Source organism: Lissotriton helveticus, chromosome 1_1 (genome assembly GCF_964261635.1).
Source record: "Lissotriton helveticus chromosome 1_1, aLisHel1.1, whole genome shotgun sequence".
Classification (NCBI taxonomy): domain Eukaryota; kingdom Metazoa; phylum Chordata; class Amphibia; order Caudata; family Salamandridae; genus Lissotriton; species Lissotriton helveticus.
Genome location: NC_136057.1, coordinates 64,734,607 through 64,978,399, shown reverse-complemented (window position 1 = coordinate 64,978,399; position 243,793 = coordinate 64,734,607). Strand labels below are relative to the sequence as shown.

At 46.8% G+C, this 243,793-nt stretch overlaps 3 protein-coding genes across 4 annotated transcripts; 2 read left to right on the top strand and 1 right to left on the bottom strand.

Annotated features, from left to right (window-relative positions):
* Window positions 1-1,479: 1,479 nt before the first annotated feature.
* On the bottom strand, window positions 1,480-56,589 carry LOC144826520 (uncharacterized). The gene is made up of 2 exons (XM_078684982.1): window positions 56,382-56,589; window positions 1,480-4,787 (listed from the first exon to the last, which is right to left on the bottom strand). The coding sequence occupies exon 2, from the start codon at window positions 4,080-4,082 to the stop codon at window positions 3,276-3,278; it is 807 nt and encodes a 268-aa protein (XP_078541108.1). The 5' UTR covers window positions 4,083-4,787; window positions 56,382-56,589; the 3' UTR covers window positions 1,480-3,275.
* A 144-nt stretch (window positions 56,590-56,733) lies between these two features.
* Window positions 56,734-182,165, top strand: LOC144826579 (uncharacterized). Of its 2 annotated transcripts, none has more exons than XM_078685109.1 (2): window positions 56,734-56,808; window positions 179,765-182,165. In XM_078685109.1, exon 2 carries the CDS (start codon window positions 180,469-180,471, stop codon window positions 181,216-181,218), a length of 750 nt encoding a protein of 249 aa, XP_078541235.1. In that variant the 5' UTR covers window positions 56,734-56,808; window positions 179,765-180,468; the 3' UTR covers window positions 181,219-182,165. The 2 variants fall into 2 exon arrangements, with proteins under 2 accessions (XP_078541235.1, XP_078541318.1); XM_078685192.1 differs by lacking the exon at window positions 56,734-56,808 and adding an exon at window positions 60,103-60,215.
* Window positions 182,166-231,174: 49,009 nt separating this feature from the next.
* Window positions 231,175-239,307, top strand: LOC144767521 (uncharacterized). The gene is given in 3 exon segments (XM_078650949.1): window positions 231,175-231,290; window positions 231,375-233,412; window positions 238,239-239,307. Coding segments are annotated over 3 exon segments (3,120 nt in total). The 3' UTR covers window positions 239,205-239,307.
* The last annotated feature ends 4,486 nt before the right edge of the window (window positions 239,308-243,793 follow it).

Genomic DNA, 243,793 nt, shown 5'->3' with positions numbered 1-243,793 from the left:
CATGGCTTTATAAAGCCATACGAGAACTCACAAACAAACCCTTAGTGACCTTGTGAACCACTTGGGAGGAAGAAAGTGGACGTCCACTACATGAGAAAGAATGGGAGAGGGCTCTGGAATACCCCAAGAAGGTGTCTAGAAATGCACGCTTTAAAAATATACCATTCTACATCCTCCATAGAGGGTATCTGACGCCGGCACGCCTTCAAAAATGTTATCCAGACACACAGTTCCTTTGCCCTAGATGCCAATCACCGGAAGCAGATTTTCCTGATATGTTCTGGAGTTGCTCCACAATTTGATCATATTGGCAAAACATTCATGACTCCCTCAGAGACCTCACAGGGCTTACATACTTGAACACCTGGGAAGCCAGCGCGCTAGGTATTTTCCGGAAACTGACACAATACAAAGTGTATCTTTGATTTATTTCACTAGCCGTTTTACTAGCTAAGCAGAGTGTAGCCATGCATTGGTGATCGCTCGCAGCATGGGTGGGAGAAATACACAAATGGGCTGCAGTGGGCCCTATTACTACACTGTTTCAAGCAATCATCACCCGGTGAGGATCCGGGTGGCGGCACACAACCGAAGGACCCACAATCACAAGGTCAGACCACAAATGCAAATACCGGATCTCCCCCAGTAGCACAATGATAATGCTGACTGTCAATAGCACCACACACCACGTCACACTGGACGGCCAGATGTGGGAGCCAGACCAACCTCAATCTCCCCCACATCTCCAAAAGCACACAGAATCATTGATTAGTGAGACACAACGCCCTGACACCACACCTGATGTCTGTACCCAGAAATTCCATGAACCACTCCCCATTTTCTATATCCGTGTTCTATATGGCAACCACTTAGCACAGATCCCAATGTTGACAAGATGTCTATCGACAAAACTCATTTATAGATAGCGCTATGCTATGATATAAGAGACGAAACATGCAGTCCAACTGAATGTATCCTTTCGCTATTTGTCATTGTAAACTATAAAGGCCAATAAAAATATGTTTTAAAAAAAAAGTACTCAGCATTCTGTAGTATTTTTATGGATTATTAACAAGAGGAGTGCTACAATACACACATATTTTTTGTTTTCCCCCAAAAATCTGGTATTTATTGGTTAAAAAGGACAGACTTAATTTCCCAACACAGGACTGAAGCCCAGATCTCAGTATTACAGGTAGCACTTCTCTCTTCATTAACACAAAAGGAGAGGTAGTACCATCTCAATCAAAGAACCGCCTCTAACTATGAGAGAAGGCACACTGGCGAGAATAGTTCCCTCTGATACCACCTGCGACAGACTCCCTGCTGAAAGCAGTCATGCTATCGAGATCTGACACCTCTATTGCCAAATGAACTAGGCTCCTTGCTGACATCTGACATCACAAATTATCTTTATAGTTTGGGGAAGAAATCACATTTAACATCTCTTTCCATACAATCGCAGTCAAATACCATGAATGTAAATAATTTATTTTATTTCATATCAAAAAACATACATTTGTTAGTAATCTGTAAAGTCATTATTGTGTACAATTCATAGCATCATGACTATTCTTGCTGTATCATAATTTAGTTCATGTTAACGTTAAAGTAAATTGAATTTGATCCTGGTATACACCTCTGTAGTGCTGTTTTTAAAGGCTCTTGGATGTCCATACATAGGTGGTGTTTGGTTCTGTATCATTAACCCCTTGCATGCTGATGAAGAGCTCAGCGTTACCTGCCGTGTGCTGATGACGAGCTGAGCTTGTCATGTAACGCGGTAATTTTTAAAATGCCGCATAACGCGGGAAAAGTCGCCGCACGCATGCGGTTAATACAAATTTATATAGTATTGGGTTTCAAATGTATTATGCCACTAATGGCCGTACAAACCACTTCTTCCTAAATATAATTTGTTCAGGTTAGAACTTGTTGCTGTTAACGTGAACGTGAAGTGATTTTGACCCTGCAGCAAATCCCTGTAGTGTGTTATGTATAAGGATGGGTGTGCTGAAGAGCAGTCTCGTTGCTGTTCCTCACTGGCTGTGTGGTGGTGGTGGTGATGATGGTTGGCAGCAGGAAGAACTTCCCGGACTCAGCACTTTGTTAAAATGACCTCGGTGGAAGGCAATATTATCTTTTGTGTTCCTTTACTTCTGAATCCAGATTTATTTTCCAGTGCCATGGTACAAGAAATGTAAAGCAGGGAGTCGATAGTTCTAGACTCTAAGAGCTGGAATTTTTTACTGCTCAAGATTCAATCTTTACCTAACCCTCAAGCTTTCAGAAACCTATTCAGAACTAAACTTTTCAACAGCTCTCTCTGATCAATAATTTTGTCATCATGCACGGATTTTGTCCTTTCACCAATTAGGAGTTTGTTGGGTGATTCTCTGTAAATAAGAAACATCTAAAATATATTCATATACAATTAATCTCACCGTGAATCATTTACATTGTCAGTGGTGAGCCAGCAAATTTCCCATGGGTCCAGCTTGATATTGGACACCTCTGGGGATGTGCAGCTATGGTGGGTGCTTTTACATATGCATGTGATGATCGAAAAGAGCATCATTTTTTCCCGCGTCAGGGCATTGGAGATAAATGTTGTGCACTGCAAGCATTAACTCTCAGAGTTACAGGTGACATTTTCCTGCTTTGTCTTTCTGTGCCTTTGGACATTGCTCTCTAGCAACTGTCATTGAACCAGTTGTTGTACAAAATGGCCGGACACCAAAACCAGCTATAAATATTCTCCAGTCTGTGCTTGTTAAACTTATTCAAGTGTGTTGTGTTTATAGGTTTAATCACTAATCCATGTAGTAAGCTGAAAATCCTTTCCACAACTACGTCCAAATCCACTGCAATGGTATGGTTTCTCCCCTGTATGTTTTTGCTGATGTCTTTGTAGAATTGATAATAGAGTAAAGCTCTTTGCACATTCAGTGCACTTGAATGGCTTTTTACCCCTAAATTTGTTTGCTGATGATTTCCTAATGTTGAAGGATCACTAATACTACTTCCACATTCACTGCAGTGGTAGGGTTTTTCACCTGTGTGTATTCGTTGATGTCTTTGTAGGTCTGATAATTGACTAAAGCACTTCACACACTCACTGCACTTGAATGGCTTTTCTCCAGTGTGTATTCGCGGAAGATTCCTTAATTTTGAAGATTCCTTAAAACTACTTCCACATTTGCTACAATGGAATGGTTTCTTCCCTGTGTGCGATCGCTGATGTATTTTGAGATGTGAAAAAAGACAGAAGTTCTTCACACATTCACTGGTTTCTCCACTGTGTGTGTTCGCTGATGTCTTCGTAGGATTGATAATTGACTAAATTTCTTGACACATTCATTGCAATGGTATGGTTTTTCCCCAGTATGTGTTCGCTGATGTAGTTGGAGGTGTGATAACCGACAGAAGCTCTTCACACATTCAGTGCAATGGTATGGTTTTTCCCCTGTGTGTGTTCGCTGATGTTTTTGGAAACACGATAACTGACTGAATCTCATCACACATTCACTGCATTGGAATGGCTTTTCTCCTGTGTGTGTTCGGTGATGAATCCTGAGAGATGAGGAATCCCTAAACCTACCTCCACATTCATTGCAATGGTATGGTTTTTCCCCAGTGTGTGTTCGCAAATGTGTTTGTAGATTTGATAAGAGACTGAATTTCATCAAACATTCACTGCAATTGTATGCTTTTTCTCCAGTGTGTGTTCGCAAATGTGTTTGTAGATTTGATAACTGACTGAATTGCTTCACACATTCATTGCAATGGTATGGTTTTTCCCCTGTGTGTGTTCGCTGATGAACTTGGAGTTGTGATAAATGACTGAAGCTCTTTACACATTCAGTGCAATGGTATGGTTTTTCCCCCATGTGTGTTCGCTGATGATCTAGGAGTGCTAATTGACTAAAGTTCTTCACACATTCATTGCAATTGCAAGTTGCTTCTCCTATGTGTGTTTGCTGATAGCTCTTTATTAGTGATTTTTCTTTCATGGTTAGTGTCTCTGGGTCGAGTTTATATTTGTCTGCATTCCATGACTTTATTTCCTGAAGAGCTAACATGGTTGATAAATCACTCGTGTTATTCTTACATTCCTTGTATGTGTGGTATTTTGGATGCTTGATTTCAGATTTCACAACGAAATACAAGACTCACCAACTACATATATTATAATTGTGGCAAGTAAAGCTTCTTTGTATGAGGTTATTTCTTTAGATTGCAGAATCGTTTTGCATATTTACAAGTGAATATTAGTCTTCCTTCAGGTCGATGCACATTGGGACAGTCTTGTAGATCATAGACCCTCTTTTTCCTTTACCCTTCAGTTGTCTTGCTCCACTCCATTGTGCTTTTCTATTGCTCCTGTTGTTTAGCCAGAAATAGTTTACAATATACCTAGCGCACTGAATGGTGGTCTGCCATCATTACAGGAAACGGAGCAATGCTGTATCCACCTCACACCGATTGAATGATCAAAGCTTGGAGACTTGTTTATACAGGCAGTGGTTAGTTATTGTTGTTGCGTTAATTTTCTAGAGGTCATTTCTTCGTCTTGTGGTGAGGAGGTGCACAGCTGAGACTCTTACATCCACTGAATTGCTCTGGACTGCTTCTTCCAGGATCTATCACTTTATGTTCAGGTTTCTCAGTCTCGGACTGTGCAGCTCTTTATCTGAATATTGGAGCTCATTTTTTCCTGATTTTCTTTTTGCTGATTTACACAATTATTGTCATTATTCAATCATTTGTGCATTCAAGGCTGGATCCTGTTGGATGTAAAGAGATTTATCACTAAACAGAAATGTAAGAGAATGTAAATACACAATATTTAACTATTTGTAAAAGACATCTCTTCTTTACCATTTTTTAGAGTAACCAGAGATATTTCACCATACACAGATAAGTAACTAAATGTTCCATTAAACATGCCACATCTTAATTCAGAAAAGGAGGTGATAACTTAGTTAAGAAAGGGCACTCACGGAGCACCCATTCGCTAGAGGTATAGCTTTAGGAAGACGCGCATAGTCAAGATTTCATTTAAACAAGAAGACATTGTGGAAAAAGAGATGGATCAGGATATGCTACAGTCATTTCAGTTTTACGAAGGGTATAACAACGGTAACTCTTCAGGAAGTATATAACAAAGGAAACTGTTCAAGATGTATGTAATAAAGGTAACACTTCAGGAAGTATATAACAAATGCAACTCCCTTCACACTCTTCTTGACAATACTTTCCTGTTCACACTGGATCAGCTGAAGTTCTAACTCCTGTCTTTACTTTCCCAGATCACACAGAGACAGAGTTAGACCCTAAATGACAGACTCGCTCTTTTTTGACTGCTGACCGTGCAGCCACTCTCAGATATGCTGCTCGTAAGGCATGCTTGTGGTGATGCCTCTGCTCAAGATATTGTAGCAGATGTTCAACAATGGCCGGACTCAGAGCAGGTATATTTTACAGAGTCGTTTACTGGAGAAGTAATTGCAAATTTTAGGAAACATTCCTGAGACTTAGAGCTTGTTGATATAAAACGTAATCATAAACAATTGAGTGATGGTCTTTTTCTCCCTTCTCATGTGGCCGATTTAATTAGATGTGTGGTTAAACTACGAACTGATGCGTTCCATTTGCGAGAGGAGAAAAAGGCAGCTGCTGCAGCTGAAAAAACAGCTCAGACACCCATGCCGCAGGAGGAAGTTCCAGGGACAGATAAGGATACTGTATTTCATGGGAAACCAATGTTTGAAGTTGCGCCTTTATATGTCCCTCCTAGGGGTACAGGTACAAGTGATAATAAAGATTCAGCAGATGAAACGGGATATTTTGTTTACAATTGGGTTTATACTCCTTGGAGTAGAGTGGATGTCATGGCGCTTAAAGCTGCCTTGTGCAAAAACAACAGTTGATGGACAGAATGCAGAACAATGTCATACATTCACCCCAGTACAGAGATCGGGGCCTAAATCCATCGTTTTTTTGATCACCATGCCATTCCAGTTTGAACCCAGCCATATGCAAATCAGTCTTGGCCCTGTGCCTCATGGGAACAGTCCAGCACGAACTGCCAAGCCAGGTCCTCCCTAGACTGGAAACAATCATCCTAGGACAGGTTTCGGGGTTTCACCCCTCTTCAGCCAGGATAGCTTGATTCCAGTGTCATGGAGAGCACAGCACCCACGTCTGGGCATACCCGTACCACTCGGGGTGACAAATGCAACAACAACAGTTGATGGACAGAAGGCAGAACAATGTCATACATTCAGCCCAGTACAGAGATCTGGGCCTAAATCCATCCTTTTTTTGCTCACTATGCCATTCCAGTTTGAACCCAGCCATTTGCAAATCAGTCTTGACCCTGTGCCTCATGAAAACAGTCCAGCCCGAACTGCCAAGCCAGGTCCTCCCTGGACTGGAAACAAGCATCCTAGGACCGGTTTTGGGGTTTCACCCCTCTTTAACCAGGATAGCTTGATTCCAGTGGCATGGAGAGCACGGGACCCACGTCTGGGCATAGCCGTACTACTCGGGGTGACAAATGCAAAAACAACAGCCGATGGACAGAATGCAGAACAATGTCATACATTCACCCCAGTACAGAGATCTGGGCCTGCAGGACACCACTGAAAATGGCCTCAACGGAAAGAAAAAATGCGCACCATCGGCCTCCTGGTGATGCAGCACTGGTATGTGTAGGACTTAATGAGCAAAATGGAAGGGTGTGTATGTGCCAAGATAGGTACAGCGTGCTGTACCTTCATCCCCATGAAAGACCTATACAATGGCACACTGTCAATCGCCATCCAAACACTGCACAACCTACAGCAGGTCATGATTAAAGAAGGAGGTGCCCTAAACATAGAATTATTCACAGGTTTGTTTACCTGGGTACCAAGGTGGATTGTAGACTTATGCAAAGCCTTGTTACCAGTGGTTGTAATCTTGCGCTTGCTGTGATGCAACCTTCAACTAATATATGCCTGTGTGAAGAAGGCTACCCAGAAAACAGGGGGAATACACCTGATTAGGACAGCCAATGCCAGGGGAAACGCTCGTACCACATGCCAGAAAGAGGAACCATCCATGCTCAAGACACTCAATTAGATGGGGGAATGTTCGCTTTGGATTAATTTATAGAAAGATCCCGCTCTTAGGAGTCCAGCACACCACAGAACAACTGTTGCCTGTGCTACCTAAATTCACCATAAAAAACTTGTTACGGTTTCTGGGAGACACTTTATTTGATCAACATAGCACAGCGGCCCTCTGATCACCCCTAGCACTTCATGTGATGGAGACACAAGGGGCCAGATGTATGACCATGACAATTTGTGACTCGCGAATTGCGCTTGATTGCGAATTGCAATTTGAGAGTTGCAAAATGCCATGTACAACAGTGTCTGAGACACTGATAGCGATTCCCAATGGGGTCACAAATTGCATGCCTCATGAATATTCATGAGGCACTCACAATTTGCAACCCCATTGGGAATGGCTGGCCCTCCCAGGGATGGTGGCCTGCTGGGTTCAGCAGACCTCTATGTCTGGGACTGCTTTTAAATAAAGCAGTTTTTTTTTAAAGCAGCCTGTTTTCCTTACAGGAAAAGGGGATGCATTTCAGAAAAAGAAAAATGAAACATTTTTGTTTCTTTTTTAAGGGCAGGTGGTGTTCCCTGGGACCCCTAAAAATATTTACCCCTGCATTTGCAAACGGGACTCCTTCCCTTAATTTTTTAAAGGTAGCGAGTGGCCCCTGGGACCCTTAAAAAGTATTTTCCCCTGCATTTGCAAAGGGGACCCCTTCCCGTTTGCGAATGGGTTAACACCCTCTTGAAGAGGGTGGTACTTTACAAGTGTTTTGCGATCGCAATTGTGGTCGCAAAACATTCTTACATAGGATAATGAGTAGCTATTAGGAAGGGATGCCCTTGGGACAGCCCTTCCTAATAGCGAGTTGCAAATCCTATTTAGCGAGTCGCAAAAAAATTACGACTTGCTACATAGGGTTTGGCCCTATTGTATTTTGCATGCGCAAACGGGTCGCAAATCCGTTTGCGCATGCAAAATAGGGTCGCCCATCTGGCCCCAGATATGGAACAAGTCTCAACACACCTGAAAGATTGCAGCAGTAAATCTCATATGGCCCCAGGAAGTAATACCTAAAGGAACAAGTCAGATGTACACACTCAAACACAAATGAATGCACAGCAGAAAGCCTGCATTCCCGCTAAAGACAATGCCAGAGCAGCCGGTCAGTTGCACTCATCAGATTAAGCCCAAACAATGCCTAGTAGTAAGCGAGATAATACACACAACACCCCCAGCCACCTGGACCACCTCAGAATGTGACTTTCAGTTGATATTCATGGTCCCTTCTATCAGAGTGGGATCAAACATGTAAAGACACAATTTATGACCCACTGTACCAGTATTTCCTGCCCAAAGTTGGACAAGCTTCACTTTATTGCACTGGGTGCACAGTTTAAAGCATGCCATGTACCTAATGCAAAGGAAATTTCAGCACGCAGCGATGTGACTGCAGTCCATGACCATTATTGTTTAATTAAATTTAAACTGTTCCCGATTATCAAAAAGGGAAACAGTGAGGCTTGGTAATCAGAACCTGCTTAAACACAGCAATGGTTACAATATTCCACATTATCTGCAGTTAAGGAACATCTATATTTCTTTTCTGATTACATGGATTAACAAGAGTTCTTGTTGGGTCGTAGGTAACCACATTCTAAAAGATTCATATAAACTACTTACAATGAACTGTGGAAGCCGCTGAAAGCTTAAGATAAATTGACAGGATTATTTTGGAAAATGCATTGGCTGTTGTGGACAATGGCATGACAGCATGTCCAAATCATATATAATCTTTAAATATTATTGTATCTTATCCATTATATGTTACACTGAATTACACATCTCTCTTACAGGATGGACAAAGTCAACGATTATGGAATTGAGTGGAAATTGCAGGTTTAAAATCAAACCGTGTGCCTTAGAAATGTCTAAACACAACAGAATTGTTTTTGTCTTAAAATTTAACACACACACACAAAGACTGATGCAAAAAAAAAAAAAAAAGATGGAGGCTAACCATTCTACATAAGGTGGCTTTGTGATACATCTTAGTCAGGTATGGCAGTTTAGGCTAACCCAAGGTATCTGGCAAAGGGTACTCCCACTTTGCTAGCAATTGTATAGATAGTGTTAGGTAGAAGTAGAATAATATAATCATATAACCACTCAGTAATGTTATAATGGTGAACTTGTTGCACTGATTCTGTTAGTAAAGCAGAACTGTTTGTTAGGACGACAGGATGTCAGAGTTTAAGGACTGAGTCTCTCTACAACGTCTGTACTTGTCGGCCCAATCCTGGGAGCTCACAGTACCTCACCTGATACCTAATCTTTCCAGAGTAACAGGTGATTTCAGCAAGCCCAAGGGCACTGTGGAAACAGATCCTCCCCTTTTGTTACTCACTTACTAACTCATGCATGACCATTCTAAACAGAAGAAAGACACAAAGAATGTTTACAATACATTTATTGAAACTATCATATTCTATTATTAAGCAAATGTGCTGCGATAATTAGACAGAAACAACTAAAAGTTATTACATTTACTAACTGATTGGATAGGACCAACATCCCAACCAAGCCAAATTACATATGTGGCTAGTTCTACCCTTACAATGTGAGCACAGGGATACATTTGCGATCTTTGGGATTGGCCTAAGGCCCCATACCTAGTGTAAGTAGTAAGATGGTCCGCATCATGAGTGTAAACTTAGTTTACGCAGGACTGCATGTTGGGCACTGCTGTCATTCTAGAACAGTCCTCTCTACGAGAATTCTCCTCTTTGCCCCCAAGGGGACGGAACGCCATTTATATCATAAACCTATTGTGCTGGAGTTGCAGTTGTGCGACTGTGTTATGTCTAAATGTAAGTAGCTGTTGCTGGACGAGCAAAGAAAATAGTACACTATGTTGTTATGTATCCCAAGCACCTTGTGTGAAATGGGTAGACGAAATCCAAAGAATAGTCCTTGAATAACAAACACGTACAGCGTATTCTCAAAATAATATCACAAACACAAATGTCTTATATGTGGCTATGCAGTGTGAGCAGACACAGCCTAAAATGTAAAACTAAGGGGGAACCAAAGTGGACCCAAAGGGAAAGTATTACATCTTTGTTTTTTATACCATTCTTTTTTTATTTATTTTTTAAAACAGATTTTATTGACTGAAGGCACAGGAAAACATATGCACTGCTCTGTAAGCCAGAAGCCAATGCCAGAATCATAGTAGCATTGTCTACTTCAGTAGTTTACATACGTAAATACTTAAACTGTAAAGGAACAACTTTACCCCCCACCGGCCCTACCCACCCCCTAAGTGCTACAGCACAGAGTGTAAAACACAGACAGTATCAGCCATGTACATTAAACACAGTCCAACCATCCTACCCGACAGTTCAAATGGAGGGCAGTGAGGCATCGTCTTCCGGCGGTGGGTCCAGTTCCAGGCCCCGATAGTCCTCCCACCGTTTCCAAATCTTAAAATGCTTCAGAGGGCAACCCCTGGCCATAAAAATGGACAACTCAAGCCCCATGCAGAAGTCTAGTCCATTTTTCCAGGGCGCCAGCCAATGGCGGCGCCTTGGATGCCTTCCATGCTTGTGCAATGTCTCGTTTCGCCAGTGTCAGCCCCAGCAATAATAAGTGGCGTACCTGTTGCCCCCCTATTCCAGCCAGAACATGGAGCAATGCCAATCGAGGGTCCCTCTGAAGTTCCCAAGCCAGGACCTCACCCAAACAGCGGAAGACCCCATTCCAGAATCGCTGCAGCGCCCCACAGTCCCAAACCGTGTGAAGTAATGTGCCCTCTGCGCTCCCACATCGTAGACAGTCTGGAGACGCTACCATGCCCGCCCTCTATAAGCGTTGCCTAGTGTAGTACGTGTGGTGGAGGTACCGAAACTGAATAAGGCGCAGGCGCACGGAGATAGCCGCCCCCCCCCTGGGACTCTCTAGGGCCTCCACCCAATCTTCCTCGTCTAGGTCCCCAACATCCCGCTCCCACGCGGTTTTAAGCCGCTGTAGGTCAGTGGAGCAGTGCCGTACGAGAGTTTGATAGATGGGAGACACCTTCTTATCTGGCAATTCCCCCATGAATAGTTTGGCTTCCAACGGACTGAAGTCAGGGATGTGGTCCACCCCAGCTATATAGGGCAGTAACGCGTGACGAAACTGGAGGTATTTATAAAACTGGGTACAGGGTATCGCAAATTCTTGCCGCAGGGTATCAAACGACTTGAGGACGCTGTCGGACATAACATCCCCCAGAGTCGAGATGCCAATCGCATCCCAGCCTCCAAATCCCATCAGAGCATCCATCTGGGGCAACCTACCATTACGCCAAGGCGGGGTTTCCCGAGTCAGCATGCCCCACCAGCCCATGCAGCGCAGGGCCTGCCTCCAGACCAGAAATACCACCTGCGTGACCGACGGAAGGGATTTCCGGTATACCATTCTTTTAATGCTGGTTACACTGCTTTATTTGTTTTGCCTGATAATTTCAGCACACTCTTTTTACACAAGAATACGATTGTGTCAATAAAATGTTTGAAAAGCCAATTCGTATCTTTCTTGTGTTTACACAAAAACAACAAAAGGGTAGGTCTGTTTCCATGTTTCCCTTGGGGAGTACAAAAGTGGTCATGTTCGTGGTTACTGATACCATCTGGTATCCTAGTGAGTTTAGGGGGTTCAGATGGGGCACTGTGAGCTAGTTAGAAACCAGGCCAACAATTCCTGATGATACTCGTGAACCAAGTTGCCACATTTTGACGTTTATGTTGTCAAGAATACTCAGTCCTACTTCATTCCCATGGGTAGGACGCAGGCAAAAAGGAATTGGGTTTCAAGTCAGTACAAATGGAAAAGAACATCCTTTCAAGCTCAAAGGGATAACTTGCTACAGGGTCACTCTGAGGGGGCATTCAGTAAAGAACTGTCAGGTGACAGAGGTGTCTCAGCAGCACCCATAATAGTGAGTTGTTAGCTTGGGTAATGGGTCCCTGTTGGGACTCATTATAGTAGCAATCACAGGGGGGTAGGTTGGAGACTAGGGGGGTAGGAGATGGGGGTGTTTAGGGGGGGGAATGTGAGGAGGGTGGAAAGGTGTTTGTTATTGTTTAATGCTCCCTGGAACAGGTACAGGGGGACCTGGATGTTTAGAAACGCAGCCATATGCACTACCTGAGAAACAGCTCTTTGTGAAATGCCCTTACAAATCTTAGCGAATGATGCTCTACTGTATACTGCTGCTCGACCTCTGGGGTGTGAGCTGAATGGCCGTGTTAGACTAAGTTTCCCATATCAGTACTTTTGTACGACGAAGATATGATGCTGCCCTCATTGGGGGCTAGGTTGTACATGGATTCCTGCTGCAATAAAAATTCTTTAAAAATAAAAAAAATAGTAGCAATCACCATTTTGGAAGGAGACACAGATGTTCCTAGCTGCATCCATCCAAATATCATGGGTTACTTGTTGTGAGCTAGCCTCAAAGGGAGGAAGGTCATTACCCTGACAGATGCAGGTGCTGACAGGACTATGGTTGAGAGGAAGTATCCCGAGCATGGGGAGATTCTCTCTAGTGCCGGATGGCACAGGCTGGCTATCCAGTGGGGATGACATGGAGTGCCCGTTGCCCGAGAGGTGGTAGAAATTAATGTCACGTCTACCATGACCAATGAAGGGTTGAGCGAGAAGCAAGGTGTGATTGACCCTGGTTAAGTACCATGACTAGAAGCCTTCTCATGGATACATCTACGGTTACTTGGACAGTCAGATCAAGCTTGATGTTTTTGTCTTTAAATTAGACTCAGATTGTCTTTGTGACAAAATCTCTGCAAATGTCCAAATCTTGAAGTACGAGTCCTGCAGTCACACCTTGTTAAATTCTTTTACTCGTACACTGGAAGATAAACCTTCAGTCCAGAGTCTGACTGGGGTAAACTTTGGCTGTTTTTAGTCTCTTGGTAAAGAGTATGGGATCACAGGAGCATGGATGTGTATTCCACGTAGTATTCCAGACATCAAGTAAACAACCAGAGAGGATACAACAGGTTCCTAACAGAAGAAGGTGACCTTCACAAGGAACGAGTCCCGTGTGGGGAAAGAAAACAATTTATTTTTCTCCTCAGGTGTTCACAAACCAAATGAGGTTCTATTTGGGTCGAGAGATTGAAGCATTCAGCACAGGTTATCCTCAAAATATTTGGAAGCATTAAAGTGAACTAGCCAACCTATGTCTTATGATGTTAATGACAAAGTGAATTATAAGAAGCCAGTGGTCCCAAAGAAAAATGCAGAAGAAATATTGCAAAAGGCTTCTATTGACTTTGATAATATAGAGATATAGGTCTGTGTAACAGAAAGAATGGACATCAGAACTAATCTAGACTTGAGATTATCATTTACTCCAGCACTTTCAACCTCCATGGAGTCCTGCACTTTCATCTAGATGGCCGTAATGATTCCAATTCAAATACCCTGCTCAAATGCCTTGGGAACCTCGACCTTACTCAGCACATCACCAGACCCACCCACACAGCTGAACACTTCCTGGACCCTCTCTTCTCCACACTAAACAGCATCAATCTACAAATCAACGCCTATCACATGAACTGACAACACCCTTTTGAGTTTCCAGCTCACCACCCTGAATCACAGGAGAACCACCATCTCTGGACAGGCGGTCGCTGCTGGAAGAACATCTCAGAGAAGGACTGGGCTTCTGCCCACAACACACGTCGCCTCAAGCATTCCAGCAACTTAACGGAAGATATCAAGAACTTCAATGAATGGATCACCACCTGCACTGACACCCTAGTCCCCTTCAAGCATATCCGCAGAAACCTAACGGAAGATATCAAGAACTTCAACGACTGGATCACCACCTGCACCAACAACCAGGCCGCCCTCAAGCATACCAGATACCTAATGGAAGATATCAAGAATTTCAATGACTGGATCACCACCTGCGCCAACAACCTGCCCCCCTCAAGCATAACAGCAACCTAACGGAAGACATCAAAAGCTTCAATGAATGGATCACCACCTGCATCAACAACATGGCTCCCCTTAAGCATACCAGCAGCCTAACAGAAGACATCAAGAACTTCAATGAATGGATCACCACCTGCACCAACAACCTGGCACCCCACAAGCATACCAGCAGCCTAACGGAATACATCAAGAACTTCAATGAATGGATCACGGCCTGCACCAACACCCTAGACCCCCACAAGTATATCAGCAGCAATCTAGCAGAACACATCAAGAACTTCAATGAAAGGATCACCACCTCCACCAACAACCTGGTCCTCTCAAGCATACTAGCAACCTAATGGAAGATATCAAGAACATCAATGACTGGATCACCACCCGCACCAACAACCTGGACCCCTTCAAGCATATCAGCAGCAACCTGACAGAAGACATCAAGAGCTTCAACGAATGGATCACTACCTGCACCCTCTCAAGTTTAGCAACAACAACAAAAAATCAAGATCACAAAAGCAAGCCAGCTGGTGCACAGAAGAATTCAGGGTGGTGATGCAGCACTATTAGCAACTCTAAAGCAAGTTGAGAAGGAGCAAAGACACTGCAGACAACAACGTCTTCAAGTCTGCCCTAACATGTGCCCACCAGCATGTCTGTAATGCCAAGTGAACAGGCAATACCAACCGCATCGAAGCCAGCAACACCAGCACCAAATAAATCTTCTCCATAATCTGAGAATTTACAGTGCTGTAGCCACCACCAGCAACACCCCCCTTACAAAACCCATTGCAGCAATCATTAACTTCTTTTGGAGGAAGATCGCATTCACATACTGCAACTTCAACCTTCAACCTGGCTCCAACAACCTCGCAGCCAGTCTTCCAATCACAGGTGAAGAATAGACCTTGACCATGTAGAACGGCATCACCACAAACGAGACTGCCGCAACCATGAAGACCATCCACTGTGGGGTCCCTTGAGACTCATGCCCCCACCACACTTTCAACAAAGGTCTAACCACCATCAGTGAAGTCCTCACTCCCATCCTGAATGACTCCATCAATGCGGTCCTCTTCCCAGAAACCTGGAGGCAGGCAGCTGTCACAGCCCTGCAGAGGAAACCCTCTGAGGATCTCACCAAACTCTCCAACTACTGAACAATCTCCTTCCAATCATACATGGCCAAAGTCCTAGAGAAAACCATCAAGAAGTGTCTGACCAGCTACCTCACCACCAGTTCCTCAAGGCCACCCAACCTCGACGCAGGCCCAACCAGAGGAAGGAAACATAGCTCATTGAACTTTCCTACGCCATTTGCATGATCCTAAACAGAGGAGAGAGTAAGGCTGTCATCCTATTGAACCTCATGGCAGTGTGTCACATGGTACCACATCCCATCCTCATCAGGGGCCTTCACAAGATCGAGATTCAAGAACCTGCACACAATTGATCTGCACCTTCCAGATTAATAGAACTCTGACAGTCAACCGGACGTCATACTCCTTGGAAACCAGAAATCTCATCTGCGGAGCACCTCAAGGTTCACTCCTTAGCAGAACACTATTCAACACTTAAATAACCCCACTGGTTAACGTCATCCATAGCCACTACATCAACATCCTTTCCTACAGTGACAACACACAACTAATAGTGTCACTCTTGGGCAAAATCTACAAAGCAAAGAAACAAGTTCACTACCTGCATGATGGAAGTAGCAACCAACACTGACAAGACGGAAGTGTTGATCTTTGGAAACAACACCTGCCCATGGGACTCTGTTTGGCGGGTCCGCTTCCCGGCGCAGTTCCGATTAGTAGCGCCATCTTGGGTGTGGATGGTGCCGATTCTCAGCGCTAATAGGCAGGCGTACCGCTCTAGTCGTCAGTAGGACGCTAGGCGGGTATTTAACTGAGGTAAACTGCTGGTTCTTCCTTCTTAGCTGCCAGTTGACCGGTGCATGCGCTTAGTGCGCTTCAGGATTCGAGCTGCTGCTCGTTTTAAAGACTACCTTGTTTTATATTTTATTTCAGTATTGTGTAATTTTCCCCTGTTTTTAAAAGCGCCTTATAGCGCCTGGCCCTCACTTGCATTCTAACTTCTGGGAAACTCACCGCTGTTTGGCGGGTCCGCTTCCCGGCGCAGTTCCGATTAGTAGCGCCATCTTGGGTGTGGATGGTGCCGATTCTCAGCGCTAATAGGCAGGCGTACCGCTCTAGTCGTCAGTAGGACGCTAGGCGGGTATTTAACTGAGTCATGATGACGCGCAGCGGATACGCGCTGCGGGGACGCCAGACTGACGCCAGAGTTACGCCAGAGTTCAGCCCGTCTGCGCCCGTCCGCGCTGAGGACGGGCTGGACCCTGGTACTCCCAATCTATCTTCCTCCTCTATCCGGGATGACCTGTTTCGCAACTTGTTGTCTCTGAGACCCCTACGCACCTCTGTCATCATCGGCTCATACCGGAGGTACTGCATCAGGCGCGGTCGTGCCCCTCCTGTAAATCACCTTTTAATTTTAATTTTTCCTGTCAGGCTACTAGGAATCCTGCTCCCCCTTTGTCTGGTAGGCTCATCTCCCAACCCAAACATGGCTTTCTGATCAATGCACGTTCCTTGATCAAACACGGGATAGAATTTCATGATTTTGTTAGTACGAGGCAACCTGACTGGGTCTTTGTCACCGAGACATGGGCCTCTGACTCCTCTGGTCACGACCTTCTCTTAGCCATACCTGAAGGATATACTTTCCAGAGGTTAGATAGAGTACGCTGCAGAGGTGGGGGACTGGCTATTCTCTTTAAATCCACACTCTCATGCACTATAAAACCTCTATCGGTTTCTACGGACCCATTCGAGGCCTTATATTTCTGTATTGTGCATGCTCCATCGAGTTCCTTTTCTGGAATTCTACTATACAGACCTCCTGGTTCCAGAGCTAATTTCTGCCCAGAACTCTTCAGAATTTTGGAACCCTACTTTGGTAGATCTCATATAACCATCTTGGGTGATATGTTATGTTATGTTATGTTAAGGTGATTTATTGTGCGCACAGATACTCCAGCCAAGGAGCGTCCCGGCGCAAGGACAAGGCAAAACACAACACAACAGAGAATAAAGACAGAGCAACTAAAACAGGAAAGTTTTTATCGCCCTCCGAAAAGTAAAAAGGTCCTCCATCAAACGAATTTCAACAGGGAGGGAGTTCCATGCTGATGCAGCCATGACCCTGAAAGAACGGCCTCCCATACGGCTGAGCCTGAATCTGGGGACCACTGCAAGGGCCAAACCCTGGGAACGGAGACTGCGGGTGGGGACATAAAAGGAAAGGCAGCTCGACAAAATTTCCGGGCCGATACCTCTCAGAATCTTAAAAGCAAGACACAAGATCTTAAAGAGAATGCGCTTCCTAACCGGAAGCCAATGTAAAGAGCGAAGGACACCTGCCACAGAACTAAATCTGGGCAGGCCAACAATCGCTCTCGCCGCGGCATTCTGAACCCGTTGCAAACGGGTTAGTTCGGCCTGGTTAGCCCCAGCCAGGAGAGAACTGGCATAATCCAGGCGAGAGATGACAGTAGCCTGGATCACCAGTTGCCTGGTTGGGGCGTCAAAGAACTTGAGTACTGGTCTCAAGCCCCTTAGAAGTCCAAAACAACAGGCCGCAGTCTTTTGTGTGTGCCCTACAAAGGAGAGGCCGGCATCCAACCATACCCCGAGATTTTTCACCTCCGACACCGGGGTCGGAGTAGGCCCCAGCTCTGAAGGCCACCATTGGTCGCCCCACAGCTCCACTCCCTTACCGACGACCATCACCTCCGTCTTTGTGGCATTAAGCTGAAGGCAGTTGCCTGTCAGCCAACTAGCCACCGCCTTCAGTCCAGACTGAAACCTGGGGGCCGCAATTTCCGCGTCCCCGCTGAGAGTAACCGCCAGCTGTGTGTCGTCGGCATATGAGACCAAGGTTAGGCCCCACTGCCTAGCGACATCAGCCAGCGGTCTCACGTAGAGATTGAACAACGTGGGACTCAGCGAGGACCCTTGCGGAACCCCCATGGCCAGCGGTTGGTAGTTGGACTTGAAGGGAGGAATGGCAACACAGAAGGAGCGGTCGTCTAAAAAGGAGCGGAACCATTGCAACACCTGACCGCCAATACCAGTCTCCTCGAGCCGGTGCAGGAGGATGCTGTGGTCCACCGTGTCAAAGGCGGCGCTAAGGTCTAACAAAATAAGCGCCGCCGTTTGACCAGCATCCAACCTTGCCCGGAGATGTTCCACCATCACAAGTAACGCGGTTTCCGTACTGTGCCCAGCACGGAATCCGTTTTGTGTGGGATCGAGGGCATTAGTTCGTGCCAAATGCTCAGACAGGGCCAGATTGACGTGGGCCTCAGTAATCTTGGCTGGCCAGGGTAGCAGCGAAATGGGGCGGTAACTTTCAGGCTTAGACGGGTCCAGAGTGGGCTTTTTAATAATTGGGGACACCACGGCTTGTTTCCACTTAGCTGGAACTACTCCCGTTTCCAAGGACAGATTGACAAGGGAGCATATAACTGAACGCCCCATAAAAGCCTGATCCCGAAAAAGAGCAGGCCTTACCGGATCGGATGGAGATCCGGATTTAACTTGCAATGCAAGTTTGTCAAAGCCGTCCGAGGTGAGGGGGGGGAAAACAAGCAGAGTAGTCTGATGGTGAGCCCCATTGATACTTTCCTCACTGTGCCCTGTACCAGGAAATGTCCGATAAATGGCTTGCACCTTCCCTAAAAAGTAGGATGCAAGGGATTCACAGTGGGAAAGAGAGCTTTCGGTCGTAGGGGTAATCCGCTTCGTCGTAAGATCTTTAACGGCCTTAAACATCCCTTGCTCTGATGCTGATTTGGGCACTGGTAAAAAACGCTTCACAAGGAGCTTCAGAAATTTTACAAATGAGGCTCTGGCCCCCTTCATCCATAATACTAACATCACATCCCAGCGGGTGGTGGATGAGGCGGCTCAAGAACTCACCGATGCTATCACCAGAGCCGCAGATGAACTAGCCCCCCCCTCTCTGAAATCTGTAGCTCGACAGAAGCCAACTGCCCCCTGGTTTACAGGTGCTTTGAGGCTTCTTAGACAAAAATGCAGACAGAAGGAACGAGGATGGTGCAAAACCTGGGATCCTAAAGATCGAGAAGTCTACAAGAGCCTGCTACGAGAATACAAAACTAGAGTGATTAAGGAAAAACAGGACTACTTTACCAACTTAACCTGTTCTCTAACATCCTCTAAAGAGCTTTTTAAAATCGTGGACTCGCTGTGCTCTCTTCAGGTACCAGATCCTGTGGTTGGCTCACAGGAGCTATGTAATAATATATCAGACTTCTTCTATACAAAAATAGATGATATCTATATAGCTCTACAATCACAGAGGAACTCTCTGAGTGATGAGGACTTCTCTCGAATTAAACTGCTGGAATCTTGGAATACAGATGCCCCTCAGTCCCTCAAACATTTCCCTGCTCTTTCTTTGGAGGGACTAAATCTCCTCTTGGACAAAACAAAATCGTCTTCCCCACTGGACCCAGTTCCTTTGAAATTACTAAAGGACTGTAGGGATATCATCCTCCCTCCGATGCTGGAAGTAATGAATGGAGCCATGGAACAAGGTACTTTTCCATTAGTCTGGAAGAAAGCTATTGTAAAGCCTCTTCTGAAAAAGTCTACCTTAGACCCCGGCATACTCAATCAATCAATCAATGACACTTGTAAAGCGCGCTACATACCCGTAGGGTCTCAAGGCGCTGGGGGCGGGGGGTGCCGCTACTGCTCGAACAGCCAGGTCTTCAGCTTCCTCCTGAAGGAGAGGTGGTCTTGGGTCAGGCGCAGGTCGGTCGGGAGGGAGTTCCAGGTCTTGGCAGCCAGGTAGGAGAAGGACCTTCCTCCTGTAGTCGCTCTTCGGATGCGGGGGACGGCGGCGAGGGCGTGGTTGGCTGATCGGAGGTGGCGTTTGGGAGCGTAGAAGTTGACTCGGCTGTTGAGGTAGCTCGGGCCTTGGTCGTGTAGGGCTTTGTGTGCGTGAAGAACTTCAGACCCATATCCCTTCTGCCGGCCCCTGCCAAGATGTTGGAGACTCATCTGAATTCGCATCTTTCTAATTTCGTCGACGCTTCAGGCTTCTTGGATGGGTCCCAACATGGCTTCAGAAAGCTGCATAGCACGGAGTCTGCTTTGACTAAAGTCATGGATAACATCCGCAGGAAAGTTGACCGGGGTCAAACCACCGTGCTGGTACTGCTGGACCTTACAGCAGCATTCGACACCCTGTCTCCCCTTACTTTAACATCCAGGTTAAGGGAGGCAGGGGTAGAAGGACCGGCCCTCAGTCTCTTGAGCTCCTTCTTACATCAACGAGAGTAGCGTGTCATGCTAGGAGAGTTCCTCTCCCCTGCTAAGTCTTTGCAATGCGGGGTGCCACAGGGGTCGGCACTGAGTCCGACCCTGTTTAACATCTACGTGGCCCCCCTTGCAAGACTAGTAAGATCTCAGGGGATGGAGGTAGTGTCGTATGCCGACGACACGCAGATTATGGTATCCCTGACCCACTCTGTGAATGTAGCCGCGTCTAACTTTAGGTCCTGCATGCAACTTGTTGCAGAGTGGATGATTTCCAACTCCCTAAAGTTGAACGGGGACAAGACAGAGGTCCTGGTCTTCGGCAAAGACCAGGGCATGTGGTCAGGTGAGTGGTGGCCTCCATCTTTAGGCATCTGCCCCACACCCACACAATCTGCCAGGAACCTTGGTGTCATTTTTGACACCCAGCTCTCTATGGAGCTCCAGGTCAATAGAACGGTGGCCACCTGTTGGGGTGTCATCAGGACTCTGAAAAGGATCGTCCACTATCTTTCCCCACAGGCACGGAAGCAGGTTGTGATCGCTCTTGTTGGCTCAAGGCTCGATTACTGTAATTCACTCTACACCGGGGCCAACAAGGGCCTTCTGCAGCACCTGCAGGTCATACAAAATGCGGCAGCGCGATTTGCCCTTGCCCTGCCTTGGCTGTCATCTATGACCTTGGCGAGGAAGAATCTCCATTGGCTTCCTATTCCCTCAAGGATCATGTTCAAACTTCTCTGTCTTACATACAGGGCCCTAATTGCAGGTCCGGCGGATGCCCTTGGATCTCTACTTACTAGGTATGTCCCGAACAGATGCTTACGCTCCAGTGAACTTAACCAACTGGTAATCCCTCGTGCCAAGAAGGCTAGCTGGGGGAGTAAAGCTTTTTCCATTCTGGCACCCCAGATGTGGAATACACTTCCCCTTGAGATCAAGTCACTGCCTTCACTTGACCTTTTTAGGAAATCATTGAAAACTTGGCTTTTCATTAAAGCATACCAGTAAGCTCTGACTCTGATTGCTGACAGCTAGTTTTGTGAGTTAGGCGCCTTGACGCCCATTGGGCATAGTTGCGCATTACAAATGCCATTTCATTCATTCATAGGAATCATCAAACAGCTCACCAGACAGCTGCAGACCACCCAAAATGCAGCAACCAGACGTATCCTCAACCTCCCACTCAGAACACATATCAGAGCTGCTTAGCTCCAGATGTATAAGCCCCAACATTTCAAGGCACTAACCAACAAATCCCTGCCCACATTAACAACTGCATCTCCTTCCATCAACCCCCATGCACCTATGTTCAGCCGGACTCATACTCAGACACATCCCACGCATACACAGAAACGGATCCGGAGGCCAACTCTTCTCATACATTACTCCTAAAGCGTAGAACGACTTCCCTCAACACATCAGAGCCTCCTCCTCACTTCTTGAGCTAACCAAGAAGCTGATGCCCTGGCTCTGTGAATGACTCCTCCCTCTAGGCTAGACATCCACACCTGCACAGCACCAGGATACCTTATCAGTGATAATGCGTTCTACAAATACACTTAACAAATGATTATGCATGTCCTAACTTTTTATTTTCCCCAGTCAAGGTAAAAAGCAGTTCCAGGTGCACAGATTAAGTCTTCAGTGAAGGTCTCTCCAAAGTGAAGTGCAGTGTAGTGGTTTCCTCTTCTGTTAGCACTGCATACAGTGTGAGTACAATGTAGTGCAATGGTCACAGACAACCCGCATTTATTTAAACCCCCTCAGGAGTGCCAGACATAAAAGATAGTGTGTGTGAAAGTTTCCACAAAAAGTAAATACCTCACTGTGTGGGCAATAATCAGTGCAGAGCATACATATTTCTTAAACTCTAATCACACTCTTACTGCGAGTGATAATCAGTGTCACTTACAGATTTGTACAGACCCCTTACATGGGTTTGGAATTATTTTAAAAATCTGCTTGTCCAAAGGGCAGATTGAAACATGAATCACCTTGCCCTTTAGAGAAATCCGCTTGTCCAACTTACTACCAAATTATTAGTTGTTCCATAACAGACACCTTCATAGCTCCTTTTTAGCAGCAAAAACATGTCTAGAGTTGGGATAGCTTGAGGTGATCTTGGGTGCAAAATCCGTGCAATTTAGGAGTACGTTTCCATTCACTTTTAGGTCGAGCTTGGGCAGTGCATGCGCTGCCCTGCGAGGCTCGCTGTAATGTACACTATGGCTTGAAGACCCTCCTCTTTTTTTCATTCGTACCCATTTGTACCTTTTATAAATGCATGCTTCTGTTTGGTCAGCATGTCTAATTAGTCCCTTTTTTTGTTGTTTTAGATCCTCTCTGCGTACTGCCCCTGCTACATGTCGTCTTGCACTTTTTTAATTTACATTCCTTGGTGGACTACTTTTCATTTGGATGTGCCTCGGGCTTCTGTATCAGCACATGCAACAACAACAATTGATGGACAGAATGCAGAACAATGTCATACATTCACCCCAGTACAGAGATCTGGGCCTAAGTCCATCTTTTTTGTTTTTGCTCACCATGTCATTCCAGTTTGAACCCAGCCATATGCAAATCAGTCTTGACCCTGTGCCCAATGGGAACAGTCCGGACTGAACTGCCAGGCCAGGTCATCCATGGGCAGGAAACAGTTTTGGGGTTTCACCCCTCATCAGCCAGGATAGCATGACTCCAGTGGCATGGAGAGCACGGGACCCTCGTCTGGGCATACCCTACCCACTCGGGGTGAGAAATGCAAAAACAACAAGGATCAAGACTGATTTGCATATAGCTGGATCTGAACTGAGGTTGCGAAGTGAGCTAAAGAATGATGATGGATTCAACCCAGATCTGTGACTGGGAGTGAGTGTCTGAAAAGTGTAGCACTCTGTCCATCATCTCCTTTTGTTAGTTTTTTTCGCCCTAAGTTGGCAGAATATGCCCTGAAGTGGGTCCCTTGCTCACGTTGCCACTGGAATACAGCTAAACACTAGGCAAAAAGTTGGGGGTAACCATAGTCAGATATCCACCTTCCTACATGAGGTCCAAACTAATGTTTACATATCAAGCCTATCGTAGAACACCATTACTTCTTCAGCGAGTCTTTGGTCAAGTGCGCTTGCTCTTTCCTTCCCATGTAAATTTTATCTGTGAAAAGGCCCTCTCAACATTGACACTTGAGACGGGCAGGGCCAAAACAACCAGTACCCAATGTGCTAACTCTGGCCAGTGACATACCTTTCCATGCCAATACTGGTGCCCCTTAAGATTACGATTCTCTGGGACAGGTTCTGCAACGAATGCATTGAACTGGGCACATTGAAGCGGTCACAAACGAAGCAGTACTTTTCAAAGTCTAGAGAAAATTCCCCTTAACGGAAGGGATCAAGAACTTGTGCAGAGTACCACAGGGAGGCTTCATTGACTTCAAATGCCATGGTTGGTGAAGGGACATTTCTATGCATCATTGAAAGCCATTTCACATGCAACTATCCTAGATTCTTGGTGACAGCACTCTTTCCACAAATACCTGTCACCTTGCATTGAATGTCTAAAGCCTGGGGGGTTTGGCAGTTAACCTGCTATCAATACTGGCTCACTAGAAAAGGAGGCTGATTTATCAAAGGGTTTCACCCATTCTCTGTCTGTGGGTAAATATGGTGGTACATATTGGGATACATTCTTACGAAACCAGCCATTTTACCTATCAGTGAAAGAATCAATTGTAGCCAAAATTGTGATTTTGATCTTTCCTGATTCTGTACAGTTTATAAAATAGTTTAATACAACCTTAAACATGCTTTAAAATCCTGCATCTTTAGACCAATGACCACAAAACCTAAAAAAGGAAAAGGAAGAAAAAACAAGATTTTAGTGACATCCCTAAACAACAAAACTCAAGCAGAATAATGTTAGCCCAGTCTTTCTTGCTGCTGCTGCCTTGTACAGCAAAGTTACATTGTATTGGCTCCTAAAGGGAGAAATCAAAATTACTCTCTCACTCTCCTTTTGCTTTCTTTGAATGGCATTTAGATTGTGGATATCATATGTTTATCTGTGTTTATATGTTTACACCGGTGAGGGCTATTTCCTTTACAGTGGGGATTTTTCAGTTATTATAGGTTTAAACGTAAAACATGACAACGTACCAATAATGCTCAGCTACAACTATTACTTATAGCATTCTGGGACCCTGCTCACTTATTTTTAGCAGGCCAGAACCTGTACACCATGTTGCATGTTTTATTACTTTCACTCTGTTAACTTCTGATAGGCATAATGTGTTTCTCACCTGTATTGCACTGGAAATTTCTGTCTACTTATATGTTTATACTAACTGAGCTACAGAACGTGTCACTCTGTGTTCAATTGAGACACCAAGGTTGTACTGATTGCATACCATTGCTCAGAAATGAATAAAGTTTATCCAAAAAATACATATATACTTATATCCTTAACGGCCACAACAGCTTTTTATAATTCAATCATAAATGCTCTTCCTTTATCAGTCGTAGTGCTTATGGCAAAAATTCTTCACTGTACTAGGGGGAAACATTATGGCGAGCAAGAAGCCACCAAGCTGTGCTCTAAAGGAGCTTTGATTTTTTTAGGTTTTATCTGAGACAGAGCATAGGTATCGCTTGTGAGAGATTTTGCTGAACAAAAAGGAAATTTCCAAACGGTTCAGAGCCTGCCCATTAACTATCATTGGTTGGTTTAATTATCACTCTTGTTTCCTTGCTTCTCATTGGTCAGCCATTTTCGCTTTCACTTTCTCCGGAGTCACCTTCCACTGGTCAAGGGCTTACACCGCTCAATAGAACGCGCCGCGTAGGTGCGAAATCAGCGCCGCGCAGGCGCGTCGGGCGGGCTGTGGTAAATAAATAATTAATTACCTGATCTATTTTTGACTGGATACAATATAAACAGATAGCTCAATAAATAAGAGTCAAGATTCGAGGTAGCTGAAGTTGACAGGCTTTAATAGGCATAAAGGACAGGAACAGGACAGTCTGTACGGGAATGGGATGGCAGGGCCCGGCAGCTGCCGGGGCAGGATCTGGGAATGATGCGCATCATATTTAATAACAGAACATTAGTATATATAGTTAAACAAAATACATTGCATTCAATACAGTAGGCGTAGAAGTAGGCGGAGTTCGTAGCAGTCGCGAAAGATAAGGCATAAAGTGGGTGTAACAAGAGGTGTGTACAGGGCGTATACATAGACATGTGATGTAAACGTAACAGAATATGTCATAAACGGGGCGGAAACATGGAGGGGGCTACCTGAGCAGCTGGGACCTCTAACCTAGTGGTGCGCGCAAACTGGCAATGACGTGTTACTAGGGAGAACTGGGGGCTATGACTTCTGCGCTAGAAGAGGAGACTAAAGTCTGGAGTGTCAGAGCGACATGTACCTAAAGCCTATCTAGTATCTGGTGTTTAGAGAACATGTTGATAGAATCCAAAAGTTATCAGGGCAAAGGCTAACAGACTCTAAGACTGGTGCATGCATTATTCTAGATGTAGTGCGTGTGTGAGGAATATTCTATGAATATTAATACAGTATTTCTCTTACATGGAGACATAAAGGCTAGACCATGACGGAAACTATTGATGCGATTTAGTAGCTTAGGAATGCAGAGAAGGAGGGCTGGACTGATAACTAGAATCATAACATACTCTTGGCAGACTGGGAGGCAGAGCCAGGCCGAGCCGGGCACTGCGAGGCATGAAGTAAGTGAAGGGTCAGGGATACAGGTGGGGGCTGTATCGCTCCTCGGAGAGGGTTCAGGAAACAGGAGCTGAATCTGAGTCCGGGCCCTTTTGAGGCCTAGAAACGGGGATAATTCAATGAATTAACGTGCACACTGTGAAACGTGGCAACGTAGGTTTACATAGGCCTGATATTCGTTGTATTCACGAAGACTGGAAACTGGCATACTAGAGATGGACACAACTATAATTGCGTCTTTAATCGATCAGAGGGGAATACATGCATATCGATCATGCACATATAGCATAAGATAGGGAACACGTAGGCACATATAACATGGCAAAATTTACTTTTCCACATTCCCTCCTTGTGCCCTACGTTTCCATCAGGAAACATCAATATTCATGATACCATCTATCATCTCATATAGCATCATTTGCTCGTCTCGAATTGTCTTGGAACGGGACTTAGGACTAGGAATACAAAAGGTAGCACAAATGCCGCAAATCGCAGGGCCACATTGTATACAGAGGCAGCAACTGAATATGATCATTACTGCAATACCTAGGAATGACAATACTTTCCATCCCCAGGCAGATATAATACTCCAGAGCCAACCGGACCATGTCCAGGTGCCTGGATTCTGGTGTAACTGATGGGCAATTTTATGAAGTCTGGTTATAGCTGAATAAACAGACGGCGCGTTATTAGGAATGAAAATGCAGCAACTAGATCCGATGACTCTACATGCTCCTCCTCTATCGGCCAGTATGACGTCAAGAACGAGACGATTTTGGAGCACGACAAATCTCATAGCAGATTGCTCTTCGGTTAAGTTACCTAGAGCAGAAGTAGTCTCATTCACTACTGCTTCAAGGGTTCTGGTAAGTCTACGTATTAATTTACTATTCTGGATAGGTCCTATAAAGAAGAAGAAACCTCTATTGAAATCTGTATACTGTTCTAGAGCAGTTTCAGTTTGATCGACAATTGGGGACTCGATCTCCCTTCTATGTCTGACGTGTACTAGATGTGTGTTTCTGTGATAATCAGATGGGGCTAGAAAAACTGGTGGCAGTAGGAAGGCAATGTAACATGTTCCATCCCAATCGAGGGGCAGACGGACATATGCGGTCTGACCACAAACAAAATAAGAATGACGTGAGGCTTTAAGAATAGATTTCCCACTGTCACTATACTCGACAGTAGTATTACAATCACTATGTCCTACATGTGCGGAACCATTCTTTCTGACACATAATTCGCCTTTGACTGGTAGTACTGAAATAGCAGGCAAATCTGGAGTAGTATCAGACTGAACATTCAGGACCATAAAATTCGAAGAATAATTACCTAAATTATAAACTTCATTTTCTAGATCTAACCCTGTTCTATGGGAGAGACCTTGCTTGTCTGGAAAACATGTTCTATTCAGAAGGGACATATCATTGGAGGATGACGTTAACGTGGACCATGCTCCACACGAACCATTATGTGAAAACGGATAGGGAAAGAGTGGCAGAACTCCCTTCGGTGTCTGGAAAGGGGGGAGTCGACCACACACCCAACAATTAGTGGCATTGCTGGTCTGGTGTGAATAGTGTAACATTCTAATGAATGTATTATTACGCATAGCAAGACGATAAGATAGCTCGTGAGGAGGCAGATCACTAAATGTGTGCTCTACTGTAGCATTAGAAAACTTATTTACATGAGAAATTGGAAAACATAAATGCAATGCATAACTTGTGCAGGTAACCATTAAACTTAGAAACAATAAGAAACTTAGAAAAACGATACATCTGATAGAGTTTTGACTAACTCTCTCACTATGGGGGTCTATCTCATACATGTCAGATACCTGTCTAACCGTTTCACCCGAGAGGGACTTAGACAATTAAACTGGCTGACTTATTTTACTAGACCGGAGCTTTAACTTATACTCCTGCTGCGGAGTTTTCTCTAACAGAGGAACTTTTAGTTCAGATTTAAGTTCTGGTTTCAGGCAGTCTTTAGAAATGGAACAGTCCTTTTCGAATGTCTTTTTACGAAGTCCATGGAATTTCTTGATGTGGGACAGATGGACCCATCCCTTGCGGCCCTCCAACTTCACGGCCGTGCGGGTGGTCAGAAGGACTAGTCGTGGCTCCTTCCAGCGGGGCTCTAGCGGACTTGAACGATCAAAGTTCCTTACAAGGACAAGGTCGCCTGGAATGACCTCATGCGGTTTCACTTCGGTATTGTCTGGAAATGCGGCGGCAACCTGTGAACGACAAGAGTGTAGGGCAGACATCAAGGAAGCTAGGTAATCTATCAACATATTACTGGAAACATCTGTAATACTGCGGGTCTAGGTGTACCCCACATGTTTGGGGGGCGGCCGAATACGACCTCGTACGGGGACAGACCTGATCTGGAATGTGCGACCATTCTCATGTAGAACAAAGCAACTGGCAGGGCAACTAGCCAGTCTACACCTTTCTCTTTACATGTCTTGGCAATACGGATTTTCAGGGTCTGATTATGTCTCTCTACGAGACCGGCTGCTTCAGGATGGCGCACACAATGGAACTTCCACTGGTACCCTAACAAAAGGGAAACATGTTTCATTAGCTCAGATGAGAATGGCTGGCCGTTATCAGAATACACGACCCTAGGGAGTCCATAGCGGGGAAAGAATTCACGAACCAACTGCTTGGCAGTGGTCGCGGCTGTGTAATCTGGAACTGGATATGCTTCTGTCCACCTGGACAAAGCGCATACGACTACGAGGACATACTTGAAACCTCGACATCGCTCCATCTGAATATAATCCATCTGAAGGACTTCAAAAGGGTGGTCAGGAGGTTGGAATCCACCTTGTTCCACCGGGACACTTTTACCTGGATTGAACTGACAACATATCATACAAGTACGGACTTTCTGCTTGGCTGCAGCTCGTAAATGCTTGTTGAACCAAAGGTTCTGGATACTGTCTAACATAGCTTTTTCTCCTAGATGTGCTGGACTATGTGCGGTATTGATAATGACTTGAACCATAGAGTCGGGGAGAAACCATGTGGCTTTTCCCTTCGTCACCCATCCCTGATCTGTCTGGACCCCTCCTTGTTCGGACCATTTCTTGATTTCTTCGGGAGTAGCATGTAACTGTATGTCTATGACATCTTGTGTAGGGTCCTTAACTGTCATACAAGTAGTCGGATCTGGAGTTAGTGTCTGTGTTGTGTTAACTGGAATGTCGGGAGTCTGAGCTGTAAGCTTGGCTGTTCGATCTGCTAGATCGTTACCTTGAGAAATAATATCAGTAACTTTCGTATGTGCCTTGCACTTCATGATAGCGATAGCTGTCGGTAAATGTATTGCATCTAACAGAGCTTGAATGAGGAGACCATGCTGAATCTTGGTTCCATGAGAAGTCATGAAACCTCTCTCCTGCCAGAGCACTCCGAAGTCGTGTACAACTCCGAATGCATAACGTGAATCTGTATATATGTTTACTTTCAGGTTCTTGGAACGTATGCAGGCTTGGGTCAGAGCAACTAGCTCTGCTGCTTGAGCAGACAGGGTGTCAATACGATGTGTTTCTATAACTTCGGTTTCAGTAGTCACTGCATACGCGGCTACTATTTCTCCTGTACTAGTTCTCATACATGAACCATCCACATAAAGTGTCAGGTCGGGATTAGGTAATGCAATGTCTGTCAGGTCTTGTCTTGGCTTTGTCATAGTGTTAACAACTTCCACACAGTCATGTGTGGCAGGATTTGAAGTAACTGACGGTAACAGTGTAGCAGGATTTAGAATGTTGCAGCGTCTGATATCTATGTGTGGCTGGAACAGTGTCAGTTCATAACCTGTTAAACGTGCAATGGTCAAGTGCTGAGTCTGTGTTCGGTTTAAAAGAACTTCCACGGAGTGTGGAACTTGTACTGTCAGGGAGTGTCCTAATACTATGGAATCACTTTGTCTGATTGCTAGAGCTGTGGCTGCAACTGACTTGAGGCACGCAGGCAGAGCCTGGGCTACTGGATCTAATGTGCTCGAAAAATAAGCACAGGGCTTGTACTGTCCTGCTTGATCTTGTGTGAGAACAGATAATGCTGTACCATCACGTTCTGTGACAAAAAGTGTAAAAGGCTTACTGTAGTTCGGTGTTGCTAGAACAGGTGCTTGGCATAAGGCTTTCTTTAATTCATTAAAAACAAGTGTATGTTCCTGGGTCCAAGGGAGGACAGTCGATACGGCTGCCTCCTGTGTCGTTAACTGTATCAGTGGCTTGGCTAGAAATGCATATTGAGGAATCCATTGTCTGCAGTAAGTGAGGCCAATAAAAGCTCGTACCTCCTTCTGTGTCTTGGGCTGTGGAAGACTCGCTATCAACTGGATACGGTCTGGTGTCAACTGCCTACCCGACTTGGACAGTAAGTGGCCTAAGTAGATCACTTGCTGGACACAGAATTGTAATTTGGAAGGGGACACCTTGTGCCCCATCTCGGCTAGAAAATACAGAACTGTAAGTGACGCTCGCTCGCAGTCACGTTCAGAACGGGCTGTGATCAGTAGATCATCGACATACTGGAGCAGGGCAGTGTCAGTTGGCATGTGAATATTGTCTAGTTGTCTTTTAAGTGCTTGACTATAAATACTAGGACTTTCTGTGAAACCTTGAGGAGCTCGTGTAAATCTATAGCTCCTTCCATTTAAACAAAAACCGAAAAGATACTGGCTGTCTGGATGAATCGGGACACTGAAAAATGCATTCTTGAGGTCTATGACAGTGAAAAATGTAGCTTCAGAATCAATAGCTGTCAATAGGGATGAGATATCTGGGACTACTGGATACTGGGGTATGATACATTTATTAAGCTCTCGAAGGTCGATCACTAATCGATATACTGGAGGTGCATTCGGATCAGTACGCTTCATGACTGGAATGATAGGAGAATTACATACATTGGAGTCAGTTTCTACAACCACTCCTTGAGCAATAAGCTTGTCAATAATTTTGGATAAGGCTGCTACAGCCTCAGGTGGCAATCTGTACTGTCTGATTCGTGGCAAGACTATACCTTGCTTGAGAGTCACACGATGGGGTGTGATTTGCATAAAACCTACATCAGTTGGACCTTGCGCCCATAAATGCTGCGGTACATTTGATAATCTTGGATCAAAATCACGTAATACATAGTGACCTTTAAAGTCACGCAAAAACAATCGGATTCCTTCTGGGGAACAGCATATAACTGCACCTAATTCTTTCAATGTTTTAATGCCCAATAAATTTTCTGGACATGATTTCGTAAGTAACAAATCAGTAGTTCGGGACAATGGACCAACTTCTAGAGAAACTGGTTTGGAAATCTCGTTAACAATGGGCTTTCCTGAAAATCCAAGGGAAACATTTCTAGAGCCTGAGAGCGGAGCCCCTGGAACCTCGTCATGACTGATAGTAGTCCTACTTGCCCCTGTATCAATCAAAAACTTTCTGTCTTTCCCTAATACTTGACTGTGCACATAGGGACCCTCTTGATCTACAGGAATCTCGATGAGAGGCAAGCCTACCTCCCTCTCTAGGCTATTTCATGAATACTGTTGATACTCTGGATACTCTGTCTGGGCATACTGGTACATCTGCTGTGTAACATGCTGTGTTGCAGCAATAGGCTGCGGTGCTGGAGCTGTCTGTTGTGCATTCTGTGGTGACTGAGAAGTCTGTGAAACTTGTTCTTGTCTAGGCGGACGTGGTCTTTCTTTAGTCTTACCAGTAGCTATGTTGTGTTTCAGAACTGCACACTCGTTTATAAAATGACCTGGCTGTTTACAATAATTGCATGTCCCTTTAACGGGAGCTGCAGGATGACTGGCTTGATTCGGACCCCTCTTCTGACTGTCTTGTGGAACAGATTGTGCAACTAGTACTTTCATTTTCGTATCTTTCATACGTCTCCTTTCGTGTTCTTGCTCTTCCCTGATTCTGTTCTGGTGATACTGGAGCATCTGAAGCATTTGTGACGGGGTACTAGCTTGCCACGTACTTTCGACTTTCAAAACTCGATTTTTAACTTGTGGACTTGAATTCTCGACTAGTTTAGTAACAAAAAGATGAGGGTATGACTCGCTACCTGTCTTCAAACCACTGTTAATAATAAAACATTTTTCAAATCTAGAATAAAAATCACTAGTGTCTTCATCCTGTTTCTGTTTGCATGCTGAGATTGCATCCCAATCTTCCTTTTTCGTGGCTAGTAACCTTGGCAAGACCTGTATCAATAACTCGGGCAATTCTTTACATTTGTCCCCAAGACCGGTACCTGGTACTCGTATTTTATCTTCAGCTTCTAGAGCTGTCCAATCAATCTTTTTCTCTCCCACCTCCCATTCTTTTTCCTTGAGTTTTTCATATACCCCTGCGGGCAACAGGACCTTTAACATTTTAATAATATCTGGATACGTGTATTCTCCCATACGGAGCATGTCTTTTACTTCTCGATGGAACCCTGCTGGATCTTTGTCGTGACAGGGAATTAATTTCTTCATCTCTAAGAGTTCCATCTTTGTGATAGGGGTGTAAACAAATACTCGTTGCATTTCACCACCCGCTGTCCTAACTGGGTGTACTTCTCGTAACGGATGCTGTCTATCTATGTAAAATGGTTTACTTTCTGGGGGTGAGACATGAACAAAATGCGGATTCAGAAACGTTCGATATTTGTGGCGCTGTTCTAGAATGACACTAATTAAATCGGTACCTAAACCTCTCCATTTATACTGGAGTAACTCGTTCAGAACATCATGTAACGGACCTGGATCAGAATGCTGACCCTCATACAGTGTAATGAGGTGCTGGATCATATACATACCCACCAGTCGCTGCTCGGCTGGGGGCAGTTTCAGAAACATTTGTGCCACTATTTCGTCTGGAAAAGTGGTAGAATCAGTAATCCATCGGACTGCTGATCGGACTAGTTCTTGTTCATGCATGGTACTAAGTTCACTATAACCGATTCGTGATTTCAGAATGTGATCGGTAGCTTGAAATACTTGCTCAAGAGAACCTTGTTCTGGTGCTGGAAGAGAGAAAACTTTCTTGTGTTCTAGACGTGAATGTCGGTCGGGAAGTCTAGTTTTACCTACATACGCTATTCTGGTGGGATTCTCGTCGTTTACCTCTTCAGTATCAGAGTCGTCTTCTTTCTCGCTTACTTGTGCTGCTTTACGTTTCTCGTGTAACCTTATTATTTCCTTACGAATTTTCTTGTACATACTCTCTATACAACTGAGTGTCTTGTGTCTTCCCTCGGCTATATGATCACTCCATTTTGTCAGAACTCTCATTTCGGTCGGATCTTTATCTGGATAATCTTGTTCCCTTATTAAACAATTGATTAGAAACTTTAAAAGCATGAGCTGGGTCTCAGCTTTCCTTTGAGACATGGCTTCGCCAATACTTTCTGGGTCTGTTCCTGTACGGATGAAACGATATATTCTGTCTAGATCTTCTTTCATATTCGGTAGGGTGTCCAAATACTCGGTCACCCGTCTTACACGCAATGAATATATGACCATATTATCATCGCCTGGGACTGGATCATAACGGCATTCGGTGAGAGCTCGCTTGATATCTGCAACGGACTGAAATTTAGGCGTCCGCTGTAACGCACGTTCATGTAACTCGACTAACGTTACACGTTTGTGTTGGGGCGGGGTACGAGGAGGATCTCCCCCCCCCGCGGCTCCTAAACTGGAATCGTCGACGGGTACTGTACGGGCGGGCAGAGTGACTGATGTAGCGGGTACTTGTACTGTGGGCTGGACCGGGGGTACCGTAACAGGTGCTGTAACCGGTGCCCCGGTGGCTGGAGGAACAGGAATTACATTATTTACAGGAGCTGGCGGAACAGGATTTGTATATTCTGGGACTGTGTCGTCCAAATAGGACGAGAGAAAAATATCAGCTGCGGTCGGTTTGTGACGTAACTTAATCGGAACTAATGGCGGCGGAAAATTACATGGTGCTTGCGGGGTTGCTTTGGGCAAGCCCTCGGCAAGAAGAGGATACATACCCTTAATAAGGGCATTCCTCTGTCTGTCCGACTGTTCGGCTTTAACTCGTTCACCTACTTCGATTAATTCCCTTTCTTGGGCTCTTTCTGAGGATTCTCTACTTACTTGTGACTTTCTGATTTCTTTTTCGGTTCTTTTATGAGATTCTTTGCGCCATAACTCGATGGCATCTTTCTGGGACTGTCTGGATTTCTTCTTCCATAATGCTTCTTCTACTCGCATGATGCACTCGGCATCCCACGTACCTGATACGGGCCATCTATACTTTTCTTCTAATTCCTTGGTGTACTCCACCCATAAATCTAGATATAATATGGCACTTATGCCATGCTTATGATACATAAAATGACCTGGACTGTCCCTAGGCGGGACAGGAACTGCTTCCTCGAGCAGACCTTTTCTGGTTTTTAACTGACGTAATCTTGAGAACAGAGGCATAACTTAGACTGGAGTCTGGACACAATACAATACACGATAAACACAATAATAACTTAAGAAACAAATCACTCATACCACGACATTGAAAATACATGGAATAACATTTAAAATAACAGTTCGGACAAAATACTACCTGGAATACTGAGAACAGAACACATGAATTTTTCGAGAACAGAACTTACTGGAACAGAAACTTACTAGAATGACTAGATGCACTGCTAAAACAGTACGAAACTTACCGGTCCCATAAAGAGACACGTCAGGACCCGCATCCACCTAGGTGGACACTTCGTGTTGGATCTGTGTACCCAAACCCACGGACCAGAGACAAATTAATTGACCCTGTCTAGATACTACCCCAGCAACGGTACTCACCGGGCAGCAAGAACGGAAGGCCTCGGACTGGACTGGACTGCTACGACGACGGACGGACGAACTTCAGTTACAGGTGGGCCTCCGGATACCTCGGACCTTGGACTCTCGGCTTGGGCTCTGGTCGGGACTCGCCACGTTCCTCCACCGCCTCGTCTGGACGCTGGACCGCAACCTCCGTCTCCTCCGTGGGCCTGAGGGATACTTGAAGCAGAAATATCTGCACGTGGCCGGTATGGTTCCGTCACGGCTGCAGAGGATCAGGGGGCCTGCGTGGCTTCTCCGGCGCGTGGGGAAAGGGCAAGACCCTATTCGGGCGCCATTATGTGGTAAATAAATAATTAATTACCTGATCTATTTTTGACTGGATACAATATAAACAGATAGCTCAATAAATAAGAGTCAAGATTCGAGGTAGCTGAAGTTGACAGGCTTTAATAGGCATAAAGGACAGGAACAGGACAGCCTGTACGGGAATGGGATGGCAGGGCCCGGCAGCTGCCGGGGCAGGATCTGGGAATGATGCGCATCATATTTAATAACAGAACATTAGTATATATAGTTAAACAAAATACATTGCATTCAATACAGTAGGCGTAGAAGTAGGCGGAGTTCGTAGCAGTCGCGAAAGATAAGGCATAAAGTGGGTGTAACAAGAGGTGTGTACAGGGCGTATACATAGACATGTGATGTAAACATAACAGAATATGTCATAAACGGGGCGGAAACATGGAGGGGGCTACCTGAGCAGCTGGGACCTCTAACCTAGTGGTGCGCGCAAACTGGCAATGACGTGTTACTAGGGAGAACTGGGGGCTATGACTTCTGCGCTAGAAGAGGAGACTAAAGTCTGGAGTGTCAGAGCGACATGTACCTAAAGCCTATCTAGTATCTGGTGTTTAGAGAACATGTTGATAGAATCCAAAAGTTATCAGGGCAAAGGCTAACAGACTCTAAGACGGGTGCATGCATTATTCTAGATGTAGTGCGTGTGTGAGGAATATTCTATGAATATTAATACAGTATTTCTCTTACATGGAGACATAAAGGCTAGACCATGACGGAAACTATTGATGCGATTCAGTAGCTTAGGAATGCAGAGAAGGAGGGCTGGACTGATAACTAGAATCATAACATACTCTTGGCAGACTGGGAGGCAGAGCCAGGCCGAGCCGGGCACTGCGAGGCATGAAGTAAGTGAAGGGTCAGGGATACAGGTGGGGGATGTATCGCTCCTCGGAGAGGGTTCAGGAAACAGGAGCTGAATCTGAGTCCGGGCCCTTTTGAGGCCTAGAAACGGGGATAATTCAATGAATTAACGTGCACACTGTGAAACGTGGCAACGTAGGTTTACATAGGCCTGATATTCGTTGTATTCACGAAGACTGGAAGCTGGCATACTAGAGATGGACACAACTATAATTGCGTCTTTAATCGATCAGAGGGGAATACATGCATATCGATCATGCACATATAGCATAAGATGGGGAACACGTAGGCACATATAACATGGCAAAATGTACTTTTCCACAGGGCCATGACGGAACAGCTCCGTCATCAGCACAGCGCCACCGCGGCTGATGACGGAGCGGTTCCGTCATCAGCATCGAAGAGGTTAAAGGAATGGGAAGAATGGGGAGGTATTTCCCCGTGCAAGGACTCACCGCTATTCCTGTATCTGTGTCCAGTAACAGGTGGCAGGAAGCGATAAGGTATCTGGTCGCCCTGGGCGCAACTGGTGCCACTGCAAACAAGCATTGAAAATGCAATAGGTCTTGCTGTTGATTAAATTAAAGCCATTTGCTTTGCTAATGGTATTGTATAGCAAAGCAAGTGGCTTTAACTTAATGAAAGGGGAGACCTATTGTATTTTAATGATTTTTAATGCTTGTTTCTTTAGATTGTAGCACTCTATAAGAGTGCATGTGTTTGCACGCCATCTCCTGTCCCACCCCAATAACTCTACTTGCTCTCTGTCCTAGTTGCTGGCCCCATCTCTCTTCTCTCATTCCTCCCTCTCTCTCGCTTCTGTCGTTGTTGCTGAGGCGGTAAAAAAAGTGTCATGACTTGGCAACCGCTTGCCACATCATAGCACATTTTAGGTCTCGTCTAAGCAGTGCACATGCGCTGCAAAGGCAAAAATACCTTTTCTGATCGCTTTGGCTTTTCAGCCAAACACATGCACGCGTTCCATTGCCTTCAATGGCAACGCGTGCACGTGTGGCGATTCACTTGCGGCAGCGCGCAGCACCACATGGAAGCAATTATTGCTCCTGGGGCGGCTCGCTCTCGCAAATGAATCGCACTTGCCTCCTCCTCTCGCCCCTCCCCCAGCTGAGGAATGCGCTTGTTTATTTTAACTGTAGTGAGCTGCCCTTTTGGCAAAGTGCCACGGCCTCGAGCCCCTCCCCCCTTCGTTTTCAAAGTTCAACACCTGTTACTGACTCGGCGATCCTCATTTTGTCCGTATACAAAGCCTGCCTTCCCCACTGACTAATCTCAGAGAAACGTGAGGTACTTACTGTTTCCTTCAGGAAGCATTGGTCAGTGGTGGCTTCTGGAGAAACGTGCGCTAAACATATGTTGCAGTGACACGTGCAACTGAATATCCGCTTCTACTGAGGCATCAGATACTAATTATCTGGTACGGCCAATAGAGCAGAACTGTTGAAAGCAAACATGATACCTGCTATCAATTTCAGTGACGCGTATTTTGTACCGCAGAAATGAAACGTTATAAAATTCTCAGCATGCGGATGGCAATGCTGCATTACCTCAAGAGCCTGCGCCATGGAATTATACTGTCAATCACTGGCCATGCGCGCGGGTGTCAATCACCTAGCCTCGCTCCTTACCAACGGCCGCAGCTACCCAATCAAGGCTTCGCTAACCGCTGCAGGGGTGCAGGAGGTAAAGGTAACCAGCTCATGGCGTGAAGGAAGTGATAATTGTGTCTGTATGTCCCTTCTGAGGCGATATCTACTGGGTGAGGGGATACGGGGCGTCACTGCGTATGTTGAGCGTGTATTTTAATGTAGTGCACATATCCCTCAACCTCGCACCCCTTTCAGTGTACGTACGGGAGAGACTGCAGAAACTTTGTAAATAATTGTAGCGAACATTCCCAAAACTACATGTGAAAGATTTCGAGTACAGGTGGTAGCAGTGTTTCCAAGGATGATATTGTTGTATAGCGTTTTAGGACCCTAGTGTAATTTTCCCGATTCATGCCCTTACATAGGTATAAAGTACCGTATCCTCATATAGGCATAGAAATCATAACCATATTAAGACATAGCTCACTTCCATACTTCCACTGGTTCCGAAAATCTACAACGATTTCTTGGAAAACCCCGCCGTCAGCAGTCAGGGACTTCCATGAATTTTGATTTATCCAAGAGCTCATGGAGTTTTCAGAGAACTAAGTCTTTGATGTCGTTATTATGTCCAATCTTACGTCAAACTCGGCACCTTCAAGGTATAAATATGCCAACACTTGCCTATGCAAACACACGGTGGTGTGGAGCAGTTCGACTATCTACCTACACGACACAGCTCACCGAAGCAAGTGCCAAAGGAAGCCGACCCTCCAGCAGACGCACTGAGAGACGCTGTCTTTTCTCTTGCCGAGAAATCCAGCTCCAGTGTTTCCAACCTACCCTTGCAAGTTGTTGGGAAATCGAGTCCTGAGAGAGAGATACCAGACCTCCTTCCTTCTAAACCAAGGTACGGAGCGGATTAGACCCTTAGAGAATTCTTGGATTAGATTCTTGGCAAAAGAATACTGAAACTAAGCTACACCTCACTTACTTCTTCAATTACTTCTTCCCTTGTACTAGACATAGGTTAGGTACACCTGGGTAGGCGTATTTTAGAAGCACCAGTTGAGTACTTTTACTCTTTATTTATTTAATGTATGTATTTAATGGCTTAGAAACCATATCATGCTTTTACAGTATTATTTTATAATACACTTCGTACTGTATGTGTTGTACTTTACAACCAGTATTACTATTGTAGCAGTTCCTTTCCTCTGCTTGAGAAAGAAGACTGTTCAATAAATAACCTGTTATTGAAAACGCCCGTCTCTATTTCTCTGCACCTCTGGTGAAACGAAGCATGCACGATTGACTGAGTAAAATAACTATCTATTGTCTCCGCGACTCTAGAGATACATTTCTGATTCTTGGGAAACTAAGTTGTCATGTTTATGCGGTTGTCAGAAACTAATCCCTTCTTGTGTATTCGAGAAAGATTCTAGCGACCTCTGAGCTAGCTGGCACACACAATTAAGTGCAGTATATTCGGTAGAGACCTAGTCGACCTCAATCCTAATTCAAAACTACAGGATAAATTATTACAATGCGCAGAGCCTATTTGGAATATAGGAACTACACTGCATGGCGCCGAACGTTTGGTAAGGCGATAATTTAACGCTAGATACTAGAGTAACTCAGTCGTGCTTTTTCAAACAGACCGCTTTTTCCTGTAAAATTCTCCAATAGACGTCTGGAGTGGGTAAAAGGATATAATATCCGCTATAACTAAATAGGAGGAAAATCCTATGTATTCGTTTTTGGTTTCCTCAGCGTTGAAGGATACAGTGTTCCAAAAATACTTTGCACCTAATCTTTGTTTCCTTGAAACTTGCTCTGCACACTTTCGGTCACCAAAATAATGGATAGTGACGACGAAAGGACTAGAGCGCAGCAGCAGCTCAGGCAGTTTTAGTCTCCAACAAAATGACCCAGATGCAATACTCATTCCTGTAAATATAAGGAAAACAATTACTATAAAACTTATAGAAAATGGAGTATCATCGAGAGGTGGTAAAGTAATATTTGTTATAGAGGCACATGAATATTGGCAGACAGAGGTATTCTATTCATGGATTCTGTTTCCTGCAGCAAACGCAGTAACACATGAGTTCCACTACTATAAAGTAGAGGAACCTCCAGAGAAATACGTTCCTTTCAAGGCCATTGAAATTCTACTAACTTACCAAGAGCATCAGCTCTGGTTTAATGGCGCCCTACAACATCAAAACCACATTACCAGGCTCGGTCCACTAGGTAGACCAGGAGCTACATGGCCGGTACTAGCCAGCTATACACCGCATCCTGACATTGAAAGAATGACCGGTGCAGAACTGTTAGCTCAGCTAAAACAGCTAATTAAAATACATAGACAGTCTGCCCCGTCTTAACCTGGGTCCTGTGTTTCTCTCATATGTTAAGCTGCTATACACCGACATCACGGCGGCCGTGCGGGTCTCCGGGGCGGTTTCCGGGAGGTTTCCGATCGGTCGTGGGACCCGCCAGGGCTGCCCGCTGTCCCCGTACTTATTTGCGCTAGCAATGGAACCCCTGGCCTCTTGGGTGCGAATTGATGCGCAGCTACGGGGCTTCAGGTGGGATGGGGGACTCACCGACAGGATCGCACTTTATGCGGACGACGTCCTCTTTGTTAGGGGATTGAGAGCAGCTACGAGGGCTAGACATTGACATGTGTTTGACTAGTCACCCCGTGTCTCTTTTCATCCACTCCCTCAGGGGCCAACACATCCTGCACTTTGGAGACGATCCCTTCTGCACGTAAAGGGACGCTCTACCATGAGGCTGACGCTTGGCTTACTGCCGTGACCACGCCCCCCCCCCCATTTCTCCTGTTCCGTGTTGGTGTTCGCCATTGATCCTAGCGAGACACTTGTTTGCTGATTTTCTCCCCTTCATTTTTTCCCGCTCTCCGAAGATTGCATTCGGGGAGATTGCCGAGATAGCTACATCGGCGCGGAATTCTCCGCCTACCAACTTCAGTTCTCCGGTTAACTTGGAAACCGGGTCCTTGTTCCCATTTCGCACCGCTGGTGCTTTACGCGGCTGAAAAGCCGAAGTTTGTGTTTCTTATCTTTCGACCCCCGTTACCTCCGCACCGGTTGGTGCACATTTTTGGCTTGCAAGCCGTGTTTTTCTTTGCCCAAGCTTACGGAACGCTGTGCCTGGTGATAGCCCTAATACTTGGCTCTGCGATTCCTCATTGCTCGTTTATTTTTCTTTTTTCCCTATATGAGAGTGTGTTGCTCCGCCTAGTTCAAGGTATTGGGCCGGGCCTTGCCTCTCTTGTGCGAGTAGATGCTCCGCTCTTCGGCGCCCCAGAAGAGCCGGCCATTACTCTGCAATTCCTTAAGTTACACTCCTTGAGCTACTTCTTTGGCACTTTTACTTTTGGTCTGCAGGGTTGTATGTTGTGTGAGTGCGATATAGAGTAGCCTTTCCCCCATCCCTCAGTACTTCTCTCTCCTTGAGTTCCATATGCTAACCCCGCTACTCTTCAAGGACATTACGAGACTCACTTGGGGTAAGTGGAATACCATGCTATGTTAATCACATGTCAATGTATTACCAGGATGGTTTATAATGCAGTATAGTGGTATATTCTTATTGTTTCCTTTCTCAGCACTGTACGACCGTCGTGAGACCAGACAGACCTGGTATCCCCCTGCACTAACCCACCCCACGTATGGGGAGAGTGGTGGACACTCCTTGGAATTTTCCCCCATACTTTTAGAGAACAGCCTATAGGATTGTATGTTCTTCATCATTCCTGTAGTTGTTTTTTAGAGGTTAAGGGGATTTCTCTTCACTCCTGTGGATTGCTGGCATCTGGTTCTCGAGTCCTGACACTCTTCTTCCTTTTACACTAAAGGACAGTATTGGACTGGAAAATCATCTTATTGGGGGTATTTTGAGGTATGAACCATTGCATACCCCTGGTAAGACGTGGACTGCTCGACCCATGCTACCACTGAGAGGACTGCTCGACCTGTGCTACCACTGAGAGGACTGCTCGACCTGTGCTACCACAGAGAGGACTGCTCGACCTGTGCTAGAGTCATTTGCTGAAGGGGTACATGGCCCAGTTGCTCAAGATCCATAGTAGGTCAGGCCGACAGACATCAAGAGTAAAAGGCCTCAGCCCCCACCATTGGGCACTGTTGCTTCTGCTTGTCCTATGGCCCTCTGAAAATGGTTCTGACATTACCACTATTCCGCTCCCAGAGGCAGAACGTTAAGGAAAATGAAGTCAGGTGAAAAAGAATTTCTGGTACCAAATATGAGAGTTTCGAACTCCCACTTCACTCTAAATGGGGTAGGGTTTGCGGTGGCTCGTGCTTTGAGTGGGTGCAACTGTGTAGTGTCTGAGGTTGATCTTAGTATGTCGGTCTGGGGGAGTAGCTGGATAGAGCCAAGAGTAAGGATTAGAGGGTATGGTCTGTTAAAGTGTTAGTAAATAGAGTCTGGGATAGGTGTTAGGGAGGGTCCGGGGATGTTAGTAGGTAGGGTCTAAGGTGGTTGCTGGCAGGCATGGTCCAAGGGGGGTACTAATGGGTAGGGTCTCGGTGAAGGTAGGGTCTGGGCAGGGGTGCCTCTGTGCCAGGTCGTGTTTTGGGATTGTGTGGTGGTTAGGCTCTGGGGGTGCTAGTGAATAGATGTGCTGGTAGGGTCTGTGGTTGGTAAGGTCCAAGGAGGATAGGGTATGTAATGTTAATGACACTTAAAGTGCTCTCTGCTACCCACATGGATCTTCAGGACTTGAGCAGGAGACTGTTAGAGCCTGCACATATTAAAATAGATTTGTTTAAAGCGATGTCTTGACCCTGAGCTGGTCAGGATTCTGTCTTAGGAGAGGAGGTGGTACATTGCACTGTTTGACTGAGAGAACCGTAAATGAGTGTCCCCAAACTTGTTCGCAATTATAGAGTTAAATAATGAGCCGAGCAGTGGATACAGAGCGCAGCATCCTGTTGGGTAGATGTTTAGGACATTTGTGGCTGGACGCAGTCCACGCAGGCGACCCTCATGAGGGGGCGCCCACCTTAGTGCCACCTGAGGGCACACGATACAGCCTAGTGCTGAGGGACCCCCTCTGGGTCCGCGCCCTGCGTCATTTCCGGGCACGGGTGGGCGGGAAATAGGTAGAAGTACCTCGCCTGCCCACGTGGCATCCTTTTTTGCCCGCTACCCTTCACGCCGTTTGGCCGTGCCATTGGTGGTCCTGGAGCTCTTCGATGCGGTGAGTCCTCATCAATTTACCATGGACCTCCCCCTATTTAACGCGGTCATATCAAGGGTGAGATTGTGGGTTCGGATCCCGACCTGGTGGTATATAGAGCAATAATTTAATGTTACCAGTCCGGTGCGATTGCTCATGTCTTGCTACGGGTGATTTTGGGTGTGCAGTTTCAGTGTTGAGTCACTGTGACCTAGTGGTTAAGGTCTCTGACTCTTACTCTAGAAGTTAAGCGGTCAAATCCTGGTTTCAAGGGTGTGGTCCTATAGCCCCTGTTGCGGGTCGGAGGGCTTCGCCATCCGCTTTGTCAATGCTCCTTGCCGCACTCTGGTGGTTTAGGCAGCTTTGGTGTATCAGGAGGGAGTCCGGGGCCCGTTGGGGCAATCTTTTTTGGTATCCTTGCAGCTCCCCCCACCCTCTTGGTTTGAGGCTGAAGGCTCCGGTCTCTAGGCCCGTGAGGCGTGAATCGGGTTATGGTGGCAGTGAAGGCTGAGGCAGGGTCTTGACGGGGCGGTGTGTTGTGTTCTCCTGTGGGCCTGCTCATGATCCTCGGCTAGCGCTGATGCACTGCGGGGAGAGACAGGTTGAAGCCTTCCCCTCCCCCGGATGTGTCAGTAATTGAGTCGTGTGTTCACTGCCTCGGAACCCAGCGTTTCGGCGAACTGGACTGGTAACGGATGTCATGTCACCTACATTTTGAAAACAACGGAGCGTTGTGGGGTGTCAAGCGATTGGCGGGCGGGACGCTGTGCATTGGCAGGATGGGCCACCCCGGCCAGGAGGTATATCTGGAGGCCTGTTGGAAACGCGCCTTAGACGGGGGCTACCATGCTGGTGGGCTGTCTGGGGAAGTTTGTGCCCGACGCTGTGTGTATTAGCAGCTCACTTTCCGCATGGGAGTTATGGCTCCGAGGCGGTGTTGTTGGGCAGTGGTCGGGTGGTGGCGTGTTAATGGAGCGCAGTGTTTTCGGTGGCGTGCATGCTTGCTCAGCACCGGCGGAAGCAGATGTGCTCAGTGCGAGTTAGCCTGGGTTTTCCACGGATGGCTCCAGCTGACTGGATTCACAGGAGGGTTCAAGTGTCAGGGAAATATGGTTTTACCTCTTTCCATAGGTATATAGCAGAGGACTGGCAGGCATGATGGGCACTCTGTAAGGGTACCCTTTAAGTGGTTAATGAAACTTGTGAGGTAGAGGGTGTGGCACAATGGCCAGAAGTGCCAATTTTGGAGTTGGGAGTCCGGTTCAATCCTCAGTGCCGGCTCAACATCCGTGAGGGTGAGAAGCGCAGCCTATCTCCCTCTGCCTATTTACAGCACCTATATATTGCAGGAGTGACGGATTAGGCGAGCTGCAAAAATCCGGGTATTAGAGGTAACAGATTCCTCATGTAAGCCAATGAACAGTTAGTGACCGGCACACTTGCTTATTTGGTATCACATTTATATGCAGCCCACTGCAGCCTCAGCAAGGTTTTATCAAATGGTGCAGGGGACTGTTTCTCTCTTTCACGGTTGTTGGTGGAAGGGCCAGGATACATGGATATCCACCATTACAATATGGCTTGCTGGATTGGTTAGCAGTCTGGGCGTCTTTGTTCACTAAATTGGTTTCGCCCATAGTTTGGGAAGCGCTTCCAGCTTAGGCGCTGTGACTCCGGAAGTGACTTTCGATTGGCTTGTAGTGCTGGCAGTGTGGTGTTGGTATATTAGTCTGGTCGTATGTGCTCCCCTTTACCCATTAACCCCTTCCCTGCTGAGGATGGCCCCCGGCCGTCATGCATCACGGTGCTCGTGAGCGGTTGATGGCTGGGGGCCGTCATAAACCCGCCCACTCTTTAAAAGTGCCGCACAGCGGCAAAATCGGCGCAGCATGCAAGGGGTTAAGTGCCTCGTTCTGACGGTCAGCACTATGCACCTGCCACATAATCTTTCATATCCAGCTTAAATGAAGTCATAGATGTTATAGCTCAATTAGATCAACAGTTACTAAAACGCAACAACATGGGTTCACATGCAGTGGAAGGTCCTTTGCAAAACTCACTGGTAATCTTTTGTTCCCTTATCCAGTATTTATTTAGTTGTTAAACAGGTACTAAGGTGGGGATATCTTTGGTAGTATTTCCATGCCTGAAAGTATGAAGTGACGGAGTAATAGTGTCCCATGATGTGTAACATTATGCAGCTTAAAAGGCTTTCATGCGCAGAGTTTAGGCAGCACCTATTACAATAAAAACGATCCGCTCCAGAGGCACGCGATGACCAGGGGAAAGAAAGAGGGTAGATTGCAAGAAGGCTTAAACCGAGGATATTTAGGAGCTAATGTCCAGGGAAATAATCCCCTTTTGCTTAAATCTACAATGTGAGAAAGTCACCCCTGGACTTTCAAAAAGTGTTGCAATGAACTACTAATGGTAAACTACAGCATCAAGTTTACCTGTGCTAAATTTGACCAGGTGGTTTCCGGTGCTCGACAACGTCACTTAATTGTCAACGCCGGCGATGGTGACAGTTCACCACAAGTTGGCGCTGTCTCTCTATTTTAGAGATGACCACAACAACAGGCAATTATTAATTCAATTAACATTAAAATTACTATGGCCTGCCGCCCAAGCCATTCTTATGGCAGTGGAGGCCTGGAATAGTCTGAATTGTCAAACTTGCACAAGTGTTATGGTTAGTGGCTGTGATTTTACTAGGATTGGCAGCAGGGCAGGAGCAATGTGGGGTGCAAACTGAAGTGGCCTCCTGACGTGAGCCTGGCTATAATTTTCTACAAATTAAGCACTTAGCGTTTGAAATCTGTAAGGTCATTGGGCACAGCTGGGCCGCTGTTAGGTCAACAATATTTGGGCGTGTCCTTTCCTGCTCAGGTCTCAAAAGAGGTGGGTAGTCACATGGGCAGAGCTCCTTGCTGTAATCAGCGCACAAGTCTAATGCGTGTTTAATGAAGGCACGGCATAGCACAAGACCGGCAAAATTAGTTACATCCGCCAGTTACCTTCAATATACCTGCACGCCCATTTCTCACACTTCCGGGACTTCCCCAAGGTCCTGCACCACAAGATGAGTGCTACCCTTTCTTACGGTTGGTTGGACCCTTAGTGCCACATGAGGACACACGATACAGCCTAGAGCTGAGGGACCCCCACTCGGTCTGCGCACCCAGCTTCATTTCCAGGCACAGGTGGGAGGGGAGATAGGTTTAAGTACCTCTCCCGCCTACCTGGCGTCTTCTTTTGGCCGATACCCTTCACGCCGTTTCTCTCCCTACCGCTTACCTGGCATACATTCAGGGGGTGGGAGAGGCGTTTAACTTGTTATTTTGTGTTGCAGGCGGAATACAGGGCGATCCAAAGGCTGAAAGGTACACAGGGGTACCCTCTTCAGGAGCACAAGGGTGCAAATGCTAAATATCCCCAGGAAGTCCTTGTGGTGGACCCTGGAGGAGCGATGGCCCCCTGCTAGTCCTATGGGTGGTTGTAAACCTGAGCAACAAGGGTTGCCTGGAAAGCTCCGTCCCCTCAGGGGGAATGAGTGGAGGGGTGGACGGGCAGTCCACCGGTGGGAGGGTGTCCCCCTCCCACAAAATTGGTAAGCACTGATTGGCTAGGGCCACGATGCAATTTGGTTCATCAGGTGGGCAGGCGGCAAAGGGGCTGCCTGCCCTTGGATCGCCCGTAAGCTAACCCACATGTTGGCATATTTGGTATGCACATAAACCTGCAGCAATTTTTTACACGAAAAAAGATGTCTTGTCTGTTTATTTCATCAGGAGTTTTCTGTATGTGTGATAGGGAATGTGTTGCCAATATCGGCACTATGATTTGGGGGCAGCTCGGCCCCATGTAATAAAAGGTCCAGAGGGAGAGGCAAAGAGCTTTAAAGAAGACTTTCCCTCAAGAGAAAACCTGTGCCGTTGATGGCAGAAATACCCTTCAGTGTGGACCCGAAGTATTGAGATAAAGCCAAGTTCTGAATCAGCGGTACCTACGCATTAAATCCTTGGCAACCGAGGTACTCTAGTCTCATCATTAATGGGGCTTGGAAGATACGTTATTGAGAGCCAAAAGGCAGCAAAAAGGATATTTGGTCTGCAAATTGAAGATGAGGGAATTCTCCGAATAGACGGCAAGACTGTTCACCCAGCTTGTTGTGCCACCAGCTCTGTGACCAGACTTCTAAGTTCTTTCAGACTTCAGAAGAGGAGGCCTTCTACCTGGTGAGTTTTTCATTTAAGGCATTATGATCATCCGAGACGTTTCCAGATTACAGGTATAAAACCAAGCAATGAAGTGAACAGAAATCCAACAATATCAGAAATAACACCAGCAAGGGGATTTCCCAAATGAGCATTTAGTTTGGTTGACAGATTTTTTAAATACCTATAAGGAAAAGCAAACCACTTTTTGCCAATATATTTTGTTGGGTGATTTTAATGTGCATTTATGTAGTCAGAACTGCCAAATAAATTATAAAGATGGACCAGATTTCACATCCCCGCAGCACTTCGAGCATAATCACAAGGGGGAAGCACTGGAGAAACTCTTGTCTAAAATGATTTGTTTGAAGCAGGGTTTTTTTTATAAAAGTACCCGTGTTGCTACGTTTATAGGTAGGGATTGTGAAACAATAATTGACTACATATTTCTCTCGTCAGGACTTTTAAAATATGTAATTTTTTATAATGCTATACCTTCTTCTTTTAGTGACCACAATCCTGTGGTGATTGAGTTAGTAAATGATTTTTCTCTATTAAATAAAACTGTTCCGCCACAGGCTGTAGTTGAGGTTAAACCAAAGATCAGGAGAGGAGGGTAAATTGGAGTAAGGTTGTGCCAGGGGATTTCTTCAAAACCATTACAGTTAAGGCTGCCCAGGAACTAAACATCTGTGGAGATCCTCTTTCTAACGGGGGGGATGTATTAAGCTCATATGAAGTCATCTGCTCTCAAGTGGCAAAAGAACTTACGTCCAATTGCCGAGCAGCTAAAAATAAACCGGTAATGGGCTGGTTTGACCACAAATGTACTAAAGCCCAAAACCGTCTTAAAAAGGCTCTTCACGATCAACACAGGAATAAAGTTCTGGTTGCCCAGCTTAGGAGAGAGTACTCAAGAGTAGTTCAGGCACGGAAATACAAAATTAAACACGATGCATGGGCTGAGCTTATGGATAAAGCAACCCTCAAAGATAGTGCCAAGTTTTGGTCTATCATTAATACCCCCTTGTTTTCCTGTAATCAAAATACTGTCTTAGAACTAAATATTGCAGAGGAGGACTGGTTGAGCCACTTTGAAAAAATCTATGGAAGTCATCTAGAGCTGGGAACTTTTGTGGCCCCAGCCTCTGAACCTCCAGTTATACCAGTAAGGTTTAACATAGCTGAAGTTGTCAAAGCAATTGAGGGCACAGCAGGGCGAAAAGCACCAGGCCCGGATGGGGTACCCTCAGACATGTACAAGGCAAACCCTACATACTGGGCAAATATTTTGACCAATGTCTTCAATACCTCGGCCAGTGTAGGATTCCCTAAGTCATGGTCTCATTCGATAATAATTCCAGTGTTTAAGAAGGGGAGACCCTAGATGCTATAGGCCTATATATTTGCTAGACTCCTCCATTAAAATCTTGGGGAAGGTCATTCTAGCAAAGATAACAGGTTGGGCTTCGGAGAATAATATATTGTCTGACGCCTAGTATGGCTTTAGAGCTGGGAGGAGCACGGCGGACCAATGTCTGAACTTACACCTAATTATAGCTAAATACACAAAGGCGGCAAAGGGCTCTATTTTCCTGGGCTTCATGGACCTGTCCACGGCCTTTGATCTGGTCAATAGATCAAGGCTGTGGACAATGCTCCTGGAGATGGGCCTTGATCGGCCCCTTGTGTTTTTTTTTGGCTGAGCTGCATAAAGACCTAAATGCCTCAATTAGGATGACGAACGAGGGGAAATGTACGTCAAGTTTTAAGTCCGGTAGAGGGGTGCGTCAGGGATGTATCCTGGCCCCCATGTTGTTTACGCTATATGTGAACTCGTTGGAGGCAAATTTGTTAACAGCCACCCTTGACATCCCGCGCATGAGAGGAACACCGATCCCGGTGCTCCTCTATGCCGACGATGCTGTCTTATTAGCAAGGACTCCGCTGGGCCTGCAAAGATTGTTGGACTCTTTTGGGGTTTTTATGAAAAGCCTGGATCTGGTGGTAAATAATGGCAAATCGCATATCATGTCGTTAGGTGTCTCAAAAAACAATGTCAAGGCCTTTTACTGTGGTAGTGAAGAAATCACCAGAGTGAAAGTATTTACCTATTTGGGAGTAGTTTTTGATGATAGGCGAACATGATCCCGACAGCTTTCAATAAAGGTAAACGCAGTGAGTAGTTCTTCTGCTGCAGTGTTAGGATTCGCTAAAAGATTGGGGGGGAAACCCTATGAGGCGATCCTGGCAATTTATAAAGCCAAGACCATCTCAATTGCAAGGTATGGGGCAGCAATATGGGGGTTTACTAAACCCGACCCCATTCAAACAGAAGAAAACAAATTCTTACGGTCCCTTCTAGGCCTTCCACAATCCACAGCTACCCACTCTGTCCATCTCGAGTTGGGGATAGGATATATATCAGATATAATTAAAATAGCCCCTATCCTGTTATGGATCCAAATTTGGTTGAATTCGAATCTTTCCCTAAACCACTAGATCCTAAAGGACTGTATTAATTTAGATAACATGAAGGAAATCCAGTGGTTGCCCTATATAAAAACATCAGCGGTGAATATGGGGCGCCCTGAGATTTTTTCCAATCCAGAATCTTTATGTAAGGCTGATTTAGCGTGGGTAAAAACAAATTTTACTAAGCTAAGCGAGGTAGAGCGCGAAGCAGTAGAATTATGTAAACCATCGGTCAGGGGCCATCTCCTGGTTATTTTGTCATTAGCGATGCCACCTTATTGGTCCATTGTGACTAACTCTTTTCATAGATGACTATTGACAAAATTTCGGTTTAACCAAATACATATGGTATTTGCAGGGCTGGAGTAGGCTCGAGGACGCTGTTCCGTGCAAAGTGATGATTTCTCTCCCCAAGACACCTTGCATTTTATGTTTTTTTGTCCTTTGTACCATGAGGCTAGGAAAAGGTTTATTTTCCCATTATTGAAAAAAATGAATTTTATTCAGTGTAAACCTGCTTTATTGTTTTTACAACTGTTGGAATCACCAAAAACCATGTTTAGTGTTGCCAGCTTCCTTGCTGCGTCTGTTAGAAGCAGGAGGGTTAGACAGGATGCTGTACAGGGAAGTTAATCCTTTTAATATAAGTCTAGGTATATTGATTATTAGCTTTTAAAAATGGAAATGTTTGTTAACGACTTTTTAATGTCCTTGGTACTGTGTTTTTAAATTGTATAACATATTTTTAAAAAATATTTTTAATGTTTGTATATGTATAGCATACTTTTATGATTTTAATTAATCGAATAAAGTGGTTTAAAAAAAAAAAAGACACCCTTTTGAGCAATGAGAAGCTGCAAAGGGATCTTGAAAATGCTGCAAAACTCTTGAAATTGGTTTCTAAGAATGACTGTTGCATAATTTCAAGATGTGACCTCACGGCACTATGAGTACATAAGTTAGACCCTCACAGTGCCAAATAGGGCTCAGTTCTGTTTTCTCTGGTTACACACACCCACACACTCAATCCGCAGTAATTGCCTTAAGCAACTGAGTTCTCATAAGGGAAACATATAAGAAAAAAATAATGGATTTTCCCATCAATTTAGCCTGATAACAGGGCGGGAGACAAGGCTCTCAGGGTCTTTAATCACTGCTGCTGCTAGTAAGTAATTCGCCAACCTAATCGACCTGTCTGGTAACGACGATGGTATGGTTGTCAGCCACAGCGGCTGGGTCACCTCAATGCCCTTGAAAGGCTGTTCCATTCACCTGGGTTGGACACAGGGCACTGCAGCCCTGCCCCTAATGTCACTACACGTGTAAGGGCAAGAGAAGGGTTCAAGTGTTTGCAGACCCCATGCCAGGTGAAATGTCCTAGTGGGAAGACTGCTGAGGCTAGTGTTGCCACCTGGCCAGTTTTCTACCAGCACCAATGGTACCGCCTGGTACTAAAATAAGAAACATCACCGAAAGTTGGTATTTTTACCCATTATCTGTACATACTTCAAACAGCAAATAGAAATAGAAAGCACTTTTAACTGTCCTCTGGTGCTTAGATAACAATATTCTGATTAACAAGCATTTACAATGCAACAGGTCTCGCATTTACACGAGTTTGAGCTATTGGCATTTTAAATGACAATGCCTTTTATTTATGTTTTGGTAAATAAAACGCATTGTCATTTACAATGCCAATAGCTTAAACTCGCAGTAAATGCAAGAACGATTGCATTGCAAATGCTTGTTCAATATGGCGTCCCAGTTCTTGCCAGCTCTCTTAACCAATGCTCATTTGTACTAACAGCTTCCGTACAATTGGAGAAAAAGCTCTCACTGCTGCGTTCTTACAAGTGTACGTAAAATGTGCTGAACATTACTTTTTCCCGCTGAGAAAAAAAAGATGGCTATTGACTGGAAAGTATGTCTGTCAAACATTTTCAGAACGTTCACATTGTGTACTGTAAGCTGTCAGTCCAATTTAACTAGAGATTAATAAAGTTTAAATATTTTAATTAAACAGTGTAAGTTAAAAGATGCCCCATCTCCCGGTCTAAGATGGAGGCAAACCGTGACTGTACATATTGCAGAAGAAACCATTCTCGTTCATTAAAGGAAGGAGACCACTCAAGGTTTAAACAAGATTTACTCTTCTTGTTGGTGTTTAATAACCTTCTCCCCAAAATCACTTCTACTGTGTGCCTACTTAATGGTACAGTATTTTCAGTGGTTTCAGATTACAGTGGAGGCGTGAAAGCAACGTCCAGATGTGCACTGAGCAAAGTCCTTTGCAAAATCTCCCCTGGATTTGAAGCAGAGGATTCAGAACGAGCTTCCCAAGGGAGAATTGAGGACCAAACAAGGGCGGACCCAATGATTTTCCATGTTATTCAAGGGTATAAAACAATAAACAGAGGCCCAATGTTTTGTATAGTGTGCTCCCACAAGCCAAAAGGTCCCATGCCTTTCTATGGAATGTCTTGTTCCAGCTTGGATTTCAGCCATTTTTAGGTCGAGCGTCAGCGAAAGACCTATTGTGAGCCGTATTTGGGAATGTGGACACGAGAGGGTGCACGAGCGCAGAGCGCAGATTTCACCTCGTGGGCGCGCACAGCGCCGTGCCCCTCTCGTGCCTCATTCCCATGCGCAAACACACTCCACACTCACGCATGCGCAAATACACAGCCACACGCATACACAGGCACACACACACTGCATACACACACGCAGACCCACGCGCACACACACAGACACACGCGCACACACACACAGACACACGCACAGACACATTCAAACACACACAGACACACGCGCGTACACCCCCCCCTCCCACTCACCGGGCTCTTTCGGCGTGTTCCGTGTCTCCTCTGCAGCGCTGGTCGGGCACTCACCGGGCTGTTGCTGGGGATCGGGCTCCTCTCTGCGGCAGTCTCGTCTCGTCGCGGCACCAGGGGGCAGGACTTCACTTCCGGGGCTCCCCGCAACACTCTGACTGTTTTGCTGTTGGCAGCCCCGGGACTCTCCTCAACTCATGGGAGCCCCGGGCTGCGGAGAGGCAATCAGTCGGCCGGCTTCACTTCTTCCTAGGCGGCGGCAGGCGGGACTTCCTGCCGGATTGCAGGCCCCGCCCCCGTCTCGGCCAAAAGTGCCTGACTTCCGGTTTTCACGGAGCAGGGCTGCGGCGGTGATTTCTTTCGGGGGCAACAGGGGTAGGCACCCTCGAATTAAAATATAATTATATATGCGAGGTGGGCACTCGCAAGGGACCTAAAAACCGGTCCCGTAAATAATTAGATAAAGTGCACTCGAGGCACTCGGGGCAAATGCCGGGTGGGCACCGGCTTGGTAACAAAGCGCTCTCAAGCGTACAAGCATTTGCAATGCAATAGGTCTCGCATTTATGCGAGTTTTAGCCATTTGCATTGTAAATGACAATGCCTTTTATTTATGTTTTAAAAACAAAAATAAAAGGCGTTGTTATTTGCAATGTCAATAGCTCAAACTTGCGCAAATGCGAGACCTATTGCATTGCAAATGCTTGTTTAATCTTACAGAGGCTACTTTTCGCCATTTGCACAACAAGAGGCTTTTAGACATTACATAGCCTCATTTGCACCTACCCCTTAGCACCGCACTGCCTCGATCTCATCCTTAGACACTAAGTCCCCACAACAACCAAAGCCTCTGTCTCTCTTATAAGAATAGAGAACCCTGGAAATTACACGTCAGTCTCACGTGCGCCCAATATCCAGGCCCCTACGCCCTACTGGCTAGTACTGGTCCCCTTACAAATTCCAGAGTCCCAAATTATCAGTCAGAACTGGGATGCCTGGATATACTGCAACCTCAATCTCATGTATATGATTCAAAATTCCTGGACATTCCGCTGCATAATTGGATTCAGGACATTCCACCGGCTTAATCTCAACTGCTAGGAATCGACCCCCCCCCGTGCCCCCTCTGTACGTTCCTGGCCCTAAATCCAACCTGTAAGAATTTGGGTACAGCCTGTGATGTTTACCTGTGGATAATCCCCTCTTAACACTTTAGAAAGGCCAATTCGTAGGCTTTTGGACGTCAAGGCTGGTTTGATAAGCACACAAGTTACAGGAATAATCACCCCTGGTGGCCTTACGCATGAAAGGGAAGACCAGTCGTCTGGGGCTTTGTTCTTCTTGGTGTTACATAATCAGAGCGTGCCATGTTGAATCCTGATGATGACACAACTAAGGAGACTTGGATGAGGTATTATTCCCTGGCTGAGGATAATAATCAATAGTTTTGATCTGTACAGTAGTGCAGCTGCCAGTGCGTCCCCCAAGCCTGCAAAGCTAAGGTCTGATTCAGACATGAGTGATTGTATAGGGCCTTCCGAAAAAAATGCCTTTACCATTTCGTTTTGGAGGATTACATTTTACTACCCTTATCTCTACCAAGGCCCAGTACTGTAGCAACACCATTACCTAATTTTCTGGGTGCAAGCCTGTGACAAAATGTTGAGAGAAAGTTCTCTCATCTTAGAGGAAATGCCCATGCAACTCGAATCAGACTCGACCTTCAGTAGCAAAGCCTCACTCCCACCCCCCACCTTCTCTTCGATGACAGAATAGAAATAAATGTGACCCCTTTAAAAGTGCTGTTATAAATGTCTCATTTACATGACAATGAGACTATTTCTCATTTACATATTTCTTGAAATCATCCTCATTGAACTGAGATTTCTGACAATTTTGCCTGAACCGGTTTCCCAAAGTAACTTCCCAGGCTTGGATTACTGGCAATGCCTGGAGACTTTCTGAACACCAGTACTGCCAAGTATCACGCTTCAGGCGTGATACTAACGCATTTTTGGGCAGTGGTCCGCATCACCGCAATAAAATTCCAGGTCACGCATTGTAGCGCCTCCTTGATACCGCCGCCGGTGTAGAGGAAGAGACGAGCAGGACCGAAAATGCCGCCTTTGCCAAATAATCCTGATGAGCACGCAGCGGCGGACCGCATGCTGCTATCAAGAGTGTCTTGCAATAGTCTAGTGAGCTAGGCAGGTCAGGAGTGTCGCGCCGACCCGGTGGCCTATTATCGCATTGGCTGAACCGATAACCAGTCATTATAGCACAGCTGCTGCAGACCGGCCAGGGGCATGGCATTCACGTGACGTGGTCATGTGATTGCAACAGTGTATCCATAATCGCGTGTGTGGCAGTTATGTTTTTTTTTAGTTTGCCGCCGCTGCCCGCCACGCTGCAATAATTGGTGCATCCTTCATAATTGGCGCCAGGGTTCACTGGACAGTTAGATGGGTCCGTGCTGAGTCTTGTTAGCTGATGATGTTATGCGCAAGCCATCGTGACCTGCGCCGTGACAGCTCGCACCTCCGCAGGCTTGCCTCGGCCTCCTGAGGCTCACCATGTGCCCCAACTGCGTTGGCGGCAGCTGACTCAGTTGTGAGCCTGCTGCCGTCCTGTAGCAGAGATGCCTGCTGCTCGCCACTTTCGGCCCGTACTGTCAGTAAAATCATGATCCCCTGGACCGGAGCCTGCTAGCAGGCAGGCCCACTGCCTGCAGCTGTGAGAGCATGTCCCAGCCCGGGGAGGTACCTAGTGCCATGGCGCCGTCTTTGCTCGTCTCCTGCCTCGAATTGAAGTAAGTGAAACCTCTGAACTACTCGTAAAACTATCAGTGTTCTTAAATAAAACGGATGTCTCTTTACTCATTTGATTAGGCCAGATTTATAACGGAGCAGTCGGAGTCAAGAAAGCAATTGGGTAAAGCTTATTTTACGTTAGTCAGAGGAACAGAAGAAATTAAAGAACACCTGCTAAAAATGTTGGTAGTGGAGTCTGCAGTGCACCGTGGCTACATTCCATACCCCAGCGAACATTGATGTGTGATTTCAAGTGAAGTGAGGAGACCAATGAAAACAGTGCTTATCCGCCTCCCTCTCTTTTTATCTCCCCTACAGCAGTTATGCTATTCTCTACATGAGGTGAGGTGAGCAAGCAAACTGCGCCGTTTTTTGAAAAACATAATCTAACCCCATTACAATAACTGACCGCTAAAATTTACAGAAGCATTCTTTTGTTTGTAGTGACACGGCGCACACTGCAAATCACTGGTGCAGACCTGAGTCCTCGTTTTGCTTAACAATATGAACTAAGGTGCTTCAGTTTCTGGTGCTTTCCAGCAGTTTTAACATCTTCTTAGAATGTCTTGTTGCTCAAATGGGTTTAACTGCTCATATTTATATGTTTTCCTCGTTTTCATTGCTTGATTTTGGTTGCGACAAAGTGTCACTCATAGTTGTTGAAATGTCACACATAATTATACTGCATTTATGAAAATGTCACACACAGCAATCTGAAACCTTGGCAGCTATGGAACACCTGTGTAAAGCAAATATCAAAATCCACAGGAGGATTTGTTTTCAAAAGTATAGTTGTTTTGCATAAATAAAAAATATGAAGGAAATAAGCCGTAATGGCTCCACCTGCTTCTCTGGAGGCATGGGAGGACCATACCACACCCATAACTGTGCAAACACTTCATACATACCTAGGAAATAGCAGATACAAAGGCTGCGTTAGAGGCCAACACCAGAGTCCCTGAAACCCGAGCAGACCAGGCCCTCCAGGGATGGCGACGGTTAACCACCGAAGCAAGTGCTGGTCCAAATCCGGGTTGTAATGTATTCAAATTGGCAACTGGCGCTGGAATTCCTTTGTTCGCCTCGATTATTGTCAATTAAATTCAGTACCCTAAACATGGCGCACACTCCACTGAGAACAGCAGTGGACAGCGAGGCATGGCACGCAAATATAACCCGAAACAGAGGCCTGGCACGCAAAACGGATTTCCGGGCGGGAGAAAGGAGAGGCGTGAAACGCACGAACTGAACTGCCTGGAAGGGACGGAGAAGCAAACAACAGAGCGGGCTGCGGAGTCTGAACACAGGGAGGAAAGAGGAGAGCTGGAGCCGGAGGTGAGATATGAATAGATCATGTAAAGGAGAGAAAGGTCAAGATTAGCCGAGGTGTGGGCGACTGGTGAAACAAGGGTGGGGCTGCTGGGAGGGGAGGTTGAAGTGCATGCATGCCAATGGACGCCTCAAATTGCATTTTCTACAATGGAAGTCAATGGGGAATTTTTATTCTCCCGATTTTTTATTTTCAATCTCCCACGTCCCTGTCCTAAAATGTTGGCCTGTTTGGAAGTGTGTGACGAGAAAAGTAGGGATGGAGGAGAGAATGGAGCCTGAAGGGGTTTGGGACACAGGCATAAATCCAATATTCATTCATTCATTCAAATGCACAGTGAGAGAGGTGGTGCTTTTCAGCACAAAGTGTCCGATAAAGACACGCACGTGTGCGCGCCCGAGCCAATACTCAATTACTCCACAAAGTATTTATTTTATTTTATGCGTTTTTATACAGCGCGAACTTTACCCGAAGGTGTCAGAACGCTTCACAATCGGAGCAGAACTGATACATGAGGAGAAGATTACAAGTGAACAAATTACAAAAGCAAACGTTAAGTTACATGAGGCAAAGGTGACAATTGTGAGCAACAAAATACAAGAGGAGCAAATGGTACGTTACAAGAGGAAAAAAAGTGACATGTGTATGTTTCAAAAGCGTACAAAGTACAAGTAGAGGTATAATACTGCAATAAATGGCAGATACTCAAAACCCAAGAACAAACGTTATGGTACGTTACATGAGGCAATGGTGGCACTTTTGCAAGTATCAAAAGCAAACAAAATAAAATACAAGAGGTAGCAACGATACATTGCACGAGGAAAAGTGACATGGGCATGTTACAAAAGAGTAGACAATACAAGTATAAGTATAATACTGCAATAAATGGCAGGCAGTCAAACCACAAGAACACACTGGGAAGACACTTCTATAGTCCTGTAGAACAGACTTTCCTATAATGGAAGGTCTTCCTTCAGATAATAGAGAGGGCGTGAATTAGCTTTGGAAGTGTCTTTGAAGGAGGAGAGCTTTGGAGGTCAGATTTGAAGGCCTGGGAAGAGGTGGTAGTCCGGAGCTGAGGCGGAAGTGAGTTACAGATTCTCACCGCGTTGCCTGAAAAGGATTGGGCCATCGACCTTTCTTCTTGAAAGTGGGAGGTTCAAGTAGTAGATTTTCCGCATTACGAGATGGTCTAGAGCCTCCAGAGAGTTTCAGTTTATTCACCAGGTAGCGAGGAGAGGAGGAGTGCAAGGCTTTGTGGGTGATACAGGCAGTCTTGTAGATAGATCTTGCCTCGATGGAAAGCCAACGGAGGGTGGATAAAATGGGTGTGATGTGGTCGCTTCTTTTGGCCCCATATATGAAACCACCTGCTGAATGGAGAACACATTTAAGGGGGGGACAGGTGGGATTTGAGGAGGCCAGTAAGAAGAGAGTTGCAGTAGTCCAGTCTGGAGAGGACCAGCGATTGGACCAGGGTTTTAAGATCATGCTCCGGGAAGAAGCGACATATCCCCCAAAGAAGGCATAGTTGGTATCAAGCAGACTTTGCAATGGAATTTATGTGGGAGAGTATATTGAGTTTTGTGTCGAGTATAACACCAAGGGATTTTGCGCTGTTGACAATGATGGGTTTATTGTTAAGTAGATTCATCTGACTCATCCATGATTGAACCGGGGAAGGAGAAAGTGAAAAAGTGAGGAGGGGAGGAGGTGGAATTCAGTTTTAGAGGGATTCAGAATCAGTTGATGAGTTAACATCCAGTTTTGAATGGAGTCGAGAGTAGAGCTTAGGATGGAGAGGTCGTGAATGGAGGCAACCTTGAGGTACATTTGAGTGTCTTCCGCATAGAGATGATAGTGGATCCTGGATTTGCTTAGGAGATTTTCCCAATGGTCCTAAATAGAGATTGAGCAATGTGGGTGCAAGTATAGAGCCTTGAGGAATACCTTGACCTACCGCCAAAGGAGATGAAAGACTATTCGCTATTTTGATCATTTGGGATCTATCAGAGAGGAAGGAAGCAAACCATTTAAGCACAGTGCCCTCCATGCCCATTCTCTGTTGAAGAGTGTTAAGGAGAGTGTTGTGATTGACAGTGTCAAAGGCTGCAGAAAGGTCAAGGAGAATAAGAAGACAAGACTCTCCAGAATCGAGTATCCTCAGCGCGTCATCAATCACTTGCAGCAGGGCTGTTTCAGCGCTGCAGTTTTGAATGAAGCTGGACTGGAACATGTCAAGAATATCATTGTCCTTGATATGACGAGAGAGTTGTTTCGCTACACATCTTTATGTGATTTTTGCTAGAAAAGGTAGGTTAGTGATGGAGCGGAAGTTGAGGTCGTTCGCATCAGCAGTGGGTTTGTTAAGCAGAGGGGTGACCTGCCAAGTTTTGAAGGAAACAGGAAGGGACCCTTGACAGAGGGAGAGGTTCACCAAAGTGGTCCAATAGGACAGAGAATGCGTATAGAAGTCAATGGCACTAGGGACGGGGTCAAGGGAATGGTTAGAGGGCCTTGTTTCGAGGATGCATTTGAGGAGGGCATCTTCGGAGATGGGGTCAAAGTTCTGCCAAATGGCTAAGGATTTGCGCTCCTCTGGAGGGGAAGGATGACTGACCTGATCCACAAGTGATTTCACTTTGTCGTCAAAGAATATAGCGAATTCCGCTGCTTTCTTTGTAGAATCCTCCAACTTGGAGGTTGGGGGTGAGCAGTTTGGTTTCTTGATGAGATCGAATAGTTTTGTGGGTCTATTTTTGGCTGAGTCGAGGAGGGTTCTGAAGTGCGTCGCTTTTCCAAGGAAGATGTGCTTGTGGTACTCGGATCTTGCTGAACGAAGCGTGGCCAAATTATAGGTGGAGGGCGCTTGTCTCCATTGTTTCTCCAGGAATCTAAGGTACTTCCTTTCTTCATAGAGGGATTTGTTGAACCAAGGTGCTGAGGGAGAGGGCCTTTTCTTTTTGCTTTGGAGAGGAGCGACGTTATTGATTTCGACTGTAAGTACTGTGAGGCTTTGGGAGGCGAGTTTGTTAACATCTAGGTTCGGGTCTAGCCTTGGAAGTGATAGCAAAGCTGATTCACAGAGGGTAGCAAGGTCAATATTTTTAGTATGACGGAACCAGGAGGTAGCCCTTTTAGGTTGGCCGACAGTTATAGTGTGTGATAGGTGAAGGGAGAATGGGGTGAGGAGGTGGTCAGACAAGTCTACATGAATAGGGGTAGCGGTAGTAAGCATGCCTGTTTTTGAAATTACCCTAGTCCAGGATTGAGCCCTTAGAGTGTGTTGTTTCTGTGCAGTGTTGGATAAGATCGTTTGCAGAGAGGAAAGTGGCCAGAAAATTCGCAGAAGAGTCTTGAGACGAGCCCCAGTGGAGATTGAAGTCACCCACGAAGATCTGATTGTCACTTTGTGAGTATTGGTCGCTAATGACGTCAGTGAGTTCCCCCATAAACGAGGGGCTGCTACAAGGCGGGCGGTAAATGGCATGGAATCTGAGGGGTGAGCGGTGGTGCACTTGAAGTACAAGGGATAGGCTTTCAAAAGTGAGGAAGGAGCTGTTAGGAAAAGCCTTAAGTTGAAGGGATTTTCTAAAGATGACTACAACACCTTCCCCAACGTTGTCAATTCTGTAATTTCTAAATATAGAATAGCGTGTGGGTACTAGGAGATCAAACATAGAGTGAGCGGTATCGTTGAACCAGGTCTCTGTGAGGAAGAGCATGTCAATATTGTGAAGTATGATGGTGTCGGAAATTTCAAGTTTGTGTTTTATTGCAGATCTGCAGTTGTGGAGTTGACAGTGCAGCTCTGTTGAGACTGTTTTGGTGACGGGGCACTTGGGCTATGAGGGGGGATAGGAATATTGTACTTATACGAGGGTGCTCGGGAGGGTTTAGGTGGATGAGTGTTTCTGACAGAGGAGATGGTCGGAATAGTGTAGATAGTAGGACTAGTTGGAGACGAAAGTGGAAGAAGGGTGGCGTTTGAGGGCTTGTGTGAGTTAGCAGTGTTTGCAGGCGACAGGTTATGCTTGGCTATTATGGGGGCGAGGTGCATCTTGTGGGAAGGAGAGTGTTTTCCAAAGGAATTGAGGTGTACGGAAAAGTGGAAATCTTGGAGCTTAGAAGTGAAATGGTAGCTTCAAGTTGGGAGATGGAGGTGATGAGAGAGCCTAGCTTATTTTCCAGAGAGAGTAGGGCAGAACACGGCATGTTGGGTGGCTCGATGGAAACAGGAGGGGGTGCAATTGGCAGTGGGAAGTCAGGGGACTGGAGGGGAGTTGGGGTATAGGGTTCAGAGGTGGGGAAAGGTGGTGGTTGAGAGCGGGCGTTGGTGCATCAGAGGTGAAAGGAGAGTTGTCTTTGTTGGTGTTGCAAGAAGGATAGGAATTAAGGACATAATTAGGGGGAGGTAGGTGAGGAGCGAGGCGGTGGGGTGGAGGAAGAGGGGAGGAATGTGTGGAGACATAGGAATGAAGGAGGTTTGGGAGGAAGCGAGGGGAGGGGGTTGGAGAGGTCCTGTATGCTAGGTGAGGTGGCTGTGAGGGAACGGGCATCTGGCGGAGTGAGGGGGTTGGGAGATAGGGAAGTTGAAGAAAGTAAGTGGTTCTGCTAGGCCAGAGGGAGGGAAAGGGAAAGGGTTACCAAGGGGGAAAAAGGGGGTAGCACAGTATGGGGGGAAAAAGAGATTCAATGGGTTTGTCGAGAAATTGGGGTACATAGCGAAGAGAGGAAGGGGAAGAGAAGAGGAGGGAATAAGGGAGATGTAAGGAAAGTTAACTAGTGGGGAAGGTTGGAGGAGAGGTGGACTAAAAATGGGGATGGCAGGTAGGGAAAGGGGGGAGGAGATGAGGTTGGATGGTGCAGATTGGCCGAGGAGCGGATTAGCTAGAGGTCCGGCTGAGGTGATGAAAGGGCGGGGGTGGGGGTGCGTGCTGTGAGAGGGGAAGAATGGGAGAGGAGGGCACAGGAGACGTGGGAGGGAAGAGGGTCGACCTGTGCTTCCCAAGGGTGCAGCCTATTGGAGTGTAGGGGGGTCAGGGGCGGAGAGAGGGAGTAATGGGTGGAGCTAGATGAAGAGTCAGGGGACAACCCGGTCACAGGGGAGGGGAGTAGGGAAGAGGTGGTCAAAGAAAGAGAGACAGGTGTCTTTGGCTTGGATCATGACTGTACCGTTGTTATAGAGTGAGATAGTGAGGGAGCTGTTGAAACACGCAGAGGGGGAGATTTTTAGCTGTTACCCATGAGGGATAGAGGAGGAGGAGGTGACGTTAAGGGAGTTATGTAAGCTGATGGACCAAGAGGGGATGTCATGAGTGAAGAAAATGAAATAGTTTTTGAGCCTCCCCTAACGACCATTGTAAAATCGATTGACAAAAAGGGAATCAGGGAAACATTCCATGGTGTTATGCTTGAATCGTTTTGCTGCAGCTTTAGTCAGGTAAGGAGTATAAATGATTTTAAAGCAATTAATTCCAGACTTGAGTGGTGGCCATGTTGGGAAAATGAGGAGGAGGAGGAGGGTGGTGGGAATAAGAGAGGGGTGTTATCAGGAAGGCGGTGGTGAGGAGAAGTATAAGGACAGAAAGGGGGCACATATTCCAGACGTCGGGTGAAATCTGAACTAATGTGCAGTCTGGGAAGTGAGGCGATTAGGGACAGGTTGTTACTTCCGAGCAGGAGAAGATGGGGGAACAGATTCCAGTAGTTGAGAAAGCTTTACTGCTTGGGAGTCTCTATGATTCTGTTAGTATTATGATGCGCCCTTTACCTAGGTAATCACATAATATACATGGTGCCACCTGGCACTAGATCATATTTTCAAGGGAATTGTTTACACATGAAAGGGCCAACTGGACCACTGTCAGAACCATCACAGAGCGTACTTAGTAAGAGTAAAACAGATCATAAACGTACGGCCAGTAACCACTGGTAATCATTGTACCTAGCATCAGCCTGTAAAAAAAACTACATTAGGCGCCAAACGCATTGTATGCCCATAATCTTAGCAGTCTAATATTAGACCCTAATTTCCTAGTGTTGGACCTGGGCCTCTTGGCAGGGTCATCCCTAAACTTTTTGCCTTCCTCCAATACTCTCTCTGACCTGTTTTTGTTGGTTTAATGACTCTGGGCACTTTGCCACTGCTGACCAGTGCTAAAGTGCATATGCTCTCCCTGTTGTAAAGTGTACATGTGATTGATGTCCATGATTGGTTCATTGGATTTACTGTTAGTCCCTAGTAAAGTGCACCAGGAGTGCCAGGGCTTGTGAATGCCAATACTGCTAGTGGGCCTGCAGCGCTGGTTGCGCCACCCACAGAAGCAGCCTTAAAATGTGTCTAGGGTCTGCCATTGCAGAACCTGCGTGCAGTCTGGTACTGTCATGCTAGCTGGGCAAGTGCACACACTTGCCAGCCCCTGAACCTTCCCTTAACTTCATATTAGTCACCCCTATGGTAGGCCTGAGGGCAGGGTGCATTGTAGTGTAAGGTAGAACATGCCCTGATGTGTGTGGCATGTTCTAATAGTGAATTACTACCAAAGTCGTTTTTCACTATTGTAAGGCTACCTGTTCCCTTCTAGGCCAGATGGGCTGCTGGAATTATTACACTCTATAATCCCAGCAGGCTCAGGGAACATGGTAGAAATTCATGTTTAGTATGCCTGAACTCAGAATAATAAAATACTTCTTTTAGTAAAATTTATTTTAATATCCTGTGTTTGCAAATGCTACTTTTAGAAAGTTAGCATTTGCTTGCCTAACCATTTCAGCCCGCCTCTGCTCTTGTGTGTATCTGACTGTCTGAGTGTGTGAGTGACAGGGCTGGGAGTTGACAGGTTGTGAATAGCAGGATGACACCTTAGTGGGTGGTGGGAGTTTCCCCTGAATGATGCATCAGGCTGTGCTCTGCCCCCACAATGCTGGCTCCGCCCTCCTGGGGAGCGACTGATGACTCAGCCTGCACCTGGCCCAGGAAGGACCGAAGCTTGTCAACAAAGTACTCAGGCTGCCCCTGTCTTCACAATGCCGGCTCCGCCCCCCTGGGGAGCGGCTGATGTGCCTGCCCTCCCACTGAATGCAGAAGCAGAAGTACCCACCACAAGTGCTCAGGAGCTGAGAGCAGTTATGCAGAGGCCCCCCTGGCCAGTGAGAACAAAAGAAACTGTGTATAAAAGTAGGAGCCCTGCTCCTTGTAAATTAGAATCCTGTTTTACCACAAAGGACCTCTGCCCGACTAGAAGGAGAAGAGACGCTGGAAGGACTGGCCTGCTGCTTGCCTTGCTGAGAAAGGAGAGGAAGAAGACTTGCTTTAAAGACTTTGCTGCTTTGTGCTCTAAACATTCTCCAAGGGCTTGATTGAGCTTGCCCCCTGAACTGAACCCCAGGACCAGTGGGTTCTCCTGTGCTTTGGCTCGTCCCCTGCCTGAGGCCGAGTATTTCCTCCCGCCGGAGGTGAAGTCTGCCCCCTCTAGCCCCCTCCTAGGGCCGTGGTACTCGGGAGCCAGCCTGCCCTCTTGCCCTTGAGAGCCTCGCTCCACCCGGAGTCGCTCTCTGCCCCAGGGCTAAGGCCGGCCGCTCCTCTACCCCTGCCTGCTTCACGGAGCCCTTGAGGAGACTTCAGCCCCTCCCGCCGGAATCCCGGGGACTCGAGCAGCCTGTGCCCGGGCATCTAATTGCACCCGGCTGCCCTGCCTTGCTCTGCCCCCCAGGAGAGGCCGCACCGCACTGTGAAGGGTGCCTTGCCTCCCGGAGATCCTCCGCTGTCAGAAGGGACCCCTCTGCACTGACAATTCCTGAAAGAAAGCATTCCTGAAGGTGCCTTGGCCCCAGAGGCTCCTCTCACCCCTCCCTGCTCCTCACTGCAGCTGAGAGCCCCCACCTCTGGAAAAGGTCCGGGGCTCCTCTGATCGCCTGCTTGCTGCTCTGCTCCGAGCTCAGCCCCCACCTCTGGAAAAGGCCCAGGGTTTCTTCGAGGCCCTCTCTGGTCTCCATTCCAAGCATACCGCGAGATGTGTGAGAGTTGGTAGGGGCCGAGTCAGTTTCACCCTTGAAGGCAGGAGAGGCGCTGCAAGGCGCTCCGAAGGCTGGGGAGGGTCCAAAGCCCCAGAACAGAGAGAGGCTTTCTCTTTGAAAGGAAAGAACACTGAAAGAACTGTTTGGGAATAACACTAAACAAAGATTGCTTATTACTGAGAAAGAACTGTGGCAACTTAACCTAAAGAGTAACTGGAACCTGCATTTGAAATAACCAAGACTGTATTTACAAGCCTGCTTGAAATTTATATAAAGAGAATATATTTTTACAAATACAGTTTGGTGTCATTGTGTGGTGGGTTGGTTGTGACGGTGTAATATTGCAAATGTTTAACCTTACATGCCCCAGAGATTAGCCTAAGACTGCTTAAGCCACACTACCTAGAGGGTAAGCAGAGGTTGTCTTGAAGGTAACCCTCAGCCCTGACGAGGAAGAGAGAGGCCCTGATTGTCGCCAGTGTTGCACTGCGCCAACCAGAGACTCCCCCTTCCTACATTGGACGCAGCGGTGAGGATAGCGGATTTACATTTGCAGTGTTTTTACCCTAGCTACTGACCATTGCACAGTGATGACAGTCCAGTAACTAAAGCCACAGACATTTTTTGTTGATTTATGATTTGCGAGAAGAGATCTCCATGTGTTTCTGAAGTCATGCCTGTGTCAGTGAAAATGGAAAGGGCAACATCCATTTCTTCTATTGACTGTGATTGGGAGAAACTAGAAAACTACACCAGGAAACAGCTCAAGAGGTTCTGCAAAAATTTGAACATTTCCATGACCGGACTCTCCAGAAGGGAGCAGTTCCAAAAGGCGCTGAGGGCCTGGGTCAAGGCAAGGAATGCCCCTGGAAAGGATTTTGAATTTGAGGATGCAGAACAGCAGCTGGAGGGACCCCTGACTCCAGAGTGTAGGGGTGCAACCTCCCCATTGGGTAGCAGTGTTTCTGGCCGAGGTCTGTCGCCAGAGGAGCTGGCGGACAGACAGGCAACCCGAGATCATGAATTGAAGTTGGCAGAGCTGGAAATAAATGGGCAACTGGAGCTAGAATCTAGGAGGTTAGCCCTGGAAGTAATGAAAATGGAGCTTGCGCATGACTTAAGAATGAGGAAACTTGACTTGGAGCTCGAGGCGCTTGAGGCCAGGAGGGCTTCAGCCCAGCAACAAGAAATGTGTGTAGCTCAGAGATTGAGCTTTGCTGAGTTGGAGGTGGAGTCCAGCTCAGATGGTGGCAGCAACATTCAGGTATCTAGTGCAGACAGCATAGCGCGCGCACCTAGAGATATGGCACCTGACTTGGAGGGGGTTAACTTACACCAGGAGGTTCAAGGGCATGAGGTAGCTCCAGTAGTGCGCAGCGTCCCTGAAGGGAATAGGGTAGCTGGCGTAGGAGTTCATGGTCCTAGTGGTGGGAGGGATTCCCCCATGGTTGAGGTCCTGGTGGGGGAGTGTAAGGACCGCCCAGAAGAGTGTGGGTTGTGTGACAGAGACAGTTCGCTACTGTCTGGCCAGTCTCAGAAGAATGGTGTGGAGTATGTGTGTGAGGCGCTGGATGGTGAGGTGAAGGATAATTTGGTTAACCCTACTAGGGGGCTGTGTAATCCAATTGTGGGAGAGCATACTTTAAGTCCCAGTTTTCCAGAGCTATGCCAACACCTGTTTGAGAGTGAGTTCTCTGGCCCCAGGGAGCTCACATTGGAGGCAGACCTTGTGGTGGATTCCCGAGGGTCTGGAGAGGCATTGGGGTGTGATCCTGTGGGGAGTGTCTCAGGTATCTTCCAGCCCAGAGTGGTGGAAGTGGCGCAGAGTAGCCCAGCTAGGTCCTGTAGTAGTGAGATGGGTGTAGGGCCTCACGTCCTGTCCTTAAGGGGAAGGAGTGAGAATGGGTTTTGTCCCGGTAGTGCCCAACCTCAGTCTCAGAGCCTGGATGGTTCTTTAAGGGAACACCAGGTGGGGAGCCTAGGCTGTCCGGATGAGTCACCCGCTGAGGGGGATCCCCCAGTGGCTAGAGAACGTGGAGGCTCTGTAAACAGGGCTCCAGTAGTTCTGGTGACTGGCAGTACCACTCCAGTTGGGAGGGTGCAGAAGTCCAGAAAGAGGGGCGAGAGGGGGAAAGAGTCCCCAGTGGAAGAACCAGTGGGTCAGGGGCCAGCCAGCAGGGCTGCGTCCCCAGTGAATGACCAGGGGGACACCACTTCTGTCCTGGGGGATCTTCCCGCACTGTCAGAGGGACAGGGGTTGGGAGATCTGCGCCGGGCAGACTGTCGCACGACACATGAGCTATGTGCCACCCTCAGGGGGGGCAGGCGTGCTCCCCGGAAAGTCCTGGTGCGCCAGGCAAGTGTTCAACTGCAGGGTTGGGTCCCTGAGTTGAGAAGCCAGGGTCAGGTGTTGTCTGACCTGGAGGGCAGGACCACTGTAATCAGTGTCCTGGCCCATGTCGCTTCTAGGGGTACCACTCCGGTTGGGAGTGGGCAGTACTCTGGAAAGGGGTGCAGAGGGAGGGAGTCCTCGCCTCTGACCCCGGGTCAACTTGAGGGTTTAGACCCTAGGTTTAAGGGCCAGGTGCAGGGTGTCCCCCCTGACCTGGTGCCCCAGTTGCAGGATAGCACCCCTGAACTGGTGGGCGAATTGTGCAGGTCACCTGCCACAGGTGCCCTGACAATTCTGGAAGGGGGTACCACTCCAGGTGGGAGGGTACAGAGCCCCCAGGAGGAGGACCGGGTGTGGGAGAGGCCACCCCAGTCTTTAGTACAGCCGTCAGGTACAGACCTGAGGCTGGTGGGTCAGTGCCAGGATGGCATACCTGACCTGACAGGAGGGAGAGTGGACCAAGGGTGCCAAGCACCTGGGGCTAATGCCCCCCACTCTTTAAGGCCACAGAGGTTTGAGAGCCCTGAGAGGCGTACGGCTTGGGTCTCATTCCTGACTACTGTCAGTGGCCACTGTGACATTTTTCTGTCAGCCTGTTGGGACACACCTGTGAGCGAATTAAGGTTCAAGGCTGCACAGGTGGTGTCCACAGGTGTAGAGAAGGGTTTCCCATGGATTGGCTTGGTGGACCCTGAGAGTATGAACAGAGGATTTGAAGGAGGTGCAGATTGGCGTAGAACTGGAATGTGCCCCTGCTGTTGCGGGCCAGGTCCAGGTTCTATCGCCCAAAGCAGGGAAGCCCATCACAGTGGTGATTGGTCTACCCTGCGTTTTGGCTGGAAGGGGGTTGTGTGTTGGACCTGGGCCTCTTGGCAGGGTCATCCCTAAACTTTTTGCCTTCCTCCAATACTCTCTCTGACCTGTTTTTGTTGGTTTAATGACTCTGGGCACTTTGCCACTGCTGACCAGTGCTAAAGTGCATATGCTCTCCCTGTTGTAAAGTGTACATGTGATTGATGTCCATGATTGGTTCATTGGATTTACTGTTAGTCCCTAGTAAAGTGCACCAGGAGTGCCAGGGCTTGTGAATGCCAATACTGCTAGTGGGCCTGCAGCGCTGGTTGCGCCACCCACAGAAGCAGCCTTAAAATGTGTCTAGGGTCTGCCATTGCAGAACCTGCGTGCAGTCTGGTACTGTCATGCTAGCTGGGCAAGTGCACACACTTGCCAGCCCCTGAACCTTCCCTTAACTTCATATTAGTCACCCCTATGGTAGGCCTGAGGGCAGGGTGCATTGTAGTGTAAGGTAGAACATGCCCTGATGTGTGTGGCATGTTCTAATAGTGAATTACTACCAAAGTCGTTTTTCACTATTGTAAGGCTACCTGTTCCCTTCTAGGCCAGATGGGCTGCTGGAATTATTACACTCTATAATCCCAGCAGGCTCAGGGAACATGGTAGAAATTCATGTTTAGTATGCCTGAACTCAGAATAATAAAATACTTCTTTTAGTAAAATTTATTTTAATATCCTGTGTTTGCAAATGCTACTTTTAGAAAGTTAGCATTTGCTTGCCTAACCATTTCAGCCCGCCTCTGCTCTTGTGTGTATCTGACTGTCTGAGTGTGTGAGTGACAGGGCTGGGAGTTGACAGGTTGTGAATAGCAGGATGACACCTTAGTGGGTGGTGGGAGTTTCCCCTGAATGATGCATCAGGCTGTGCTCTGCCCCCACAATGCTGGCTCCGCCCTCCTGGGGAGCGACTGATGACTCAGCCTGCACCTGGCCCAGGAAGGACCGAAGCTTGTCAACAAAGTACTCAGGCTGCCCCTGTCTTCACAATGCCGGCTCCGCCCCCCTGGGGAGCGGCTGATGTGCCTGCCCTCCCACTGAATGCAGAAGCAGAAGTACCCACCACAAGTGCTCAGGAGCTGAGAGCAGTTATGCAGAGGCCCCCCTGGCCAGTGAGAACAAAAGAAACTGTGTATAAAAGTAGGAGCCCTGCTCCTTGTAAATTAGAATCCTGTTTTACCACAAAGGACCTCTGCCCGACTAGAAGGAGAAGAGACGCTGGAAGGACTGGCCTGCTGCTTGCCTTGCTGAGAAAGGAGAGGAAGAAGACTTGCTTTAAAGACTTTGCTGCTTTGTGCTCTAAACATTCTCCAAGGGCTTGATTGAGCTTGCCCCCTGAACTGAACCCCAGGACCAGTGGGTTCTCCTGTGCTTTGGCTCGTCCCCTGCCTGAGGCCGAGTATTTCCTCCCGCCGGAGGTGAAGTCTGCCCCCTCTAGCCCCCTCCTAGGGCCGTGGTACTCGGGAGCCAGCCTGCCCTCTTGCCCTTGAGAGCCTCGCTCCACCCGGAGTCGCTCTCTGCCCCAGGGCTAAGGCCGGCCGCTCCTCTACCCCTGCCTGCTTCACGGAGCCCTTGAGGAGACTTCAGCCCCTCCCGCCGGAATCCCGGGGACTCGAGCAGCCTGTGCCCGGGCATCTAATTGCACCCGGCTGCCCTGCCTTGCTCTGCCCCCCAGGAGAGGCCGCACCGCACTGTGAAGGGTGCCTTGCCTCCCGGAGATCCTCCGCTGTCAGAAGGGACCCCTCTGCACTGACAATTCCTGAAAGAAAGCATTCCTGAAGGTGCCTTGGCCCCAGAGGCTCCTCTCACCCTTCCCTGCTCCTCACTGCAGCCGGGAGCCCCCACCTCTGGAAAAGGCCCGGGCTCCTCTGATCACCTGCTTGCTGCTCTGCTCCGAGCTCAGCCCCCACCTCTGGAAAAGGCCCAGGGTTTCTTCGAGGCCCTCTCTGGTCTCCATTCCAAGCATACCGCGAGATGTGTGAGAGTTGGTAGGGGCCGAGTCAGTTTCACCCTTGAAGGCAGGAGAGGCGCTGCAAGGCGCTCCGAAGGCTGGGGAGGGTCCAAAGCCCCAGAACAGAGAGAGGCTTTCTCTTTGAAAGGAAAGAACACTGAAAGAACTGTTTGGGAATAACACTAAACAAAGATTGCTTATTACTGAGAAAGAACTGTGGCAACTTAACCTAAAGAGTAACTGGAACCTGCATTTGAAATAACCAAGACTGTATTTACAAGCCTGCTTGAAATTTATATAAAGAGAATATATTTTTACAAATACAGTTTGGTGTCATTGTGTGGTGGGTTGGTTGTGACGGTGTAATATTGCAAATGTTTAACCTTACATGCCCCAGAGATTAGCCTAAGACTGCTTAAGCCACACTACCTAGAGGGTAAGCAGAGGTTGTCTTGAAGGTAACCCTCAGCCCTGACGAGGAAGAGAGAGGCCCTGATTGTCGCCAGTGTTGCACTGCGCCAACCAGAGACTCCCCCTTCCTACACCTAGGTATCACTAACATTAGGGGCATAAAGCACAGGGTGGAACATAACCTCACTAGCATAAACCATAATATGCAAGATAATCTCATAATCATAAAAACCACATTTAGAGGTAACTAGGACTGGGTGCATAGATCATACTACATGAAATACATTTCCTGGCACCACAAAATCACATTAGGGCCTGGCGCCCATCAAACCTCCCAGTCCCCTTGCCCAACTGGCCATCTCAAATGGACTCCGTGGATGGTCACTGTCAGTTGAACTTCACTGGGGTGGAGGGGGAAGCAAAGGAGACAGTAGGAGAGTAGTTACTCAGGCACCGCGATGCGCTGGCTCCCCAGTGAGCCATTCCAACGGGGGAAACCTTCGGCAGGCCCACCAAGGTCTCTCCTCCAGGCCTCGTCATTAGGCTTCTGCGCACAGTTCCTCCTGCGCAGCTGTGTGAGTCCACGGAGGGGATGTGATGGGAAGATGGCCCCCTTCTCCCTCTCCAGGGCCCCCCTTTCTAATCCCAGGGGTCCCTCTCACCTCAATCTGTCATCTACTGGTGTCTATGCTGCTGTCTGCAGGCCTCTGTGCCCCCGCAACGCCCTCTGAAGAGGCTCCAGCATTTACAGAGGTCTTAGATGGTGCAGGTTTACTCGGCACCCAGAGTCACTCGCAGGCCTCAGCACCCATGTAGCGCTTTCCTCAGGATCTTCGCAACTCCCAGGGTTTCAATGGTGGTGCTCTACTTAGGGGGGCCAAACCACAGTCTGTGGTACAATAGATCACCTACAGCGCAAGCGCTGTTTAGGCTCGACCTAAAAATTCAAGAGCAGAAAAGTGGTTACAAATGTATCTATACGATTTTGTTTAAAGCCCTATTTAGTATCATACCGGGCCTTTCAGACTCTTAAAACAACAACTACTGGTCGGTATTTTTCTTGTGGGAAAGGGTCATCCCTACCTGAGGTGAGAGCATGAAAAGCACAGCGGAGCAGGGCTCGAGTCGGGGTACCACGAGGGTGGACGGCTTCCCCCCCACTTATTTTACCAGGAGCTCGGTTACTGGAGCAAATGGAGCCACACATTCCCTCTTTGGCCTCTCTGGGGCGAGATCGGAGCTCATTCAGAACGCTGCTCACTCGCTGGCTTCTCTGATGCAATCGCATCTAAGGGATGAGCGGTGGGAGGCAATGAATCTGATGGTGTAAGCGACCTTTCGTGACGTCCCTTCCTGACGTGACGTCAGCATCCCCCCCCCACTTCTTTTTTTAGGACTTGTACCCTGCAGCAGAGTCATAGTGGGCTATGCTCAACCCTGCAGGATGGGGGTGGAGAGGCACCAGAGGCTAGCGCTGAGCTGTCTCCTGCTGCCATAGGCCTGAAAAGTGAGATAAGGAGGCACAGTGGTGAAATGAAAGAAGAGTGACTTGAGCTGGCTTGAAAAACCCTGGCCTTGTGCACCTGCAGAGACCAACGTCTGCACATATCTAGTCATCAATGAAAAGTGTGTACGGGGCTGTAGGCGGCCGGGCTCGGCTTGATTCAAGCAATGTAAAGACAGACACCTTTGTTTAACACGGCACGCTCTGCCCAGCACAGCACCTCTTTAATCGATCAAAGGGCAGTTTTGTGGAGCACGCCTCGTGGTGGTCCCAGGGCGCTAGAAGTGCATGACTAATGCATTTTACTGCAGTGATGCACTCACCAGCACTAAAATGTGGTAGACTTACTTCCGATAGTGGGACTTGGAAGGGCTGTAACAAAACAACAAACACAGTCTTTGGTATCAAAGCTTGGCAGAGGCCGCTATTTCAATATTTTAAAAGGCACTTGTGATCTTAAACCAGAAGCTCCACACCAGCTAATTTGGGCTTAAATTCAATGTTGTTAGAGGATTTAAAACTGTATTAAATCTAAGGAACAACCCAAAAACACAGGAAGATTAGAAAAAAATCTGTTCTTTTAATTTCCGCTTTGACATGTGACTTATGCCATACTGTATTTGGTCTGGTGAATAAAATTGCATGGGATCTTTCTTATAATAAATTTCTTTATTCGGTTTTTGTCAATTATAAAACCATAAAAGCAGCAATATGAAATTTACAGCATTAAAACAATTCATACAAAAAAGATTTCCTTTTAAAGATTCCTTCGATGTCTAATAATGCATTTTAAAAAGTTCAATACATGATAGCAGGTGCGCTCAGAGTCTAACATCTGCAGAAGGATCATGGCCGGATGGCATTGTCTAAGGCCCCAGTCTTTTAGTAATGGGAGTAGCCAGGTTCTCCTGTGGGGATGGTAGTATTTACAAAACAGTATCGTATGCATACATGTTTGAACAGAAGTCTCGTCACAGGGGCATGCAGACAGTTTTGGTTCCCAAATGTTCGTTTGCGGGAAAGCGACAAGTCTGTGAAACAGGTTGAGTCTGAGTCTAGTTAAGAGCATCCTTTCATATGAGTTAATTTCCAATGCAAGATAAGGCTGGATTTGTAGCGATAACTGTACCATGTTTGCGTGTTGTACAGATTGTTTGTTTGAGAGCAGGGTAATTCTGAGTGACTCAAGATGGCTCATTGCTCTCAATTTCAGCTCTTTCTTGCTTATCTCGGTCAGAGATGGTGGACTGAAGTAGAATCTTTCTAAACCCATGTCCGTAAAAAATCGCTTGACGTAGGTAAGCCAGGCTATTCTGTGCACATTATCGAGGGCCATTGAATCCTCTATGATGGCTTTAGTCAACATGTTCTTATCAGAGAGCCATATGCGCCTCCAGAGTAGCAATGGCTGTACTTTTATTAGGTCCTCAATATAGGGGATTCCCAGTTCCATGTGACATGCATATGTGGATGAACACTTGGGGGCGGATAAGAGGAATCTGGTGAATGAGTTCTCTGCTGTTTGTAGAGATGCGGTATCGACATGTCCCCAAACGCCAGCCCCATATAGGGCAGTGGATAGGCATTTTGCGGAATAGATTTGTAACATCTCCACTGGGGATCTCCTTCCGAGTCTTTGTGAAAAACTAATCAGAGCAGTGTTGGCTCTTCTAAAAAGGTGCCTTCTCGACTCAATGGCAGCTTTCCATTTTAGTTTCTCGTCGATCATTATGCCCAGGTAGGGATATTGTGGCGTTCTCTCAAGGTTTTGGTTGTTGAGGGTGATGTTCTTTATCCGTTTACTCCCTCCACCGGCCACCATTACAAACGTTTTTTTCACATTTATATGTAAGTCCAGTGCGCCCATGAAATCAGCATATTTGTTTAAGGATTTCTGAAGTTCTATGGGGGTGCGAGCCAGAATTACCGCGTCATCCGCGTAGAGCAATGCCGGGATCATGCGTTGGTTTATTCTTGGGAGGTCCTGCGCCCCTCTCAGCATCCTCTCACCCAACCCGTTTGTATACAGGGAGAAGAGGAAAGGGGCTAGGACGCACCCCTGCCTGACTCCTCGCTCTACCTTGAATGACGGAGTGAGCTCACCCTTTGTCCCGTAGCGCACTCTCGCAGTGGCATTCGTGTATGATTCCCTTAGAAAGTCCAATAGTGGGGGATCCACCCCCATGTTTCGCAAAAGAGTCCATAGCTTTGAGTGTGATACGCAGTCAAAAGCAGAGGACAAGTCCACGTACACCATGTACATTGTCCCCTGCTTTGCGTGGATGTACTTGGACACAATTAGACTTAGATTAAGGGCCTGTTCGACGGTTCCAAACCCTTCTCTGAAACTGAATTGAAGGTCCGATAAAATCTTACTGTCGTCAGCCCATTGTTGCAGTTGTTCCAGGATTACTCTACCGACTACTTTTCCTGTGGAATCTAATAGAGAGATCGGTCGGTAACATTTTTTTTTTTTAAACTTTATTTTCAAGAAGGCAAAGAAGACATTGACAGTAATATCATTGAGTTACAATTTCCCATTGTTACATTCAGGTATCAAAGTTACGGATAATCCCCCGTGTGTTCCGATGTCAGAGTCCTGTTTACTAATACTGATATGAAGGAAATAAACGCTATCGTATTGCACAAATCCTTACTCGTCAATACATCATTCCCTGTTCCAGTTCTTAATTTGCCCACTGATAACATAGCAATTGGTGTTCAGCAAGTTCAACTAATAAAACAAAAATCACATCTACAAAAAACCCCAACTAATGTCATCATCACACTAGAATGGTACATCCCTGCACAGACATTGTCCATATACTGCATTTATTCCGTACACTCTTTCAAGACATCATCGTGTTCCCACTCCAACCCACCACAACTCAAAGTTTCATATACTAGGTCATCCCTCACAATCCTCTTCTTCTTCCGACTCTAAGTCCTCGTCTTCTGGCAAGGGCGCACATGGTTCCCCCCTGTATGTATTCCATGGCAACCACACTTTATTCCATTTACGGGGACAAGCCCGTAGCACATACACCGCCCTCTCTTTTACCATTAGAAGGTCCATATTTCTAATCCAGCCATGTACTGTAGGAACTTCTGGAGCACCCCATTTCTGTGCAATGTCTCTTTTGGCCACTGTCACAGCCAACGTGACCCACAATTGTCCATACCTGCTCAGGTCAGTAGGGTCCCAAATGTTTAACAGGCATTTACGGGGCTCTGGAAGGAGTGACACCCCAAGGACTTGGGATACTGTGCGCATAATTTGCCTCCAGACTTCCTGGATCAATGGGCAGTCCCATAGTGTGTGGAGTAAAGTTCCTTCCTCCCCGCATCCTCTCAGACAGAAGGGGTGTGGTGCTCTGTGGATCCTGTGTAGAAGTGTCCTGGTGTAATAGGTGCGGTGTAGGATCTTGAGCTGGACTAATCTGAACCTAGCCGAGATGCCCACCTCCCTCGGCGATGCCAGCGCCTCATTCCATTCTGTGTCATCCATATCCCCTATGTCTCCATCCCACCGCTCTCTAATTCGGTCGGTAACATTTAACGTCTTGACGGTCCCCCTTTTTAGGGCTCGCCTGGCGTTGGAGCGCGAAGCGCTCCCGCCAGCGAGTTCTATAGTCACCTTCCTCCCTGTCAAGGGAGTAGCAGCTGTGAACGAGCCCGACACAGAGCTGGGAACGAGCCGACTCAGGTCCGTGAACGTGCGGGAACGTCAACGTGCACGTTCACGCGCGTCACGCTCCTGTCCTCCCGCTTCTCTGCCGAGGCGCGCTCCAGGCCGACTTGCGGTTGCGGTGTGCGTCACAGCGTGTTCCAGCGGCCGGAGGTAGGTAAGTGAGGGACGGGGGGCGGCAGGATTTGTTTGCTTTGTTGCTAGCTTGTTCCCAGTACTTTCCCAGTGAGTGCCGGCTGACCCAGGACTGAGTGACAGCCACTCCGCAGCATGAATGACGCCCCCAGTCCATGAGAAACGTGTGCTTGACGTGCTGGTCCTCAAACGCTTTTCCCGTGCAAGCAACTAACGTTCCATTTTCCTGAATCCGACATTTTAACGCGACGGCTTTTTAGGGAAACTATTGATAGGGATTGTAGCGCCAATTGTTTAACACCAGGAGGAAATGAGACCCAGGCGCTGAGGCCGAGTTGCAGGAGGCAGGAAGCATGCCTTTTAGGGTGAAGAGTCTTGAGTAAACGTTCCCAGAGCTCCGAAGAGAGCTCCTCCTTTCATCTAGATGGAAGGGTAGAAGCGAATGTTTTAGGAAGAGAAAACTACCGCCCTGGTTCCACCCTGGCACCACTCGGAGCCTGAGTAGGGCGAGCGCGGACCTCGGCGTCAGTCCGGAGGATTCACTCGGGTAAGGAGGGACTGGGTGTCTACGATAATAATCACTCAGTTAAAGTGCGGACTTGAGGGCATAACATATCACCTAATGTGGCCATGCCTGCGGTAATAATCACTCAGGAAGGGCTGCCTCCGGTAATACTCACTCGATAGAAACTGAGTGAATATCCCTATCTGAGCTAATATACTACACAGCAGGCATTGCCTGCCATAGCACTAATATACACCCGGGAGGGACGGTTCGTGCTAATTTATTCACTTAGCAGTGACTGAATGAGATAATATATCCACCTATTTCTACCTCGTAGTGACCGCCAGCGAAGATATATTCACTCACCAGGGACTTCATACGCTAACATACATACATACGCTAACATATTAATTAAGGAAAGACTCCTTTTGCTAATATCCACTCAGCAGGGACTACCTGAGATCATTTATTCACTTAAGTAGTGACTGCCTGTAGTATTTTATGTGCTTAAGTGTGCCCGCCTGCATTAATATATTCACTTACGAGTGACTTGAGGCAGTAACATGATTTCACATACTAACTCAGGAGGCACTCCTTGCACTAATATTCACTGAGGAGGGACGGCCAATGGGCTAGACTCACCTAGGAGAGACTTCTGAACTAATGTGCTCTGAGGAGGGAGTGCTCGGATTAAGGAATCCTACACCATTATTCACTAACCCTGAACTGCACTAGTGTTCACTCACGAGAAACACCTGCAGTAGTTTTCACTAATAACAAACGACTGCACTAGTGTTCACTATGCAGAAATGCTGTCCTGAGCAGGGGCGTCCACGCGCCAAAGCTTGGATTGTGGCACCATCGACTCCGTATTTCATCATTCAGAGGTAGATACAGTGAGAACGATTTGGTGCACTAGTGACACTGTCACTGTGAGTTACTAAGGAGCTGGTGTTTGGGTGATATTCTGGGAAAATCCTTTGTGGGCTTTGAGAAACACTCGAGCAGGCACAGCTTGTAGCCAGCAGCTTGCACTAATTTGTAGGCAAGAGCATTGTATGTGCGTGCTTACAGTGTGTGAGGACACAAGATTATGAGACCTTAATAAATGGAAACATAAGTGTGTGTCTGAGTCTGTCTGCGTCTCCTTGTCTTTGTGTGTGCCTGTATCCCAGCTCGATTGTTCGCGTGTGCTTCTCAACATTGTGTATAACTATGAGCGGGAGTGGGTTAGTGTTTGTGCACATTTTTGGTCAGTATGTGTGAGATAGTGCGTGTGAACGAGTTTTTGTGTTTTTAATGTCTGTGTGTAGAAGTGTGAGTGCAATAGGGAGAAGCAGTTAGCCAACAGATAGCAACATGGAGGACAGGGGAGAGAGTCATACATGAGGGAGCCAGCTCGAAAAACACAGGCACTATTATAAAGTACTCTACACAAAAGAAAAAAGTAGTGCTCGAAAAGCAAACAGCGGAAGCAGCGATGCCAGCCAATGAAGAGATTGTAAAGAGGCAATGCTCCATGTTATTGACACTCAGAGATGAAGCAGGCAAATGAGTGACATGGGAGCCAACCCATGTGAAGCATAGGCGGGCTCCAAGCCCTCGATGTTCCTGGTGAGCCACAATATGCCTCACAACAGACAGCGCATGTGCTGCCTATTAGGCTCAAACTAATCAGTATGGCATTTGACATATACATTGTGCTGTTAACTATGGAAAATCACAATAATACATTTCTCAAAGGTCATACAGACTTCATAGCTCTCTTCAAGTAAACACATCCTCCAAAAATCTGGGTGTACCTGTCAGGCAGTGATGACGCACAGAGTTAAAATCTTTCTTTAAGAAGGTATGTCATCGATGCTCTCATCAACTATACTTCAAATTCTTCATTCTAATGCTAGGTATATGATACAAAAACGTGTGTGGCATGCTATGATGATGATAATGCTGGACCTTATGGTCAAAGTTATTTTGCGGTCGCAAAGGCTCCGATTCACAAAATTGAAGCCTTTGCCACTGTAAAATAGCTTTTGGGTGTGTTAGAAACCTAAATAACGATCCGATAACTTCTTACCGAATCTCAAAATAGGTTTGTGATTACAGACCGAATTGCAAATTGAAAGAGGTGTGTTTAGGGTGTCCCTTCCAATTTGCAATTTCTAATGGTATGTACCAATAGTTTGCGCCACAATTGAAGTCATAAATCATTTATAGGTTACAGACACCTCGAAGTAGGTGGTAACCCACTTGCAAATGGGAAAGCGTCCCTTAGAAACTCCTTCCCATTTTTAGGTCTTGCTACGACGAACGCGCTGAAAGCGCGTTCTCGCTGCGAGAACTATAGTTGTCGTCTCAGCCGCCAACGAGTAAGAATGTGGAGACAAGACCTGGCCGCGCGCGCCGCGTTGTCCCATGGGATAACGTTGGGCGCGTGCGCTTTTGCATGGCAGACAGGCGGATCGCGACGCGTTCCTCGTGAGCAGTTCCTTTGAAATGCAGGGGGATTGTGCTGTTCACGAGGCGCGCGGCGCTGATAGTGCTGGCTGCAGTTAGCATAGTGTGCCGCCTGACGTGTTTGTCCTTCTAACCTCCTGTGGGAAAACGAAATAAAGGGGAGAGGACGGTAACTTTGAAATAATCTGACCGGCGATATTAGCGAGACCAGCATCCGTCGGGGGACGCGCCGACCTACGCCACCCATCGGGAAAACAATTTACGTAACCAATAAACTTTGGGCCACACTCGCTAAATTGCATTCAGTTATCGTATAGTCAACTCCGGGTGCGGGACAAAACTGGCCTAGTGATATCAGCGAAACAGGAACTGGGGCGTGCTTCAACACTGCTCACCCCCATCCCTATGCACACCCGCACCCAGTTCGCACCCTCCGCCTCATCCCCGCGTGAAGCCTGCCCGCATGCCCTGCCGTTCGGAGCTTCCCCACCCTTTCCACTACTGCCAATTTGCCGGCTCCAATGGCAGCCGTTCCGAACGTGCCCCCCCCTTTCCTCCTGCGCTGTCCTTCTCCTGCACCAGCATAGGCTTTCCCCCCCTCTAGTTACGCCACACCCTCTGCCCCTGCGCTCCCCCTCCCGTATCTGCAACTCTCCACGAGCGTCTAGCTATTCGTCAGCCCCCCCTCTCCTTGCCCCCGTCACAGGATGCGCACCTCTCCACCCATCTCCTGCCCGCACTCCGGCATATTGCCGCGCATCTAGTGGTGTACCGTGCAACACATCACCGGCCATCCCACGCAATGAAGCACTTCATACTATTACCTATGACGCTCAGCCATGTGCAGAAACATTACCTAGCAGCTCAGGCTAGGTGGCTCCTTGCCGTTCACATTTGACGGATAGTAGGGAGGGAGGGAAGGGTAGGATGAGCGGGAGTGAAGATCTTTGCCCAAACGCACAAGAAAAGAGGGGTGGGGGGGCTCGACACTCTGCATTCTCCTGACTTTTCCTAATGTTGTCTTCCTTGGCGCACTTCTGCAGAGACGTTCTCATCCAAAAACGCCACAAGCCACACTATTAACCTTATTTGTGAAGCACTCACATCTTCGGGTAAAGTCTGCGCTATATAAAACGCGCCAATTACATAAACAAAATTGCGCGTCCCTTCGCCCTGAAACTACGCCCCTCCCCTTTTTTTTTTTCTTCACACACCTCGTGCTCCTGACCCCCAACCCCCCCATCCCCTTTTGCCTCCAGTGAGACTCCCGCTGTCTTGGAAAAGTCCCCTTTAATGGCCTCCTCTTGAGCTTAACCCTCCTGCGCCTCCCCCCCCATGCGGCCCTTGCCTAGGCAACCTTTGTACTTGTTTTTTAGTGTCTGCCTAGCTACTCCTGTCACCCCGCCCCCCCTTCAAATCTGGCTATTACCGAATGACACCGATGAGAGGGAGTGATGCATACTGCAGAGGACGTAAATACCAGGAGTACCAAGGGGAGGACAACGGACTACTAACGGATGATGGGGAGTGATGCATACTTCTCCATGTTCACTCCTCCCATGCTGATCTCTAGAGGGCGCCCCCCACCACCCCTTGAGCCTCACTCTCCTGCCTCCCAGCAACCCCCTCCCCACTGCTGCCCCGTACCCTTCCCCCGCCCGTTCTCTCCTATAACCACTACAATGCAGCTCCCACCCAGCCCACCCCTACCCCCCCCCCACCTCACCTCGCACTCTGTCGCCGCTGCACCTCTTCTCCTGACAAAATTCCCCGGAGAAAGAGGTATGCTTAAAAAACATAAGTAGCATATTTAAAAAGTAACTTTGATTGCCCTTTTAATATTATATACCTTTTTTAGGTTCCTTATCCAATTTAATTATTCAAACTATCCCCATGGATAAGTTATTAGACATTATATTAGCAATTGCCTTCAATCTGATCAGTTTAAACTGGAAATCTTCCAATAAGCTATCATACAAATTGTGGTGAGACTCTGTGATCTCTCATCATAAGTTAGATACTATGTATGCCACACAAAGCTCATCTATTCATAACGTGCAATTATTATGGTTACCACTTAGTACAATCTTAGCAAAATTGGTAGTGATAAACTAAATATTTTACCTATATCTTCTGAGAACGTTTGTCCTCCATAAAATGTATCTACAGCAACAGCTAACCTTTCACAAACAATGTTTATATACCAATTGCAAATTAAAAAAATAAATAATGCAAAGCATTGTCATTTACAATGCCAGTAACTCAAACTTTAATGCGGCGAGACCTATTGCATTGCAAATGCTTGTTAAAGATGGGGACCATAATGGAGTTGGACCAAGACTCCATTAAACCCAATCTCGCTGTTGCAGAGCATACTCTGGTGAGTATGGGGGCCCACAGATCCGGATGTTGTTTAAAGAGATCCACAGGGACCCCGTCTGGTCCTGGAGCTTTGCCCCCTTTGCTTAGATTTAGTGCTTGCATTACCTCAAGAATATCAAACTGAATGTTTATTGGAAAGTCGACAGGAGGATGAGAATGAGTTGTTTCTTCTTTGGAAGATGTTAGTGTGAATATATGGGAGAAATGTTGTACCCATGTTTCCTCTTCTATCGCTACGTCAATTTGAGGTCTGCTGTAGTCAGAAAGAAAAGGGGTTTTCACTGTCCGCCAGAAAGACTCACTGTTTTTTGTGAGTGAGCTTTTATGTAAATCATTCCATAAGGATTGTTTTAGCTCCTGTTTTCTTTGTTTCCTGACTATTTTGTAGTGGTGTCTTAGATGTTTAATCAGTTGTGTGTCTCTTTTTGGTTGCCTAAGAGCCTCTTTTAATTTGATTAGAGAGCTCGTACATTCGTGATTGAACCAGCCTGGGATTGTTGGATTATTTAGATTATTTGATTTATTTTCCCATGTCAGCATTAGTTTGGTTTTATCCAAAATGATCTTGAAGTTTTGAAGGATGGCGTTGTCATCAGACTCCAGGTCTAAGCAGTTTATTATGTTAGGATATAGAGTCTTTATTATACTACTGCTTAGTTGGGTTGGATCCATCTTGCCCCATTTCACTGTGAAACCATTTGGTCTGCCCACTTCTATCTGATTTTGAGAAAGAGTGTGTGCAATTAGGGTTGTCCGTGTTGGGTGATCTAGAAGATCCAGATCCACTCTAAGCGCGGAATGATCACTTAAGTTGTTTGCCAATAGGGTAAAGTCCGTGGTTAGCTGTCTCAACCCATCCGTTGTTAGGACATAGTCTACAGTGGTCTCGTGTCCCCGCCCTAGATATGTGGGGTAGAGAGTATTATCATCCGGATTTTGTTTGTTTATTAGTGACAATTCCAGGTCTGTGAGGAGATTCTTCATCGCTTCCCCTTTACCATCGTGTGAAAAATGGGCAAGGTGGTTGTCGTGCTCGTCCACTATCCCACAGTTAAGATTGTTCAGATGTGGGCAGGGATGGATATTAAAATCTCCTCCCCATAATAAGTGAACAGTTGCCTTTCTACTATATGTTTTAGTATTTCTAGCGATTTTTTTTCCTGGATTGTCTGAAGAGTTTTGATGAAGTTTTCTTCTTCTAGGTTGTTGTAGGAGTTTACTAGGATGACAATAGCATCTTTGCCAACTGAGATGGAAATAAGTTGGAAGTTTGGAGAGTTTTCAATTTTGAGGAGTTTGAGGCTAGGAATTGTGTTAGCTATGTAGGTGATCAAGCCCCCCTTGGGCCTACCCGCAGTACTGGGAATGGCTGGGGAAAAAAGGGTTTTGTAGCCTGCGATATGTAGCTCTTTTACTGCCCATGTTTCCTGGAGGCATATTATATTTCCATCCTCGAGAAATTGAGCTGCTGAGCCATCATCTATTTTGGGGCGAAGTCCCGCTATGTTCCAGTAAATGATAGACAAAGATCGTTGCCTATTAACTTGTCTTATGATCATTTTCCTTTCCGGGACACTAGATAGAGTATTTGGGTTGTCATTGGTAGAATCTGGTGGTGGTCAATCGACCATCTCCAGGCTACTGTATCGGTTCATTGTTGGTATACCTGACCAGTTTCCCCAGTACAGTGTTTCTCCATATCTAGGTCTAAAGGGCCGCTGTGGTGGGGCACCCCATTGTTCCCATTCTCTTCTTCTGTTGCGGGGACCCATTACCTGCCATGGGGCTTCCTGTTGATAATAATTTGGGTCGGCCGACCACCATAAGGGGTCTAGTCCGTTCTGCTGTGGGGGGATTTTGGGTCTAGCATTAGTAAAGTCCCAGGGCTGTGGAACTGCTTTACGCCACAAATTGTCTTGTTCATTAAAGTGACTGTTATAATGCTTTTTGGGATAAAAGAAGGAGAGACTCTTTGTATCTATTCCCCCACTTGGATTATGTTGTTCCCAGGAGCATATGTACTCGACAGCCTTGGGGTCCTCAAAAGTGATGACAATACAGTCACCCTGTATTAGTTTTTTCGTGTGTCCCACCCAAGGGGTCCTACTGACTGTTGCTATCCTAGTTGTCCAGTTAGGGGGAGAAGGGCGGTTCGTGTTTAGCCAATATTGGACTTTATTTTTTAGGGACCAGTTAGGCTCTGTTGTCTCCCCTGTTAATTCTGGTACACCCGTCATTACGACCACGTATGGTGATGCTTCAGGTGGTAAATGCATGTAAGTTCTACCATCGTGGAGTAGTGTGGCTCACTGGTTAGAGGCGGCAGGCCTGAGAGCAGAAGTCAGCCCGGGACCAGGGTTCAATTCCCGACGCGGCAGGGTCGTGGACCTTGGTCAGCGGACTCGATAATTCTCGCTTCGGTGCTTACTCTAATCAGGGGTTCCACTCGGCAACTCTGGGCATTAGCTTGCCTAATCTCCACAACGGCCCCACCAATTCCGGGGATGCCTTGCTCCACCCTGGGGACTCCCAGCAAGGGACCATCCCACAGGGAAAGCCAGGACGGGTTCCCCAGGGTTATACAGCGCCGGGACGCCCCGTTGCTGGGGCAGCTGTGCGCTTTACAAGTATACTACATTTACATTTACATTTACATCGTTAGCTCCTCTAGTGGTACCTTTATTAACTGTGGGGTTTGATTTGCTCTGGGGAGGGTTGGTAACAGCTGGTGTTTTTGGGGCTGGTGTGTTTACTTTTGTTGTGTTAGTAGCAATGGCTTTTGGAAGTGTGTCAACGTTAGTAGTTGGTACTGTTGTTACCGAGAGTGGTTTGCCTACTACAGGGTCTTTTGCGGCAGGTTGTGGTTTTGTTACAGGACGGGTTTGCGTAACTTTTTTACTTTGTAGGGGGGGTGCAGATTGATTATTTGTTCCCTTTTTTTGGGGTTCAGAAGTTAGGTTATGTTGTAGAGATTTAGTGATTTTTAGCATTTGGGTTTCTATATTTGTTAATCTCATTTCAAGAGGTTGAAATAGAGTTTTTAATACTAAGGTAATTTTGTTTACTAGATCAAGAGAATCTGATTCAATTGCTGTGGGAGATGGTAACGGGTGAACCTATGACCGTAGTATTTATATTGTTATTAGGGGAAGAATGGTGTACTAGAACCTGATGATTAGTAGGGTCCGCCGCTCTAGGTGACGAGCGAGCCAAGTTGGGGGGCGTGATTAGATCAGTTGTCTCAACTATTTCGATCCCATTAACTAGATCTGCTTTCCCCTTATCCTTCCTTTTCTTTACAGCCCCCTCCCTCCTCCCTCTTGCCGGTCTTACTTCTTCTGGCGTTTGCTCGCGTAGAAGTTCAGGTGTTTTTTCTAAGTCTGAGTTGGTAAGTGAGAGGGATAGTTGAGAGGCTGAGAGATCTACATTGTTCGGCAGGCTAAGCCTCTTATTGGCTTGTGGTGGATCGGCTAGGGTGTTTTCCATCTCTGGAGTTCTTGCTGTGGCCAATGGTCCCATAGAGGATCGCCTTGCGATCGCGAGATCTGTAGATACTCTTCCCTCTATCAGGCTGATGCTTTGGTCAATAAAGGTGTTAGCCTTGGCCAAAAAGTCATCCATTGGGCCTAGAAGCTGTTCTCCGATGCCTCTCTTTTTTAATTTCTTTAGTTTGTTACTCCTGGTATTCATTTTTCTTGGAATAGTTTGGGGGGGATGATCTGATTAGAATGCAGAAGTAGGAAGTAGAAATACTTAGGGGATTGGGGATTAGAGGGGGAGCCCGGCCCGGTCTTCGCCCCGGTTTGCATCCCGCGCGCGCGTCCCGCGGTTCGCGGGGAAGGCGGGGTTAAATAGGGAGTGTTGGGGGCGGGAAGAGACACCAGCTGCGCTGTGGTCTTCAATGCGCTGTGGATGCTGGGTCTCGCAGTCCCGTCCCGGTCCCCGCAGGCGGAAATCCCTCGTCGATTGCTCCAGGAGCGGAGCACCTCCGGTGGCAGCAGACGGCAAAAACAGGCAAGTGTCAGGCAGCTGACGGCTAAGCAAACGGCACCCGGTGAGCAGGGTCCGCAAGCCGCTTTATGCCTGCAGGAGTGCTGGGGGCGGGAAGAGACACCAGCTGCGCTGTGGTCTTCAATGCGCTGTGGATGCTGGGTCTCGCAGTCCCGTCCCGGTCCCCGCAGGCGGAAATCCCTCGTCGATTGCTCCAGGAGCGGAGCACCTCCGGTGGCAGCAGACGGCAAAAACAGGCAAGTGTCAGGCAGCTGACGGCTAAGCAAACGGCACCGGGATCTTTCTTTATTTACATTGCTATGTACCATGATGTGCATTTGAAAAACACGATAAAGGAAGAGTTTGAAAAAATAAAATTAAAAAACAAATAAGCCGTCCAGTTTAATTACACAACTAATACATATTTTCATATATTTAATGAAATATAAACCGTCACTTCCAGTTGACCACCTTCTGTAAGTACTCTATAGCCCTCAGTATCAGTGTTTTAGAGATGCTCATGTGAAGTTGCAAATACTTTTTTGCAGCAGCCATCAAGGGTGAGACCCTGTACGCGGCCTGTGTGTGTCTTAAAACATCCATATCTGTGACATCTAAAAATCCAGGCATTTTCCACCACAAAATGCTTGTTTGTGTGTATTCACTCCTTGAGACTGGATGTGAAGGTTCTTCAAGTAGCCAGCAGAGTGCGCGCCTAGTCTGCTGAGATAAATCCATTGAGCACATTTATGAATGGATAAGGGTTTCCTGTTCCAGGTCAGTGGTGGCGGAGACCGCACCAGCAACGGATGCTGACATTACTTCCTGCTTCTCCATCTGTGTCCAGTCTGCTACAGAGGAGGAAGGAAGCCATGTCTGTCTGTGCAGTTATCTTCATCTTCAGACCCTCGCAGAGCCCCCACCCCCATCCCCCAGACTCCAAATCTGCACCTGCCCCACCCCAGCCCTAGGAGGATGAGAGAGCCTGGAAAGTTCTGCACAAGCTTCTGACTGTTGGTAGATATAGATTGAATAATCCCGCCAGGAGCCGGGCTCTTCTATCCAGAGACCTGTGGGGGGCTTTCCGTCCAGTCCTGGGGGTGTGTGTGGTGAACATTTGTATTAAAGAAGGGATCTGTGCACGATGCACTGCATCTTAACGAACTGGGAGAAAGTGTGCACTCTGCACTGCATTTTACTGCACTATGGAGAAATCTGTGCATGCTGCACTGCATCTTACTGCAACGTGAGAAATCTGTGCGCTGCATCTTACTCCACTATTAGGAATCTGTGCACTCTGCACTGCATCTTAATGCACTGTGAGAAATCTGTGCACACTGCACTTCACTGCACTATGATGAATCTGAATCAATGCAATGCATCTATCTTTACTGAGGAATCTGTGCCACTGCACTGCATTTTACTGCACTGTAAAAAATCTGTTCACATTGCACTCCATCATAGTGCTGTATGAGAAATCCGTGAACACTCTTTGCTCGGCTCTCGCTGTTAATTTGTTGACTTACCCACCTGTACCACTATGTCAAAGGCATGTCCCCCAGGCAGTTGAACGTCAAGGCTTCCCTGCTGCCCGTGGCCCTTTTCCACTTTTTTCATATCTTAGTCTAGTTAAAACCTCAGTCATTGCAATAGTTTCCTGTGGCATAGGTTGGCTTATACCTTTTGTATCACACATACCAATCTTCATAAATTCTGTTGGAGATGGCCATTTCTAGGGTGCTTCCCTTCAACTCTCTTTTGCTTTTGTCCCTACAGGTTTTCTGTTGATCTATGTACTAGCCTAAGGACTTTGATAGTTTTTAGGACTCGCCTGAGCCAGCATGCATGCGCTGCTCTGCGAGGCTTCTAGTAAGGACTTTAAACTCTGACCACACGCTCCTGCATGTGGTCTCGCCTGAGCCAGCATGCATGCGCTGCTCTGCGAACCTTCTAGTAAGGACTTTAAACTCTGACCACACGCTCCTGCATGTGGTCTCGCCTGAGCCAGCATGCATGCGCTGCTCTGCGAGGCTTCTAGTAAGGACTTTAAACTCTGACCACACGCTCCTGCATGTGGTCGGAGTTTAAAGACACATACTATTGGCCTTTGCGTTCGTCTTTCTATGAAAGACAGCACGCAATTGGCCATAGGCGGGTGCATGGTCCGCCTTCTCTCTCCGCTGGCCTAGTGAGCTCCGGAGTGAGCAGCAGCGCAGCCAGGTTCCAGCTGCATACCTCTCATTCCTTTCGCGTCCGCGCTTGTTTTTTTGTGTCTCCCTTTTCCTGCTGGAGTCACAATTGCAAGGCGCAGGAGTCTGGGCTGATGGAAAAAGAAATCATCTCTGGAAGGAAGTGAAGTGCTGAAGTCATGCTCCGGTTTCAGAAATTCCGATCAAGCATGAGTAAAACTATTTTTTTTAAAACACGGAATAGCGCAGTGGCAACAGCTCCACAACATTAACCAGTTTCATTTTATTCGCTGTTTAGAGGCATTTATCTGTATAATATTCCTACTGGTGGAGTGTAATTTTCCTCAGTTTACTCTGACCATGAATAGGTTGTTTGCGCAGCAATTCTGGCTAGCTGAGTGCGAGAAAGGCACATTATAAATTGAGATCCTAGCCCGAAAGAGTGTTTATCTAGAAGGATGGGTCTGCACATGCACCGGGCCTGTGATTTAATACAAAGCTATGCAGCACAGCATTGCAAGAGGCTGTAATTGGGGATCGTAAAACCTTTTGTATGGATTTTCTTTAAAGCAACTGCCTTCTTTACTCAAAAGATCTCTGTGTAGTTTGTCAGAAATAATAATATAGGCCGGATCATATTTACCACAGGAAACTTTGGCATACCGGGTGCAGAGAATGTACTGTATACATGCCCCTCATAGCTGGTAATCTGAGCCAGCAAATGTTTCTCTTCCTACTCCAGCAGGAGGACAAATATGGGGTACAGAGGACTTCCTCTTTACTGCCCCTTGGGCTCTTTGTGGTTTAGCGGCGAGAGAACAAAGATGGAACAGCAATCGCGCCATCTGGCGACCAACACGAAGTCAGACGCGAATGCACAAGCACCTTAGTCCCACAATCTGCAAAAAGCCAAATTTACAGGCATGGACAAGCCCCACATTTGAGAATTTGGATTTCAAAACAGGTATAGTCCTAGTTATGGTGCAACATGGCTAGTCTTGGTTTACTCCACTACTGTGCAGGGATTAGATTTATCAAAAACAACCGGGATAGTGTAACGGCCTGTGCACAGGCCCCATCTTGGTCTTCAGTCAATATAACATTTAGTGACAGCCGGGCTTTGCCTCCCACTAAAATAAGAACCCTTGGTAGCATCTTTTGTAATTCTGGGCGCTGAGACGGGGTGACTCCCTGTGACTGGCAAGACCACTCTATTCTTTCAAAGGGGTGTGGCATATGTAATTAGGTCACTTAAAATTGAAAGGTTAAAATCTGTGTTTAGAAGAGTGGCCACATACACTCCCTCTTTCTGTTATTGCATCCAGATTTACAGCGCAACCACTGGCATTACACCTAAAGAAAGCCGGAACTCCTGGTGGTCCACGACTGGTTCACTGGGGGCTGGTCTGACCCGGCCTATCCACTCGAGCTGAGTGAGCTGGGACTACCTAAAATTCAAGCTATGATGTACGGGGGCCATTCAATCCCAACTACCTGATGTGACACGTTCTGTATTACTGGCCTGGCGGGCCTCGCTGCGTCACACTGGCTGGACGCGTAGGTCGACCTTATGTACACCCCTCTGGCATGGGGCTTGGCTCTGGGAGGTTAGTGGGCTGCAAGGGTTTCAATCTTGGGACCTCATTGGCATATCACAGCTAGGGGACGTTTGGGCTAAAGGCCATATGCTTTCCTTCCAGGAGCTTCAAACCCGCTATTCCTTATATACATCCCAATTCTAGAAGTACCTGCAGCTGTGTCACACCCTCCAAACGCACATCACCGATGACACAAGGCTCCCAGAGTATAGCCCTACCAAGGCACAGACAATGCTGGGGGACCTAGGCAAGGGGGGCATCTCCCGTATATACCATTCCTTAGTCAACAATACCCCCACCTCCCTGGATAAATTGAGGGACCAATGGGTAGAATGGGTAGGCCCCCTCGATGAGGTGGACTGGCGCGATGCCCTCATGGCGCCCGAAACTGTCATCGCCTCCGCCAAACTTACGCTGATCCAGCTTTATTACTTACATGCTACTTACCTCACTCCCCTGCCCCTTCACCGAGCGGGCTTGTACCCGGACAAGTCATGTACGAGATGTGATCATGCCCCGGCTGATTTTTTCCATATGGTTTGGTCCTTTCTCAGCCTGGAGCAATTTTGGGGGGCCATTGAAGCGGAGCTCACAGAGGTCTTGGGATGGGGGGTCCCCCATGATCCGCGTCATTCACTACTGGGGATCACGGACGGGTTGGACGGGTCCAGAAATGATGAGATATTTTGTAATACAACTATGATTGTGGCCAAGCGTGACATAGCGGTGGCATGAAAAAGTCCTGACCGCCTGACCTTGGGAGGTGGCGAAGGGGGGTGGTTTGGTGCGTACGTGGCGAGAGGGTGTCCCAAAAAATACCGACAGGTGTGGGGTAAATGGTTGGGTACTGTGGAGTGTTCGGATTGACTTGCCTCCTTACTTTTGCCTGTGTATGTCTGATGGGGTTTGAAATTGTGGGATGCTATCTTTTCAAGAATGTAATTGATCTACGGTCTTCTGTGCTTTTGCTGATTTGTTTTTTGTGTTGTAAAATAATACATTTGGTTATAAAAAAAAAAAACAAGCATTTGCAATGCAATAGGTCTCGCATTAGGAAAGTTTGAGCTATTGGTATTTTAAAGGACACATTTTTTATTTATGTGTTGGTTTTGACTTGTATTTGCACTTGACTCACAGTGATTGGTGTGCACTACAACCATATCGCAGACCATTACGTACCACATACTGCTTCTTTTTGGCGTATTTTTGATCTTACCGGTTTGAACTTGCTACTTCAACATGCCGGAATCAAGAGCATCATCTGTTGCATCCCAGGAAATTAATGAAAGAAGGGGGTTCCCCGGAGGGCTTTAAGGATGTAGGCAGGCCGCAAAGGGGAGAAAACTGGAAAATAGAAAAAGGAACGTAACCCCGCCTAATGATATGATGGTCCTAACAATAGGATCCCAATGTATATGGGGTGATTAACCTAGGAGTTTAGCAATGCACATAACAAAAGATAGTCAATCCAATAATACCCAACAGCAAGTTTTTAGCAAATATATATATATATTTTTATTTTTTTATATATTCTTTCAATTGATGTAAAAAAGATCGTACAAAAATAGATAACGTTTTAAATCCACAAAGTCACCTGTCTGGAATAACATTCTGATTTATGCAACAAACTTACTAATTCTATGTTGCATACGCCAGGACGATAGGAATGCATGGAAGAATGAAAGTTGAATGATAGAATGTTAGGTAGATTAATTTGGTAATTGAGAACATGAGGGTATGATTGAAGTATGACTTGTTACTGGGTAGGCTCCAAAGTAGGATGAATTTCTCTTATTTTTATCTCTTTTTGCATTAATATATGTCGTTTGATACTTTGTGGATTTAAAATGTTATCTATTTTTGTACGATCTTTTTTACATCAATTGAAAGAATATATAAAAAAATAAAAATATATATATATTTGCTAAAAACTTGCTGTTGGGTATAATTGGATTGACTATCTTTTGTTATGTGCATTGCTAAACTCCTAGGTTAATCACCCCATATACATTGGGATCCTATTGTTAGGACCATCATATCATTAGGCGGGGCTACGTTCCTTTTTCTATTTTCCAGCATCCCAGGAAATTGCCTTTGAGGAGGATAGATTGGAAGCCTACAATGTTAGGGAATTGAAATCAATTTGCAAAAACCCAAAAGTCCAAGTCAGAATCCTCACTTGGAAGGACAAGCTACAAAAGGCGCTGAGGGCCTGGGTAGCAGCCAAACATGCCAGCAAGCAATCTGGTGATCTCAGTGGAGAGGCAAAGGAGCCTATTCCTAGCGTGGATGTTATTTTGGGAGGGGGGAACCCTCCAGGCCAGGCAGCTGCGGCCTGTCCCCAGAAGAGATGGAGGACAGGCGGGAAGCAATGAGAGTTCCAGTAGAACTGGAGAAGCTTAAGTTAGGCATGGAAGAGAAAAGGATGATGTTAGATCACGTGATCAGGATAAAGGAGCTGGATCAGTGGAGTAGAGCCAACTCAGATGGTAGCAGCAACCCGTCAAGACAGGCAGACAGAATTCTGCACATCCCTAAGAATGTAGACCAGTAAGTCAAGAAGGGGGATGACATACAAAGGTGGTTTCAGGGGTATGAGGCAGCAATCCACATGAATGGCGCGCCCTGAGGAGAATTGGGGAGCAGGATTGTGGCCTCTCTTCCCAGAAGAAGCAAGGGATACTTTAATAGCTTTGGGTAAGGGGTATTACTTTACCTATCCAGACATGACGGTTGGCCTTCTCACTAAGTATGGGCTTACTCCTGAGAAGTACAGGGATCAGATCAGGTCCAATGAGAAGTCTGATTCCAACACTTGGTTGGAATGTGTAGATGTGTTTTGCTGGTCACTGGATGGCTGGGTGAAGGGCAGTAATGTGACAGATTTTTAGTGGCTCTACAATTTGATTGGATGGGAGCACTAGTCTAGTCTGTGTTTTGTGCTAGCTCCAAGTTGATAGTAAGCTGACGGACCCCAGGAACCTTGCTATGGAGGCGGACCGCTGGGTAAGTACCAGGGTCCACAAGAAAGCGTTTGGGGGAGACTCAGCCAAAGTTGGGCAGGGTCCCAAGCGGAAAAGTGGGGGGGACAAGGATAAAGCACAGGCGTTCTCTAAATGGTCCCAAACTAGCACCCAGGGTAAAAAGTCCCATCCCCCGGAGATAAGAAGCAAGGGGTCTCATCAGAAAAGTCTGCTGAGACAGGTCCACACAAGTGTTTTGCATGTGACCAGGTGGGCCACATGAAGGGGGGCCCCAAGTGTTCAAATGGGGCTCAGCCATCCACTGGTGGGCAGCCCAAGGTGTTGGCTAGTGTAGCGCTTGGGGAGAGGTACCCACAGGAGGGTGGGGACCCTGCAGAAATTACCCTCATCTCACTAGGGGACAGTGAGATGGTCCCAGGACACCAGGTACCCCCTAACACAACAAGAAATACAGCACCTGGGTGACCATCAATGGGAAAAGGGTACAAGCTTTCGGAGATACAGAAGCCAGTGTGACATCAGTCCGGTGTCACCTGGTCTCTGAGAAGCAGGTGGTCCTAGGGGCATTCCACCAAGTAATTGCGGTGGACAATTCAGAGCGCCAGTGTCTGGTGGCGCAGGTTCCCTTCGAGTGTGGAGGGGTCTCAGGTGCCTTGAGGGTGGTTGTGAGCCCTTCCATGCCTGTAGATTGTCGGCTAGGTAACAATTGGGAGCAGTCCTTGTAGAAGGATGTTGAGCTCAGGTCTCACTTGGAGATGCTTGGGTTGCCAGAGTGGGCATGCATGTCCACTCGGTCAATGGCGGCCAGAGAGGGTGGTCAAGAGGACTTGGAGCCTGAAACAGTGGCCCAAGTCCCTGCCAAGAGAAAGGGCAGGGGGCGCGGGAAATGGACCCTAAAGTTCCCATGGACGGGGAGGAGGCGAACCTTGAAGGGGACGCCCCGGTGTCTACAGGGGAGCAAGTAGCTGAACTGGGGGACATCTCTGAGCTGACCAGCAGGCAGCAAGAAGGGGGTCCCACCAGGGAGGAATTCTGCAAGGAGCAGAAAGAATACCCTTCTCTACAGGTTCTGCAGCGGCAGGCTGCAGACCAGGCAGCTGGTGATCAGTCCGGATCACATTGGATCTACTGGGAGAATGATCTCCTGTATAGTGAGCTTAAGGTTGCTGAGCCTGGGTCGGCCTGTGTGCTGGTAGTACCCCAGCATTTTAGGACCTTCTTACTGGGTCTGGCTCATGACTTGCCTTTGGCAGGACATTTGGGGCAGGACACGATCTTTGATAGGCTTGTCACCCACTTTTTCTGGCCCCAAATGTGTAGGCAGTCAGATGGACATTGCAGGTCTTGCCAAACTTGCCAGGCAAGTGGTATGAGTGGGAGGGAGGTCAAAGCTCCTCCCCAACCTTTTCCAGTTGTTGGGACACCCTTTGAGAGGGTAGGGATGGACATTGTGGGGCCGCTGGATCCCAAGACAGCCATTGGCAACAGGTACATCCTGGTCTTGGTAGACCAAGCCACCCGGTGGCAATCCCTCTCAGGACAAGGACGGCGCCAGTGGTGAGCCAGGCGTTAATGGGGATCTTTTCCCAACTGGGGTTCCCCAGAGAGGTGGTTTCTGACAAAGGGCCCAACTTCAAATCCAAGTATATGACATCCCTGTGGAAGCAGTGTGGTGTAACACTACATGTTCATTACCCCTTACCACCCACAAGGTAACGGTCTGGTGGAGAGATTCAACCAGACCTTGAAGGGCATGATTAAGGGTCTAACAAAACCCATGAGGCATAAGTGGGACGTCTTCTTGCCGTGCCTTCTCTTTGCATACAGGGAGGTACCACAGAAGTCTCTTGGGTTCAGCCCTTTTGAACTTCTGTATGGTCACACTGTGAGAGGACATCTGAGTTTGGTGAAGAAAGGCTGGGAGGCAGAAACCAAACTGCCTGCTTCAGAAAACTCACTCACTCAGGCGAACCTAGAAGCAAGCCAGGAAGAAATGTTATGACCAGAATGCCACTCTGATTGATTTTCATCCTGGACAAAAAGTGTGGCTCAGGGCCCCAGTGGAACTTTGTGCCTTACAAGACAAGTGAACTGGGCTGTTTGAGGTGGTGGAGCACAAAAGTGAAGTCACCTACCTGGTGGATTTCTGGGATCCAAGGAACCCTTTGAGGGTCCTCCACGTAAACCACCTCAAGCCCTACTTCGAGAGGTCTGAAGTGAGCATGCTCTTGGCGACAGATGATTGGGTAGAAGAGGAGAGTGAGCCTCTCCCTGACCTCCTGTCTACCAAGGAAGGCGATGGGTCAGTGGAATGTGTGATCCTCTTCCCCTACACTGACCATTGAGCAGCAAAGCAACTGTCACCAGTTGTTAGGACAGTTTGCCCCACTGTTCTTCCTGACCCCAGGTGTTAGTCACTGGTGTACCCACGACAAGAATTACATGTTGACTGAACAGTAGTGAGGAAGGGGTCTAGAGGGGAAACATGGCGGCCGGAAGCTGAACGGCAGCGGCCGAGCTCCTCAGACGCGCATGTACTACTGGACTCCTCTATGGAATGCAGCAAGCGTCTTAGAGCAGCCGGATGATTCTGCAAAATATATTTGGGTGACGGACTCCTCCCACCCCCCCCCCCACGTCTGCACCATTGCCACTTAATCGAACATTGACCGCGAACTTCACCCTTTCATCTTTTGAGCGCCTCGCAGAGGCTAACAACGGGAACACTTACGTTTTGCTACTTTAATTTTTTTCTTTTTTTCTCCTCTCCCTCTGTGTGGCATCCTTGCCCTTGAAGGCAGCCTTTTGGTGTGAATGGTGTTTGAGGCCCAGGGCCGCCGGACCTCTCACCGTTGCGGGTTGCCGGTGCTGCGTGGGAGTGGAGGCGGAGCCGGATCCTCTGCCTACAGTTTCGGGCTCATAGTGGCAGAGTCAGCACAGGCGAGCACGCTAGGGCCGCAGGCAGTGGGCTGACTGGATGGAGCACATCTAGGACCCGAGGTGAGCCAGGAGACCATTTTCACTCCGACTTGGCCCCAAATAGAGGTAAGACTTTGGTGGCAATTTAGAGGGGGAGCTTGTTGGGCCTCTCCGTGCCTGTCCTGGAGTTGTGTGGCGAGGCTTGCAGGATCCGCGCTGCTCAAGATAGTTCAGAAAAGGTTTCCCGGACTACTCAGCAGGTGGGTCTTCGAAGTTATATGGAGAATAGGGAGAGCAGTCTCCTGCGTAGGCGCCCCCTGCAGTGCCAGAGTTCAACAGAGCTCAAAACCAAGTGTGTGCGGGTATACTTTGCGTAATAGGACCGCGAAATTTGATACTGGTATCAATTCCATCATTCATACTCATGTCTCACCTCCAGTTGCAGAGGTAAGGGCCACTGCTAGGCTGTGCAAAAGGGAAGCTACCACGGAGAATATCTCTCCAGGTGGTGGAAGAGGGAAGGGCAGGGCTAAGAAAGTCCTATCGTCTAAAGTCAGCGTAAACCCCTCTGAAGACGTTTTACAAAGTTCTATCTACTCCTTCAGATAAGGGTCTAAATAAAATAGTCAGTATGTTATCTCTGAACACACAGACAGTCCACCTGCAGAACCCTCCCCCGCCTCAAGAAACCATTTTGTCCTCTACTATGCTGTTGTCTCCTTCTGGGGTAATGAATGAAACGTGTTCATTGACTCAAAAACAGGTGGCTATCCATCCCTGCTGATATCTCTAACAGATATTCGGCCGTAGTAAATCAAGGAAACCAATATAATGGACCGGGTCCTTCTCAAGCTATGGCGAAGGTCGACGTGGCGGCGGCGCTACCATTTTCATATTCTGATTTACCTGGTCCTCCATACATATCAGACCTACATAAAAAGGAATCCTCTAACATTGTGGGGGCTGCATCATTAGCGGACATTTTGATGGCTCTAAGGGAGGATATAGGGAGAAGATTTACCATCTCTGAAACCAACCAAGCAGCAATTAAATCCTCATGTGAGGTGTTATCTCAAAAAATAGAAGAAGTGTCACAAAGAACCTTTGGAACTCAAAATTCCCAAAATAAAGGAAGCGTTGCATAGTTCTTCAGTGGAAATGGACAAACTAGCTCTCCAAAACAGAGACCTGAACGACGATCTAGAGCGCCTTGAGAACCATGCTAGGAAAAACTACTTAAAAATATAACATTTTCCTTAAGACCTGGAGGGAGGAGATATTACAAATTTTGTGTTTTCTCTTCTAAAAGACATAATTCTTAAAGACTCCCCGGAATTAGATCTGACTCAGGACATTCAGCGTGTCCATCAAGATCCATATAAGAGGAATCTTGCAAATTGAAAGCCAAGGAAAATATTAGTGAACTTTCTAACATAATCCCTAAAGGAGAAAATCCTATCCCTCACATTGAGAGCAGGCGTGGTCAAATGTAATTCCTTTTCTAGCCCATTCTCTTTCTCTATCAGGTCCGATGTATCCCGCATTACCGCAACAAAACAGAGGGAGCTGGGTAAAAGAATGACAATCTTGAATTCATTGAGTGCTAAGGTACAATTAAGGTTCCCGGCATCGCTTCGAATTATGTGGAATAACCACATGTATAACATGCGACAGATTGAGGAGGTAGATACCCTCATTGACAAAATTAAGTGCGGCGGTGGGGTATAGGGTGGGTGGGTGGATGAGTCCTAAGGTAGCAATCATCATAGAATCACCTGGCTGGTTTGTTTAGAGGGGTCTGGCTTATCATATGTATAATTGTCTTTTTTTGAAAGCTTCTAGGGGACATTGCCCACAGGGCATTCGCCAGGAGTAGTAGGGGGGTTTCCCAGGGTAGCAAGGGGAGGTCACAGGATCCGGGATGGGTGGCAGGAGGGAGGGAGAGCACGGGTGGGGCTGCATCGGGAACACTGGTCGGGAGAAAATCAATAAAAATATCCTCAATCTCAAACCTGTTTTAGAATCAAAGCCATCCTTAGAATGTTTGAATGTTGCACTGTTAATCGGCAGAAATAGGCGCCTCAATGAGTAGTAAAATTAAATGTATCTCTTGGAATGTTAACGGGCTCAGATGTCCACGTAGGCATGGGCTGGTTATGAAGTATCTTGAACAGTCCTCTGCTAAGGTTTGCCTCCTTCAAGAGATGCACCTGAGTCATTCGGAGTGTAGGACCATCTTTGGTAAATATCGTTGGATCAAGTCTTTTTGTTCCTCTGAGCAGGTCACACATAATAAGGGGGTTGCGATCATAATTAGATACGGGGCAAATGGCACTATTAAATCAGTCACCTCGGACCAATCTGGGAGATGGATTATTACACAGACTGAAATAGGGGGGACGAGTTAACTATAGTTTCATTCTATTCAACATGATTCACGATCTCGGGCTAGCAGACCTTTGGAGAGCTAAGATGGGAGATAAAACTGGTTTTACTTTTTTAGTAAAAAATATGGTAATTCTTCGCGGATTGACTACATCTTAACTGATGGGTTGGGCTTAGAGAATGTCGGTGATATTTCTATTTTACCTTGTATTCTTTCTGACCATGCTCCTATTTCTTTTTCCTATGAAGGGGGTATGCGAAGCCTTAGATCTAGATGGACTTTGAAAAGTGCAATTGCTTTCTAATGTGGAAATAATCAGGGCACTTAAAGCTGTACAATAGATTATTTCACCCTTAATATTGGCTCAACATCCCCAGACTTTGTCTGGGATGCCTATTAGGCAAATCTACGCGGTCAGATTCATAGTCTGATCTGCTAAAAAAAAATAAGGAAGAGTCACTGGAATTTCAAAACCTAGAAAAAGAGATAGGAAAGTTAGAACATGAGAGGCTCTGTAGTCCCCAGATATCTATTAGTAGGTTGGTACAAGTCAATAAAGACCTTGACCGCCTCCGTCAAGAATATAGGGGCAAATTGGATCTAAAAGTAAAAGCCCCGTGGCTTTCGCATAACATGCAACACTACGAATATGGCAAAAGGGCGGGGGCACTTTTAACCTGGAAGGCGCGGATAGGTCGAGCCAAGAACAATATAAGTGAATTAAATATCAATGAGAGCGGGGCGACCCCATGTAAACAGGTGGACATGCAAAGGTGTCTACTCTCTCTGTTTTATGACCTGTATAGGGAAGAGACTACCCCCTGTCCAGAGAGCATCCAAACGTGGCTGAGGCTTAAAGAGCTTCGAGTTTTAACCAAGGGTAGCCGAGCTTCTTTGGATGCTCCCATTACAGAGTGAAATAAAAACACGTATAAAAAAGATCAAGAACAACAAGGCTGCGGGGAATGATGCTCTCCCAGGTGAGGTTTACAAAATCCTCCAGGATGAATTGGCTCCAAGGCTGTGTGATTTATTCAATTATGTGTATAGCCCAGAAAGTAGAGTCCCGACCTTCTGGAAGGAGGCTACGATCATCCTTATCTTAAAGCCAGGAAAGGATCCTCTCAAAGCTGATTCCTATAGACCAATCTCCCTGCTCAATGCTGATTTCAAGATCTTTGAGTATTTTGGCAGGGAGATTGGTCAGGTTAGTCCCACAGTTGATAAACACGGACCAAAAGGGTTTCATCCCGGGTAGGTTTATTCCTGAACAGACCCTACAGTTAATTGGGAGTATCAATTTGGCCGTTGCTAGGTCAGAGCCCCTGGCCGTGGCGGCATTCGACGCGGTTAAGGCGTTCGACGGTGTCAGCTGGGCTTTCTGGTGGGAAACCCTAAAGATGATGGGATTTTGCTAAATTTTTATACAGACACTGATTAATTGCTACCAGGGAGCCTCAGCGATGATTTTGTTAAATGGCATGTTAACATCAAGTTTCAATATAACGAGAGGAACGAGGCAGGGCTGTCCCATCTCGGCCTTTCTTTTCGATCTATATATAGAGCCCCTTGCCCAAGCTATAAGACTCGATGAATCAATTGCCCCTTTCACTGTTCACCAATATAGCAGCAAGTTAGCCCTCTATGCGGACGACATGCTGCTGTATACTAATAATCCAGCCGAGGTTCTCCCTAGAGTGGAAGCCCTATTGGAGGAATTCGGTTCATATTCTGGATATCTTGCCAATTCCTCCAAGACAGAGATAATGTGTTGGCACATCGATAATTGGTGTGGTAAAGTAAGCAAAGAATTCAGATATCTTGGGATAATTATAGTTAACAACATAGAGGATATCCCCAAGATGAATTTAAAGAAGGTATCTAAAAAGATCGACCGTCTCTTTCTAAGATGGAAAAACCTGCCCCTGACAATATACGGCAGGGTTAATTTGGTAAAAATGGTCATCTTACCAAAACTGACCCACCTTTTTAGTGCTATTCCTCTTGACTTTCCATGTAGAGGTTTAAGTATAATCCAAGGTAAAATAGGCAGTTTTATCTGGTCTAATAAAACCTCAAGGCTCTCAAGGAAGAAATTAAGGTGTAAGCTTCTGAAAGGAGGTCTTGCACTCCCTGATATACTTTGGTATTCTTTTTCTTTTCAGTTTAAAAACATTCGGGCACGACGGGGGGATCTAATTGGGGCAAGCTGTTAAACGAGATGGTTATCTTTGAGGGCGGAGGAGTGGGCTTCCTATATAAGTTCGGCGCCCGAGGTTCTTCAAAAAGGTTCACCTAAAAGTTTTAAAATCAGCATTAAATGTATGGTACAGGGTCAGGATACAATGGGTGAATGGTTACTATTCTGATTTTGCCCCCATTTGGGATTCCCCTGGGCTACCCACCTGTCTGGAAGATAGCCTTGCGTTCAACGCCGGTATTCTGATCTGGTCCGATCTTTTATCTACAGGTGGAATACTCCCCTGGGAGGTTTTAAGATCAAAAATAGAGAACTCTTTCTCAAGTTTTAAATATTCACAATTGGCCTCCCGGTTTATAGCAGAGAAAGATTCTATTGGCGGAAACTGGGAAATTGAGTTTCGATGTCAGAACACAAATCTCATAAAAAGGAGGTTGGGGTTTGGTATAGGAAGCTTCTGGATGCCGAGGATATAGACCTTCCCCTACAGCAGAGGTCTTCAAACTTTTCTGCTCCGAGCCCCCCCCTAAGCAAAATGTTTTGAGGTCGGGCCCCCCTACAAAACTTTAAGGCAATGATTGGTGGAGCGGGAGGGACATGCCTGTGTGCAAGAAACGGGCTTATGAGATGATTTCAGGAATACTTTTTCTATAGCTCATAAACCACACTAAGTATGATACTTATAAAACAGCAAATGCATCAAACAAAAACATGTGTGCTCCCAAAAATACTGCTCCCCATTGTTGGGGTGTTGTAGCCCCTCACACTCTTGGACCCAAATGCAACTACACCTGCTGTATTATTGATAACAGCCGACCTGAGTAGCAGGCTATCTCCTCTACATCTTTCACCTCTTCCCCACCATGCCTGCCCATCACTCCGATTTTGAATAAGGTCCTCTGTCCCTTTCAGAAAAAACATAAAGCTCCCACACTATGTCTCCCTTTTTTCTGCAAAGATGCCCTCGGTCCTAAAGCTAAAAAGGAAAATAAGCTCCCATGCCTCTTTTTAAAGGTAGACAGTGATAACTGGGATGCAGTGGGCCCCTCAAACCCATGGGCCCCAGTCCTTCTGCATCTGCTTAATTATTGATAATCAGCAGTGGCCACTTACACACCTGGCAGCAGTACCTGCTTCACTAATGAATGGCCTTTTTTAAAGTAGAAAAAGGCCACTTATATAATCTCTCATCTGCTGCATAGTACTGCATATCCAATTCTTCAGTGCTGTAAATTAGTACGGACAAACATTCGATTCTGGAGGACAGATTTATGTCTTTTCAAAAGTTCTGCTTTATTGTGCAGTACAGTAAGACAAATACATTTTGTTGCACACATGAGTTTTTAAGTGAACCTAGTTCTATGTATGTTGCGGTTTATTTTGCTGCACAATTCACTTCTTTTGTGGTCTTCTGCCATGTTTTTTTAAATATGTTGAGCGTGGATTCAGCAGCCATTTAATCTCCCAAACATACTTTGGGATGTATAGGCATTTATATAGCGCACTACTTACCCGTAGGGTCCCAAGGCGCTTCGACCGCTGCGAAACCCTTCCTGGCTTCCCTGAGAGATGGTCCCTTAATGGGTATCTCCAGGGTGAGACCAGGCATCCCCGGCGGTCTGGTGGGGCCGTTAGTGAAGATGAGGCAAGCTAATGCCCAGAGTTGCCGAGTGTGATCGCTGATCAGAGTGGGCACCGAGGCGAGAGAATTATCGAGTCCGCTGACCCTGGTCCAGAAACCTGCCGCGCCGGGAATCGAACCCTGGTCCCGGGCCGTCCTCTGCTCTCGGGTCTGCCGCCTCTAACCAGTGAGCCACACTACTTCACTGGATTGGACGTGGGATTGGATCACCACGTACACCTTGTTGCTGTTGTCATAAGGCCGTTTGAGCTCAGGTACAAAAAAAACCCATCTGCTTATTGCCGCTCAGATTAATATGTCCTCACAGCACTCAAACAAACATTAACTATTGCCTTGGCCGCTAAACAATTCCCACCTCCTTTAACAATTTCTTCTTTAACTTCATCTTGACAACTTCCGTTAGTGACGAACCCTTTTGCCTTTTCTCCTGACTCCAATATTTCTTTGCACCGACCCAGCCTATCTGCCCCTGAACCAAGCCTGCCTTCCTTTCATTTCACCATTCTCATCTTACTTTCTGTTGCTCTTTTCCCTGTTACCTCTAAACTCGTCCTTGGTGCCTTTTGATGAGCTTGACCTCTATAACTAATACCTCTTTCTCTGACTGCAGCTCTTTCCCATTGCTCAACCTGCTGCTGAAGCCTATTGTTCCTGTACCAGAGTTGGCTGGTAGGCTCAGTGCTTCCCTAGAGTAACTGCTCGGTTGTGAATTCAGTGCTGTGAAGCAATTACCACTCCCAAATCTCCCGAGGTGAAGAGGGCAGTACCGACCAATCCAACCAGTGCCCTGTAAGTCCCTCCCTGTGTGGTGTGCATTTAAACCTCATAGGAAATAACAATTGAATTTACCAACACTGTTGTTTTGTAATTACCACATTTCTTATAATCATGATTCAAGCAGAAAAAAACTGCTACCACAAGATTCGGGACTAAGGAAAATTCTGTAATAAACGCCTCCGGGCCAGCCTTAGTCCTGGTGGCACCCTGTGCGACAATGTTTGGTGACGCCCCCCTCACCCCCCAATGACCACCTCGCCACGGATTCCCTCTCTACCACCATTTGACAATGCCCCCCAAGTCTCAATTACCACTGTCTTTTAGATTAATTTAGTTTTATAGCGCCACTCATACCAGTTTAAGGTGTCAGAACGCGTTACATCACACATACGTTGCACGGAGACAATCATACAAGTGTTAATCCGTGTATGGGAAATGTTACATAAGACAGTGGCCTACAAGTTGTAGGAGTCACATGCCATGCATACTGGTAAGCAGTATAGTTTAAGAGTCCTTGGTCTGGAAAATCACAAATTCAGAATTTAAAATGTAACACCATTGAGAGTGGTTTTCTTTAATAAGAAGACTTGATTTCTACCCAAATGAACCCTTTTTGCAATACTAGGATAAGGAAAAACTAGTCAAAAAAATATGTAGCTGTATATATTCCTTGCAGTTTGCATGCAGCTCTTTGGTGACAGTTAATAGCACTCAGCTATATATTAGTATTTTAACTTTTAAACTGCAAGTAACAAAAACATCTCTCTGAGAAAAAAGATAACCCATTGACCTATTTATAGTGTATGTACTTTGTGATCTGAATCGGACATGTTCTGTGCAGCAGGCATATTAACCATCTGCACTATGAGTCAAAAGAAACTTCCACTTCCAGACAAAGCTCTGGTCTCTCCCCAGAAAGAACATTAATCACTGGAGTCATCCTGGCATTTTTATTGATACTTTGAAAATTGCTGGGGCAAGGAACGTGGCATCAGGTGCTTTGAACATTATTGATGTTTATGCATCATAATAAAAACAGCCAGTTGTTAAAAATACATAAATGTCTTTTGATTTTAGCAACCTTTTTGACCCTTCCAGCACACTTCCTGACCTGCCCCCATGGCATGCTGATCACTGTTCCCACAAGGGCTCGAAGTAAATGAAGACAGCCTGGAAATGCAGCAAATAAACATTGCCGCACTTCCAGGCCATCTTCATTTACATGCAATTACAGAGGCATTCGCGCCCCCCTGGGAACTCATTCACGCCCCCCCCAGGGGGGCGCGCCCCACAGTTTGAAGACCTCTGCCCTACAGCATGCAGTCTGGAACACGTCAGCCTTGGATGCTGCTGCTGTAGACTTGTATGAATCCTCTCTCCAGACTCTATATAAGTCGGTCAAACCTGCCTCGTTAAAAAGGAACTATTTTTTTGTTATTAACAGATTATACTACACCCCCATGAAAATAGCTAAATTTGCCCCTCTCTCCTCTTCAAAATGCCCAAGATGCGATTTTTCCACGGCTGCTGATATAAATATATTTTATGAATGTGTTATGTTAAAGGAGTTTTGGCAGATTGTGGAATGCACTCTTGGTGCTATTTTGAAACTCAAGATTAATTTGAATTTGTCAATAGTAATATTTGACATTGATAACAACCTGATGAACTCATTGTCGGCAACACAAAGATTCTTGCTTATGTATCTGATTCTTATTGCTAGGAGGGAGATTTGCAAGCTACGGAAGCATCCACAGCCCCCGCTGTATGAGAATTGTCTGAGGGCCTCATTGGACTTGGGACATGTGAATGATAATGGTTGTAATATCTGGTCAAAGCTTTTAGTATGGGGCAGAGAAATTAGACTGATTCAATGCCCCTAAGTCCTATGATTACACCAAGCTTCACACGAAGAAGCTGGCCTGGCTAGGCCTACAGCCAATGCAATCGCAGAAGCCATGGGCGCCCCGGTCGGAAGAATGGTTTCTAGCTTATATTTGCATTCGCTATATGGTGAGATGAGGGCAAAAAAAAGATTTACTGGTTGACTGACCAGGTCAAGGCCAGCATTCTATTTCTATTTAAATCATTTATAGAGCGCGACAGATGCCCCAGCCAAGAGGCGTCCCGGTGCTAACAGCAAAATAGGCAGCATCAGCACAGGAAGCAGTCTACACAGTGGGAAAGAGAAAGGTTTTAACAGCCTTCCAAAATTCAGACAATTTGTCAAGACCTCGAGTATAGGGTGGCAAAGAGTTCCAAAGAATTGCTGCTCTGTATCGGAAGGAGCGGCCTCCAGCCCGGGTTCTCCTAACCCGAGGGACCACCAGCAGGTGTTGGCCCATGGACCGAAGCTGACGGGGAGGAACATAAAAAGAGAGCAAATCTGTCAGGATATTAGGGGAGGCCAGTTTCAAGACCTTGCAGGCTTTACAAAGAGCCTTGAACTCAATTTGTTGAGCCACAGGCAGCCAATGAAGGCGATAAATTGAGCTGGTCACCGAACAGCTGCGGCGTTCTGTACTCTCTGTAACCTATGTATTTCAGCCTTGTTAGCCCTTAGGTACAGAGAGTTTGCATAATCAAGTCTGGATATAATCAAGGTTTGAATAATGATCTGTCTGGTCGGGGCATCAAAGAAACCTAAGATACGTTTCAGCCCGCGTAATAAACCAAAACAGGTGCCCGCCACCTTCGTCGATTGAATTTGGAAACTAAAAGAGGAGTCCATCCAAACCCCTAAGTTCTTTACCACCTGTTTAGGAGGCGGGGGGTGCCTAGATTCATGGGCCACCAGTATTCATTCCATAACCCATGATCCCTTCCCACCAGCAACACCTCCGACGTGCTGACATTCTGCTGGAGGCAGATAGCGGTCATCCATTCGGCAACTACCGCAAGATCACCTTGAAACATAGCGGTGTCGTACCTGGTGTTGCTCAAAAGGGCTACCACCAGCTGAGTGTCGTCGGCGTAGGAGACCACCGTCAGTCCTCTGCTCCTGGCAATTGCAGCCAGAGGTTGTACGTACAAATTAAAGGGCAGAGGGCCCAGCGAGGAACCCTGTGGTACTCCGTGCTTGATGGGAAAGGTAGATGAGGAGAAGGGGGGCAATCACCTGATAGGTTCTATCAGAGAGGATTGACACTAGCCACTTCAATGCAAGGCCACCGATACCAACCTCTTCCAGACGGTGCAGCAGGACGGCATGGGACACAGTATCGAACGCGGCACTGAGATCCAAAAGGATCAGTGCCGATGTCTGTCCTGCGTCCAATGCTGTCCAAAGGTCTTCTGTCACCCCCAGAAGCGCGGACTCAGTGCCATTGCTGGGGCAAAAGCCGTTTTGCGAGGGATCTAGTATGTTGTTACTGGTCAGGTGCTTTGAAAGGATGGAGTTAATATATGCCTCTGCGATCTTAGCAGGCCAAGGGAGCAATGAAATTGGACTGAAGTTCTCACGTTTTTTGGCATCCAAAGATGGTTTTTTGAGCAATGGTAACACACTGGCTTGTTTCCATGCTATGGGCAAACCAGCTGAACTGAACGATTTCTTGATCACCTGACCAAGAAGAGCAGAGATAGTTGGTAGAATTTTCCTGAATTGGTCAGGGTCCAGTGAGTCAGTCGGTGAGCCTGACTTGATTTTAACACAGGAGGCAAGTAAGCGGTCCTGTTTGATCTGAGGAAAAACCTCTAAGGTGGCCATCGTACCATTATTGATTGGCTCAAGGAAGTCTGTTTTAGGCGTAGGAAAACTTTTCCAAATGTCTTCCACCTTTTTGAAAAGAACAAGGCAAGCTCCTCGCATTGCTTACTTGAAGTAATCAATGGACCAGCAAACCCCTTCTGATTTTTGAGGCCTGAGGCAATGGAGAAGATACTCTTTGCGGGATTAGTGTTGTTACTAAATTCCTTAGCGTAAAAAGCAGCGCGTTCAGTATGAATAGCTTTGTGGTAGATCCTTACTGCCTCCCGATAGCGATCGCTAAGCAAAGGATCAAAGTCTCTTCTTGCATTTTTTACAAATTTTTCTTAGCAGCGCAAATTTTTAGTTGTACCATGGATTTGATTTAGACATACTATTGGGGGACCCCTTAGCTGGGATCAGCTTCTCTAACGGTAGATTAATCCAATCTGAAAAGGCAGAATTGGCCTCATCCGGGTCCGATGGAACGGAGGCCGAAAGATGGGCTAGGAATTTATCTCAGTTTAGCTTATGCCATGGGCGTTTAAAAGAGTGGGGGTTGTTCAATTTACTCAAAGATGCAATGCCCTGAATAGAGAAAAGGACCAACAAGTGCGCAGATCAAGCCATCGGGACCAGCGGTTGGACCGTGAGAGACAAAATGTTAGTAAAAACAGGGTCCAACAAGTGACCAGCCAAGTGTGTGGGGCCAGAGACACGCTGATCAAGCTGACAAGCCGCCACATCTAGGTGGTTATCAAAATGTAGATTAAGATCTCCCAGAACCGTAAAGTTAGAAGTATTAACCGCCAAAGTACAGACGGTTTCAACAAGCGCTTCCCTGAAAGCTTTGGATGAGCTTGGTGGCCGGTATACCAGTGAACCAGTCATAGTGTAGTTCGAATTAAAAGTAAATTTAAAACAAGCACATTCACAGCCCAGAATGGGCTGTTTAGTGAAGGTGCAGGAGTAGCCGGTTTTAACAATAGCCACAATACCCCCACCTCTCGTGTCCCTATTCAGGGTATAAATAACATAACCCTCCGGCAGTGCCAGCCCTGGACTCGCCACCGAGTCTTCAGAGAGCCAAGTCTCAGTTAAAAATAAAGTATCGGGAGATTCGGTTTCAAGAAGGTCATAGACATGAGAGCAATGTTTGACCAAAGAATGACAATTCAGATGGAAAATAGTCAAACTTTTGCCTTGGGAAGGAAAATAGTCAAACTTTTGCCTTGGGAAGGAGGACAATCTTGAGAGAATACAGGAGTGACTGATGAAAAACCACAGCATCTGCAGCTAAAGGAGCCTTCTAGACCCCCCAACCTGTGGACTAAGTACCTCCTGGACATCGTCCTGATTGCTAGCATCTCATTCTGGGTATAAGTGTGATATGATTTACCAAAATTGGCAGCATGTCTGGCGACGGCCTGGCGCAGACGGGCTTGCCTTTGGCGTGCCGCCGGCGCACCCGCTGCGCGGTCGATGAAGCATGCTGACTAAATATGCCCAGGTAGCAGAAATAGGGAGACGGGGGCGGAGCCACGTCCCTCCACAGAAACAGCACACAGTGCGGTGGACCGGGGACTGGCTAATTTGGTGCGAGGAGCAACACACAAGGTGCAGGTTTTAAAAAAACAAGTGACACAGATATCACACTATTTAAATTATGTAAAATATGCTGAGCACAATACTGGCCCAGACTGGCAAGCGTACTGTTACCCAATTAAAGAGGAGGTCTCTAAGATGTTGGCGTTTGGTGTGATTGAGCCTTCCAACAGTCCTTGTGCCATCCTAGTGGTCTTGGTCCCAAAGGCTGCTGCACCGGTGCCCCTCTAGAACTGCGGTTTTGTGTGGACTGCTGTGGGCTCAGTGCTGGCACCAGGACTGACGCACACCTCATCCCCAGAGCTGATGAGCTCATTGATTGGTTGAGAGCTGCCAAGTTCCTCCGCACATTTGATTTAACGTCTGGGTACTGGCAAATTGCCTTAACCGGTGGGGCCAAGGAGAGGTCAGCATTTTCAACCCCAGAAGGACATTACCAGTTCCGGGTGATGCCCTTTGGGTTGAAGAATGCCCCTGCCACCTTTCAGAGGTTGGTGAACCAGGTGTTGGCAGGGCTGAAGGATTTCAGTGCTGCCTACCTGGATGACATCGCAGTGTTCAGTTCCAGCTAGGAAAAACACTTGCAACACCCTGGTGAAGTGTTGAAGGCGCTGCAGAGGGCCGTAAGTGTCAGATCGGGCAGGGTTCGGTGGTGTACTTGGGACACCGGGTAGGAAGCGGCCAGGTGGCGCCCATACAACCCAAGATTGACACCATTCTTGCTTGGGAGCCCCCCAAGACCCAGACAGAGGTGAGGGCTTTCTTAGGACTCTCCGGGTACTACAGGAGGTTTGTTAAGAGGCATGGCACCATTATTGCCCCCTTAATGGAGCTGACTTCCAGGAAGCAGCCCAAGAAAGTGATCTGGACTGAGTCCTGCCAGAAGGCTTTTGATGCCCTGAAGGCCGCCATGTGCACGGCACCCGTGCTCAAGCCATCCGACTTCTCCAAGGAATTTGTCGTGCAGACTGACGCTCCAGAGCATGGAGTGGGAGCGGTCCTCTCACAACTGAATGAAGAGGGCCTAGACCAGCCTGTAGTCTTCCTTAGCCAGAAACTACTCCATAGAGTACAGAGGTGGAGTGCCATAGAAAGGGAAGCTTTCGCTGTGGTCTGGGTGCTGAAGACGCTGAGGCCATACATTTTTGGGACTCACTTCCAGGTTCAGACAGACCACTGGCCCCTCAGATGGTTGAGGTAAATGAGGGGTGAGCTGCTGAGGTGGTCCATCTCCCTACAAGGAATATACTTTACAGTGGAACACCCTCCTGGCACAGGACACACCAATGCAGATGATCTGCCCAGGTTCTTCCGCCTCAGTGAAGAGAACTCCCAGGAGGGTGGGTAGTTCTCCCTACTTTCAGCTGGAGAGGACATGTGTTAGACTTGGCACCTTTTGGCGTGTTTCTCCTGAATTTTTGCTTTCTGACCTCCAAGTTTTGACTCTGTTTTTGCTGGCGTAGCGTTTCTGCGCACTTTTTGCACTGCTGATCAGTGGTAAAGTGCAAGTGCAAGTGCTCCTGTGGTGAAGTGTGTTTTGGATTGGTGTTTCCATGATTGGATATTTGATTTACTTGTCAATCCTTAGTAAAGTGCACTGAGTGTGCCAGGGCCTGTGAAACAAATGCCACTTGTGGGCCTGCAGCACTGACTGTGCCACCCATGTGAGTAGCCCTGAAAAGGTACCATAGACCTGCCATTGCAGAGTCTGCGTGCAGTTTGTAACTGCTATGTCGACTTGGCCAGTGCACACACTGGCCGGTCCCTAAACTTCCCTTTTCTTACATGTCAGGCACCCCTAAGGTAGGCCCAAGGTACCGCTGTGGGCAGGGTGCAGAGTATGTGAAAGGTAGGACATGACCTGGTGTGTGTGGCGTGTCCTGATAGTGAATTACATCCAGTTTTATTTTTCACTATTGCAGGCTACCTGTTCCCCCAATAGGAGAGATGGGAAGTTTGTTTATAACTAACTGATTGACTGAAGATATTTGTAGAGCGCACTATTGCTGAGGCGTCTTGGCGCTGGATAATGTGGAACCAAGAAAAAGCCTAAAAAGATTAGATTTGTGTGAAGAGCCAAGTTTTTATACTTTTCCTAAACAGCGTGCGGCAAGACTGGAGTCTCATTTGGACGGGGAGGGAGTTACTTAATTTAACTGCTTGTAATGAAAAACGTTTTCCTCTCCATCTTACTCTTTTTATCCTCGGAAGAAGTACTAGTGCAGTGTCAGTGGATCTCAGGCAACGCAGTGGGACGTAACAGGGAAATAAAGATTGTAGTTCTGTCGCCCCTCCTCCGTAGAGGGCTTTATGCACTAGGCAAAGGGCTTTAAACTCCACCCGCCATCTTTATAAGATAACATCTTATAAACATAACTGGCCCGGGGAATTAGGTAGGAAAATAAAGTTTAGCATGCCTGAACTCAGAATATAAAATGCATCTTTTAATGAAGGTGATTTTTACATTCTTTGTTTGAAAATACCACTTTTAGAAAGTGGGTATTTTCTTTCTCTGTCTTCCTGTGTGCCTATGCTGGAATGTGGATTGCTTTTCTAGGTTTTAGATGACAGAAGACTGGGGGAGCAGGATTGGTTCCAGATAGCCTAGATGGGTCAGGAATGGGCTGAATAGACCTGGGCAGCAATAAGGGAGGAGATTTCCTTGTACCTCAAAGGGCCTGGTCTGCCTCTGACAATGCCCTCTAAACCTCCTGCCAGGAAATCACACCAGAAAATGCAGAACTGGTTCTGCCCGGGCACACTCTCTGCCTAAGAAATCAAAGGATTTCGGGATATAAATATTGGGGCCTAGAACCCTGAACTTTAGAACTCTTTTGGATCAGGAAGACTGCCAAGAAGAAGAGCCGGAGAAGCTGTGAAGATGAACTACCACTTTGTTGTGTGCTTTGCTGTGTTGGCCTGCAGTGGCTGCTTCTGTCTTGGGGCGTGAAAGGACTGGACTGAACTTTCTACAATCTACTTTGTGAGTCTCTCCAAGGGCTGGAGGTAGAGCCTCTGCCCTCCGCACTGGGGACTGTGTGTTTTGTGCTGCAACTGAAGAAAAACAACTTGACGACGTCTTGGATGCCGCTGCCGACTCCGTGTCCTGAAGGCACCGCAGAGGGCAACACAGCAACGCCGCACTGCGACCCTGGTCTCACCGACGACGCCTGCTGAGGCCGCCACTGAGCCGCTGCTCGCACCACGAGCTGTGGGCACCACACTCTGCCCCGCTTCGCTTCACGATGACGCCTTGGCACCGCATAGGGCACCACCGCAACGTTGCACTGCGACCCTGGTCTCACTGAAGACGCCTGCTGATGCCGCCACCGAGCTGTTGCTAGCACCGCGACCTGTAGGCACAGCGCTCCTCACCGCCCCGCTTCAACACCTTGGTATCCTGGACGACACCGCTGCACAACAAATTTGACGCCACTGCTTGCACCGTGGTTCAAGGGCACCATTCGTAAAGTTACACGATGCACTGCAGCCATGGCTTACCGACGCCGGTGCCATCGACTCCAGTTCGTCAGCCGGCTACAGCGCTTCAGCAATGACGACTCAACTGCTTGCACCATGACCTGCCAGCACCATGACGAGCATTGCCTTCATCTCGCACCTCGATACTGGTCTCACCAACGACCCATCTGACTCCGCCACCCAGCCGCTGCTCGGCCCGCGACCCGAGGGCGCCGCACCGCTGCACTTCGTACCGCAGCACATGATGCCTGCCGACGCCACCGCTCCTGACTCCAACAGAGAGGAGATCTACCTGCAATGCGTGTGACTTCAAGGGCCCGACAAATCCTACACCGACCTCCGGAACCGGCGCCTGCAGACGCTGTGTTTTCGTAAGCTCAACGAGAGGTCAACGATGCCCTGCATTTCTAAAAGGTACTGTTTGCAGGTGTTCCTGACACTGTAGCTGGCCCACGACGACGCGGTCAGCCAGAACTGTTTGGATTTGTATGCTCACAGCGCCGTGAAAGCCCCGGACGAAGCTATTGACATCAAGGAACCTATACTGCTGTTCAGCGCTTCGCTTCGCGCGCACGCTGCTTAGTGCTATTTTAAACGACCTTGTTTGTGTAGAATATTTGTTTTAGTTATTAGCATTGTTTTAAATTCAGCCCCCTTACCTGCAGCCTAATTGTCAAGCCACCGCTATTAGAGCGGGTCCGGTCCTCGGGGTGGGCTCAAATCGCGGCAGACATCTTGGAGTGGGGTAGTTTGGTGTTGTTGCTGTTTGATGGGCGCCATCTTTTAGGAAGCGCTTCAGGGCGCTCTAGTGCGCAGAAGCACACGGGGGACGCCTATTTAAGGCGAGCTGCCCCAGGGTCAGTCCTACTGACACCTATACTGCTGTTCAGCACTTCGCGCGCACGCTGCTTAGTGCTATTTTAAACGACCTTGTTTGTGTAGAATATTTGTTTTAGTTATTAGCATTGTTTTAAATTCAGCCCCCTTACCTGCAGCCTAATTGTCAAGCCACCGCTATTAGAGCGGGTCCGGTCCTCGGGGTGGGCTCAAATCGCGGCAGACATCTTGGAGTGGGGTAGTTTGGTGTTGTTGCTGTTTGATGGGCGCCATCTTTTAGGAAGCGCTTCAGGGCGCTCTAGTGCGCAGAAGCACACAGGGGACGCCTATTTAAGGCGAGCTGCCCCAGGGTCAGTCCTACTGACACCTATACTGCTGTTTAGCGCTTCGCTTCGCGCGCACGCTGCTTAGTGCTATTTTAAACGACCTTGTTTGTGTAGAATATTTGTTTTAGTTATTAGCATTGTTTTAAATTCAGCCCCCTTACCTGCAGCCTAATTGTCAAGCCACCGCTATTAGAGCGGGTCCGGTCCTCGGGGTGGGCTCAAATCGCGGCAGACATCTTGGAGTGGGGTAGTTTGGTGTTGTTGCTGTTTGATGGGCGCCATCTTTTAGGAAGCGCTTCAGGGCGCTCTAGTGCGCAGAAGCACACGGGGGACGCCTATTTAAGGCGAGCTGCCTCAGGGTCAGTCCTACTGACACCTATACTGCTGTTTAGCGCTTCGCTTCGCGCGCACTCTGCTTAGTGCTATTTTAAACAACCTTGTTTGTGTAGAATATTTGTTTTAGTTATTAGCATTGTTTTAAATTCAGCCCCCTTACCTGCAGCCTAATTGTCAAGCCACCGCTATTAGAGCGGGTCCGGTCCTCGGGGTGGGCTCAAATCGCGGCAGACATCTTGGAGTGGGGTAGTGTGAGAAGTTGGCCTGATAGGTGATGTTTCCAATTTTGGAACCACCTATTATCAGACCAAACAATCCCTTATGGTGTCAGGTTGTAAGTCAACCTTATTAGACAAGCTATCCTAGGGGTAGCATGGACTAAGCAGCCTAAAGGCTTAACTTAAGAGGTCGTGTTAAGCGAGCTGTTTTACCACATACAATCCTGTAATATCAAATGAAAGGACACCACACAAGTATATATTATAAAAATATATGTATTTATTACTAAAAACAATCCCCAGTATTCTTTATGAATAAAGGGGCACAAGCGTTAAATCAAAAGCACAGTTTAAACATACAAAGTTGCACAATTATGGATGAGGGCGGGAGGGCCACTCAAACCATATACTAAACAAGTGGTATAAGAGATACCAATCGAACAGTGGTTAGGCCTAGGGCCTAGGGAATCGCTGGGAGCAGTCGGGACAAGCAATGCTGAAGTCGGGAGAGGCCCACGGGATTCGGGAGCAGTGCGGAAAGCGCACGCATGCACCAATGTTAACCAATGGTGCGTAAAAGTTGTAAAGTTAAAGTTTGAGGACACTTCCGCTGAACCTAGAGGAACAAAACTTAAGACACAGACCCTAGAGATGTGTACCAGTGTGGGAACACCGGCGGAGCAAAGTTACCTCACCCACAGGAAGCGTGTGCACAGGGTCGAAGTTGAGTCGGGTTTCGTCACGCAGGCTCTTGGTGCTTGAAGCTGAAAGGGCTGCAGGCGGGGTGAAAGAGAAGTGTCCGGTGGAGTCCAAGGGTGGACTCGAGTCGAAAAGTACCTGAAAGCAGAGGGGACAGAGTCTGGGTCACTCAGCAGTGACCAGGGTGGAACCAGGACGGAACCAGGCAATGTCGGGCGCAATCAGGTCGCTGTCAAGGAGCTTCTCTCCGCTGTCACGTGGGTTCTGGGGCATCTACGACGTCCAGGAGCAGGTCACGATCTGTCCCACGCAGGCTCTCGCCGTCGGCGCTGTCGGCTTCAAGATTGGAGCAAACAACACTTGGCAAAAGCAATCCACGCGGAACCGGGAGATTGCTTCTCACTCGAACCAGGAGGGTCAGAGTGGGGGCTCCTTTTCAGGGGAGCTGGTGCAGATCTGGAGCAACCAGATTCGCAAGTCGATTTCAAGTTTTGGTCGGCACAGGGGCCACTAGCCGGCTGGCAAGTGACCGGGCCAACGCGTTGAGCCAAAAGAAGCAGAAGGGCCCGACGCAGCACTCGTCGAGTGTGGAGAGCTGAACTTCGGTGCAAGTGTGGCTCAGGGTTGGGGCTTCTCAAACCCCGGTGTACAGCTTCGAGGGTCACTCGTGGGCTGCACGGTCAGCGTCTCGTGGTCAATTCAAGATGGCGTGCCCCACGCTTCCGGTCGCCTCCACGGGTCTCATCTCTGCAGGGACTGTGGATCGGGCTGTTGGAAAGCAGGCAAGCTTGATCTCGTCGATCTCTGTCGCTCGAGTTCCGGCGGGAACTGCAACAAAGCAGACGTCGATAGCTGGATGGTGCCAGATTCTTCGGGCTTCTACGTCGAGTAGGATGTCGAAGGGTCCAGAATTTCGTTTCTTATGTTTCTTCAGGATAATCTGAAGTGCATTGGCACTGCTCCCAGTCTTATACTAATTTTGGGGGCTGGATTACCTGCTAGGTCCCCTCCTATGGGTGGGACCCAGGAAGTGGGTGGATACACCCCCTTCCTTTGATCCAGGCCGCCCTGGCACGAGGGCTGGAGTGCCCCAGAACCGGTTTGGCCGGATTATGCAAGGGGCAGCCTTGTGCGCCCCAAGCAGTGTCTGGTTTCTTTCAAACCTCCCTGCTACAATCCACTATCTCCTGTCTGGAGGGTGATAACACCCCCCTGTGACAGGAAACCCTTTGTCCAGGCCCCATTTGGCTGAGTTTCGGTCAGCTGCAGGGGGCCAGACTCTTGTCTGTGGCAGAGGCATCCATTTTGTGGATGTAAGGCCTTTTTAGAAATTAACCGCATTTAAGTAAAGCAACATGTCTTACCCCTCTAGAGGGGTGGAATGCTATCCCCGTCGCCAGAACTGGCGAGGGGATAGTATTCCAAATCGTATGACACCTTACACGACATGTTTTGATAAAGCCAAACCAAAGTTGCTATATAACCGCGAGGATTATAAGGCACTTAAGAGTATATGGTATGGCATTATCCTGAAACAGCTTAGGGAGTTGTTCCCGACAGCTGCAGACAGGCTCAGCTCATGCTAGAGCTCCATCTCACATTAAACCACGCACTCTGCCTCCAGGATTGATGAGGCCTTCCATAGGAGTGGCTCACAGGTTTATATGTGTCCAGATATAGGTTTAGATATAGGTATACTATATCTAAGTAAGGGGTGATTACACCACCTTACCCCAGCTGAGTGATCAGCCAGTTGTGTCAATTTAAGAACCAGCCAGGGGTGGCAAAAGATATGCTGCAGCCCCTGGTAGGCCTTGGTGGCCCCTATGCCCTGGGCACCTATAGTGCATTATACAGGGGCTGACAAGGAGTCCATTTCCAATTGTGGTATGTACCTAGGGTACATGGAATCCATTTTACAGAGAGAGCCGATGGCCTGGGGCCCTGATTAGCAGGGAACCAGGTCAACTAAGTCAAACAACCAGCTAAACACAGGCAAAAAATCTGGGGTAACCATAGTCAGGTAGCCACCTTCCTACAGGTAGTTTGGTGTTGTTGCTGTTTGATGGGCGCCATCTTTTAGGAAGCGCTTCAGGGCGCTCTAGTGCGCAGAAGCACACGGGGGACGCCTATTTAAGGCGAGCTGCCCCAGGGTCAGTCCTACTGACACCTATACTGCTGTTCAGCGCTTCGCTTCGCGCGCACGCTGCTTAGTGCTATTTTAAACGACCTTGTTTGTGTAGAATATTTGTTTTAGTTATTAGCATTGTTTTAAATTCAGCCCCCTTACCTGCAGCCTAATTGTCAAGCCACCGCTATTAGAGCAGGTCCGGTCCTCGGGGTGGGCTCAAATCGCGGCAGACATCTTGGAGTGGGGTAGTTTGGTGTTGTTGCTGTTTGATGGGCGCCATCTTTTAGGAAGCGCTTCAGGGCGCTCTAGTGCGCAGAAGCACACGGGGGACGCCTATTTAAAGCTCCCTGCCTAGCGCAGCGGGATCGCGCAGCGGGAACGCCTCTCGCTTAGCCTGAGTCGTGCCAGAGTCCTGCCCGTCCGCGCCAGACTGGGCTAGACTGGGCATAGGGACTCGGTTCATAGTTATGTCTACTTTTGCACTTCAGGCTGCACCTACAAGATCTTATACAGGTGAGTTTATGCGATCTCTACGCCCTCCCCCCTATGACTCATGCTCATGTTGCGTCTTACCGATCCACAACTTCATCTGTGGAGGTTGTAAATTCCGCACTGGCAAAATGTCCACTTGCAGGGCCTTGAAACCGGTCCATTCGCGTGGTCGAAGAAGGACTAAGGTACCTCCTGTTAAACACTCAGTTCTCCAGTTCTGGAATATTAACTGCCGGTCCCTACCCAAACATAAATCAAATATTTTTGATTTTTTGGTCACTGAGCAACCCGACGCCTTGTTCCTAACGGAAACTTGGCTACATGGTAGCTCTGGACCGGATATTGCGTGTGCTGTCCCCAATAATTACGTCATTCTGAGACAGGACCGAAACCCTGGCAAAGGAGGGGGTATTGCAATAATTTTTAAATCTTGCTACGTCTGCAAACTTGAAACTTTTCCTCTTCCTGGATGTGAGGCGGCGCTTTTTAAACTTGCTATTAACCCTCAACTTACTCTGTCCGGTCTTTTAATATACCGCCCTCCCGGGAATGCTCAAACCTGGATATCTGCGCTCAGTGACTCCATAGCCCCTCTACTCCTTAAAGCTGCAAATTTTACCATTCTTGGCGATTTAAACTTACATCTCGATGATACTTCTTGCGCCATTAGTAAGAGTTTCTTAAATGACCTCGAGGTGTTGAGTTTGATGCTGCGCAACTCGGGTCCCACTCACTCTGCGGGGCATCAATTGGATCCAATCCTTTCCACTCTTTCCTTTGACTGCTCACAGAGTGCTCGTCCTTTGGACTGGACTGATCACTATGCAGTCCACTTCGCCCTATCTGACATCAAACTGCCTATCTGGAATGGACAGGGTAAGGGCGAATTAGTCCACAGATGGGGTAAATTAGATATTTTAAAATTCAATCAGTATCTTTTTGATACTCGCCCCCTGAATGACGAAGCCCCTCTCAAAGATCTGAACTCGGCAGTTGCATCATGGCTCACGAATGCTGTAAATATTGTGCTTCCCCCTACTCCGAGACTATCCAAACCCCATCGCTGTCCGGCCCCATGGTTCTCGCCCGATTTAAAGGTTTTGAGGACTCACTGCAAGGCTTTGGAAAGGAGATGGAGGCGCACCTACTCTGCTTCTCGGAAAATCGTTTACAAAGAAGCTTTGAAAGGATACCACTCTAAGTGCAAAGAGGCAAGAGCCATTTACACGACAAACATAGTGTCGCAAGCTCAGAATTGCCCTCGCACTCTTTTTGCAGTTGTCAAAAAACTGACAGGTGCCGACACAATACCGACCCCCCCAATCCTGGAAGAAGCCCAATGTAATTCCATTGCCGAATTCTTTATAGCTAAAGTTGAGCGCATTAACAAGTCCATGAGTGCCTCTAATACAGCAACTCAGTCTCAACCGGGGTGTGTGACTACGACCGCCCCTTCGCCCGTGATGCCATTGATAACTAATTGGCTTCTGTTTGACGATGACTCGTTTTTCGCCTGCTTGAACAGTGTGAGATCTGGTTCACCGTGTGATCCGGTGCCTGCTAAAATTTTAAAGCTGCTCGATCCTGAGTGCCGGCGCCCTCTCATGAGACTCTTTAATACTTCTTTAAGTGAGTCCCGTGTGCCACAAGAATGAAAGCATGCGATGGTGATCCCACTTCTGAAGAAGGCTGGTGCGGATACTTCTAACCTCTCCAATTTTAGACCTATCTCCCTATTGCCTATCTTCTCTAAGATACTGGAGAGGCATGTCAACACGCAGCTTACTCTGTTTATTGAAAACCAGGGCTTTTTACATCCATCTCAGTCCGGCTTTCGGGCCCATTATTCAACTGAGACTGCATTACTAGGGGTGACGGAGAGACTTCGGCACGGTATCGATCGCGGTGAAACTTCTGCTCTCATCCTTTTGGATTTGAGCGCAGCGTTCGATACCGTGTCCCACTCCATCTTACTAAATTCTCTCCGCTCCCTTGGAATAGCTGGCCCCGCACTTGCTTGGTTTGCCTCCTATTTAAGTGAGCGTACATTCCAAGTTTTTTCTCAGAAAGCTGCATCTACGATCTGCTCTTCGGCGTATGGTGTCCCTCAGGGGTCTATTCTCAGCCCGTTGCTTTTCAATATTTACATCAAACCTCTCGCTACCATCGCAGAGGAAGCCGGGCTGACTATTTTTTCATACGCCGATGATACGCAGATCGTCTTTTCCCTCTCCAGTGTAGAAGATGGCAACGTGTTTGTCTCTTATGGCTGAGTGGATGCAGAGGCATCTCCTCAAACTTAACGGTGACAAAACCGAGATCATCATCTTGGGGAGCAGAAGGATCTTTGGGGCCCTCAACATTGGCCTAGCACCATGGGTCCTACTCCTCTTCCAGTTCAGGTAGTACGTAACCTGGGTTTCCTTATTGATGACAAATTGTCTATGAGACAACAAGCCTCTAAGGTGGCGGCCATCTGTTTTACCACCTTAAGATGGCTCCAAAAAATTCTTTGGATGTTGCCCCTTGCCACGAGAAGAACAGTAGTCCAGGCTTTAGTAACATCTCGCCTGGACTACGGAAATGTTCTTTATCTTGGTGCAGACGCTGCAACTGTAAGGAAACTACAGGTCATACAAAATTCATCAGCCCGTCTCCTCTGTAATATCCCGAGGAGATCTTCAGTTGCGCAGGCTCTTCGAGATCTTCATTGGCTTAAGATCTCAAGTCGAATTCAATTTAAAGCTTTATGCTACATGTTCAAAATTAAGCAGGGTTCTGCCCCACTATACCTTCAAAGCTTGGTTCAACCCTACAGGCCCTGTCGCACTTTGAGATCTTCGGCTAACTGCGACTATGTCATCCCTAGATTTAAGCTAGTGAAGATGGGTGGAAGATCTTTCTTTCTCCCATCTTGGCCCCAAACTATGGAATACACTGCCCATTTCCATGAAGACTGAGATCAACATGCTCAGTTTTCGAAAAAAACTGAAAACTCTCCTTTTTAAAAAAAATTACTTTGTGTAGCGGTGATTGATGTCAGTTTTCTCCTTCAGTCTGTCCCTTGCGCCGGGAAACCCACTGCGGGTAGCTGTTGCGCACTATAAATTTTAAATAAATAAAAATAAAATTTTTAAAGCGTATTTTGATAACTGTAGATTTTTACTGTATTGTGGTTTTTTATGGTTTTTGGTCTTGTCTTAAATATATAAAAGTACTAGCTTGCCCGTCGCGCGTTGCTGCGATCTCAGAAGAAAGGAAATTCAAAGAAACTCGTTATAATAACATTCAATTTACATTGTGTCATTTTTAGTGAAACTTATTCATTTTAATATGGAAAACGTTTCAAAGTGTTGTTTTAATTCTATTTATTTATTCGAGTGCTGGTGGATACACGATTTTTTGTTTTTCCGTCTGGTGCGTACATCAGTATTCGAAAGATTGAGGGCCTTGGGGGGGCGATATTTCACAATTTTTATGCCAGAAACCTTCGCGGAGTGTACTCAACAACTTCCCAAAGTTTCATGGCGATCGGATGAATGGTGTAGTAATGCATAATGGACAAACAGACAGACAGACATTCGTTTTTATATATATAGATTGGATATTTTTCTAAACTGGTGTGGTATCCTTTTTTAGTGCTTACACTGTATTACTGTTGGTTATGAGCAAATACGTTACACACTGCCTATAAGATAAGCCTGACTGCTTGTGCCAAGCTACCAAGGGGTTGAGCATGGGATATTTTAGGAGTGTAACTCCCTTATCCTGACTAGGAAGAAGGATCCCTATTTGGAAAAGGTGCAAGTTCTTGCCAACTAGATACCCCTATTTCTAACAGTGTGCATCTGACTTGTTTCTTCAGGTATTGGATCCTGAGGCAACATGTCATTTTTCATGTTGCAATCTTCCTGGTGTGTTTGAGGCTTGTTCCATGTCTGATGTTTCCATCACGGTAAGTGCTAGGGATGAACAGAGGACAACTGTGTTATGTTGATCTGATAAAGGGTCACTCTGAAACCGTAACAAGTGTTTTATGGTGATTTAGGTAGTGCAGGCAACAGTTGTTCTCTGGTGAGCTGGACTCCAAAGAGCTGGCCCTTTCTAGAATGTTATCCAAATTTAAAATTCCCCCTCCCTAATTGAGTTATCTACTACCCTGGCTGTTTGTGTCTGTGTCTTGAGCATGGATGGTTCCTGTTTATGACTTGTGGTGTGAGTGTTTCCCTTGGCATTGTTTGTCCTAATCAGGTGTATTCTCCCTATTTTCAGGGTAGCCTTCTTCATGCAGCCCCATATTAGTTGCAGGGTGCTGCACAACAAGAGCAAGATTGTAACCACTGGTAAAGAGACCTTGCTTAGACCTGCGATCCACTTTGGTAGCCAGGTATACAACCCTGTAAACCATTCTATGTTTGGGGCACCTTTTTTTTTAATCATGATCCACTGTAGGTTGTATAGTGTTTGTAAGGCAATTGACAGTGTGTCCTTGTCCAAGTCTTTCATGGGAATGAAGGTACAGCACACTGTACATATCTTGACGCATACGCCCCCTTCCATTGTGGTATTGAGTCCAAGACATACCGGTGCTACATCGCATTGAGGCAGATGGTACACATTTCTTCTTTGCATTTAGGCCAGTTTCAGTGGTGTTCATCATTTTGAGCAGTTTTCACCTGATGATCTGCAGCCACCAACCTGGCACTTTTCTGATATCCACGATCTGGTCCTGGATCACAAGCTCAGCGTCTTATTCCTCACCGAAACATGGCTCACTCAATCTACATATGGTGAACCTGTTTGGACTCCCCCTCTTTGATATCTCATTCAAAGATGCGAAGGACCCTGTGGCAGAGAGTTTGGTATCACAATCATACACAGAACCTATATTAAGGGCATTCTGTCCCCTGGCCTTATTTAGGACTGTGAAAGCATGCCATTTAAATTGCATTTTAGCAAAACTATTACATTTGCATGCTTTCTGATTTATAGACCACCAGGCACCTCTAAACAGTACAGGGAATCTCTAATAGAGTACCCTACCTTGCACTCAATTAATCAAATAAGTTTATTTGCATTTGGCCAAAGCATAAAAGTACAAAGAAATATCACAATGCAAATTGACTAAAAAGCATTTAAAATCAGTAGTTATTTTTAAAATAAAAATATTTACAAGCATCCTCGCCACTAAAACTAACAACAATTCATTATGGATGTATAAACATTATAAGAACAAATTATTATGACAAGCAATTTAAAATGAAGCCAACCGTACGCAAACTCTTCCTAATCCTGTGTCGAATTCTAGTTAACATGTTTAAAACCTTACAACAATTCATTATCAGTAATTAAGCAACAGGCTAATGAAAATGATCAAATAAAACAACCTCCCTCTCTAATGAACTTTTCCTAGTCCGAGTGACTGAGTATAACACATTTGCAGTCATAAAACAGATGAAAGGGGTTTCCAGATAATTAAGGAAGGCCTGAAGAGTAAGAAAGTAGACTCAGCGCTATTAACATTGGGAGAATTCTTTTTTTCTTTCCATTTTATAAAAACAACATAAGGACATAGCAATAGATTATTTAGTGAATGTTCTGCGGAAGGAGTCCAACCTGATGGCATTTCGTAAACTCCTGAAAACGTATCTTTTTAACATCCCTTTCTAACATCTGCTCCTTGCCTGCTTGATCTGTCCACAGCGCTGGGATGCCTCAGGGTAGCCATGCGCTATATAAGTCTCATTTCATTTTATTCAAGCTGGATATCCTACCATCAGGGAAAAATTCAATCTCATCCTTGTTAGAGACAAGGGAGAGATATGAATCATATCCTCTGGGCACTCTAGGCAGTGTCTAGTCGAATATAACTGTGACTTTACTTTGATTACATTGCCATCTTTCTAACTCACATTTATTAACTAAAGCCTCTCTTAACTCAATTTTGGGGAAAGATACGCATTTAGAGGGTGTTGTGTACAGAAAAGCCAGGCCCAAATCTGTGAAAGACTTCTTGACATATGCTAGCCAAGGAATACTAATGGCTCGTTCAAGGTTGATTATATCTTTATTACAGCTTGATTCAACATAACCAAGTTTCCAGCCATAAGAGGCGCCGGCCATTTTGATCAAGTCGGTAATAAAAGGGAGGTCAAGTTCTTTGTGGGCAATCAGATTAGAGCAAGCCAGAGTAACTGAAAGCAGCTTGTTAACATACTTATCCTCCACTTTCTGCAGAGCACCCACTTCAGCTGTGCCCCATATTTCTGCTCTGTAAGGGGCTATGGCTAAGGAGTTTGCCAAATAAACTTATACCATTTCCCTAATTTATTTTTTACTCAGTTTAGAGGCAAATTTCCACAGAGCAGCTATGCTTCTTTGCAATAAATAATTCTGTTTTCTACCATAGCAGAGCAGTCAAGTTTTGAATCGAAGAAAAGGACTAAAAGAGAAGCATTTGCAATGCAATAGGTTTTGCATTCATGCAAGTTTGAGCTATTGGCACTGTAAATGACAATGCCTTTTATTTATGTTTTGAGTTATAAAACCTAAATAAAAGGCATTGTCATTTACAATACTAATAGCTTAAGCTCTAGCAAGACCTTTCGCATTTCAATAAAGGGCCTTTTCAACTGCTTGTCAGATTGTAAATATCGGAGGATGCGACCGGCCTGCGACGTCTTCAAAGTAGTGATAAATAGTGCAGTGAAGAAGATGTGTAAATGTTGTAAATTACACACACAAAGTGTGAAATGAGAGTTACATATGGTCCGAGCTATAAACACTAACAAAGCGCTCCAACGCCTTTCGCTCTATGATTACACTGTCGTGCCTCAGGAGGAAGAGCAGGGGGTGGGCTATTTCCTGACCTCTCCGTGATTTGAGTGTGCAGTGTGGTATTGCGTAATGTCATTGCTATCTTTGGCCTAATAAACAAGCACTGGCGTTGCCAATAGGTCTCGCATTAGGAAAGTGTGGGCTATTGGTATTGTAAATGACAATTATTTTTTAAATATGTGTTGGCACTGAAAATATATAAATTAATAGCATTGTTATTTACAAAGCCAATAGCTTACACTTTCCTAATGAATTATTCAGATTATAAACATGAGCCATGTGGCAAGAGCGCCTCCTGCCGGTAGATTTAAGACTGGTGTTAGTCTCTAAAATGTCCTCCTCTTAATGTACAAATGTAAAACTTGAAAAGAAATAAGTAAACAAAATAGAGAAGAAGTACCTGAAGGACGGAGCACCTAAAACAAAATAATGAAGACATGAATTATAATGGACTAACCCTGCACCACGAAGAAACTCAAGGCTCGTTTTTATATTTCATTACGTAGCTTCATGTTTTTTTATTAATTGTTGATACAAAACTCCAGCCACAAGGTAAATATAGCATTGCCCAAAGTAGGAGTGAAAGTTAACAGTGAAAAGGAGAGATTGTTGATAAGCAGAGTGCTAAACACATGTAGAGAGCATTCCGTATATTTTGAAAGTAAAAAACGCTGTGAAAGCCGTGGAAAACTAGATGTGCGGGCCGGCCAGCAGTGAATAATTAGGGGAGAGAGAGGGGAGGTGCTGGGGAACAGATGGCCGTGAAGCAGGGGGCACCCTTTGTAGTCACGGCCTGCGGCCGTGAATAAGTGAGGGCAGGGCCGGGGCAGCGGAAGCCTTTGATGAGGCAAATGCTGCTGGCAAAGCTGGCTGGGGAGGGGGAAAGTTTATGGCCCAAAAGCGCGTGCCTGTGGCCACGTGAACTCGAAGAAAACCGCATGGAAAAACCCGTGGTTTCACGAGTATTTTGAGCACTTGAATTCTCGCTCCGCTCAATGCGCTTGCGCGCATTGATAGGTCGTGAGACCTAAAAACACTCCAGCTGTCGTAGGGCCCTGGCTTCACCTCCAGGTGCAGGGGGCTGTGCTTTATGGCAGGCATGGAGGGAGAAAGGGAAGGAATCTGCTGCAGCTCCGGCCACGTACAGAGCCCCTGCTATTACTAGTGAGCGAGAGGCGCTAAAGTGGTGGAATTGGTACTGGTAGTGGTGGTATTGGTGGTGGTGTTGTAAATAAAACCGGCTTTTGAAAGCAAACGGTCATGTGGCTTTAATACACATGACGTGTAACACAAATTTGCTATTTTCAGCTTCCTGCACTGAATATTGAGGGTGGGGCATTTCTTTCAAGGTTAAGAAGCAGAAAAAGTATATTGTTAGATTAATGTAAGAGCTCTTGGACTTACTGGGAAAGGCTCTGCCAACTCCATATTATTTGAGGTCAATAGCACATTCCTATCCAGAAGTTGAACCAAATGCAGAAGATTAGTAGTCTATGCTTATATATGGGCTCAGTGCATGTCCAGGCCCAGTATTCAGTTTACATACAAACATATCACGTTGAAAGTTACCAGATTTCCCAACTGAGTTTGAGTTTGAGTTTAAGGAATTTGTAGAGCGCGCATACACCATGCGGTTTCTTGGCGCTGTGTGAATACTGCTACTCAGGGGGCAGGAAGATTGAAGGATACGGCAAATTTAAGAGGGGAAGGCTTGGGTAAAAAGGAAGGTTTTGAGGCCTTGACGGAACAGGGGGTACTGGGAACAGGATCTCAAATGGAGTGGGAGAGAATTCCAAAAAGCGGGAGCCGTGGTAGAAAATTTGGAACCTCCCCACTTTTTCCGTTTGAAGCGAGGGACCACAAGGAGATGATGGGTAGCAGAGCGCAGTTCTCTAGGAGGAATGTAGTCTTGAATGGCTGTATTAATGAAAGACGGGGCAGAGCCAGTCCGGGTTTTAAAGATGGTACAGCCAAGCTTGAATAAGGCACGCTGCCGGACAGGGAGCCAGTGAAGGGATACAAGAAGGGGTGTGACATGTTGTGATTTAGGTAGATTAAAAACCAGTCGAGCGGCCTAGTTTTGAACCAGTTGGAGGCGCCTCACGAGGTACGCAGGCATGCCATGATAAAGGGCATTGCCATAGTCCAGGCGAGACGTCACCATGGCCAGGAGTATTAATTTGAGGGCGGCTGGGGAAAAAAATTGTGAAACTTTACGTATTGTCCTAAGGGAGAGGAAGGCTGAGGATACGACAGCACTGACTTGAGAGTGGAGGGAAAGTTGATTATTGATTTTGAAACCAAGAGTCTTGACGGAGGAAACTGGAGTGGGTGGGGAACCTAAAGAGGGGGGCCAAAAGGAAGAGGACCAGGGACTGGAGCAACCACCCGTCAACACCAATTCCGTTTTGTCGGGATTGAGTTTCAGGTGGTTGAAGTTCATCCAGTCCTGGATAAAAGTCATGATGAACTGAAAATTAGATATTAATCCGGGGGAGGAAGAGAGAGAAAAGATAAGCTGGAGATCATCTGCATAGTTGTACACAGAGACCTCCAGCTGCTGTAAAGCAAAAATAAGGGGGGCAATGTAAAGATTGAATAACAGAGGGGACAGAGAGGATCCTTGGGGGACCCCGCACTGGACAGGACGAAAGTCAGCTGAGTACTCACCCAGGCGGACCGCCTGAGTGCGACCACTCAAGAAGGAGGATAGCCATAGCAGGGCAGTCCCTCCGATTCCCGCCGCCTCGACACGTGAAAGTAAGATGGCATGGTCCACCGTGTCGAATGCGGCGGAGAGATCAAGGAGGACCAGGGCCTGGGGCTGACTAGTATCCATACCCTCTCGGAGGTTGTCTAGCACCGATAGAATTACTGACTCTGTTGAATGTGTAGGGCGGAATCCAGCCTGCCTGGGAGCCAAGACACTGTTTCTTTCCACAAATTCGCTCAAGGTTCTGACGACGTTCCAATACCTTTGCCAGGAAAGGCAAGAGAGAGATGGGGCGGTAGTTGGCTGGGTCCGAGGGATCCGCCCCAGGTTTTTTTAAAATAGGAACGATCACTGCCGATTTGAGTGATGGAGTGACAATACCCTGGGATAATGAGCTGTTAAGAAACGTGAGGGGCGGTGAGGGGCAATAGGAGTAGATCTGCTTCAAGATGTAGGCAGGGCAGGGATCCAGGGGGGAGCCGGATTTAACCAGCGGAAGGATGGAGGAAAGAGAATCAGTCGTGAGGGGGGGGATGGAATTAAGGCGTGCTGCAGCTGGGGGACAGCAAGGGTCAGTGAAAGAGGGGGATGGGGGAGGGATCTTTGCTTTGATCGTGCTAATTTTGTCGAGGAAAAATGAATTAAGGGAATCGCAAAGCGGTTGTGATGGAGAGGGTTTAAGTGAGGCTCTATCAGAATAGGCGAGGTCTTGAGCGATGGAAAATATTTCTCTGGGCCGGTTCTCCGCGAGCTGAATTTTAGATGAAAAATAAGTCTTTTTAGTTTCCAGAATGGATTTCTTGTATTGTGATAGGAGAGTGGTATAGCGAATTCTAGAAGTAGGGCAGTAATCCCGCCTCCAAAGGCGTTCCGCTTGGCGGAGATTAAGTTTTTGAGTCTTCAGGTCGTTGGAGAACCATCGGTTAGCATCTTTGGGGCGTTTAGACGAGATGCGCTTCAGAGGGGCGATGGAGTCGCAGCCAGCCCGCAGCCAGCTGTTGATAGATTCAGCTTGACCAAAAGATGGCAGCCCTGAAAGGTCAGGGCTGGATAAGGAGAGTGTGGCAGATAGGGCCACTACGTCAACGCGGTTCCATGATCGTGCCCAGACGTTTTTGGCGGGGGTGAGCTTGGGGAATGAGAGGAGGGATAGAGAAAAGGTGATCAGAGAGTGATCTGACCAAACACAGGGAGAAATAGAGAGTGAGGTGACCGGACAGTTTCGGTGCCAGATTTGGTCAAGGATATGTCCCAACCTGTGCGTAGGGGCATGAACAGCGGGAGTGAAATTGAGCGACTGGAGGGAGTCTGAAAACTCTTTGGAAGTTGCACATTCCGCAGGGTCAGAGGGCCAAAAGTTGAAGTCTCCCAGGACAACGATGGAGGAGTGGTTGACTACCAAGGTAGCCATCAGGTCTTGGAAGCTTGGGAGAAACGCTTGAGGGGAAGACGGGGGTCGGTAGATAAGGACACACGTAAGTGGGGGAGTCAGGGAAAGTGAACGGGCAACTAAACAGTCTGAAGAGCCCAGGGAAGAGAAGGCTAAAGGTTGAAACGTGATTTCTTTACGGGCAATCAGGGCAACCCCTCCACCTGACTTTCCGGAAGAACGATCAGCTCGGATAGCGTAATAAGATGGGGGGAGTATTGCCAATAGGGAGGGGAGAGAGCTATCCGAGAACCAAGTCTCGGTAAGGAATAGCAGGTCGGGTTTTTGAGATTCCAGTAGCATGAAAAGATCGAGCTGATGTTTGACTGCCGATCTAGTATTGAGATACATTGCAGATACTACTGTAGGGGAAGGGCCAGTGGGAGTCGGGATGGAAGGACGACTAGTCCGAGGCAAGGACGAGGAACTGGTGTGGAATGGGGTTTGAGAAGTCAGGAGGCCAAGACTGGTGACTCGGGTTAAAGTAGTAGCAGCTAATAGCCACTTGCCTTGAAGATCAGTCAATTGCGAGCGGGATTATTGAGTGAGAGAGGCAGAGTGACTAGCCTCTAGCCTCGGTCGGCCGTGGACGGGCGCAGACGGGCTTTCCTTAGGCGCGCCTTTGGCGCGCAAACGGCACGCCCGCTGCGCTTCCTGGGGAAGCACATTTTTAGGTTTTGCTTGGCAATGCGTACGAAGTACGCATGCGCTAGCAAAATCCTTATGTTTCTCTGTGGGGTCGGGTATCCGCCCCCTCCTCGCCCCCTCCTCCCATTGGCTAGCTCCATAAATGGAGGCTAGCCATTGGGAGCCGGATCTGTCCGTCAAAGGCCGGACCAGATTCGGGGGCGTTCCCGACATTTTTTCCCTCTCCGCCTCTGCGATGTCGTCATCGCGGCGGTGGCCGGAGTTTCGTTTTTAAAAAAAAATTGTTTGTTTTTCCCATTACGCGGCCGACCGCCGCTGGAGGAAGTAGAGGTGAGTGCTGCCGTTCCCTCCCCCCTCCCGCGTAACTGCATGTGCCCGCTTAGTTCCGCTTATTTCGGTAATGTGTGCACTTATGTAATCGTGTACATCCCTTTGTACAGTCACTGCTCCTTGTGCAGAGGAGCTCGCCCAGTCCCGCCAGAGAAGGGCAGACAGATGAATCCCTCTGTACACAGGAAGCCCTGTGTGTTCTCTTCTGCGTGGCCAACGTTCTGGATCCCTTATAGAAACCCCCTTGCTCATGTGCACCCCTTTGTATATGGGCAACTCTTGGCATTCCCATTCTACAGAAGCGCCCATCCTCGTCCCCTTGGTACCTAGGCGCCACTCTGCGCCCTGTTCCACAGCAGCACCGCTCTGTATCTGCTTGTAGAGTGCGTCCCCTTGCACAAAAGCACGTCTACCTCCGTCTCCAGGAGCACCCCCTCCGCGCCCCCTCGTACTTCCATATATACGGCAGAAATCGTTATCATGAAGTCACAGACTACCCGACAGAGGCATCACAAAAAGTTAACAGCCATAGTAGAAAATACATGCACTAACACTGGGCACCTTATATTGATGCCAATTCTATGAGCTGCATGTTCAACATCAAGGAAATCATGACCAGTCAGGAAGATTGTGGAGACTGGAGATGTTGAGAACAATCAACTTTGCGTGGGGTGCAGGTTCCTTGTGATCTGACTCTCTGGGGGGGGGGGGGGGGAGGGGGGGGAGGCTGGAAGTGGATGAGCTGGGTCGGGGTGGATGTCCACGGAGTATCCTCTGTGTGATACACCAGCCCCTTGGGGGGCAGGCTGTGTTCATCAAACAATAAAAAGATGAGGGGGAGGGGGCGTGGTACATCATGGTACTCTCGCACATCGCACCAGTGGTCAAGCACGAGAGAAGGGTAAGCGTCAGGGCACCTGGGCACTCACGCCGGCCCTGGAGCTGTGGTTACGGGTGGCATCTCAGGCGCAGATCCCCTTCCCTTCTGACAGCTCAATGGTGCAGCTGTGCGCTGATTGAAATCGAGCACTGTGGAACTACTTGTGAAATCATGTGTACGCTGCCTCTACGAGAATGGCCCTGTCACAGCTGCTCTGCGTGCCATGGAATCTGCAACGATGTGCATGTGTGGTGGAAGATTGAAAGATGCAACGTGGACGCTCCTAAGCGATGGGATGCTGCCGTTCCCACCACCGATGCTACTGTCCTCTGACAGCTTCTGTAGCGCCGTGTACTGCACTGCTGCTGCTGCTCGTGCACCTGGAAGGTTGTCTGTAAATTGTGATTTTGGTACACCTGTGATACTACATATTTTAATGCATCTATATCAGGGATGCCATGCATGGTCGTGTCTGTGTGCATCTGGGGTTGGATGCTGGTTGCTCATCTGGCATAGCCAGTGTGCGTACATCTGGAATGCTGTTGTGCCTGTGTGCACCTGGAACATGTAGTGTTTTTGCATCTGGGTTGCTGAGCAGTGCGGTCTTTGGGCATTTACAATAATGTGCTCAACAATGCATTGCATGGTGCATGCATATCCCAACACAGCTCCATAGCCCCCTGCACCCCTCCCCCGCTGTACTGTCACCAAATCAGCAGTTCGCCCCAGTGTGCCCCCACACAGCTGCCCCCTGCACAGTTGTCCGCACGCACTAGAGAGGGAATGCAACTACTCACCAACGCCGTATTTCTCCAGTTCGCTGGGGGCCCACATCTCTGCAGGAGACGGGCAGCGGTGCTTTCTGCACCCCCGGGGCTCCCGTCCTCCTGTCCTCTCCGGGCTCCAGGTCTCGTCCTGGGCTGCCCTGCTTGTCCTTCCCGTGTGCCTGCCTCTCTCTCTTCTGCTCATACTCTCATCCCGTCACTCGCTCTTCCCTTTCACCGCACTCTTCTTCTCTCACTGCCTCTCTCTCTTCTGCTCATACTCTCATCCCGTCACTCACTCTTCCCTTTCACCACTCTCCTTCTCTCACTGCCTCTTTCTTCTGCTCATACTCTCATTCCGTCACTCACTCTCCCTTCAACACACTGTTAACTCTCTCCAATGCACCACTCTCTCACCCTAATTTGTTTTTCCTTCTTGGCTCTATCTCTATTCATTATCCCTCCCAGACTCCTCCTGATTCTATAGAGCACTTTTCAAAAAATTTTGTAACCATCGTCCATTTGCGTGAGATTACGCTATTGGCATTGTAAATGACAATGCCATTAATTTATCTGTTTTCAAAAGCAACACATAAAAACAAAATTTGTCATTGACAATGCCAATAGCTCTAACTTTGTCAAAGGCAAAACCATTGCATTGTAAATGCTTGTTATGGGAGAGTAAGTGGATGGGCGGTGGGCGTGGCCTCCGAAGGGAGCGTGGCCTGTGCTTCGAGCGGGGCGCTGGAACCAGCGTTCCACGCCTTCTACTAACAGCGATAAGCCCGCTTGTCGAGCGAGGTGACTGGGGGTGAGTGAGTTTAAAAGAAAGAAAATGCACCGCAACAAACAATTTTAAAATTACAGTCTCCCGGCTTTCCGCCTCAGGAGTAGAGCATTAACAAATGGTGACGCTCGTATTCAGCGTCCCTTTTAAACAGTGGGCGGTGGGCGTGGCCTCCGAAGGGGGCGTGGCCTGTGCTTCGAGCGGGGCGCTGGAACCAGCGTTCCACGCCTTCTACTAACTGCGATAAGCCCGCTTGTCGAGCGAGGTGACTGGGGGTGAGTGAGTTTAAAAGAAAGAAAATGCACCGCAACAAACAATTTTAAAATTACAGTCTCCCGGCTTTCCGCCTCAGGAGTAGAGCATTAACAAATGGTGACGCTCGTATTCAGCGTCCCCTTTGAACAGGGGGCGGTGGGCGTGGCCTCCGAAGGGGGCGTGGCCTGTGCTTCGAGCGGGGCGCTGGAACCAGCGTTCCACACCTTCTACTAACAGCGATAAGCCCGCTTGTCGAGCGAGGTGACTGGGGGTGAGTGAGTTTAAAAGAAAGAAAATGCACCGCAACAAACAATTTTAAAATTACAGTCTCCCGGCTTTCCGCCTCAGGAGTAGAGCATTAACAAATGATGACGCTCGTATTCAGCGTCCCTTTTGAACAGTGGGCGGTGGGCGTGGCCTCCGAAGGGGGCGTGGCCTGTGCTTCGAGCGGGGCGCTGGAACCAGCGTTCCACACCTTCTACTAACAGCGATAAGCCCGCTTGTCGAGCGAGGTGACTGGGGGTGAGTGAGTTTAAAAGAGAGAAAATGCACCGCAACAAACAATTTTAAAATTACAGTCTCCCGGCTTTCCGCCTCAGGAGTAGAGCATTAACTAACTGAATACGAATTTAAATAAATAAAACAAAATTTATTGCGCATGCTGCAATGACAAATGCGATGAAGCGCGCTCAAAACAATTTGTGTTTATTTATATGTTTACTTACCTATAATCGTCCGTAATCCGCGGTTTACTACCCCCCACCCTGTCTTTCCCCCGGCACACGCCAGCGCCCGGCAGCACTCCCACCACTGGCCGCTACTGATCAACAGGAAATTATAACAGCATATTCCACAAGGCAAGCCATGGGTGTTTGCTAAGCATTTTGATACACACTGTTATTCTTAAACAAGTATGGACATTTTGAGGAAACAGAAAACAAAATCCAGCAGAAATGCAAGGTACAGGAAGACTAACAAACTCTCAAAAAATTAAATTAACAAAAAACACTATTTGTGAATTCCTTTATTCTTCCAGAGTGGGTATGGTGCCAGCAAACTGTGGTTGTAATATTGTCGGATGTAAATATTGTGCCCTGTTGATTCAAATCCATTGCTACACTGGAGTAATAACATGAAATCTACCCCAATGGGACAATATTTTTGTAAACTATATTTAGGACAAAATGTTTGTCAGACATCATTTTTCATTACGATATTCAGACATAGAGCCCAGAGTGGGGTGTACGAACTTATAATTATATTATTTGCAGTTTTATATAAAATACCGCTAAGATTGAAAAGGATTAAGAGTGTTTGTTTCTTAAATACTCATTTTTCAAGAAGAAAATTGTTTTTGAAAGTCTGTAGCCCACGTAAAATATCCAATTTCTAGGACAGATAGTTGCGGGTTCTCAAAAATATGCCTGATGACTTTTTTGGGTGATTTCAATATAGCTCAAACTAGACCTGAAGGTATCAGAGCCCTTTACATGCGTACCAGTTGCTTACAGACAGACACCTTAATTTTTGTTGTTTTTGTTATTGTGGGCGTGGGAGTAGGGACGACCGTGACACCAGGTGTAGGATTTAAAGAAGGTTTTATTTTTATGGTTCTCGAGGGGTTGGACATAAACGTCTTTCTGGTCCTTAACGTCAGTCTTTCCCGGGCAAAGGTACTGGGGTCCGTGGCTTTGGTCTTCTATCACACAGAAGCAGGGTCTTCTCTCCTGGTGGTGACAGGTGTACCTCGTACAAAGGAAAGACCAACAAGAAGGGAGGCCGTTAGTTTACAGTCCTCTGTGGGGTTTCACCAAAGGACCCAGGGAGTGAGGGTTAAAACCCAGTGATATAGCGAATTAAATGATAGTGCTCCGTGAACATAGAGGGGGTGATCAGGTAAACAAGGAAGGAAAAAGGTATTGGAAGGGAAGGTCGATACAGGGTAGTGACAAACTGGGAATCACGCTACACGCTAGCTTTACGTCTTTTCACCCAGGCTGCCCAACGCCGTTGTACCTGTGAAAGCCACACTCCTCCCTCGGGAGTGTGGCACGGTGGTTCGCGGGGTCGTTGGCCTCCTGGCTCGCCTTTTTCCTCGTCACCTCCGTGGGGTCCTGTTCGGTCCGCTTGCTCCGTTTCCACGTCTCTGCTCCCGTCCTTCGATTCCTCCGCTCCCGCCTTCCTGTACGCGGTGTTTCTACACCCCGTGAACATCACATCCGGGGTTTTCACTGGTTTGTGTCCTCTGACGTCCTGCAGTGCCGTGCCTTCCTCCTCACTAGTCGACGCCCACTTAAAGGAGCCGCTCTCGTTATCCTGACCTTCTTCCCACTCGTTGGTCTGTGGAGGAGAAGTCGAAAAGGGACTGTCGGAAGGGCTCGGGCTCCACCATGGTGTTTGTACGGTATGTACGCCCCCATCCTTACATTCCTCCCCCCCTGGATTCTCCCGATCGGGGAGAAAGGGCATCCGGGAAAGAAAATCGGCATTTCCGTTGTCCACCCCCTTCCGATGTACCACTGTGAAGGCAAAGGGTTGTAGGAACCGAAACCAGCGTAGTATTCTGGCGTTTTGGGAGCGATTTTTCTGCATCCACTGAAGGGGTGCGTGATCTGAGTGAAGAACGAAGGCCTTGCCTTCCAGGTAGTACCTCAACTTGTCTATTGCCCATCGAATGGCCAGGCACTCCTTTTCAACCGTGGGATATTTCCTTTCCCTCGGGTGGAGTTTTCTGCTTATATAGAGCACGGGATGTTCGGCTCCGTCTTCCCCTTCCTGTGATAATACTGCCCCAATGCCCGTATCCGAGGCGTCTGTGGCTAGAGAAAAGGGTTTACCAAAGTTCGGTGGAATGAGAACCGGGCTTGTGGTAAGGGCTGTCTTTAGGGCTTGGAAGGCTTTCTGGGCCTCCTCTGAGGCAGGGTTTGGCAGTGTATTCTTTATATGTTTCTGCAGGAGGTCTGTTAACGGGCTAGACAGGTCTGCAAAGTTCTTAATAAACCGTCTATAATATCCTATGAGACCTAGGAAAGCTCTTAGTTCCCTCTTTGTGGATGGAAATGGAGTGTTGGTTACAGCTTTGATTTTTTCCTCCTGTGGGGCTATTACTCCCTCCCCTAGCATGAATCCTAGGTATTTCACTTTAGGATATGCTGCTCTCGATTTTCTTGCATTCACATGGTGTCCAGCTGCTTGTAATGCGGTTAGAACGTTGGTTAAATGTTTCAAGTGTTCCTCCCATGTTGTGCTGAAGATGACTATATCATCAAGATACACTGAACTGTATCTAGTGTGTGGAGCTAACACCTTGTTCATTAATCGCTGGAAGGTAGCAGGGGCTCCGTGGAGCCCAAAAGGTAGAACAGTGAACTCAAAGAGCCCATCCTCTGTTGCAAAGGCTGTTTTGTGCCGATCCTCCTCCCTGAGAGGAACCTGCCAATACCCCTTGGTCAGGTCAAGGGTGGTGATATATCTGGCGTCCCCTATCCGTTCAATTAGCTCGTCTACCCGGGGTATTGGAAAGGCATCAAAGGACGACACAGCATTCAGGACCCGGAAGTCCATACAAAAACGGGTAGACCCATCGGGTTTAGGGACCATAACTATGGGAGATGCCCAGTTACTTTTAGAAGGTCTTATCACCCCTAGCCTGAGCATTTCTTGCACTTCCTTCCTTACATCTGCCCTTTTTGCGGCCGGAATGCGATAAGCCCTCTGTCTCACCACCTGCCCTTCTTTTGTATGTATCTGATGTTCAGCCACATGTGTACAACCCGGCGTGTCTGAAAAGAGTGGAGAGAAGGGAAGAAGAGTTGTTTTTAGGTCTCGCCTGTCGATGCGCATGCGCATCGAGCTTGCGAGACTATTAGGGCTTAACCACTCTTTAACTAACTTGCAAGGAATCGTGGCGATTCCTTGCAGTGCCCGTGACTTTTAAGCTCAATGCGCATGTGCATTGAGCTTAAAAGCGCGTGCACATCAGTTCAATCAGCCGCACTCCAAGCCCCTGCTGTTTTCACACCCTCTCCCCGCTCCGCCCCCTCCCCTGCCCGCCGTGTCGCATTTCTCCTCCCCCCTCCCCTTATCTGCCTTTCCCTCCGTCTTGTTTTTTTTTTACCCGCTCCGCCCCCTCCCCTGCCCGCCGTGTCGCATTTCTTTTCTCCTCTTTGCGCCCCCCCCCCCCCACCAGGCTCTCCCGCCCCCATCCGGCTTCCCTCCGCGCAGCCATCTGCCTGCCACACTTCTCCCCTTGTTCGCATTCCCGACCTCCCCCCTCCCCCCCCTACGGCTTTCCTTGTCCCCTCTGCTTCTTTTTTTCTTGCTTTCCCGGTTTTAGCTTGTTAAAACATGCATTCCTAGGAGACTGTCCTGCGTCAATACATATTTGATTAAATTGTGTGTATTGTTGCTACAAACGCGGTCGCTTTCACTTTCACATGCTGCGCTTGTTTACATTTCTGTTGCTTTCCTCCCACCCCCACCCGCTGTTGAAGTTCACAATGCTCCCACCCACCTCCCTTCATTCTCCGCATTCCCTTTCTGTGTTTCTCCTTTTACAAAGACGCATTCGTAGGAGACTGCCCTGTGTGGATGTTTAAAGCTAGGCTGTCATTATTCCCCTACTAAGGCAAACTTTTATAAGCAGGAACGTAACGTTATGTTATATGGATAGATACACTGCGGCATCGCGTTCTGCTGTAGTTTTCTGTGGGAAATCAAATGTGCACTACCCTTCCTGTTGCCTCTGCTCTGCTCAAGTATATTTCACGGACAAGCTTGCACTGCTGATGTTCCGGATGTACTTGTGCTATCGGCGTATATGACCCTCGTGTGCACCTCGTCTACCCCTCCCGAGACATGCTCCCCACCCAAGTGTGTGTTCCCCTCCCATGCACGTGTCGCGCTCACATGCACCCCTTCTACCCCTCCCATGCGCGTGTTCCTCCTCACCTGCGTGTGTTCCCCCTCCTTATTCCCTTTCCGTGCCCATTTTCCCACTCCCCATGCACCCCGTCTATTAATTCGAAAAACATTTAAAAAAAAGACCAATAACTGCTGCCCAAGCCATTCGTTTAGCTTTAGGGTCCTAAAATAGTCGGAAATGTCACACATGCAGGAGTGCACTTGTGCTCTTCATGACTGGCACAAGTGAACTATTGACATATATCACGTGCAGGGAAAACATCAATCTATGATCCGTTGGCCTCACAGAAGGAACACAGGCACTCTGCCCCCTTTGCTGTTAATGCGGATTCATTGCTCCAGCCCACATCAAAGGAGGCCAGGCTGCGGTAGACTATTGCAAGCCGACTCCGCACACGAACGCTGTGGTTAAGGTGGAAGGACGCCATTGCTTTAAAGATGGCTACTTCGCTGATGTCTGACTTTACTTTCTGCTTTATGCAAACGTGCCATTATGCATTGAGCATTTTTGTATTGCCATTGTGCAAGCGCATACAAATGTATTTTATTTTATATTTTTTTTATTCATCACACACCCTCACATCCTCTCACCCTCACAAACCCTCACCCACCGTCACACCCTCACCCACTCTCACACCCCCTCACCCTCACACCCTCACTCACCCCCTCATCCTCACCCCCCTCACAACCCTCTCACCCCCACTCAGCCTCACACCCTCACACACTCTCACCCTCACACCCCCTCACTCACCCTCACACACTCACACACCCACTCACCCTCACCCACCCTCACCCTCACACCACTCAGTGCTACAACACATATGTCTGTGTAGGTGCAAATGCAATGTTCTTGGATTTTCGTCACAATAAAATACACTGAACATAATCTTCACAAACTTTATTTACAAACGTTTAAGCTATTGCCATTATAAATTACAATAACTTTTATTTAAGTATTAATTATTTACAAATTAAAAGCCATTGTTATTTGTAATATCAATACATCTAAGTCACGTAAATACAACACACATTGCATTACAAATGCTATAGGTGTCACATTTGCAAAAGTTAAAACTATTGACATTGTAACTGACAAAGCCTATTAATTTTGCTATTTTCAAAACCAACACATAAATTAAAAAAGTGTCATTTACAATACCAATCGCTCAAACTTTCCTAATGCGAAAAGTTAAAAGTATGGGCATTGTAAATCACAACACAAAAAAATAAAATTTCATTTAGAAAACAAATAGCTCAAACTTTCCTACTGCGAGACCTATTGGCAACGCCAGTGCTTGTTAATTCCTTTTTTTCTAACTCGGTCAATTCTTTGTTTACTGAAAGTTGTTCCAGGGTCGATCCAGTACTACCGGCCGGTAGTATCAGATTAGCAGGGTTTGGGCACGGACCAATCCACTTCTTAAGGAGGTTGATGTGGAAGGTCTGTCTCCTGCTAGGTGACATTTGTAAGCTATAGGTGGTACGTCCAAAGGACTCTACCACTTCATATGGGCCCTTCCACTCGCTCCGAAACTTTTTTGTGGAGGAGGGTAGGAGCACTAGGGCCCAATCCCCTTTTTCTAGGACCCTCCACTTCTTTCCCTTGTCGTAATACCGTCTTTGAGCTATTTGGGCTTTCTCTAAGTTGGAGTATGCTAAATCCCTTAATTTTCCCAATCTGGATTTCAATTGCTGAGTATACTCCAACAGGTTTCTCTGTTCGGCGGCCTCCTCCTTTTCCCAGGCTTCCCTGGTTATCTCTAGCAGAGAACGGGGTTGGCGGCCGTATAGTAGCTCAAATGGGGAAAATCCCAAACTACTCTGTACCTGTGCTCTCACCACATATAATGCCAGGGGCAGCATTCTGTCCCAGTCCTTATTTTCGGAAGTCAACAACTTCTTAAGGGTTGTTTTCAATGTCCTGTTATACCTCTCCACGAGGCCATCTGTCTGAGGATGATATGCAGATGTTCGGATGTGATGGAGGTCGAGCATCTTACACACCTCTCTCATCATCCGAGAAACAAAGGGTGTCCCCTGGTCCGTGAGGATTTCCCGTGGAAACCCTACCCTTGAGGATAGTTCTACCAATTTGTCTGCTACGTTTTTGGTAGTCGGGGCGCTGAGAGCAAAGGCCTCAGGGAACCTGGTATTATAGTCAACGACCACGAGTGCATATGTATGCCCACGTGACGTGCGGGGCAAGGGTCCAATCAGGTCCATCCCCACCCTGTCCCACGGGTTTCTGATGATTGGTAGTGGCTGTAGGGGAACCGCTGGTGGTCTTGTTAGGTTCTTTTTTTGGCACACTTCGCATTGCCTACAGTAAGTTTCTGCCTCCTTATAGATACCTGGCCAATAAAAGAGCCGTAATATGTTCTGGGTAGTTTTCTCACTGCCACTATGTCCAGCGGTTAGATGAGTGTGAGCATAAAATAGAATTTGCTCTCTGAAATCCTTGGGTATCACTAGTTGGGTGGGTTCTCCTTCCTTCCCTTCTCTATATAGGAGGTCGTTGTCTATCCTGAATCTGGGGTATCCCTGGGTTGGAGTGGTCTGAGAGAGGTGAGCCGCCTCCCACGCATTTAACAGGGAGGGGTCATTGGCCTGTGCAAATTTGAACCCCCTGTCTATCACCCAGGGATCTATGGACAGATAAGCTCCTGCAGAGTGGTCTTTTAGCTCCCTTTTAAACAAAGACATGAAATCAGGGTTATCTACCCCTATTATCAACTCCTCTGGTAAGGACCGTACCACCCCCACTTTCACTGAGCAGGGTTCTCTGCCAATCGGGTGCAAGGTTATTCTGGCCAAAGGGTACGGTTTGACGTCGCCATGGACACACCTAATGTGGACGATTCTTTCAGGGTCTATCTGGGCGGGGTGTAACAGCCGTTCCTGGACGACTGACTGACGACAGCCTGAGTCAAGCAGGGCTCTCACTACTTTCTTATTGACTCGTACCCTTACGTAAAAGGACCGGCCCATTTCGGCAGAGTACATAACGGCCCGGGGAATATAGCCGACCTCCATGGGTTCTTCCGGGGGTCGTCGTTGGGGGCACAATCTGGCTATATGACCCCACTCTCCGCACTCGAAGCACTGTGGTCCCTTCATGCTGGGACCTTCTGGTTTGAATGGACGAGGTTTGATAGGTTCTGGGACCAGTTTCTTCTTCTCCGGTTTGGATTGAGGAGGTGGGTTTTTATTGTTTTTTTCTGTGTCCCATGGAAAAGTCCGGGGAGCTGCTCTGTTGTAATTGGCTGCCATCTCAATAGCTTGTGCTGCTGTTAGGTCAGGGTGTTGCCTTAGCCATCTCTGTGTCCCGTAAGGCAGTACCTCCATAAACTGTTCCAGTATGATGCTGGACATGACCTCCTCCTTACTCCTAATGTCGGGTCTGAGCCATTTTTCTGCGGACATCTTGACCCGTAAATACATGGTTTTGGGATTCTCTCCCGGGATCCCCTTCTCTTTCCGGAACCGGAGTCTGTATGCTTCTGCATCCATCCCTAGGTGGTCAAGAATCACTGCTTTTATATCTTTATATGGGGATGTTCCTGTCTGGTTTGCCACCTGATAGGCGGTTTGAGCCTCTCCTGTCAAGAGCGGGGCCAAGAAAAAAGGCAATTTTTCCTCAGGCCACCCACATGCTCTTGCTGCGCGCTCGAAATTTAATAGGAACGCGTCGGGGTCTTCCCCAGTCACATACTTTTGTAGTGCTACCCCTGATGGATGAGGTCCAATAGGCCGTCTGTCCAAAGGTGAGGTGGTGGGGTTTTGTACAACTTTTTGCAGGGTGTCCAATTGCTGTGACATAGATGTTCTGAACAAGACCCGGTCGGCATCAGCAGTGCTAATCCCTTGGCCTATCGCCCATTCCAGTTTTTGTTGACCTTCTATCAGAGTCTGAATAACCTGCTCCATTGCCATGGTCGTTTTTGGAGGGGAAGATCCCACTTCTGACACCAGTGTGGGCGTGGGAGTAGGGACGACCGTGACACCAGGTGTAGGATTTAAAAAAGGTTTTATTTTTATGGTTCTCGAGGGGTTGGACATAAACGTCTTTCTGGTCCTTAACGTCAGTCTTTCCCGGGCAAAGGTACTGGGGTCCGTGGCTTTGGTCTTCTATCACACAGAAGCAGGGTCTTCTCTCCTGGTGGTGACGGGTGTACCTCGTACAAAGGAAAGACCAACAAGAAGGGAGGCCGTTAGTTTACAGTCCTCTGTGGGGTTGCACCAAAGGACCCAGGGAGTGAGGGTTAAAACCCAGTGATATAGCGAATTAAATGATAGTGCTCCGTGAACATAGAGGGGGTGATCAGGTAAACAAGGAAGGAAAAAGGTATTGGAAGGGAAGGTCGATACAGGGTAGGTACAGGGTAGTGACAAACTGGGAATCACGCTACACGCTAGCTTTACGTCTTTCCACCCAGGCTGCCCAACGCCGCCGTACCTGTGAAAGCCACACTCCTCCCTCGGGAGTGTGGCACGGCGGTTCGCGGGGTCGTTGGCCTCCTGGCTCGCCTTTTTCCTCGTCTCCTCCGTCTGCACCTCCGTGGGGTCCTGTTCGGTCCGCTTGCTCCGTTTCCACGTCTCTGCTCCCGTCCTTCGATTCCTCCGCTCCCGCCTTCCTGTACGCGGTGTTTCCACACCCCGTGAACATCACATCCGGGGTTTTCACTGGTTTGTGTCCTCTGACGTCCTGCAGTGCCGTGCCTTCCTCCTCACTAGTCGACGCCCACTTAAAGGAGCCGCTCTCGTTATCCTGACCTTCTTCCCACTCGTTGGTCTGTGGAGGAGAAGTCGAAAAGGGACTGTCAGAAGGGCTCGGGCTCGGGCACCACCATGGTGTTTGTACGGTATGTACGCCCCCATCCTTACAGTTATGCATGGGGAGATAAAGTGATTTGCCCAGAATCACAGGATGTTGAGCATCCCTGCTGAGACTCGAACCCAGCTTTGAGCCTTCACTCTAAATGTATTTAAAGATGCCATCCAGTGTAGAGATAAAAAAAGGTTCACTTTACCCAATTCTGCATCTTCATCAATATGCCTTCCAGAATGTTCCTTTGTTTGAAGAAATCAGTTTGGGTGTGGATAGCCAGTGTAACATCATTCACCGAATGGCCCATTTAATGCTTAACCACACCTTACAGATTTTTGTGTTTCCAAGCTCTTCGACAGCAGAGAACCGACAGAAACTAGAGTGCTGCAAGGCGGCACCGGGATACAGCATAACACTTCCTGCAAAAACCAAGTAACCAATATTACAAATTAGCAAAAGAATATTCACCAGGAGAAAACAGAATATAATACTGATTTATTGACTCGTGCACATTAGACTGAGCTTGGTTGGGACAGATTTTTAATCACAGCTGCTAGTACAGAATCACAAAACAATAATCACTTCAGATGAAGGAGCCATTTAATTAGACGTGGTGGAAACTGGAAGGCAAATTATGCCACCTTAGCGTTAAATGTAAAACACAACAAGTTTGTGAAAGGATAAAGCAACCACCCAATTTATATAGCATTGCTAGTCAGTCAGAAATACTTTATTTCGACTCTAAAAGAGCCATAAAAGTTTGTACACACATAATTTCATTTTATAATAAAACAATCTTTCAACACGATCAATAATTACAGTTTTAAAAACGGGAGTGAGGGAAACCACGAGCCTTGAATAGGGAAGGCAACTAAGAAGTGTATTATTTTTAGCCCCAGCCTTGTCAACAAAAATATCCTTTTATTTAGATCGATTCAAGGCAGGTTCTCTTCGTGGTTGCGCATGACACTCTAACTGATTGGTCTCTCTACTTGTGAGGCCGGCCTGGGTGTAGCTTTTGAGAAAGAGTGACTTTATAGTAGCAGAGGATACATTTTGTAATGTGTCGGGGTTTGTATAATGTTCTAGAACACCCATTTTGGAAAAACACACTTATGACATACTGAAGCCAAGGTATGTCTAAACTATTGTCCAAATTCATGCAGTCTGTCAATATTGTTCTACAAAGGGCAGCCTCAGGGTTTTTCCAAATTTTTTGTCAGAGCACCAGTGGTTGAATCGCAAAACAGTCTTTCAGATAATTCAGACTTACTTCCTCGTGACCGAATAAAATAGAAACTTATTCTCTACTATTTGCAATGATTTACAATTTACATATCCCTAGCCCTAAAAGTTGCCACAGAAAGGCTTTTGCTCTTGTAGATACATAAATCTCATTAGTTGGTTAGCCTCCTAGCCTTTTAGCAAATCTAAAGATTGCATCAATCGACTTTTGAAATTGCATAATCCTAATATCTAAGGCATATTTCCAATTAAAGTTAACATCGAATGGTATCCCTTAGTAGGTAAAGCAAGTAACTTTCTCAATTACTTCTCCCCCAATAAAAAAGTTCTGGTTTTAGCGTTTTTAGGTGCACATTTCATGACAAATGATTTAGTACGATTCACTTTTAACCCCAGGTGGTTCATAAAAAACATTAAAGGAATCTAGCAGTATTTGCTTTCCTGGCTATCAGGACAGCATCGTCCGCATATAAGAGAATGGGAATTGGACCCTTATTACATCTTGGGATATCCTTTCCCACCTTACACAGTTGATCTCCCAGCCCTTTAATATATAATAAAAAGAGAAATGGGGCCAAGACACACCCCTGCCTTATCCCATTTCAGAGGGAAAGCCTTCCGTCAGATCTCCCTCACAGCTGTAACGGACTGTGGCTGTGGTGTGTTCATGAAGTCTACTAAGCAACATAATAATTGCTTTGTCAATCCCCATTTCTGACATTATGGACCACAATTGACTACGATTAACTGTGTCAAAAGCACAGGTTAGGTCCATAAAAGCTAGGTGAACACAGCCCTTCTGTGCCTTAGTATACTTTTGAAAAATTAATAATGAATTAAGAGATTGTTCCACAGTTCCAAGGCCAGGTCGGAATTCAAACTGGTAAATTGAGAGTGCCCGACATTTCGATACCCAGAGTTCCAATTTCGCCAGAATTACCCTGCCAAATATTTTTACTGAGCTATCAAGAAGGGAGATTGGGCGATAGCAGCAGGGTTGCGTTTTATCACCTTTTTTAAAAATCAGCACTATAATTCCCTCCTGCCAGGTCTTGACTAATGGGCCTACTATTACAGCTTTTAAGACATTTGTAATCAGTGGTGCCCAGAAATCTGGTAAGTGCTGGTATAGATCCACGGGGATTCTCTCTGGACCAGGTGCTTACTCTGGGTGGCTTTGTTCTATGGCTAAAAGTACCTCGAGTTACTTAAGCCCTGGGCTAAACCCATATCAAAAGGAGTTTCCATTACGAAGGGTAAATTTACTGTCCTAGGCTGCGGGGAGAAATATTTTGAGAAAAGGGTAACCCACGCTTCAGCTGGAACTATAGTATCCATTTTGGGCACCTCAGCGCCAGAAGTAGAAACTGAATTAACCACCTCCCAGAAATCACGAGAGTCTTTCCGAGCTGACGCAGCTTTTAAATCTTCCCAGGCCTTTTCCTTCAGGGACCGTTTCCTATCCTCGATTTACCTTCTTATAGTCTTTCCTTACTCTGGTTATTTCATCCTTGTTCCTCAGGTTCCTTTAAGTGCCACCCATAGCTCCTTATGGGCTTCAGAACTACTCTTATTGAACCATCTTGGGTTTACGGACATTTCCTATGTCATTTCGTTAATTTGTCTGCCATAAGGCCATTTATATTTGAGAAGGCAGATATAATGTCCACTGGGGGGCAGTATCTGAGAGAACTGTGACTATCTCCAGCTTATTGTTTGTCATAAGATCTTCCAGGAATGCAGACTTATCGATCTTTACCCATTTGATATTAATACCCTTGTTCCTATTATACACAACTTCCCTCTTTGTTTTTTTTATCCCGTATTTTTGCCAAAGGCAAATGTAGAGGTATGACAATAGGATTGTGGTCACTCATGCAACTTGCCCTCACTACATATCTCTTAAAGAATTGCTCTAGATCTTCACAAATTAAAATATGATCTATAATTGAGGACCCACATATGTTGGAATCTGGGAAGTAGCAACTGCATTTACGTCTTGGGCAAATTTCATATCTTTAGCTATAATAACTCTATTCAGTGAATCCCCATATGGCGTGTGTTTAAAATGGTTCACGGACTGCTCTCTCTCATCACATGGGCAGTCATATGGTGCCTACTTTGTTTACAACAGATGGTGACTATAATAATTAATTCATAGTATGGATCGATTTTACCTCACAAAGCAAAAGATTTTTTGGACAGCCCTCGGATTTGTGTCAGACCCCCCAGGATATAGCCGCATGGATTAGCAAATTTAGCGGCACAAAAATGAAATTTAGCGGCACAAATATGGAAATTTAGCTGCAATTTTGCGGCATTTTATTTGACCATTTTTCCTACAACAAAGGGCTCAATAGCGTGGAGAGTGAGTAGCTGTCAAGCAGTCAATCAATCAATCAATCAATCAATGCATTTATATAGCGCGCTACTCACCCGGAGCCAGGTCTTGAGCTGCTTCCTGAAGGCGAGGTGGTCTTGCGTCTGGCAGAGGTGGGTTGGGAGGGAGTTCCACGTCTTGGCGGCCAGGTAGGAGAAGGACCTTCCTCCCATGGTGGCTCTTCGGATGCGGGGGACGGCGGCGAGGGCGTGGTTGGTTGAACGGACCTGGCGTGTGGGAGTGTAGAAGCTGAGGCGGTTGTTGAAGTATCTTGGGCCTTGGTTGTGTAGGGCTTTGTGTGCGTGGGTGAGGAGTCGGAACGTGATTCTCTTGTTGACCGGGAGCCAGTGCAGGCCTCTCAGGTGTCCGGAGATGTGGCTGTGTCGGGGGATGTCGAGGATGAGTCTTGCTGAGGCGTTCTGGATCCGCTGGAGTCTCTTCTGGAGTTTGGCAGTCGTTCCGGCGTAGAGGGAGTTGCCATAGTGCAGTCGGCTGCTGACAAGGGCCTGGGTGACCGTCTTCCTGGTCTCGGTGGGGATCCACCGGAAGATCTTACGTAGCATGCGCAGGATGTTGAAGCACGACGAGGAGACTGCGTTGACTTGTTTGGTCATGGAGAGGAAGGAGTCCAGGATGAAGCCCAGGTTGCGTGCGTGGTCCGTTGGTTTCGGTGCGCTGCCCAGGGCAGGGGGCCCCCAGGAGTCGTCCCAGGCGGAGGGTGATGAGCCCAGGTTGAGGACTTCCGTCTTATCTGAGTTCAGTTTCAGGCGGCTGTTCATCATTTACTCGGCTACATCTTTCATCCCTTCGTGTAGGTTGGCTCTGGCGGTGGCGGGGTCGTTGGTGAGGGAGAGGATCAGCTGGGTGTCGTCGGCGTAAGAGATGATGTTGAGGTTGTGTTGGCGTGCGATGGCCGCGAGGGGGCTCATGTAGACATTGAAGAGTGTGGGGCTGAGCGAGGAGCCTTGAGGAACGCCGCAGATGACTTCGGTGGCTTCTGATCTGAACGGGGGGAGGCGGACTCTCTGTGTCCTTCCGGCGAGGAAGGAGGTGATTCATTCTAGCGCCTTCTCTTGGATTCCGACGTTGCTGAGGCGCTGCGCTAGGGTGCGGTGGCAGACAGTGTCGAATGCCGCGGAGAGGTCCAGGAGGATGAGGGCCGCAGTCTCCCCGTTGTCGAGCAGGGCTCGGATGTCATCGGTGGCTGCGACGAGGGCGGTCTCGGTGCTGTGGTTGGCCCGGAAGCCAGACTGCGAGCGGTCGAGGGATCCGTTCGTCTCGAGGAAGGCGGCCAGCTGCTTGTTGACGGTCTTCTCGATGACTTTGGCCGGAAACGGGAGGAGCGAGATGGGGCGGTAGTTTTTGAGGTCGGTGGGGTCTGCTGATGGCTTCTTCAGAAGAGCGCTGAGTTCGGCGTGCTTCCAGCTCTCCGGGAAGGTAGCGGTGTCGAAGGAGGTGTTGATGATGTCCTGCAGGTGGGGTGCGATGACGGCGTCGGCCTTGTTGAAGACGTGGTGGGGGCAGGGGTCGGTTGGAGATCCGGAGTGGATAGAGTTCATTGTGTGTTGCGTTTCTTCGGTGTTGATTGGGTTCCAGGTGCGGAGGGTGGTGGTGGGGGGGTAGGGGTGCGGTCGTGGGGTGCGTTGTCTGTGTGCTGAAGCTGTTGTGTATGTCTGCGATCTTGTTGTGGAAGTAGGCGGCGAGGGAGTTGCAGAGGTCTTGTGATGGGGTGATGTCGTTGTTACCGGCGTTGGGGTTGGAGAGCTCTTTGATGATGTTGAAGAGTTCCTTGCTGTTGTGTGTGTTGTTGTCCAGTCGTTCCTTGAATGCGGTTTTCTTGGTGGCGTGGATCAGTTGGTGGTGTTTTCGAGTGGCGAGCTTGAGGGTGGACATGTTGTCTGATGTAGGGTCTCTGCGCCAGGTTCTCTCGAGTGCTCGGCAGTTCTTCTTGGAGCTCTTGAGTTCGTCGGTGAACCATGGTGCTTTCTTACTGCCGGGTCTGCTGGGCGGGGTCCTCAGAGGGGCGAGGTAGTCAGCGCATCGGCTGATCCACTTCGTGAGGTTGCTGCGGCCTGGCTGGGGTTCGCTGAGCTGGTGGGGGGGGTCCCGGCTCAGGGATGCGGCGAGCTGGTTGGCTGTGATCTTGTTCCAGCTTCTGCGTGCGACCTGTTGCTGGTGGTGGTGTATCGTGTTCTTTCTGAAGCTGAAGTGGATGCAGCTGTGGTCCGTCCAGTGGAGACCGGTGGCGTGGCTGAAGGTGATGTCCTTGCTGGAGGAGAAGATGGGGTAGAGCGTGTGTCCAGCGTAGTGGGTGGGGGTGGTCACCAGGTGCTTGAGACCGAGGTTGGCGAGGTTGTCCAGCAGGGTGGCGGTGTTGCGGTCCTTGTTGTTCTACAGGTGGAAGTTGAGGTCCCCGAGGAGGATGTAGTCAGCGGAGGGGAGGGCGTGCGGGCTGATGAAGTCAGCGATGTCTTCGCTGAACTGTGTGCGTGGTCCCGGGGGTCTGTAGATGAGGGTGCCTCTGAGGGTGGTCTTGGGGTCAGTGTGGATCTGGAAGTGCAGGTGTTCGGCGGCTGTGAGGGTGTCGTTGGTTTTGGTCGTGATGCGGATGGTGTTCTTGTGGACGATGGCGATGCCTCCTCCGGTCTGGTTGCCGCGGTCCCTCCGGGTGATCTTGTATCCGTCCGGGATGGCGATGTCGGGCGCTGAGGAGGCGTTCATCCAGGTCTCAGTGAGGAAGGCGACGTCTGGTGATGTTGTGTCGATCAGGTTCCAGAGTTCGATGGCGTGTCTGTGGACGGATCGAGTGTTGAGAAGGATGCACTTCAGGTGGCTGCTGTTGGTGCTCTTCTTGGCGGGTGCGGGTGCAGTGCAAGTCCGGATGCAGGAGAAGTCAAGTCAAGTCAAGTCAGAGAATTTATATAGCGCGCTACATACCCAGAGGGTCTCAAGGCGCTTGAGGAGGGGTGGGGAATTACTTGTCAAATATCCACGTTTTAAGTTGCTTTCTGAAATCTAGGTGGTTCTGGGTAAGGCGAAGGTAAGTGGGAAGTGAGTTCCAGGTTTTAGCTGCCAGGTAGGAGAAGGATCTACCTCCCATGGTGGTTTTGTTGATGCGAGGTACTGTGGCAAGGGCTTGGTTGGATGATCGTAGCTGGCGGGAGGGGGTGTAGAAGGACAGTCGTGTGTTGAGGCATTCTGGTCCGGTTTCGTAGAGTGCTTTGTGTGCGTGGGTTAGGAGCCGGAAAGTGATCCTCTTATTGACGGGAAGCCAGTGGAGGTTTTTCAGGTGGCCAGAGATATGTTCTTTACGCGGGATGTCTAATATGAGCCTGGCTGAGGCGTTTTGGATTCGTTGGAGTTTTTTCTGGAGTTTAGCGGTAGTACCGGCGTAGAGGGTGTTTCCATAATCCAGTCGGCTCGTGATCAGAGCGTGGGTGACCGTTTTCCTAGTTTCGGTGGGGATCCAACGAAATGTTTTTTTGAGCATGCGAAGAATGTTGAAGCAGGATGAAGAGACGGCGTTGACTTGTCTGTTCATCGAAAGTGAGGAATCCAGGATGACGCCCAGGTTCCGTGCGTGGTCTGTCGGGATGGGTGCTTTTCCAAGGGCTTCTGGCCACCAAGAGTCGTCCCATGCAGAGGGGGAGGTGCCCAAGATGAGGACTTCTGTTTTATCTGAGTTCAGTTTCAGACGGCTGTGTTTCATCCATTCGGCTACTTGTTTCATTCCTTCGTGTAGGTTAGTTTTGGCGGTGCTAGGGTCATTGGTGAGTGATAGGATCAGTTGAGTGTCATCCGCGTAGGAGATGATGTTGAGGTTGTGTTGGCGGGCGATGGTCGCGAGGGGGCTCATGTATACGTTGAAAAGGGTGGGGCTGAGTGAAGATCCTTGTGGTACGCCGCAGATGACTTCAGTGGCCTCTGACTTGAATGGTGGAAGGCGGACTCTCTGGGTTCTTCCGGTGAGGAACGAGGTGATCCATTCTAGTGCTTTTCCTTGGATTCCGATGTTTCTGAGGCGCTGTAGAAGGGTGCTATGGCAGACTGTGTCGAAGGCTGCGGAGAGGTCGAGGAGGATGAGGGCGACTGTGTCTCCATTGTCCAGCAGAGTTCGAATGTCGTCTGTTGCTGCGATGAGGGCGGTCTCCGTGCTGTGTTTTGCTCTGAAGCCGGACTGTGAGGGGTCGAGGGATTTGTTGGCTCCGAGGAAGGCGGCGAGCTGGTTGTTGACAGCTTTCTCGATGACTTTGGCCGGGAATGGAAGGAGCGAGATGGGGCGGTAGTTTTTGAGTTCGGTGGGGTCCGCTGTGGGTTTTTTCAGAAGGGCGCTGAGTTCAGCGTGTTTCCAGTTTTCCGGGAAGGTGGCGGAGTTGAAGGAGCAGTTGATGACGTCTCGGAGGTGCGGTGCTATGATGGAGTCTGCTTTGTTGAAGATGTGGTGAGGGCATGGGTCTGTGGGGGATCCTGAGTGGATGGAGTTCATCAGGCGGATGGTGTCCTCAGTAGAGATTGGGTTCCAGTCATTAAGGGTGTTCGAGGGGGGTGAAGGTCCAGCAGATGGTTGGATGGGTTGGTCTCCGGGTTGGTTGTCAAAGCTGTTGTGGATGTCTGCAATTTTGTTGTGGAAGAATGAGGCTAGGGAGTCGCAGAGGGCTTGAGAGGGGGTGATGTCGTTAGAGTTGGCCGAGGGATTGGTAAATTCCTTGACGATGTTGAAAAGTTCCTTGCTGTTGTGGGCGTTGTTATCTAGTCGGTCCTTGAAGGCGGTTTTCTTGGCCTTTCGGATCAGTTGGTGGTGTATGCGGGTGGCGTTTTTGAAGGCGTCCTTGGTGCTGGTGGTTGGGTCTTTTTTCCAGGCCTTCTCAAGGGAGCGGCAGAGTTTCTTGGATTTCTTAAGATCATCGTTGAACCAGGAGGCCTTCTTGCTGCCAAATTTGCTACGTCGTTTTTTCAGTGGTGCTAGGATGTCGGCGCTGTTGGATAACCATAGGGTAAGGTTGGTGGTGGCTTGGTCGGGGTTTGAGGAGTGGGCTGGGGGGTTTAGAAGAAGCGATGAGGAGATCTGGTCGATGGTGATTTTGTTCCAGTTTCTTTGCAGAGTTGGTTGTGGGTGGTTGTTGGGTTTGGGCTTGTTGTAGGTAAAGTGAACGCAGCTGTGGTCAGTCCAGAGGAGAGCCGTAGTGTGGCTGAAGGAGACATGATTGCTGGAGGTGAAGATAGGGTCGAGTGTGTGACCTGCGATGTGGGTGGGGGAAGTGACCAGTTGTTTAAGTCCGAGGTTGGCGAGGTTGTCCAAAAGGGTGGTGGAGTTGTGGTCGTTGTTCTTTTCAAGGTGAAAATTGAGGTCTCCCAGAAGGATATAATCTTTGGAGGGAAGCGCGTGTGGAGTGATGAAGTCCGTGATGTCCTCACTAAATTGTGCGCGGGGTCCTGGAGGTCTGTAAAGGAGGGTGCCTCTGAGTGTGGTCTTGGGGTCGATGAGGATCTGGAAGTGAAGGTGTTCAGAGTTGGCGAGATTGACATCGGAGCTGGTTGAGATATGGATGGATTTCTTATGGACGATAGCGATTCCTCCTCCTGTGTGGCCGGTACGGTCCTTGCGTATGATCTTATAATCTTCTGGGATGGCAATGGTGATGTCTGGGGCGGAAGAGGCGTTCATCCATGTTTCAGTAAGGAAGGCGACGTCCGGAGAGATGGTGTCTAGTAGATTCCATAGGTCAATGGCGTGCCTGTGGACCGATCGGGTGTTGAGCAAGATGCATTGTAGGTGGTTGGGGTCGGGAATCTGTGGTGTGGTCGTAGCGGAGTTGTTGTCGGTGCTGATGAATTTGCAGGAGTAGCATGAGAAAGGTCCATGGGTGTGTCCAGGAGCGGCTTGGACACAGTTGGGGGAGCGGCCGGGGTTAAGGGCTAGGAGGGTGGTGGCATCGTAGGTAATGCGGGAGGGTTGGGCAATGCGAGGGCCAGGGGGTCTGGCGCTGGGCGCGGCCTTGGCGCGGACGGGCGTAGACGGGCTTACCTTTGGCACACCTTCGGCGTGTACGTAGCGCGTGGACGCTGCGCGTGGGACCATCTGGCTTAAATGGTTGTGCGAGGGGGCGGAGCGTGGGAGGGTCAGCTGGGAGGCGGGATCAGAGAGGCGGGTCAGGGGAGAGGAAAACACAAAATGGAGGGCAAAAGTGAAACTAAAAGCAGCAGCGAGGGCACAGCACAATGATCGTCAACAGGCAGCTAAAGGCTCTCAATTCCACCACAATACCTCTGCCAAAGCGCCACTTAGAGACTACTAACGTTGAAGCACAACGCAGCAATGAGGTGCACGTAGTGAACACAGAGCGCCAAATTAAATTCAACAACTAGGGTTCTAAAGCGCCAATCAGCTACAAAGCGCTAATGTTGAAGATAGGATACACGCGGTAAACTTTAAAGGCTATGCGCTAATGTTGAAGATAGGATACACGCGGTAAACTTTAAAGGCTATGTGTCACAGAGCGAGATGCGGAAAATAAAATTACAACAGGCACAATTCAATTATTGGCAAAGAAGAATTTAAAGCGCTGCGCGAGTAATAGCTTCAGAACGCTATAGCGTTTGTTAATGGCAACGATACCAGGCGCAGTCAGGGGAGCTCGGGTGCACAGGGCTTCAGCTGCGGCGCAGGTGATGTCAATAAAGATTCTGGCAGGAGAGCGAGGGGAGCGACCGTTCAGGAAGGAATCCCGGCGGGAATGGCAGCTGAAGGGTCCGTGGGTTCGTCTCGGGGTTGCTCGGTAGCATCCCGGGATCCGGCCGGTGTTGAGTGCGTAGAGTTCGGTTTCGTCGTAGGTCCGGCGGGTGGGCTGGTGCCTACGGGGGCCAGGGGTCCGGGCTCTGGGCGCGGGCCAGGCGCGGACGGGCGCAGACGGGCTTGCCTTTGGCGCGCCCGCTGCGCGTCAACGCTGCGCGTTTGCCACTCTGCCATATGTGGAGAGTGGGGGGGGCGGAGCGAGGGAGGAGCAGCTGGAAGGTGGGAGCGGGGCGGCGAATGGGAAGGGTCCCAGGTGGAAGGGGGCGGGGCCGCAGGGGAGCAGTGGCGGGGATCGGGGAGGTGGCGGGAAACGCGGCGGGGGCACAGCAAGAGGGAAAAACAGCGAACAACAAATAACCAGAGGACAATGGCTGGGCACAGTAAGGGCAACAAGGGAACAAAATAAATATAACAGGAGACAGTGGCTGGGCACAATACGGGCAACAGAGGATAAAACAACAGTCAGCGGGGAAACAAACTGGAAATCACAGGAGACAGTGGCTGGTCACGATACGGCCAACAGGGGAGAAAACAACAGTCAGCAGGTGAAAAGCAGCGCTGCGCTACAGAGGCGGATACCACACCAGTGGTCCGGAGCACAGCTGCGGGCTGCGGCGGGATCGGGGCAGCCTGGGATCACTCACGGGGAGTGTGCGCGGTGCGTGGTGTGACCGGCCCAGAGGGCATAGATCGGAGATTAACAGAATACCAACAGGGTAAATAATGATAAGCCCTTAACAGTACAGTTAACATATCTCTCAATGCCCCTCCTGCAGAAAATTCCGGCCTGTAATTGCTAGCGTCTAGGATGCAATTATATTGGGTCGCATTAAATAAGGAGAATTAAATTCATCCGATTTTGTACAACTGCCGGCTGAACCTCGGGGCTGCAGAGCACGGTATTCTTACTTCATGTGTTATGCTTTTAAGAAAATAAGGCATCTATTTTAATGTTAGATCCGGGAGATGCGCATTTTTATAAAGAAGTGCTTTATCAGGAGGTTACACATTCTCTGAGCGCAGAAGAACGAAACATACGTGGAAATGTTTTCTTTTTCAAGTTTGTAGTTTTGGACATATGTGCCTCAGTTGCAATGCAGAACTACCGCATGTCCTAACAGAACACTTCAGTTCTGTGATCCTGCTGTAAGTGAAGTCGTGTAATTAAAGCGCTCTGATACCTACGGGTCAAGCTAGCACTATATAAAACTTTTAAATTAAAATAAATAAAAGGGTGGGTGACGGTGTACTGTGAAGGACTCTGGGCGCCAGTTCTGCAACTGCGAGCGAGCAGCAGCACCAGCTTTTATCGAAGTTGCACAGCAGGGCTTGGCAGTAGGAGACACACCCACAGGTGCCACCGGAGAGGGGTGTGTGTGGAGCAGCCGCCACTGGTGTTGCTGGGTTTGCCACCTTTGCATTAAATTCCCCTTGGGACACCATGGTCTGGGTTTTCTATGTTGGTGAACAATGTCGATGAAAACATTCCGTCCTCCTCGGACAATGCAAAAATGCAGTACTCGCTCTATTTTAGCCTTCAGTTTATTTTTAAATATGATTACCCTAATTAAAATAACGTATTCAGATATTAGTAAAATCATTGTTCATCCAAATATTCCAATACACAATATTAACCCCCTTTTCTGCAACTGAAGATAGACCCTTAATTACGCTTGCTGCCACATCTTGTGGCAGGGCTGTAAATGTCCCAAACTGTGTCGATCGGGGCCCCTCCAGTCACCTTGCAAAGAAAGATAATGTAGCAAAACAACAAACAGGACAATAGTGCTCCAATCTCTTGAAGGATAAAAGTAAAAGTGAAATGCAAGGACGGAGGTACCATTGTAACAGTATCCCAAGCAGAATTATAAATACATTTCGATAAGCCGTATGCATTTTATTAATAAATACCCAGGAACTAGAATAAACACTAGTCCCATCAAACAGCCCTTGTGCGTGATTAATAACCCGAGTCTTGACCGTCCGAAGCAGGTGAAAAGCATTCAACATTTTGCTGTTTTAAATGAGTATTTAATTAAAGAACAGACAACGCTTGCACTTACTGCCAGGAAAAAACACATCAAGCAAATTGCATTTTAACACCGAAAGTATGAGCGGTTATCAGTTTTCTGCATTTCACCTGTTACCCATCAGAAAAGTTCCAAATTTAAGAAATGCGACATAGTTTAACATGAACATCTTTAAATCTCAATTGTAACACTTCCTACCTGAAAGGAGTCATTCAGTGGATGGAAGCGAGTAAATCTCGAGAGCAGCATATGTAAAGTCAGTATCCACAAGACTGTGAAACAAGTGCGAAGATTACCTGAAAACTACTGGGAATGTCCATTTTAGTTCGTAGAAACTTTCGTAGATGCATGACAGTCATGGCTGCCGGGCAGCAAAGGTATCTTTTGTTGGTCACCTAATAATGCATTGAAAGAGACGCCTCAGTGAGAGATGACAATGCTTCGAAGGACAAGGTAACAAGACTGGACAATGTAAAAGAAGCTCAGAATGCATTCAGCAGACCCCCCAGGACATAGCGGCTTTTGTAAAAATGCCGCGCGATTTCTACCAAAGTGCCGATTTCGCGAGCACTTTTGTAAAAATCGCGGCATTTTTACAAAAGTGCCGATTTCGCGGCAAATCGCGAAATCCTGGAGGGTCTGATTGATCTTGTGTGTGTGTGCACAGAAGAGCAACTATATTGTGAAATGTTTTGAGAAGGGCATGTTTTTTCTGTGGTTTTACAGAAAATATTTACACGCCCCCTGGCTGCTGACATAGGACCCGGCTGTGGCTGGTTGATCTGCATAGGTCTGGGCAGGGTTGGGATTTGTGCACCGCGGAGAGGAATGTGCAGCAGGGGCAGACAGACACGTCTCATGCACAGGATTTTCAGCTCAAGCTGAAGTTATATCTGCATGGCTTGCCCTCACGCCCCCGTCCCCAGACTCACTGCCCCTCCTTCAGACTTTTCTGGCTGTTCAGATCAAGGCATTACTTGTCTTTCATGACTGCTTCGAAATTCTCAGCAGGTACAGATGTCCTGAAAGTCCTGCTGCTGGTGGTGCTTCTGTTGTTTTTGCAGCTATCTATCATGGTGACAGCCCTTCGGAACAGCACAGGAGAGAGGGAGGCCAGATTGCAAAGCAACCAGTTCTCCGGAATCCGTGAGCCCCGGGGTCCACAGCTGTTGCAGTTATGTGTTGGAGCAATAGGAGGCAGCCATTACCTTCACGTTCCCAGTATGACCTGCACATGTGGAACGAGCACCACGATTGCTGGTTGCAGGACAACAATCTCCTTGCTGATTGGCCAAAATAGCTTCAGAGGTGGGGGGAGATTAACAAGGTTGGTTGCAAGAGCGCTCTTGCCCATTGTTTTCCACAACCTTTATTGAAAACGGAAGCTTTATAATTAGGCTTTTATGTCTAACTTGGAAGCGTTTTAGTTAGGATGCATTTCGGAGAACTAATGTGTACACGCAGTGTAGATGGCATAAGTGTACCATTTGCGAATCTATGCTAGGAAGTAAGCTGATATTTAGCATTTAACAAAATCAGTACTGGCGTGCAGAGCGTTCCTTGCAGCCACATGGGCTGCTGGTCAGCTGTTGCAGGGGAGTAGATGAGGTGGGCCTTTCTGAGCCCAGCTCAGTGGCTGATCACTATGGCCGGAACAGGCTTTTGCCGCTGATGAAGACGTGGGTGGGGCTGGAGGAGGAGTAGATGCAGCTTTGAAGCTGCAAATAAAATTTAATTGCAGCGCTTGGAAAATCGGCTACGCCTTTGTCCCGGCTGGGTACGTCGTCATGCCTGCTGTAGGAAAACTCATTACAGAAAATAGATCACGCACCATGTAACAACTAAGAAAAGGTGCTAGTAGCCACGGCAGAATACAAATGGGGATATGCCCTTTCTATAAGCCTCATAAGGAATCAGACGCCAGAATTTAGGAAGGACAAAGACACAAGCCAATCGAAAATAAGGTCGGGGGAGTGAGCAAAGCTTCTCTCCGTACCGTACTGAACTACCACAGATCTCCACAGAGCAGTGCTCTCATGCTGGCTCAGGCTCGACCCAATTAAGGACTGTGCCCGTTCCAAAGAAAACCTATCTAGATGGAATGAAGTAGACTTTTTCCTTCCCAGTCCCGCTATCACAACGAAGGCTGTTGATTTGTTAACAAGCAGACACAGTTCAGCCTTGAAAGTTGAATGAGACCCAATCAAGCGGTGTAGGGCCAGGGGTGTCCTGGCCATCAAAACTGCATCATCTGCATAGAAGAGAGCAGGCAGCGATTGTCGCAATGATTCTGCTCCTACACAGAACTGTGCATAGAGACTTGGAACCTCAGTGAATTAGGGTGTGCCAAAGCTCACCTTTAGTACCCAAAATCCCCTACCAGACTAGCAATCCGTGTCTCATTGGTTCTTACAAACTCCCAATGTTTAGACAACCCAGAAAATGGACTTGGAACACCTCAGGTAACGTGGAACACATGAACACTCTTTTGTGATACAATCATATCAATCCAGAACGAGGAGTAAATGAGGACGCGTGCACCTTTGAAATGTTTATTTTCTAATGCAGTGTTCTCAAGCGCAGTATCTTAGCTAATACAAGTAAACATATTATAAGAAACAAAGTAATCAGCATAGTTGCTAGTCCCTAGAATACAAAGGGTGAAAGCATGTTAAAATGCTAGAGGGAAGAAGGCTAAAAGGCACCTAATTCTCACCCTCCCCTGCTAGTATATTATATTATATCTAAGAAGGTCTCTTTGGGTTTTAGCAGGGCGGCCCCATAACTCTGATCCTAGTGGTAAGGGTTCACATCATCTTCCACCAGCTCTCTGCATGCGAAGCATCATCAAGTGTGTGTTAATGCTCTGTGTAGTGCAATATTAAACGTGCCTAAAGCCCGAATTTGGCCGCAGCTGCATGTATGTTATGTCTAGAACGCGCGAAGATCAAACCTCACAACAAACACTGTGTTGAACTAACCTTCAAGGCCTCAGCACTCACTGTACAGACATAGCTTACCAAGCAAAGCTGATACTAATAGCAAAACATATTATTCTCGTGTGAAGCAAAATATTCTACTAGGCTAAAGGCTCTAATAACAATATGTGCTGTGTGCAGAAGCAGCAGAAAGGTAAAATGGTGTTTAAACTCCTAATATGCTCATGCTAACTTAACACAGTGCGAAGGCAAAGCATATCAATATGACATCCTCCCTTTGATCCGAGCACGAATAACACACGAAAAAACAAGCATTGGCATAGCCAATAGGTCTCGCTTGTGGGACCTTATAAGTATTTTGTTTTGCAGCACAATATCCTTGTAACTAAATACTTATAAGGTCCTACAAGCGAGACCTATTGGCTATGCCAATGCTTGTTTTGCTTCTTGGTGTAACTGCACGTATCGCAATGCCGCCCGTGTTCAGCCGTGACACTTCACTGGTTGGGGTATTCGTTAAATGTAAACATGCGTCTTGGTGGGTGGGGCGCTGCGCTCGAATGGAGAATCTCGGGTGCTTGTAGACTGCGCTGTGCTGTGAGGGGGTGGGAAGGATGACTAGGCAAAGCCAAGCAGTGCTCTCAGGCGTGAGACGGCAGAGTGTGGAAATGGGCTGCCGGCGTTTAGCGATTTTAATTTATAAAAAATTATGTTCATAAAGTGGTTTAGTCTTGGTGCGAGAGCTACTGACTGCTCATTGATTCGTTGGTTCAAAATTCCGAGAGTTCAGTAGTGAACGTCAGCTGGCCGCAGGCTGCATAGATATTGTTAAAGGTCCCAAAGTGCATGGCCTGATGAAAGAGAAACACAACAAGTGCAAGCGGGCGGACGAAAAATGTTGCCAATGAGCTAAAAGTGTGCTCTTGTGCATGCACGTGTTTCTCTGTGACGTGCATGTCATGTAGAGGGGGAGGAGGGAGGAGAAATGCTTGTAAAAAAAAAAAATGCGTGCGCCGGGAAAGGAAGGCAGAGAAGGGGAGGGGGAGGAGAAATGCGAGACGGCGGGCAGGGGAGCGGCGAAAATGACTAATTAGGGGAAGGGAAGCCGCAGAGCGCACGCTGGGCGAAGCCCTTTGATGTGCTGTGCGGCAAATGGAGGGAGGCTGATGCGCGTTCATGTTTGAACACGTGGTTCACATGAACTGCATGAAAACGCCATGAAAACGCCAGCAAAAAGCTGGTGGTTTCATGATGTTTTCGCCGCTTGAATTCTCGCTCCGCTCGATGCGCATGCGCGCATCGATAGGTCGCGAGACCTAATAATATAAGGGGCAAACTTTTGAAAGCAGAGTCCAAGAACGACAGTCAGCTCAAATTTGCGCATGTGAAAAAAGTAAAAACTTTCACTCAAAAAAATCTCATAAGTAAGAAATTTAGTATTGGCTTAGGCAAAGTCAATAGGCCTGGGGCAGAGAAAATTGTCATATACCAGATGAAATAAAAATAATATATATAAAAAATGTTCAATGTCCAATTAATGGTGACGAAATACTTCATTCTAACATTGAATATGCAAAATACGCAGCAACAGCTTCCAATAGGAAGTCACTGTTCTCATCAGAAAATAGTTCAGCCATCCAATTTAATACTGGGAAAGAACATACATGCTCTTCAATTACCGGAGCCTTTAGCACCATCAGAGGGCAACTCGGTGGGTTCTCAATGAAGCTGTGTGCCAAGAAATCTTGCGCCGCTGCGAACACATTCCAACGACCCAGTATTCCATGCATCGCTGCAAAGGCCATAATCACTCCGTCAGAACAAAGCAATTCATGAGCAACTAAGGGGCTCATGAGCTGGTTATAATCCACATCAGGAGACACCGTATTGCAGAGACACAAATCCAGGGCCCAGTCGAAATCGCAACTAAGGCAATGAAAGACAGGCTGTACGCATGTAAAATAGGAAAATCGAAACGATAATCCATAAGCTGCACTTAAGGTGGCAATTGGCAGCGCTCCATAGAATTCAAGCATTCTGTTGCAAAACCGAGCCAGTTGTGACAGCTCGTCGTGAAGCACAGAGCCAGTAAAATGGGAAATCCAACAAACAGACTAGAAAAGATAGAATGAAAGAAAGCAGGAAAGACCCCAAATATACTTTGAAACAAAGTCAGAAGGCCTTTAAAAAAGTGCGCCAGCCCAGTTGTGGAGGATGCATTAAAGATTGTGTGAATTAATTCACCAAAATGTAATGGCAAGTCAGTATTTAACAAAGCATGCACCTCTGTGCGGGTGTTAGCTACATGAAGGACAAATGTTTCACGGGCAGATGTGAGGGCAACTACTTATTGGGACAATAGAGCTCTTATGCGACTCATCTTATTGAACTCTGCTTTCAAGGTCGAAATCCTCGGCCAGATGGAAACATCCAGTTTCCCATGCGTGGGTAGATGCATCACATTTTTACAGCAAACCACACGCTCACTGACGGTAACGACATAAGCAATGCCTTTTATTAACCCACAGCAATCCTCATTGTTTAATAGTAAATAACTCCCATTTGCCCGTAATGTGAATGTGGGAACGATAGCGGGCACGGGGGTACCTTTCAAAACACAGGCTAAATTAGGCTCGTCTTGATTACAGGAGCCGTGTAATTGGATATGTCTACACATTAATGAGTAATCCGGTGTTTCAGTGCATTCTTCACCATTCAGATAAACTTCCTTGCCCTCCCTAAGGCATCTATATGTAAATGAAGGCGACCAGGCTTCATTGAGATAGGAACTACCAAGAGGCTCGTATCTACCAATGGCAAAATACTTCATACAATTTTTAAACTCGAACAGAGGAAACGGTAGATTTATTAATCCGTGGATAAGCCACGTTGCAGTAGTGGCCTCTGCCACAGAAAATGGTAAGGACTTTAATCGTTCAATGTGTAATAGAATGAATGAATATTTATTGTTGGTTACTAAAAACCATTACATAAAACCAGAAATACAAAAGTCATCACGTTACAAAAATTAAAATCAAGGAACTTTCAAAAGTCAAGTTGTATAGTTAATCCAAAAATGCAAAGAAGCCGGAAAAAGGTTCCTGGGCCGGCTGAAGGCTCTGTGATCTGGCCAGTAGCAGTCATCAGCATTGCCCGATAAACTTCCCAAAGGCAGCCATATGCATAACTCTGGACAGGGTGTAGAGGTGAAAAATCCCATCCTTTGCAGAGCTTGACCCAGAATGTCAAAGTAATGGCCTAAGATAAAGACTGTGGGGCAACCGCAAAGCAGGGCAACAGAACAGAAGATGTGCCAATGACTCCCATTTATAGCTGCAGAGCCTGCATACCTGTGCACCTGGGCACATGGTTAAAGTTCTTTAAGGGGCAATGGGTGTAGTCTGTAGGCCAGGATCTTGTGAAGGGCTGCACTTCCCACTGTCTGCCTGAGATGCTGTTTGGGGGAGTTCAGGATGTGCGGGAAACACAGGGTCTCATGCAGGTCTTTTCTTCGCCACAGGGACTCCAGATCCAGTTCCCGTGACCGCGTGCGCACTTGTTCTTTAATCGCGTTTTTGATTGTGGGGTATGTAACATATTCAGGATTCCAGGAGTCCATGGCAAGGTTAAGATGGGCCTTAGCCACTTCAAGGGAAGCCGACCAAGGATTCCCTGGCTCACTGAAAATACATTTCAGGACTGCCTTCAGAGTGTTCTCTTGTGCCGCCGTCGTTAAAAAATAACATTTGCTTAAGGCGGCCAACTCTTCCAGATTTTGCTGGTTGAGTGAGAACGTTCCAAGCGAACGAGGGTGTTTCTGGTGCAGCTTGGGAGGTGGAAAAGTTTCTTGTATGCCCTGCAATTAATTTTTTCCAGTTCATGGCTCAGTTTACCCGGGAATGCCTGAAGGGCGTAGTTGAGTGCCGGCATGAGTTTGGCTTTAAGCACTCTGTTAATGGCCGTAGTAGACGGGCTGTGTAGGGAGGCTTGCAGCTTACAGATGGCATAGGTGATAGATTTACCTTTGGTCTTGATAGACTTAAGATGGGCACTTGGGAGCCCCGACTCCTGAAAGCAAATGCCCAGGTAAATGTAGCGCTGTGTGCTTTCCAGCAAAAGATTGCCTAGCCTCCATTTCAAAGATTTTTTCCTTGGATGATGCCCGAATATGATTACCTTTGATTTAGATCGATTAGCTACAAGCCTATTTTTGTCGTTGTATGCGGCAAGTGCCGTCAACGCCTTTTGCAGCCCCATTCTCGTATGATCCAAAAGGACCAGGTCAACAGCATATTGCATAAAGTATATTTTGTGTCCGCCGATCTTTGGAGTGGCCAGGGCTGCGCCAGTCAAGGCCCTCTCCATGTCCGCCGTGTATAAGTTGAATAGTAATGGGGCTAGCACGCACCCTTGCTTTAGGCCTCTGTCTGTGTAGATGTTAGCAGAAGCATGGTCCCTTGAGAGTTTGATACGCACCCAAGTTTTTTGATACAGGGACTGTATCGCTCTTAGCAGCCCCGGATTGATGTTCCATTGTACCAGCTTATGCCACAGGATTGCACGGTCGACCCCATCAAATGCTGCCGAGTAGTCAATAAAGCAGGCGAAGAGTGGAAGGCTTTTGCCTGTCCGTGCGCGATGCGTCAGATAGGAGAGAGCGATGATGTTATCTACTGTGGCTGACCCAGGTCTGAATCCGGTTTGGCAGAATGGAAGGATGCCAGCTGCACTTGACCAGTCTGCGAGGTCCCTCAAGATGGCGCTAGCGTAAGCTTTACCCTCAATATCCAACAAGGCAATCATGCGGTAATTGGCAGGTTCCGATTTTGGGCCTTTTTTGTGGATATGCTGTAAAAGCGAGCCTCTCCACAAATCTGGAACTTCCCCCCGGAGCCAACATTCGGAGTACAGATGGGTCAGGTTTTTGGTCCAAAAGTCGATATGTGCCTTGAATAAATGCCCAGGAAGCCCATTGCGGCCCGGAGCGGCATTTTGTCTAATATTTTTTAAGATTTTAGAAACCAACGATTTTTACGGTGGGACCATCATCTCGATAGTATAATCAAGGTAGTCTTCCGGAATAGGTGTTACATTTTGCATGTGTCCTGAACCATCATTGGTGTATAATGCCTTAACATGGGCGACCCAGATGGAGGCTTCGAGGGCATTTTCTCTATGATTTGGGCCTCGTCCCATGTTGCATATGTAGTTCCAAAACTCCTGTGATTTTCCCGGCCTCAGCAACTCAAATATAATTAACCATTGTGAATCGCAATGGGCTCGCTTTGCGGCCCACAGCTTTTTTGCGTGACTTTTTTTGGCTTCTTGTAATTCCTTCTTATTTTGTTCAGTCCTGCTTTTGTGGAACTGTTTACGTTCCTTGTTTAGTGCTTTGGCACTTTTCTTAATTTCTATATTATGTCCGTATTTAGGGGGAGGATGTGCAACATGGAAAAATAAGCATCCTTCATTGAAAGTAAACATTGCTTGTCAGTCAAATTAAACGGGGCAAATAGGGTAGCGGTATTCATGTAATGCCATGGCACTTTTCCGGCCTTGAGCGTCTGCACTGGAACTGGAGCTCGATGAGAGTGACCAAATTGTTTCTTGTTTTCGATCTTCTCCCGAACCAATTCTCCAACTTGGGGTAGCCAGCCAACTACCGGGATCTGCAACGCATCATCCAAGGTGGAGGGCAAGTGTTCCTTTGCAAGACTGTCTCTCGTCTCTTGTAGAGTCTGTAAAACATTGCAATGTTAATCTACTTCAAAGGTGGCAGCAACAGCCGCCAAGTCTAGACCGTCAAGGTCCGGTACATACATCTTGATACCAAAGAGCATGTCGGATGGGGTCCGCCCACCCAGAGACCTTCTAGGGAGGTTATTAAGTGCACGCTGCATGCCATTGAGTTGGGCCAGCCAGTTCCTGCCAGTGCCTATAACTCGTGCTGTCAAAGATTGCTTTAAGTCACGGTTCCTTCGTTCCACAACACTATTACCCTCAGGTCTGTATGGAGACGAAAACTTGACTTGGACACCCAACGAAGCCATGGCATCCTTTTACGCCTTAGAGGCGAAAGCAGGACCCTGATCTGAATGGAAGGTACCACAGGCAAAAATCCCTACAAAGACACGCAAATCTCTTATGACAGTCTGTGAATCAGCGCTGCGGCGAGGCCATACCCACACAAAGAGTGTGCATGAATCTTCAGCATCGTCAAGGAGTTCTCCAACCCCAGCACCGGCAACAACTACATCACTCCTTCACAAGATCTCTGCGACTCTCTCGCCACGTACTTCCACCGCAAGATCGCCGACATCCACAACAGCTTCGGCGACCATCCACGCACCTAACGGTCGAACCAACGCCCCCCACCGCCACCCTCCGCACCTGGACCACGGTGACGACCGAAGACACAGCCCGCACGATGAACACCATCCACTCCGGATCTCCAACCGACCCCTGCCCCCACCATCAATCAATCAATCAATCACGGCATTTGTAAAGCGCGCTACTCACCCGGGAGGGTCTCAAGGCGCTGGGGGGGAGGGGTATGTTACTGCTCGAACAGCCAGGTCTTCCTGAAGGAGAGAACGTCTTGGGTTTGCCGAAGGTGGGTGGGAGTTCCAAGTCTTGGCTGCCAGGTAGGAGAAGGATCTTCTTCCGGCGGTGGCTCTGCTGATGCGTGCTACGGTGGCGAGTGCTTGGCTGGTCGATCGTAGCTGGCGGGTGGGCGTGTAGAAGGTCATGCGGTCGTTGAGGTACTTGGGGCCCAGGTCGTGGAGAGCCTTGTGTGCGTGGGTCAGGAGTCTGAACGTGATTCTTTTGCTGACGGGGAGCCAGTGCAGGTCCCTCAGATGGCCGGAGATGTGGCAGCATCGGGGGATGTCCAAGATGAGTCGGGTGGAGGCGTTCTGTATGCGCTGGAGTCTTTTCTGTAGTTTGGCTGTGGTTCCCGCGTAGAGGGTGTTCCCGTAGTCCAGTCGGCTGGTGACGAGTGCCTGGGTGACCGTCTTCCTGGTTTCGGTCGGGATCCATCGGAAGATCTTTCGGAGCATACGCAGGGTGTTGAAGCACGAGGATGATACGGCGTTGACTTGTCTGGTCATTGTCAGGGAGGAGTCCAGTATGAAGCCCAGGTTGCGTGCGTGGTCCGTTGGTTTGGGAGCGGTGCCCAGGGCCGGGGGCCACCAGGAGTCGTCCCAGGCGGAGGGTGATGATCCGAGGATGAGGACTTCCGTCTTGTCTGAGTTCAGTTTGAGGCGGCTGTTCCTCATCCAGTCGGCGATGTCTTTCATCCCTTCGTGTAGGTTGGCTCTGGCGGTGGTGGGATCGTTGGTGAGGGAGAGGATGAGCTGGGTGTCGTCGGCGTAGGAGATTATGTTGAGGTTGTGTTGGCGTGCGATGGCTGCGAGGGGGCTCATGTAGACGTTGAAGAGGGTTGGACTGAGTGAAGATCCTTGTGGTATGCCGCAGATGACTTCGGTGGCCTCGGATCTGAACGGAGGGAGGCGGACTCTCTGGGTTCTTCTGGTGAGGAACGAGATGATCCACTCCAGCGCTTTCTCTCGGATTCCGATGTTGCTGAGGCGCTTCACTAGGGTGCGGTGGCAGACAGTGTCAAACGCCGCAGAGAGGTCCAGGAGGATGAGGGCCGCTGTTTCCCCATTGTCGATCAGGGTTCTGATGTCGTCAGTGGCTGCGATTAGGGCGGTCTCGGTGCTGTGGTTGGCCCGAAATCCAGACTGCGAGGGGTCGAGGGATCCGTCTGTCTCGAGGAAGGTGGCAAGCTGTTTGTTGACGATCTTCTCGATGACTTTTGCCGGAAAAGGGAGGAGCGAGATGGGACGGTAGTTCTTGAGGTCGGTGGGGTTCGCCGTTGGTTTCTTCAGGAGGGCGGTCAGCTCGGCGTGCTTCCAGCTCTCCGGGAAGGTGGCGGTGTGGAAGGAGGAGTTGATGGTGTCTCGGAGATGGGGTGCGATGATGGCGTCGGCTTGGTTGAAGACGTGGTGTGGACACGGTCGGTTGGTGATCCGGAGTGGATGGAGTTCATCGTGCGGGTGGTGTCTTTGGTGTTGATCGGGGTCCAGTTGCAAAGGGTGGTGGTGGCGGGCGTTGGTTCGGTGGTAGGGTGCGTGGTCTGTGCGTCGAAGCTGTTGTGTATGTCGGCGATCTTGCGGTGGAAGAACGAGGCGAGTGAGTTGCAGAGGTCTTGCGAGTGAGTGATGTCGTTGTTTCCGGCGCTGGGGTTGGAGAACTCTTTGACGATGCTGAAGAGTTCCTTTTTGTCGTGGGCGTTGTTGTCCAGTCGTTCCTTGAGTGCCATCTTCTTGGTGGCGCGGATCAGCTGATGGTGTTTGCGGGTGGCGTGCTTGAGGGCGGTCCTGTTGTCTGTGGTCCGGTCGAGCCGCCAGGCTTTCTCGAGGGTGCGGCAGTTCTTCTTGGATTCCTTGAGTTCTTTGGTGAACCAGGGGGTTTTCTTGCTGCCGGGTCTGCTGGGAGGGTTCTTAAGTGGTGCGAGGTCATCGGCGCAGGCGGTCAGCCACTTGGTGAGGTTGCTGGCTGCATCGTTGGGGTCTGTTGTGCTGGTGGGAGTGTTCTGGCTGAGGGAGGCGGTGAGCTGCTCGGCGGTGATCTTGCTCCAGCTTCGGCGGGGGACCTGTTGCGGGTGGTGGTGGGTCGTAGTTCTTCTGAAGCTGAAGTGGACGCAGCTGTGGTCGGTCCAGTGGAGTCCGGTGGCGTGGCTGAAGGAGATTTGCTTGCTGGATGAGAAGACAGGGTCAAGCGTCTGTCCGGCGTAGTGGGTGGGGGTGTTCACCAGTTGCTTGAGTCCGAGGTTGGCGAGGTTGTCCAGCAGGGCGGTGGTGTTTCTGTCGTTGTTGTTCTCCAGGTGGAAGTTGAGGTCCCCTAGGAGGATGTAGTCGGCGAGGGAAGGGCGTGCGGGCTGATGAAGTCTGTGATGTCCTCGCTGAATTGAGTGCGTGGTCCCGGTGGTCTGTAGATGAGGGTGCCTCGGAGGGTGGTCTTGGGGTCAGTGTGATTCTAGAAGTGCAGGTGTTCGGCGGCGGTGTAGGTTTCGTCGGAGTTAGGCGAGATGCGGATGGTGTTCTTGTGTACGATGGAGATGCCTCCTCCCGTCTGGTTGATGCAATCCTTCCGGGTGATCTTGTATCCGTCCGTGATGGCTATGGCGATGTCGGGCGCTGAGGAGGCGTTCATCCAGGTTTCGGTGAGGAAGGCGACATCCGGTGCTGTCGCGTCGAGCAGGTCCCAGAGTTCCACGGCGTGCCTGTGGACGGAGCGGGTGTTGAGCAGGATGCACTTCAGGTGGTTGCTGCTGGTGCTGGACTTGGTGGGGGTGGTGCAGGTCCGGTAGCAGGTGAATCGGCAGGCTTGGCAAGCGAAGGGTCCGTGAGTGCGTCTCGGGGTGGCTCGGTAGCAGGCAGGGTTCCGGCCTTGATTGAGTGCATTGAGAGTGGTGGCGTCGTAGGTCTGTCGTGTAATCTTGCATCGGCGGTGGGGACCAGAGGTCCTGGCGCTGGGCGCGGGCCAGGCGCGGACGGGCGCAGATGGGCTTGCCTTTGGCGCGCCTTCGGCGCACAATCGGCACGCCCGCTGCGCGTCAACGCTGCGCGTACGTGGGGGCGCCATAAGAAGGAGCCGGGAGGGAGGAGCAGCTGGGTGGCGGGAGCAGGGCGGCGAATGGGTAGGAGGGGGGCGGGGCCGCAGGGAGGCAGCGGCGGTAATGGAGGGCGTCTCAGCGGCGGCTGGGTCGCCCTGTGAAAATAAGTTTAGGAGAGGGAGAAAAAAACTAAAGAAAAAACGAAGGCAGCAGCAAGGCAGCAGCGAGGCAGCAAAGGGCACAGCTGATGGGGGCAAAAACGAAGACAAAAAAATGAAGGCCGTCTTCAACAAGGCCGACTCCATCATCGCACCCCAACTCCGGGACTTCATCAACTCCTCCTTCAACACCGCCACCTTCCCGGAGAGCTGGAAGCATGCTGAGCTCTACGCCCTACTGAAGAAACCAACAGCGGACCCCACCGACCTCAAGAACTTCCGCCCCATCTCGCTCCTCCTTTTTCCTGCCAAAGTCATCGAGAAGACCGTCAACAGACAGCTTGCAGCCTTCCTCGAGACGAACGGATCCCTCGACCCCTCGCAGTCCGGCTTCAGAGCCAACCACAGCACCAAGACCTCCCTCATCGCAGCCACCGACGACATCCGAGCCTTGCTTGACAACGGGGAAACAGCGGCCCTCATTCTCCTGGACCTCTCTGCAGCGTTCGACACCGTCTGCCACCGCACCCTAGTTCAACGCCTCAGCAACATCGGTATCCAAGAAAAGGCACTGGAGTGGATCATCTCGTTCCTCGCCGGAAGAACACAGAGTCCGCCTTCCCCCGTTCCGATCCGAGGCCACCTTAGTCATCTGCGGCGTACCGCAAGGATCATCACTCAGCCCCACCCTCTTCATCGTCTACATGAGACCTCTTGCAGCCATCGCACGCCAACACAACCTCAACATCATCTCCTATGCCGACGACACCCAACTGATCCTCTCCCTCACCAGAGACCCCGCCACTGCCAGAACGAGCCTACACAAAGGGATGAAAGACGTCGCCGAGTGGATGAAGAACAGCCGCCTGAAACTGAACTCAGACAAGACGGAAGTCCTCATCCTGGGACCATCGCCCTCCGCCTGGGACGACTCCTGGTGGCCTCCTGCCCTGGGCACCGCTCCCAAGCCAACAGACCACGCACGCAACCTGGGCTTCATCCTGGACTCCTCCCTCTCGATGACCAGACAAGTCAACGCCGTCTCCTCATCATGCTTCAACACCCTGCGTATGCTCCGAAAGATCTTCCGATGGATCCCGACCGAAACCAGGAAGACGGTCACCCAGGCACTCGTCACCAGCCGACTGGACTACGGGAACACCCTCTACGCGGGAACCACAGCCAAACTACAGAAAAGACTCCAGCGCATACAGAACGCCTCCCCCCGACTCATCTTGGACATCCCCCGATGCTGCCACATCTCCGGCCATCTGAGGGACCTGCACTGGCTCCCCGTCAGCAAAAGAATCACGTTCAGGCTCCTTACCCACGCACACAAGTCTCTCCACGACCTGGGCCCCAAGTACCTCAACGACCGCCTAACCTTCTACACGTCCACCCGCCAGCTACGTTCTACGAGCCTCGCCCTCGCCGTTGTACCACGCATCCGAAGAGCCACCGCCGGAGGAAGATCCTTCTCCTACCTGGCAGCCAAGAAATGGAACTCCCTCCCCATCCACCTCCGGCTGACACAGGACCATCTCGCCTTCAGGAAACAACTCAAGACCTGGCTGTTCGAGCAGTAGCGGAACCCTCCCCCAAGCGCCTTGAGACCCTTCCGGGTGAGTAGCGCGCTATACAAATGTTATGATTGATTGATTGATTGACCTTCAATAAAAAGGACCATTTCATAAAGTCTATCAGGGGGAGCTACTCTAGTATCAGCTGTCTCCACAACAACATAACGGTCATTCGCTGTCACCTTCAGTAGTGGACGCAGGGCCTCTCGCACTATGGTAATCTCCGCCGCGCTGTCCAGCAAGGTCAGAGCCCATGTCTGATTCCGAAGCTGCGTTCTCACTATCTGTGGCATATCTCCCTGTTAAAGCGGCGACTTTCTTTTTCTGAAACTGGGGTCTTTTCATTGTAGAATAGTCCTGCTTGCCTTTACCGTCTTTAGGGCGGGGCTGGTCGCGTCCTTGCTGGCCACCCCGACCTCTTCCGCCACCTCCACCACCGGTCGATGAGGCCGATGAGTCCTGAAAAGAGCGAGGAGAGTGTTGATCAGAAACCTGAAAACGATCAGGTGATTTTATCGTCGCGCGATTGCGCAAGTCATAAATACGTTCTGTGGGCGCAGGCAATGGAGATGCAGGACGAGACTCCTGTTTCTGTTGTTGTTGTTTACCCTGTTTCTGTTTTTTCGGCCAATTTTATTTTTTGGTCTTGGGCTGTTCGTCAGTTTCAGACTTCTGCCCTCGAGGATGTTTTTTCTCTTTAGTGGAAAATGGCTTGACTCCCACGCTATTAAGGCCCACGGTCTTATAAGCCGCCACAATAATCCTCGGTAACTGTCGGGGTTTGTCGGCATCGGGAACCGCCTGCAAAGCATTGGACACCTGAAAGTTCACCGCATCTCCCTTGACATTCGCAAGTATGAGATCGGAAACTACATCAAAGGCGCCACATAGGCGCATACCTAATTCAACCGCCGCCTCAGGTCCATGCTCATCCTGAACTCGTTTAATGAACGTCGGAAGGACAGTCATAGACTGAGTGCCGTAGCACCTCGCATAGACTGCCGCAAAGGTTTTTCCCCACGACTCACAGTCACCAATTTCTGGGGTCAAGTCTTTTGGCATGCTAATTGTAAATGTAAATGTATTGCAACTTGTATAGCGCAGGTATCACCCGAAGGCATCAAGGCGCTTGCTTAGGGAACCCGTCCTGGTATTCCCCAGTGAGATACCCCGGCAGGGTATCCACAAGGTGAAAGCCAGGCATCCCACCGCGAGGGGCCGTAGTGGAGATTAAGCAAGCTATTGCCCAGAGTCGCAGAGTGTGACCCCGTGAGTCGAGTAGGCACCGGAGCGAGAATTGTCGAGTCTGTGGAATTTTTTAGCCCGAGACCCGCCGAGGCAGGGAATCGAACCCTGGTCCACAGCCTCCGGGTCTGCCGCCTCTAACCACTGAGCCACGCTTCTCCAGTTGCCTTGCTGATATGTTGCTGCATGTTGAGATTGGTGTTGAGTGTTATGCCTAAAGATTTTGCAGATTCCACAATGGTGGGTTGGACATTGAGTGCGGTTAGGTGTTTAAGCCAAATTTGAGTGGTAGAAATGTTCGATGGAGGTGAGACCAAAAGGAATTCTGTTTTCAGAGCATTGAGTTTGAGATGATTGTCGGCAAGCCAGGATTGAGTGCTTCTGATCGTTGAGTTTAGGAGCAAAATGTCTTTGGGGGATTGTAGTTTGAGATAAAGTTGGGTGTCATGGGCGTACATGTGAAAGTGTACATTGGATGCTTGTAACAGGGTGGTGAGAGGTTAGAATCCTGTGTTTTTCACCAGGAGTCGTGTTAGGAAATACTGCTTCAAGCTGGTCAATCTTTTCGGCACGCCAGAAAGGAAAATCATCCTTATCCTCGGGGCGCTTGCCCATTACAGCGTTGACCATTACAGGACTAAGCTTCATTCCGCCCTGTCCGGCAGGAAGCGCCGCACCACCTGGGGCCTGCCTGGGAGATTACGGGTTATGTATTTATTTATTTATTTTATTTATTTTGAAAGTTTTATATAGCGCGAACAAGATCTTTGCAGATATCAGAGCGCTTTACAAAGAAGGGGTAGATGAGGGAGCATAGTCAAACAGGTAAGTCAGTAACGCTAGCAGTACAAATAGGTGGGGGCAAAGCCAATCATATAGATCAATAATACAGTTCATACAAATAGGCAAAGCGGTCGAACAAGTAGTACAGATCGTTCCAGAGTCTTTAAAGAGTCCGAAATAATAGTTCAGGTGTATTTAGCCATGAGGATAGCTTTTACTTCTTTCTTAAAGAGTGTAGTGGAGGAGATGAGCCTGGTTTCGGGAGGGAGTGAGTTCCAGATCCTAGGTGCCATTCCTGAGAAGGAGCGTTTATAAGTTTTTTCCTTCCGGAATCTTTGAGGCCTCAGCAGAAGATTGTTTGTGCCTCTAGTGTTTCTAGAACCGCCAGAGATTGTCAGCTTCTGAGTGAGGTAGCCGGGTGAGTTCAGGTGTACTGCCTTGTGTGTCAAGCAGGCTATTTTCAGATGTATTCTGGCTTCAAAAGGCAGCCAGTTCAGCGATTTCAAGTCAGGGGAGATATGAGAATGCTTTTTTGACCCAGTGATGAGTCTTGCTGCAGCGTTTAGAGAAGCTCTTAGTGGTGCGGTAGTAGTTAGGGGGAGTCCGCAGAGGGCGATGCTGCCATATTCTATTTGAGGGATGACTAGTGCTTGTACTGCGGTTTGGAAGTCTTTGGCTGGGAGGAAGGGTTTAAGTTTCCTCAGGGTATTTATTTGGAAGTTCGTTCCCTTAGTTGCCTTGCTGATATGTTGCTGCATGTTGAGATTGGTGTTGAGTGTTATGCCTAAAGATTTAGCAGATTCCACAATGGTGGGTTGGACATTGAGTGCGGTTAGGTGTTTAAGCCAAATTTGAGTGGTAGAAATGTTCGATGGAGGTGAGACCAAAAGGAATTCTGTTTTCAGAGCATTGAGTTTGAGATGATTGTCGGCAAGCCAGGATTGAGTGCTTCTGATCGTTGAGTTTAGGAGCAAAATGTCTTTGGGGGATTGTAGTTTGAGATAAAGTTGGGTGTCATGGGCGTACATGTGAAAGTGTACATTGGATGCTTGTAACAGGGTGGTGAGAGGTTCCATGACTAGGTTGAACAGGGTCGGGATAGGGAGGATCCTTGTGGGACGCCTAGCGATACAGGTATTGGCGAGGACATCATGTTGTTGCTCTTGAATTTCGGCGTCCTGTTGTGTAGAAAGGAAGTGAACCACTTGAGAACAGTTCCAGATATACCCATTCTTGTCTTTAGTAGATCGAGTAAATTCTCATGCTTAACGGTGTCGAATGCTGAAGAGAGATCAAGAAGGATGAGGAGGCAAGTGTCGTTTTGGCCTAGCATTTGAAGTGCGTCGTCAATTATGTGAGTCATAGCAGTTTCTGTACTGTGCCCTGCTCGGAAGCCTGATTGATGAGGGTTGAGGAGGTCAAACTGATCAATGTGTTTGGTCAATTGTAGTTGTGCGCATTTTTCCAGCAGTTTGGCGAGAGTGGCAATATTGGTAATGGGACGGTAGTTGTTCAGATCAGAGGGGTCGGCTGTAGGTTTCTTTAGTAAAGGTGTGACTTGTCCAACTTTGAGGGAGTCAGGTATGGTTCCTTGTTGAAGTGAGCTGTTGATAATTTTAGTCCAGAGTGGGAGAAGCAAAGGGGTAAAGTCTTTAACAGCGTTAGCAGGAAGGGGGTCCGTGAGGTGATTGGATGGTTTCAAGGTGCTGAGCAGTTTGCCAATTTCTTCTTCAGAGTAGGTGCCAAAGGATGACCATGAGGCATTGTTTTTTGGTTCAGTGGGTGCTATGCAGTGGGGGTTCGAGTAGAGGCTTGCGTCAATGAGGAGATCGCTCTTTATGTTGTCAGTTTTTTGGATAAAGAAGGCGGAGAAGTCTTCACAGGAGGGTGCTTTGTGCACAGTGCTGAGTGGTTGGGGTTGTTCCTTGGATTGTGGTCTGATTAGCTAAAACAGTTTTCTCGGACGGTTTTTTGCTTGGTCGAGCTGAAGGCTGAAGAAATCTGATTTTGAGCGTTTTATTTTCCTGAAATAGGCACTAACAACCTAATCACACTAATTGCGACTACATGTAGTCGTCTTAACTCAACAACAGTACACGCCCCGTGCTGAGGATGAGGTGTAAATCCAGCCAAAACAGGCCAAGTCGCGCCTGGAATGGACAAAGGACCCAACCTCAGAGCTGTCAAAGAGTGGGGTAGGGCGCCATTATACCAAACTCGGTGCTGCCAAGCGTCAATCGAAACTTCCTGTGCCCTATACGGAGCATATTCCTGTGGCACAGTAGTGGGAGTGTACGTGTCGAACACAGTAGTATTTGCGTTCACAACCAGGAAGGTCACCCACGAGTAAAGATTTCATACGGGTAAGCCACCTCTGCACTCACCACCATTATTACGCCCATGCCATCCACGGGGACATTATAAGTCTGCAAATGATTGCACACCGCAATGCGACTGTTGCGGAATGTCCACCGCGGCCATAGTGACACAGGAAGAAAAAGGTACAATAAAAACTTTGTAGCACAACTGGGTAGTAATTCAAGGAAACCATTTTGAAAGAATCAAGCTTGAAAATGACCTATGTAAATATAGGTAGGTTTGTCCGACACTACCGCTAACCGGAAACAATAGTGAAGGTGTTAAGGACTGTGTATATGCACTACTCAAGTGTCATGTAATAAGACCACCAACGATTGGGCGCCATGTCGCAGGGATTCTGCTCCTACACAGAACTGTGCATAGAGACTTGGAACCTCCGTGAATTAGGGTGTGCCAAAACTCACCTTAGTACCCAAAATCCCCTTCCAGACTAGCAATCCGTGTCTCATTGGTTCTTACAAACTCCCAATGTTTAGACAACCCAGAACATGGACTTAGAACACCTCAGGTAACGTGGAACACATGAACACTCTTTTGTTATACAATCATATCAATCCAGAACGAGGAGTAAATGAGGACGTGTGCACATTTGAAATGTTTATATTCTAATGCAGTGTTCTCAAGCGGAGTATCTTAGCTAATACAAGTAAACCTATTATAAGAAACAAAGTAATCAGCATAGTTGCTAGCCCATAGAATACAAAGGGTGAAAGCATGTTAAAATGCTAGAGGGAAGAAGGCTAAAAGACACACCTAATTCTCACCCTCCCTTGCTAGTATCTTATATTATATCTAAGAAGGTCTCTTTGGGTTTTAGCAGGGCGGCCCCATACCTCTGATCCTAGTGGTAAGGGATCACATCATCTTCCACCAGCTCTCTGCATGCGAAGCATCATCAAGTGTGTGTTAATGCTCTGTGTAGTGCAATATTAAACACGCCTAAAGCTAGAATGTGGCCGCAGCTGCATGTATGTTATGTCTAGAACGTGCGAAGATCAAACCTCACAACAACCACTGTGTTGAACTAACCTTGAAGGCCTCGGCACTCACTGTACAGACATAGCTTACCAAGCAAAGCTGATACTATTAGCAAAACATATTATTCTCGTGTGGAGCAAAATATTCTACTAGGCTAAAGGCTCTAATAACAATATGAGCCGTGTGCAGAAGCCTCTGAAAGGTAAAATGGCGTTTTAACTCCTAATAAGCTCATGCTAACTTAACACAGTGCGAAGGCAAAGCATATCAATATGACACGATATGCCACCTGCTGATCTCTGCACTGCGCGGTCAAAACTTCATTACATTTATTGGTGTACAAGAAAAAAAGAAAGAGGGCAAGGACGCACCCCTGTCACACCCTCTTTTTAATTTAAAATGTTTCCGAACATTCCCCTTGTTTACCAAACCTGACTACTGCCCCTGTCTCTCTATACATCTCCCTAATAAAAAGAATTATGGAGTTGTCTGAGGGGTTTACGCAGTCAAAGGCCACGGACAAGTCCACAAAAGCCATATAAAAACGGCCCTTTTTTGCACAAACATGTTTTGCTGCAAGTAAGGGTGAATTTTGTCCATGGTCGATCGAACTCCACCCCTTTCTAACCACGTATTGTGTCTCAGCTAAAACATTATTAACAAATGGCCTCTCCTCCAGTCTATTTAGGAGCAATCTCCCCATTAGTTTGGCAGCGCTATCCAGAAGGGAGTATGGGCGGTAATTTGTCGGATTCGAGGGATTCCCCTTCTTATATATGGCGATAATCATGGATTGTTTCCACAATACCGGGGGTCCCACTTTGGAAAACAGTATTAAAAACATGGGTCAAGAATGACGCCCATAAATGTTTATGTACAAAGAAAAAATCCAGAGGAATCCCATCCGAAGCTGCAGCGGTTAGGGCAGGTGATTGAGAGAGTGGAAGCTCAATTTCCTCACATGAGAATTCCATCCCCAAATGGGCAGTCATCAAGTCCCAACGTTTTTTTGTAGCGCTATCCATCTCTACAATAAAAATGCGTAGGAAGTCAGACAGCCAGGTGGATTGATCTATATGAATATCAAGAGAGGGGCTGCCCTGATCCTGCAGAAGAAGGGCATTTACCACCCTCCAAAATGCCTTGCTATCTTTACTCCTCGATGCCTCACACAAATTTACCTATGCTTCATCCCGTAACTCCTTTTTTCTAACCGCCCTAGCTGTCTTATAGTCAGCTCGCAGCTTCCTTATCAAATCTTTGTGTCTGGGTCTTGTTTTAAGAGCAGTGTAAAGATCTTCGGAGGCCTTCGAGCAATTTGTCTCAAACCCCCTTATCGTCGATGGAGTGTTTCTTGTAGCTGGATATAAAAGATTAGAATTTATAGATGTTAAAATTTTACTAAATGCTATTACTACTTGATGACTATCAGTGTTGGAGTCTAAGCAGGATTCAGTGTCAGGTAACACCTCTTTTACAACCTTTGGGAGGAAGGTAATAGGGTTAATTTTCTCACATTTAAGAGTAGATCCATTTTTTCTAATCGGTTTTGGGGCATTTATAGAGCTTGACTTAGCAGAAAGAGGCCAAACAAAACAAAAAAAGAAGGAAAGCATGATCACGGAACTCTGTCAACTTGGCTATGGAGGACCTAATACATCCCTTCAAATTTGTCTGAATAACTTTAAAATCAGTTGTCGAGGTAACTCCAGTACGTTGAAAGCTGGGGAGGGGTTTACCAGTCGTGGAGTGACACAGATTTATTATAACTAGGTCCCAAGTTAATGGAAAAACTGTTTGATATGTTTCCGCAGTTATGATGTATAAAAATGGACTAGTAACGAATCATTAGTGTCAGTTACCCCACAAATACGTCTGTCCGAATTGGGGCTACAGTACACATGAAAATCCCCAGCTCTGATAAAAAAAACTTGAACATGTGTGGTATGTTAACAGAACTTCCAATATTCTCGCCAACTCATCTGTCACCTGTGTAGGAATCTTAAAATTATTATTCTAAAACTGAATCCGTAACAAATCAATTTTCCCAGAACCTTCAGTCGTGATAACATGAAAATAGGGCACCTTATTGATAAAGGTCACATTACCTTGGGTAATCCTGTTTGCTATAATTCTGAGTAGATCTACCTGCTGCTGATGGAACTGCTGGCATAACAAAGGAGCTGTAGCCATTTACATAGACCGACTGCTCTGCCCAATTTTCCTTAAAGCAGATAGTATCAGAATTCGTAAACACTTTATGCGAATTTTGATTATCCTTTTTGTTTTCAAAGCCCGCTATATTCCTGGAGATAAACTTTATAACACTTAGGGACTCCTGCGACCGAATCGCTGTCGGTACTGGTGAGAAGGATGGAGTAGGGTCAATTGGTAAGGATGTAATACTGCTCAGTGAATCTAAAACAACCAACTGAATCCTCTCCATGGGTACCAAACCAGAACCCGTTTGATAATCGTTATAAAGAACAGACTGAGGAGGCAAATGATTTAGTGGAGGGATCAGTCGAACACATGCTTCCATATCTTCCAACAATGAGTACCTATTTGATAGAGCAAGGGCATTAAAAGCCACCTGGGCAGGCTTATGACCAGTTCTCCCTAAAGAAAGGTCCTGGGTGAGTACGGTGGAACTACGTATTGGTGCGAGCTATAGAAAAAGCCCAACGAGACTGCATAGATCTGAGAATGGAGTGAAGGGGCAACCGGTAAACTCCCTAACAGGTCTCTCACAAGCCATTCATTATCAAAGTTCAAAATAACCAGTCAATATTGGTTGGTTTTCATCAGACCTAATTCACTGCGTTCTTCTGGTCTTGATCAAATCATTTTGGATGAGATGACCTTTATTTTAGTTTTGAGTCATTCAGTGTCGAGCCTTGGCCATCAGCTGAAGTGAAGATTTTGTAAGATTGGGATATAGTAAAGGCACGTTGACTAAAATTTTAACACTGTGACAAGCTGCAGGAGTCCATGTATTGGTGATTTGGTCTGCTATGGGCCTGAGTAGATGGGGGATTTACCTTAACCTGTGGTCTTCATAAGTCATGTGATTGCTTCTTACCCATAGAATCTTGCATGGTCACCTGCGGTAGGCAACAGCTAGGGAACAGATCTACATGGTCTGGACCTATAGGATCCCTGCTGGAGGTCAACTGATTTTCAACACAAGGATGACCAATAGAATTAGAGGGCGAGTTAACTAACTCGCGACCAAGGATCATGTTTTCACAATTAGTACACAAATTATGACTTTCACAATCATAGTTTTAAGAGTTTTACAGACATCAGAGGGGATGACCTTAGTTGGTGGTTAGAGGATAGAAGTAGCTAAACTACCACTGGAATCTACCGTCATTTGTTGTGCTAACCTTGTAAGGTGCGAGCTATAGAATCTAGATCGGTCGCAAAAGTTGTTTAAAGTTCTCAAGAAGATCACACCAATGAGGGAAATGTAGTCTCTGAATGTTGGTGCCCATTCATACATGTGGAACTCGCTGGCAATGCGACCTTTCTGATCTTTTCGGCAGGACACTTGGAGGAGAGTGTCGCATGGCCTCGTTTTCATTTACTATTTACGGAGGTTGCGTTGTTTGGTTTCCCACTCCTTAGAGCTCTGTTTGTTTAATTAAGTTTTAAACAGTTGTCGTGCATACATTTGGCCAACGCTGATACAGTTTTTAGATTAGACACAAAAGCCAGTCGACTCTGTCGACCGGGAAATAATTAGCGGAGTGTCATCAGCATACAACACTAGTGAGATATTCATTCCAAAATATTTCACTACCTCTGCCAGAGGTCTTATGTAAATATTAACAAGCATTTGCAATGCAAATAGGTCTCGCATTTGTGAGTTAGAGCTATTGACGTTGTGAATGCCAATTATTTTTTACCTACACGTTTTATTTTTAGACTGAATGTATGTAGTGTGCAAAACCCCTTGGAAAGGTCCTGCACTTCGTAATAAATATATTGAAAAAGACGCAAGGTGTGGATTGTGTCAACAATTGCTTGGCAAGTACCTCATGGGTGAAGTGTCGCCACACATGTACACCGTGGTGCTTTACTAATGAAACTCATTAATAAAAATAGTGCTTACAGACTAACCAACGCGATAGGAGCATGTGAATCCGTTTCCCGGCTTCTCTTTCATTTTCTAGACTATTTGACTCACTCTTCTGCGTCTTGGTTATCCCCCAAACACTTGGAGGCAATGAAGTTTGCCAAGGGGATTGGGGTAGGGGGGTTTTGGGGGTACATGAAAATGTATTCATTGCCTAGTTGTCAAAGTTAGCCCGGTGCTATTAGTTAAAAGTGTGCAGATATTATTAAGATTACTTTACTCGCATCTATGAGAAAATCGACATTATTTATACAAAATGCCAGCATGCGTGTCAGTTTCCACAGTGCTGGTTGATTAGTTTGATTGCATACATTTTTGTATTTAATCTTTTACATAGCATCCTAAGTAGGTTACCTAACCCCAAAGCCAAGAGTTGTTAAATGGCCCATAGTAGAGAGTGTTTTACAGTTGAGCAAATGTGTCCAAATGTAATTTTGGTAGTGCCATGGAATAATCAGTGAACTAGGAGTATTCCCTTGAGTGAGAATAATTGGGAGAAGCCCAAAAGGGGTCAGGGGAAAACAATACCACAATACAAATATATATAAAGAATTCTTACAATTTATTGAAGTATACAAATGTTAAAAGGAGAGTGAACCAAAAATGGAACTCACTCAGCATTAATAAAACAATAAAAACAATTAATAAAAAGGTTTTAATTTTGGCCAGCAAGATTGAATCACAAAAGACAGAAAAAACAGTAAGACATGAAATTAGTGCAATACTTCTTGTATATTCGGACTCTATTGTGAACACCTAAGCTATATGTACTATAATACAATATTTTAGCAAAGATGTCGAGATCCTGAATTATACTGGTATGAAGCGTCGACGCGTTTCGGTGGTTTTCCAAATTATTGTCCACCTTTATCAAGACACCTTTTGGTTTCTGTCGTGGTGTTTGGGGTCTATATAATTGCCCTTGAAGTCCGTATGTCTAAATTGAATTTCTATATTGTTCCATTTTTAAATGCCGAATGTATAGGGCTGTGTCTCTGGGTTGTGTATCCGGTATGGTACTCCTGTAGATATAGGTACCTAGGCGTATAATCAATTCAGAGTTGTTGTGCCTAAAATATATATTGCTGGTCTTCTTTACTTGGTTAAAATCCAGAGGCGCCTAAGTCTTGTCCTTGCAGGATTTGGTTCTGTTTCTCCAGTGCTCCGCCAAGGACTGCTCACTTCTCTGGTTATAGATAGTCTTAAAAATATAGAACCAGGGGCATTACTATCATGTCCTCAAGTTGTGTGGTTCTGTTGTTTCACGACGGACTGCCTGCTTCTCTGGTTCTGCCGGGAAAATTGAAACCTTTTTATTAATTGTTTTTATTGTTTTATTAATGCTGAGTGAGTTCCATTTTTGGTTCACTCTCCTTTTAACATTTGTATACTTCAATAAATTGTAAGAATTCTTTATATATATTTGTATTGTGGTATTGTTTTCCCCTGACCCCTTTTGGGCTTCTCCCAATTATTCTCACTCAAGGGAATACTCCTAGTTCATTGGTCTAATAACCCTACTTCCCTTGACTTTTGTTAAGGGGTACCTCTCACTTTTACCCCCATGGAATAATCAGCCAATGAGGTACTCGATGAGCAGGTATTTAACAACAAGTTCAAAATGTTCAAAATGTACGGTATTGTGGCTGTTTGTTTGTACACAACCACCTCTCTGAATGTGTTTATTAACACAGAGCTCCATCTACCAGACATTGCTCACAGAGGGGCGACTAAAGCACAGAACAAAATGTATTCATTTATCCTGAGTGTGAAGGCACCCAGAAGGTTTAGGGGCCTGCCCTGAGAGACTAGGGATCCCTGCGCTTCTACAGACTCTGCCGTGCTCCTCTGCAACAGCAGGGCACAGCTCAGAATCTGCTAAGAATAGGTGAGGGGGATGAGGTTGGAGCATGCAGGAGTTTCCGGCAGGTTTCCAGGTTATTGAAAGTGATGATTCTGACGGGAGGCAAAGGAGTCTGACTTCGTCTGTTTCAGAAAAAAAGGTCTCTCCTTCCATGTCTTAGCTCCAACCCAGATTAAATTCTATGCCTCCTAACCTTAGAAAGATTCAATATCACTTACTGTTCCGGAACCAGTGGAGGACCCAGCTCTTCTCCATCTAGGCTGATGATTTCGCCTCTCTGGGGCTGTGCTTATTAGGATCCTTTTATGTCCCCTGCTGATATTTTCTGACACCCGGACCCTCACCTTCCCCTCAGGGCAGACAGCCTTCAGGTGTTGTGCTTTCTAAGGCTCAGCTCCCCTCTTGTAAAGGGTCAAAGTGGTAACACCCTTGCAGCAAGTGCCTTTATCAGCCGCAGTATTAAGATACAGTGCACCCCAATTCCCAGCTCAGTAAACGCCTGAAACAGACCCAAAATGGAGCATGTACCTACATGTTCGCCTCCCCTGTTTGTGCCTCATAAGTAGCTACCTGTGCACTTCCTCTGTTTTTATGTCCCCGGCGAGCTTCTCTAAAGATGCTTTTGATCCTTCTACGCTATCATGGTGTTTGTCTATTACTTCATTACCTGATGTCTGCTGTGTTCATTGTGTCACTCCCCTGATTTAGCGGTCAATGAACCCTGCTGAGCGAGTATGCAGCCATAAGTGAGCTGAATGTAAGAAATATCCAGAGGTGTAAGAGCTGCACTCCCCCTCAAGCAATGGACATCTTGTCTTACTCTTCCAATGCTCCATCCACTGACCAAGAAGCATGTTGGCACCAAACGGAAGACATTTAGTTAGATACCCTGGCAAAGGCAGAAAAAGATCAAAAGCAGACACTTACTGGCAGCAGAGATATCGCAGGCATATTATTAGTTGTGATGGAATCACTATAATAAATGGTGCAATCTTCCAACAAGTGCTTTAACCATCCCTAGGAATGTGGCAAAAATAACTTAACAAACAGAAAAGTAAAGACAGGAGTTAGAACTTCAGCTCCTCCAGTGTAAACTGTGAAGTACTGTGAAGAAGAGTGTGAATGGAGCTACATTTGTTATATACTTCCTGAAGCGTTACCTTTATTATATACTTCCTGAAGCGTTACCTTTATTATATACTTCCTGGAGCGTTAGCTTTATTATATACTTCCTGAAGTATTACATTTATTATAAACTTCATGAAGAGTTTTCTTTGTCATTTAGTCTTGAAAGGATTACTGTTGTCATACACTTCCTGAAACTGAAGTGACAGCAGCACATCCTGATCGATGTCTTTTTACACAATACCTTCTTGTTTAAATGAAATATTAGCCATGTGCGTCTTTGTAAAGCTGTACTTATAGCAAGTGGGCGCTCCATGTGTGCTCTTTCTGTACTAAGTTACTCTGTGAACACTGGAAAATCACCTCCTTTTCTAGTAAGATGTACATGTTCAATAGAACATTTAGTTAAATATCTGTGTATGGGGAAATATCTCTTGGTAACTTTCATAAATGGTCTTTTACAACTAGTTAAATATTGTGTATTCACATTTAAATCTCTTTACATCCAATAGGAAACCAGCCTTGAATGCACAAATGAACGTGAATAATGACAGTAATCGTGCAAATCTGAAAAAAGTGGTAAAAAAAATGAGCTCCAATATTCAGGAAAATATCTGCACAGTCAGAGACTGAGAAACCTGAACATAAACTGATAGATCCTCGAAGAGGCAGTCAAGAGCAATTCAGTGGATGTAAGAGTCTGAGCTGTGCACCTCCACGCAACAGGACTAAGAAATAACCTCTAGAAAATTAAGGCAACAACACTGACAAACCACTTCCTGTATTAACAGGCCTCCACCACCAGCTTTGATAATGTGTTCAGTATGAGGTGGATACAGCATTGCTCTGCTTCCTGTGATGATGACAGACCCACCATTGAGCACGCTAGGTGTATTGTAAACTATTGCTGGCAAAAACCACAGGAGCAAGAGAAAAGCCCAAGGGAGTGGAGCCAGACAACTAAGGGCAAAGGAAAGAGGGTCTCTGAGACTGTCCAAATTTGCTTCGACCAGAAGGAAGACTAATCTTCACTCATAAACATGCAAAACCATTCCTCAATCTAAAGACATAACCACCTACAAAGAAGCTTTACTTGCCACAGTTATAATATGTGTAGTTGGTGAGTCTTGTATTTCATTGTGAAATCTGAAATCAACCATCCAAAATACCACACACATACAAGGAATGTGAGAATAACACAAGTGCTTTATCAACCATGTTAGCTCCTCAGGAAACCCAGTCACGGGATGCAGATAATTATAAACCTGACCCAGAGACACTAACCAAGAAAGAGAAATCATACACAAGTAGCAAGAGCTTTGGTTTGTTATCACTACTAAAGAGCCATCAGCACACACACACAGGAGAAGCAACATGCAATTGCAATGAATGTGTGAAGAACTTTAGTCAGTTAGCGCTCCTAAAAGATCATCAGCGAACACACATGGGGGGAAAACCATACCATTGCACTGAATGTGTGAAGAGCTTCCGTCTGTCATCACAACTCCAAAGACATCAGCGAACACACACAGGGGAAAAACCATACCATTGCACTGACTGTGTGAAGAGCTTCAGTCAGTTATCAAACCTCAAAAGACATCAGCGAACACACACAGGGGAAAAACTGTACCATTGCACTGAATGTGTGAAGAGCTTCAGTCTGTTATCACACCTCAAAATACATCAGCGAACACACACTGGGGAAAAACCATACCATTGTAATGAATGTGGAAGTATTTTTTGTGATTCCTCAACTCTCAGGACTCATCTGCGAACACACACAGGAGAAAAACCATACCATTGCAGTGAATGTGTGAAGAGCTTCAGTCGGTTATCAACCCTCAAAATACATCTGCGAACACACACAGGGGAAAAACCATATCATTGCACTGAATGTGTGAAGAGTTTCAGTCAGTTTTCAAACTTCACAATACATCAGCTAACACACTCAGAAGAAAAACCATAGCATTGCAGAGAATGTGTGAAGCGCTTTAGTGGGTCATCAGACATACAAAAACATACTCTAACACACACTGGGGAAAAACCTTCTCATTGCAATAAATGTGGAAGCAGTTTTTGTGATTCCTCAAATCTCAGAAATCATCAGCGAACACACATAGGGGAAACACCATTACAGTGCCAAGAATGTATGAAGAGCTTTAGTATGTTATCAATTCTGCGGAGACATCAGTGAACACACACTAGATCGTAGCATTCTGAATGATCTGTAAGGTGTTTTTGTGTCGCTGGAGCTGCCAAATAAACAGTGTTCTCATAGCCCAGCCTTGCCTAGAGGGAGGAGTTCTTCGATATAATATGTACATCAGAAGAAATGCTACATCTTCAGTAACCAAAGGTAGTAGAAACGAATGCTTTCCACCGAGTTCATTGTAACAAAGTGCTGAGTCCGGGAAGTTCTTCCTGCTGCCGACCATCATCATCATCATCACCACCCAACCACACTGCCAGTCAGGAACAGGAACAAGACTGCTCTTCAGCACACCCATCCTTATACATAACACGCTACAGGGGTTTGCTTCAGGGTCAAACTCACTTTCCTTACATGTTATCAGCAACAAGTTCTAAACTGAACAAATTATATTTAGGAACAAGTGGTTTGTACGGCCATCAGTGGCATAATACATTTGAATCACAATACTTTATAAATCTGTATGAATGATACATAACCAAACATCCAAACATCATCAATGTATGGACATCCAAGAGCCTTTAAAAACCACACTACAGAGGTGTGTATCAGGCTCAAACTCAATTTACTTTAACATTAACTACATTATGATACAGCAGAAACAATCATGAGGCTATGAAAAGTACACAATAATGACTAGATTTTACATATTAATATGAAATGTATGTTTTTAGATATGTAATAAAACAACACATTTATTTGAATTCATGGTATTTGATTGCTGATTGTATAGGAGATCTTAAATGTGATTTATTCACTAAATTTTAAAGATAATTTGTGATGTCAGCAAGAAGCCTAGTTTATTTGGTAATAGTGGGGGCACATCTCGATAGCATGACTTACAATTCCTGGAAAATAATCTAATGACAAAATCTGTGGCACAGTATTTAAAACAATGTCTTAGACATCGTTCGAACTTACAAAATAACGACGACTTCGCAGTCTAAAAACCATTCTTTCTGCAAAACGTTTGATTTTTAATTAAGATTTTAGTAATGAACTGCATTTAATGTTTTTCTTCAAATGTTTATTGTATTTTGTCCTTTTATGGTTTTAAAAAAAAACTTGAAACCGAATAAAGAGGATTTGATTTGACTGCTTTCAGCTGGGAGTCTGGCGCAGGTGGTATCGGAGGGGACTATTCTCACCAGTGTGCCTTCTCTCAGAGTGAGAGGCGGTTCTTTGCTTGAGATGGTACCACCTCTGATTTCATAAGCAAAAAGTGCTTTTATTTTATGTGTCACAAATACCCTACTAAAATCCACCAGTGAGCCCACCTGTAGGTTTGTCACTGGATGTCAGGCTGTGACCGAATTATACCAGGTGATACAAATGTAGAACATGGAAGGAAACATAGAGCAAACAATTCACTGAGGAGAGATGGGACTAGCTATGGGGCTACTCACAACTGATCTCAAAAAATGCCATGTGCAAATGCTAGTTTATTTCTCTCATCAACGGTGTGTTGATGAGGATTGTGCTATGATATGAAGCCTACATGAAGGATTCCATGAGACTCTTATAGTCATTCTGCTCTAGTTGTCACTTCAGCAGAAAGGGGAGAACAAGATGAGTGAGCAGAAAAAGCAAGAAGAGGCCAGAGAAGAGAAATAAAAGGGATACAGAGAGAAAACACACGAAGGATGGAGAAAAGTACTTAATAGATATCGGCCAAAATGTGAAAGAAAGAAATTTGTATGGGAGGGAACGAAAGTTCTAAAAGATGGCCAGGAAAAGAAATCTAATGAACATTATTTATAAATTGCCAAAAGTTGAATTATATTTTAGGAACTAAAAATGTGATTTAAGTGTGACGTGAATGTGAGTCTTTAAGTGTTATAGGTGTAATGTGCTGTTTTGTGGTACCAATACTTGAACCAATTTTATAGCTTTGGATCTGGGATTTAATCCTAAGTAGCCAACGGTGTAAATGAACCAAAGGGAGGGATCAATGTATTTTCGGGTTACCAATCTCAGCTCAAGTGAGAAAATTAAGAGGTCCCAGGTTCCAACCGTCCTCCTTAATAAATGTGTTTATACACATACTGCACAGATCTGTGATACCTTTGTATCAAACATACCAATCCTGATAAATTCTGTTGGAGGTGGCCCTTTCTAGGGTGGTTTTCCTCAACTTTTTAATTTTTTTGCTTTTGTCCCTCCTGGTTTTCCGTTGATCTATGTAATAGCCTAAGGACTTTGATCGCCTTTTACACTGCCATTCAGTGCCAAATTGATGTGCTTGTCCTATACATACTGGTTATTAGTGTATACATGATTGGCTAAATTGAGTTAGCTGTAAGTCCATTGTCTAGAGGTAAGAATTATACCTAGGGCATGTAACTCAACACCTTCTCCGTGGGCCTGCAGAACTCGTTGTGCCACCCACAGAGGTAGTTCTTTAAATGTGGCACAGATTTGCCATGACGGGGCCTGTGTGTGTAGGTTACTGTTACTAGGATTGCCATTTAAGAAGACGCTTGCCAAGGTTCTGCATGTCTCTTTCTATATCTGAGTACTCCTTGGGGACAGGGTGCGGTGTCGGTAAAGGGTAGGGCATGTGCGAGTGTCTGCTACATACACTGGTAGTGAATGGCACCGAGTAGTGTGTTTGGTACAGTAGGGCCTGCTCCTCGTATTGGATTGGCCTGAGGGATCTTTGGACAGGCTATTGAGCTGGATTTCCTGTATGCTGAAGAGTGTCCGTATAGTGCTTGATATCGATGAGTTTGTAATGGTGAACCTGCTTTGGTGGTGCGAGTGAATTCGACATTATGACGGTGGAAATACCACTTTGGGAAAGTGGGAATGTCTGTACTCATGGCTCTGTATGCCTATCCACCTGTCTCCAATTCACAGCTGGCTGCTGGGGGGGATGGCTACATCTGTGCATTTCTGATAAGAAAGCCACAAACTAAGGGCTCAAGGTATACTGTAGACCTCTCACTCTGAGGGGCCTTCCTGTATTGGTTAAGAGGGGGTGGAATTGGCACCTGCATTCCAAGGGGCAGGGTTGTGGTCCCACTAAAGATACTGATCAAGCCTCCCATTTGAGCTGATCTCATCTTTATAGGTCATTGTGGGTATAACCACTGGGGCTCTGCCTTTAGGAGTTAGAGACACTTTGGGGATTGGAAACATACTATGCTGGTTCGATGCTGCGACATCAACAAGAAGAACAGTTGGGGCGGGGAGGCTGCAACGGGATTATCTGCAGACTAGTGGTGGCCTGGGGCTTGTTGTGCTCTAGGAAGGGGACTATCACTTGGTGGATTTTGCCTGGATGTTGCTGGCCTGCAGCTAATTGGCAACTGTTGTGGCCCAGGTCCCTAAGCACTCTCCAAGGGCTAGTTGACAGGCATCCTGTCCACGAGTTCCCAGGGACTGAAAAGATCTCCCCGTTTCCACACGATCGTAAGGACCCCGTAGGGTATGGCGTAAACATGTGGAAGGGTTCGTCGGTTGGGACAAGGACCCTCCCGTCGTGTGCAGTCATCAGATTGTGCCCAAGAGTGAGCTGGTAAAGTTTAGTAGCACACCTGGGGTGGCTTTAGCGTTACAAGTTCGACCAGTGCGGGGGATGTTTAATGAGTCCGAGAGGCTCCAGCTTACAACCGGAAACCTCTGCTAGTCAGTATTCCTTAGTGTATGGTTTCTAAGCAGTGTTGGGAAAAGTTTTCAGATTCTGCGCTAGCCAAGCTGGCAGCATAGACTGTGTCTGACCTCCAGATTGGGAGGACGACAGTGCCTGACATCGCGGCCTCAGTCTGAGGTCACGGCTACCTTTCTCCAGGCTAATGCCATAAGGTACTACGTTGTTAAGGATAGCGTGACTGAAATGTCTAGCTGTGCCTTATGTGCACCCACGACTTGCTCCCTGGAGCAACTGTAGCTCCCACCTCTGCCAAAGGCGAAATCATTCTCCAAATTGGGAGGGTGCCAGCTTCTGGTGTTGCAGTCTTTTTCCTGCAGGGAGGATAGTGATTCTGCACTCATGAAGGTGCCACTGGGTGCCTGAGGACCTAATCTGGATGGACGGAAACACGTGGCTGTTTCCTTCCGCTTTAGGTGGTCCCTTAATCTAATCAAAGTGTTGACAGCAGGGGCAATCTGTATCGTTGGCTGGTGTAGTTTGAGTGGCTGAGGGACTAAGTCACAAGGTGCAGCGAGAACCTGTGATTTCTTGACCATTACAAGTATTCCGAGTACGCGTTAATGGGAATTTTGTTGTTTATGCAAATGTGTTAGCGGAAAAGTGGAATACCTCTGAACAGCCTGGATATATGCTTCTGTTGCTTTTAATGTGGAAGGGATTGCTTGTATTGTGTGTATGTTGCTTACAAGGCTGAAGGGAAAATGGTGCAAGTGAACACCCAAGACAATTATATATAGGTTAATGCCTTTCTGCTGCTAATAGAAGAGTTTGAAAATTCCATATAACTGTAAAGTATATATCCAATGTGTATGTAGTTTTGATTTCAATGTGTGTGCAATACAAAGACCAGTGTTGTATACATACCGTGTGGAGTCTTTTTGTAGCATCCACAGGGATCTTGTGAGGTGGAGGGTTGTATCAACACTTTACACTTTGACCCTGAGGATAAGCCTGACTGCTCTGTGCCAAGCTATCCAAGGGTGAGCGTAGGTTATGAGACAAGTGTATCGTACTCATCCTATCTAGGACAGTGGATTCTGCCTAAGATGCATCCCAGCCAGAAACCACTGTGTGTAACAGATTCCTAATAATACATTGAAAAAGAATTTAAGCTGCACCAATTTTGCACCCTCAATCTGTCCAAACTCTAGACATGTTTTGAAGAGCCATGTCTACAGCTTCTTGCTTAGCTCAAGAAGTGAGGAGGAGGCTCTGATGTGTTGAGGGAAGTCGTTCTATGGAAAACTAGCTGCCATTGCTGTTAGCATCAGCTGAAGCCATTTTTGTTTGTGGCAGTCATTTTAGTTATGCAAAGAATGCTGTGCTGTTCCTGATAGGAAGGGGAAGGGGTTGATACAGTCAGTGATGTGGATGAAAAATGGTCGGGTAACAAGTGGTTAACCCTGGGGATCCATTTTGTTGGATTTAGTGCCCTCACACACCCTTTCAGGTGTCATGCTTCATCATTTGGGCCTGCTCCTCGTTGGGTCGGCGGTGCAATACCCAACGGGCAACACCTCATAGAGGGGCTCTTTGGCGGAGATCTTTTTCCAACTGCCATATGGATGAAGTGCGGGAATGGGGCCAGAATGGAATAGTAGACGTAGTGGAGTGAAAAAAGTGAATTAAAATAAAGCTAGGGGTACCGGGAATGATTTATTCAGGTGGTCCGCTGCTTTTGTTAAAAACAGAATTCTAGAGGAGAGTTCTGGAGTGTTATGCTTCCAGAGATCCTCCGGATGTTATTATTGTATGGTCAACATGTTTCTCGCTGGCGTCAATTCAACAAGCGATTCTTCAGGACCTATATAATAATTTAGCTAGTATCTAAAGGTGAGGACTGTCTACTTTAAATCCCTAGTTGTGATGTGTGTATACTAGTGTGGGTACAAAACAATAACTAGGGTTGAAGGGAGAGTTACTATATTACCCTTCTATTGTGTTAAGGTGTCATTACCTAAATTTTATTACAGTTGAACAACAACAGTATCCAGCGGGTAAAGCTTCAGGTTAGATCTTCCACCGCAAGGTTGGGAGTTCCTGAGCTGCGTGTTTCGCGCCTACCCCTCGCCGCTGGATCCGGACCCGGACTGTAATAAAATTTGAAACTCAAAAGGGTATTGTCAGGTCAGGTGATAGGCTTTTGTTTGTAGATTCTGATGTTGTTTAGTGTGGAGAAGAGATGTGCCAGGAAGTGATTGCCGGTGTGGGTGGGCCTGGTGATGTGCTGAGTAAGGTTGGGGTTCCTAATGTGCAAGATGGCCGCCTGAGGAGGAGCTGACTGAAAAGCTCCTGGTTTAGGGATCACCTTTTGGTTGAAAATCCCTGGAAAAACCACTTAAAGCAGTGCTGCTTCTTACACCACCATTAATCGGAAGACAACCTCTCGATGCACATGCTTCAGAAATAGACTTCCGACCGCCACTTACCGAGTTTCAAAGACCAGACGTTTGAACTGCCTGGACGGTCTTTGCTCGACCCCGCGGACTGAGTGGCTGGGTCCCCTGCTTGCGGCTCCGTGATGCTGCCGATGCCTCTGCTCCTGTGGCCGCATACCACTGTGTCCGCTGTTTGCACCCCCGTCTAGCTGGCGCTTTGGAGGGGAATGCGCTCTCGCCCGGTTTGGTGAGTCTTCCTTTGCCTCTGCTTCTCCTGCCTGGAGCTTCCGAGGGTTACTGTGTCGTAGCTCCAGCGCCTGTGCAGAGACTTCCCTGCCTCCCCATCGGATGAGACATCGCTACTTGCGCCACCACCACTCCTCTTGCTCTGAGTCTTGGTTTCGGCTTCTGGGGCCCTCCCGATCTGTGAACACTTCGCTGCCCGTGCCGCCACCGCTCATGTATGCACGGTTCCGCCCAGCTCCTCAAGCTTTGCACAAAGCGAGTGTGTCGGCTCCCAAGGTCCAGCAGTGATTGTGCTCGGCCTCCGCTCATCAATATCCCGACCAAGGCACACAGCACAGCACTGTTTTTGGGTCAGGAGGACCTCTCCGTAGCCCGCCGCCTGTTATCTTCCACACGCCCACGTCGCTCTGCTGTTGAGGCTCGCCCCTCTACCGGGTCGGACCTTTGGCCTGGGATGACCCTGCTGCCCCTGGAACGCTGCGGGGCTCTACCATCTTGTGCCTGTTTGAGGGGCGCTCCCTGCTCCTATTGCCCCCGACCGTCGTATGCTCTCAGCCTGAGGGATCCCTGCCCCCGTCATCCGAGCATTTGTTCTGCTGGATCGAAGCTGAAGACCTGAGTCCGAGTCGTCTGCCGCCTCGCCTGCCTCATTGACTCAGGCCCTCCCACCGTTCCCTGGTTCTGGAGCACGGATCGGACTGATTTCATGGTAGAGCAGGGTATATGTCGAACTTGGCGGAGGGCACGCATCTGCCCAGTGTTTTTATGCATCTTTTGTGGACGCTTTCTGTATCTCTTCTTTTGATCACCAGATGATCTCTCTGTTTGCTTCCCCATTTTGTTTCTCTGTGGCTCATGGTCAATAACACTCTCTAGCTGGCATCCATTTTGTTCGCTCTGTTATCCTCTATCCACTTGCCCTAATTGAGTCACTGTCATTAAAAAAGGACTGACTGCACCTCGGCTAATTCGGCGGCCATCTTGGAAAGGTAGCCCTGATCAATATTTTACATCTGTTATCTCCTTTCCGCTGTCTCTACACTGTACACTTACTCCCATACCTCTCATTGTATTTTATTTCTCTCTAGCTACCTATCTCCTCATTTCTCCTCATTTATCTTTTTTCTATCGCTTCCTTTTAATTTATTACGCATCCTAATGTTACTCTATACTACTATACCCTCCCTCCAATTATATCCACCGTCTTTCCCAACTACCTCATTTCATCTTTATACCCTCCTTAACTGACCTCCGACCTATCCCTTGCAATTCATAATACTTTTATATGCACTTTATTAATTTTTGTTTGGTTATGTTATTTTATTGCTGTATTTGTTTTCTATTCTGTATTGTGTTTGCTGTGCTCCTGAGGCGAAAGTCGGGAGCGAAGCTCTGCGCATATTTCTAAAAATAATTTGTGTCACTTGAATACTGTGTCTGATTTTAAAATACCACACCTTTGCTGAATACCTGGGGTTGAAGCAGTCGATTACTTACTGCTGGTAGACCGCCTGGGATCGTTGTTTGGCGACAGCGCCAGCGCGCGGAAACCGGAGGCCACGCCCCCTTTTCAGGCCACGCCCCCCCCCCCCACCTCTCCGGAAGCAGCATTAAATATGTGCATGACCAGGACGCGCAGCGGCCGAGCGCAGCGGGCGCGACGATTGCGCGACGAAGGCGCGTCTAAGGCAAGCCCATCTGCGCCCGTCTGCGCACCACCGGGCCTAGGGCCAGAACCTTTGCCAGACGGGCTTACCAAGAGGGTGAGTTACTCTAGGCGTGACTTACTTAGTCTCAGACCCACCAAAAGCACACACTGTAATTATGTTCATGATTCAGGTGGAACTTTTACAAACTGTGCCATCTGCCCTCCGGTCAAACTACAACTGACTCAAGGGCCACTTACACACTCTGGCCTGAAACTAGCAGCACTAAACTGTAGGTCGCTCCCTATGCATGCCTTGCTCATTAACCATCTGCTTGATGACCATGAACTAGACATTCTGTTCTTAACAGAAACATGGCTTACACCGCACTCTGACTCGGATGTGGTTATGGCTCTGCCCCCGGGCTTCCTCATCCAATCCCAGCCACGCCCCTGTGGCACTGGAGGCGGACTGGCAATTCTGCATCGGGAGTATCTCCCGTGCAGAATTAGCGATGCTCTCATCAAGGACTCAGAGAGCTGCCATTTTAACATCCGCCTGTCCCCTGTTACCTCACTGACAGGCATTCTGGTGTATCGCCCCCTCGGCCATTTTGGCCCCTTTGCTAGCGCCCTACTGGATTCCATATCAACTCTTGCCCATTCAACCTCCAACTTCACGGTGCTAGGTAACCTCAATATCCATTTTGACGATCCCTTAGACACAGGGGCTGCCGACCTGGCACGTGATCTAGCTGCTTATGGTCTCCAACTAGCAAACACCGGAGCAACCCACATAAAGGGCCATTTACTAGACCCAGTCTTCACCAATGCTCATACCCTCCTGGCTGCCCTCTCCCCTGGACTGACCATTTTCTGGTCCCCCTCGTATTACCAGGAGAATTCAGGAAGCCTCCTAAGTCCATTACGTACACCCGAGACAGGGCTTGGTCCAGACTCCCTATCAAAGACTGGGCCAATGCTTTAGAAGCATCAACTCCCAATTCTACCGGGAACCCGGTTACAGCTGACAATAACTTCAGGAAGTGGATCTCCGACTCACTTGATCCTATCATCCCCATGAAAACCCGCGAAGACAAAAGCGGAAAGCTAGGTTCAGCCCCATGGTTTAACTTAGAACTTAGAGCTCTCCGCAAAAACTGCAAAAAAGCTGAACGATTATGGAGGAAGGACTGGCTTCACTCCAATAAAGACGCATACCGGAGGACTGTCAGAGCATATAAAGCTGCTCTGAAAACCTCTAAAGCCTCCTACTATGATGACAGAATAAAAAATGCCACCAATTCGGCAAGAGAATCTTATCTCATAGTAAAAGAACCCCTAAAGATCCCTGAACCTCCATCACTGTCCAGCATCTCCCCAGACAGGAGTAAAGGACTAGCAAAATTCTTTGACTCCAAAATCACCACCATTCTGGACTCACTTCCACAGCCTAATCAGCTAACCTGCCGGGACACGAACGCACCTAGCACCAGCTTAGGAAGCACCCCTGGCCCGTCTCTTGATGCCTTCAGAGCAGTCACACTGGATGAAGTCGAAAAGACCCTGGCCAAAATGAAAAGTGGCTCCCCCCTAGATCCCGCAAACCCATGAGATTTCTTAAAGCAGTCGCCCCAGTGATCGTTCCTCCAGTCACGGAGCTGATCAATGCCTCTTTGTCTCAAGGCATGGTCCCTCCTAGCTGGAAGGGAGCGGTCGTCAAAGCCCTGCTAAAAAAAACCCAACTAGACCCTTCCGACCTAGCCAATTATAGACCAATTTCGCTCCTTCCTGGCATCAGCAAAATTGCCGAAAAACTGGTCGACGCGCAGCTGTCCTAATTTCTGGAATCAAACAATCTGCTGCGCCAGTCCCAAACGGGGTTTCGCCCTGGCCAGGGCACGGACACCGCCCTCCTCGCTGTCATCGAGGAGGCAAGGTGCATTTTGGATTCGGGGGGATCAGTGGCAGTGATCCTCCTGGACCTTAGTGCAGCCTTTGATACGGTGGACCACCGTGTCCTGCTCCACCGGCTGGCTAGGGCGGGACTCGGGGGGCACAGCGCTGGCCTGGTTGGAGTCTTTTCTTTCGGGCCGCTCTTTCCAGGTCTGGGATGGCTGCTCCCGATCTGACTCTTCCTTTGATAAATGGGGTTCCCCAGGGCTCTTCATTGAGCCCTACCCTTTTTAATGCCTATATGGCCCCTCTGGAAGATGTAGTTGCCCCCTTTGAATTTAAAATCGTGAGCTACGCGGACGACACGCAATTGGTCGTCTCACTGTCCCACTTAGACCAGCGCCCAGACAGTCTTCTGCACTGCCTCCAGAAGATCCATCACTGGATGTGCGAATCTTCGCTCAAGCTCAATGGGTCCAAAACAGAGGTCATGCTGATGGGCAAGAAATGGACAACTATCCCACCATCTGTTTGGCCCGACTCCCTGGGTAAGGTGCCCTCCCCCAGAAAAGAACTTAAGAGCCTGGGGGTATGGCTTGAACCAGACCTTACCATGAAAACCCAGGCTACTAAAACAGCCGGTACCTGCTTTGGACTCATGCGGTCAGTCCGCAAGATTCTTCCCCTAGTCCCCCCACCATCCAGGAAACTACTGATTCAAGGACTAGTTCTTGCCCGACTGGATTACAGTAATGCTGTCTATTTGGGAGCCCCTGAATCCACCCTGGGTAAGCTGCAACGAACCCAAAATGCAGCTGCCCGGATGCTGCTTGGTCTCCCCTCCAGATCTTCCGCAAGACCTGCCCTCAAAGCACTCCACTGGTTGCCAGTACGAGAGAGGATCGAGTTCAAGGCTATGTGCATTGCCCATAGGCTCCTAAATGGACAAGGCCCCTCCATTTTGGAAGAAATGGTTACCCCGTACAAGGCCTTGAGGTCCCTTCGATCGGACAATGATCGACTGGCGAATGTTCCCAAGTTTAGGAGGGCACGTACCGGAGGCCGTCGTTTCTCCGTAAAGGCAGCCTCTCGTTGGAACTTGCTTCCCCGCAGCCTGCGATTGGAGCCCTGCTACCTTCGCTTTCGCAAACAACTTAAAACGCTGCTTTTCCCCAAATAAAGAGTTCCGCTCCTCCTCTCTCCCCTCTTAGCCAACTTACAGTTTATAGCGCGGGGATGCCCTCGGGTCACCAGGCGCTCTATAAATCCTTAAATAAATAAATAAATAATAAATAAGGCTTTTGAGGAGGGTATTGGAATTTCAGTCATTACGGTCCTCTAGGTGAAAGTCCGGGTCTCAAAGGAGGATGAAAGTTCTGGAGTTGATGGTAATCTCAGAACTAGATTCATTCCAGTTTCCAGTCTTTCTGTTAAACAGAACTATGAGCTAGATGTAGGTAATCACAATTTACCAAATCTTAAATACCGAATATTACGGTAATAGCGGAAGCATATTCAAGGGTGGCAGAGTGTCACATTGACACCAAGTTGCACCCCTGAATCGTGCATGTGTGCACATGTGAAGCACATCTGCCACATGGCACTTTAAAAAAAAAGCCAATAATTGCTTTTTTAAAGGTATTCGGTATTTACCACCAACTTGTAGTTGGTGGTAAATCACAAATCCTTAAAGCAAAAATGCACTCACTTGAGTGCTACCTACATAGTTTTTAAGGATTCGGTAATTTACTGATTCCTTAAAATAACGAATCAGTATTTTACTGATTCCTTAAAATAACGAAACAGTAAATTACCAAATCCTTATTTAGAGCTTCCTACATTGGAAAGGGCCAAATACCGGTCGGTAACGGGAAAATCACCGGTATTTAGCTACCTACATCTGGCCCTACATCTCTATATTATCAAAGTCAAGACAAGCCTTTTTCCATTTTTTTCTGTATTTTACTTTGGGACTGCTGGCTTTTGATAATTCACTTTGTTGTTAACCTAGAAAGACATAAGTCGGCTAGTTCACTGTAATTCTTCCAAACAGTTTGAGGACACTCTGAGCTGAATGCTTCAATCTCTGACCCAATGAGAACATCATTCAGTCTGTGAACATTTGAGGGGGGAAAAGAAATTGGAGTTTCCCCCCACACTGGGTTTGGTCCGTGTGAAGGTCACCTTCTTCAGATAGCAACCGTTGTACCCTCTCTGGTTAATGACTTGAAGTAGGTGTGGAGAAGAGGGGGGTGATCTTGAAATCCCTTTCATTGTTTCAGTCAAACACCAATTAAGAAGAAGGTGACCTGGAGCAGTTCTGACTCGCCTGACCTTTGAACTGCTAAGCCCAGAAAGGAGCAACACCTGACTGGAAGAAAGCTCTGGAAGATCTGCACGAGGTACCTACTGCCTGGAAGTGGCTCCAAGCCGGTGAGCCTCCAACAAACCACAGGCTCCTTCCAGCCCAGCTGGCCTCAGAGCAACAACAAGAATCATCCAGGGAAGTGGTGCTGTAGAAATGTATTTTCAGTCGGTGTTGGACACGGCCTCGTGGCGTGGGCCTACCCCTCCCACATGGCGGGCCCCGGACGACATCGGGCCGCCGTCGATCTGCTGTCGACCCCCCGGACACGAACATTCCCGAACCCGTAAGGAGGGCCGCCCCCTGGCAACCTACGGCTCTCCCTCTTCCTGGCCCCCGGCGGGCCCTGCTCGCCAACGCCGCCGGTCCAGCAACCATGCCTGGCCCCATCTCTGGCCCGACTCCATCTTGGGCCCATCACGTCCCGAGCACGTGGCCGCCGCCACCCTGGCCCCGGCCCCAGCGAAGCCCCGACATCGGGGCACCAAGATCCTCCCAGGTGGTCGAGTGGCCACTTGACAGATCCAAGGGGCGGGAAGTTCCGATGGCCCTCCAGCCGTCCCCGGATGCCTGGTATCGATCACCCTCCAACCTCCCTGGGCGCTGGCTCCACCCCCCTGCTGGGTGTCTGGACACCTTCATCCCGGCCCCTCTGACCCCCAGGCGCGAGGGTCCGGACATCAAAGGACTCCAGTCCTATATCTGGGCCAGCCCTGGATCAGGACGGCAGTTGTATCTGGAGTTGAAGCCCTGCTGACCTCGTCGCGGCTGATCCTGATCCGAACTCTGCACCTGGAACTACCTTTGAGGCCCTGCTGACGCTGTCGCGGCCTGTCCAAGCTGAACTACCTTTGAGGCCCTGCTGACGCTGTCGCGGCCTGTCCAAGTTGAACTACCTTTGAGGCCCTGCTGACGCTGTCGCGGCCTGACCAAGCTGAACCACCTTCGAGGCCCTGCTGACGCTGTCGCGGCCTGACCAAGCTGAACCACCTTCGAGGCCCTGCTGACGCTGTCGCGGCCTGTCCAAGCTGAACTACCTTCGAGGCCCTGCTGACGCTGTCTGACCAAGCTGAACCACCTTCGAGGCCCTGCTGACGCTGTCGCGGCCTGACCAAGCTGAACTATCTTCGAGGCCCTGCTGACGCTGTCGCGGCCTGAACCCTTGAACTATCCACGCACCAGTGGGTGCCAAGACTGTCCCGCTACCCCCTTTTTCCCCCGAAATCAAGACATTACGGATCCCTCGATCCTTGCCGCTATCCTGCCAAGGACTTGCTTTGAGTACTTATATAAAGATTCTTGTGAACCTCCTTCCGGTGTAGTGTCTATCTGTAAGTAGTGTGATTATCCTGCTGTTACGATTGTAGGAGAGGAGCCTCGCCAAGGAGGCCTCCCTACGGTGCTCGGCCTATTCCATACAGAGAGGTGGGTCTTGGGGCGGACAGTCAGACACCTTCTGTCTCCCCTGGGGTCGCCTTCGAGCTGAATGCTTCAATCTCTGACCCAATGAGAACATCATTCAGTCTGTGAACATTTGAGGGGGGAAAAGAAATTGGAGTTTCCCCCCACACTGGGTTTGGTCCGTGTGAAGGTCACCTTCTTCAGATAGCAACCGTTGTACCCTCTCTGGTTAATGACTTGAAGTAGGTGTGGAGAAGAGGGGGGTGATCTTGAAATCCCTTTCATTGTCTCAGTCAAACACCAATTAAGAAGGTGACCTGGAGCAGTTCTGACTCGCCTGACCTTTGAACTGCTAAGCCCAGAAAGGAGCAACACCTGACTGGAAGAAAGCTCTGGAAGATCTGCACGAGGTACCTACTGCCTGGAAGTGGCTCCAAGCCGGTGAGCCTCCAACAAACCACAGGCTCCTTCCAGCCCAGCTGGCCTCAGAGCAACAACAAGAATCATCCAGGGAAGTGGTGCTGTAGAAATGTATTTTCAGTCGGTCGTTCTGTGACCACAGGTGTCATGGCACTAGGGAACCAAGAGCAGACTGATAGATCTGAAACAGACAGACAAAGCGCAAGCCATCAGGATTGCATGGCAGCAGAATAAAACATGGTCACAGCTCTTCTGAAACAATTATGATTGTACAGTGGGAAGGAATGAGTTGAGGTGCCAAAGATAGCTTAATTTGAATGTTATGTTATGTTAAATTTAATTTCTATAGCGCACGGCTACTCGATTGGAGTGTCCCGGCGCTTTATTTTGGCAGCTCAGAGAGGGAACATAACACCATATAAAACATCCATAAACAACAGAGGAAAAACAGCAAAAAGAACACACAGTAGAGGGTAAAAAGCCAGGTTTTAAGGCCCCTCCTGAAGGACAAAAGATTAGAGGTGTGGCCAGAGGCAGAGTGTTCCAGAGCTGAGATGCCCTCAGTCTGAAAGAACACCCCCGATACGAGCCCTCTTTACTCGGGGAACCACCGCCAAAACCGAAGAATCATATCGCAAGGATCGTGTCGGGCGGTAAAAAACAAGCCTGTGCTGCAGATATTTAGCTCCTGAACCAAACAGCGCCTTATGTGCCAGGGTCAATGCCTTAAACATTATCCGCTTCCGGATAGGCAGCCAGTGGAGCGACTGCACAAGGCCGGACACTCTCGCTCGCCTGTGAAGGCCAAAGATAGCGCGTGCCGCAGAGTTCTGCACAACCTGCAGCCGCTGTACAAGATATTCCGGAAGACCCAGATAGAGGACGTTGGCATAGTCCAATCTGGAGCCAATTAAGGCTTGAACCGTAATCTTCCTATGCTCTTCCGTAAGCAGGGGCAAGAACTTCCGGAGCATCTTGAGAATGCCGAAGCATGTGCCCGTCAGACCAAGGATCTGCGATCTCAGCGCCAGACCATTATCAATCTTGACTCCCAAATTTTTGGCCAACTGAGACGCCTGTGCAGGGGGAAACATATCCACCGGCCACCATGCCTGCCAGTCAGGATCTAAGGAGCAGCCAAAGAACAGCACCTCCGACTTGTTAGAATTACATTTGAGGCTGTTCTGCTGAAACCAATTGAAGACCGCCCCGAGACAATCACGAATGCTCTCTCCATCAAAATCCTGATCTTTCCTACACGTGAAGAGAAGCTGGGTATCATCAGCGTAGGAGACGATCTGGGCCCCAAAAGACTCCACCAGTGCCGCCAAAGGGGTCATAAAGATGTTAAAGAGAGTCGGGCTCAACACAGAGCCCTGCGGGACTCCGACTCCCAATGGCGGCATCTCAGCGGAGCTCGGGGAAGCCCAGACCGTTTGTCGACGACCAGCAAGAAAAGATGTAAACCAGCTGAGCACCATCCCCCTCAGACCGATGTTATGGAGTCTGGCGAGGAGCCCCTCATGGGGGACGGTGTCGAAGGCCGCCGACAGATCAAGCATGACAAGCATGGCCTTGCCTCCAGAATCCAAAGTCTCCTTAATGGCCTCTGACACCTCCAAGAGTGCCGTCTCCGTACTCAAATTGGGGCGGAAGCCAGATTGCGTGGGGTGCAACAGGTCATTGGATTCTAAGAAGACCGAGAGCACGCTATGCACGTGCTTCTCCGTAATTTTAGCCAGGGCAGGAAGGAGAGAGATAGGCCTATAATTGGCCAACACCTCAGGGTCTAGGCCAGGCTTTTTGAGGAGGGGGATCACCATAGCCCGCTTCCAAGTCTGCGGGACCACCCCCTCCCTAAGAGAGAGGTTCAAAAGTGGGTTAACCCATGGATTGACCACCGCCGCCATCTTCGCCAGGAATTTGGCCGGACAGGGGTCTAACGGCGACCCCGATTTAAGGTTGGCCAAAAGTGCCAATGACGTAGAGATGGGGATGGGTGGGAACTCCGCCAAGGCAGAGTCCGGGTTAGACAAAGGGGCTAGCCCAACCACAGTGCTGGAATGCGCTTCAGCCATCCTCTCCGGGAAGGAGTCCTGAATCAGTTTGATCTTGTCCGTGAAAAACTTTGCAAGATCACACACCCACGACTCAGAGGGAGCGATTTGAGGCAGATTAGATCTAGGGGCCATGAACTCCCGCACTACAGTGAAGATCTCCTTACATGAATTGGAAGCTGCCTCTATCCTCCTCGCTAGGTAATCCTTTTTCTCACGGACGATATCACGGTGATAGGCTTTGACTGCCGTCCTATATGCAAGTTTGGCCGTCAGGTCATACTGGAGACGCCAGGCTCTCTCAGCCACCTTACACTGGCGACGAGAGTCCGACAGTGCTTCAGTAAACCACGGAGCAGAAACCCGCTTTGCCGTAACCCGGGGAGCCATCGCAGGGGCTAAGTCATTTAACCTATTCGTCAACCATACCTGCAGAGACTCTACATCCTGCTCAAGGTCGCCTGACAGGGGGGCACGGATGGTCAAGAGAAGCCTGAGCTAGCATCTCAGGAGTCACCCGGTGAAGTGCCCTCGAGGCAGATCCATGCTGTCTAGGGGCATTACTAGGCAGTTTCTCCCTGCCCAATACAGAAAACCTGGCCAACCTGTGGTCGGACCAGAGCACAGGAACAAGCTCTATGTCAACTAAAGGGGCAGTGGAGAAAACCTGATCCAGGGTATGTCCCTTGTCGTGTGTAGGGCCCGAAAGAAAAGGGACAAGACCAAGGGGAGCCGTAATATCGAATAATTTATTCGCATCCGGATCTTCCCCCACCTCCATGTGGAAGTTAAAGTCTCCCGCCAGCACACAATGTTGAGCTCTAAGGGCTAATCCAGAAATAACTGCCTGAAGGTCCTCAAAAAAGGATCCCGCCGGTCCAGGGGGTCTATAGACCAGCAGCCCTTTCAGAGCTTGGTGAGGGGCCAAAGTAATAGAAAAGGCCAGGGATTCAGAGCCTGCAATGGTTTCCAGAGGGAGAATAGAGCACACAGCAAGCTTATTCACCACCAAAGCCACCCCTCCTCCTCTTCCCTTCGCTCTATCTTGCCGAAAGATGTTATATTCCAGTGGAATAGCCGCCATGATGTCAGGATTGGACAGATCCCCCAACCAAGTTTCAGTCAGCATCAGACATAGTGGTTTTTCCCTGACCAGGAGATCAAAGACCTCCAGGGCATGTCTGCATACTGATCTAGTGTTGAGCAATAAACAGAGATGTTTAACACAATCCTCTCCCCTCTGCAATGAAGCAGCGGGGGCATAACCTGGTGACCAACCACATCCCGGGCACAGCCTTTTCCCTCTGTAACGACCAGGGAAAACAATTCGACAAGCGCAGGATGTTTTTTGCAGAGAGCGAAGTTCTCGTGATGAATAACCGACCATCCTCCCCACAGCAAAAAGGCCAATGAGGTTGGGATGTCTTTGCACGCTGTAAAATATCTGATGAGTAAGACAGAGAATTTTAAAGTGGATCAGTTTTTTTTGCCTGTAAGCCATTGAAGAAGCATGATATTTCAGCATTGCTAACGCTAGCATTATTGGTATATTGTGACTACACTGTAGACTTACCAACGTAGTTTCCAGCAAGCAGAGGTAGAAAATAAAGGCTCTTACCCCCTCCACTTGTTTAGGGCTGTGGTGCAATGGCAATATCATATTATGATCCATGGTTGTAAAATGCAAACCTTTTTAATTTAAAGATGGAAAGTTAAATGTGGTGACCAGGTTCCTAATATTTTCAGCTACAACTGGCATGGGCCAGTGGTCCAGCTTCCCAGCTGATGTTGTTCCACCAACGACAAGAACTTCCGTTTTATCTCTGTTCATCTGAATACATTTAGTAGTCATCGGGACATGAATGACTGTCAAGCAGACCCCCAGATGACTGATGGAATTGTCAGAATCCTGTTCCAGCATCAGGAAGAGCTGTGCGTCATCGGCATAGGCTTACACTTTAAACCAATGGAGTGGACTAACCCCTCAGTGCTGCCGCAGATTAAAGAGAAAGGGTGAGGTAGCATAGCCCTTGAGTTGCTCAGTTATATTGCTGAGCAGAAGAGGAACGTTCTGAGAACCCCCACACTGATAGGAGCAGAGGGATTGGAAAATCTAGTCTGCCTGCAATACCTTCCATCGAGGGATATTCGACTTAAAGCAAGTATTTGACAGTCTCTAAAGCAGTTTAGAGACTGGACTCAGTCCTTAAGATTCCTGCACTACTAAAAACAGCGGCTGCAATGGGAAGTATTCATGACACGGCAGCAGAATCCTATTCCAGTGGACTCCAAAGAGGGCACTGACTCAGCACTGCCTTTACCTCAAATTCAGTACCTTGCAGCTACCGGACCAGTTGAGGTCTTAATTAGTCTAACTCCACTCTATGTCTTGATACCAAGCACTGGGCCTTGATAAACTGAACACAGAGTGCCCAATCTGTGAAAAAAAAAGTGTAAACACATCTAGTGAAAATGTATCCCATTTTGGTGACATGCCATTTTCCCAGTGCTTATTGATATTTCCCCAGTTTTCTTTTGAGACACCCTTGCACAAATCACAATGTTTGGTGGGTGATCCATTTGCCTTCCCACCATGGTAGGAGAGTTACCCCAGCATTCTGCTAAAGTAAAATCTAACATTTTCCAAGTTGTCAAAAGTTCAAATTGGAGTTCTACACATACAAACTGACAAAGCATACCATGTGTGTGTACTTCTGTGCATATATGACTGGAAATTATACAGTGTCAAAAAATGTACACCTGGCAGGTATTTTTTGTGGGTTGCTGTCGGGCATCAACTGATCAATTAACAACTTTGTGACTGGACACTGGGTTGCTTGGTGCCATAATACTAATTTTGGTGGGTCCTTTTGTGTCTTAAATGTTTTTGTGGACAAGGAGGGATTTTTTGAATGTTTATAACTTGAAACACAGTAGCAAGGACTCTGGCTCAATGAGTTGTCCAGTTTCTATGTAGCACCAATTTCCTATTGACTAGTTTTGTTTAAATACGTAGGAAGAGCCACTGTGTCATAAAGACTTCTGAGAACCATCAAGCGCTATCCCTGAGGTTATCATTGGACCTGGGACTCATTGTTATTTGAGACCCCAATTCGTGCTCCTACACACAGTCAATATTTATGACTTTGTATCTCCCCAAGAGGGTCCCGACACCTTCTGTATATTTTTTGCTGCTCCTTTTTATACCTCTTGTTGACAGTCAAATTCTTCTTTCACATTGTAGCTGTGGTTGGACATTGGCCTTATTGCATGTGGTTTACTATGTTGTGCAGTGTATGATTTCTGGCCTGTGTCAGAGCATGCCTTGACTGCTTGACCTTACTCCTTTGAGGGTCATTTACTCAAAGAAAGTAACCTGGTTATTTAGTTGAAGTGGTGTATCATTGGTGTCCCTGAAAGCACTGTGCCTGCCTGTAATACTGCCACGTCACCACTGACTGATCACGAGACCCTAAGGAGATGCTTCTCCAGCTCCTGCATCTGACAGAGAATACCTGAGAGTACTCAGGTGGGGTGTTGTACTGGGTGCCTTCAGCTGTTCTGGCCAGGACATCTTCCTGCTCAGGACTTATTTCTGCTCCTGTTCATTACACTGCACTTGGTTCCTTTGCAGGTTTATTTTCACAAAGATGACCTCTCTGATTCCAGCAGGTCACATGGCCGGCCTTTCTTGCCATGCTGTAACCGCTTGTCTCTCCGCCCTTCTACTGTCCTTACCAGAGATTTTATTGTAGTTTGTAACTTTTCAAGCCTCCAGGCTGACTCCATTATACTTTTCATGTGGCCATTGGTGCCCAGAGTTCAACTGTTTTCCACACACAGGTTTCTTGATCATTTCCAAAAGTCTCAGTATTTTAACTCTAACCAAATGTCTCAACATCTCAACACCTCAAATGACACAATAATGAAAATATTTCGTAGTTACAATTATTTACACCAGCTCTCGATCCGAAGTCACTGCAGGGATATTATTCCATCTATGAAAAGGATACAGTGTCAGCAGGATTTACTACTAGAACTGAAATCTGCCAAACTACATATTGTAAAATCCTATCTAAGCGTACACACTTGACTTTTATAGCTATTGCTGTGAAATGGGTACCACAAAGTCTTAAGCGAGGTTGATCTTCTTGAGAGAACTCTAATGCGTGAGAATATTATCCCTATTGTTTCGCTCTATCTCAGAAGTCCATATGTTGCTGCATGTGCTGTCTATCAGGAATCCAGCTGTTCTTCCTTGTCTTTTGAGCTTGTGAAAGAACTTAAGGTGTGGCTGCAGAACTCCTACTTCAAGATTTTGGGCATTTGCAGAGATTCTGTTACAAAGACATTCTCAATCTAATTTAATGACAGAAACATGAAACTTTATCTGTCTGTTCCACGCAACCGTAGATGTGTCCTTGAGAAGACTTCTGGTCCTGTACTTTAGCAGGGTCAATCACATCATTACACCTTGCTTCTCGCTCAACCCTTCATTGGCTATGGTAGACTGACCATTAATTTCTACCTCATCTCGAGCAATCGGGCACTGCATGTCATCCCCACTGGATAGCCAGCCTGTGCTTGTGCTCGGGATACTTTCTCCCAACTATAGTCCAGTCAGCACCAGCATCTATCAGAGTAATGACCTTCCTCCCTTGGAGGTTAACTAACAACACAGACCCCATGATATTTTGATGGATGCACCTAGGAACATCTGTGTCCCCTTCCAAAATGGTGATTGCTGCTAGATTGAGTCAAACAGGGACCCATTACCCAAGTCAACATACTCAGTGTAATGGGTGCTGCTGAGACACGCTACCAACCGACCATTCTTTACTGAATGCCCCCTCAGTCTGACCCCTGTAGCAAGTTATCCTTTGGAGCTTTTAAAGAATGTTCTTTTCCTTTTGTACTGACATGCAGCCCAATTCCTTTTTGCCTGCGTCCTACCCATGGGAATGTTCTATGGTTCCTGCGAATTAAGTAGGACTTTGTATTCTGGCCTGCATAAACGTCAAAATATGGGAACTTGGTTCACGCGTATCATTAGGAATTGTTGGCCTGGTTCTAACTAACTCACAGTGCCCCATCTGACTTACTAGGGTACCAGAGGGTATCAGCAACCATGTACATGACCACTCTTTTGGAAACAGAACTACCCCTTTGTTGTTTACTTGTGCGTGCTCAAGGTAAAAACTAAAAAGATACGAATTGAATTTTCAAACATTTATTGAAACAATCGTAATCTTGTACACAAATAGTGTGCTGCAATTATTAGGTTAAAAAAACAAAGCAGTGTAACCAGCATTACCAGAATGGTGATAAAGATAAACAATGTCTAGTAATTTCCCTTTTGGGCCCACTTTGGTTCTCCCTTAGTTTTGTGTTTTAGAGGTTTTAGGCTGCCCCTGTTCGCTCTGCATATCCACATATAACACATTTGTGTTTGCGATATTATTTTGAGAATACACTGTACATGTTTTCTGTTACTCACAGACTCTTGGGATATCGTCTACAAATTTTATACAAGGCTGTGTGGCATATATAACAACATGGTGTACTGTTTTCTTTGCTTGGCCAGAAACAGCTCCTTACGTTTAGACATAACACACATGCACAGCTGCATCTCCAGCACAATAGTTTTATGATATAAATGGTGTTCTGTCCCCTTGGGAGCATAGAGCATAATTCCGACAGAGAGGACTGTCTGGATTGACAGCACTGTCTGACATGCAACCCAGCACAATGTTTACACTCATGATCCGGACCACCTAAATACATACACCAGGTGTGAGGTCTTAGGCCAATCCCAGAGATCGCAAATATATCCCTGTGCTCCAGTGGGGTAACAAAACTTGAGGGGGCCCTCTGCAAAGTACTTGAAGTGGGGCCCCCTCCCAGCAGCCCTGCCCACCATCTACCTCTTTTCCCCACCACCCAAAAATCTGGTATATTTTCATTTGAAATCAACATTTAATTAAATGCCTCTCATTCAAAGTTTTAATAAGAAAGTGAGAAAAACTCTCAATATATAAACTACACCATTTGTAACATTATTGCCAAGAGCAGACTATTTAACTGAGACAGCAATCGGAACAATGCCATGGTGTGGTCCTATTCGCTTAGGAACTGCCTATCTCTGAATAACAAAGACCTATTTAGGGTCTGAATTAGAATTTACATTGATAGACAATAACTTGAAACTTTGAAAGACAAACCCAAACCTGCAATTACACAGACTCAATTGACAATATACTTGAGGCGTTCACAAGACATAGCTCAGTATCCTGCCATCCCCAAGAGAGATAAACTAGTGAATTATCTGCATGCCACACACTTGCGACTGTCAAGGGTGTGCATGATAATAGTGTGAACTGAGGAAGCACTTTTCATTTCTACCATCATGTCTTTATTAGTAAGCAGGACAAAAATTGACAGGTAAACGAGGTTTATGATGAAAACTACTTGGATGCTTAAGAACTTAGTTGCAGATGTTTGTCTGTTTGAATTTATCATTTCTGTAGAGTAAACAATGCTAATTGCAAGATTTAAGGACCACGTTTTACAGGCAAGAGAGAAAAAGCATAAATAACACAGCATGTAGCATAAAAACAAACCATATCAGCAAGTACCTAATGACAGAATATATAGAACTATAGTTGGTAAAGCAAAGGAAAAAGTGCAAATACTTTCAAAGTGCAAAATAAAACAATCACCAGTCCAGCAATATACAAAAATCAAGCATGCTTTGTAAAATCAAGGAATGGATACAAGAAGCGAGTACTCAAGGGAAAGATACAAAAGAGGAAATAGCAAAAGGGATGGGATTAGGAGGTAATCACTCAACAGTTGGATGCGGACGATAAGAACCAATAATTCAGGAGTTAAAGGCTTAGATGCAAGAAGGGATGATCTAAATGTACGGCTGCAAGGAGGCAGAAGCTAAAGGGGCAGAGCCCAAAAGACAGGCGATGAGGGGCTGGAGCTGTCTTGAATGTATTGTATTGTTATATTTATAGAGGGATTACTACCCCTATATGGAGCACTGAAGTGCTTGCCTACATGAGTAGCAAGCTACATTATATGTAGGGTGTGTGGTTAGAAGGGTGTTGTATTTGTTATGATTCTATGTGGGAAGTGTTTCCATTTTGTGTTTGAGGACCTCTGACTGGGGTGTGTGCAGCTTATTATGCAATGCGACACACTGCTAAGCAGTCTGATGGATTAGGAGGTGTGAAAGATATGCACGCTATTTTGGTTTTCATTGCTCTGCAGGTCCATTTCTGCTATTTCTTTTGTTCATAATCACACTTTAGTGGTTACAGCACTGAGTCTTCCATTCAAGAGTTACTGTGTCTACTGTTTAAAGTTAATGGTCCTGAGCAGCCATAGATTAAAGGGTATTGATTTGTTGAAATATCTTCTGGAATGGACTTTGTTAAAATCATCCCATATCTCATTTTCATTGTGAGGTGCCAAGAAGTGGTTGCCGGTGGTAGTATCTAGCTAGTTCGATCAGACCAGAATAGTCTCTGTGCTGCATAACACATCTGCAGCAGGTTTGGCTGACTGCCCCAGAGCAGTTGCATGAGACTGCCCATGGACCACCTATAGTACACCCCCTTGACACAAAGTATCGCAAAGTGCAAGTTGTTCTTAACACTGTATTCTTAGGAAATGTTTGGTTTACAAACTGTAGAAAACAAAAGAAGATGTATCAGACTTTCTAAAAGAAAATCAGTTTCACGCTTTACTACTTTGCCAGCAGGAGACACGTTGATGGAATTAGAAACACTTTAATGTCTCATTAAAAGCTAAAATAAATGCAAGTGGAGGACCAAAGCACCCAGCATGAGTCAAGCTGACCCTCTCTATCTCGAGGGTACCATGAGTGAGGCAGTTCTGAAAACCACAAATAACTGTTAACCCCCAGCAGCTCCAGGGAAGTGATTGTCATCATTATTGCCAACTGTTGATAAAAATGCCTGGAGTGTATTTCAAATTCAAGGAAGCCAGGCAGTGTTGTGTACCATCATTACCACCCAATTGACTTCAGGATTCAGGCCACTGTGCTAGGAAGACATTATTTACGCCCAAGTTCATGCAACATATTTTTCCTGAGTTTTGTGGTAAATAACATAGGGAACAGGCATTATTACCTCCCATGTGGATGAATAATATATTTAAAAAATACATGCATTTGATTAAAATGTAGGCTTTGTCACGCTGCTCATCTTGTTGTACCATTCTTGATGACATGAAGCAAGAATATTTGCTATTTGACACTGGGCAGTCTACTGAAGAGGAAGTAGGTGCAATCATGTGTAGTACTTCTGACTACTACTAATTTCTCTTACATGTTGGAGTAGTGTAGTTAAAATAAATGCCAGACTACTCACTATGCATCACACAAACCACAAGCTCGCATTTGAAAAATGCTTTGTGGGTTCAACCAGCTCCGAATTCTGTGAATTACGGCTAATTCAGAATTTGCCCAGAAAAGTATGAATGAAATATATCTGTAGATGTAGTGTCTGTATCTACAGCATGATACTCTTTCAGTAAGGTAATTTTTCACGTTGAGGGAATGGGATGTGAGCACACCTGTAATACAAAGAGAAATATAAATGTATTTTCCAAGATGGGCCTAGACGTGCCGGCACACATGCTAACTATGACCATCATATTTGCAGATGGCCCCAGGGACATCTTAAGGATTTTGGGGGCCCCTGTTAGTCACAGTTTTAAATGTATGATCCAGTTTCAGCTCTTTCATGTCCTCGTTGGCCATGTCAGAGACAGTGCACAGGCATATTGGTCCAAATTCAAATGATGTTTACAAGTAATATTCAGTTATAGGATGTGTGTTTTCAATAGTGTAACACAGCAGCAACTCACTAATATTAACTGCAAATAATCTCTGTGACACTTTGATGTTTCTCAAATGTGAGGTCCTGATTTGATCTTAAAGAAACCTTTTTTATGGCTGTTGCATGCTACATAAACACAACATTTCTCTACAAAATGTCTGTAATAGACACTCACATATCACCCAAATTGAAAATAAAGCAAGCGAGTGGTTGCCGAACATCATCTCTGCAGAACATAATCACTTCAAATATTGCCTAATAGTCACACGGTTACATAAAAAACAGAAAGGCGGGCATACCGTAATTTACTTTGAATGTCTGGATGCAAAGCATTATTGCGTATTTTTAGCAAAATGAAAAATTAACATTGCCATATTAACAGAACACCACACTGCTCCTCCAGACGAAGCAGGTGATCATAGAAAACAATGTAGACTTGCAATACCAATTGTCCGCTTTCTTTCATAGTTCCCACCAGAGTGCAATTGAATTGCTGCCTATAATCGTTGAAAATGGCTGCAGCAGCTACAGAAGTCATTTGCCACGTTTTTATTTAGGTACGTGTCCCCACTCCCCCTTGCAGTGACTGGAGAGTGGCCTTACTCCCAGCAAGGCCACAAATGCCTGGCACCTGGCACAATTATAGTGGATTGCACTGATGGTACAAGGCAACAGGTGGCAGGACACTCCTCCATTCAGTTGTCTTTTGGGGCAGAATGAAAGGCCCTTGCAGTTGGGCTGGGCATGAATATTTGACTGTCGCTTAGCCAGGCCCAATCAGAACAGGGCTCCTTTGATGTCATTATTAATTCTCGTTCAAATTAGCAAATTTTTGCTGCAGAGGCTGATTGGAACGCAAACAATAAAAAAAAAAAAGTGGTAAAGCAGTTATTACAGCCTTACTGTGCTGATCAACTAAGAAAGGCCCCCTTAAAAGATGGGTCCCAAGGCCAAAACCCACTTTGCCCTTGCCTAAAAACGTCTCTGTGTTAATGCATATGCAGTGTAAGCAGAGGACTCGGCCGCTCTAAGCGAACTTGTATCAGAGGGGCCTGAAATTAAAAATGAAACTGAGAACATAGAAACAAGACTAAAAGGCACCATTCATCATTAATTTATCAAGGGATGACTCACTCGCTGGTGTGGGACTCGATCAGGAGAATGCTGCACCGCAGCTCTCCTCTGCCCTGCTCCATTTACGAGAGTTTCGTCCCGCTCAGACGATTGCATAACAATCACCCGTGCCAGGGAGACACGACTGCGAGCTCACAGGCATATCAAAAGGCATGCAAATTTACAACCTATCACCAGGTGCGGCAAACAAAGGCCTCCATAACTTGCTGCACTCAGAGGAAAGAAGCATGTTGATGCTAATCTGTTTATTCCCGCGTTCACATCACACAGTTCTTCTTCATAAGAATGTTACTTTTTTCAGTTGCGACTGCCTAATGATCGCAGCATAATTGCTTCATAATAGACTACTATAGTTTCAATAAATGTATTGTAAACTTTCTTTGTGTCTTTATTATGTTTAGAATGGGCATGCATGAGTGATGAAGTGAGTAATAAAGGGGAGGATCTGTTTCCACAGTGCCCTTGGGGATTGGGGGTCGTGTTTGAGGTTGCCGAAATCACTTTTTACTCTGGGAAGATTAGGAGTTCAGGTGAGCTGTGAGCTAGCAGGATTGGGCTGACAGGTACTGACGTTGTAGAGAGACTCCCTTCACTCTGACGACCTTTGGTCCTAACACACAGTTCTGCTTTACCAGCGCAATCCGTGCAACAGGTTCAACCATTATAACATTACTGTGTGGTTATAAGAATATATTATTCTACTCCTACCTAACAGTACCTATACTATTATATGAGGGAGAGAGATAATGGGAATGGAATTTGTAAACATATTGCTGAAATTGAAGATGAAATGTTGACTATAAAAGGCAATAAAATATGTTTAAGAAAAACAAAATCGTACCTATACTATTGAGAGCATAGTGGGAGTACCCTTTGCCAGATACCTTGGGATACCCTAAACTTCCATACCTAACTGTGATGTATGACTGAGCCAGCCTGTATAGAACAGGTTATCGTCCATCTTTTTTTGTCATCATTCTTTGTGCGTGTGTTAAATTGTAAGGCAAAAACCATTCTGTTGCGTTTAGATATTTCCAAGGTACACAGTTTAATTTTAAAACCTGCAATATTCACTCAATTACAAGGCATGTTTTATACTGTACAGCGGGTGCAATAAAGTGAAACTTGTTCCCCTTTGGGCAGGAAATATTTCTGCAGCCGGTCATAAGGCGCTATTCCGAAAAAGAGGAAGGGCAAAAAAGGGAGTAAGAAATCTCTACAAAACAATATTGACACTCAGCAGGATTCTTTGTCACAATTTAATCTTAACTCTCCTACTTCAGCCCAACTTTTAACCCAATCTGCTTCTCTCCAACAGCTGACCACTACTACACCGTCAGGAATAATAAATCTTTCGTCTGACATGCATAATCCTACTTCGAGTGGCATAACACGCAGTAGGCTGGATCCCAACACACATGATACTCACACATTGGCCTCTATAGAGGCTATAATTAAACTTCATCTGAAACCACTAGAGTTATCATTGATAAATATCGAAAAATCTATAGCTAAATTAACATCTGATTTAAAAGCTAAGATAAGCCTGATCCCTATGCCCTCACTTCCTGTGGCCCAAATACATAAACCAAAACAAAATAACGTAGGAGGAACAAACCCCCCACATATGTCTAAAGTCCCCAAAGTCGTGACTAACACAGTGGCGGTACATCAAAAACCAGCTAGCACAGTTACTACAATCGTGCAGCATACAGCAGCTAATACTGCCACAAAAAAGCCTGCTGCATCTTCCCTCTCTGCCTTACCCGTATCAGTGGCCCAACCCACCAATTTATTAGTCACTCCAACCACAGTAAAGACACCAGCTCCTAAAAAGACTTCAGCTCCCAAAAAGACACCAGCCCATAAAAACGCAGCCTACAACACGAGACGCAATGGAGTGCGTCCTGCTTACCTTCCCCCAGAAGCCACACCGTATGTCATCATTATGACTGGGGTTCCAGAGCTGCACATTAACTCTGATGAACCTGGATGGTCCCTGAAAAACAAGGTATTCCATTGGTTGTCAATGAACCGGCCACTTCCGCCTTACGCCAACAATAGAGTAGTTTCAGTTCGCAGAGTTCCCTGGGTAGGGAAGGAGCCAAAACTGATCCCAGGAGATTGCATAATAATAAATTTTGAAGACCCCCAAACAGTCGAACTTATCTCCTCTTGGGGGCCTCAAACATCTCCCGAAGGAATCTCTACAAAAAGATTAGCCTTTTTCTATCCTCCAGCAACATCCCTACCGCCAGGCCCTGAGTGGAATTGGACTCAGGTAGGAAATTGGAATAATAAAACGAATCGGTCAAATTGGTTAGGACAAGGAGGTAGAGAAACTATACCATTTCCTGATTGGAGGGGTGTTTCTACCTATAACAGGTTTGACTGTTTGGAGATGGTGGACTGACCATCACCAGTCTTGGGACTGGGCAATGGGAAGTTACCCCTCCTCGGCTCACCATCCCCGTTGCCATCAAGTTCTTTCCAACTAGTAAGTTTTTCTCAACCCCCAAGTCCATCGACCATAGTGTTGTCACCAACAACTACAACAGCTTTAGCTGACATAGAAGTTATAGGCTCCCACCACTATGATGAGAACCTGCTTTGCCCTATTGCTATCAGCACCTACCAAGATGTAACTCTGCTCACCTCAATTGATATTGATTCCTGTCTTTCTCAAAAAAAGCCATCACATACAGAAAGATCTATTTCCATTAATGAGTCTTCGTTGTTACAGCTAGTAACTATATTGTTTTGGAATGTGGCAGGTCTCCGAACCAAGATTCTACTGCCATCCTGGTTGGAATTTGTTACTACACACCAGATAATTTGTTTGCAAGAGACTTGGACAATCGACCCATTGCACATACAAGGCTATGTAACTTTTCACTCTCCGGCCTGTCCATCAACGCACGGCAGACCTATGGGGGGTCTGGTCATATACGTTTCAAACAACCTTGCAGTAAGAAAAATCTCCTTACTATCTACCACTCCGAATTATCAAATTCTCTTGGTCATTTTTAAAAATGGCACGTCATATAGCTTTATTAATTTTTATAATAATGTATCCCCGGTAGAATGTGCGAAAATTGTGTCTGCAATTACTTTGTCTATAAGTGAACACCGTGCTAAACATTTATCAACACTGTGTAATTGTAGGAGAGTAGGGTCTGCTATCCTATGGTCACCCCAAATTTTTGCTTTTTGCTTCACTGGTTTTCGACTACTGAGGCTGTGGGCCTGCTGATCAGACCCCCAGCCTGCTGTTCTCTCACTAAATTACTGACACATGTGCTATAGGCACATACCAATTGGAAATGGACTCCTTGTCAGCCCCTGTATAATGCACTATAGGTGCCCAGGGCATAGGGGCCACCAAGGCCTACCAGGGGCTGCAGCATATCTTTTGCCACCCCTGGCTGGTTCTTAAATTGACACAACTGGCTGATCACTCAGCTGGGGTAAGGTGGTGTAATCACCCCTTGCTTAGATATAGTATACCTATATCTAAACCTATATCTGAACACATGTAAACCTGTGAGCCACTCCTATAGAAGGCCTCATCAATCCTGGAGGCAGAGTGCGTGGTTTTATGTGAGATGAAGCTCTAGCATGAGCTGAGCCTGTCTGCAGCTGTCGGGAACAACTCCCTAAGCTGTTTCAGGATAATGCCATACCATATACTCTTAAGTGCCTTATAATCCTCGCGGTTAAATAGCAACTTTGGTTTGGCTTTATCAAAACATGTCGTGTAAGGTGTCATACGATTTGGAATACTATCCCCTCGCCAGTTCTGGCGACGGGGATAGCATTCCACCCCTCTAGAGGGGTAAGACATGTTGCTTTACCTAAATGCGGTTAATTTCTCCAAAGACCTTAGATCCACAAAATGGATGCCTCTGCCACAGACAAATGTCTGGACCCCTGCAGTTGACCGAAACTCGACCAAATGGGTCCTGGACAAAGGGTTTCCTGTCACAGGAGGGTGTCACCGCCCTCCAGACAGGAGATAGTGGATTGTAGCAGGGAGGTTTGAAAGAAACCAGACACTGCTTGGGGCGCACAAGGCTGCCCCTGGCATAATCCGGCCAAACCGGTTCTGGGGCACTCCAGCCCTCGTGCCAGGGCGGCCTGGATCAAAGGAAGGGGGTGTATCCACCCACTTCCTGGGTCCCACCCATAGGGGGGGACCTAGCAGGTAATCACGCCCCCCAGATTCGAATAAGAGTGGGAGCAGTGCCAATGCACATCAGATTTCCTGGAAGAAACATTTGAAATGAAATTCTGGACCCTTCGCCCTCCATCTCAACGTGGAAGCCCGAAGAATCTCCCTTGTGGTCAAGGAGTGACCACCCTGCAGCAGCAGGCACCATCCAGCCCTCAACGTCTACTTAGTTGCAGTTCCCGCCGGAACTCGAGCGACTGAGATCGACGAGATCAAGCCTGCCTGCCTTCCAACAGCCCGATCCACAGTCCCTGCAAAGCTGAGACCCGTGGAGGCGACCGGAAGCGTGGGGCACGCCATCTTGAATTGACCACGAGACGCTGACCGTGCAGCCCACGAGTGACCCTCGAAGCTGTGCACCGGGGTTTGAGAAGCCCCCACCCTGAGCTACTCCTGAGCCGAAGTTCAGCCCTCCACACTCGACGAGTGCTGCGTGGGGCCCTTCTGCTCCATTTGGCTCAACGCGTTGGCCCGGTCACTTGCCAGCTGGCTAGTGGTCCCTGTGCCGACGAAACTACGAAGAAGACTCGTGAATCTGGTTGCTCCAGATCCACACCAGCTCCCCTGAAAAGGAGCCCCGACTCTGACCTTCTTGGTCCGAGTGAGAAGCAATCTTCCGATCCCGCGTGGATTGCTCTTGCCAAGGCTTGTTTGCTCCGAACTTGAAGCCGACTGCACCGACGGTGAGAGCCTGCGTGGGACAGATCGTGACCTGCTCCTGGACGTCGCAGATGCCCCAGAGCCCACGTGACAGCGGAGAGAAGCTCCTCGACGACCACCTGATTGCGCCCGACATTGCCTGGTTCCGTCCTGGTTCCACCCTGGTCACTGCTGAGTGACCCAGACTCTGTCCCCTCTGCTTTCAGGTACCCTTCGACTTGAGTCCACCCTTGGACTCCACCGGACACTTCATCTTTAACCTGCCTGCAGCCCTTTCAGCTTCAAGCACCAAGAGCCTGCGTGTCAGAACCCGACGCCACTTCAACCCTGTGCACCCACTTCCTGTGGGTGAGGTAACTTTGCTCCGCCGGTGTTCCCACACTGGTGCACACCTCTAGGGTCTGTGTGTTAAGTTTTGTTCCTCTAGGTTCAGCGGAAGTGTCCTTTAACTTTAACTTTACAACTTTTACGCACCATTGGTTAACATTGGTGCGTGCGTGCGCTTTCCGCACATCTCCCGAATCCCGAGGGCCATTCCCGACTTCAGCATTGCTTGTCCTGACTGCTCCCAGCGATTCCCTAGGCCCTAGGCCTAACCACTGCTCGAGTGGCATCTCTTATACCACTTGTTTAGTATATGGTTTGAGTGGCCCCCTGCCCTCATCCATAATTGTGCAACTTTGTATGTTTAAACAGTGCTTTTGATTTAACGCTTGTGCCCCTTTATTCATAAAGAATACTGGGGATTGTTTTTAGTAATAAATACATATATTTTTATAATATATACTTGTGTGGTGTCCTTTCATTTGGTATTACAGGATTGTATGTGGTAAAACAGCTCGCTTAACACGACCTCTTAAGTTAAGCCTTTAGGCTGCTTAGTCCATGCTACCCCTAGGAATAGCTTGTCTAATAAGGTTGACTTACAACCAGACACCATAAGGGATTGTTTGGTCTGATAATAGGTGGTTCCAGAATTGGAAACATCACCAATCAGGCCAACTTCTCACATTAGTGAGCAGCGGTGCGGATTTGAGCTTGCTGTTGTTTTACCATTGCAATCTTTGTATCAAATTGAAAGATCACATCAAGTACCTCTAGGTACATATAAATCAAAAGCTTAGCATATTAAGTTCTACTGAACTTAGTAGTTGTAGATTAAAGGGATTAGCACACCCTGACTACAACTCACTAGCAAGGTACAGTAGGAAAACACTTAGTGTAGGTAAGTGCACCACTTACACCTCACTAGCAGCCATGTCTGACACAGGAAAAGCCTCAGGGTCTACTCCTGTGACAGTTGACCTTACCCAGGCAACTTTTGGATATGACAAACTAACCCGAAGAGACTTGATTGCCTTGTGCAAAGCAAGAGGGTTAAAAAGGGGCAGAAGCCCCACCTGCCAAATCCTGGTAGAAATCCTAGAGCAGGATGACTTAGAAAGGGCAAAGGAAGCTTCCCTAGAAACAGGAAATGGAGGGAACCCCCCTGTAACTGACCCCCCTCAGGAGGAAGATGAGGAAGAAGAAGAGGAGGAGGAGGACTCAGAAGTTGAGGACTTAGAAGATCAGGATCAGAGGGGTAGCCAGGTCCCAGTTGCCAGGCTTAGCCAGGCCAACTTAGACCTACTGGGGAATGGAGAGGGCCAGCACCTCCCCAGATCCCACAATGTTATTCTCCCAGGCAACAGAAGAGTGAGATCTCCCTCAGGGGATTCTCATATTTCTAGTGCCTCCAGAGAATCACAGAGAGGCATGAGTGCTTCTCAAAAGCTAGAACATAGGGCCAGAATGAGGGCTGTCAAACTCCAGATAGAGAGGGAGGAGGTAGCCTTGGCTCAAGCTAGACTTGCCTTGGCAAGAGAGCAGAAATTAAGTGGCTTAGATGCCACTGGTGGCAGCAAATTTCCAAGAGAAAAAGACAGGGGCTATGACAATAGAAACCTGACAAAAATTGTGCCCCCCTTTAAAGAAGGGGATGACATCCACAAATGGATGACTGCTCTTGAGAGAGCCTGCATGGTACAGCAGGTTCCTGAGGATCCGTGGGCTGCAATTTTATGGTACTCCTTTTCTGAGAAAGGGAGGGACAGGCTCCTCACAGTTAGACCTGAGGATGCCAAAAATTACACTGTCTTGAAGAGTGCTCTTATTGAAGGGTTTGGCCTAACCACTGAGCAATACAGGTTGTTGTTCAGAGACACCCAAAAAGCACAGACTCAAGACTGGACTGATTTCGTTGAGTGTGCCACTAAGGCTTTGGAGGGTTGGTTGCAGGGAAGTAAAGTTTCAGACTATACAGGATTGTACAATCTTATGATGAGAGAACACATCCTTAATAACTGCACAAACCAGCTGTTGCATCAATACCTTATTGACTCTGATCTGACCTCTCCCCAAGAATTGGGAAAGAAGGCAGACAAATGGGTCAGAACAAGGATTAAGCAGAAACCCCAGAACCAAGGTGGTGACCAGAAGAAAACAGACCAGAAGGGTGGTAATCAGAATCAGAAAGATAAAGAAAAAGACCAGAAGTCTTCAGGCCCCCAAACTAATAGTAAGGAGGGTGGTTCCCAAAATGGAAACAAGAAGAAGAAGAACAAAGGTCCAAAGACACCTTGGTGTAATACCTGCAAATCAGTTTCACACTGGGGCAGTGAGTGCACCAAGGCAAATCCAGTTCCCACCACTACAGCTCCTAAAGCAACTGCAACCCCAAGTACAGTAAGCAGTGGTGGAACACAGTCCAAGGGTGTAGCTGGGTTGACCCTGGGTATTGAAGTAGGATCTGGCCTAGTCAGAATCCCTACACAGGCAGTTCTCCTGTATGATGTGGACATTGAGTTGCCCACTGCAGTAAGCCCCAGTAACCTGGGCAAATACAGGCAGACTCCCTTAATTAATGAGAAACTGGCTCAAGCCTACAGGGACACATGTGCCAGTGTCACAATGGTGACACCTGACTTTGTGGAACCTGGACAGATTGTACTAGGTGAGAGCTACCTAGTGACCAATGCAAGCAACTCCACTACTTCCCATAGTGTGGCAGTTGTGAACTTCTCCTGGGGAGGAGTTGATGGCCTAAAGAAAGTTGTGGTGAGTGCAGACCTACCAGTAGACTGTCTGTTAGGCAATGATCTGGAAAGCTCAGCATGGTCAGAAGTGGAGTACAGGACTCATGCAGAAATGCTAGGGATTTCAGAGCATGTCCTTGCCATGACAAGGGCTCAGGCTAAGAAGTGCCTTCCTGAACCAGTGGTGGATCTTGAAACAATAGACCAACCACAACCCAAGAGAAGGAGCAAGAGAGGAAAGGCTGAGCCTTCCACCTTGCCCCAGGTTGAGGATCAAGTTTCAGAGGAACCTGATTCTGCAGTCCAAGAGGAGACTGTCTCTGAGGAGCTTGAACCTGACCAGGTTGAGTTTCTGGGGACAGGGGGACCCTCAAGGGCAGACCTGAGGCAGGCTCAATTAGATTGCCCTTCCCTTGAACCCCTCAGACAGCAGGCTGCTGCTGAGGCTGCTGGGGATGCCCAAGGTACCCATACTGTGTATTGGGATGAGGGACTCCTTTACTCAGAGGCTAGAGACCCCAAGCCTGGCATGACCAGGAGGTTGGTTATACCTCTGCAGTTTAGGGGGTTCCTTCTTACCTTGGCCCATGATATTCCCCTTGCAGGACACTTGGCCAGAACAAGACGTGGGACAGGCTTGTTTCACACTTTCACTGGCCTCACATGTCAGAAAATGTCAAGGAGTTTTGTCGCTCCTGTGTCACTTGCCAAGCCAGTGGTAAGTCAGGTGACACAACAAAGGCCCCCCTAATACCACTACCTGTGGTGGGGGTTCCCTTTGAAAGAGTTGGAATTGATATTGTGGGTCCAATGGACCCCCAAACAGCATCTGGGAACAGATTTATACTGGTGGTAGTGGATCATGCCACCAGGTATCCAGAGGTTATTCCCCTAAGGACCACCACAGCACCTGTGGTGGCAAAAGCCCTCATTGCAGTTTTCTCAAGAGTGGGCTTTCCAAAGGAGGTACTATCAGATAGGGGCACGAATTGTATGTCTAGCTATCTGAAAGCAATGTGGAAGGAATGTGGAGTAAACTATAAGTTTACCACCCCATATCATCCACAGTGCAATGGGCTTGTGGAGAGATTTAACAAGACCCTTAAAGGCATGATAAAAGGATTACCAGAGAAGCTCAGGCGGAAATGGGACATTCTTTTACCCTGCCTGCTCTTTGCTTACAGAGAGGTCCCACAGAAGGGGGTTGGCTACAGCCCTTTTGAACTTTTGTTTGGCCACCCTGTGAGGGGTCCATTGTGTTTGGTGAAAGAAGGATGGGAGTTACCTCTCAAACAACCCAAACTAGACATAGTGGACTATGTACTTGGTCTCCGCTCCAGGATGGCTGAGTACATGGAAAGAGCATCCAAAAACCTGGAGGCCAGCCAAGAATTACAGAAAGCTTGGCATGACCAAAAGGCTGTACTGGTAGAGTTCCAACCAGGACAGAAGGTGTGGGTACTGGAGCCAGTGGCTCCAGCAGCACTCCAAGACAAATGGAGTGGACCCTATCCTATTATTGAGAAGAAGGGAGAAGTCACCTACTTGGTGGACTTTGGAACACCCAGGAGCCCTCACAGGGTAATCCATGTGAATCGCTTGAAAGCATTTGTGGACAGGGAGGACATGAGCTTGCTCATGGCCACAGATGGGGATCAGGAGGAAGAGAGTGACCCTCTCCCAGACCTGCTTTCTCAGAACCCTGATGATGGTTCAGTTGATGGAGTAGCCTTGGCAGGCAGCCTCACTGACCAGCAACAGATGGACTGCAGACAAGTTTTGCAGGCCCACAGGCATTTGTTTTCACTCACACCCAGCCAGACTGACTGGTGTACCCATGTAGTGGACACTGGTGACAGTCTGCCTGTGAAGAATAAGATCTACAGGCAACCTGACCATGTCAGGGATTGCATCAAGGCTGAGGTGCAAAAGATGTTGGAGCTTGGAGTGATTGAGCCATCAGAGAGCCCATGGGCCAGCCCAGTAGTCCTGGTGCCAAAACCTCATACCCAAGATGGAAAGAGAGAAATGAGGTTTTGCGTGGACTACAGGGGTCTCAATGCTGTCACTAGGACAGATGCTCACCCCATTCCAAGAGCAGATGAGCTCATTGACAGATTGGCTGCTGCCAAGTTTCTGAGCACATTCGATCTGACAGCTGGCTACTGGCAAATCAGACTAGCTGAGGAGTCAAAAGCCAAAACAGCATTCTCTACCCCTAGTGGACATTATCAGTTTGTGGTAATGCCCTTTGGTTTGAAGAATGCACCTGCCACTTTCCAAAGGTTGGTGAACCAAGTCCTTACTGGGTTGGATGACTTTTGTGCAGCATATCTAGATGATATTGCTGTCTTTAGCTCCACCTGGGAGGATCACCTGATCCAGCTGAAGAGAGTTTTGGAGGCCCTGCAGAAAGCAGGCCTAACTATCAAGGCCACTAAGTGCCAGATAGGGCAGAGTAAGGTTGTATACCTGGGCCACCTAGTAGGTGGAGGCCAGGTTCAGCCACTGGAGAGCAAAATCCAGGCCATACAGGACTGGGCTCCTCCAGTTACCCAGACACAAGTCAGAGCCTTCTTGGGCCTGACTGGGTATTACAGGAAGTTTGTGAAGAACTATGGGTCTATAGTGACACCATTAAATGACTTGACATCCAAGAAGATGCCAAAAAAGGTTCAGTGGACAGTTAGCTGTCAGAAGGCATTTGATGACCTGAAGAAGGCCATGTGCTCTGCACCTATCCTGAAGAGTCCTGACTACTCCAAACAGTTCATTGTACAGACAGATGCTTCTGAGTTGGGGGTGGGAGCTGTGCTCTCACAACTTAATCAAGATGGTCAAGACCAGCCTATTGCTTTCATTAGCAGGAGGCTGACCCCAAGAGAGAAACGTTGGTCAGCCATTGAGAGGGAGGCCTTTGCTGTGGTTTGGGCATTAAAGAAGTTGAGGTCCTACTTGTTTGGAACTCACTTCCTGGTGCAGACAGACCATAAGCCCCTCTTATGGCTTAATCAGATGAAGGGTGAAAATCCCAAACTGCTCAGGTGGTCCATTTCCCTACAGGGGATGGACTTTACAGTGGAGCACCGCCCAGGGACTGACCATGGTAATGCAGATGGTCTCTCCCGGTACTTCCACTTAGAACATGAAGACTTATCTGGTCAAGGTTAGTTTAATATCCCTGCGTTTGGGGGGGGTTGTGTAGGAGAGTAGGGTCTGCTATCCTATGGTCACCCCAAATTTTTGCTTTTTGCTTCACTGGTTTTCGACTACTGAGGCTGTGGGCCTGCTGATCAGACCCCCAGCCTGCTGTTCTCTCACTAAATTACTGACACATGTGCTATAGGCACATACCAATTGGAAATGGACTCCTTGTCAGCCCCTGTATAATGCACTATAGGTGCCCAGGGCATAGGGGCCACCAAGGCCTACCAGGGGCTGCAGCATATCTTTTGCCACCCCTGGCTGGTTCTTAAATTGACACAACTGGCTGATCACTCAGCTGGGGTAAGGTGGTGTAATCACCCCTTGCTTAGATATAGTATACCTATATCTAAACCTATATCTGAACACATGTAAACCTGTGAGCCACTCCTATAGAAGGCCTAATCAATCCTGGAGGCAGAGTGCGTGGTTTTATGTGAGATGAAGCTCTAGCATGAGCTGAGCCTGTCTGCAGCTGTCGGGAACAACTCCCTAAGCTGTTTCAGGATAATGCCATACCATATACTCTTAAGTGCCTTATAATCCTCGCGGTTAAATAGCAACTTTGGTTTGGCTTTATCAAAACATGTCGTGTAAGGTGTCATACGATTTGGAATACTATCCCCTCGCCAGTTCTGGCGACGGGGATAGCATTCCACCCCTCTAGAGGGGTAAGACATGTTGCTTTACCTAAATGCGGTTAATTTCTCCAAAGACCTTAGATCCACAAAATGGATGCCTCTGCCACAGACAAATGTCTGGACCCCTGCAGTTGACCGAAACTCGACCAAATGGGTCCTGGACAAAGGGTTTCCTGTCACAGGAGGGTGTCACCGCCCTCCAGACAGGAGATAGTGGATTGTAGCAGGGAGGTTTGAAAGAAACCAGACACTGCTTGGGGCGCACAAGGCTGCCCCTGGCATAATCCGGCCAAACCGGTTCTGGGGCACTCCAGCCCTCGTGCCAGGGCGGCCTGGATCAAAGGAAGGGGGTGTATCCACCCACTTCCTGGGTCCCACCCATAGGGGGGGACCTAGCAGGTAATCACGCCCCCCAGATTCGAATAAGAGTGGGAGCAGTGCCAATGCACATCAGATTTCCTGGAAGAAACATTTGAAACGAAATTCTGGACCCTTCGCCCTCCATCTCAACGTGGAAGCCCGAAGAATCTCCCTTGTGGTCAAGGAGTGACCACCCTGCAGCAGCAGGCACCATCCAGCCCTCAACGTCTACTTAGTTGCAGTTCCCGCCGGAACTCGAGCGACTGAGATCAACGAGATCAAGCCTGCCTGCCTTCCAACAGCCCGATCCACAGTCCCTGCAAAGCTGAGACCCGTGGAGGCGACCGGAAGCGTGGGGCACGCCATCTTGAATTGACCACGAGACGCTGACCATGCAGCCCACGAGTGACCCTCGAAGCTGTGCACCGGGGTTTGAGAAGCCCCCACCCTGAGCTACTCCTGAGCCGAAGTTCAGCCCTCCACACTCGACGAGTGCTGCGTGGGGCCCTTCTGCTCCATTTGGCTCAACGCGTTGGCCCGGTCACTTGCCAGCTGGCTAGTGGTCCCTGTGCCGACGAAACTACAAAGAAGACTCGTGAATCTGGTTGCTCCAGATCCACACCAGCTCCCCTGAAAAGGAGCCCCGACTCTGACCTTCCTGGTCCGAGTGAGAAGCAATCTTCCGATCCCGCGTGGATTGCTCTTGCCAAGGCTTGTTTGCTCCGAACTTGAAGCCGACTGCACCGACGGTGAGAGCCTGCGTGGGACAGATCGTGACCTGCTCCTGGACATCGCAGATGCCCCAGAGCCCACGTGACAGCGGAGAGAAGCTCCTCGACGACCACCTGATTGCGCCCGACATTGCCTGGTTCCGTCCTGGTTCCACCCTGGTCACTGCTGAGTGACCCAGACTCTGTCCCCTCTGCTTTCAGGTACCCTTCGACTTGAGTCCACCCTTGGACTCCACCGGACACTTCATCTTTAACCTGCCTGCAGCCCTTTCAGCTTCAAGCACCAAGAGCCTGCGTGTCAGAACCCGACGCCACTTCTACCCTGTGCACCCACTTCCTGTGGGTGAGGTAACTTTGCTCCGCCGGTGTTCCCACACTGGTGCACACCTCTAGGGTCTGTGTGTTAAGTTTTGTTCCTCTAGGTTCAGCGGAAGTGTCCTTTAACTTTAACTTTACAACTTTTACGCACCATTGGTTAACATTGGTGCGTGCGTGCGCTTTCCGCACATCTCCCGAATCCCGAGGGCCATTCCCGACTTCAGCATTGCTTGTCCTGACTGCTCCCAGCGATTCCCTAGGCCCTAGGCCTAACCACTGCTCGAGTGGCATCTCTTATACCACTTGTTTAGTATATGGTTTGAGTGGCCCCCTGCCCTCATCCATAATTGTGCAACTTTGTATGTTTAAACAGTGCTTTTGATTTAACGCTTGTGCCCCTCTATTCATAAAGAATACTGGGGATTGTTTTTAGTAATAAATACATATATTTTTATAATATATACTTGTGTGGTGTCCTTTCATTTGGTATTACAGGATTGTATGTGGTAAAACAGCTCGCTTAACACGACCTCTTAAGTTAAGCCTTTAGGCTGCTTAGTCCATGCTACCCCTAGGAATAGCTTGTCTAATAAGGTTGACTTACAACCAGACACCATAAGGGATTGTTTGGTCTGATAATAGGTGGTTCCAGAATTGGAAACATCACCTATCAGGCCAACTTCTCACAGTAATGTAATATGGGGAGGTGATTTTAATGTACAAGTGTGTCATAACTACAAGAAAACCGACTGTGGCCTTCTGGACGAAAATGACTGCCCGTTGACCCACTTTACCCACTCCCTGGTAGGAGACTCCCTTAACGATAGTTTAATGTCCTTAGAAATGACGTACGCTAATGAACTTGTAGACCCTCCAGTGGACTTTAAATCTACTTTTCACGGTAGGGGTTGTTTTAGTACCATAGATTTTATTTTGTGTTCTTATTCTTTGAAGGGTGCACTTTACCAGTTCATTACAGGAACAGAAGTTGCAGGCGATCACTTCCCTAATAGCATTGTACTCAAGCTATCCACGAATATCCCTCCTACTATTAGGAAGAGCTTATTGACCCAAAAAGCATTAAGCATGGACAGAACTAACGGATATTCTGTGAAATGGTCAAAGGTAGATCCTCTAGTAACATCAAGTAAGATTATTACCAAGGCATCTCCTTGGATAAACACTTGCCTTAAGGAGGATTCTACCCCCGAGCAAATTATCTCCAGCTTTGGGGAAATCCTGAAAACCATCCAGAACGAGTTAGTCCGAACCCATAAATTAGGTAACCACCCGGACCCAAGATGGTTCGACACGGCATGTCGGAAAACCTTAACCGCCCTAAAGAAAGAACTCCATAACCCAATTAGAGATAAGGATAAAGTAGCTAAATTAAGATTCGAATACAAGCAGGCCCAAATTAGATGCAAAAAAGACCATAAGAAAAAATTATGGGCTCAACTTCATGAGAGTTGTCATACTAAGGACAGTTCCCAGTTTTGGCAGGTAGTCAAATCTCCATTTATGCTTGAGGCAAACACACACCAACATCTGGATGTAGCTGTGACCGCGGACGAGTGGGTGACTCACTTCTCTAAGATCTTTAGTGACTTACCCTCGGCTAGCGCGGCGCAACACAACCAAACAACTGTGTCCACAAACAAAGGGGTTTACCCAATTGATTTGCATTTTACCCAGGGGGAGGTCATAAGCGCACTACTCTCCTCAAAAACTGGAAAGGCGCCTGGCCCAGACGGCGTCCCACTTGATATATTTGTCTCAAATATTGATTTATGGTCCCCAATTATAACCCAGCTAATAGTGGCAGTGTTGAGCACTGGCCTTTTGGATTCCTGGTCCATCTCCATACTCCTTCCAATTTTTAAAAAAGGCGAAAGAAATAACCCTGCCTGTTACAGGCCCATCTCCCTCCTGGATTCACTGGGTAAAGTCGTGGGCCGCCTAATTCTTGATCGCTTACAGGATTGGGCGGCAGAAAAGAACATCCTTACCGACCTCCAGTATGGATTCCGGGAGGGACTGGGCACTGTTGAACAGGCTTTAAACCTGACACTATTAATAGGAAAGTATGTGGGAGTAAAACGGGGCAATCTATTTATGGTCTACGTCGACCTTAGTGCGGCGTTCGATTGCGTAATCCACGCCAAGCTATAGTCCATTCTGTAGGAGCTGGGAGTCGACCCTCCGCTCATTAAGTTATTGCGCGAGCTCTATTCTGAAGCCTCGGCCTGCGTAAGATTTGGTACGGGCGGAGAATTAACATCCTCCTTTCCAATATCTCGTGGAGTTAGACAGGGCTGTGTCCTGGCCCCCTTCCTGTTTAATTTATACACCAATGGTTTGGAAGCGGCCATGCTTGAAGGGAGTCAGGACCTACCTACTATTAACCATCGCCCTATTCCAGCACTACTCTACGCTGATGACTCAGTAATCTTCGCAAGGACCCTAGTACAGCTTCAGAAACAGTTGGATAAATACTGTAATTTTATGCTCTCACTTGGGTTAAAGGTGAATAAGACCAAGACCTTTGTCATGCAAACAGGGCCCAAGGTGAAAAGTTCAAAACATCTTTGTATTGAGCAATCCAAACTGGAACGTGTTCGGGAGTATCCCTATTTGGGTATCCTAATAGATGACCAGCTAACATGGAAAAGGGCATTGGTGACTAGAAAATTGCTCTACCAACGTGCTACTTCTGCCCTTGTTTCATTCTCCAGGAAAATGGGTAAACCAACCCCACCCGTTTTACTCAAAATACACCAAGCCAAGTGTCAGAGCATCGCCACATATGGAGCCGGTGTATGGGGATATGTAAATACGACGGAACTCCAAAAAATTCAGAATGGCTTTGCTAAATACCTGTTGGCCCTCCCACAGAGTGCCCCCACATACGGATGTCATATTGAGCTTGGGATTGACTATTTAGCAGATTATATCAAATGCCAACCAATGCTCCTATGGCACCGTATCTGGACTAAGCCAGAATGCCATCTCACTCGTGCCTTGATTTTAGATTGCTTGGGGCTGATATCCTGGAAAAACATCCCATGGTTGGCGTACGTGGTCAACTTTCTGAAAGATCTGGATCTTATCCAATATGTCATTGACCCATCATCTATAAGCGAGTTAAGCAGAAAAACCCTTAAGCATCTATGTCTTAACCATCTTAGGGAACTTCGTCTGTCCGGCGAAGCTACCAAGCAAACTAACGTACATATTATGATGATTCAAGTGTCACCAGGTATACAGCCTTATCTCATATATCATTTATCCAACCACGAAAAATACCTATTAACCAGGTTCCGTTTTAATTTGTTTTTTCGATTGATCACTTTCCCAAATTTGTTTAAATTGGTCTCACGAATTGGAAAAATGCCCATGTGATAAGGTCTCGCACCAAACAACTATGCATGTAGTGTTCTTTTGTCATTTCTACGTCGAAATACGTAAACGCTGGGTACTCCCACTGCTGCGTCAGATGGGGTTGAGAACCTGTCGCCCGGCGTTTCTAGCGTTGCAACATCTCGAATCACAATACGTGGCAAAGAATTTAGCCATGTTCCTGAAATCAAGTTTATCAACTCGTAAAGCAATAAGAACTGAAGATCTAAATTTCAGAAAAACTGTACCAACTATGTAGTTGAATTAATGTGTATTTTCTTTTTTACGTATTTTAATCGTACTGTAATATTGTAATAATAACAATATCTTTTTTTTTTTTTTTTTTAAATGTTGTGTCTAAAAATACGATGTACTTTTTATGATTAACAAAATGTTTAATCGAATAAAAGTTTTTGAATCGACTCCCTTCACTCTGACGACCTTTGGTCCTAACACACAGTTCTGCTTTACCAGCGCAATCCGTGCAACAGGTTCAACCATTATAACATTACTGTGTGGTTATAAGAATATATTATTCTACTCCTACCTAACAGTACCTATACTATTATATGAGGGAGAGAGATAATGGGAATGGAATTTGTAAACATATTGCTGAAATTGAAGATGAAATGTTGACTATAAAAGGCAATAAAATATGTTTAAGAAAAACAAAATCGTACCTATACTATTGAGAGCATAGTGGGAGTACCCTTTGCCAGATACCTTGGGATACCCTAAACTTCCATACCTAACTGTGATGTATGACTGAGCCAGCCTGTATAGAACAGGTTATCGTCCATCTTTTTTTGTCATCATTCTTTGTGCGTGTGTTAAATTGTAAGGCAAAAACCATTCTGTTGCGTTTAGATATTTCCAAGGTACACAGTTTAATTTTAAAACCTGCAATATTCACTCAATTACAAGGCATGTTTTATACTGTACAGCGGGTGCAATAAAGTGAAACTTGTTCCCCTTTGGGCAGGAAATATTTCTGCAGCCGGTCATAAATTGTGTGTTTAAATGCTTGATCCCACTCTGATAGAAGGGGCCATAAATAACAACTGGAGGTCACATTCTGAGGTGGTCCAGGTGGCCGGGTTTGTCATGTTTGTTATCTAGGGGGAATGATTGGTTTGGGCTTTATCTGATGAATGCAAATGACCAGCAGCTCATCCTTGGCCAGAACACAGGCTCCCTACTGTGCATTTATTTGTATTTGAGTGTGTGCATCTGACTTGTTTCTTTAGGTATTACATCCTGGGGCCAATTGTGATTTACTACGGCAGTCTTCCAGGTGTGTTTGAGGCTTGTTCCATATCTTGTGTCTCCATCACACGAAGTGGTAGGGGTGAACAGATGGCAGCTGTGTTATCTTGATCTGTTTAAGGGTCACTCTGAAACAGTTACAAGTGTTTAAAGGTGAATTTGGGTAGCGCAGGCAACAGTTGTTCTGTCTTATGCTGAACTCCTAAGAGCGGGATCTTTCCATAACTTACTCCGAAGCTAACATTCCACCCCTCTAATTGAGTTATCAACTCCTACTGTGTCTTGAGGAAGGACGCAGGGACATCTTAAGGCCCCCGGCCGAACGGAGATTGGGGGCCTCAGTTCAGAGCAGCTTTGGATTTATGATCCAAATTCAGCACTTTCATGCCCTCTTTGTCCAGGTCACTGACCGTGCACATGCTCACTCCAATTCTAAATGTGTTTACATCTAATATTCAGAAATAGTGACCTGTGTTTTAAACATTGTAACACAGGAGCAGCTCAATAATATTACTGAAAATTACTTCTGTGACCCCCTCAACTTTCTTAATTGTCAGGTCCAATTTTGATCAGAGTGGAAAAAAAATGTACGCTTGTTGCATGAAACAGTCACAGAATTTCTCTGGAAAATGCCTACTAAAGACTCGCACATCATCCACATCAAAAAATAAATGAAAGGAAAAACGGTATTTGAAACCTGTTTAAGAATTATTCAAGTCATCAGGGAAAGACTCTGAAGGACAAAGTTGACTCTATTAAGCCCCCCCCGGATGCCTGGCGCCCTGGGCTACAACCCACTGTGCCAATGTCTAAAAGCATCGCTGCATGGGCGTACACAATACAAAGAAAAGGTGGATTTGCTGCAATGACCTGCACATCAATTATGTTCTCTTAATCAAGTCACTTTAACCACAGTTTCAAGATCACTTCATTCAGTATTGCGTGCAACTTTGGTGTTTGATGCGCATCCACCTAGAGCATCCACAAAGACCTTGTGCCCAACCAAAATTGTCGCAGAAAGTCACAATATCAAGAATAATACACCCATTGCACATCATATAAAGTCACTTTTAACCTTTGTGCAATTTAGCACTCCTTCTCCATCATTGTTCTTTTCTTCAAATTGACTTTAACATTTCCAGTAGCCATATGATGTTGATAATTCAAATTGTATTTCTTTAGGCAACAATGATCCACATCCGACGCGTGTTTTGCCCTAATGGGGCTTCCTCAAGGCTTTTTTTCCCTGGCGAATCGTGCAGTATGTTCCCATAATGCCGCTTTTTCTAAATATAATATATAACAGGTCCAATATATATCTCAATATAAGATTCAGCTACTGTGTAAATCTCAATGTTCCAACATGTGTGACGTTTGTATACCAATCCTTCACCATATAATCAATCAGGGAGCCATGATAAGTTCCATCATAACCATGCGATTGACAATGTCCTTTCACCATGCCATCTCGGTAATCCTTCGGTGAAACTTGTTTAAGAATTATTCAAGGTCATCAGGGAAAGACTATTTTAGCCCCCACCCCCACCCCCGGAAGCCTGGCGCCCTGGGCTAGAACCCACTATGCCAACGCCTTAAAACATCTCTGCATGGGCGGTTTCTGTTTCTGGCTTATGGGGTGAGTGTTTTCCTTGGCTTTGGGTGTCCTAATTCCCCCTATTTTCAGGGTAGCCTTCTTCACATAGGCACATATTAGTTGTATGGTGCAGCACAGCAAGAGCAAGATTACAACCACTGATAACAAGGCTTTGCATATCCATCTTGGTACTTAGGCAAGCAAACATGTGAACCATCCTATGTTTGGGGTACCTTCTTCTTTATTCATGACCTGCTGTAGGTTGTGCAGTGTTTGGATTGCGATTGACAGTGTTCTATTGTCCAGGTCTTTCCTAGGGTTGAAGGTACAGCAGGCTGTACCTATCTTGGAGCATACACACCCTTCGATTCTGGTCAATAAGTCCAGCACATACTGGTGCTGCATAACCATGAGGCAGATGGTGAGCAGTTTTTTTTGTTGCTTTGAGGCCATCTTCGATGGTGTTCATCATTTTCAGCAGTTCCTACCTGGTGATCTGCAGCCACCGAGCGTAGGCCTTGGTTTGCACAGTGAAGAAGCCGGTTGAACCTCCTACACCTATCTGTGCATCGGTGAAGAGCCAGAACTCTTCAGGAATGTCTTGAATCTGTCCCAACCAAGGTACTGAGCTGACCTTATTTGAATACTTGGTGTAGAAGCGTGGTGCCTTTACTGATGGGCTGGTGATGCAGCGCAGAAAGATCTTCTCCAGGTATGACCAATGTTGGCATGTAGAGGGTGACCAGTGAGCAGACCCCTCTCCAGTCTGGAATGAGCTGGGTGTAGTCGTGGTTGCCGCATTGCCATTAGTAGTCCATCAAGGTGGAGGTGCCCCACTGCAGATCATTATTATCGGTTAAGCTCTTGCATTTTCCTGTTCTCCCCGACAGGTATTGTCCCCTTCCCATTAAAACACAAGGAATACACTGGTAGCTTCCTGGCTACACTGGGTTTCTTCTAACCTTCTATCCATGGGTACACTCCTGCCTCTGCTCTCCAGGTGTCTTGGCATTGCATCAGTAGAGTGTCATTCAGCCGGCCTCCATGGAGGTTGTTGTCACTTTTGTTCCCCAAATTGATGGCTTTGCAGGTGAACTGAAGGTTGGGTGTCCACTTGTTGTTCATAAATACAGCTCTAGTTACGGTAAGGGCTTGCCTTGTTCCACAGGTGGGTACCTGTGCGGACACGTTATTGCACTGGGTTGAGGGTTGAGAGCTCTAAGAAACCCTTGTGGGGGCTCTGTTTTAGGCCCTGTGTTCCAGTACCATGTCTGTTCCTTTTTCTTTAGTTTGTATAACTCGGACTGGATCTCATCCTGCTGTGTCAGGATGCAAAAGACTTCAGGTATTATATTATACTTGGTTAGGTTCACTGTGACTTCCTGTGGTGCCATAGTGTTGGGCTGGAGTTTGGATTTTATTCAGCATAGGTATACGTGTATGAGGCATGAGGCTTTGTTGGGCTGTACCTCCTGGGACAGCTATAGTCTGTGAACCTGCTGCATGGGGTATGAATGAGTAAACATAGCAGGAGTTAGGTAGAGGCTTAGCTCAGCCCTGAGATCATCTGTTGATATCAGGTGTTGTGTAATAGTGAGCTATGCAATCGTTGTGTGTTATGAAGTTATATGTTGAATGGGTTAGATCGCAGGACACATGCTGAACCACTTCACCTGGTGTCCTTTGCTGAAACTACCTGTTCCTGTATGGTGAAACATAGCTGAAGAAACATAAAAGTACATAGGGCAAAAGACAAGACACAAGTGAATATTTTTAGTCAGAGTTGATGTAATGTCCGGGGTTAGCCCTGGGGGTGCTCCTATCTGCAAAGTGTTTGCACAGTCCAGGGGAAGCCCTACGGGCGCTTCTGTCTCCAAAGTGTAAATAGTTCATATTAGAAAAAGTCTGTGATGGTGACTCCTTTGATGGGTGTTGTAGTGATAAGTCCAAGCGAATATCTGACAAGTGGTACTATCACTCTTTCCCTTCGACCTTGTCAGCTGTAGGAGTTGAAAAGACTACTTTGAAGGGCCGTTCAAACTTGCTTTCTCTCCACTGGCGATGAAAGTTGCGGATCAGGACTCGGTCCCTGGGTTGCAGTATGGTCTAGGGTAAGCCCCCGGAGGTGCGCCCCCGGCTTCCTTTGGGAACCTGTTTAGAGAAGAGTCTGAAAGTTTTGGTCAGTTCAGAGAGATATAGATACATTTCATTACCTAAGGCCTCATAGCTGGACTCTGCGATTAGTTTGATTCTGCTCTAAGGTATTGGTTTCAGAATTGACCTACCAGTGACTAGCTGAAAGGGGGATGGTTAGATGGTGGTCTCTGATTGGGGTGACACTTAAAAGACACTGGACACAATATACACCAAGGGTCTCATTAAGATTTTGGCAGACAGGTTACTCCATCACAAGCGTGACGGGTATCATGTCCTCCATATTAGAAGTGCATTTAATCCTGTGACAATTGTAGTAAGATGGACTGTGATATCTGTCACATTTGTGATGCAATAACCAGTCTGCCAAACTCCAAATCAATCTTCAAGTCTGCAACCAATGTTGTACCAGAGAGAACAGCATTACAAGAAGGGAGCCTAGACGCAGCTGTAGTCCCAGAGGCACTGGAAAGGGAATCTGAGTTTGAGAGAGTGGACTGATAGCAAATGAGCCTTCGATCTGTTGTGGCTCAAGCAGCGGACATCTTGTCCCACTCTGCCAATGCTCCATCCACCAACAGAGAATACTGCTGGCACCAAACGGAAAACATTGTCAGATACCATGGTAAGGTAAACAAAGATAAAAAGCAGACAGGTATTGGCAGCAGAGATATCACAGGTATATTACTGGCAGTGATGGAATCTCTATAATAAATGCTGCAATCTTCCAACAAACACTTGAACCAACCCCATTTAAGTGGCAAAGATAACTTAACAAACAGAAAAGTAAAGACAGGAGTTGGAACTTCAGCTACTCAAGTGTGAACTGGCATGTTTTGTCAAGAAGAGTGTGAATGGAGCTTCATTTCTTATATACTTCCTGGAGCGTTACCTTTATTATATACTTCCTGAAGAGTTTTCTTTGTCATATAGTTCTTGAAAAGGTTATTGTTGTTATACACTTCCTGAAACTGAAGTGACAGCAGCACATCCTGATCCATCCCTTTTTCCACAATCCCTTCTTGTTTAAATAAAATCTTGGCCATGTTGCATCTTCCTAAAGCTGTACCTCTAGCGAGTGGGCACTCCATGTGTACTCTTTCTGTACTAAGTTACTCTGTGAACACTGGAAAATCGCCTCCTTTTCTGAAGTAAGTGTGACATGTTCAATAGAAGATTTAGTTAAATATCTGTGTATGGTGAAATATCTCTTGGTAACTTTCAAAAATGGTTAAGAAGAGATGTCTTTTATACTAGTTAAATATTGTGCATTTGCATTCTCTTACATTTCCATTTAGTGATTTTAAATCTCTTTACATCCAATAGGAAACCAGCCTTGAATGCCCAAATGATCGTAAATAATGACAGTAATTGTGCAAATCTGAAAAAAGCGGTTAGACAAATGAGCTCCAATATTCAGGAAAATATCTGCACAGACTGCGGACCCTGAACAAATCCTGGAAGAATCAGTCAAGAGTAGTTCAGTGGATGTAAGAGGCTGTACACCTCCACGCAACAGGACTAAGAAATGACCTCTAGAAAATTAAGGCAACAACACTGACAAACCACCTCCTGTATAAACAGACGTCCACCACCAGCTTTGATCATGTGTTCAGTATGAGGTGGATACAGCATTGCTCTGCTTCCTGTAATGATGGCAGACCACCATTCAGCGTGCTAGATGTATTATAGACTCTTTCTGGCCAAACCACATGAGCAAGAGAAACACACAATGACAGACAACTGAAGGGTAATGGAAAGAGAGGGTCTTTGATCCACAGCAGACTGTCCCAATTTGCATCGACCAGAAGGAAGACTAATCTTTACTCGTAAACACACAAAACTATTATGCAATCTAAAGACATACCCACCTAAAAAGAAGCTTTACTTCCGAAAATAATAATATATGTAGTTGGTGAGTCTAGTATTTCATTGTGAAATCTGAAATCAACCATCCAAAATACCACACACATACCGGGAATGTGAGAATAACACAAGTGCTTTCTCAACCATGTTGGCTCCTCAGGAAACGCAGTCATGGGATGCAGACAAATATAAACCCGACCAAGAGAAACAAACCAAGAAAGAAGAATCATACACATGCAGTAAGAGCTTCAGTTTATCATCGCTACTAAAGAACCATCAGCAAACACACACAGGAGAAGCAACGTGCAATTGCAATGAATTTGTGAAGAACATTAGTCAGTTAAGACTCCTAAAAGATCATCAGCGAACACACACTGGGGAAAAACCATACCATTGCACTGAATGTGTGAAGAGCTTCAGTAATTTAACACAACTCCAAAGACATCAGCGAACACACACTGGGGAACAACCATATCATTGCACTGAATGTGTGAAGACATTCAGTCAGTTATCAAATCTCCAAAGACATCAGCGAACACATACAGGAGAAAAACCATACCATTGCAATGAATGTGTGAAGAGCTTCAGTCAGTTATCACATCTCCAAATACATCAGCGAACACACACTGGGGAAAAACCATATCATTGCACTGAATGTGTGAAGAGCTTCAGTCAGTTATCACATCTCCAAATACATCAGCGAACACACACTGGGGAACAACCATATCATTGCACTGAATGTGTGAAGAGCTTCAGTCAGTTAGCAAATCTCCAAATACATCAGCGAACGCATACTGGGAAAAAACCATACCATTGCAATGAATGTGGATGTAGTTTTAGTGATTTCTCAAATCTTAGTAGTCATCAGCGAACACACACAGGGGAAAAGCCATTGCAGTGCAGTGAATGTGTAAAGAGCTTTAATGGGTCATCAGACCTACAAAAACATAATCGAACAGACACTGGGGAAAAACCATACTATTGCACTGAATATGTGAAGAGCTTCAGTAATTTAACACAACTCCAAAGACATCAGCGAACACACACTGGGGGAAAACTGTACCATTGCACTGAATGCGTGATGAGCTTCAGTCAGTTAACACAACTCCAAAGACATCAGCGAACACACACTGGGGAACAACCATACCATTGCAATGAATGTGTGAAGACATTCAGTCAGTTATCACATCTCCAAATACATCAGCGAACACACACAGGAGAAAAACCATACCATTGCAATGAATGTGTGAAGACATTCAGTCAGTTATCACATCTCCAAATACATCAGCGAACACACACAGGAGAAAAACCATACCATTGCAATGAATGTGTGAAGACATTCAGTCAGTTATCACATCTCCAAATACATCAGCGAACACACACAGGAGAAAAACCATACCATTGCAATGAATGTGTGAAGACATTCAGTCAGTTATCACATCTCCAAATACATCAGCGAACACATTCTGGGGAAAAACCATACCATTGCAATGAATGTGGAAGTAGTTTTAGTTATTCCTCAAATCTCAGGAGTCATCAGCGAACACACACAGGGGAAAAGCCATTCCAGTGCAGTGAATGTTTAAAGAGCTTTAATGGGTCATCAAACCTACAAAAACATAATCGAACACACACTGGGGAAAAACCATACCATTGCACTGAATGTGTGAAGAAATTCAGTCAGTTATCACATCTCCAAATACATCAGCGAACACACACAGGAGAAAAACCATACCATTGCAATGAATGTGTGAAGACATTCAGTCAGTTATCACATCTCCAAATACATCAGCGAACACACACAGGAGAAAAACCATACCATTGCAATGAATGTGTGAAGACATTCAGTCAGTTATCACATCTCCAAATACATCAACGAACACATTCTGGGGAAAAACCATACCATTGCAATGAATGTGGAAGTAGTTTTAGTTATTCCTCAAATCTCAGGAGTCATCAGCGAACACACACAGGGGAAAAGCCATTCCAGTGCAGTGAATGTTTAAAGAGCTTTAATGGGTCATCAGACCTACAAAAACATAATCGAACACACACTGGGGAAAAACCATACCATTGCACTGAATGTGTGAAGAAATTCAGTCGGTTATCAACCCTCCGGAGACACCAGCGAACACATACAGGGGAAAAACCATACCATTGCAATGAATGTGTGAAGACATTCAGTCAGTTATCACATCTCCAAATACATCAGCGAACACACACAGGAGAAAAACCATACCATTGCAATGAATGTGTGAAGACATTCAGTCAGTTATCACATCTCGAAATACATCAGCGAACACACACTGGGGAAAAACCATACCATTGCACTGAATGTGTGAAGAGCTTCAGTCTGCTATCAACCCTCCGGAGCCACCAGCGAGTACACACAGGGGAAAACCCATCACCACCCAGCCAGTGAGGAACAGCAACAAGTCTGCTCTTCAGCACACCCATCCTTATACATAACACACTACAAGGGTTTGCTCAAGGGTCAAAATCACTTTAATTTCACTTTAACAGCAACAAGTTCTAAACTGGACGATTTATATTTAGGAACAAGTGGTTTGTATGGCCATTAGTGGCATAATATATTTGAAACCCAATAATTTATAGATCTGTATTAATGACACATATCCAAACACCACCCATGTATGGACTTCCAAGAGCCTTTAAAAACCACACTACAGAGGCGTGTACCAGGATTTACTTTAACACTAATATGAACTAAATTATGATACAGCAAGAACAATCTTGATGTTATGAAATGTACACAATGATGACTAGATTTTACATATTAATAAAAAATGTATGTTTTTAGATATGTAATAAAACAACACATTTTTTGAATTCATGGTATTTGACTGCTGAGTGTATAGAAGGAGATCTTAAATGTGATTTATTTTGTAAACTATAAAGATAATTTGTGATGTCAGCAAGAAGCCTACTTTATTTGGCAATAGTGGGGTCAAATCTCGTAACCATGACTGCTTTTAGCTGGTAGTCTGGCGTAGGTGGTATCAGAGGGGACTATTCTTGCCAGTGTGCCTTCTGTGAGAAGCGGTTCTTTGCTTGAGATGGTACTACCTCTCCTTCTGTGTTAATGAAGAGAGAAGTGCTACCAGTAATACTGCGATCTGGGATTCCCTCCTGTTTTGGGAACTTAATTGACTCACTTTTACCCAATCAATACCTGATTTATTTAGGAAAGCTAAAATATGTCTGTATCCTAGCAGTCCTCTTGCTAATAATCCATAAAAATACAACAGGGATTTACACATGAATTTGTCAAATACAAAATTGTCTTTGTGTTTTTTAGGTTCTTATATAGCGCTGCTTTATCTAATAATGTCCAATGGGTTTTCTTCAAGAGCCCTTTCTTCTTCGGAAGAAGGTTTCCATCGACAGACCCATTGGGATTTCCGAAGAAAGGCTGACAATCCGTCCAAATCTCAAACAGGGATGTTGGGTGGTCTGTTGGTTTGGCTGGTGTAACGCTTTGTTGCATTTTTGATAAAGTGCCCTGAATCCAGCCTGTCTTTCTTTAGTGATTTTTCTATTTTGAGTTACATTTGAAGACTGTCCCGCTCATTTATGATTTGACAGGGGTCAACGGTCTGCCAGAGGAACAGGTATAACAACTTCCACACCCCCGTTGTACTACCGTCCACCATATTTAGCAATCTCCACCAACCTGGCTATCCCTGTGTCTTCAGAGGAGCAACAGGAGCTCCTCTAAAACCACCTAAAGTTTGGTGAGTGTCTGCCATTTTTCACACGGTTGCCCAACAGACTTTTTGGTTTTACTCCTAAAGTGAGAGTTTGCTTTTTGTAAAATCAATAAATAATGTACTTATTACCCTGAGAGCTTTCTAGCAGGGAGTCTGGGTCATTTTTCCTAGATTTTTTCTGTTTGAGACAGCCAGTCTTTTCATTGTGTTCCTGGAGAGAAACAAAGTAGGTCAGATGCCTACCATTAGTAGGGCAGACGGTCTGATGTACTTACAACAATGGCCCCAGGTATGTCGGTCATTGTTGTGAGGGTTCCTGAGGTTCTGACCTCTGTTCAAACAGAGGAGAACATTCATAGCTTATTCTCACCAACCACCAAAATTCTCCAATTTATTTTTATAGTCCTTTTAATACAATTTGCTAATGGATTATACATGAGAACCACGGCCATGCTTTCATCTCTTACTCATGCATTAGGGATCAGGAGGTTGTCTCTATGCCTCTTGGCCTCTTCTTCATCTGCTTTAGTCCTTCTGGGATAATCTCTTCCACCAATTTATCCTTCAAGGATTCCTGTTGTTTCATGAAAGAGCCTTATTTGAACAGTTTCTCCAAATTTGTAAAACAGTTGAAAGTGGAGATTCTTCCTTAGAGACCTTGGCTGGAAGTTTGCAACATTGTGTCTGGTGTTGTGTAAAACCAGTGTGTCGTTCTCCAAGGCTGTGCTGTTGAACCAAATGCTGTGTAAAAGTATTGTGCCACCCTTGTATGATGTGTAAAAGTAGTGTGCAGCTCTCGTAGGCTGCAAAAGGACATAAGTAAAGCCGTTGTGTCTCCATACATTTGCTGCTGACTGTGGGGTCATAGTGTCCACCTTCTACCTGGGATCCTATCTGTGTGTCGCCATCATTATGAGACGCAGGAGCTGCAGAAAGAAGGGCATACGGATTCACTAATAATGTGTCGGTATTAAAATGTTCCAGATCAAAATGCCCATTCACAATTAGTCAAATTGACACACTCGGTTAAATGGTGCGGCTCTGTCTGTTTTGGCAAATATCTTAAGCTACCTATCGTCTTCATCTAAGTTTTACAGAATGATGAACACACTTGGACCGACCATTGTGGACACCACACTTTATTGATGGGAAACCTGCTGTGTGGGAGCATCCATTAATTTGAGTATTTAAAGTGGAATAAGGATAAGTAGACCTCCTTTACTGACATATCAGATGTTATGATATGGTAACATAGTCTTTATTGTGTTAAATGCCTGGCCTGAGAATCCCGATCTCTCTGATAGGTCTATCAATTCTAATTGACCATGCTTTTGCGTTTCAGACAGCAACCCTTTGGCTGTGTTGGCTTGGCAGTGTTCTCCTGGAATTCTGTTCTCAATTTCCAGCTGTCCAAAACATTTTTTTAACACCAGTGGATTAACCTGCCTTTCCTGAGCGACCAAATCTCTGTGTAGCTACATGTCTTTAAGACTACAAAGCTTGAACATCTGGTCTCAAAATGCTTATTTAATTTAGGAAACTGCATTGTCCTATATCCTAAAGCACATATATTTCATTAGAACAATCTTCAATCACAAAAATACAAATACATATATTACCTAAACATTGTTTACATGATTATATGGTTATCACAGACAATATTATTTTCCCAAATAGATAACTAGACACACAAGTGTTGTAAACTCCCAACACGTTATCCTGTCTGTGTTTGGCCGATATGCAGCATGTCATTATCTTTCCGAGAACTCATGAATGTTTCAATTTATCCAAGCAATGACTTTGCTACCACCCAAGGCGACACAAGTCTGCTACCAGTTCCATGATATCTGCCTTTCAAGGTCTGACAGTGAATGCGAAAAATTTACATGTAGTCTCATTTGAATATTTTTATCATGCTAGTTCATAGCAGTTATGTTTCGGATTAATGGGAAGTACCCCACTGAAGAGTAAAAGTCAGTCATTAACACTCTATGTACCTCTTGAATTGACCACTGAATAAGGGAGGTCTTCGTCCCAATTTACCACAAGAGCTCCTGCCAGACGGCTGCTGCATCCGTTCCTATGCTGAGAGCCAATCAGAGAGGAGCAGATCTAAGCCCAGCTGATGTGTGTTTTACTTCCAAAGGAACACTCTTTCTTAACTTAAGTCTGATAGTCACAGCTTCTCAAATGTGAATACGTATGCAGTGTACCAAGGTCCAAGAAACTCTATAGGCAAGTTAGCTACTACAAACTCTCATAGTGTAGCACATAGAAGTAGTCTTCCAGTTGCTAAGCTCCAAGGAACATTCCACTCTTGTTACAAATGTTAATATTATTCTTGCTGCTAGTAACATACATGAGCGCATTTAGTGATTTTAAATCTCTTTACATCCCATAGAAAACCTGCCTTGAATGCACAAATGAACCTGAATAATGTCAGTAACCGTGCAATTCTGAAAAAAGTGGTTAGAAAAAATGAGCTCCAATATTCAGGAAAAGATCTGCACAGTCAGAAACTGAGGACCCTGAACATAAACTGATAGATCCCTGAAGAAGCAGTCAAGAGCATATCAGTGGATGCACGCAACAGGACTAAGAAATGACCTCTAGAAAATTAAGGCAACAACACTGACAAACCACCTCCTGTATAAACAGGCCTCCACCACGAGCTTTGATCATGTGTTCGGTATGAGGTGGATACAGCATTGCTCTGCTTCCTGTAATGATGGCCGACCACCATTCAGCGTGCTAGGTGTATTATAAACTTTTTCTGGCCAAACCACATGAGCAGGAGAAGAACACAAGGGAGTGGAGCCAGACAACTGAAGGGTAAAGGAAAGAGAGGGCCTTTGAACTACAACAGACTGTGCTAATTTGCATCGACCAGAAGGAAGACTAATCTTTACCCGTAACACACAAAACTATTATGCAATCTAAAGACATACCCACCTACAAAGAAGCTGTACTTGCCAAAATAATAATATATGTAGCTGGCGAGTCTTGTATTTCATTGTGAAATCTGAAATCAACCATCCCAAAATACCACACACACCGGGAATGTGAGAATAACACAAGTGCTTTATCAACCATGTTAGCACCTCAGGAAACGCAGTCATGGGATGCAGACAATTATAAACCCGACCCACAGACACTAACCAAGAAAGAAAAATCATACACATGCAGCAAGAGCTTTAATTTGTCATCGCTACTAAAGAACCATAAGCAAACACACACAGGAGAAGCAACGTGCAATTGCAATGAATGTATGAAGAACTTTAGTCAGTTAACACTCCTAAAAGATAATCAGCGAACACACACAGGAGAAAGATCATACCATTGCAATGAATGTGCGAAGAAATTCAGTCAGTTATTAGACCTCCAAGTACATAAACAAACACACACAGGGGAAAAACCATTCAAGTGCAGTGAATGTGGAAGTAGTTTTAGTGATTCCTCAACACTCAGGAGTCATCAGCGAACACACACAGGGGAAAAGCCATTCCAGTGCAGTGAATGTGTAAAGAGCTTTAGTAGGTCATCAGAGCTACAAAAACATAATCGAACACACACTGAGATAAAGCCATTCCAGTGCAGTGAATGTGTGAAGAGCTTCAGTCTGTTATCACATCTCCAATCACATCAGCGAACACATACTGGGGAAAAACCATACCATTGCAATGAATGTGGAAGTAGTTTTAGTGATTCCTCAAATCTCAGGAGTCATCAGCGAACACACACTGGGGAAAAGCCATTCCAGTGCAATGAATGTGTAAAGAGCTTTAGTAGGTCATCAGAGCTACAAAAACATAATCGAACACACACAGGGGAAAAACCATTCCAATGCAGTGAATGTGTAAAGAGCTTTAGTCAGTTATCAACTCTCCAATCACATCAGCGAACACACACAGGGGAAAAACCATTCCAATGCAGTGAATGTGTAAAGAGCTTTAGCCGGTTATCAAATCTCCAATCACATCAGCGAACACACACTGGGGAAAAACCATACAATTGCTCTGAATGTGGAAGTAGTTTTAGTGATTCCTCAACTCTCAGGAGTCATCAGCGAACACACACAGGGGAAAAGCCATTCCAGTGCAATGAATGTGTAAAGAGCTTTAGTAGGTCATCAGACCTAAAAAAACATAATCGAACACACACTGGGGAAAAACCATTCCAGTGCAGTGAATGTATGAAGAGCTTTAGTCAGTTATCAACTCTCCAATCACATCGGCGAACACACACAGGAGAAAAACCATTCCAGTGCAATGAATGTGGAAGTAGTTTTAGTCATTCCTCAACTCTCAGGCGTCATCAGCGAACACACACAGGGGAAAAACCATTCCAGTGCAGTGAATGTATGAAGAAATTCAGTCAGTTATAAACCCTCCGGAGCCACCAGCGAACACACACAGGGGAAAAACCCTCACCAGCCAGCCAGTGAGGAACAGCAACAAGACTGTTCTTCACCACACCTACCTTATACATAACACACTACAGGGGTTTGTTCCAGGGTCAAACTCACTCCAGAGTCAAACTCACTTTACTTTCACGTTAACAGCAACAAGTTCTAAACTGGAGAATCTACATTTAGGAACAAGGGGTTCATACTTCCATTAGTGGCATAACACATTTGAAACCCAATACTTTATAGATCTGTATTAAATGATACATAACCAAACACCACCCATGTATGGACATCCAATATCCGTTAAAAACCACACTACAGAGGTGTGTACCAGGATTTACTTTAACATTAACATTAATTAAATTATGATACAGCAAGAACAATCATGATGCTATGAAATGTACACAATGATGACTAGATGTTAAATGTTAATAAGAAATGTATATTTTTAGACATAATAAAACAACAAATGTATTTGAATTCATGGTATTTGACTGCTGAGTGTATATAAGGTGATCTTAGATGTGATTTATTCCCTAAACTTTAAAGATAATTTGTGATGTCAGCAAGAAGCCTAGTTTATTTGGTAATAGAGGGGTCAAATCTCGATAGAATGACTGCTTTCAGCTGGGAGTCTGGTGCAGGTGGTATCAGAGGGGACTATTCTCACCTGGGTGCCTTCTCTCAGAGTGAGAAGCTGTTCAGCTGGTACTACCTCTCCTTCTGTGTTAATGAAGAGAGAAGTGCTGCCAGTAATACTGGGTTCTTGGATTCATGGCTGTTTTGGGAACTTAATTCAGTCTTTTTTACCCAATGAATACCTGATTTTTTAAGAAAAGCTAAAATATGTCTGTATCTTGGCAGTCCTCTTGTTAATAATCCATACAAATACCACAGGGATTTAAACATGAATTTGGAATATACAAAATTGTCTTTTTTTTTTAAGGTTCTTATATAGCGCTGCTTTATATAATAATGTCTGATGGGTTTTCTTCGAGCCCTTTCTTCATCGGAAGAAGTTTTCCATCGACAGACTCAATGGGATTTCCGATGAAAGGCTGACAATCTGTCCAACTCTAAACAGACTGGTGGGTGGGCCTTTGGTTTGGCTGGTGTAACGCTTTGTTGCATTTTTGATAGAGTGCCCTAAATCCAACCCGCCTTTCTTTAGTGATTTTTCTATTTTGAATTACATTTGAAGACTGTCCCGCTCATTTATAGTTTGACAGGGGTCCACGGTCTGCCAGAGGAACAGGCGTAACAACTTCCACTACCCCGTTGGACCACCATGCACCATATTTAGCGATCTCCACCAACCTGGCCATCCCTGGGTCTTCAGAGGAGCATCAGGAGCTCCTCTAAAAGCCCCTAAAGTTTGGTGAGTGTCTGCCATTTTTCACACGGTTGCACAACAGACTTTTTGGTTTCACTCCTAAAGTGAGAGTTTGCTTTTTGTAAAACCAATAAATAATGTACTTGATACACTGAGAGCTTTCTACAAGGGAGTCTAGGTCATTTTTCATAGATTTTTTCTGTTTGAGACAACCAGTCTTTTCATTGTGTTCCTGAAGAGAAACACGTAGGTCAGAATGCCTACCATAAGTAGGACGAATGGTCTGATGTACTTACACCAACTGCCCCAGGTATGTCAGTCATTGTTGTGGGGGTTCCTGAGGTTCTGAACTCTGTTCAAACAGAGGGTACGGTGATAGCTTCTTCTCACTAACCTTCAAAATTCTCCAATTTATTTGTATAATCCTTTTAATACAATTTGCTGATGGATTATACATGAGAACCACGGCCATGCTTTCTTCTCTTACTCATGCATTAGGGCTCAGGAGGTTGTCTCTATGACTCTTGGCCTCTTCTTCGCCTGCTTTAGTCCTTCTGGGATAACCTCTTCCACCAATTTATCCTTCAAGGATTCCTGTTGTTTCATTAAAGAGCGTTATTCGAAACACTTTCTCCAAATTTGTAAAACAGTGGAAAGTGGAGATTCTTCCTTAGAGACCTTGGTTGGAAGTTTGCAACATTGTGTCCGGTGTTGTGTAAAACCAGTGTGACGCTCTCCAAGGCTGTGCTGTTGCATCAAGTGTTGTGTAAAAGTAGTGTGCAGCTCTCTTAGGTTGTAAAAGGACTTATGTTAAGCATTGTGTCTCCATACACTCGCTGCTTAAAGCGGCATCATAGTGTCCACCTACTACCTGGGATTCTATCTGTGTGTCGCCATCATTATGAGACGCAGAAGCTGCAGAAAGAAGGGCATGAGGATTCACTAATAATGTATTGTTATTAAAATGTTACAGATCTCAATGCCCATTCACAATTAGTCATATTGACACACTCGGTTAAATGGTGCGGCTCTGTCTGTTTTGGCAAATATCTTAAGCTACCTATCGTCTTCATCGAAGTCTTACAGAATGATGAACACACTTGGATTGACCATTGTGGACACCACACTTTATTGATGGAAAACCTCTGTGGGAACATCCATTAATTTGAGTATTTAAAGTGGAATAAGGATAAGCAGACCTCCTTTACTGACATATCATATGTTATGATGTGGTAATGTAGTCTTTATTGTGTTAAATGCCTGGCCTGAGAATCCCGATCTCTCTGATAGGTCTATCAAGTCTAATTGACCATGCTTTTGCGTTTCAGACAGCAATCATTTGGCTGTGTTGGTTAGGCAGTGTTCTCCTGGAATTCTGTTCTCAATTTCCAGCCATACAAAACATTTTTAACACTAGTGGATTATCCTGCCTTTCCTGAGTGACCAAATCTCTGTGTAGCTACATGTCTTAAAGACTAGGAAGCTTGAACATTTGGTCTCAAAATGCTTATTTAATTAGAAAACTGCATTGTCCGATATCCTCAAGCACATATATTTCATTAGAACAATCTTCATTCACAAAAATACAAATACATATATTACCTAAACATTGTTTACATGATTATATGGTTATCACAGACAATACATTTTCCCAAATGGATAACTAGACACACAACTGTTGTAAACTCCCAACACGTTATCCTGTCTGTGCTTGGCCGATATGCAGCATGTCATTATCTTTCGGAGAACTCATGTGGAGGATACGCTTGCTGCAACAAAACCTTCGTTTTGAGCTCCTTGGTTTTCTTATCTGCACGATCACTTTCTTCCTTTTCCCTATTCTCATAATATTGAGCCGTCGCTAATATTTGAGCAGTGGTTGAAACAGCCCATGCACTTTCTGAATTTTTTAATTTGTTGCTCACTTCGGGCAACAAGTTCAATACAAATTTGTCAACAAACAACCGCTGACCTCCTTCAGTACTCATGTCCTGACCACTATGATCGACAAATGCTTCCTCAAATCTAGTAAAGAAATCCGAGACACTCTCGTCCTTCTTTTGCTTACATGCCGACAGTTTGTCCCAATTTACCCTCATCGCTGGCATAAGAGTTTTCATGAGCGTAATGATCTTCTGGGGTAAATCCACAATTAACTGTTCGGGCTTAGCCCCACCAATTTGTCGTCCATCTGCCGCTATTATTGCAGCCCAGTCACCACCTAACTCATTCGCATGATTCGCTTGGCGAATTTTCGCCCAAATCGGCTGCGGTACGACATTACTAAATAGCATGTCGATGTCAGCAAGGTTCATAATAGAAGCATCCACCAATTGGGATAACTCCTTATAATAACCTGCCGGATTCTTACGCGGATCAGGCAAAGATTGCTTGACCTGTAAAACTTCCGATCGCTTCCATGGGAGGTGTATCCAAACTCTTTGGAAAAATGGCGGAACCACAGGATTAGCATTGGGATCACCTGGCATTCATACTGGCGGAACCTCTCTCATTGGATACTGACCAGGAGTCGCTTTCCAAGTTTCTAAGTCGTCATCAAACGACACTTGAGGAGGCACTACGGACCTAAAGGCTAACAACCGCTCCAATGCACGTCGTACCTCTTCACCTACAATCATACCGTTCATAAATTGACTTCGAAGGTCAGTTATGTCGGGCGGTATATTATCCAACTCATCATTATCCCACTCTTCTTTCAAGGAGTTACACATTTCTTCAAACACAAATCTCTGCGTGGGCTCATTAAACTGGGAAAATGTCTCGAAAACTACACGCGAAGGGTATCTAGCAGGATATCTAATCCACCTACGTGCCATAGTCACTAGTGTCTCACCCTCCCTTCTACCAGGGAGTTGACTTCGTCTCTGAGGAGCTTCAAAAACAGCGGATCGAGAGACCGATCCAGAAAGCGGAGAATATAGGGTAGCAACAGTATTAGGGATACGAGTACGAACAGAAGGGGAAAGAAGAACAGGAGCAACGACATTAGAAGTAAACGTAGGGACAGTAGGGGTAGTTAAGACAGTAGGGGTAGCAGAAACAATAGGCTGAGAAGGTACAGTCGAAGGAACAGGAGGAAGAGGAGCAGGTACAGGGACAAGAACAGGACCAACAACAGGCTGACCAGCAGCCGCTGGAACGACAGGAGGAACCGCAGGTGGAGCTGCAGGAGGAACTACAGGAGCCGTAGCACCCGGTGCGTAAGGAGGTGGTAATTTCATTAAATACGCTAACAAAGGATCCTCCTTCGTGTCTTCTTCCTTTTTATCAG

Coding starts and splice junctions, on each gene's coding strand:
- LOC144826520 (XM_078684982.1), bottom strand. CDS start 4,082: ATGTTAGCTCTTCAGGAAATAAAGTCATGGAATGCAGACAAATATAAA.
- LOC144826579 (XM_078685109.1), top strand. CDS start 180,469: ATGTTAGCTCCTCAGGAAACCCAGTCACGGGATGCAGATAATTATAAA.